This window comes from Lissotriton helveticus, chromosome 5_1 (assembly GCF_964261635.1).
Source record: "Lissotriton helveticus chromosome 5_1, aLisHel1.1, whole genome shotgun sequence".
In the NCBI taxonomy this organism is placed as follows: domain Eukaryota; kingdom Metazoa; phylum Chordata; class Amphibia; order Caudata; family Salamandridae; genus Lissotriton; species Lissotriton helveticus.
In genome coordinates, this window is record NC_136065.1 from 866,471,624 (window position 1) to 866,759,981 (window position 288,358).

The window sequence follows — 288,358 nt, forward strand, 5'->3', positions numbered from 1 at the left end:
GCAAGCCATTTCTTATGCATTGTAAAATAAAAGCTCCTGAATTGCTCTTTAACATTGATTTGCTTACCAAGTGGCAATCACTCTAACATAGAACATGTTGCAGTGCCAAATTCACTAAAGGTGTCGCCCAGCCTACTCTGAAGGAGATGTTTCACATCTACACCAAGTATGCCGAACTCTTGGCAGACAAGAGTGTTTTCAGACTCTCATTTTTTTATTATGTCCACTACAGCAGTTATGTTTTCCTGTAAAATTCTAAGAATGCAGTAGAGCTTTCTTTTCTTTTCACATCACTATCAATATGTGACCAAAGATCCTCACATTTCTTGGCTTTGGCATCATTATTCATCAAAAAGTCTGTAAATGCTTGCCACATGGATAATATACCAGTCACAGTCCCTTTCCTGTGTAAGTGTAAGTGACACAGTTGTGATGACTCTTTCTTTGATGTCAAACAAAGCACAAAATGAGAAACATTTGTGTTTTAGTTCCAGCGCATACCAAAACAGTGCATCAAAATAGACTAAAAAGTCAAAAGCATGCTTTATTAACTCTGAAGATTGTAAGGATGCTTTCAGCATACCATCTAGCAAGTGGCAATGATCTCTTACAGGGAAGTACTTCAGCTCATGTATCAGTTTTGACAGGTCATTAAACAACTTTTTCATATACGTAGCTGAATCACTGCAAATATAAATAATATCACTCCAATCTTTGTTGAGCTTGGAAAGAACCTTTTTGCAACAGAATTTCAAGTGACACTGTGTCCATGTTTTCCAAAAGTCTGGTATCATCTTTTCACCACTATCCCAGATTGTTGGTTATAGCACTCTTTTCACATATATGTCTCACTCTTCCTTGTATTGAATGTTTAAAGCCTGAGGTGTTGGCAATTCGCCTACTATGAATATTGACTCATTAGAAACTGGGGGTTGATGTATCAAGGGTTTTTACCCATTCTCTGTGGGTAAATGTGATGGCACATTTTGGGAAAGATTCTTATGAAACCAGCAATTCTACCTATCAGTGAAAGAATCAAACACAGCTAAATTATCAAATATGATTTAGATATTTCCTGAATCATTACAGTTTATAAAATTATTAAACAAGACCTAAAACAGGCTTCTAAACCCCGCAACTTTAAACCAAAGACCACAAAACTGAGAAACTCCAAAGGAGGAAGAAACAATATTTTAGTGGCATCCCTAAACAACAAAACTCAAGCAGAATAATGTTAGCCCAGTATTTCTTGCTGATACCTTGTATAACAAAGTTACATTGTATTGGACCCTTCAGGAAGGGAAAAAATAACTCTTTAACTCTCTTTTTCCTTTCTTTGAATGACATTTAGTTTGTGGTTGTGCAGGTGTTTTTTCAGTGTTTTTTATATTTACTCTGGTGAGGTCTATTTCCGTCTTGGTGGGTTTTATCAGTTATTATAGGTTTAAACCTATAACCGGACAGCCTATCAACATATTATTATTATACAATATAGAGGTGTCTTGTGAACTTTGATAGATACATCAACATCAATATCCGTGAAGGGGATGTCGGGAGTGGTAAATACAGTGGTAGAATCGGATAACACCTAAACTGCTGAATGATTCCATTAGGCAAGGATGGCATAAAAAGCCTCCAGTAGTCTTAGTTATAGAAGGTATCCTAGAGGAAAAGTAAGGTGTAAGGGTTAAAGACAGAACAATTACAGTAATAACATCAGGATCGATATAGATCAGCCACTCTAAAAAAAAATGGTGGATAATGGCACACAACATAAGAATAAAGATATAGAATTGGGTCCGGGGCTAAATAAACTCATAACCAAACGGGTAATACTTTAGTACCAGACACTAAGAAATCTTTGGAAGAAAATGGCAATAACAAGAGCAAGCAAAAATAAAAACAAAAGTCTAAGAGCATGAACTAGCATTTAGCATTTCCATAATAAATAATTAATAATAACCAGTGAATTAAATAAAGCGCAGTTTACTTTAGATAAAACTGTCATGGTGCCGATTCTGTGACTTTCACTGGAACAAAAAGCAGTCTTTGTCACTGTGTTCTGGTCCTCAAACTGTCATCTTGTGGTTTTCACAGTTTTGAGATAGAGCATCACAAAAGTGTGTGTTGTAGGGGCTGCATTCTATCTGAATATATGGTGCAAACCTGCCCTGGGTGAGTCAAACAGGGATTTGAGTCCACCAGTTTCAGTAGCTGCTTCATCTAATCAGTGTCTGCCAATGGTCTTGTTGACATGTGGAAGCTTAGGGAGATAAATGGTAGTGGATGGCAGCCATGTTGAAGTTCAGTACGGTCCACTAGGTGCCTGCATATAGGGTCACTCACATGTGTCTTAACGGTTCACTGACACCACTTCGATGTAAAAAATATCGGTTAAAAATATGGAGTAAAAAATATAAACAACAAAAATATGGACTCCTATACTTAAACAGGTAAGTACTAAAATATCAACAAAATTTTTTTTATGAAAGAAATATAGATGTATAAAATATAGTAAATTTACTATTCCCACTCCAAGGAGAGCAACAGTAGGAAAAGTGTTGGATAGCGGAGGGCCATAAATTACTATTCCCACTCCAAAGAGTGCAACAGTAGAGAAAGTGTTGGATAGCGGAGGGGTAAAAATTACTATTCCCACTCCACTGAATGCAACAGTAGGATATGTGCTTAATAGTGGAGGGGTAAAAATTACTATTTCCACTCTATTGAGTGCAACAGTAGGGAGAATGTTGGATAGCGGAGGGGTAAAAACTTACTTTTCCCACTACAAAGAGCGCAAAAGTAGGGAAAGTGTTGGATAGCGGAGGGGAAAAAATTACTATTCCCACTCCAGTGAGCGCAAAAGTAGGGTAAGTGTTGGATGGGGGAGGAATTAAATGTACTATTCCAACTCCTGTGAGTACAACAGTAAGGAAAACGTTGGATAGCGGAGGGGTAAAAATGACTATTCCCCCTCTAGTGAGTGCAACGAGTAGGAAACGGTTGGATACTGGAGGGGTAGAAATTACTATTCCCACTCCAATGAGTGCAACAGTAGGGGAAGTGCTGGATAGCGGAGAGGTAAAAATTACTATTTCCACTCCGGTGAGTAGAACATTAGGGAAAGTGTTGGATAGCGGAGATGCAACAATTACTATTTATGCTCAAACAGTTATAAGAAAAATTATGAAACATAAAAAAATCACATAAATGAATAAACAATATTTAAAAAATGAAAAATCAAATATATTAAATATTTAAAAAGAAAATATAATTTAATATTAATTACATATAACAAAAACCTATAAATAATATATAAAATAGAATAATACATGTTTATTAATGTCATTAATTAAATTAACACAAAATAAATAATAAAAATTAATTACACAAATACTATCATTAATGCCCAATTATTTAAAATTAATTGACAACAAAATATTAACTCATTAATTAAAAATAAATTACTTCTCACCCTTTACACCTATAAACACCACACTACCTAAAATGAATTGCACAATTACCATAATTAATTACCAATTAATGAATTAACAACAAATTTTTCATAAATTGAAAATCAATTACTTCCCACCCTTTACACCTCTAAATACCACAACACACATCTAAAATTAATTACACAATTACCATAATTACCAATTAAATAATTTCAATTAATTATTAATTAATTAATAATACATTACGTAACACATTTACAACTATAAAATCTCAATCAAACAAATATTATTAAAGAAAAAATAATCAATTCTTTTAATATAATTAAATTACTTCCCACCCTTTTCCCCTATAAACTCACAACCCGCTACGTATCTAAAAACGCAAAATTCTAATTAAAAAACAATTAATAACTACAAAAATTTCAACACATGTATTAAAAATACAAACACATTTTGGACAAAAAACATATATCACATTCATATAAAATATATACTAAAATACATAACATTAATTAAAAAAACAATATTTTTGACAACTATATTTTTGCAAACGATGTTAAACACTTTGATATTTTTAAAATCGATATTACTTATCTAAAGTCGATATTCTTGCCCAATATATTTTTGCTGTTGATATTTCTGAACCATGATATTTATTACTCAATATTTGTGCAACTCGATATTCTGTAGGTACACCGTCTAAACTTATGACCATTCTGGAAAGAGAAATTCATTTACTTGATTTCAGAGCCATGATTGATTTGGAATGGTTGCTGACACCTGGAGAGGAGGTCATTTTGGAACAACTTTCTGTGTAGGCTCCTCCAAACCTTTTCTCACTGCTTCTCAACTGTATAAATGTTGCAGAACTCACACTGCTTGTATGATATAACTGAGTTTCCCTATCTATTGACACTTTTGGACTTCCTTTTACTTGCTTTTTGCTCCTTTAAAACATGTCCTGTCTTTGTGTTTGGATTCCACCTCTTCTTGAAATGTATTTTAGAAAGCTGTCACTTCAGTTTTGGAATTCTGTCTCCTTTGTCATTTTTCCCATTCTTTAAGTTAGGGAATACTTTTGATCCTGCTGAGAGATGTTTCTGTCCCAATGCCAGTATGTCCTGTCGTACCTTCTCCTTTCCTGTCATGAGACTTTATTTGAATTCTACATTCTGCTCCAATTCTGTTCCTGTCTTGTGCCCTTTACCCACATCTAACAGATTTGGTGCACCCTCTCAGATTTGGACTGACTCAAAGACCTTAAAGTAGTTTTAACAACTGCTTCTCCTTGTGTGACATCTTTGACTGACAATCCCTCAGTGACAACTACTGATACCACCCCCTGGGCAGACTATAGCTAATTAAAATTAGTATCAATGGGCATACTATGACAACTGTTAAGAAACTTTGTTATTTAGGATTACATTTCAGTACAACAGAGTCATGGAATCATCCCCTTGATCAGGCTAGTGTTAAATTAATTAAAACTGCGTGCACAGTCTGCAACCTCATTAGACCACATACTGTGTTTCCCCCACCGAATGTTTACATTTTGTAATGTATCCGTGTAGCCACCTATGGAGCTGGAGCTGGAGTATGGGGTTTCAGTAAATGTTGTACTCTTCAGGCAGAGGAAAACCGCTTTTTGCAATGGTTGCTAAGTACACCACCGTTCACTCCAAATCTCATTACCCACTTTGAGTTAAACCAGGGCTTTATTGACGATAGGATTCAGCTTGACACACTTTTATTATTTGTTAGTATTTGGTTGAACCCCGCTGCTAAACTCTGCACGGACATTATATCAGATTGCCTGATGCTGGATATGGCATGTCCATACCCTGGCTGAGTTATATAAGGGATACTCTTGGTTTCCTCTGTATATACTAGTGGTTTACCGAACCCAGTCGCATCCCCAAAAATGCCAAGATGGAGGTGAAAACATTATTTAAGGACTACTGTGCAAACATTAGGCTAAAACATGAGCTATCCGAACCCTCTGTGTTGTATTTTTATTGTCCTTTGTATACAGATTATCCCCCTTTGTATTTGTCGCTGGACCTGTCAAGATGGGAGCGGTCTCTTCTTTCACGCTTTAGAGCAGGGACAATTGTCTGGTCTCTAGTTTTTAAACACTCTCTAGAACCAGAGGGGAATAAAGTCTCCTCTTGCCCCTTTGATGATCATTCCACTGAATCACTATTACACTTTATGTTTTTCTGCGAATTGCACAGCCTAGTATGAAAGCACTTTCTGAGACCCTTGTTACGGAGGCTGGGCCTCCGTCGCTGTAGGCCAGCTCTCCTTTGCTTACAATCCCTGTTTTCGCCTGAACCCATTTTCATTGTCTGTGCCTTTCTGGAAGCAGCACTTAGGGCAAGACACACCATGTTGGGCTAGTTTGTCAGAATTTTACGTGGACTGTGGCTCAGTATAAAGAGTTGACAGAGATGCTGGGTTTACTTTTGCGGGATAGTAGGAGCTCATGGTGGACCCTATTTGAGGTTTTTGTTCTCTCTCGATCTCATCTTCATGCTCTTTCAAATGTAGTCACTGCCTATAATACTGTACTGGAACACTGGTATCTGCCTTTGACTTGCACTTTTCTGCTCCCTTCAAGTATGGTTATTTGATGCATAATTTGATGTGTTGTTGAACTCTAAAGTCCTTCATGCACTTATTTATTAACTTTTTTTAATTTACGATGATTTCTAAACTTTTACGTCTGATTACAGCTACGTGCAATATTTATATGTACTTTTATGGCCTATGATTTTTAGACTGAATAAAGTTTTATTGAATTGAATTGAGATTGAGAGTCTTTTATCCCAGATTCCGAACTTTCTTAGAATCTGGATTTACCTTTTTTTCTATACTGGTCAAATAATGTCTTCTGCATCACTAGAGGCCTTCTTGTTTCATGAACCAAGTTAGATCCAGACCAAGGGATGGGTTAGGCAGTAACCTGCCCATTGCATACTAGAAAATAGTGGCCTCAGTATATCATTCCAGGTCCCAAATCTGTGTTCTAACCATATACCAGACACTGGTCCTTCGCAAGACAGATTTTCAACCTTTTTCTAGACTTGAAACATGCCAAAAAATTCCATCCAGTGTTCTTATCCTTGCGGCAGTACCTTCTGTTCCTTTTTTCCCCGTTGTGTTATCACACCAAGGGGCATATTGACAAGGGACTATCGCCCCCAGAACGTCACTTTTAGCAACATTCTGGTGGGGAGACCCCATCTCCATTTACAAAGCGACATTAAGCCACTTAACGTGGCTTACCACTGCCCTACTTAACGTGGCTTAACACCGCCTTGTAAATAAGACCCATTTTCATGCTTCACTTAGTGTGAAAGGGACGTGCAATGGGTGTTGCAGTAGACGTACCACTGCCACCGGTTTTCGGCCACTTTTGGTACAGGGACGATTTTGCAGCTATGCTGCAAAAACGACCCTGTAACAAAAACGGCCCTCAGGGGCCCAAAACCGGACCCCCACCCATGCGGCACACCGGGGGATTGCCCGGTGTCTGCTATGGCCAGTCCGGGCCTGGTGCTGCTTGCACTTTGAATTTCTTCAGCATGGCCACACAACAAGCAGTGGGAGAGGGCAAATGTTACAGAGACAGGGGAAATGGCTAAACAGAGACACACATTCTTACTCCAAGGTCACTAGGCCCAATCATTGGAGGGGCTGCAGGTTAAGAGGGAAAGAGATGTACATTTGATGGTGGTGCTCATTCATTCACCCTTTCTGGAAGAGGCTCTCATTCATGCTAAAAGAAATTATGGGATACCCGATTCCCTTTGCTGCGGAGGTCATGCTGCTTGGCCCTACACCCATCAAACTTGGTGACAGTGTTGCATCGTCGTCGGGGATACTAGGGTGGCGGTGTGAAGCAAGATGGTACGGAGTGCGGTGCCCACAGATTATGGTGCAGCAGCTCTGTGGATGTGTTGGACGGCATCGTCGGTGAGACCAGGACTGTGGTGAAAAGTGTGGTGGTGCCCTCTGTGGTGGTTTCAGGTCACGGAGAAAGCAGCAGCGTCATTGACTGAGTCACATTACCTTTCTCCTCTGTGGCAGCTGTAACATTCAGTTTCAGAAACCATGACAGAGAAGAAGTTGAAGTCTTTGATTACCCTGAGACCTCCAACAGGAAGCATGCTCCACATCAATCCCTTGGAGATACTTAGAATGCAGAAAGGACATTCCTTTCCTTGCCGAAAACAGAAGCAGCAACTGCAGGCCTGGCAAAGCACACAGCAAAGTGGCATTCTCTCCTCACAGCTCTTCAGCTCTTCCTTCTCTAGGTCCTTAGTCCAGCAGTATTCTAAAGTTCTGGGGTCAGGGCCCCAATATTTATACCACATTTTCCTTTGACATTGGTACAGACAAAGTTCCTCTGGCACACATAAACCAGTTCAGCCTGGCTCAGGCCAAGTTCACCACAGAAGGTGGAGACAGATTTGTGGAAGGCAGCCACAGTCTATTCTGGTGCAAGTGTCAACTCCTCCCACTACTCTAAATACAGCCTGGTCTAATTCTGTCTAGCTATAACTTACCTGGGAAAGGCAGAACACCCTGAAACCCCCCTTGTGTCTGTCTAGTTTGAATGCACATACCCTGCTACGGTCCCTCTAAACCCAGACAAGGAATACAGAAAAGGCAGAGGCACACAGGATGGTTAGAAAAGAAAATACCCACTTTATAAAAGTGGTATTTTCAAACACACAATATAAAAATCATCTTTACTAAAAGATGTATTTTCAAATCCTGAGTTCAGGCATACTAAACTCATTTTTTCTATCAGCTCCCACCGGCAAGATACCTTGGTTAAGTGTTACCCAGCAGCTCCCATGTTAACATATGGGAGAGATAGCCATTCAACAATGAGAACCAAATACACAGTATTTCACTATTAGCCCCTGGGGCTAGCTGGGCCTACCCTAGGGGTGACTTAGATGTAAGAAAAGGGAAGGGCCTGGCAAGTGGGTGCAATTGCCAGGTCGACATGGCAAATAAAAACTGCATGCAGACACTGCAGGGTCAGGTGTGCGACACCTTATAAAAAGCTATTTGTGTGGGTTGCAGGGCCATTAGTAGCATTTGATGTATACAGGCCCTGGGCACACACAGTGCACTGCACTAGGGACTTAGCCGTAAATCAAATAAGCCAATGATGGAAACATTAATCCATAAACACAATTTACATAGGGAGCATATGCATTTTAGCACTGAAAAGCAGTGGTAAAGTGCCCAGTGTCCTAAAACCAACAAAAACAAGGTCAAAAACAGGAGGCCAAAAGCAAAAAGTCTGCGGGTGAACCCATTGAGAAAGCCAGGTTTAACAATAAAGATACCCCACCACTTTCCCAAAGGTATCAGTTTATGGACTATTTTAGTTCTTGTACAGCTAGGCAACAACATGAAATATACCCCCTTGTTCTTTGAAGCTAAATGGAAGTCAATATACAATGTACTATGTATGAGTTTCCCGAGCACTATGATCCCCTTCAGGTGAAAAACTCTGAATCTCTTTGACTGACGGTTCAAATGGGGTTCCCTCCCTAGGGAGGGGATCATACATATTGGTAAACAAGACGGGTGGGCATGAGGCAGCTAGGTGGCCAAGAAGTTGTCAGTACAACATTGGAAAGGTGGTACAGATATTCTATTCACTGGGGTACAAGGTAGTTGCAATAGTTGGGATAGGAAGCTTTTTCTGAGTCTACATCATCTTGTTTTTTTTCGTTTGGCTGTCACTGTGTGGGCAATGTACTCTACAATGCTGTTGACATTGTGGAGATACTGATGTTGCCCTATAACTCAGAAGACAAGATGTAATGTTTCTCATTTTGACAATTCTCAATATAAAGATTAAAACCAAAAATGAATGCCCAGCTTTTCCTACCATGCTTTAGACAATTTACAGGGAAAATTTACTGAAAATGCTATGTTGTGCTATTATTGATTCCAGTCTTTCCTGAGGGATGAAAAAACCCTGACATACCCTTGAAGCATCAGACTTCCTAAAACCTCTGATAAAGGACAGTCTAAGTAAGAAGTCCTGGTGTTTCGATTAAATCATTAGTCCCCTTAAGAATTTGCCTGGAAATTGTTAGTTTAAAATTATTCAGTAAAATGCATGGATTAGCCCCACTTTTTCAAACTTTACTAGCATTATTTTACTCAATGTAAGAAAGGGTCAGCCTTGATCTTCTTATTGGCATTCACAGTCGGTCCAAAGTCCATTGAGGTAGTTTGGTTGTAATGATTCTACCACATAGCAAGGTGGCAGGTATCTCACCAGTTGTGGAGTAAGTAGTAGATTGATAGGCACGAAGGGCTTGACACATGGCGTGGTTGAGACAGGTTCCCTCAATTGATGCTCGCTGAATTACCTTGTTGAAGGTGTCCATGAATCGTTCAACAACACCACAGGCTTGTCGCCAGAGAGGTGTACTGTTTTGGTACTTGACTTTGACTTGAACACGAAACTCCTTAAATTCTTTGCTATTGAAAGGTAGACCATTGTCTGATTTAAGAATAGAGGGGATGCTCCACGCAGGAAAGAGGTCATCAAGCCGCTTGGTTGACTTTGTCGTGGGTTGTCAATGACAAATCTTCCACCAAAGGAAAATGCGAATATTCTGCAATGACTACTATGAGATACTGTCCATTTCCTAGAGGCCCAAATAGGTTAATTCTAGCTCGCTGGAGCCGATGTGCCTCCTTTGTTTGCATGTCTTACCTGGAGAAGAAACCAGATTATGGACTGTATCAGTGCCTTGAAAAGATGACCAAATGACCTTGGATTTTCCATATCACCCAATATTGTCTGACTTTTCAATTGATTTGAACTACATTTGGATTATGTGACTACGTTTGGCACTATCTAATGCATTGTTACCTGATGGAATGTATGAGTATGTCTGAGTCAGTGTTTGCCTGCTTGTCTGAAAGATTGTGTGTCTGCGACTTAGGATGTTTGTAGAGTTTGTGGACAGTTATTGTCTTTTATGTTTTTTCTACCATGTTGATCAAAGAATATACATAAATATGATATCCCTAACTCACAAATATGTTGTACTATAAATGGGAAGGACTGTTTTTCTTATATCAGTGACGTATAGCACTCTATAAAGAAATTTTTAGGCAGAGTGTTATTTCTGATTGCTCTTTGAATTTTCCTCTGCTTTCTCTGCCTTACATTCGTCTCAGGGGCCCCCTTCCTTGTAAGTGGTAATTCCAACTCTCTGCCAGGCCTGCACAGGAAGGTCAGACAGAGTCAATGGATTCTGGGTCACCTTGAGAGATAAACAGTTACAATGGTGGCAAGCGTTTAGCTCTTTCTCAAATCAGTCATATAGGTAAACTTTGAACAGTTTCGATGTTGGGGCACTCATGAAAAGTAGACTGCAGGGTTTTGATCTTTCCCCAGCTTGTGCACAATTGCATAGTCATACTCTTGCAGTCACAACCCCCACCTTTCGATACGAGGGGGCATTTTAGCTTTTGGATTTCCAACAATAGTGAGAAATGTCTAGTGGTATGTGATGATAGTAAAATGTTTCCCATATAAAAACACATGAAAATATTTGCAGGCCCACATTACAGCCAGACTCTCCTTCTCTGGCTAAGGGTATGCATGTTCTGTTTCAGATAAGCTTCTACTGGCATAGGCCACAATGTGTCTCTGGGCATTCAGATGGCCATTGTGTTGCACAAGGATTGTCCCCAGCCCCACTGGGCTTGCATCTACTGTGACCTTGGTATGTAATTATGCCATTTCAGCTGCATTCTCAAACGCATGGGTTATGTCTTTGAAACTTTTGTTGCATTCTGGAGACCATGGGAATTGGACATTTTGCTTTGTTAAGTCTCTTAACGGGGCACTCACTGTAGCAAAGTTACAATTGTATCTTGAGCAATAACTAGCCATGCTCAAGAAGGATCGCAGCATGGTTACATCTTGCACGGGTCAAGCAGATGACAATGCTTGCACATTATCCAAGTCAGGAGTTCTTCCCCCATTAGAGAATACGTGCCCAAAGAATTTGAGTTCAGTTTTCTGAAACTGACACTTAGCCGCATTCAAAGTGAGACCTGCAGCAGCAAGTAATTGGCACACTTGTGTAAAGGGCTTGTCATGCTCCCTTTGTGTTGTCCGAAACACCAGTATGTCATCACTGTAATTGAAAGCATGTGTGACAACTTGAATTACTCGGCTGATGACATCCTGAAATATCTCTTCAGCCAAAGATACCCCAAAACTCAGTCTTTTGCATCTGAACAAACCAACATGAGTTGAAAAAGTAGTATTGTACCAACAGTTTTCCTCCAGCTCGAGTTGATGGTATCCTTTGTTCAGGTTAAGATGGAAGAAGACTTTGGCTCCGTTCACCTGCAGGATCATGTCCACGATGTTGGTACAAGGATGTTTTTCTCTTGCGATTGCTTTGTTGGCCTGGCGCATATCAGCACAAATACACACTGAACCTGCACTATCTTTTTTTGGCAACAGAACAATGAATGAAAACCACGGCGTAGGACCAGTGAAGCGTTCAATGATGTCATATTTCAACAATGTTTTTTTGTTCTTTCTGAACAGCTTCTTATCAGTGGAAAGTGACTCTGCTGTGTCGTTCGGCAACAGGGCGAATGTCCTCATTAGTATGAAGTTACACTTTCATTGTCTTGATCCTTCCTAGGCCATGAAACAATGATGGGAAATGACTCACATTATATATAGAATATTGTTTACTTTTTACTAAATCAGAAATTCTTTGTATTTTATAATGTTCTCTTTTATGGCTTGGAATATGGCAGAATAAAGATTTCTGAACTGAACTGACTCACAATTTAAGACTGAGCATGGACGTTGTATTTGAGAGATATCAGTTCCATGTCAGAAGCAGTAGCAAAGGTAAGTAGGCATGCACTCAATGAAGTTCCCTAAAGAACATGAATCAGCTCTTGCACTGATGTTTTATGTCTCATGGTTGCTATAAATGACCCTTGACTCTGCAACAGTTTGGACGCGGCCCGCGTGTATACCTTTGTGTTTGACAGGGTAAGGCGTGGCACAGGATACAAGCTGTTAAATTTCTATATCGGCATGATATTTATTCATGCACACTGTCTATAATGAAGGTTATGGGCAAACGGTTCACCTTTAATGTAATTTAAGGCAGCGTCCAAATTCAATTACTTTCTCCGTTTATGCTTCTCTTTTGACTTTTAATTTCTATGCAAGCAGCTAATCCTGTGTGTGCATGTTGTTCTTTGGCAGATATCATCAACACACATCGGTCTTCTTCACTAGTGCTTGCTAGTGAAGTTGAAGAACCTTTGTATGATGAATTTGATGATGATCAACTTGGTTTTGTTGCTACTTGACGTAACTGATGTTGCCTTTTGGCCATATGGGCATGGTGAGAATGTTTGTGGAACCTTATGGTGCCCATTGTCTCTTCTTGCTGAGATGCATTTGGATTCTATGGCAGGACCGGAGGCTTCTGATTATGCTTTCTCATTTCTTTACTGCACAAACAGCAGCCAATGAAAGTAGTACTACAATAAGTAAAAAACAACATTTCCCATGAGGCTTTGAACCACGCCTCCAATAACAGTAACCAATCACAGAGGTAACAATCATATAAAGTATAGAGACACTAATCTGGCCTCCTCTTTCTTTGCTGCTCCGCAGCCCAGATAAGTGCTCCTTACTTTATATGATTGTTTCACTGTACAATACTCGCCCCTGGCGCATGTTTTTCATTGATAATTCATGTTATTTACATGACTGTTAACGTTTACCGTTTTTTATTGTGCTTTGTGGATGCTTCTTGCCCGTTGATCTTGCTGTGCCGCCTTGTTGTGGACGCCGCGGTCGGCGTTTCCCCCCCCCCCTTCCGATACCGGAGCGGTGCTGCCCCTGCCCGCTCTGTTTCCGGCAGGTTTAGTTTCAGCGCGTGTTGCGCTTGTAGTCTCCCCATGCTCCCCCTCGTTCGCTGCTAGCGGCTGTGACCGCAGTTGATCGCGGTCGCGATCAGGAGGGATTTCGCCCCCCCCCTCGGGGAAGGAGGCGCTCGCAGGCGCCCGGCCGGGCCCTGCGTGTGTCTTCAGGGCTCGCGCACGCCTGTTGTGCGCGCGCAGCCCTTGTGCCGACCGGACGCTCTAGCCCCGGCTGAAAGGGGCCATCACGCAGTGGGCCAGGAGCCGTGGGGCCGTTTTTCGACCTTATAAAGCAGCGTTTTTCACCGGATTGGCAATCGGAGCCCTGAGACTTTAACCCCTGCCTTCCCAGTGACTGTGGAAGGGGGGATAATTTTTGGCACCCCTTTTCTTCCTGATTTGGGGTTCTTGTCCCTCCATTAGTCCTAGAACTGGACTCTATACTTTGGTATTCTTAGTATTTCCGGCTCCTGCGCCTGGCACTTCCCCAATTTGACGCCCCTGACTGGGCTGGTGTTTCTGCTTCCCTCTGGGGATTGTATAGTGAGACTGTGTGGTCTCTTGTGAAGATGGCAGATACTGAGTACTGCGATGAGGAGGGTGCTGCGTGTGATTACCAGGGCACTGATGAGTACTACGAGGAGGAGTCTATGGAGGATCTCATTGATAAAAAGCTGGACGCTAAGCTTGATAAAGCCCTCTCCTCGGCCCTGCTTCCACTGGCCAAGAAACTGGATCTACTAGTCCCTGGTAAGCCAATCCCTCTCCCTGCCCCAGACCCCTCTCGTCCCCCTAACCGTAAGAAGGTTGCTCTTGACCCGTCCTGGCCCCACGCCCAGTCCTATGATAAACTCTATAAGTCAAAGGAAGCTTCCACTGGTGATAAGGCCTTACCGTCCCGTCCCGTCCCCTCACCCCCTCTTCAAGTCACCACCACTGACACAGATACGGACACAGATTCCTCTGATGCTGCGCCCCGCAAGCGCTCCAAGAAACGCAAGCATGCCTCACCTGCTGTCACTCCCTCGCCTTTCTCCTTTGACCCAACGGACATCATACATCCTAGGTCCTCTGATTGGGTCCCACCCCCAGCTGTGGCGGAGTATCTGGAGGCTCACCTCCGCAAAGGCTTTGATAAGGAAGTGAGAGCTCGCCTTAAGTCTGAATGCCCCCGGCCCGATCTGGCCCACAAGGTGGCCATTACCCCGGACATTGACCCGTCCATGACTACTTTCCTCAAAAAATACAAGAAAGATCCCAAAAAAGGAATTGATCGCGCCCTCAGGGCGTGCCAGGATAAGGTCTTTGACCTTTCAGGGCCTTTGGCCAAGATGCTGGAGCTGGCCCTCCAGGTTCAGGAAACAGGTGATGCTATCCACCCTGAGGTCCTTGCGGGTTGGGCGCAACGGGCCATTTGCATGTTGGGTAACGCAAATTGCGCCCTGGCTTCTGAGAGGCGGAAGTCGGTCTTGCTCCGGATTGACCCCCAATTGGTTGAACTGGCTTCATCGGAGCCGGGTCCCCTGGCTGAAGGACAGTTGTTTGGGGACAACTTTGTCAAGGACATTGCTAAATTTGTCAATACCTTTGCATCATTGGATAAATCTCAAGCCTCCTTGAAAAGAGTGTTACACCAGGTCTCTAATAGGGCCTGTCGTGGCAGGGGACGCTCGACCGGCCGCTACTCGAACCCAAGTCCTCAAAGAGGTTACGCCCCCAGGCGGGGCAGAGGCTACACACAGGAACCAGATCAGGCTGGCTTCTACCCGTCAAGATCCCGCGGCTTCAGAGGTCGCTACAATCGAGGGGTCAACAGAGGATACAAAAACTTCGATAATCAATCCTACGGTAAGTCATATGTGTCCCCTGGCCCCTTTAGGGGCAGACTGCGTTGTTTTGTAAAGAATTGGATGTGCCTCACTTCAGATGTTTGGCTACTGCAGACCGTTCAGGGCTATCACATAGAGATGTTTGAATGCCCCGTTCAGCCCTCTCCCCCTCGGCCTCTCCTTTTTTCCCATCTAGAGCAGAGTTTTATCGACTCAGAACTGGAAGAGTTGTTGCAAAAGAAGGCTATTGCTGTCGGACCCTTCATCCCCGAAGGGTTCTGCAGCAACGTCTTCCTGGTACAGAAGAAGGGTGGCGGCCAACGCTTAGTTTTGAATCTAAGAGACTTCAATCCCTATGTCGTTTATCGCCACTTCAAGATGGAGGGTATCCACCTTTTACGAGACCTCCTGTTGGAGAACGACTGGATGGTCCGCCTAGACCTAAAGGATGCCCATCTGACGGTCTCCATCTGCCCCTCTCATCAAAAATTCTTGCAGTTTCCTTGGAAAGGGCGATGGTATCGCTACAGGGTGCTTCCCTTCGGCCTGTCCTCAGCCCCTTGGGTATTCACCAAGATTCTCAAACCTGTGATCTCGCGTCTGCGAGAGATGGGGGTGCGTCTCATTGTGTACCTGGACGACATGCTCATCCTAGCCCAAGATCGGTCCCTTCTTCTCACTCATTTGGAGTGGACGACATCCCTGCTTCAGAATCTGGGTTTCGTCATCAACACCAAGAAATCGGTGATGATACCGAATCAGCAGATGGAGTTTCTAGGCTTCCTGATAGACTCTGTTGCGGCTCAATTACTACTTCCCCATCACAAGATCAGGTCCATCAAGAGGGAGATTACATCCACCTTGTCCAAGGAGAGAATTTCCTTGCGGGTGTTGGCGAGGATCGTGGGCCTTCTGGCCTCGTCGATCCAGGCCATATTCCCCGGCCCTTTGCACTACAGGGCCCTTCAGAGATTAAAAATCTTTTATCTTCAGAGGCGGTTTCACTACGATCACCTAATTCCGCTCTCCATGGAGGCCCGGGAGGAGCTCCAGTGGTGGCTGGAACACATGTCGGCCTGGAATGGCCGAGCCATCTTCGGCGCAGCCCCGGATGTGGTAGTCGAATCGGACGCCAGTCAATGGGGCTGGGGCGCTCGCTGTGGAGACTTTATCACAGGAGGACGATGGTCAGCAGACGAACTTACACTACACATAAACTGTCTAGAGCTGTTAGCAGGGTCTTTTGCCATCAGGTCTGTCTCACCACTGAAGAGCAATTGTTGCATTCTCCTTCGAATGGACAATGTCTCAGCGGTGAGATACATCAACCGCTTAGGAGGGACGAAATCCCGGATGCTGGTCCACATTGCGAAGGAATTTTGGCACTTCTGTCTGGATCGCAAGATCTCTGTGGTGGCAGAATACCTTCCGGGGAAGTTCAACCAGGTGGCAGACTGGAACTCCCATTTTCTCCGAGACTTCAGCGATTGGAGACTGCATCCATCGCTGTTCTCGCAGATCATGACTATGCGAGGCCCCTGTCAAGTGGACCTCTTTGCATCCCGCCTCAATGCCCATCTTCCCCTCTTTTACAGTTGGAGGCCGGACCCGATGGCTATGGGGACGGATGCGTTCCTTCACCATTGGGGGCAACAGAGGAATTATGCTTTTCCTCCGTTTGCACTGATCCCGAGAGTAGCGGCGTTGGTACGCCGGCAGGAAGCGACAATAGTGTTGGTGACTCCGTTCTGGCCGACTCAATCGTGGTTTCCCACACTGTTGGAGTTGTCTGTGGATCTTCCATTCCGGCTCCCGGTCTTCCAGACGCTTCTGCAGGACCCAGTGGGAGCGTGTCATCCCTTAATCCTGCAGAATCAGTTGACCTTAATGGTGTGGACGCTCTCAGGCGACATGACCGCCTTGCAGGTCTTTCACAGGAAGCTTCCGGCTTTATACAGCAAGCATGGGCTCCTTCCACTCGAAAACGATACACTGCATCTTGGAAGAAGTGGGTGGGTTGGTGCCTTTCAAGGCAAGTGGATCCCGTGGGATCGAATGTAACTGAAATACTGAATTTTCTATCTGAACGTGCGGCCTCTGGCCTGGCTTACAGGTCGGTTAACAATTTCAGATCTGCACTTTCTGCTGGCCACGACCACATCGAGGGTAAGCCTGTGGGGATGCACCCCTTGGTTTGTAAGTTGCTTAAAGGTGTGCGTGTGGCCAATCCTCCTCGGCCCAGGTATTCCACAATGTGGGATGTTACGAAGGTACTTAATTTGTTGGAAACCTGGCCCTCTAATGGTGATTTGTCGTTGAAACAGCTCTCTGCCAAGCTCACTATGCTTTTGTGTCTTATTTCATGTCGCAGAGTTTCGGATGTTAGGGCTCTAGATTTGGCTGGTAGGATGTTTTCCCCTCAAGGTGTTTCTTTTGTTATTACACGACGTACTAAGACCATGTCACGTTCTGTGGAGTATCCTGCCTTTCCACATAACAGCAAGCTATGTGTGTTGCAATGCCTCAAGTGTTATGAAGAGCGTACTCTTGCACATAGGGTGGATCCTTTGGGCCAATTGCTGATCTCTGTTCAAAAACCCTTCAAGCCGGTGGCTGCGGCTACCTTGGCCAGATGGGTTAGATGGATCATGTCGGAAGCTGGCATTGATACATCTACTTATGGTGCCCATTCAGCTAGAGGTGCGATGGCTTCTAAAGCCTACTTATTGGGTTCCCGTTTGGAAGATATCTTGAAAGCTGCTGACTGGTCTTCAGATTCAATGTTTAAAGTGTTCTACTATAAACCTATTCCTCATGTTTCTGATGCTGTGATTGATGAGCTTTGATTGTTGAGCTTTGAACCAGCATAATCAGAAGCCTCCGGTCCTGCCATAGAATACAAAATTTTCTAGCTATCGCGACAAGAATTTTAGATTCTATTAAGGACACGGAGGCGAGGATTATCCCACCCGTTGGGACAGTTAGATAACTGTAAGTTGTTTGAAATGTGAATGCCTAACAACTTTGTACCCGCCCTTTGAGACATAGGGTTTGTGGAATTCTTTTCTCAAACTTCTTTTTCTGTTTCAGGAAACGACTCCAACAAGAGTTAATTGCCCTCTGTGGATGGTGCTGCTGCTCTTCCCTGGTGGAGGATGATCCTTCGAGTTATGGATGTTTTTTCTCTGTTGAGAAGTACAAAGGAACTGTTCTCTCCGTTGAGAGTTACGGACTTGTTCTCTGTGACTAGACTGTTCGCGCAAAGAAAGAGGAGGCCAGATTAGTGTCTCTATACTTTATATGATTGTTACCTCTGTGATTGGTTACTGTTATTGGAGGCGTGGTTCAAAGCCTCATGGGAAATGTTGTTTTTTACTTATTGTAGTACTACTTTCATTGGCTGCTGTTTGTGCAGTAAAGAAATGAGAAAGCATAATCCTCGCCTCCGTGTCCTTAATAGAATCTAAAATTCTTGTTGCGATAGCTAGAAAATTTTGTATTCTCTTTCGCTTTGCAGACTGTCACAAAGTGGTTTTCTTTCTCACAGCCTTTCCATGTCTGTCCCATGGCTGGATATTTACCTTCATGGGAAAATGAAAACCCACCTTGGAAGCATACCTTTTCTTTCTTTGGAGATATCAACTTGTGCACATCCGTTCTGTGATTATGCTTACTTGATCAACGATGATTCATTGTGTGCCGTTCTTGCTTCCATATCAGCAGCTTGTTGATCTGCTCGTTCTTCTGTCCTTGCAGCCGTTAGAATTTTCTCTAAACTTAGTGTCTCTCTGAACATTTGTCTTCCGAAAGAGTCTGAGAAACAACCATTGATGGCTTTAAGGTGCATGACTTCTTCATCATTAAAATCACAGAATTTATAGTGTTTAATAAGTGCGTGAAGCCGCTCCACATATTCATCCATCATTTTACCAGCCTGTTTTCATGCTTGATGGAAGATGTACCATTCATAGTAAACATTCGGCATCAGATTGCACTTGGCTTCCAATGCTTCTTTTATCTTTTGGTCTTACATTGCATAAGTTTGTGAGACTTTCTTTAGCACTACTTTCACTCCATCACCTGCAAGGTTTTTCATATATTTAATGATTTTCTTATCTTTTTCTTCCAGTACATTTATGAAGTCATCAAACTATTCAATACATGAGGCCCACCTGGCACCGATGTTGTGTTTATTTCCTGTGTCAAAAGAAGGTGGTGGCTTCAGGAATGAAGCCGCAGTGTATCTTGTGCTCCCTTAGTCTCTGTGCTTGTCACGTCTATTGAAGGTTGTATAGCACTCTTTATGTTGTGTTATATATACTTCTATAGCGCACGACTCATCCGGGGGCATCTCGGCGCTTGACTAGAAATATTCCTGAGACTGAAAGAAGACAAGAGAGATTAGAATAGGGAGGCTTTTAGCTGTTTCCTAAATGTGCTCTAAATAGCAATTTTGCAAAGGGGATCTGGTAGCTCATTCCAGTATCTTGGTGCTAGGTACGAGAAGGATTTTCCTCCAGAGCGACTCAGCCTTATACTCGGTACTTGTAAGAGATCCCGTGCCCCGGACCTAAGGTTTCTGTTAGGTATGTGTTTAGTAGGTCTCTTTTGGAGGTATTTAGGACCTCTTCCATTAAGTGCAGTGTATGTGAGACAACATATCTTAAAGAACGATCTCTTTCTCACTGATAGCCAGTGGAGTTCTCACAATAAGGGCACCGATGCGGTGCCCACTGGGCGTTTCAATACCATCCTAGCCGCAGTATTTTGAATCACCTGCAGTTTGCTTAGCAGGGTCTCTCCTACCCCTGACAACAAGGCGTTGCCATAGTCCAGGCGGCTGATGACCATAGCCTGGACCAAGGTTTTGCGATGGGTTGTAGGCATAAAGGGGAGGATTTTGCACAGCAGACGCAGGCTATAGTAGCAGGAGCTGGTTGTAGTGGCAATGTGGTCTTTCATAGATAGAGACTGGTCTAGTTTTAGCCCTACATTTTTGACACATTGAGTAGGAACAGGGGCTACTCCCAATTGGGCGGGCCACCAATCATCAGACCAGCTAGCTGTGACTTTGCCCATAAGCATTATCTCGGTTTTGCCGGGATTCAGCTGGAGACAGTTCTGCGTCATCCAACTGGAGTTCTCAAGCATTCCTCTGGCAAACGTCCTTTCTCTCCTACTATGTCAGTGCCAACCGAGACCATAAGCTGAGTATCATCAGCATAGGAAATGATCTCAAAGCCTAATTGTTCTGCTATCCTTGCTAATGGGGCCATATAAATATTAAATAGGGTCGGGCTTAGGCAGGAGCCCTGAGGTACGCCTCTGTCTAGGCTGATAGAGTCTGACAGGTGTGGTCCAAGCATGATTGTTTGTGTTCTACCGGACATAAAGTTACGCAACCAATTTAAGTCTGTTCCCTGGATACCACAGGAGTCAAGTCTCTCCGCTAGCATTTCATGTGAGATGGTTTCAAATGCTGTGGAGAGATCTAGTAGTATCAGTATTACCTTTCTCTATTTCTACCCTGAGCGAGTCTGTGACTGCTAAAATAGCAGTCTCGGTGCTGAAACCGTGTCAGAAGCCCGATTGTGATGGATCTAGCATTTCTTTTAGCTCTAGATATTTACTTAGTTGTTTATTGATCATGCTTACCAGCACCTTGCCCAGTAGAGGTAAGAGGGAAATCGGACGATAGTCGCTCAGTTCTCCAGAGTCGGCTGTTTGTATCTTCAAGACAGGATGCACGAATGCTTCCTTCCATGTTCTTGGAATATTCCCAGATTGTATAGATGAATTATACAGTTGGAGTATAGCTGGCGCACAGCTGGATGCTAAAAGAGCCATCGCCTTGGGTGTGCAGAGATCAGTAGGTGAGCCCGATTTTGCTGAGGCAAGTGCTTTAGAGACTTCCTCAAGGGTAATTGGTTTGAAACAGTCCAAAGTACTTCCTGCCCTTTTTTCCAGATCCCTGTGTCTGCTGGGGCTATCAGGAACTTGCGCAATTTTAGATGGAAAATTAGCGTATATTTGAATGATCTTTTCTTGAAAGTAACTTGCTAGCTGATTACACAAGTCTTGTGTTTCTATGGGGGATTGCCTGCAAGTGTGGGGAGACACAAATTCTTTTACTATGTTGAAGAGGGCTTTATGCTCTTGACAGTAAGTACATTTTCTGTTTCTCGTACATAGTTGTTGTTGCCTTCGCCTTTTTGTGTCATATGAATAATCACTCTCTGTTTGAACGCAGCACTCTCTGCCAGGAGTCTTACGGATACGTTTCTAGTAGACTTCTTCAGTGAGCTCCTCTGCAGGGCCTTCTACTGCTTCGATGGCCATGTTTGGGCTGGAGCAGGGCTTGGACCCCACAAATGCCAACCACAGACTGCTCTGCATCGATTCTAGGTGCATGTGGCATGCACAAGCAGTTTGATGTACCATTGGAGGGTGAGCAGCCTGTTTCTTTGGGGCACGTATACCACCTTCATCACCAGTTGTCGCCAGTTCTAGCATCCTTCCCAACCCGGGAGCATACAAATGAAATACGCTGTACATGAAGCTCTGCAACAAACATCTTTAATCTTCAACATACAGCCACACACTGCACACTTTGCGCCATAACTGTTATCACCACACCTTAACACCTCCCAGCAGGATACATAGTTCTGTTTAGAGTTTGCCCAGAACCACAAGGGCCCTAGCTCTCATTATTTCAAGACACTACAAACGTCATTGTACAGATGATGCTAGGGTGGTCATCCTGGGGTATTCTATATTGAATTATGTTACTATATTCCAGATACCACTTTTTAAGCCAGCAAAAAGCATAATATATTCCAATTGCAAGATATCAACATAAAAAGTAAAAGGGAAAATGTTTTTAAAAAGTCACAAAACGTTCAGAAGACAAGTTGTATGGTGTTTTCATGCAAATGTAAAAATAGTTCCAACTTTCTAGTAATTGTTAGCTCCTATGTGGATACTTATGAAACACTGCAGGGTATGGATTCGTTTTATTATGGTCACTTCAGGATGTGTTTATTGTTTGATGTGGTCTCTGTGACGTTCTTAATGATTTTTTTAGTGTTTGGAGTGGAATCCCTGCTGTTCATAATGACATGTTTAGAGTTTCCTGTGGTCTCGAGGTTGCTCTTCTTTGTGTATTTAAAGCTTGATATGTCTCTAAGCCCCTAAGCCCCTCTAAGCCCCTCCTAATTGTATATTTAGAATTTCATGTGGTCTCTCTGCTGCTCTTTAGGTTATTTTTAGAAACCTATACAGTCTCTATGACTTCAACTTTGGTGCAGTCTTGATGTGGCATTTAATCTTGTGTATGGTCTCTGTGTTGTTGTAAAGGATGTGTTAATAATTGAATGTCGTCCCTATTCATTTCTTAATGACGGGTTTAGAGGTTTGTGTCATTTTTATGTCTTCCTTATCATGTGTTTAGAATGTTGGTGTTTTTTTTTTGAAGTTCCTAATCATGTACTCCTATTGTAATGTTGTGTCAGTGTCAATTTTAATGATGAATTTAGAGTTTGGTGTGGTCTCATAGCTGCTATTCAGGGTGTTTTTAAAGTTTGGTGCTCCTGTTATATATTTTGAGGTGGAATTTTCTGCGTGTAGTGGGCTTTTCATCTCTTTAAGAAGGGCTTCACTTCAGACGGGATCCCTCTGCCGTTCTTTATCGAGGCACTCTGAGTTTGGTGCAGTCCCTATTGTGTGGTTTAGGGAGGCATGCAAAGTTTGAATTAGGCCATATGCAGTTCTTTTGGGAGCTAGTAATAAGTGACTGAGTTTCTTATAAAACGTTTGATGGAGGTATTTGTGTTGGTTGTATGTCACAATATTGAACTCAAAATTTTGACCCATAAAAATATCACATACACAATATCTGCTACTACTATATTGTAAAGCTAAGGATATACTCTTTTAATCCTAAGCAACTTCCCTGCATCACCTGCGCAACCAGCCAAATCACTGGAATGTATTATGAATCCAATTTTTCTTTTATTGCCCATTTTAATAAGTTATCTAAAACTGCAAATTTCCATTTTTACATGTAAAAGAAAATAAGGAATGGAATCAAGGGCTAGATGCATGAAACATTTTTGTAGTTGAAAACGGCCCAATTCACAGGATCTGGAAATTTGCAGCTGTAAAAGTGTGTTTTGGGATGTTCACAACCCAAATAGCGATTCAGTAACTTGCTACCGATTTGCTATTTGGGTTTCGCAATTCGGTACTTTGAAGGGGCAATGGTCACACAGACCACTGCCTACTCTTAAGAAATGAAAGTTCAAAGTTTCTTTTTTTTTATTTTTAAACACATCTCATTGTCCTTTAAGGAAATGGGCTACTCTTAAAAACAAAAGATTGATTTATTAAAAAGCAATCATAGACATAATGGTGTGCTGACCCCAGCAGGCGACTATCCTTGTGATGGTATCGAGCTGTAGTGGGTCACTAACACTAACACTATGAATCGCTAATAAAACTCAAAGGAGTTTCATGCATTAGGAATAGCAACTTCGTAATTGAGATTCTCCCAATATAGCAATTTGGAAAGCACTATTCCTAACCTTTGCAAATTTAGACCCTAGTGCCCTATGTACACCCTGAATTTGTGGTTGCGTTTATGACTGCAAAATAGATTTTTACTATGTAGAAATCACATTTTAGGAGACTGCAACCTTTTACTGATTCCTAAAATGTGATTGAAAATGGATACTGATGTGTTGCTTAGAGGAGGTGTGTTGTAGGTGTCCCCTTTAAGTTGCAAATTAGTATGAAATTTATCAATGTTTTGTGACTGTAATCAGGTAAAAAAAAAACAAAAAATTGCAGACTCACGAGTTGGGGTAGTAATGCATTTGCAAAAAATGAGGGGTCCATTGCTACCACCTGGGACCCTTTTCCCCTTTGAGAATGATAAGGACAATGGACTCCATTCATAAAAACTGTTTTCTTTTTTGTGATACAATCACAGACACGGATGTCTGCTGATCAAAGCAGGTCATCATTCCTGTGATGGCTAGAATAAGAGTCAGCTTCAATTTGTTACCTCCCTCATAAATATTATTGATGGAGGTCAGATTCTGACCCAGTCCAAATCCTTTTTTTGGGAACCGACCAACTCGTACATAGGCCAGCTTGCAAAACAAATTCTGGTCACAAAAATACAAGTCGCAATTTGAGACCAGTATTTGCGACCAGAAAGTAGGTTCTGTTTCAAATTACAAGGCCTCACTTAGAAGGCCATACATGGCAGCAGTCCACTGTACTTATATGAACTCTCAGAGTCAGGATGATCCAGATACTTATGAGGCTCCCAGAAATTCCAACTTCTCGCTAGCCAAGAAGTAGTCCATCACAGGAGAAGCGACCACAGCATTGACCTCACATCTAGGTAATCTAAGACAGGCCACATCTCTTCATGCCTTTAGATGACAACTCAAAACGCTTGTTTAACCCCTTCGCTGCAGCGGCAATTCCGCCGCAGCGCTACGGGGGAGGGGGAGCCGCGCGGCGCTCCCATGCTTGTGACGGCACCGCTCCGTCACGAGCCTCGGGCTCGCTGTGCTTGTGACGGAGCGGTTCCGTCACGGCCCCGCCCGCTCAATGGAAAGTCCAGCGCAGGCGTGAAATCAGCACCGCGCAGGTGCGCTGAGCGGGCCGTGACGGAACCGCTCCGTCACCAGCACATCGCGACCGAGGCTGGTGACGGAGCGGTTCCGTCACCAGCATGGGAGGGGTTAAACAATTTCTTTCTAACTGCTTACCCTCTTCCTATGATTGTCTCTCCCATAACAGTTTAAGCTACCAAGTTGTGTACATGAATTAGGAATTATTGAGTTGATTTGATCTTCAGATTCCATTCTGTTTTTGTTCTTTCTCTGTTTCTCCACCACAACATATCCCTTGCTCATAGTTTATTTTAGCATACTAACCGAAAGCAAGTCAATAAGCCCATTATTGCCTGGCATGGCAACGAATGCTATGAGGGAAAAAGGTTAGTTTCTCAAGCGCTTACCCATTGTCACTCCGATAGGGAGAGTGAAATGTATTTTCAGACCTGTAGGTAGGCCTACAATCATCTATTAAAAAACGAAAAAAGCTAGTAGCCTATGTTTATTATAGGAGGAACTTAAGGAGGCCATAGACAAGAAGAATACAAAACCCTTTTGGAGGATAATGAGCAATGTTGAAAGGGGAACCATCAACCAGTTAAGTCATCAAATCGGCCCAAAGGAATGGGAAGGCCAATTTAGCAATCTGCATAGAGAGGGTGATTGGAGGGGGAAACTGCACAGCTATCAGACCACGGACACACATGTAGAAATAACAATAGAAGGGAGGCAGAGTGAGCAGATATCCTAATTATATCTAGTCTGTTGTAAATATATGGTTACTCAAAAAACCTCACTGTATCAAATTTTTATCGAACTGAAGTCAGCCTTCCATCTGATTCCTAGTTCAGCTGGGTGGGTTAATGGCCCATTATTGCAAGCAGTAAAAGGCTTACATCGGGAAACGACTGCCCTAGTGCATTATGAGAACATCGGGTAATGCACTGCACTATTTCCAATTGGAAAGGGAGTAAGATAGTGGTGCATATTAGCCTCACTTCTTTTCAGCTTGTTCCTAAATGATGTAATTGAATATCTTATGGCGATCCCCCTCAACGTTCCAAAGATTTCCATTAGCAAGGCCCCTATCCTAATTTTTTTGCTGATGCTGATGGCACTGTTCTAATTACCAGGACAGAATATGCCAAGAATAAATTGCTGGCCAGGTTAGTGGGTTTCTGTAATATCAAAGGCCTGTCCATTAATATTAGTAATACCAAGGGAATGCAACCGTCACCAGCACTTAAAAAAAAGGCCATGGTCAATGATGAGCAGATAGAGGTGGTCAGATATTAAGACTATTGAGGTATCTCATTGAACAACAGATTAAATTTGAGAGATCAGGTAACTAAAGTCACTATCATTCTCCAGCAATCTAACTGGGCAGCCCTCAAGTTTAGGCATAAGGCATGCTCACAGAATCGTAATATTATTCTACACATTTATAAACAGAAGGCGGTAGTGGTGCCCTATATGGTGACGAGATATGGGGATATGAAAAACTAGAGACGCTTCAGATAGCTGAGACCAACTTTATGAGATCGCTGTTGAACCTAGGCAATGATACCCCTCAAGTTTAGGCATAAGACAGGCTCATAGCATCTTAGTACTATTCTGCTACTTTATAAACAAAAGGCGGTAGCGGCCGCCCTGTATGGCGTCGAGATATGGGGATATGAAAAACTAGAGACGCTTCAGATAGCTGAGACCAACTTAATGAGATCGCAGTTGAACCTAGGCAATGATACTCCCATGAACCCCGTCTTTGTGGAATTGGACATAGATACTATTAGATATCAAGCATGAAACAAGCCAGTCCTATACAGGATCAGGCTAATCAGGAAAACAAAGGGCACAGGTTACTTAAAAGCTGTAGAGGAAGTGAGCAAGAACACCAGTAAGAGGGTATGCTCTTGGACTGCACATATAAGGAAATGGCTAGTGACAATGAACGTGAGGACTCTCTGAGAAGATCCTATACAGGTGGGACCAGATACCCTACATTTAGACAAAGAATGCTATTGTGCCTTAGTAGGGGACATTAAAGTTGGGCATGCACAAGCCGGCAGCATAACAGATAGATATCTTAGGTCTTGTGCTGAGACAGGGTGTAAAGATTAGCTGGATAAAATCCAGCCTGAGTAGAGACGTCAGGTATATACTCTGTTTAAACAAAAAGGCTAAGAGAGGAGTAATCATCATGTAGCTGATCTGTTGGGGGGGCACACTGTAACTCACCTGCTTTCGTTTTGCACAAGATATTCCACCATTCGAACTAAGTGGCTCAAGCCTCTCTTTGAGCTATATGGGGCAAATAGTATGACAGATGTAATTGCATTATGCAATAGGGTAGATAGGGAAGCATATTTAATAACGTATCAGCCAATTTGCGTGGGACCTGGTCGGTTGTTAAAACAGCTGATTGAAACATCTAAATTATAGGTGCCAGAGATCGAGTTCTGAGGTAGATATGAAGTTGAAAATAGTATATTTAGTCATGTTCCTATGTGAACAGCACTGTAACAGCACAATTGTTATACAGGGCTAAGTGCCTGTAACAACATGATTTGTTGCACATGGAGCCCCTGATAGCTGTTATTGGAAGTCCCCAACCGTGGTAGTATGAGTGTAAAGTAGTATTTCTACAAAGTATTTAACAGGAGGATAGATGATTATAATAATAGTATGCTCTGTCTTAATGGTATATGTACGCGCTGCACTTTAACTTAGCTTTAGTGTTAACAAAACCTTGACACTTTAAGTCTATAGGCGTTTTGTATATCCACTATGTTACCGTATGAGGGACAGTAATCAGAGTGAATTTATAAAAGTATAACTCCCTAATTCTGCTATCTTGGCACCTTACATAATGCTAAAGGCCATATATGCAATATATGCAGGGCATACTGATGCCTTTCAAGATAACTAGTAAATGAAGCCCTCCTTTATCTCAGAATGAGTCACAAGCTGCATCCTTGTACGGGTTTTATAGCTGACTAGCTGCTAAAAGTTGTTCATCCTGTGTTATCCTTAACTGTATGCACTGCACTTTAAACCAGTCTTATTGTCTACTACCCTCAGGCACTTTATGACTATCAGCACTTTATATTAAGTGGTGCTCTGGATGTCCATTGGTAACCAGAGTAAAGCCAAAAATGCCTAATCTATCGAACTTGGTAATTTGGCATTCCATAATCATAAAGGATATTTATGCCAGTGCACACTAATATAGTTTAATACTGATGTGGTAAAGGTAATCTAATTAAATGATCCTTTACAGTGTTTCAGCTGTAATCAGCAGGATACCTGTTCTCTCCAGTAGTATTTTAATGTATATGTCCTTCCTATGTTTGCAAATGGCAACTAGTGTTGTATCTTAATTGTCTTTATTTACTGGCTTCTGTGTAATAAAGATGAATGAAGAATGCGCGAGGAGCACTCCAAATATATTGATATTTGGACTTTCTTGTCAATTGGTGCAATGACTGTTAAGGGTTGTCACTCCTAGGTTAAGGTGTAGGTAAGACTAGCCGTGAGGTTAGTCCAATCATGCACTATTCACTTGGTGTTGTCCCACACCTATTCTGCTTTTCAATTTAGATTAATTGATAATACCATCACTTTTCATACTTTTTAATCTTTCTTGATTTCAACAAAATTCATGTTGCATTTCACAAATCATAAATTCATCACAATCACTTTTTTGAAAATCATATATACATTTTGGTACTTTTCTCATATCATTTTATATTACAGTCAACATTAACATATAGCACGCCCGATGCAGTTCGGTACCCAAGCGGTACCTTCCTCAGGGGCAATTCTCAATTGGGTTGATAATTGTAGAATCTCGCCCGAGTATACTTGGGGATGGCGTAGATTTGTGCTGTATGTTCAGTCCGTCAGCTTTAAACCTGGAAATATAGCTGTCTTTACGTATCTCGTAACGATTTATCCACGTTTTTCCAAGTACGCCGATCTCTGAGTGTTCGAATGTTCCGAACATTTAAAGCTGGCAGACTGAACATACAGCACAAATCTATGCCATCCCCAAGTATACTCGGGCGAGATTCTACAATTATCAACCCAATTGAGAATTGCCCCAGAGGAAGGTACCGCTGGGGTACCGAAATGCATCGGGCGTGCTATATGTTAATGTTGACTGTAATATAAAATGATATGAGAAAAGTACCAAAATGTATATATGATTTTCAAAAAAGTGATTGTGATGAATTTATGATTTGTGAAATGCGACATGAATTTTGTTGAAATCAAGAAAGATTAAAAAGTATGAAAAGTGATGGTATTATCAATTAATCTAAATTGAAAAGCAGAATAGGTGTGGGACAACACCAAGTGAATAGTGCATGATTGGACTAACCTTCTATGTAATAAAGACATAAATATAGTATGTTATTAGTTAGTAATGGTGCACAATAACATTCTTTTTGTTTTATGTTGTAAACCTATGAGTAGGGAATTAAGGTGACTTTAACAAGATATATTTTATCATGAAATGTTTTACTGATATTTATTTTTTATAATTATGTAGAAACTGCTGTGAGTATTTATTTTAATTGATTGTAACACTTTTTCGGCTGATACAATACATTAGGAATAGCGACTTCCTAATTGCGATTCTCCAAAGATTGCAATTAGGAAATCACTATTCCCAACATTTATACATCTAGGCCTTGTCCATGATGTACACCCCTATTTTGTGGTTGCATTTATGATACAACCTTGGAATACACTCAATATTGTGGATTTAATAGAACATTGGAATGTTGAGAGCTTCATTGATGACAATGGAGTATCTCTGAGCCTATAGTGGCTGTTATACGCCTGGAACTCCAACATTTCAATGTTTGTCTTCATGTTTCTCTTTTTTTAATTTAGAACATTCTACCCTTAGAGGGTCAAATGTTCTAATAGCCTTACTGCCCTTCTGTCTCTGGCTATACCATTTGTTAAAGGCGCTCTCTATTATTATAGGCCTTCACATGCAGCTTGGGCCTATAACTCAGGTTCAGGGACATTAATAACCGGGATATCCCTTGGCAGCGAGCTATAAGAATTATAGCCTGATGTCGAGGGCTATGCCAGTTGTTAAAGGCCCTGACCTCGAGTTGTAGGCCCAAGCTGCAGGCTATAGGGCTATTAGAGCGTTCCACCCACTGAGGGTAGAATGTTCTAAATTAAAAATGGACATACAGAAAGACAAACATTGGAATGTTGGAGCAGAAGGCTTATACCAGCCATTATTAGCACTGAGCCGCTTCATTGTCTTCAATGGAGCTCCCAACATTCTAATGTTCAAAAATGTTTTAATTGCTATTTTGAACACAATATAGTGCCCCTCACACCTTTGTGTCTGAGGTGTTGTGCTTGAAATTCTTTAAGGGGTCCTTAAAGATTTTGAACAAATTCACTTTTACTTGGAGAGTAAGGAACTTAGTATCATAAGTTACCGTTACTAGTGGCTCCTGGTAAAGTCTGTAAGTGACTGGTTCATTCAGTCTGTCTCCGGCTTATAAATATTGCAACAGAATACCTGCCGGCCATTTCTTAGGCAAACGTTCATATTGTTTATAACAATTTATAAATGTTATGCTTTGCGACCCTTGAAAAGTTTTATGACTTTGACAAACTTTGTTGGCAGGTAAAAATTCCTTCAAAATAAATCTTTACAGAAGCATTTTCCGAACAATCATTTGTGAGAAAATTATTTCAGTAAAAGTGAGCTTTGCTCAGATGTCTTCTCTGCAGAACTAAGTTTCAGGGTTTTTGTAACCTTTACAAAGTTGAGTGAGATCATCTCCTGCGGCGTAGTGGGACCACCACAATATAGGGGACCCACTTCAATACAGGACTTTGAGTATCTGTGATAAGCAAGTCTCAAGAGCCGTTCACCACCATCAGCAGGGGGCTCATCATGTTTAATCACACCAATATATGAGATATGATGTGCACAAGTGATAATGCAACTTTAAAATTAATGGATTTGTTTTACTAACATTTGGCGCAACGCAGCAAGACAACTTGCTGCGCTGCTATGCGTCAAATGAAGAGGGCAGGAATGCACCATATTAACTTCCAAATTACACATTGCTGCTCCCTCTCTGCACTGGCAAACTTGTGGCTGGCAAGCACCAAAGCAGGCACCCTTGTTCCATGGTGCAGGTGTGCCTGAGTTACAGACAGGATTGTTTTTTGAGCAGACGGGACACCTTCCTGCACAAAAACAATCATCTGAGGCAATTATCGCTTTCTGTGTGTGCTGCAGAATGCAACACACTAAGAAAGATGAAACACAAGGAGAAACAAACATATTTCTCCTTGTTATGCCTCACTTGGGAAAGCGAGGCATTTTGACACATTCCCAGGTTTACTGGTATTATTAAACCTGGTAATGTGTCAAAATCCATGGGTGAATGCGTTGAAACACCCATGCTCCACCCATTGAACGTCTTTCTGACGCAGAGTAATGAAGGCAGCGACTTGAGTTGCCCTGCGTTACTCCAGATTTACTATGCCATTCAAGGTGGCTCTGTGATGCGTACTAAATCTGACTTGTGTCCCCTTGCATGACGCGGTGGCAATGCAAGCCCTTAGTAAATCTGGGCCTGGGTGCTGAAATGGCAGTTAAGGCGGATTGCGAATGGCTGTGTTAGCCTAAGATGAGACATAAAGCCCTGCAGCAACCTTCATCTCTCTGTCTTACAGCTCATGTGAAACTGGTCACTGTTCCCACTCTGTCCAGAATCTTATCCATTGAGTCCTCAGTTTGATCCTGGATAAACTCAATTCTCCCCCACATTGAGTAGTACTTCTTTACCTAGGGTGGGAGATCAGAATAAATTAACCATCTTCGCTGCCTCTACTTTGGCCCTCGTTCCATTTGCCCTTTTACTCCCCATTTTAATTTTGCACCCAGAAATGAGAATACCCCAGAATTTAGCATATTTCAGATGTGAATTACTCCATCCTTCCAATTAACATAACTTGGGATGGGGGATTCGCATGATGATTTTACATGTCTTGCCTGGCCCGAGCACCATGAGCTCGGAATGGGCGACTTTGGCTCTCACAATTTTTTGCCGGGCGATGCCTGTTGAAAATATTCTGAGCAAAACTACAGTGATTGTGTTATCTATAGCACAACTTTTATTTCTGACTAGGGGCACAATACTGTTAGTGCTAGAACTGAGATTTCCGAAATAGATTTAATTAGAGCATTTGAAAAAATTTCCTTTTCAAATGACTAGGTGGAGTTTGAGGTTGGGTTCAGAATGTGCCTGTTCTTCAGTACTTACAAATCCTGCAGTAAAGGGCAGTGGGTGGTAGTTCATCAGCAGCTCACCGGTCATATGGTAAAAGAGTAGAGTGGGCAACATGTCATGGTGAGCGGCTGACCCATCCTACCAGTGACATTCTTCATGTCACTGCCACCCAGATCCAATATTCATGATTGCTTTTGCTTCCTCATTTCCAGCCAGGAAAGGCAGCACACATAATCCGCTTTTTAGGTGCCTAAATCCTGCGCCTTATAATGCAGGTGGTGATTCAAGGCACGGATAAAGAAACCATTGTTTTAGTTTAATCTGGTTTGTTTTCCAATCCTGCTTAGCTTAAAACTCAGGATTATACTGGAACGCAAGGTTTTCTCTGTTCACTTGGGGATATCCCTAGCACAGTCGCCACAGAGTATTGTTTTCTAAGCTGATCCGCAGTAAGTATTGTCACAAGGCGAGGGGTCAGTGTGAAAAAACTCATAAACCTCAGGGAACAAGGACAGACTTTCAGTGAACACCATGTTATCCGTGTGGGACTGCAGATTAATTATGGTGAATGTTTCCCTACTAAACCCTCCTGTTGCTGTCGGGAGCATTCATCACGGTGTTCTATCAAAGCATCAACTTTTTAGTATTGTCCAGCAAAAAACATCAACTCCCCTATATCGGCTACAACTATATCATTGTGGTAAGTATATATAGGTAAGTGTAGGTTTATCATTCCTAACTTCAAATCTACATTCCTTGATGAAATATTCTTCTAGGCATGTAGATGAGGAGATACAAATAGCAAAAATATGCTTAATATATATTCTTACCTTCATGATATAGCAGCAGTCGAAATAATGGAGTTGATATTTTTGTAGGAAGATACTTTGTGACTCAATATTATGGTATACAACTTTCTGTCACACAGTGCATGTGCTAGATGAGTAGAAGGAGCTGTTGAAAGTACTTACACCATGAGTAAGCCATGCCCCTATTTAGCATAGTTTTTGTGTAGTAAGAGGTATTTAATCATTTTTTAGTGACTAATAATCTTAATTACTTAAAACACTAACATTATAAAATGAAATACATCCCAAAGCTGAGTGGAATCCTTAAGAAAAGAGGTATACCGTTTGACAGAGAGGGAAGGACATTGATGATCCATTGACTTCTCAATGTGAGGTTTGCGGCCCGTCTATGTTTTCATCCTGCAATAAGTATAACCCTCAAAGGCTGGATGGAACGCTCTGTGGTGGTTGACTTCTCAGTGGATCACAGACATTGCTGGCCTGAGACTTTACAGCAGAAGACATGATACATCCGCTTTCCAGGGTTGAAATCAGTGAGTGCGCTGTTGATCATTAGATACATTGTGAAGTGTAGGAACAACAACAAGTGATGGAAAACACAAGGACCAGGGTAATCTAGCCGTACATGTCCCGTCTTGGGCAAAATAAGGTCACGTCATTGGGGATACAGAGCCTTTACCGTTGTAATCGGGTGGTGGTACAACAGTAAAAGTTCCAGAAACTCACAGCGTGAAGCAGTGATGTGTGCTCGGTCCTGACCTATTCAATTTATTTATTGCTGATTTAAAATTTGTTTTAAAATACATGGACAATCATCTGCTTACACTCAGTGGGATTTGATTACCCCCTCCCCCTCTTTTACACTGATGATGAAGTTCTCTGGAGATCCCTCTACAGTGATCTTCAACACTCATTGACATCAAGGGCGAGGTATTGTAAAATAATAAAAGGAAAAACAATCACACAAAGAGAAGGATTATGACCTTTTCAAAGCAGTATCACAGTTGGTCTTTCTAGAAAGAGGAGCAAAACTGGAATGGCTTGGTGATTGCTGTTACCTTTGCTCTTTGAAGTTTTTTGAACTAGGATGGTCTGTTTTTCACAGACCCAGGGTGAGGTTGGTGAGATGGAACATGGTCTGAATCTTTACCCAACAGCAACAGCATTTACATTGATAGTTACCTTAATAATGACATAGGGGACTCCAAAAGGAAATTAAATGAAATGCTATCAAAGGACCACTCCTGCAAGATGTTCTTGACCTCAGAAAAATAATTCCAGTACAGTGCCTGAGGGTGAGCTTGGGTTTGTTTCTGCCTTTCACATTCTTCATGCTGTAATGATGTTTTTGGTCTTGTACTTAATGCTCATGTGATGGGTTGCTGGCCTTGGTCCGTTCTGACCCTTTGCCACGACAAACTGTGATTATTTGGGGGTTAAATCCTCGCATAATAAACAGCTATATCTTCAATAATATGGCTGCTCTGAGTGGTATGGATAAACAGTATAGCTCTCAGTATCTGTTCCCCATATAATAAGATTGCAATCCTTTCCAAATTCTGATTCACATCCCGGCAAAACAAGATGACACCCAACTCTAGGGGCCCCCAAAGCTTATAGTTAATGTTTTCTCTTTCCACCCTGGCACCAAGCCTGGTAGGGTTTCTGCACCGCAGGGTCCGAAAAATATGGGCCTCATTTATTTATAAAATTTTGATACTCTGGTGGCGCAATATGCCGCATCATATTTACTAGGCCATGCAAAGCCACCTTGCGTGGCTTTACATGGCCTTGTAAATGTGTGCCCCTTTCACACAGAACATTGCGTGAAACGGGCGATCTATGGGTTTTGCTGTGTGCATTCTGCAGCACACATAGAAAGAGGAAAACATCTCTCGTGGCAGTAAAAGTCCCTTCTGTATCCCTCGGGTCAGGAATGTTCTCGTAATGACCTGTAGAAGACGTCTCTTTCACAGAGTATCTCGCGCCAGTCCAGGAACTAGAGGTTCTTTCTCCTCTCACAGACAGGGCCCACTTTCTTTCTTCGCACACAAGCAAGGACTGCATCCTTGTTCAACTGTTTCGTGATGCCTCGGACGATGGTCATTAACCGGTGGTCTTAACCCCACTCATGTTTAGCAGATAGCAAATGCAAATCCCAATGTATTCTCCTCTGTATCAATCGATTTCAGTCACAAGTAATATGGCTGTGTAACAGCAAAGGATGCCACCTTTTGTGACCCCGCCCACCTACGACTGACCCAGGACCACCTCACCTTCAGGAAACACTTCAAGACCTGGCTCTTCGAGCAGTAGCAGCACCACCCCTCCCTTCAGTGCCTTGAGACACGGGTGAGTAGCGCACTCTATAAATGTATTGATTGATTGACCAGGCGAAGCCATATTTTTCACACCTGCGTAATTAACTGTGTCCTCCAAGACCATAGGTCTGCAGGCAAGTGAATGTACTCCTACATATTACTTACTGTATGACATGTACTGCTGCAATAGTTGGTTTAGGATATGCCTGTTGCTTCTCCAACTCTTTCACCCCACTTTAAAGAGCCAAAGCCATGCTCTGTCGGGCTGCTCACCCGTTCAATTTGCTAAGTTTGCTTTCCAGCTTTGGGACTTACTGGCTGTTGTGTCTGTTACCTATTTGTCTATTCAAGCCAAAGTCCCAAGCACAGGGAATCATGCCACTGATGTACATCCTGATTGTTCCGGCTTCCTGCTCTGCCTGTTTCCCCCTTAGTTACTAGTCCCAGTTGGTGGATCTCCTGGTCCCTGCCAGCTAGCGGATTATGGGACTGGATGAGCATGTCGGTTCGCACGGCCTCATCATAATATGTCAATTGGGCAACTCAAGAAGCCCTGGATTTGCTACAGGCAGTGCTTTGCGCACTGAAACATACCTAAAAAGGAGCAAAATGATGTGGATGAAACAGCAACATCAAGGATTAGTCTACAAGAGGAGCTAGGCCCTACTTATCCTAGAAAGTGATCCGAACAGTGCCTAAAGGAATGGAAAAGATTGCAAAAGTAAAAAATACTGTTTCTTCCCGCTATAGGATACGAAAAGGGCAAGAAAGAAAAGAGTAGGGATACATTTCTGTTTGTGAACAAGAAAATCTGTGCGCAATGTTCACTTACTAAATTTAATTAATGTCACTTAATGTCAAGTATTAAAGGACTCCAATGTGCCATTTACAGGTTTTTTCCTCCATTCCCAACCATGCTCCTGCATGTACAAACCAAGCCTTCTGCAATATACGTGTTGCATGATTCTTTGCCCACACGAGTGGGCTACACAATTAATGTTTACCATCTCTTCAAACCGAGGTAATACATTCAATTCATCCTCTGACATACCTGCCTGAATTGTCTGCAGATGGTTGATCTTAACTTTCACGAACACCCTTTTCTAATTGATGGACAACCCACCTCATAGTGGACATCGAAGGCTTTTCCATTACCTCCCAAAGTCAAATCAACCTTGAAATCAAGCTCTAAGTTCTTCATAGAAAGGGCTTTCAGTATAACCTTAACAATGTCCTTTACAATGCTGCTCTGGCTAGTACCCTTCGTCGGTCTGTCGAGAGCGAGGCTGCAACAAGTACCTCAATAGATTGAAAGCCTGATGCATAGATCTGTGCATAGCCTTGTTGTTGTGGTTTTAAACCTGGTGGGGCCGACACAGCCTTTCATTTTCTCAAGGTCAATGACACCGATAAGGCTATTTTTGTACCAGTTATCTAATATTATCACCTATTGATTAAGCACAAAAGGCAATTCAGGGTGTGTTATTTGGTGTATACAAGTCCTTTATTTATATTAATAGACGTTGATGTTTGTGGGGGATCAAGAAATGGCATCTGCCTTATTCTATTGTGTTGTCACAGTGTTTGGTCAAAGCAATTGCTTTGTATTCTTTTACTAGTCGGCAATACAGGTCACATGACAGAACGACTCAAATTCATCCCCGCCAACAGGTCGCGCGGATGTGCCAATTATGGATAAATTTTTTGGTATTCCTTTTGTAGAATGTGTTGTTCCTTTTTATGCTGCATCAAATTATGAATCAATATTTCCATGTGAGAATTTCCTTGCTGGCTGGCATAGAGACGATAGTATGAATTCCCGGGCGGCTGTTTTAAACCTTTCAGTGACTTGGTGGTGGCATCTCCCAAGGTCTTATACAATTTTGATGAAAAAGGGGGTTGTAGAGAGGGTTAGCCAACCCCTGTGCTCCATTTATGGTACACATCTGAACATATGTTAATAAAAACAGTTGGATGAACCCTAACTCTTCATGGATCTCATGACATATTCGAAACAAAAAAAAAATAGGACCAAGCCCTTACTGCAGTTAACGTTACAATGAGAAGGAGCGCATTGAAGATACATTGCTAATGATGTGGGACCAGATGTACGACCCTTTTTTGCAGCCGCAAATGGCAGATCGGCCTGTTGAGACCGCAAAAAAGTTGTAATGGCATGCACAAATGCTATTTTGCAAGTCACTGACTCGCAAAATAGCATTTGCAACTTCCGCTATTTGGAAGGGGCGTCCCTTCCTAATCGCAAGTCACCATGCCATGAACAATTGTTTTGCGACCGCATTTGAGGCTGCAAAACACAAGCAGTTTACCACCTACTTCAAGTAGGTAGTAAACCACTCGCAAACAGGAGGGGGCCCTCAGGGGACCCCAACCCCTTTGTGAGTGTGTGGGAATTTTTTTTTAAGAGCAGGCCCCAGGGATCGCTGCCTGCCCTTAAAAAAGGATTTGGAAGAGTTAAATTTTTCTTTCTTAACAAAAAACAGGCTGTATTTAAAGACTACTTTGTTTAAAAAGCAGTCCCAGACATGGTTGTCCACTGACCCCAGCAGGCCACCATCCGTGGGAGTGCTAGCCATTTTCTAATGGGGTCGCAAATTGCGACAGCCTCATTAATATTCATGAGGCATGCAGTTGACGACCCCCTTAGGGATCGCTAAGAGTGTCTGAGACCCAGTTTATACATCCCAATGTGTGAGCAGGTGGGTCGTACATGTTGTCCGTAGTCCTTCTCCGAAACTTTTTTCACAAACCTTACTAACAGAGATAACATCAACCTTAATGTATGCACAGTAAGAAAATCCGGAGCCTATGGACTGTGGTTTTTTCCACATTACCGGGCTCTAAATGCCGCCCTCTGACCTTTCGTATATCTTTGTTTCTCTACCCCCCTTTTTCCCTCTTTTCCTTCCTTTCTTCTGTCTTCCTTCTTTCCAATACCAAACTATTTTTAGTCTGTTACTCACATTTAGCCTAAATAGTAAAGCTAATAGGAAATAGAAACAATACTCATGACGAGCGTTAACCAACTACACTTGAGGATGGATTATGTCACTGTATATATTCACCAGTGTTAAATGTGTCTGACATAGGGACTGTTTTTATATGGTTTACATTTTGCACACAAATCAGCGGCTAGCACTTTAAAGGTAACCACTATGTGTTGTCTACTGTGTGTTCCCATGGTAAAACATCCTCCTTTTGTCCTTGTCCTATTCCTCAATGGAATTTTTGTGATTTGTTAGTTGATTTTTTGTTGGTTTTAATAATGTGTTTCATGGTCACTTTACTTGTTTTTTGTCAAAGAAATAGGGATGCACATGTGTGCTTCTCGCCCATCAATCATGTCACATAGTGCACGTGCCCTATAAGTCAGTTGGTGGTAGTTGAGAAGGGGATTCCCTGTAGCTATCCCACCAATTAATCAGTACTAATCTGGTATAGATAAGTGCAAGGTAGAGAAGATGTTTGACGGGAAGTCTGAAGGAAATAGTCATGTCTTTGTTTGTGTTTTTGTCCTGTGTGGGTTACAACGTGTCTTCTGTGTATATATGTGACTTGATTTATGTATATTTCTTTTTGATTGGGTTTTTATAGTGATTGGTTTTCAGCCCTGATGAAGATCCTACACTTGGGATCGAAACGCGTTGGCAAGCTGTTCTGTTGTAATAAGGAGTTACACATGAAAATAAATAAATAAATAAAGGGTTTTGGAAAAAACTGCTACCCTTACCTTGACTTCACCATCTGATGCACCTCCTATTGCTTTATGGATTGAGGATCTGACTAATAGGGGCATCGTACAATGGCGGGTGCCCTTGTGTGCGCAAATGAAACTAGCATGAGGTGCCGATTGGAAAGACCGTTGGGCTCTGTTCTTTTGTCATTCCAGTTTTGCAATGAGCCCACTGCCCATCTTTGCTGTTAGCCACTCCAGTGGTAGTTTTTTTCAGAAAGAAATAAAGTAACATTGATTTAACAATATCAAACACCTGCCACGAGCGTTGTGTCACCACGTGAAAGTACGTTCAAACGACCCATTTCCAACGTATATTTCAAACACCTTTAATTTAAAACAACAATAGCCTCTGTGTATCTATTAGCAAATGAAAAACATTTGTATAAACAACACACCTTGTTATTGTATCACAAAATATACCGGATGGACACCTGACACTGCACCAGCAGACATCAACAGTCTGGTAGACCAGGTTGTAGTATGAGTAGCAGTAAAAGGATTAGTGTTGGCCAAAAGATAGCTGACAGACACAGTGAGAAGCTGCCACTTGGTAGGTCCTTGGTTGTAGACAGTTTGGATCTAACACTGGCCATTGTGTTGGTCGTCCTTCTTCCACAAAACAGATTATGCGCCTGCTTCAAAATGCCTCCGGTTACTTTGTTTTGTTGTCAACCTCTGCTTTCTCTATTTTCTGCCCAGTGAGGAATTGCCATATTCCGCCTCTGTAGTTTTCATTCCCCATGCCATAAACAAAGGCATTAATGGCCGGTGCAGTCTTGGCCAAAATGGCCGGAAGCTGGAAAAAGGAAACACAGCATTAGGCAGGCAATATGGAGCAAGCATACTTCAACATGGAGGATTATGTTTTCACGAGAGCACAAGTGGATACAATCTGAGTATCTATACTATGTCCATCTTGAGGAGCCGTGTACTGTCACATGCAGTATATTTTTTTACATGTACTAAAGTATCTTGTAATGATACTCCTACTGAAATATGAGGGCAGAAAGCATGGATGTCAATTCACCAAAATGGCAGTAATAGGAGAAATTACATCACACACCTTTTGACATTAATGACATCACTGGAGTTACATAATTTGACCTATGATACTGTATCTTGCGAGAAAGTCATGTCACATGATCTTAACCTTGATGACATCACAATAATTGAATATTGCTGTAGTTCAATAATAACTGCTTCATTAACATAACAACACAACACAGACACATGCTTATTTTAAATACCACCTACATTTGGGGGCGGGCATGGTCTTTGATAGTGATGTTGAATTGTAGCTTAATTGTTGTCAGTAAGAAGATTGATAAAGCTGCACTTTTTTCAGGTCCTCCCACAGGGAATTTTTTAATAGAGTTAGATAGTGCATTTCAAGGCACACACATTTGCTAAATCTCCACATTTTCTGACAGGAGACTCATTAAATATTCCTTTTTTTATGATGTACCCTAGCCAATTAAGCCTATGCTCCGCAGGAATTGACCCCATCTTTTCAAAATGTGCTATGGGTCCCACCATATGTCAATAAATTCCTCCATTGTGCTTGGGCCTGCATTTTGTCACGGGAGCCTCCATGTGCCTTAATACCAAAAATGATATACAAAACCCCAGTGGCAGAATGTTGCAATTAATGCCATCCATACACCATCTTTTGTCATGATTGCCTCCCTCCCATATACTGTGGATGTCCTCCTTAATGCTAAGAATTCCCTCCAATGCGCTAGTGGAACCATTTTTTCCTGGGTGCCCTCATGCCAAGAATTCAAGTATGTAACCATTTTCCACTGGTGCCCCATGTGTCAATGATTCTCTCTTGAATGCCAGTGCCAGTATTTTACCATGGGCGTCTATTATGCCAAGAATTACCTCCAGTATGCTAGTGCCAGTATTTTGCCATAGATGCCTCTATAAGACAAATATTACCTCAGTATGCCAGGGCCAGTAGCTGACTCGCAAGCATTACATCACTTCCTCAGTCACACTCAATTACATTCCCTCACACTAATTTTCACTCATACTGACTTCCACTGATTTCTACTTATTTGCACTCACTTATTCATTCTCACTCACTCTCTTGCATTCACTCTTACTCTTACTCTCAGACTCATTCTCATTTAATCACACTCACTCACTCACTCACTCACATGCACTGTCTGTCAAACAAACTTACTTTCATCCTTAAGCATATCCACACCATATTTTTTTTTTAAACTTAGGTTACTCCCTCTGTTGCTAGTGAAGGTTCAGTTCATCTAACTGTACTCGGTTTTTTATTGCACTAATAGTGAATATTAGAGTATTATTCAATGTTAGTATAATAAAAATGTGGAGAAAACAGGGAGAGCAGAGCCCGACACTTACAAGTGTGAGTTGTCCCTGTAACGTTCTTGCCACTGATGTTGCCACATCTGAGGCCTGAGATCATAACGGCAGTGTAAGGAGTTACCAAGAAAAAGCCTGGGGTCACTGCAGCGATCACTAGCAACCGCTAAATGACATCTATGACAGTAGGTAGGTCGGGCAAAAGTGTGTAATTTTTTATTGATAATTTTTTTAACAGGCACAAATAGTATTATTCCAATTCAGCAGTGGTCCGTGAAGGTAAGCGATGTGGGTCGGGCGAAGCGGGGGAGGGGGGAATGAGCGCGGTGATGTCAACAGACGATGGAATAGGAATGTAAATGTAAATGTAAATGAATTTGTTCTGGTTGACAAATTTTATGAGACAATGCTCCATGGGCGTTGCACCTTTTGTACCTATTTGAAGGACTTTAAAGCTAGAGGTGCATGGAGTGTAGTAAATCTTGTGTTTGCATTTCACTTTTGCAATGGCGTCTGTTGAGGGAACTCCCATTCTCTGCTCATTAGCCCGCTCTTTGACTGCAAAAAATCTGGACAAGTGGAAGACCGAGGACCTCATTCGCAGTCATGTGGAGTGGGGTGCAGCCTACATGAGTGAGTCTTAGAAGTTACAGGAAAAGACCTCGTGAAATCCAAATACTTTTCCATGCACATTTTCCCTACCATGCTTCCCCCAACTGGAGAAAGTCAATAATTTCAGGCCCTGCGTGTTTTTGCCAACTCCGGGCCTGGCAACTCGTAATGGGAAGTAACTAAATTGGGATTACCTACTGGAATTGGGATCTCTGAGTCTGGTATCTCCCCTCCAGTTTTCAGCCATTTTGGGGTGAATGTATAAGTCCTGTACATGGATCAGAACTCTGTGGACCAACATTGAAAGACTGTGATGTCACATATGTGTTCTGTCTTTACTTCTTTTTTAGGGAAAAAAAATAATATACACACACACGCCTTTATATGTATATATATATATATGTGTGTGTCTATATATATATTTATATAAATATATATATATACTTATATATGTACATATATACAAATGTGTGTGATCAAAAAATAATTTGAGAAAAGTGTCTTCATAAGGATTTACTGTTTTTAAATAAGGCGGATGCCTATTTGTGACAAGCTGTTTAATGTGATTACATCATTATGGCTGCGTGTGACAGCTGATTGGCAGCAGAATGTTAACAGCTGTCTCTCTCCATCAATTATCATCTTATCAATGAAGCCATGGTGCAGTATTTGTAATAGTTGCTGGAAATATGCTATGTTTATTCAAAGCAAGTACTGAGAAAGGCACAATGCTGAAACGCGTTCACTTGGAACAAAACTACTGAATGTACCTCGTGAGTGATCCGTCTTTTCTAAGGCAGCTTTAATATGTATATATATATATATATATATATATATATATATATATATATATATATATATATATATATATATATATATATATATATATATATATATATATATATATATATATATAATTAAACTTGATGGTACCCCTAAAATAATAACTCTTTCATCTTTTACAGGTGTGAGAGATTTCAGAACTTCACCATTACGTGTTTACAGCGCTTACTCCTGAGGCTTGAGCCGGGAGATAGCTGACAGGGTCTTCTGCACTTATAACCTTATTGCTGCTGCTATATCGTGATTTACAATCTCGTTTTAAATTGCTCTTCAAACTGTGTTGTTACAATCGTTTTTAATTGATTTATAAACTGTGGTGCAAGCCGCTCTGATGGGCCTCTCCGGGCAGACTTTTTAAACATGTATCACTGTGGTCTTTGAATCGGACTCACCCTCTTTTTAAATTTTGGTTACTTCTTGCTGCTCAGAGTTGATGCATGCCGTGGGATGGGGGGGCACATCCTTTAAAGCAAGCGGCTCCCGCGAGGCACTGCGGGACCACCATTTGACAGGGTCAGCAGGCTAGTCTTTCGCACCAACACACTACAAAAGAGCGCACCGACGCCGATCCGCCACTGGCGCGCCGAAGGTGCGCCTAAGACAAGTTCTTCTGCGCACGTCCGCGCGCCGACTGCGCTCAGCGCCAGCCATGCTGCCCATTTTCTGCAGGAACATGGACCAGCTATAAGATACTCCAGAGGTCAACTGCTGAATCTGAGTATGGGTCGAGGCAGACCAAAATGTAATTGTATCTCTATGCAATCTAAAGCTTCCACCACAATAGACACATGTCCAAACTGCCACTGGTCACTCCAACAGATCCTCTATCAGAGAATTAATCCCAGCAGACCTAATGAGATCTCCTCTGGGATTGGCACCACAAAAGCCAAGGATTGTGTGATAAAATGTCTACTGGTGAATGCCAGATCCTTGGTGAAGCATAGCTTCAAGTGCGATAGACTCCTGGTGGAGCAAGATGTAAAAGTGGCATTTATCACGGAAACCTGAATGGATGAGGCCTCAGGGCCAGACCCAATGATGGCCACTCCACCTGGCTTCTTGTATTCCACCTTAGATAGACCAACAGGGAGAGGGGGGGCAGCAATAAACTGTCATAACACTCTCAAAATAGCATTGCAGACAACAAATAGCACGGCCTGCAAAGCATTTTTTTTAATGTTGGCATATAGCCCCATCACTCCTTTAAGGGTATTTTAATGTACAGACCTCCAGGGTCCAGAACATCCTTTCTAGCTACGCTTGGGAACCTACTTGAAGAAGGGCTCCGATCCAACTCATTTCTCATTCTGGGAGATTTTAACTTCCATTTGGATGCCCCCATGGATCCAGATACCAAAGCGCTCCTAGATCTGATGTGCAGCGCTGACTTGATCCAATTGGTAAAGGAGCCCACCCACAAGGCAGGACACACACTGGATGGGGTCTTCTCCAATCATCCATATTTAACCTACACAGGAACGATACCTTTGGTCTGGACTGACCATGTAGGAATCTTATTTGAAGTAACCACCCCAGTTTACCTCCACAAACTAGGGGGCAGGTTAAATCAGATAAAAACAAGGGCCTGCAACAGAGTGGTGGGATCTGAATTACAAGAACTGCTTAATACCACCTTGCAGCCACAGCTAACAAATGTGGAAGACGCTGGCAGATCATACACTCAATGGGTTGACTCAGCCTGCAAAAAACTAGCCCCAGATAAACTCGTACATCCTAACGAGCTTCACCAACCTCACCATGGTCCTCAGAAGAGCTCAGAAGTCAGAAACTAACTTGTAAACGGCTTTAACACAACTGGCATAAAAAACACCATAGCAGAGAAACAAATCTATAAACAATGTCTCATCGTTTATAAACAAGCCGTTTTCAAAGCAAAAAAGCTCTTCGTTATAAACCAAATTAACATAGCAAAGAATTCCTCCAAAGAACTTTATAAATCCGTATTTAGGCTAGCGCCCCAAGTCCACCTAGGGTTGAAGCAAGTCAAGAAAGGAGTGAGGAAATTGCTATGTTCTTCCAAAATATGGTAGAAATAATTTATTCAGCCTTTAACCAACTCCAGCAAGGAGCTACAGTGCATAGGATGACCGGTTCTAGGCAAGTCTTAGGAGTATGTCCTACACTTGAAAAATTCGCCCCACTCTGTATCAATGACACAAAGATGCTACTGGGTTCTGTTAAGTCCGGATCTCCATATGACCTCTGTCCAGCGACAGTGGCCAAATTAGCCCTGGAACCGATTGCCACCACACTGACATCAGTATTTATTGCCATGTTTGAGTCAGGTGACATTTTTCTAGATTTTGGAAGAGGGCCTCTATACTCCCACTTTTGGAAAAAATTATTTGGACCCAAAGGATCCAAACAGATCCAAACAACTATAGGCCCATCTCCTGCCTCCTACTACCAGCTAAAGTGGTGGAAAAAGAAATAAACTCATTCCTCTACGAAAACAAGTTACTGGATCCCACGCAGTATGGCTTTAGAGTAGGGCACAGTACGAAGACCGCCTTGATAAAGTCCACAGAAGAAATTAGGAAAGCCCTGGACCAAGAAGGTGAGGCCACCCTCATTATGCTGGACTTATCCGCGGCTTTCGACACGGTCCATCATAACCTTCTGATGGACCATCTGAGATTGGAGTCAAAGGAAAGGCGTGGAGGTTGCTAAATGCATTTCTAATGGATAGGAAATAAACAGTGTCCTTACGGAATTTTGACTCCAACCCTTTTTCATTACCATGTGGAGTTCCACAAGGATCATCCCTTAGCCTGACCCTTTTTAATGTGTATGTAGCACCCTTGGCCCATTTGATCAGATCATATGGCTTCAGTCTTACGTCATATGCAGATGACACACAAATTGTAGTGTCACTACTACCAGGGCAAGAAGTAGGCATTAGAAAGAAATTCAATGACTGTATGAGAGCAGTCAAATCTTGGATGTCGCAAAATTGCCCAAAATTAAACTCAGGCAAAACCGAGGTCCTCACATTTGGAAAGAAGGCTAATATCTGGACCAATATCTGGATCTGTCCAGCTGATCTGGGTTTCCTCCCTAAACCCAGGAAGAAGGCAAAAAACCTAGACATAATGGCGGACGACAGACTGAACATTGAGGACCAGATAAACACTACAACCTTGGCCACCTTTCTTTCCCTTAAACTCCTAAAAGAGGTCAAACCTTTTCTCCCAGAAGACCGTTTACGAACAGTTGTCTCATCTATTATCCCATCCCGACTGGACTACTGCAATGAGCTCTATTTAAACATCCTAGAGCGACATCTGAATAGATTGCAGGTCCTGCAAAATGCAGCAGCAAGGCTGGTGACAGGCCCCCCAAATCCATATCGGTAGCCAAAGAAATGAAAAGACTACATTGGCTGCCCATTAGGAAAAGGGTGCATTTTAAGTCACTTTGTATTGTCCTTAAGGCACTACATGATCAGGGTCCTTATTTTTTCATTCACCAGTTTTGATGGTACACTCCCAAAAGAACCCTTCGCTCACTAGGGGACAAATTTGTGAGCGTACCACCCATGAAGAAAGCCTCATGGGGGGAGAAGTTTCATCACGGGTGCTGCCTAAGCATGGAATTCTCTCCCTTGGAGTTTGAGGAACTCTACTATCCTCCTCACTTTCAGAAAACAACTCAAGACCTGGCTTTTAACTTATAAATCCCTCCAGCTACATTTCTCTCCGTGTCCCTCTGTTCTCAGTAGAGTTGAGCTACTAGTGCCAGGATACCTCCGTGTAATCATGCGCTCTACAAATATAATTATCATAACATAACATAACATTACATACCACAACGCACCCTCAAAGTAATCATTTCTGGGGAAGATTAATGTAATCTTGGTGGTCTACTTTTCTACATCTCTCAGTTTTATTTTATACCTTTAATGTTTATGTATAAAGCATTTTTCTTCTTTCCAGTGTTATGTTTTGATTCCTGATTTACCAAAATCTTATTTGTATTCTAGATCAGTGGAGGCCTGCTGAGTCCAGGAGTGTTGAATTCACAGTGGCGGCTCCTCCGCTAAGGCTGAGCAGCGCCTCCTCACTGCTTTTTAGCAATGAAATAAAGAGAAAATAAAATGATAATAACTTGCATTCTTATCATTTTCTTTTCGCCTCCTTTGCAGCTTTGCGTGAGAGGGCAGAAGGGGAGTGGTAACACCCTCCTAAGTGCGCAATGACTGCTTGGCCGGCCCTCTCGGACCGGCAAAACAGTCTTGCGCACTTCACGTGTTCTCCATGCAGGCTGCCTTACAGCCTGCGTGGGGAACATGCTCAGGCTCCCAGTCTTCCTCTGAGTGTCAAAACACTGCACTCAGACCAATCACAATGCTGCTAATGCAGCGTTTTAATTGGCTGACTGGGAGCATTGGTGTTCTTCCTGTTCAGGCCAGCGAGGGAGGACTATGGAGGAGAGACGGGGCAAGGAAGCAGCAAGAAGGTACGCTTTTTATTTTATTTTTTAATACAAGCTTCCCCTGCGTCCGCCCCCCTGCCCTTGTCCCTGCTCCCCTACCTTTGATCTGTGCTGACCGCATTGCAAATCCGTGCCTTATATTAAGGATATCCACATGAGATACAGTCTTATTCACTGAATTAAAATTGATCTCATTTACATAGTTGGTGGCAGTGATTTAAGTGGGTCAGGTTCTGTCAATACTCAGCAAGGGTAATTATTAAAAACTTACATTGAAACCGATCGCTACTGGTCTATATTTTCACAAAAACTCCAATCTGTAGCTTGACAATTTAATTAAGACCCATTAAGGTCACCCATGCTAATAATGCAGTCCCTGCTAGATGCAATAAGAACAAACCACTTGCCAAAACTGATGATCAATTTCAAATCAAAATCAAAACGGCGCAAGAACACTAGATCAATGAACGCTGTCACTATTCAATAGTATTTATTTATAGATCATTTTGTTTACTTTTAAACTTTTTGACAAAACAATACTTCATGTACAAAAATACACAGAAAACACCACAAAGCTATTTACCAAAGAAGACTCGGAAAGAGATTTTAGGATAAAATCACACAATAACCCGCCAACAATTTGGCATGTCTCACAGCTCACGTTGGTACTAGATCATTCATGCACCATTCCCCATTCACCACCAAGTAACATCCTACACACAATCACACGTCCACTCCTTGGTTCTCTGAATCTCTGTACAAATTAGTGGACCAAGGGATTTAGACCAAGAAAAGGAATACTTTACAAGAAAATTAGTTGTGCACATCTAATCTCAATTATTTTTAGTTCAAAGCAAATGTTGTTTGAAGATGCACAACATATACAATGTTTTTTTAAATAGGTAGAATTGTTTGGCACATAAAGAAAGGTCCTTTCTTTATGTGCCAAACGTGTGATTGTAATTTAGTAATAGAATATTTTATTTATTAATAATAATAAAAATAATAATATTAAGTTTATTCAATCCAGAATTAGGATGAAAAGTATTTATGGCACCCTGTATATACCCACACAGCAGGAATCGTGAGTTGTCACTTGAGAAAAGTGACATAAATGCAGGATACAGTGACTAGCACACCTCTTTTCTCATACATGTGGCGGATTACCTAGGGAAAATTGTGGGGTGAGGTAGTGACTGCACATCATGGAATTCCGATCTCTTCGCAAACAGGGGTTTGCACAGGGATTGAAATTGAGCACCCTACTCAGAATCACCTGCCTTTTGCTGGTGTTAAGCAGGTTGACTACCTGCAGCATGGAAGGGAACACTGCCAGGAACCTTTTAAGATACATGTATTCCAGAGGGAAGGTGTCTGCCTAAGTTAGCACCACTAAAATGACAGTATTTTTTATTAAAACAAATGGTCAGACTTCGAGGTAGCTGATTGCCGCGGTCACCATGCTGTCAGTCTCACAGTGACACCTAGCTTCCAAAAGGTGCAGCGTTGGACCGGGAGCTAAAAGTAGTGATGATGGGACTTTGCAGCCGATTATCAGCCATTCACAATGTATCGCTGGCTAACACAGGATTTCAATGCGCCATCGCGATGATATGATTAGTACGTGGGTTATGACACCCATTCCCTGTTACTATTGCCATGTACCGTGGGCTTGAAAATACCCAGCTAACATGACAATATTAATCAAGGTTATGCAGCGTTAACTATTCTGCCGATAAATTACTACGGCGATAGTTATCACACGTTCTTGTGAATATGGCCCCCAATGTATTGGTATTTACTGCCTGTGGTATTATCACAGAAAAATGAGAAATAACGAGTAAATTATACCAAGGCACTAAAACACATTTTTCCGGACTAGCTTGCATCCTCCTCCTGGGGTATCACACTAAAGTAATATTTGCTATTCAATCCTATGTATATACATATATACATACTTGTGGAGACTTTGTGTGGATATTCTCACAGAGGAACTTTCACATTTTACTTTGAGAATTTCAAATAAAAACTCTGCCTAAGCAAGTGCTCTCTCTCTCTCTCTCTCTCTCTCTCTCTCTCTCTCTGTCTCTAGTTAAAGCCAGTTTACAGCTTACTACTGCGTGTCTGCAAATGTCACAATATCTCTGGTGTACCCAGAAGTGTTTTGGGACACCCTTTGGTCTGTAGTTGCAGCATGTAAGTGTGGGGCACTCGGTAAGAAACTGCATATCCATGAACTCTCCGTGTGTGTTGATTTGGATGGGGCGCTGACTGCCGTAGGGTACATTTGAAGAAGAAGGATGAGAAAGAGAAACAGTGAGAAACAGAGACAGCAAAGATGAAAAGGAACCTGCAAGAGTGAACTCAAAAAAGAGGTGCTGTAAATGGTGGTGAAAGAAACAAGCATCAGGTGGAATCAAGATGTGGCAGCCTTGATGTTTGGCATTCCTGGGGCCATATTATACATTCAGCGCAATTTCCTTGATTGCACTGGGCGCACCTTTTAAAAAGTGCTCCCGGTGCAATCAAGGAAACGCACCATTTAGGGTCAATGTGCTTCCCCGGGGCAGCTGCGAACTTGTGCTGCCCTGGGGGCAGCGCATTCATATGAAAATTGGAGCGGCTGCTTTGAAGCCGCTCCGTGTTTTCACAGGGCAGGCGGCACGCACCTGTACTTTTACATGGGATTAGAGATCCCCTTGCAGGAGGGTACAGTGAATGACTGCACCCACTTGCAAGGGGATGTCTGGGGGGGTCCATGGGACCACATTTCCTCCTCCAGAGGGATGCAATCAGGACGTGCACTGACAGTGCGCCACCTTTTAGATGGCCCACTGTCAGTACGCATCCTGAGAGCTTCTTTGCCTTTGTGCCCGTTCCTGTTATACGGCACGGCACGGAGGCAAAAGGATTCCCTCATTTGCATTGGGCTACGCCCCTATGTAGATGAGGGAACGCCCCCTTGAGGAAGCGATGTCACTGTATGTGCGCCAGTGCTTTCAGTATAACAGAAGTGGGCGCATAAGAGTCTGCAGCCCCTTCTGTAATACCAAAGTGCCCCACGGGCGTGCAAGGCGGGCGCAATGCCTAGTGTGCCCCTGGGGCACTTCTATAATAATGTCCCCTGGTATTCAGCAGCTCTAACTTCAGGTTCCTAAGAAAATCTTTGGGCTTTTCCTTTTACACTTTTTTCTGTACAAAATAAGCATTGGGCAACCCAGTGTAATGGTTTGGAAAAGAAAATAACCCAATTCATTGGAAAATCGAAAGGAAGAGCACTATCACTCCTGACCCCTGGAAACATGTTTACAGCGCCATAGGTCTTTTCCATACGTACCATCCTGATTTTTGGTGAAATAGTGGTGGCGTTTTCAATCGTTGCATAAAAGCACAGCAGCGAGTAAGGTCCCCAGCACATGACAAGCGTCTTCACTGGCAGACCGGTGTTGAACTGCAAAGGAAATAACGCAGGTAAGTCTCTTTGTACATTTTGGCAGACAGGCAGCACTCCTGGAAAATTCTGGATTATTCATGTTGACTAAGGCCCTCATTACGAGCTGCCAGGTAATAAATGTGATATTTATCGCACCTGATGAAACCGGATTCCACTGAGTTGTAATTTATTTCCCACCTACCTTTAAATGGCGGCCTTAGTCAAATGATATAATGTCACTAAGGAGAAGGGACACTAATGATTTTTAGGCTTTCAGAAGTTCGATCAGCAGGAATAAAGTTCAGGCCATTTGGAAATAATCCAAGCAGTTGGTTATTTTGCTGACCTACAATGAATGGAGGGCCTCAAAATGTTCGTGAATGATGCCCCCTCTCTACGAACTTACTTCATCAGCATTGGCTCTATCCTTTTTGTTCCACAAGCCCCAGAAGAGGAAAATGGCAACCCGTTTCTAAGTTTGAACATCAATTGTTCATTTCGGATTAGAGTGTAATAATTGCTGTAACCAGGGCTTTACGTGGAGACGTGGAATGAAAAAACTATGAGTTATTTCAAAGGGGTTTGGTAGCTGGTATAATTAAGGTGTGGCTTAAAGAATGTAAGCTACAAAATCTGTCCAGACATATAAGAAGTAACATTACAGCTACAACAAGCCAGGGCTTTTGGCTTTGCTAATGGTTGTTAATTGCATGAAATAACCAAGCAACAACTATGGCTTCGTTGTATAGAATATTGTAAATGCTTCTTTTATGAAATTATGAGACTATGAAAGAACTATAACGAGTCTCTTTTAAATTACATCAAAGGCAGTGAACGGTGTACTGCTGCAGAGTTAAAGTTTTTTTTTTTTCATACTGAGGGTGTGGGCAAAAATAGAGAGCCCGAATTGACCCTTCTCAGCAGGGCCGGTTCTAGGATTTTTGGGGCTCCGGGAGAAGTGGTATGTGTGAGCCCCCTCTAATTTACATAAATGACACCTTCAAGCTGCTTTGTACAGACTCCTCCTGGGCCGCAGCTCCCCTCTCTGCCACCACAAGCACCTCTTTCACAGATCACATCGGGCTGAAGGTGTGAGAATAGCTTGGGGGCTGAGAGTTAAAACAGTGCAGACTGTTAAGTGCTGACAATGGGCGTCCCGCAGTGTCTGAATGGGCAGCCAGGCAGGAGGCCTAATTGCAGGATACACCTGCAATCAGGCCTTCTTGCAACTGGCATAAGATGAAGTGTCTCCCTCCCCTAGACCTCTCCACACCACCTCTGAGAGGCACAGGGAGGGCCCCCCTCCTGTAAGCAAACAGACACCTTTCTTTAGGGGCACAAAAGGTTTGATGGTGTATTGCACTGGTGCGGGTCCCCATGCTAGTGGGATGAGAGCAAGGCCCTGGGCAGCTGTCCACACTGCCCATGCCTAATGGCGGCCATGCTTCCTAGCACCTCCTTCCCAAAACCTCTTTCTAGGACCAAGCCCACTTAAAGCTCTGGCTGTACCTGTCATCAGAACCTGTAAAGGGAACACTACAACTCTGCTGCCTTCGTTCACAGCACCATTCTAAACCGGGCTTGTCACCCGTAGTTTCCACCATGTCTGTCTACAGGAAGAAGGGGCGTGGCCTCGGTTAGGGGGAGGGTCACTGGCGAGTTAAGCTTTGGGCCCCCTGCTCTCCCTGAACAGCCACAGCTAGTCCTCCCTTATGGCAATAAGGAATTCATCTTGTGTTTAGTCCCATGCCCTGGGGAGATTTTAACTGAAGCCACCTGTGTAGAGCCTTCACCTGAGCTGGAAACCCCTTCTCTTGAGGGGGGATAAAGCTCACCATGTGTGTGCCACTTCACCAAGTCGCAGCATCATGAGACACAAAACCTTTTATCACACAGCAGCACCATTATGGGAAACATCATTTACGATGCAACTTTTACCACGCAGTGCCTTTACAACGCAGGTTTTTCAACGCAAGTCATTACAACGAATTGCGCTGGGGGGCGCTCTAGGATAGGTAATAGTTTAATTTACTATCCAACACCTTCCCTACTATCCACGGGGAACGGAGTTGGAATAGTAAATTAAACTATTTACTATCCAGCACCCCCCAACGCAAGTCGTTGTAACGACTTGCGTTGAAAAACCTGCGTTGTAAAGGCATGCGAACTAAAAGCATGCGTTGTAACAACGTACATCCCACCATTATAGTTGGGAGCCAGCTCACATGAGACACATCTGGTCCTTCACTCATGCGGCATATGCATGGAATTTGAGTCTTCAGTCATGTGTGGTATTTAGACAGTGGACCAGTCACATATTAACTGATCAACTAGAAAACCTTTTAGCAATAGAAAATACAAATATTTGTCATAGTTTAAAACATAGGTTAAAACAATTATTTGTAATGCAATAGGTCTCGCATTTACGAGAGATTATGCTATTGGCATTGTAAATGATAATGCATTTTATTTATGTGTTGTTTACAAAACAGATAAATAAAAGGCATTGCCACTTACAATGCAAATAGCTTAAACTCTAAAAAATGTGAAACCTATTGTATTGCAAATGCGTTGGTCGCCCTTGCTATGAAGATTTTTTAAAAAGCATTAGGAGAGAGCGGGTCCTGAAAGCAGGCAGGAAAAAGCTATTTGAGAAAATAGTGCTCTGAGTCTGTACTTAAAGCCTACAACACACTAACAGTGGGTGTCCTCATGGGATGTTACAAAATGAGACAAGGCGGTACTAAGAAAGGACTACTAAACTACTGACCAATGAAAAGTCACAGTTTACAAAGGACAATAACACACGCCCATGAAAAATATGGGCGTGGAGTGGGCGGAGTTTCAAGGCCATACCTGAATACAGCATGCCTCGCAGAGTAGCACATGTGCTGCCCAGGCTCGGTCTAAAAAGAAAGTTGCAGACCACCAGTCATCCAAAAATTCAAAATGATGGTAAAACATAAGCATTTCGAGAAAAAAAATTGAAACTGTTTTAGGGGTAGGTGATTTCATTCTGGATGTGTAAAACCTTTTTGGAAAGGGCTTTTCATCACGGAGGGGATTCAGAAAAGATGTGATATGTGGAAATGTGGAAAGTTGAGTACAACAGTGTCAATTGGGGTTAATAAATAGGCATTGCACTGTAGTGTTGTGATATTATGTGCATTAGGACCTTTCCGGCTCTGGGTGCGCTCTAAACAGGAATTATGTAATCTGCTGGGAGGTATTAAAGTGTGGTTATAAATGTTATGACGCAATGCGTGCAGTGTGTGATCTTATGCGGAGGAATAAAGACTTCTGCTATACAGTTCCGTGTGTGGCGTTGTCATTTGTATGCTCCCTGGTGGGGGAAGACGCTACATGTACCACAGCGGACTGAGAGGTTTTCCCTGATTTACATGCAATGAATGCTTGTATAGTGTCATCTGGAAAATGATGAGCGAGGTAGAAATGGAAGAAACCATATTTATTTCTGTTTCTGTTCATAGTGCAAAATTGTCACCTCGCTGTCTTATTGATCACTTTTATGGAACCATGTTGTGCATATTTATTCTGATAAATTTATGGTGACATACGTAATCGCGCGTAGTTTGTAGGGGCACAAAATATGATAAAAAATGTTTTTCCGCTGTTTGGAACTTTACCTATTTATCTGCCTGGTTCTGTGACTTAAACACTCTGGGGCATATTTATAATGCCCCTGTGGCACGTTTACGCCGCCTGAGCGTCACTTTTGTGACGCTCCAGCGGTGCAGTGTGCCAGCCCATATTTACAAGGTCATGTAAAGCCACACTGCGTGACATTTCATGGCCTTGTAAATATTGCCCCCTTTCACGCATTACTGTGTGTGAAAGGGGTGTTCCATGGGTGTTGCTGTGGGTGTGCCCAAACAGCACCCGTTTAATATAACGCATTCTCAGATTTACAAGGTTTCGTAAACCTGAGAATGCGTTAGATTCTAATGCCTCCCCATGGGAGGCGTTAAAGTTGCGCAACGAGGAGAAATGCCTTTATTGCTCCTCGTCTTTTGCTCTTTCTATGTGTGCTGCACACACATAGAGGAAGTAAAATGCTATCAATTATAGTTTTTGTGCAGAAAGCTTCCCCTTCCTTCACAAAAACAATCATCCTGCAACACAGGAGCCCTGGCGCAAGGGGGCCTGCATTGGTGCCTAACAGACGGTATACACCCATTACAACGCATTTTTTACAACGCACTACCATTACAACGGAACTTTTACAACGCAAATACCATTACAACGCATTTATTTACAACGCATGTTTTTACAACGCAGGTACTTTTACAACGCATACCATTACAACGTAAGTATTGGTAAGTATATAATTATATTTAAAATGTTATATGTTAGGTTTTTTTTAAAGGGGTATTTTTAGGGTTCAGGGTCAGTTTTGGGATTTTGGGTAAAGGGGTATTTTTAGGGTTCAGGGTCAGTTTTGGGTTTTTGGCTAAAGGGGTATTTTTAGGGTTCAGGGTCAGTTTTCAGTTTTTGGGTAAAGGGGTATTTTTAGGGTTCAGGGTCAGTTTTCAGTTTTTGGGTAAAGGGGTATTTTTAGGGTTTAGGGTCAGTTTTCAGTTTTTGGGTAAAGGGGTATTTTTAGGGTTCAGGGTCAGTTTTGGGTTTTTGAGTAAAGGGGTATTTTTAGGGTTCAGGGTCAGTTTTCAGTTTTTGGGTAAAGGGGTATTTTTAGGGTTCAGGGTCCGTTTTCAGTTTTTGGGTAAAGGGGTATTTTTAGGGTTCAGGGTCAGTTTTGGGTTTTTGGGTAAAGGGGTATTTTTAGGGTTCAGGGTCAGTTTTCAGTTTTTGGGTAAAGGGGTATTTTTAGGGTTCAGGGTCAGTTTTCAGTTTTTGGGTAAAGGGGTATTTTTAGGGTTTAGGGTCAGTTTTCAGTTTTTGGGTAAAGGGGTATTTTTAGGGTTCAGGGTCAGTTTTGGGTTTTTGGGTAAAGGGGTATTTTTAGGGTTCAGGGTCAGTTTTCAGTTTTTGGGTAAAGGGGTATTTTTAGGGTTCAGGGTCAGTTTTCAGTTTTTGGGTAAAGGGGTATTTTTAGAGTTTAGGGTCAGTTTTCAGTTTTTGGGTAAAGGGGTATTTTTTGGGTTCAGGGTCAGTTTTGGGTTTTTGGGGTACAGGGGTACAGGGTAAAAATAAAATAAAATTAAATTTAAATTAAATTAATTAAATGAAATTAAATGAAATTAAATTAAATTAAATACAATTACATTAAATTATATTAATTTTAAATAATATACAATTAAAAAATATATATATACTTACCAATACTTACGTTGTAATGGTATGCGTTGTAAAGGTACCTGCGTTGTAAAAAAAAGCGTTGTAAATACATGCGTTGTAATAGTATTTGCGTTGTAAAAGTCCCGTTGTAACGGTATGCGTTGTAAAAGTATGCGTTTTAACGTCATATATCCCTAACAGACAATTGTGCACCAGTGCAGAGAAAAGCACAGGGATGCGTTGTATTGCTGTATATATGATGCATCCCTGCACTTTCCTAATGACGCAGGGCGGAGCAGCAAGGCTTTCAGCTCTGCGTCATTTTCTAGTAAATATGCCCCTTAGTGCTCAGATAGACTGTGATCTAGAGGTCACGAGTTTAACTCCCATCGCTGTCAGCTCGCAATGCATTTGTCTGGGATCTGTAAATCGAGTAGGACCATCTGTTTTTATAGTGCTCAGAAGCAGCAGAAAGGTGGAATGGAGCAGTGTATAAAAACAAGGGGGCTCATTTATGAGCCCTTGCGTCACTTTTACACCGCTGGTGCGTCACTTTTTGTGATGCACCAGTGGAGTAAAGAATGTGCCTTGTTGCACCATATTTACAAAGTGACGCATCTCGGTAGATGCGTCACTTTGTAAACCCCTGCGCCACATTATACCTGCGCCAGGTATAATGTATGCAAGGGGGCGTTTTGTCGCAAGAAAGAGTCATAGAAGTGACGCAATGAAATCTATAAGATTTCACTGCGCCATTTCTTGGACGCTAATGCATCAAAATCTTACGCCTGCCTCAGGGCAGGCGTAAGACTGACGCAGGTACTAGCAACATGGAACTTGCCCATGTGAAAGTACACATTGCTGGAGTTGTGTCACTTTTGTGATACACTCCAGCAATGCGCCACTTTTGAGCCTACAGATACGTCAGAAATACTGACGTATCTGTAACTCCTTGCGACATGATGCGTCATACTGTAAATATGACGCATCATTGGTGTCGCAGGGAGAGCGCAGTGAAAAGTGATGCATCACTGTTTTCACGCAGCGATGCGTCCCTTTTCATAAATGAGGCCCCAGGTATTTAGTAGTAGTGAGCGAAATGTCAGGCCTAACAGAACTTATTATAGGATACTGTAGCTCTGGCTTTTACACAGTGAATTTGCACTGTATTTCCAGCCTGCACAGATGCATTGGGGAAAAAAAGTATACATTTGAGGAAGCTGTGCTTCTCTACCCCCTTTTATGCGTCCTCGAGAGTATAAAAGACGAGAGAGAATTAATGCTGGCGTGATTAAGCAATGTTAGCAATAACTTCATGTTCGGGTGGGTACATTACATCATGGTCACATTGCAGAACTGGCGCGAGCCTTTGTCGAGAACTTGTCTCTTCAGAAATGTTTCCCTTTCTTCTTAGTACATTTGGGCTTAGTCTTAGATTTTGGGGGGCGTTACCCTGCAAGGCAAATGCTTATGAACCGTTAAAAGATCACAGTGCATTTTTGGCTAATTTTCCTACCTTGTGCTGGCCGGTTTTCTTGAACTTCTGCTCCACTGATTGGTAGGCCGTCAGCATGATGAAGAGTGGAATTACAAACTCGAAAAAGGCCAGTGGAAATAGATAAGAGATGAAATTTCTGCCAAGGGAAAAAATCATATTTAATGCTTTGAAGGCAGGTTCTGTTAACGACTCCTGAAAAGTGGAAAGCAGATGCAACAACTGCGCAAGAAAAAGCTTTTTGAGGTCAGTATTAATACAATCACATGTCCCGGTAATACAATTATTTTCTATAAATAATTTAAATCCTGTTTCAGGTGAAACATTGTAATGTGCACAGCTTAGCATCTTTGTTTTGACAATTCTTTGCCAGGTGCGGCTGGCTCCGATCGGAGGTAGGGGATGGACAGGTGAAATAGGTTAGGGGGAAAGACATGGGGCAGATGCAGGGGAAGCGGCTATGTACAAATTAGATAACACATTTAAAACTTACCTTTTCGCAGCTTCCTCGCCTGTCTCTCCTCTCTAGTCCTTACTTGCTAGGCCACAGGAAGCACACCCAAGCTCCCAGTCAGCCAATCACAACGCTGCAGTTTTGATTGGTCTTAGTGCCGTTTTTCGGCCCTCAGGCACTCACTGAAGGCCTGGGCATGTTTTCCACGTAGGCTGTAATGCAGCCTGCATGGAGAACATGAGAAGTACGCAAGACTGTTTTGGGCGGCCCCTTCCAAGCAGTCATTGCGCACTTTAGGAGGGTGCTACCATTCCTCCCCTGCCCCCTCACACAAAGGTGTGGGCGGCAGTAGGAGAAAATAAAATGATAATAACGCAAGTTATTATCATTCTAATTTCTTTGTCTTTCACTGCGAAAAAGCAGTGGGGTGAGCCTCCTCCGCCTTAGTGGAGGTGCCGCCACTGTCCTTTGCTCATCTATATCCTGTGGAACTTTCCCAGCTGCTTCCTAGTTTTGAACATCTGTAGGTCTGCTACATGCCCTTCAATTCACATCTTCCACGAGCACTGACAGTTTATCAGTAGGTTTCACAAAAACACTAAGGTGTCCATTAGGTTAGCGGGTGGATCACCACAGCTCGTATGGCGGTGGCGATCCGCCCGCTAAAAACCACAGTCCGCTCTGCATTTTCCCCCTGTCACATTACCATAGCAGGGGGGACTCTGGCGGATGAAAAGACTGTCCGCCGGTTTTTCGCCCGGTCGACTCTGCGACTAACATGGTGGCGGTGTCTGGGAGACACCACCATCCATATTAGCATAAATGCGGGGGTTGTGCCTTTGCTGCCACGGAAAGGCATGCGTTTTCTGCCATTGGGGTCCCGTAACCGGCCCCCAGGGATTCAGGGGGGTGGGGGTTGCACATGGAGGGTACCTATTGTACCTCCCATGCAGTTCCATGCACAACATGGCAGGCACCCCGCGGTGCCTGCCAAGTTGTGCATGGAAGTGCACAACATGCCTTCCTGGCATTGCGGCGGGCGGTGCTGAGAGCACCGCCCGCCGCTATGACAGGAATGCAGGATGCGTCCGTCAGTGTGGTGGGTGCATCCTAATATCTGCAACGGGACCCCCGCACCAATGTCGGGCGGTCCCAATCCACGAAAGGATGGCGGGCAGTCTTATGACCCCCTAGGCATACAAATTACCTGAGTCAGTAGGTTAATGCATGTTACAGTTAGTTGATAGAATTGTTTGCATTGCACTCATTCGCAAAGAAGAAAACTATGCCAGGTTTAGGAAAAACATCAAAACCTGGCTGTTCGAACAATAACGTGAACGATCCTGTGAACCTCCCACATTTTTTCTTCTGTGCTGTGTCATGGCGCCGGGAAACCCTTTTTGGGTAGCTGTGCGCCTTACAAGTGCAAAAATATAAAAATAAAATAATAATATTGATGTTAATGAGTTCACAAGCACTTGGTTGGGAACAGTTCCAAGAAATCAATTTCAAGGCGAGAGAACGAGGCAGAAACGCGATCTTCGTACATAAGCGAACATATCCAGTTCACCGACGAAACTACGCTGATATATGCCCATTCAAGAAAGGTTTTTGAACTTTTAAGATAAATATTCAGATGGAGTAAGAAAAGTGGAAGTACCCTCATACATCCAAAAGAAGGTGGAGAGGTCCCTCACCTTTTTGCCCTATATTTCTGAAAAGATATCTATATAGCTGGCTAAAGAAAAGTGAAAGTGCCACCATATATCCGTAAGGAAGAGAAGAGGCTTCCCACCACTCATCCCCTCTAGAGTGAAGAGGAAAAACTATAACCTACATCATAAGTCAGGACCTGAATCAATACACTACACCTACAGTGGTGCCCAGTCTTACACCTATATGAAAGGGTGTTAAGCAATAGTCTTTGAAGCCGGTGACCCCAAAGAAACGGCAGTCCTGAGGAAGGTGCTACAGTATCTTGTGTTTTCTGCACCGAAACGCGTCAACGCATTTTATTCTTACATAGAATCCAAGCAGGGTCCAGTGAGCAATTGATACGCATATATAAGTGGTACTATTGACGTCACTTTTACATTAACTAAGGACCTTTGGATCCAGTAATTAGTAGTGGCAAAGGTATCAGTAAGCCACACTGTGTAGGGGGTTGTTGATGTTTTTCTACTATGACTCAATGTTATATTCTTTGCCTGTGATATTTGTTTTATATAACTCTAATGTTTAAGATTTAATTAAAACTTTTGTGTATATGTAATGACCTGTAATGAATTGTTATGATTCATTGTTTTTATTATATCTTTTCAAAGATTGTTCTTTGAAATTTTAATTTGTCATTTTGCGCAAAGTTTCTTATACTTATGTTTTTATTAAAAAGACTGTGAACGTTCTAATTTTAGTGTGGAAATTAAAAATTCTTGTAATTATAACATACTAGTTTAGTTTCCTAAAGTTGATGGTTGAATGCTTAGATAGATAGGTATGGAAATATAGTAAGTCCATACGTGAGTGTGCACCCAGGGATTTCCCTTTGACTGTTTGCCAAGAAATCAAAGGACAGTTATGTATGTTGGCTATACTAACATCGTTAACACAAATATCCTTTCCCTGATTTTGAGCTCTTGATATCTGTTAAGGCCTCACATCTTTTACAAAGTCAAAACGAGTTTAACCTTAGTCAGAATCCATCCATTCAATATCATCTTAATTGCATAAAGGTTTTCAGAACATTAGCATCATCATTTAGTTGAGGACCTCTTCAAGGCACATAAGGCACTAGTCAAAAAAACAGGGGGAGGTAAGAGGTCAACTTGACATAAAGGTCCATCCTCCTACTGATTAATTTATAACAAACAAAAGAAGGCCTGTCCATTCTGGCATAGATTAAGTCTTCACAAAGATTTATATTTTGGAGGAGGGAGGGCACATGCCCCACTCCATAGGCCGATATAGGCCCTAGAGTCCCCATCCTCCGGACTTGGTTCATTGTAAAGGGTGAGGGGTGCATGTGGCCTTCCTCCCAGGCCATTTTGGGCCCAAGGGACCCCAACCCTTTGGGGCAAGGCTGCGTGGTTAAGAATGATGGGAGCACATGGCCCTCCACCCTAGGCCGATTTCAGCCATTCGGACCCCATCCCCCAGGACCGGCTCAGGCTATGTCCCAGGGAGCCTACCTGTGAGACATAGCAGTTTCCCTGTGTGCACTGGCATGGTTAGGAAGACCTGTGTTTGCTCTTGTTTGACTGGAGAAACTTCATATCGCCAGCTAAGTGGGAGCAAACATCAAGTCTGCTCCCAGCATACAGGAGCTTGAAAAATGCTTCCGACCGCTGAGAGCGGACTTTTATCTGCTTACTTGCCCGCAGTAAAGTGTATATAGGCCTTTTTATTGGACCACTATAACTTTCCAGACAGCATCTAAAGTGACCGGCAAACTAGTTTTTAAAATTTTGTGAAGATTCGTCTAACGGTGATAAAGGTATATATTATACATATATGAGTGTGTGCGTTTTGTGTGTGTATAGTGAGATAAAAGTGAGAGAGACTGTGGAAACTGTCTTATAATATATCTACAGGACTGCATAAAGTTGACACAAAAATGTTTTCGACAAATGCTTCTACTTTTCCATGGCTCTGAAAGACAAATGCTCTTGCAACGCAAGGCTTGCTCAAGAACCACGTTCGAACAGCACATGATGCTAGCTTAGCCACAAGAGCTTGAGCCTACCACACTGCTGCGTGCTCATCATTAGACTGGATATTGCAAACACTTCTATGGATAGGTCCAGAGGCTGGTACATTGCATTAGCCTGGACAGTCCCAAAGTGTCACATACACCAGACACTTGGACAGCCACACTACATCTCAGACCATAAAAGGTATCACCCAGTTTAGGCCTCTTTTGATTGGACAAAATGTACTATGCTTAACCTGAATTGCATACATAATGACATTCTTCCTTGTGTGGTTTGTATCAGTAAAAACATTGAAAGACTTCTCCTCTTGGGACAATCGGCAGCTATACTGACTGTCTCCTTGCTGCACGTATTGCCTTGTCTTGCTGACCTGTAATAAATTCTATCCATTTTATGTGCTGACTGAGAGTTGGTATTATTTGTTGTAGGCTTCTACAAAACAAAAGTATATCGATAAATATTGATATAAATATATGAACATATATATTGTGATGGTCTTGAGATGTGGTGCTCAGAATAATACTTCTTTAAATAATAAATCTATACTTGGCTTTGTGTACTTGTCTACACAATATAGTAGCAGTCAATATTCTGGATTCTGTACTTTTGTAGATCAAATTATAAAACTCCATAGTGTGGCAGAAGATTACATCTTGCTCACTGTATTGAGGTTTGAGATAATACCATTTGGCTGGTATTCACTGGGCTTAGTGAAATGAGTTTGGTGGCACATCCTCTGGGCCATTCATACCCATCTCAACAAGTAACAACAACACCATTTGGTGTTAAGTCCTAATCGTCCTTAGAATTCAGGTGAGCAATGACAAGATTACGTAAGTATACTCCCTCTTCTATGATAGTTCTAGATAAGAATTACAGAGGAAAATCTGCAGAACCGTGAGCCGGAGGGTGTGTGGTGCTAACCCTTGAAGTCCAATTCCTGGTGGTTTACATTATATGTACTTGTATGTGCCATTTTGGTAAACACAAACCCTAATAAATTGGAAGACCTGATTATTTTGGCTGTCATTCTCACTTTTCCTACTCACTTGTCTCCTTTGGTGTAGTCGAGAGTGCAGCAGGTCCTCAGGGGCTCATAATCATACTGACCCCAGCCTAGTAGTGGCATCATAGACCAAAAGGCCGAGAACGCCCAGACAAACGACACCAAGGATATAGCTGTGCTCCACTGCAGTTTAGTTCCTGCAAACAAGTCAGATTAGAAAATTGGTTAGTAGATTCACATTACTTGAGATGTATGATCTGTAAGTATGCTAATGTGCCTTTCTGCATACACAGATTTACATTGTCACATTCCTTTCGATCAGATTCCTGACTGGAATTTGGCAAAAAGAATTGTAATCAGAGTTGCATTATCTAAATTAGAATTTAAGTTGATCATTTCTTTGTACTTCACATACCAAGCACATCATATTAAACAAACTCAAAACTATAATTGCTGTTTCACAGTTGGTAGATTTTGCTCATTGAGCCAAAGGTAAGCTGCTATTTTTCACCCACGATTGACCACAACAAAACAAATGGTGTGGTTTGCACATACCAGCCATGGTGCAGGAGGAACTGCAATTCAGGTTTGACGGTGGTCAATGAAGCAATAGTAAGAAACATGGAAGCCAATTCATAAAAGTTTTGCTGTGAAGATGTGTGTCTAAAATTTGGGTCCTAGAAGAAAGCTCGAAGTACTACAAGAGTAAGTCATGATTACATATTTGTGAATCATGCTAATTGCGACTAAAAATCACAAAACTCATATACACGTTTGCATTCCAGTCTCTTTGGGCCCTTTTGTCCCATTACATGCTGTCACAAGTGCTAGTTAGAGTGTTGTTTACTTAGACCTATTTTAGTTCTCTGCAACCTGGTCTCACCTTGTCTTGGATGATTCCACCAAAGGTGTCTTGTAAAGACAAGAAGAAAGTAGGTCCTCTGCTATGAGTTTTAGATACCTTCCTTTTAGTCCTTCCATAAATCATGTGTAGAATGAAGACCCTCATAAGAGGGGTGATTTATGAAGAGAATGTCCCTCTTTATGGGTTCTTAAACAGTGCATCCCACCCATTCTTCTTTAAAAGTAAAATGTTTTGTCAGTAAGAAAAAAAGCAATCAAAGTATACTTTTTTTGTCAAAATAGTTTTGTGTGGTTGGTTCTTCTTAACTTTTCTGTTGTTTACCCGGTTGTCGCATCTCCATTCTCCACCCCAATTTATCGGCTGATTCTTCTACATCTTCCGCTTTGTGTCCTAATCCCCCCGACACTCTATTATTCTCACATTTGTTTACTGAGAGTAAGGCCTCATCCTCTCAGCGTGGTTATTTCTTTTCTCTTTCTTTATTGTCACCATTGATCACTAAAATTCCCTTCCCTTGCAGCTGGTGAGGCAGAAGAAGTTTTTTATTCTTTGTACTACCAGGTTGAGCTTCATGATCAGCATTCACTGAATTGGCAGTAGTACATCCTTCTAGCACTTCTGCCCATTCCTTGTTTTGCTTAGAGGATGGCCTGTGCAGTGGCGGCTCCTCCGCTAAGGCAGCCGAACAGCACCCCACTCTTCAAAAGGAAAAATAAAATGATAATATCGTATTGCTATTATCATTTTAGTTTTCCTATTGAAGTCAGTTGCTCTCAGGATGGGGCGGGGCTGGCCAGAGCAGGGAGAGGAGTGTGTTGTACTCCTTAAGTGTTCCCTGCATTACACAGCCTGGTGAGGAACATGCAAAGGCTCCCTGTTCTGATCTGAGCGCCGAACCATGGTGCTCATACTAATCACAACGCTGCATTGCATTGCTGTGATTGACACCGGGGAGCCTGGGAACTCAGGTGCGTTCTCCTGTTTCTTGCTGCCAGACCGGAGACAGGAAGAAGAGGACAGAGGAGAGACAGCAGCGGCCGTTACTAGTAAGCATAGTAAGCATAGTTCTCTCTAAACTATGCGTCTGAGTGGGCGCGCACACTTGCATTTTTCTCCGCGCAGAGACCTACAAACACCAAGCACTACAAAGGATTCCTCTGCACTTGTAAAGTGCTTAATTCGAGCCTTAGACCCCCGTAATGATTAAGTGGCGTTGCTAACTGCATTTTTAAAGAAGTGTTTTTGTCTTTAAAAATGCTAATCGAGGAAATTTAATCACCATCAGTCAAGGGAAGTCCAGAAGCAGCAGGAGCAATCACTGCAGCACAAGAGTCCAATCTGAAGGATACATTGGGAATTGTGGCAGTTCTCAAAATTAACATACTCTGGAAGTTGGGGGACACATTCACCGTTCAGGTGTCAGCCACCAGTAACATTCCAGAGGCTGAAATTCATAACTAAATAAGAGCCATCAGTTTTGGATGCTGTTAGTATTAAAACTCACTAGCTGACAGGATTGTGTACTTTCATTGCTTAAACCTCTATTGTTTTAGAGGGCAACATTGATAGAAATTGTGCAGCAGGTGAAGTGGTGCCAGGTACCAAGTCTGCAAGGTACCATCTGGTCGCTCCTAAGTTAATGTGTGATTTAAAACTCCACTGATTTTCACTGTTGCAGATTTTCATAGTTACAAAAATAATCAATAAAATTAATCTTCAGAGTCCTACTACTTAGGTAATTCTGTTTACTGGGTCTTCTATCCAAAGTAATGGATAGGTTACAGAGAGGAGTACCACATTACTATTTCCGTATAGTCAGGCCCACTGGAACTGTGGACAGGAAAGACCAAATTATGTGTTAGGGTTGACTAAATTATCCAGCTATAAAAGGCAAATTATACTGTGCAATACAACACATTTTGTGATATCATTTCTTCTTCATTTTTGCATTTTTGCACAGGATAACACTGTCTTGAAAAAGGGATCTCCTTATCAGTACCAGTTCAACTCCCAAATACAGCAATAAACAACCGAAGAGCACCAGTCAACCTATGCAAAGGGCCCTGTGCTGTGTGACAACGTGCGTCGCTGCATTTTTAGTAACTTATCTATTTGGGCTGTAAACAATCTTTTTTTTCTAAACTCTGCAGATTATGTAGCAGATGATGGATTATGGGCAAATGCTGAAAATCTATAAATATGCAGAAAATGCTGCAACCCTAAAATTGCATAATTCCATTGGCCCTGTTTATATTCTGCAAATGCTTAGGAAAACTCCAAATATCTGAATCCTTTGCAGTGGTCTTTCTGATTTCTAATGAAATTGACTACTGTTAGAGAGAATCGAATGTTTTAATCACATTTCAAATTCTAGAACTTGAGGCACACTGGTTATGAGCTTTTGCGCACTGTACGGGTTATGGTGTGAAGCCAAGGAAAATTACTAAATACCTGATTCATTCACTGGGAAAAGTTATGTCTGATGCCATACGTCTGATCTGTTCATTATAAAAAGTTATGACAAAGGCAGTAGGACTAGCTTGGTTATTGCGAACGCATTTGTTAAAGCAAATCGGCCTATCCTGGGTATTGTTATAGTACATACATGGAATTTCACAGAATACTGTTGTAGACCAGTGTTTTGGTATTGGCGATTTACTCAAATAAACTTTAGGCATATAAGATTTGCACTGAAATAATCCTTGTTAGGTCCTATATAGGGGGGATTTTTATTTTCTAGACAACTTTAATTTGTATATATTTGCAATTTTACTAATAGTTGATTTGTAGTATATGTATGCACAGTACAGTTACCCTGCCTCTATTACAGTGATGAGCCAATGAAAAATGCTATGGACCTTGTTAGTTCATTCTGAAAAGTTATTTCATATGCCACATGTCTGATCTATCACTTTTGAAAAGTTCTGACATAGGCTGTAGGCCTGATTTATTTATAAGGAAACACTCCTATTAAAGCCCTTGGGCCTTTATGGGTGGATTGTTATTGCACCCTGTTAAAGCGTGTAGAAGTAATTTGTTACATGAAATCTCACATATTTATTTTTAGCCAAGACTTTCTGCTTATTACCCTTTGGACAAACCTTAGAGGTAGACGAATTGCACTGCAATACTTATTTCTAGAACGTCTTCAGAAAGTTTAACAGGCTTAGTTGTCTGCCAGAATCTTGTAATGAAAAACATATATGCCACCGATATATATACCAGGGGCATATATACCACTTCAATCATTGACTGTCTTACCCTGTGAGTGACATTTGTCTGACCACATGTGCACAGCCACCTGAAAATTAGTGCATTTCATTGCCAAGGCTGGTGGGCCAGTCCTTTAGGTTTACATAATCTAGTTACATGGCTGTTTCATTTCTTTCCCTCTTCTCCTTATTTTCATGATTAACCCCTTGCGTGCTCGTGACGGAACCACTCCGTCATGAGCCACGGACGCGCTGTGCTGGTGATGGAGTGGTTCCGTCATGGCGCGGCCACCCCACGCACTCTGCAGGAATTCCGCGCATGCGCGGGCGTTTTATTGAGCGGGCGAGGCCGTGACGGAACCACTCCGTCACAAGCACAGCGCGCCCGTGGCTAGTGATGGAGTGGTTCCGTCACGAGCATGGCGGTACCGTGCGGACCCCCCCCCCAGCGCCGCGGCAGAATTAACACCGCGGCCAAGAGGTTAAAGATGGTTGCTAGCCACTCACTGTAGTGAACTGCAACATGTACATCCATTGCATCTAAACCACCTGACCACAGTGGAAGAATATTGTCCATAGAGTTTTGTTGCTTTTAACGTTGCAAAATGGTCGACATGTTTGTTCTAAACGTTGTAATGAGATGCAACTATAAAACAATACACTATATACAGTACCATTGCAAGGCAACCACCTGCTGCCTTGTTTAATTTTGTTACCACATGTATACATCTGTCATATTTAGGTGATATATTACATTTCTTTTTTCTGGTTTTATTCTTTTAATTTTATGCTTATGTTGCTGAGTTTGTGCATGCACTTTATCGTGGTTGTGTAAATGAGGGTAAATGAGTTACTCAGTGATGAATAGATGCATGAGTGCATGGATGAGTAGCAAACTGCATGTATGATAACTTATTCTGTACCTAAACTCATCAATGACTAAGAAAGCACTTTATATATAAGCCAGACCTATTGACATTGCCAGGGTTTTTCAACTTTCCAGTGGTAGCTAGTCGATTTTCCTAGTTGCACATCTCATTACTCGGTTGCACACGCACGCTAGAAACGTGTGCACACATACATTCTGTTGCCGCACATGAGGAAGAATATTTAGAGGGAACATTACTAGTGTTATTTTTTTACTTTTTTCGTCCCCCCGCCTCACCACCCGGGTCCAGTAGAAGCTGCTACTGGACATGTATGGGTGATTTTTTTCCCTGCTTCTTTCATGGGTTATTCTCACTCTCTCTCAGCTGTGTGGATGGTTTCCAATCACATCTGTACTGCGTGTTCTACCACCTCATACTGCTGTTCAGCCTTTCTTGTCTCCCTGATGTTTTGTCGATTCTCCATGTCTTCGGTTTTGGTGACTCGTTTTCCCCTTCCCTTCTGTTTGTCTGATGCAAGCATTCTGTATACCTATGTGTTTCTTCTTATATGCCTTGCCTCCAGTGTATCTTGTCCAACATATCTTTCACATGTGTGGCTCACCATTTTCCATCTTTCATCCAGTGGCATGCAATCTACATCCTTTTTACTTCTGTTTGTATCAACCTCATATGACAATTATTCATCCTTCAGTAATTTTTCTACCTCTCCCTGTATTTCCTTTGACTTTCTCACCAGTGGCAGCTGGTGATATTTGAAAGTGTTGGGGCGTAATATTTACCAGTCGTTCGCCCTATGTTTTAATAAAAAAGGCATTGGATGTTTCCCATATGTTACAAATAACTTCCAGTGTGCGAATGTCGGCATTTTTCCATGGGTACCTCCTTAGGCCAAGAATTACATACAGTGTGTCAATACCAGAATTCTGCCATTGATACTGCCCATATACCACATGTGACCTGCTTTGTCAAAGAGTACCTCCTTTATTTCAGAAAAATTATTTTTTCATGGTTTGGTTCCACTGTTGTTTTCCCTCAGCCCGGTTTGTCATGGCTGCCCTCTCCGAGGCCAAGAATTACTTCTAGTCTGCAAGCAGCAGCATTTTGGCATGGTGTCCCCATATACCAAGCATTAGTTACAGCATTTCCAGGTCTGCATTTTGCTGCATGTGCTCTTCCTAATGCTAAGAATGACCTCCAATGCCCCAGCACCATGATTTTGCCACAGGTACCCCATGCTAAGAATTTCCTCTAGCATGCCAATGTCAACATTTTTCCATAAGTTCCCCTATGCCAAACATTACTTCTAATATGTCATAAATTTGCATTTTGCCAAGGCTGCTCTCCCTTATGCCTAGAATTACCTCCAATTTTCCTACAGCAGTATGCCGCATTAGGTGCTCCCATAGACCAAGAATTATATTGAGTATGCCACAGCCAACAGCCACCAAGCATAAAACATGCACCAAACGCACTCTTACTCAAACTCTTTCATTTTCACTCATAAAGAAAGAATCCATCTTTCTTTGACTCTAGCCCCCTCAATTACTCTAACTCACTCACTCATTTTCTCTCATAGTCACTCCCACTCACTGTTATTCAAACACACATATACTCACATGTGTTCTTATTCTCACTTACAAATACACTTACACACACTCTCACTCCTTCACACTTACTGACTTTCACTCACAGCTCCTGATGTACAGGAGCTTTGCTTTATTAAGTATGATTCAGCAGGCCCCTCGGGTATCTGGGTCCTGGGTCCTGGTGAAAATGCACCTTCTGCACCAATGATAGCTATACTCCTGACTCACTTACACTCCCTCTCACAAACTCCCCTCACTCACTCCTAACTCACTCACCCCTTCACTCCCCCTTGCTCTCACATTCAGTTATTCATATTCACATACAGTCTGTCACCCTCATTCTCACTCACTTTCAGTCTCATTGCCATTCTTAATCACCCTCTCACAAAGACATTCACACTCAATCTTGTTCCCTTTCAATCACTCAAAAACACACACTCATACATGCACAGAGAAACAACATTGTATTTCCTTTGATAGCTCCATGGCAAAAGCAGAGCAGGAATCCAGCTCTGGACATTTGGAATTAGCAAACCATGATTCACAGCAAGGGGCCAGGAAGAGCATCAGGGCCAGATTTAAAAAGGGGGAAAGACACCTCAATCCCTTTACCAGCTTCTTGACAGGACTGAAAGTACAGCCCTGTAAACAGTTAAGACAGTCCTAGGGATCCCATTACTGTTGCTCTGTGTGGCTCCTCATTTGCCTCAGGGATGCACTGATGTGTGCCCTAAAAGCCTCATTTTAGCACATATACTGTGCTTCTTGAGGCATGTGCAGTATGTCTGCTACATAAAATGAATTGTGCCTGTGTGAGGGGATCATAGTTGAACTATATCCCTCACATGCGTAATCCAAACATCCACCCACAGACTGCTGTGTTTTTAAACATCACTCTGTAGAATGATCATGCTTCCCTTTTCTCAACCCTTCACCCTCCTTCTGTCTTCGGGAGCCTGGAGACAGGCAAAGAGGGCTTGCCTGTGCACTGTCAGTGTTCATAAAAACACAAAATTGTGTTTTCAAGAACACTACTCAGTTAAATAATTAGCAGTTGTGGGCAGAGGCAGGTTTCAGAAAGTGGCGCCTCACAGGAAGGAGAGCTCTGCCCTGAAGCCCCTTTTAAGAAGTTATCATTGGTTCACGCCGCCATATTCATTCTGCACATCACCAACATTAAATCAAAGAAGGAAGACTGGGGCATATTACCAACAACTAGCGATATTTATCGCTAAATGCGCTTAGCGACTTTTTTTTTATCGCTGCCTATCGCTGGATATTTTAGCAGAGAAAACATGCTATTAGCAAAGTTTTTCTCCATTGCGCTAAAATATCCAGCGATAGCGGCGTAATGCGAGAATATCGCTGAGAATACAGCGATATTCTCGCATTAGCAACGAATTGCTCTTGGCCTAGTTATCCACCTCCCATTGGACAACATGGCTAAGAACTGGTCAGATCAGGCGTTAGTTTTTGGCGATAGCGGGAATATTTCTATCGCTACGCCTGCCTTGTTAATAGGCGATAGCGACGTTATCGACTGCTTTCAGTCGCTAACGGGTTGGGTACGCCCACTTTGCATGTCATTAGTGATAAATATCGCTGACATGCAAAGCGGGCCCAAACCGCTCGCTATCGCCTTCAAACTGTCGCTAACTGCTGTTAGCGACAGCTTGATACCGGAATTGCATATCGCCCCCCTTGATAATATGCCCCACATTCCTTTGCCTTGTCCTGCTATGCTGCGCTCCTACGTCACTTGAGTACAGGGGAGGAAGCATTGCAGGTGCTCCAGTTTTGCCTGCCTTTAGGGTTTATTTAAGGAGGACACTCATGTAGCAAAAAGTGACACAAAGCAATGCAGCAATATACGAAACATCCTAAGAGCCCAGAAAATCATCACAACATTCTGCTGCCCCACATGACTTCCTGTGCAAAACTTTAATGAATAATCCCCTGTATTTCATTGAGACATGCACTTACACTTCACTGGCTTTGCAGGAGCTGTCATTATATGAGGGTCTCATTCACTCTTTGCTATATGGTGCTCATATTAAACATCGGGGGGAAAATTTACAAATCCCTTGCCCTGCCGGCGCATCACTTTCTTTGATGCACTGATGGCGCTGTGTGGTGCTCTGTGTTTACAAGGCCACGTAAAGCCACCCTGCATGGCTTTTTGTGGCCTTGTATATATGGCCCTTTTTCATGCAGCACTTTGCGTGAAAGAGACATGCCATGGGTGTTGCTGGGGGTGTTCCCAAGTAACATCTATGGATTCTGCCATATTCCCAGATTTACAACATTTCGTAAACCTGGGAATGCGTCAGGATCGTACGCCTCACCAAGAGAGGCGTAAGGAGGCGCAAGGAGGAAAATATTTATATTTCTCCTCATTTTTCCTCTTTCTATGCGTGCTGCAAGCTACCGCACATATAGAAAGAGGAAAACACATCATGTAATTGTTTTTGTGCAGGAAGGTGTCCCTTCCTGCACAAAAACAATCTCCCCTCAAACACAAACACCTTGTAAAATGGCGCAAGGGTGCTTGCGTTGGTGCATGGCAGCTAATTGTGACATATTGTTGTAAATATAACGCATACCTGTACTTTGAAAGTGACGCACCCCACCTAAATGGCTTTCTTGTAAATAAAGCCCTTATTCAGACTGCATTTAGCTGCTAGTGATGCAATAGTGGTTCTCTTTCTCACTGTCATTCAACATCCCTCTTTTTATACTGTATAATCTATTTTTCTCACTTCTCTTTCTTGGTCTTAATTTCTGTCCATCATGACTTTAGCAGTTATTCCAACCCAATATGTAATCATATCCTGCAACATGCATTCAGTGTGTGGACACCGTTATGCATATTTCCAATGGCGAGCAGAAAATGCCTCATCAGCCACATGCAGAAAGACAGAAACATAGGAAAACAGACACAGATATACGCCCATAACCATATGGTTTGGATGCCTGCTTTAAAATGAAAAATGTTTAACACTGCAAAGTCATCAGACAATCATTCATGGCTATTTGGCATTTCTCAAATGCCTCAAACACTTCTGGCACAGATAGTTATTTTTCTAATCTTGAATATTTCATTTATGGAATGAGTAATGCTGACACCCCCTCCCCCAGCCCTATTTATACTGCAGCCCTTCCAATACAGAAGATCTCAGTTGCTTTTTCTTCTTAAATTTAAAACGTGATTTTGACACAGTCTCTGCAAGACCCAAAGCGTTCTCTTAAACAAAAACGAAATGAACAGTTCTGGGAGACGTTGTCCATCCCCTCTTGATTGAAAAGGGAAACTCCTTCCAGTATCCACAATGTGACCCTGCACAGAATATTATATATAAAAGTGTCTATGTATCTGTTTGTATATATATATATATATATATATTGTCATCCAAAGTGCCTGTGCTTTCGGGGACGCACACGACATTTCTCCGCCCTGCGGGCTATCCATCAGCATGCTTTCCGCTCTCCATTATTTAAAACCTGCCCGACGCGTTTCTGGGAACCTTTTCCCGTCATCAGGGGCTGCCGTCAAAGAATAATGTTCACACACCGGTATTTGCCAGACATTGATTTATTAGCCACACCCCTGGTAGGCGTATTGTTTAGTACCTCGTCATGCCAAGTGTTTCTGGGATGCGTAGTCTGTTCGGTGCGTGGCTGTTGCATTAAAAATTCTTTGGCAAGTGATGCTCCTCAATTACCTATAGTAGGCTGGGTATTACGGTTCAGCACGCTGTACATGTGGAGTCCTGTGCTCGAACCTCCAACTCGTTTGGAAGTGATGGCCTCGAACTGCTGCAAAGGGTGAACGCTGCAACAGCTGATGGTGCTCTCCCCCCGACCAGGCGGCCGGTAAGAATTTTGTCATCCAAAGTGCCTGTGCTTTCGGGGACGCACACGACATTTCTCCGCCCTGCGGGCTATCCATCAGCATGCTTTCCGCTCTCCATTATTTAAAACCTGCCCGACGCGTTTCTGGGAACCTTTTCCCGTCATCAGGGGCTGCCGTCAAAGAATAATGTTCACACACCGGTATTTGCCAGACATTGATTTATATACCGGCCGCCTGGTCGGGGGGAGAGCACCATCAGCTGTTGCAGCGTTCACCCTTTGCAGCAGTTCGAGGCCATCACTTCCAAACGAGTTGGAGGTTCGAGCACAGGACTCCACATGTACAGCGTGCTGAACCGTAATACCCAGCCTACTATAGGTAATTGAGGAGCATCACTTGCCAAAGAATTTTTAATGCAACAGCCACGCACCGAACAGACTACGCATCCCAGAAACACTTGGTATGACGAGGTACTAAACAATACGCCTACCAGGGGTGTGGCTAATAAATCAATGTCTGGCAAATACCGGTGTGTGAACATTATTCTTTGACGGCAGCCCCTGATGACGGGAAAAGGTTCCCAGAAACGCGTCGGGCAGGTTTTAAATAATGGAGAGCGGAAAGCATGCTGATGGATAGCCCGCAGGGCGGAGAAATGTCGTGTGCGTCCCCGAAAGCACAGGCACTTTGGATGACAATATATATATATATATATATATATATATATATATATATCTCTCGGTTCCTCAGTGTCCATGACTTAGGATGCACTCACCAACATTTATTTTCGTATATATGTGTGTGTGTGTGTGTATATATATATTTATATTCATGCAACAACTCCGTTCTCCGACGTCAATAATGTACCGGGATTCTAGGCGTCTAAGTTTGTTAAGTCATTAAAAGCGTAAAACTAAGAATCCTAGAGAATATGCGTGCTATAGCCAATAAAGACATGACATCTCCAGTGGCTAAGCACTTTGCGATCAAACACCGCAGCAATAGGGATGCGTTGCAGTATTTTGGGATTGACCACGTACCAGAACATGACAGGGGCGGCAATAGACTTACCAAACTTAGACGCCTAGAATCCTGGTACATTATTGACTGCAAACCAAAATTCCTACAGGCCTTAACAGTGGGGAAGAACTGGCCATCCACTTAGGAAAATAAACATAAAAACACAGTACCAGGGCAACCATTATTATCCACAGGAAAATTACACTGCCGATTTCGGCACTTTCAGGGGTTTTTGTTTTGCGGTTTCTATTTGATAGGAACCTCCAGAGCCGATCCACGGCAAGATTATTTAATGGAACTGTGTTTGATATTGGGCAATGTAGTCACATATTATTACTCATTGTTACCATTCTGATGGGAAAATCATATGTCAAATATTCGTGATGATAATCTTAAGGTTGGAAGTTGAATGGTTAATGACTATACAATGTCGAATGCATTGCACATTTGTAATTGCCGATCCACGGCTTGATTAGAAATTCTCATCATGGTTGCAATAATTCTAATTATGAATTGGGTTGGCCGATTTTCGGCTGAATGCTTAATTATGTATGATAATATGACTTGAAAACATTTCAATCATTATGTTATAATTTGTATGTGGTTTTGCTCGATTTGCACATTCCAACATGGCGCTCGTGTAACAACAACGAGTAGTCCTACCTCTGTTTCCTTGTGAGATCGCACGCTGCACTTTAAAACGAGTTCCTGTGCAACACTCGTGTTGACACATTGATAAAGGGCTTGACCCGAAACGCGTCTGTGAGAACTCTAATAAATTTGGAAGAATCTGACTAAAATACCCTGCGAGTGCTGCCTTTTCCTTTCCCGCCTGGGGGAGGAGATCTGGAGCTGCATATATATATATATATGGAAATCAAATCCTGAACTGGAAAAAGCGAACTCCTTCACCAGGAACGGACCACCACAAAGGTTTCAAAATTTCAGTGCAATTTATTAAGCCTTCTCACAACATGACGCGTTTCAGCCGGGTTGCCCCGGCCTTGATCACATGACGTGTCAGGAAAAAACACCATCCTTAAATACTATGAAACAATATAAAACCCTCCCATTTTTCGCATGAAAAGGGTAAAAAGACTAATAGTCACTTATAAAGTGCATAGTACAATCGTGCAAAAGCAAATCCTGTGACAGAGGTTCAACAATTGAATTGTATACATTGTTCAACATGATTTAAATATTACTATAATTAATTAAAAGCAGAATATTTAAAAAAATATATTTTTTGTTATAATCAAAGAAATCCAGGGCAAGTGCCCAAGTCCTAATCCATAAACAGGACTACTAGTATTGCACAATTCTGACAACAATTGATCATAGTAAAACCCATATGTGTAAATATAAAATGTAGTTGGTTACCACCCTACATGAATGATAAATTAAAATAAATGAATGTGCGGATGCAATTTATCAAGCACTCTCACAAAGGACCAGAGAGATGAATACATTATTAAGCATACTTCTATAGTTCTAACTTCAAACTTGAAAAAAGGATCAGTTCTCAACAAATAAATATATACATAAATATAGAATTAAAAATAGAAAATATATATAGCTAGGCAATTTAGTGGGATCATAATAAAATACATATATGTATCAAATATTTATAATAGATTGATAACCCTCTCTCAGAAAATCCCATGGTCAAACTAGAGCAAACTAGAAGACCAATAAGGTAATATACAATATAAGGTTGCATTAAAAATCCATTATATTAAAAATATAAATGTACCCATTAATATAAAATCTAAATTCATATATATACATATATAACATCTGTATCCGAAGAACTTGGATCAACACGAAATAGACATATCATAGGTTATAGATTTAGTGCAAGAGGAGTAACCATATACTGAGCCCAATAACAGGTATACAAATACATATATCTTAATGCAAAACCAACATAGACTTGTATATTCATAGAAAATTGACCATATCTTCCCCTGTATTCAAACCATTAGGTATCTTGGTATTCAGTCTGACTATGTATTTGCTCTCTAACTGGCGGAGTTTCTTCTCCCTATCACCACCACGTATAGATTTTGGAACGGAGTCAATTACATAGTATTTTAGGTCATCCAATTTATTTTGATGTACAAGTATAAAATGGCGGGCAACCGGATAAGATGGATCAGAATTCACGATTGCCCGCAAATGTTGGAGGATCCTATTAAACACAGGGAGTTTGGTACTACCAATATATGATAGATGACATGTACATTCTAAAACATATACCGCACAGTCGGTTTTGCAAGTAAAGTAACCATTGATTTTACTGGGCATACCTGAGAAAGGATCTACAAAGGATTGTTTGTTGATATCGAACTTACAAGCACGGCATGAGAAGCATTTTTACAAAACCTCTCTTGTCAGTCAACCAATTTCTTTTATCTATCACTTCAGGGCTAGTTCTAACTAAAACATCTCGCATGGATGGTGCTCTTCTGAAAGTGACAGTAGGCTGATTAAGAAGTTCCGGCGACAAAATAATGTCAGTGTGAAGAATAAGCCAATGCTTACTCACAATTTTCCTGATGTCGCGTTCTTGACTACTATAGGTAGTAATTAACCTTACTGGTGGTGAAGCGGTTATTTCGAGTCTCATCAGTTACCTCACTGACCTCTGTTACAACAGATGTGTTCAATTTATCAAGTGCCCACTGTAGATCTTTGGCACTATATCCTCTGTTCAAAAATCTTTCGTTGGCTTCATGTAGACAAATGTCTAAATCCTCCTTTCTATTACAGATCCTTTTTATACGTAAAAACTCACCATAAGGAATGCTTTTTATGAGGTGCCTTGGGTGAGCACTGCTGGCATGAAGAATGGAATTTCCAGCTGTTACTTTGCGGTGTGATTTTGTGCAGATTTTCATTTTATCCACAAATACCTCAACATCTAAAAATTCAACCCTAGAGTCACTGACCTGTGCCGAAAATTCTAAATTAAGAGAATTGCTATTATTCTTCCTGACAAATTCCATGGCTGATTCTTTTGTACCATTCCATATGACGAACACGTCATCAATAAAACGCCACCAACTGATGACGTGTTCTGAATATTCATCTCTGTGGGTCTGCATGAGGACGTGCTTCTCCCACCAGCCAACATGCAAGCATGCATAGCTTGGAGAGAAGCACGCCCCCATAGCAACACCCCTGAGCTGATGAAACAATTCCTTATTGAAAATAAAAAAATTGTTAGATAAACACATTTCTGTCATCTGGAGTAACATTTTATTATGCTCATTATAACAGATATTTCTGTTAGACAGGAAACATTTAATAGCATTCAAGCCATCTTGATGGTTGATACTGGTGTATAAGGAACAGATGTCCATCACTAAAAAGTGATATCCATCCTCCCAAATAACATCTTTAAGTTTATCCAAAAAATGTCCTGTATCACGAATAAAAGAAGGCAAATCAGCTACATAGTCGTGAAGAAAAAAATCAACGTACTTAGACATTGATTCAAGTAAGCCACCTTGAGCCGAAATAATGGGACGTCCTGGCACTGGGGTTATCTGTTTATGAATTTTAGGGAGTAGGTACAAGGTTGGAGTAATAGGATGCTCTGTTTTAAAAAAATTGTACTCATCCTTGTCAATTAAACTCTCCCTCTTCCACTTAGATAGTTCTTTAAAAGTCTGATCCTTTACTTTAAAAAGAATTGGAAAGGCTACCTGTTTATAACACTGGACATCACTCAATTGTTTTTTAGCCTCTTCCAAATATGCATCCCTGGGCCATAAAACAATATTTCCGCCTTTATCTGCTTTATTTATTATGATGTTCTCTTCTTTAGTAAGTTTATCCATAAGGCGGAAATATTGTTGTTCTCTATAAAAAGTGATATCCATCCTCCCAAATAACATCTTTAAGTTTATCCCAAAAATGTCCTGTATCACGAATAAAAGAAGGCAAATCAGCTACATAGTCGTGAAGAAAAAAATCAACGCACTTAGACATTGATTCAAGTAAGCCACCTTGAGCCGAAATATATATATATTCACAACCCAGGCGCTCCTCCTGGGAGCTCCGTCCGTGGTTCGGTGGCGCGATGGCAGCCGGTAGAGCAAACTGGCGTTATAATCCTCAATCTACTTCAATAACACGCGCTCTTGGAGTCCCGTTTAAGGATGATTTATTCCAGGTTCAAGGTAAACCATTTCGGAAGCAAACTTCCTTGATCACACCAGGTGTGATCAAGGAAGTTCGATTCCGAAACGCGTTACTGGCATAGAGCCACTCACACATCCACTCACTCATGATGGTGCACAGCTTAACAAGAGGCCTCCTCGCCGATTTTGGTGAGTTCTTCAAGCCGAGTAATATGAGGACATCTCCACCAAAAAAAAGAAGCGCTTACTTTATATAGTTAAGAGGAAGGACCCATTTTTGGTGGAGATTTACGTCTTTGTAGTCTTGTTGTCTTCTCTATAGGAGTATTCATGTTATCACATATTTCTGGAAGAAGACGCACCAAGAACAATCGCACTGCCAAAACACACACAAGGTCACTGGTGACATTACCTTGTGCTCCATTACGCAGCTTCAGGGTAGAATATGTACTGGACATTTACCCTATTAGGTAGCACTTAGTAATTAACCAATAGAAATAACTCCACTTGGGTAGATATTTTGTGCAAAACTGTGGACTCTTAATGGATAAAATAAGGAACTGCACGAAGGGGCAGTTTAATTGTAGCAGCATCACTCACACAGCTACTGACACGCCCACGCACACACTCACATACCCACTCACAGATGCACTCAGGCACTCATGCACCCAATCACACACCCATACAGCCATTCACATAGCCACTCACACACCCATTCAGACACTCACACAGCCACTCACAGCCCCCCCAGGCACTCATGTACTCACTCACTGACTCACAAACTCATGGAGGCACTAATAAACCCACTCAGACACTCTCACACCTACTCACAGACCCACTAAGACACCCAGTCAAACACTCACACACCCACTCACAGACCCACTCAGACACATTTGAGATGTCATCAGCGATGTCATCAGCGATGTCACTGACCATGTCATGAGTGAAGTAATATGTGAGGTCATAAGCAGTGCATTGCAGTGGCGTATGATATAGATGGCTCAGGTAACTATAACTGCTGGATTTATATGGTTTTGAATAAGTCAAATCTGAGCCTAACTATAACAACCCTATAACCTTTGTTTTTTCATTGAATATATATGTGCATGCCTGGATGTGTATGTGATGTGTGTGTGTGTGTGTGTGTGTGTGTTTGTGAAGAGTCACTATAATGGTGGCAGACAATCCAACCTCTGCACAGCATTGCTATCTCCGCTCCATAGATATTTGATGCCCAGTCAGCAGAATGTATTTTAGCATATACATCTTGTTGTTTACTAGTTTCTAGGAGTAAAGCAGCACATCACCCCATAACGGATAATGTACTACTCCCATATTACTACTGTAGCCCGGTAGAACTTTCAATACAAAATGGCATACATATGCATCAGTAAGGACATCACCCTATTCCCAGGTGTAATCATATGGAGAAGAAAGAGGCAATTAGGAAGAAAGGGTATGGAGAGGGCTAAGTCACAACCTACAAACAGTAAAATAAATAAATACTTATCTGATCATATCTCAAATCTCCACACCACAAGCCTTTTTAATAAGAATCTGACAAAGGATAGACAGGAGTGATGTAGTGTATTTGCCAGACATACTTTGAGTTTTAGACATTTATTTTCCTTAAACTCTGTCTCACATCTTCCTCTACAGTCCTTTGTCATTCTAGCGCTTTTCACCTGGGGACAATCACCCATATGTGCTTTGCAGTAGAATTTGTCCTATGCTGAACTTCCTGAGTAACAGCCTCCCTCTGTTGCCCCTTCCTTCCTGTACCTTTTTTTAAAATGTTGATGAGTCACTCTTCCCCTTCTCTCTTTCTAATTGTGGAAGAGAGATCCAAAGAAAGGCATGTCACCATGGTTAGGGACTGGGTAATGAACTAGATGTCCTTGTGGTTCTAGTTGCCTGCTCCTGGTTGTTGTGCATTTTTGGATTATTACTAGCAGCCCTTCCCGACCTTGTCTGGGAGCAATCAGGCTTCAGGGCCCCCGCCCGCCCCGGCCCCTGCCCGCCCCGACATTGTCCGTGGGTCCCCCGGAGTAGCAGCTCGTCCCGACCTTGGCTTCAGGGCCCCCACCCACCCCGACATTGTCCGTGGGTTCCCTGGAGCCTTACCTCATCCGCTGCACCTCCCCGCACTCCTGAGTTCACCGGTCCGCCGCTAGCAATCAGGCTTCAGGGCCCCCACCCGCCCTGGCCCCCGCCCGCCCCGGCCCCCACCCGCCCAGACATTGTCTGTGGGTCCCCCGGAGTAGCAGCCCGTCCCGACCTTGGCTTCAGGGCCCCCGCCCACCCCGACATTGTCCGTGGGTCCCCCGGAGCCTTACCTCATCAGCCGCACCTCCCCGCGCTCCTGAGTTCACCGGTCCGCCGCTCCTCGCCGCTCCTCCCCGCCTGTCCGCCGCTCCTCTCCGCTCCTCCCAGCCTGTCCGCAGCACCTCACCGCTCCTCCCCGCCTGTCCGCCGCTCCTCCCCGCGCTCATGTCCACCGCTCCTCCTCACGCTCCTGGATGCCGCTCCTCCCCGCGCCCCTGATGTCAGCACGCACGTCGCGGGCAGCGCTACTTCCATGCGACTACTTCTTTTTTTCTCGTAAATTTTTTAAATAACTTTTTTTTTTTTCATTTATATAGCCTATGTCCATCTGCACACCCTGACAATTACAACGATGTATCGGGTGTGTGGATTGGCGCTGTGGTTCCCGAGTTTACCCGCCTCAAAGGTTCAAAGTTCTTCCTTTATAATAGTAGTATAGATTACGGAGAACAAGTGTAAAGCTGCTTCCTTTATAAAGTGTTTCTGTTTTTAATTCTTCACACACATCTGCTGTAGTGTCTTATACCTGTGGTGCAAAGGTGGCAGGTAGATGACAGACTAACATAACCTCTTGCGTTGTTGGAGGTGTCTTGACCCCAAACTGCACAATCTCCACCTAGGGAATGAATACACTCTGCTTATCTGGCTCTCAGGACTTTCTGTTTCTGAGTGACAGAAGCTATTTTTAGACATGATGTTCTCAGGATAAGGACCTTTGGTTAATAAATTATGCTTTGGAGGGCTATGATTTAGAATTTTGAGCCTCAACCGCAGAAAGATTTTGGCAAAACCCAGTTTTGCAATAGCCTGGTAAGTAACAGGCACTGTGTGATAGGGTTCAAAGATGTTTGTCAACTACGTTCATTCAAGGTGACCTCTCTTCGCTGTCCACCAGGGCACCATTTTACCTTCAAAAGATGAGTAGGATGTATATTTACATTTGCAAATGTTGACAATCCCATCAGCATGTAATGTCTTTGAAAGAATGAAAGGATCTTATAAAGCTCACAGCTACCCAACAAGAGTGTCCCGGCGCTAGAGGTTCACGCATGACAGGACCCAGAGGCACATCTAGGTTCTAAAGAGTGAGGTTTTGAGGTATTTCTTAAAAGCTGTCAGATCAGGTGTTGCTCTCAGGGTGTCAGGTAGTTGATTCCATGCTTGAGTGCCCAAAAACCTGAAAGATCGTCATCTCATACAGGCCAGGCATACTTTGAGGATGCAGGCGAGGTCAGAGGAGGAAGACCTTAAGGGTCTGGCTGGTATATAGCGGCTAGTAGGCATTTTGAGATAGCTAGCCCCCTTGACATGCAGGGCATTGAAGAACATCACTAGGGCTTTAAACTTGATCCTTTCTTTCACTGGAAGCCAGTGTAGAGCTTTAAGGTGAGAGGCCATGTACGTCCTGGGCTCAGGTCTACGAATCACCCTGGCCACTGAATTTTGAACCCCATATAGGCGCTGGAGGAGGTAACCAGGCAAACCCAGGTACATTACATTAGCATAGTCCAGTCTAGAAGTCACCAGAGTCTTGACTACTGTCTTCCTGGTATCTGGTGGGAGAGGCAGGAGGAACTTTTTTTAACATGCAAACCACGCCAAAGCAAATACCCACCAGTGCCTGGACTTGGGATCTCATAGAGAGGGCACAATCTATGAAGATGCCAGGGCGTTTTACGGTGGTTTGAGCTGGGGGGGGGGGGCAACTCCTCAGGCCACCATTGACTCCAATTGCTCACAGAAGGCAAGCCAAAAAAGAAAATCTCTGATTTCTCAGGGTTGCCTTTCAGCTGGTTAGCCTTGAGCCAGTTAAACAACTTTGTGAGACAGCATCTGGTTTTGTCACAATCAAATTCCAAACCCTTGTCACAGGTAAAGATCAGCTGCGCATCATCAGCATATGATATTATCTTAGCACCATTGGCCTCTGCCAAGGGTGCAAGGGGGCACATGTATAAATTAAAACAATTCGGGCTAAGGATGGAGCCCTGAGGGACTCCTACTTTCATGCTGGGCATGGGGGATGAAAAAGGGGGCATCCATATTTCCTGGTTTCTGTCCTCCAGGAAAAATGTTATCCATGCAAGTTCTGCACCACCATTGCCTATGTTCCTTAATCTATCAAGAAGTCTCTCATATGGGACCATGCTGCAGACAGGTCAAGTAGTATGAGAACAGCTTTGCCCCCCTGGTCAAGCCTTTCCTTTTGAGTGCTCTGTCACTTCCAACATAGAAGTCTCCTTGCTGTAATTGGCCCTAAAGCCAGATTGAGTTATATGCAGCAAATTGTGACTTTCTGCGTGATCCGAGATCACTCTGTTGACATGTTTCCCTAGTACCTTAGAGAGAGCCAGGAGGAGGGAGATATACCTATAGTTTGCGGGATCAGTCGGCACTTGGTTTTTTAAGAAGTGGTAGAATTTTTGCCTGCTTCAAAATGGACGGCACTATGCCGGTGGAGATTCATTCAGCACGTTATTCCCTATGAGGTTTATGGTGGGGGCTAAAGATGCTAATAATTTTGCTGGGCATGCGTCCACTGGAGAGCCAGACTTAAGGCCCTGGATGTATGTAAGCAATTCGTCCAGTTGCATAGCCGTGAGTTTTAATAATGCTGGGGGTTGCAGGGAAACAGACTTTTCGACTCTATCGAGTCTGATGTAGGTCGGACCCAACCCCGTATCCCTAGAGAAAGACTGTTGGATCGTGAAAATCTTGTTATGGAGGGATAAGGCCACCTGACTGGTCCATTCGGCCAACTGCGGGGATTCTTTCGTAGTCGCTTTGGGGAAGTGAACGATTTTACAATGCTAAAGATCTCCTTGCCCTTATTGTTCATGATATCAATCTTAGCCTGCAGGTCTCTCATTTTAGCCTGTTTCACATGCAGATAATGGGATTTTATTGCAGTCTTATAGGTCAGCTTATCTCCTGGTGTTTACCCCACTTCCTTTCTAGACCTTTACATTCGCTTTTGATAGCTCTCAGGGATTTGTTGAACCACGGGGCGGAGAGACTGGTCCTCCTGGAGGTGAGGGAGGTCAGAGGGGCTACTGCATCAATATTCAACCTGAGGTAAACAACCTTTACAACGCAACTTTTACATCGCAAAGCCTTTACAACGCAACCATTACAACGCAAACTATTACAACGCATTGCTCTGGGGGGCGCTCTAGGATAGGGAATAGGTTAATTTACTATCCAATAACCTTCCCTAGTGTGCACGGGGACTGGAGTTGGAATAGTAAATTAAACTATTCACTATCCAGCACCCCAAAGCACTATGCGTTGTAATGGACTGCGTTGTAATACTTGCGTTGTAAAGGCATGCGATGTAAAAGCATTCGTTGTAATGTCATACATCCTCAACCTGAGGCAGGATTCTAGTGTAAGAGCATCAACTGCAGGGTTTCCAAGAAGGGGAGGGGCAGACAATTCTAGGGTCTTCACCAACACAAGGGAGGGTATTTTATGTAGGGCTCTGTAATTAAGTCCCGCCCTTTTCGTCTTGGGCAGCATATCAATCCCTGAGCTGGGTATCCTGAAATTAACGAGGAAGTGATCAGACCAGATGATGGGGTCGGAGGATCTGTCTCCAATTCCATATTACAAAAAACCTGACCAAGAATATGGCCCACATTATGTGTGGAGAGAAGATAGAAGGGTCAAGGCTACATGTTGACATTATTTCGGACAGAAGAATGACATATGGATCCACAGATTTATCCATATGTAAATTGTTATCCCCCAAGAGGAGAAGCTGGTTGTATCTGAGGGCAAGAGGGGTGATGACTTCATTCAGGGATTTAATGAAGTTGCTGGGTGTCCCTGGGGGCCTGTAGATTTGACGGGCTTGCCTTTAGCGCCCCTTTGGCGTGCCATCGGGGCCCGCTGCTTGGCCGTGAAGCGTCTACACTTTTATTCATGTGGGACTAGAGCACGCACCTCCCCAAAATGGTGGTGCTCTATGTCCCAACTGTGAATCAATGCCCGCCCCCAACTTCCTTGATGTGCAAAGTGCTCAGAACTAATTCAAATTCAATTGTACAGTTTTTTAAACAGCAAACGTTAAAAAAAGGCAAACCAGGAGAGTCCAGCTAAGAAACAGCTTGGCACACAGAATTGCAGTCAGCTGTCAGCGTGAGACCAACTGCAGCCGCGCAGCATCTCCGCTTCTATTCATGTGGGACTAGAGCGTGCTCCTCACCAAAATGGTGGCACTTTATGTCCTAAAGTGCTGAGGGTAAGAACAAAATGAATTGTACAGTTTTTTTTAAAAAGAATGTTAAAAAAGGCAAATCAGGAGAGCCCAGCGAAGAAGCAGCTTGACGCACGGAATTGCGTTCAGCTGTCTTTTCAATGATTATATATGTTTCTCTTGTCTACCCTTCAAGTATAAACTAAGGAATTCGAGCCACTGACACATTATTGCTTACTGATAGGAGGTTCCTGTATGCATCTATTGTCTGTTTTTATGTTTTTTCCAGAGCATTTAGATTTAGACTTGGTGTTTAAGGGTCTGCAGGCATTTGAATAGCAGAGCAACTACACTATGCTCCTCTTCATGTCACATGGTTAAGGGCATGGCTGAATCTACCTGTTGGCTGCAATGTGGAACCATAGGCCAGATTACCCTCAAGCACTTGATTAGTTATAGTTTAACTCAGTGGTAGCCGGTGTTGTGTAATCGAAGCAAGGGGATACACGATCCCAAGGGGATACCACATATTACACAACACCGGAATCCATAGAGTATGGCTATCTGATCATAGTTTACTGTGCAGTTAGGAAGGTCTGAAGTCTAAATAGGACTCTTACTACATAAGGGGGATTAGGAGTCCCAGCATTATCTCATTCCACTGAAAACTACCATCTATGCCAGGTATTAGCAATGGGAGCAAATGTAGAGCTGATGGAGATGCAGGGTCTTGGACACACCACTGAGTCAGACTGCTGATTCCCTACGCGGAGGTCAAAGGTGGAATGAGCGGTTTCTCCAATCAACTGTCTCACAGGCAATGTAGTGCATACAGGTAAGAGGTGTCCATGAGCTTTATAAACTGGAGTGGGGCCCATTACGAGGTATTGTCCTTGTCCTCTCTTTGGGGCTTCTTCAGTGACCGGGCAGAGCAAAATCTCCTGTCTCTGAGTGTGACACAATTTTGGGAAAGGAGGAATAGTTGAACATTGCCTTTGTCATGCACAAATGTTGGTAGCTATCCAAAGACATAGCTGTACAGGATGCAAACAATGAGGTTGATGAGTGGGCCATCGAAGCCTTTGTAATCACTAAAAGCTCTGGTGGGGGTCTTAGTGCAGAATCTGTCGGCGTTCAGATTCTAGACTTGAATTGAGGGTGATATATATTGTATTACGAGTTTCATTGAGTTCTTATGGACTCTTAAGCTATGACTATGTTGTAATACGGCTTTGATGTTTCCTCAATAAGCAAGGGCTGATAAAAGGAAGAAGATCGAGATGGTAACGACCTTATTAATAATAAATAATTTTCTTATAGCCAGAATTTCCATCAGATTGGTCCTGCATTCCACCCTTCTGGTCTCCATGCTCAGGTCCTGGTACTGTTTTGAAAACCAGGTAGCTGGGGATGAACAGAATGGGGTAGGAGCTATTTAAAATCATTTTTTACAACAATAACGCATAGGGGACAATTTTTGTTGACTTGTCTGCTAGGTGCCTCACTTTAGTGTTGAAGAGTAAAACAAGCAAGAATTGTAGTCGGAGTAATGACGATTACTAGTCTGTAATCTGAATCTCACAGTGACATGCACTGGAAAGTCTCACAGTTTGCCTTGGAGCCACTGATCTGGTTTTAGAAAACGTTCTATTCTTATCCTATTAAAACCCCACAATTTGTTATTTCTCAAATGTGGCTTTCTTGCAGGCATCTTGGTCATTTAAGAAATTAAAATCGAGAAAATATGAATTTCATGTTTTTAATTAAGATGCCTCTACAACTGAACCATTTGGCAGGAAAAGAGATCGGGGCTCTATTTAAGGATAAAAAATTAGGACAAATGACTGGAAGAACCTTGCAGCGTCACTGTCTTCACACTTTTAATATCGTGCCACACACTGAGGAGGCAACTGCATGCACACATGCACAGCAGGCCTGTGTGGGCAGGAAAACACACACTGTGATCAGGATATGACTAATCCTAACAAGTCAGCAATAGCTAAATGGTCTGCACAAAAAGCTGCTCCGGTTTGTCTGTAGTTCACCCAGAGTGTTTAATTTTGAAAAAGCAATGACGTGCAGTGGTCCAAAGTATTTCTTCTGAGCGCACCACCGGTGGTACAGAAGGGATACATAATATTGCTTCCTATTGACTACTGACCTCAAAACCCCTAAAACGCCCCCTAAGTACAGTATTTTGGGGGCAACCCTGAACCAAGAAGGCAGATTCCAGCAACCTACGAAGAAGAAGGTCACAAGAAGATTTCCAGCAGAGGGGACTACAAAGAAGAGCTGACTTGGCCCCAGCCCTACCAGCCCGTCTGCAGTATCCAGAGATCCTGCACCAAACGTCACCTTGTCCTGCAGCCAGCAACCTCCACAACACCGGGGAGGACAGACTGCCTTCAACAAAGACTGAATATCCTGTGAACAGCAGCTCTGTTTAAAAGAAACTTACAAGACAGACTCTGAGCATGCTGAGGACAAAGAAACCTGATGCCTGGAACTACCACTGCACCCAATGCTTTCAGTCTGAATCCGAGTAGCGTACTAGTTCCACCTCATGACTCTTTCCATCGCCACTCTACATGTCCTGTCTCTTTATCTGTGTGAAGTCCTTTTTTTGTCTCTGACTTTTTACTCTGTCAATGTTTTCCTATTTTCCTCTTCTTCCTCCTTCCTTCTTTCTTCTTTTTCTTGTTACTTTCGCTCCATGTTTGATGATGAAAGCTAAGTCACTGTCCCCAAATGTAAGTACCAGTGTTCACACCTTCCACGACTCACACAACTTAAGCACTCTTCATTCAATTCAGGAGGAACAACCACCTCATACAACGGCTCACTATTGATTTGCCAGTAATGACCATCGAGCCAGCCAATAACCCCAGTCAATGACCCTTAGTTGTTTCTTGTATCTGACCAAAGAGGAAGGCACGTCAGGAGGACAAGGACAATAACTAGAGATACTAATTGGCTCCAAGGACAGTTCGGAATATTGGCAAATAAATGTGACAACTCGATCTACACCACCCTTTTATGTCTCTAAAAATCTTGTCTGAGTGCTTCAGAGGATGGGGAGCAGCAGTAGGTATGACTGCACTGTGAGGCCATGGATTGGCTGCCCTAGTGATAGAAATGGGATTCCTGGTTGGCTGAAGTATGCATCCATGCCAAGGAGTAACCACCACTCGAGTCAGGGCAAGTAAGATACACACTAAGAGTTTACCTGTGCTCATCCTCTGTTAGCTTGGCACAGAGCAGTAAGGTTACACTAACGAGGCAATGTGTCAAGTATTTGTTCAACACACACACACAGTAACACAATGAATAAACCACAAAAAGACTCCACACATGTTGATAAAAATAGATTTATATATTATAAACAAAACAAGACCAAAATGACAAAAATCCAATGTATAGAAGATGAGATATTGAATTTCAAAGGAATAAATGCATTAAAGCGCTTGGAAGCAAGTAACACTAAAAATGTTACTTTAGGTCACGCTGGACTAAAGCAAAGTCAAAGTTCGGGCCGACCTCGGAGAAGAGCAGGTCGGCTACGGAACCCAAGCACCTTTCCTGGTCCCGAACAACGACATGCATCAATGTCAAGTCCCGCAGGTGCAGTATGCATTGATCTTCTCCAAGCAGCGAAGGCGATACGTCAGTTCTGAAGATGGGTGCCGGAGTCAAGAGGTATTGAGGGATGCGCTCGATTCTCCCATGCAGTAAAGGGGATGCGTCTATCTCACCAAGCTGCAGCGGCTGCGATACATTGTCTGAGGCATTGATCTCTGGAGGCAAAGCTCTGTTTCCAATGCAATGCATCGATTTTGCTCCCGCAACCGGGTCTATGTGCCGGTTCTGCTACAAAATCTGTTTTGCAAAACAGTTGCAGATCCCACTTCTGAGGCTCTGAACTTGGAGAGGGCACCTCAGGCAAGGGTAGGAATCACAAAAAGCAGAGTCCAGCAGCACCAGCAGAATCGTAGGAAGTCTTTTGTGTCCCTGAGACTCAGTGGCAGCTCGCATGGCTCACGGATGGCGAGGTGGGTGCGGGACGTCTCAGGGGATCGCCGGGCGAACCACAGGGGGAATACAGAAAATTAAACTATCTTTGCCGCCAGTACCAGTGTCTCTGCTCTCCTGCGTCCGAATCCTGGAACAGGAAGCAAGCAGCCAGGCCAGGCTCCCTCCCCAAAGCCAATCACAATGCTGCTATGCAGTGTTGAGATTGGTCTGTGTGCCATGACACAGTGCTCAGCCAGGAGCTGGAGGGGTGGATATGTTCTCCATGCAGGCTGTAATGCAGCCTGCATGGAGAACAAGGAAAGTGTGCATGACTGGTTTGGGTGGCCCAAGAGTCTCACCAAACATTCATTGCACACTTAGAAGTGGTAAACCACTCTTAAACTGATCTGAGAGCAGAGCAGCCCCACCCCACCCACCTGCCCGGAAAGTAGCAGGACACGAAGCATAATATGTTAATAACTATAAATTATCATAATTTTATGTTTCTACTTCGTGCTGCTTAAAAGCAGTGGGCGATATTCCTTCATCATAGCGGAGGTGCCGCCACTGCTGAGACTTCAGAAAACAGGATACAAGCCAGCAAGATCTTGTAGATCACTTGGAGGGAAGGCAGAGTCCATCTCTCCTTCAGCAGAGTCAGGCAGCAGGGCAACAAACAGAAAAGCAGTCCTTCCAGAAAATCAGTCCAGTTGAGTACTTTAAGCAGCTTGCTGCTTGAGTAGGGTTTCACCCCCCATCAACCAATAACCCAATTTTCACACCACCGAACACACACAGATGTATGGCTGCAAGCAGACAGTACTGTGTAAAATGTTGCTGGCGTGAAGGTGGGCAAAAGTGGCCACAGTGGTCCTTCACTAATTAACTTCTGTTTTTCAGCAGCCATGCCATCCTCATCGTATATTGTAGATGCCATAGGTTGCATGTTTAGGTTTTGAAAGTTAGGTGTGATGAAGATGTTTTCAGTTTCTTTCTCAGGCTAGGGTGGTCTTGCCGCTACTCCAGTGCAGGGCATCATTTGTTCCATGCCTCTGACACCAGAACACTGATTGGCCTACTTCCAAGATGGAACTTCTCAACAATATTTATCTGTGGGCTGGAGACTTCAGTTAGTTCTCTATTGCTGTACAAGATTGATGAAATAAGTTGTTTGTTGGGTACAGCAGACCTTTGTCAAATGCAACCTTTCATGTCTCATTCTCTGTCCCAGATGTAGCTGTCATGCTGGCATCAGGGAAAATGTAATACTTTTAAAGTGCAGCTTTAATTTACTGATCAATTTGGAATCAGTTGCACCTGTTTCAAAACCTTCTTTGAGAGGCCAATGTACACCCTTTTATAGTAATTTATTAGTTATATCAGCATTATTTGTATGGCTCCCATTGAGAACCATTATTTTGAATACCAGATCAGAATCTGCAGTGTTGATCAGAATAACAAAAAATAAACATTGTGTGACCAAAATTGTGATGCAAGAATACCATGGATAAAATATTGTGAAGATAAGTTTCTATGCGTAATCAAAGTTCTATTATACTTAACTCAATTTATATGCACCTTGCAGATATATAAACATATCTTCATGGTAGGTAACTTAGATTAGTAAATCTAATGGCAACCTATTTGCACTTACCTTCTCGATAAAACTTCTTCATATTTTTTTCTCAATGTTTTTTAACGCTATTTTTGTCACACAAACCTTTTGGCCTCGTTATTTTGCCATGAAACCAAATCTGCTAATTCACTGCTATAACAGAGAGAGAGAGAGAGAGAGAGAGAGAGAGAGAGAGAGAGAGAGAGAGAGAGAGAGAGATTAACAAACATTTCCCACTGTTGCTATTTCATAACGTGATTTGTTCACTTCCCCTGCATTCCCTCACTTCACCTGGATCTCCATAAACCCAAGGGAAGTGGTGGAATAGCAGCCGCCAGTGTCACCTACTTATCCCCCCCTCTACGGCCTCTCTAGACACAAGAAGTTTACTTACTTATGCCCACTTCTCCTCCTGGTGTATAGGCTATCAACCAGGACTCTCCAGACATCTCTACCCTTGGCTTTTCTTTCAATCTGACTTCAAGTGTAACCCAATCTTCTTGAAGTCGGCCTCAAGTTTTTGATGACAGTAATTTCTTGGCCTTCCTCTTTTTCCTTTTCCCTTGAGTGTTCATGGTGAGGGCTTGCCTGGTGGTGTTTGATGCAGTTTGTGGAAGGTGTGACCTATCCAGCCCCAACATATTTTCATGATTTTTCATGAGCAGGGAGCTGGAAAGTCTCCTGCCATTGCTCGTTGTCGCTGATGGAGTTTGCCCAGTGGCTTTTGAAAGTTTTCCTCAGACAGGTGTTCATGAACTGCTGGACTTTATTGGTGGTGGTCACTGTTGTCCTCTACGTTTCTGCTCCATACGGAGGGACCAATTTTACATTGGGGTTAAAAAGCCTGATCTTGGTTTACAGCATTAAGTCCCTAGAGTGCCAGATCTTCTTTAGCTGAATGAAGGCAGCCCTTGCTTTACCAATTTTTGCCTTGAGGTCGGTGTCTGTGCCGCCCTGCTTGTCTATGATGCTACCCAGACAGGTGAAGGCCTCAACTTCTTCCAGTACATTGCCTGCTAGAATGACTGCCTTTGTGATGGCTGTGTTAACCTTCAGGTTCTTCGGTTTTCCCCTGTGGATGTTGAGGTCATGTGGCTGTCACTTTGTTAGTCTTCTCTTGCAACTGAAAATGGGCATGGGAGAGTAGGGCCAGGTCGTCTGCAAAGTCCAGTTCATGAAGCTGTGTCCAAGGTGTCCACTGCATCCCATTTCTTCTCCTTGCTGTAGACGTCTTCATGATCCAGTCTATGACCAGCAGGAAAAGAAAAGGCGAGAGCAAACAACGCTTGCTGACTCCGGTCCGCACTTTGAAGGCTTCTGTGAGTTGTCATCAATGGACTATCTTGCAGGTCATTCCCTAGTAATAGTTCCTGATGAGTCTTTCAAGTTTATCTGGCACACAATAGTGGCGGAGGAGTTTCCAAAGGATCTCTCTGTCCAATGTCTGCTCATAGTCAATGGAGTTGACACGGAGTTCCATTCGATCAACCGCTCAATGATGATGTAAAGTGTTGCAATCTTGCCTGTGTGGAATCTATGTTTGCGGAAGTCAGCTTGCTGGTCTCGCAATTGAGCCCCAACTTGTATCTTAATTCTGTTCAGGATGACTGTTGAACTCTTTGTCTGGGGTTGATAAAAGTAGTTTGTGCAGTTGCTCAAGTCACCTTTCTTGGGAATGTGGATCAAACATCCCTCCTTGCAGTACGATGGCACCTTATCCTTTGCCCAGATACTTACAAATATGGGGTAGATCATGTCTTCTGATGTGTCAATGTCTGTCTTCAGTTCCTCTGTAGGAATGTTGTCAGGTCCTGCTGCATTCCCATTTCTCAAATGTTTGATGGACAGCCATATCTCTTCCTTGGTTGGTCAGCTGCAGTCGATTGAAAAATCCTTGTCAGCTAGCTATATTTCTGGTGGAGTCTGTGGCACAGCCTGGTTCAGCTGTTCTTCAAAGTGCTCCACCCATCTTCGCTGTTTGCCTTCATTACCCATGATATCTTCTTTCAAGTTTCGATGGTTTGCTGCTTCCTGGGCTTTCATGGTAAGACCATTGATTAATCTTTGCTTATCTGCTCTTAAGCTCTATTTGCTTCCTTTTTAATTTATTTTTTATTTTTATGTGGGTGGGGCAATATTCAAACAGATCTCTTACAAGAATAAATTACAAAATAGAGACTGGACAAGGTAATTATTGTAAAAAACAGTACATAGATGTGTAGAAAACGAGAACGCACCCCCAATAATATAATGATGTCCTGTCAAAGATAATGCATTGTCGAACAGTCAGAGCAATAACCAAACCTAAAAGCCACATAAAAATTCAAATACAATGGAACTCCACCCGACCCTTCCCGAATTACATAATGTAGAAGAATTTCATACCCCCTTCACAAAAGCAATCAAACAATTTTTTTTTTACAGAGTTTTATATAGTGTGAACTTGACCCGAATCGGGTATCAGAGCGCATGAGACCACATTCATTTTTGTTAGCCACTGGGAGATTAAGTGATTTGCTCAGAATCATAGGATGTTCAGTATCATTGCCGAGACTCAAACCCAGATCCCCAGATTCGAGGTCTTCCGCCCTAGCATTTAGGCCAACTAGATAGTGCAATATTACAGTAGTTAAAGTGCAAGAATTCAAAAATGCAGATACGTAAACCCTAATCGTCCTGATGGACCTTAATCAGTGGTAAAGCAACACCATAGTCTTTCAAGCTATCTGAGTTGGGTGTTTCTTTCTGCATAAGCATAGTCATGCTGTCTTACCAGAGACATTTTCACTTACCATTGAGCAGCAGATGGACACCTAGAAGTCTTCCAAAATTGTAAAACAAGTGATCTTGCTATTGGGACAGCTAAGAAAATTAACGTCTGTTCACACTTTAAAAATGTCTCATTATCACCAAGCAGCCCAAAAGGGACTACTTGTGGACCAGTTTGCACCCTTCTTATAGTTGTTGTGTCATAAAATAAATGTCTGATCCCAAAATGCCTGGACTGCTGGACAACTATAAAAATATGGGCCCAATCGCTTTGCGCCATCGTAGAATGCCTAAAACATTTATTAGGAACATTAGGAAAGCCTTTATTAAAAAATTGGGGTGTATAATAAAGTGTCCATCTAGCAAAAAAAACAATTTCAAAAACATTTGCTGCTATAAGCAGTTTATCCCAAGAATCGAAATATCTAACCACTATTATGAATTAATAGCACATCCTGAAAATGATGCTACCATATGAACCTATCGGGAATAATGTCTTCCTAAATTTTCTGATGGAACACCTTATACCAACTACCAAGTCCTATTGTGTTGTTTTAAAAATATATATATTTTGAGAAGGGCAGGGCAAAATGCCCTATATCAGGGGTAAAATCCTGCAAAAAAAATAGAAAGTTGAATAAAACTGAACACTAAAACAGAAGCGTTCTTATAAACTTGGGGAGCTACTTGGTGCCAATTCTTCAACGTATTATTTAACATAAAATCTGATAGAGTACCAAAACCATGTCCCACCCAAAATTGTATTAGATTCTTGAAAGCTTTAGCCCCATATGACTGAAAACCCGCAAAGTAAAGAACGCACTGCAATCAAGTAGATACAAATTTAACCCGATTTCATTCTTTCATAAACTCATTTCCTTTAAGACTTTATATCTATTTTCTTTCTTTCTGTGCTTCCCTTTTGGTTTGGTGTATTTGCCTTGCATTTTGTCTGCTCTTGTTCTACTGGTGTTGACTGCAGCTTTCATTTCCTTTCTCACTTGGATTTTGCAGAGTATTGGTGGAGATCCATTCTTTATGCTGATATTTCTATGGACCCAGTACCTCTTGGCAGGTTGATGTCACTGTTTTGATCTTCTCCCACTGACTTTCCACTCGCTGTCATCCTCTAGTTCTTACATGACTTGAAACGTGTTGCTGAGGGTGACTGAGTATTTACTCAGTTTCTGTGCATTTTTGAGGAGAGTGGAGTCACATCACTGGTGTTGTTTTGTATGTTCCATCCATGCTTTCATCAGATTTAGATTTAACCTGGCCATATAAAGGTCATAGTCTGATGCCATGTTTGCTCCTCATGTTACTCTTACATCATGCAGAGTCCTCAGGAAATTATTGGCGATGCAGACATGGTCAATATGGTTCTCCTTTGAATGGTCTGGTGACACCCATGCTGCCTTGTGTATCTTTTGAGTGGAAATACACTACTGCCCATCACCAGACTGTTCAAGGAACAGAGATCTACAAGCCTTTCACCATTCTAGTTCATGACGCCGAGGCCATGGTTGCCAATGACTTCTTTGTACCCAGTGTTGTCTCTTCCAATCTTAACATTGAGGTCTACCATTAGTATGTTGATGTCTCTCTCAAAGCATTTCTCCATGATGGGCTGGAGTCTATAATAAAACTGTTCTTTTTCCTCTTCTTTGCTGTCAGTTGTAGGTGCATAGAACTGGATAACATTCATGTTGATCCTCCTTTTCTTTGTGTGGAAGGTTGCTGTGATGATTCATGTCCTGTGAGCTTCCTATTCAATCACAGCTCTGTTGGCTGCTAGCGTTAACAGCAGCGCTACTCCCTGCCTATGTGGGGCATTCTCTTCCTCGTGTCCAGCATTCCTCCTGGAAACAGTCTTTTCTGTCGGGTCTGTGTACATTTGATCTTGCTGATGCCGAGCAGGGGAAGGTTGTACTTTTTCATTTCCAATGCCACTAAGGCTGTCTTGCATGTCTCGTACATAGTCTTCATGTTCCATGTCCCGAAGGTGATTATCTTGGTTGAAAGTCGGTGGATCAGCTTTCTGACTTCCAGGGATCTCTGGATTTCACCACAAGGTGCCAGAGTTCCTTGTAAAGAAGATTGCTCTCTCTCCAAGGCCAGAATGTCATTTAGTCTTTTGGTTGAAGTGTTTGTAATTAGGAGTTTTTTCTTTTACATGGAGGGAAGCTAGCCTCAAGCATAACCTTCCTCCTTTCACAGCTGGGTTTGGGACCGGCCATGGTGGAGCTCCAAGGAAAGCAGGAAAAACTGGACAGCACTCTTCCTCCACCAACCACCTTATTCCTCGACAGCCATAGGTCTCTACAAATGTTCATTGACAGGCACCTCTAACAGATCTCTATCATTGCAGCAAATGCACGCTGTTCCACTGAAACCTAGGAGTGTGGCCTTGGTGGGACTGGTGACTAAATTTGTAGACTGTAGTTTTGGAGGGTGGCAGGACACCAGTTAGGGATCATTTTGTATTATGATGAGTGAAGGTAGTTCAGAGGGTGGCAGGACACCAGGTATGGAGAAAGGCGATGGGAGGGAAAGTGCAGAGGGTGTAACAAGTGGGTGGCAAGGTGCCACATGGGATTTTTGTTTGGAATAGAGTGGCATGGCACAAGGTACTTATTCAAATACTTGAGTGGGGGTGAGGAGCCACATGCCATGAGTGGATGGGTGGCAGGAAACATGATTATGTATTGCTCCCCCATGACATTTCTACCGCTGCACCACTCGTGTGAGCATGGGAAAAATATGCGGGGTGCCGTGACAACATAAAATTGGAAATGGGTTACTGAATAAAGCAAATGCGTTTTACCTCACAGCTTCTGAGGAACAATCACAGACAACTTGGGCTTCACTCTTGTTGTCATTTTAATGTCACACTTAACCCCTCAGTGAAAAACATCTTGTCCTTCACATATTGACATAATTCTCTATGTGTGCTTCAGGTCTAGCCTATTTTGAGAATTAGTTGTAGCACAAACTAGCTCCTAATAACAACAGAACACTTTACAGAGAACATTCTTCTTCTTCAGAAGGAATATGCTGCACCAAGGGATGAAAGAGATTTTTTTTCCTCTCTCTCTCTCTCTCTCTCGCTTAATTAAAAAAAGACTGAAATCATCTTGGGCCTCATGTAGGTAAATAGTATTTACCGATTTGTAAATACCGAATTTTACTGATTCGGTATTTACGAATAGGTAAATGCTATGTAGCTAAAAAATCTGTAAAAATTAGCGAATCGTAAAGATTCGGTATTTACCAAATCGGTATTTACAGATTCGGTAATTGCCATTCATTCCTATGGGCCTGGAGGCCCATAGGAATGAATGGCAATTACCGAATCGGTAAATACCGATTCGGTAAAAGGGGGAAAACATTGAAGCGTGGCAGGGTGTCACTTTGACACCCTGTTGCACCTCTCAATTGTTTATGGGTGCACATGTTGCAGACATACATGCCCTAAGGGCATGTATGTCTGCAACATGGCACTGAAGCAATTTGCATTAAATTGCTCTTTTTTTTGTGCGTTATTTACCACCAACTTGTAGTTGGTGGTAAATAACGAATCCTAACATGGGATAAGCACTAATTTAAGTGCTCCCTACATTAGGAATTCGGTAATTTACCGAATCGGTATTTAAGAAATCGGTAATTTACTGATTCCTTAAAATACTGATTCGGTAAATTACCGAATCCTTAATTTCGGCCCCCTACATAAGAAAAGCCCATTACCGGTCGGTAACCGCCGAAATTCGTTCATTTCGGCCGTTATCGATCGGTAATGAGCCACCTACATCTGGCCCCTAGTTGTCTCAAAGTTCAAAAAACCTTTCGACCCTACCTGCCGAAGGCATTTAAAAATTACCAAATCCTCTCCCTCTCAGCGACAGTCTCATCCCTTGGAATCATGCTAGACACATATCTTTCTGAGATGCTTCACTTGCACAAAATCTCTAAATTGGCTAACTATCACTGCCAGGTTCTGAAAAAAAGTGTTCTTGCAAACTGAGCTCCTAAAAACTATAGCCCATTATTTCATTATTTCTGAACTTTGAAAGACGTGTTCTGCAGGTACCTCCCGAATCTGCCCGTTTGCCTCTCGAAAACCTCTTGCATTTTCACTGCCAAACCTATATCATTGTCTAAGAGATTTGACCATATCTCTATCTCTCCAATCCTAAATGAGGTACACTGGCTCCCTATCTAGGTCGGACTCAAATTCAGCTGTGATGCCTATCCTACAAAGCACCCCACAGGAGAAACCACCTTACCTGGCCAATCTACTCAAGATATCTGTTGGTGCAAGAAAGTTTGTGGAGCAAAAATAAACTTTTTCTGGAAATCCCCTTATTCAGAGCCTAGGAAATTAGGACCAAACCAATCCATCAATGCTGCCATTGTCTCTTAAAGCCAAATCTCTTTAGACTACATATGATCCATTGTCTCTGTTGTAACATTAAAGTGGGTTCTCTTAACACCCCGAGTCTTTTAAGCTTTACACTGATAACTTGGAAGTGTGTGTTATCTCTATTCCTTCCACTAAACTACATTTACCTTACCTCATCTGTCTTCTGCTTATCTTTTCACTTCTTCCCTTTACCCATCAATTTCTCTTTCTCTGTCTCCCCATGTACCCTACCGTCCACTTTCCATCCCTTCCTCACGCCCCTGTTCTTCCCTCTATTTTGAGTTTAACATAAGGCCCTTTATCATAGTTAATGTGCTTTATAAAGCACCTCTATACCTTTTTGATGCCTATGCACTACATAAAACTGTTAAATAAATAATAGGAAGTGCACAGAGGTTTTCTGGCCCCATGTCTCACTGCTGCAGTATGCACAGTCGCCCTTAGGAATCTCTATTGAATGATCATACCGTGCACATTTAACCTCTGATGACCTTAAAAGGCTGATCTGTCATCTCACTTTTTTTGATCCTCAATAGCCTACTATTTGTTATGGTGGGTAAAGGGGAGGGACAGGGGGTAGAAACCCCATTGATTACTTTCTGTTCCTGTTATTGCCTTCACAGCCCCCAAGACCAGAGATGGCAAAGGCAGTATAGTGTTACTAAAGGTCAAGACGGGTTGCACTCTAGGCCTGTGTGAATTTTGATTACACTCACAAAATATACTAGTTTTGTTGACATAGTGTTTTGTATACTTTTTTACTGTTGGAGTCTCGTTCAAGGAAACAATGTGTCTCATATGAAAGATTTTTTCATCAAATCAAACCATTTTACGGTGTCTTTCAAGACTTACTTTTCATGCAAATTGCCAAAATATTTGGTATCACGAAAGTTTCAGAGCATTTTGAGTAATTGCATTTTGCACCAGCTTGAATAGCAGATCTGGTGATCCTTAACTCACCATGTCGCTCCTGAGTGACCTTCATGCCTGCAGGGTACCTGGTAGCGGAATGTTGAAGAGAGAGGTACTCATGTCTGAGCCTAAGCAGCAGTTGAGAGTGAGGTGTGGTTTTCAGAAGTTTTCAGAGATATTCAGGTCTTGTCCTGTCCAATAGGTCACACCAAGCACACTATCGATGAACTAAACTGGATATTCCTGGAAACACTAACAATGAAAAGTCACCAAGCCAAACAGATTTTATACGAAAAAGAACAACGATGTGCGCACCGCCTCGAGACGTATGAAACAGGATTGAATGACAATATCCCTTGGCACACCATCTTAGAGCAATCTGTTTATGAACATAATTCAATGCATTAAAGTTAACTGTGGCAGTGATGGGTATCAGTTTACCAATGGAAGACTGACCCTAAGAAGAGGCTCCTTACCTACAAGCCCAGAACTGAAGGAGATACCAGGGCAGGTTTCTTCCCCCCCTTCCTTTCCGCTACTTTTCTGACGAGGCTTGCCGGCTTCCTCAAATACAGCCCCACAAGGATACAACGCTATTACCGATTGGGAACTACCCACGATCTCACCCAATGGCGTACAAATACAGCCCTGTACATTTATGTTTGTTGATTCATCACCCATTCCCAAATAGAATGCATTGCACAACTTTCAAAGAATACATCTCATAATACCGTCTGTTTATCTAATTATACTTTGTCAATGAATTACAATCGGACAAGCTAAAACCATGGGGTCCGCTGTATTTTTATTAGGCCTTGCTGCTAATGAAATCTTACATATATGTATTAATTACCCCTTGGTTGAGCCTTGAATGATACAAAGTAATAATACTAACACCTCTTCACGATAGTTTGAAAAAACAAGGGATGAGTCTCTCTACCATGCCCATCACATAACAGAACTATATAAAAATGTTTGTGATGCTTTCTAAGCATAAACGCAGGGCCGCTGGCGCTGCGCGTTAATAAGGGACTACGGACATGCTGTGATGTGCCGCCTGGTCCGAACTAACTCCGGCCACGCCTTCCCTTTATTTTAATACAGTACGCGGGGTGACGTCACACCCCCGCGTGTGCGCACGCCTACGTGCGCGAACATCTAGACCGCATTACCGCAGTCTACGAACATTACATTCCTTTTAACCTTTGATTAAACAAAACTGACTGTGTATATTCTAGTTCACACTACTGGAGTCCAGTTGACAAAACGAAAACAAAGTGGCCGTGAGGCCTGTTACCAGTCTGGCGGCCGATCACTCGGGCTTCAGTCCACTGCAAAGTCAGCCAGCTGTGAAGAGGGGGCTGGGTTCCTTCTCAGACCATAGCCCGCCGCCTCCCCGCGGAACAATGCTCTCCGTGGGGTTTCTTGCTGGGGTGTTCCGGCCGGCTGGGGTTCTGTCAAAAGCGGGAGGCTGGCAGTTGGAGGTGTTGTACAGGCCCGGGGACCCGCTGGGGAGTTGTTCGCCGAGGTCCCATGTTCTCTTTCAGGCCAAACGGGGTGTTCCTCTGGTGAGCAGGGCGGCCCTTGATCTGGTTCTTGGTACAGGTTGTCTCCTAGCTGAGGAGTGGCTTTCTTGAAGAACGATACATTACGTGTAACTGTCTCTCCATTCCTTTGTGCGGTCACCATAGTCCCAGTTCTGCGCGTGACAGTCCACGGTCTTGGTTCGAATGGGAGTCTGAACTTGCTTCCTGGGTACCGGTCTTTCACATAGACTTGATCACTTTCTTTGATGGACGGGTCTTTTGCTCGACGTCGGAAGCTGGCATAATCATTGGCTCGCCTCCGATTGATTAGAGTCTTGTGTGTGTTCACCATGTTCGGAGCCCAGGTGTGATGGCTGAGGAGAGTGTCGCGAACTACTCTTCCCATCGCTGATGGGCCTGGGGCTGCTTCCGTGGTGCAGTGGGGCGTGAGCCGGTACTCTCTCAGGAAGGTGTAGATCGATCTTTCCAACGGGGCTTCTTCCGTGTGGGCGATTCTGAGGACCTTATTGAGGGTGCGCATGAATCGCTCCACTTCCCCATTGGCTTGGGGCCACCTCGGGGTCACTTTCCGGTGCTGGATTCCCCATTCCTTGAGGTATTCTGCAAATTCTTGTCCCTGGAAGGGGGGCCCGTTGTCTGTCTTGACTTTCTCGAAGATGCCATGGGTGGCGATGACTTTTTCGAATTTTGCTATGACCTCTTTAGCGGTGAGTGTTGTTCTTATTTCCACTTCCGGATATTTAGTGAAATCATCGATTATGACGAGCATGTATCTGCCATCTGGAAGATGGCCAAAATCTGCACTGACTTGTTCCCATGGCCTCCGCGGGTTATCCTCTGTGATCACCGGGGGCGGGCGGTCGGGTTGCCCAGCTGCTTGGCACCATTGACACTCTTTGACGGCCTGTTCCACTAGGGCATCCATGTTTGGAAACCACACTTTTGCTCGGAGTCTGCTTTTTGTCTTTACCACACCTTGGTGCCCTCGGTGAGCTAACTCGACCGCTTGGTGAATCAGGCTCGCTGGCATCACTATCCTTGGACCTCTTAGTAGACATCCTTGGCTATCCACTGACAGTTCGTCCCGTACTTTTAGGAGAGTCTCAAGGGCACTCCTTGCTTGGGGTGTCCTTCTATTTAGTGATGATTGGAGGGTCTTCCATTCATTCGCCTGCACGGCTGGGATCACCAGTTGGAGGATTTCATCGTCTCGAGTGGCTTCTATGATCATGTCCATGCTCATGGGTAGTGGTCTTGACCTTTCCAGTATCACCTGTACGTATTCTTCTGTCTCATCGGCGTCCTCTTTCTCCTTGGTGGTTGCGGCCCTGGGATGTCCCGAGAGATAGTCCGCTGGGTTTGTTGCTCCCGGTTTGAACTCTAGCTGGTAGTCATATTCCTGTAGCTGGAGGATCCACTTTTCTATCCGGGGTGGTGGTTTAGAAACTGACCCTCTGAATAGGGGTAGAAGAGGTTTGTGGTCTGTCGAGACGGTGAAGGGATGCCCGTAGACATACACGTGGAAGTGTCTGCACGCCCAGTGTATGGCGATCGCCTCTCTCTCAATTTGGGAGTATCTCTGTTCGGTCTCTGTTAACGATCGGCTGGCGTAAGCGATTGGTACCCACTCGTCGGACCCTCGGCGCTGTGTCAGCACCGCTCCTAGACCGTAAGGGCTGGCATCCACGGCGATGTTTGTGGGTTTGGCTGGGTCGAAGTATGACAAGGTCTGTTCGGCTGACAGGGCTGCTTTGGTGTTCTGGAATGCTAGTTCTTGCTCCTCTCCCCACTGCCAGGGGGTTGTGGATTTGGTGAGTTCTCGAAGGGGCCTGGTGAGATTAGACAGATCCGGGATGAACCGCCCACAGAAATTCACCATGCCGAGGAAGCTCCGCACTTCTGATATGTTCGTCGGCGCCGGTGTTTCTTGCACATCCTTTACCTTGTCGGGGTCCAGAGCGATCCCTTGGTCCGAGAATGTGTAACCAAAGAAGCTGATTCTGTTCTGGAGGAATTGGCACTTTTCACGGTGCAATGTGAGACCTGAGTCTTTGATTCTCTGCAGTACGCCCCTTAGCCTTTTATGATGTTCCTCCACTGTTGTCGCGTAGATGAGCAGATCATCGCTGACATTCAGGACTCCGGGGAGCCCGCTCAAGACTTCTCTGATCGTGTTTTGGAAGACTTCCGCGGCGCTCGAGATCCCAAAGTTGAGGCGTCGGTATCGCCGGAGCCCCACATGGGTAGAGAAAGTGGTGATGTACCGAGAGTCAGGATGCAAGGGCAGCTGATGATAGCCTGACCGGAGGTCCATCTTGGAGAACCACCTCGCTCCGTTCAACTCACCCAAGATGTCGTCGATGGTGGGCGTCAAGTGCCTTTCCCTTTTCACTGCCGCGTTGGGTAGTCGCATGTCGACGCAGATGCGGACTTGTCCGGGCTGCTTGGGTTTCCTCGCTACCACAATCGGCGATACCCACGGTGTGGGCCCATCGACTTTCTCGATTATTCCTTGGTGTTCGAGAGCTTCCAGTTCTTGTTCCACTTTCTTCCTCAGGTGGAACGCTATTCTCCGGTGCCTGAGGGCTACTGGCTGTATGGACGGGTCAATGTGAAGGGCTACCTCTTTGCCTGTTAGGCAGCCTAAAGTGTCTTCGAATTCTTCGAGGATGGTGTCCAGTTCCTCTTCCAGCACTGCCATCGCAAACGAGATTAGTTGGAGGTCTTCGGCCACCTGTCCACTGAGGAGCATGCCACTGCCTTCCTTGGTGACGTAGATAGTTGTGAGAACACTCTGGTCTTGGTGTTGCACTTCCGTTTGGAAGCATCCAATCAGAGGGATCGGGGTCTTCTGTCCGTAGGCGAAAACCCGGATCTTGGCTGTCTTCAGGGTCGGTTTGTCTCGCAGTTGGTTGTAGACGTTTGCGGCCATCAGTTCTATCGAGGCTCCCGTGTCTATCGTAGCTCTCACCTCTTGGTTGAGGATTCTTATTCGGCACTTTGGGAGGCGCCTCTTCTTCCGCAGGGGTTGGTCGATGGCGAAGACGTAGTGGACCGGGTAGTTGTTAGAGTCGTCGTCCATGTCTTCACTGTCCGGGCTGTCTCTGATGGCATGTGCCGCTTCAGGCTTCTGCTTGGAAGTCCGGCAGACTGACGCGAAATGGTTCATTCGCCCACATGAGCCGCATTTCTTTCCTTGTGCAGGACAATCTTGGGCGCGATGAGGTACGCCGCCGCAGTATCCACATTCTTTTCTGCGTTCTGGCGGTCTCCTTCGTCCAAATTGGCGTTGTTTTGGTCGGACAACGTTGACCTGCTCGGCTGTGTTCACCTGTTCTACCTTGACTGGCCGATGGAGCGCCGCTTCCATGTGTGACGCTCTCGCCTGAGATAGCTCTTTGGACCGCCCAAGTTTTCAAAATGTCCGCCAACGGCTTTCCATCTTCTTCGAGGATCTTCACCCTCAGATTGGAGGAGTAGCAGCCTTGTATGATTTGGCCTCGTATCTCCTCTTGCTCGTCGCGGAAACCACAGGTGCTGGCGAGTTCCTTGAGTCTGCCGTGGAATGCATCGAGTGATTCTTCTGCCTCTTGTCGCGCTTGTCTGAAGATGAAACGTTCGTAATCCTTACTGGCCATTGGTTCGAAGTGGGCGTTGAGCGCATTGAGGAGTGTGACATAGGTGTGCGGAGTGGCCTCCACCAGGGTCTTGTAGATTCTGTGAATATCCTTCCCTCCTAGATGAAGGAGAAGCGCCCTGCGCCTTTCCCTCACCGTACCGGCACCCTCGAAATAGAATTGGAGCCTTTCCGTCCAGTCCTTCCATCGTGGAGCCAGGGACGCCGGCGCGCCGTCAACCAGGAACGGCTCAATAGGGGGAATCGCCGCCATTTTCAGCCCATGGACGTAGCCAGTAATGCGAGACGCGCAGTAAATTGCGCCTGTTCGGGATCACCCTCACTTCCCCCACGGACGGGGCGCTGCGTGTGTTCAGGCCTGGGCGGAGGAGGTCGGAAATGCCGGCCTGGCGAGGCTCACAGGGGCTTGGGTATTGTGAGAAGGGGTTGCATGGGCTATCTGGGTCCCGCTAGGCTGAAAAAAACACTCAACTGCATGCATCACCAGGGCCTTCCTTGATGTCAGTGCACTCTGCTCTTCATGGTCCGTGGAGCCTGGGCGTCGCCGTGAGGTTCATGTAGGGAGGTCAGGCACATGGAGAGCTCCGTGGCGATGCTGGCGCCGTTGGGTAGGCCCAAAGCATGACAGGGCACCGGAAATAGCGTGCGCGGCACTCCGCCGCCTCAGAGCAGGCAGAAACGGCAGGCGGGTGCGAGCGCGGGTCGTTTCAGACCCTTGTCGCCATAGTGATGCTTTCTAAGCATGAACGCAGGGCCGCTGGTGCTGCGCGTTAATAAGGGACTACGGACACGCTGTGATGTGCCGCCTGGTCCGAACTAACTCCGGCCACGCCTTCCCTTTATTTTAATACAGTACGCGGGGTGACGTCACACCCCCGCGTGTGCGCACGCCTACGTGCGCGAACATCTAGACCGCATTACCGCAGTCTACGAACATTACAATGTTCACAACGGGCCCGCGTCACCGGGGCAGAGAAAAGGGAGCGAGAGCAAGTCGTGCAACCTGACTCATTTAGGTATTTAACGAAAACAAGCGGCAGAGCGGTCGCATAATGCGCGCATCAGCGTATCACTTGTTAACTCTCCCTTCTATCCTAAACAGCAGGTAATTCAGCCCGCCGTTCCCCCGAGGAAGCCTAATGTGGAATGTACAAGGTATTTATTGAGCTGCGCTATGCCTTTCACAAACGCGCCTTCACTTTATTGAAGCCGTTTTTTGAAGTGTGGTAGGGCCGTTATTCTTAAGACCTTACGCCTGGGAACAGCGAGCCCTCTCCTCACCAACATGAATGTTATTTTCCTTAGCTCCTTCCTAACACGCGCTGAAATTTATCCTTGCGTTTCCTAATGTGCGTTAGCGCCCCTTCTGTCGTGACTCTTCGCCTAGGAACATCGCTCCATGCATTCGCCCAAAATAATACTATTTTTTGTAACTTTCCCATGCGGGTCTGAGCGTACCTACACATACACACTCTGAACTTCGCTACCATCATGGGTTTAATACGAAAATTCCACACATAACCTTAAGAGCAAGATCAGCACATAGGCACAGACACATTTACCTCCTACTACCTATTTTGATTCAGCACTTTGCACTTTAAATAAATATGATCTTCCTTTTGATTATAGGAACTGTAATTGCACTGTCGAATACTTTTAAATGTGTATTTCAATTGTGTTCTGATAACTTTGCACTTTATAGTTATGCCAATCGTCTTGTCCTCAATTGTTCGGGAATTTTACATGCGTTTCTTATGTGTGTAATATTCATGTCTATGAACTCTCAATAAAAATGAAATTAAAATAAAAAAACATTTACCTCCTACTCATCCTTGCCTCATTGATGATAATGTAGAAGCCATATCATGAACGGCACTCCGTTATAATATCTCCCTTCTTTTTTAACCAGTGGGAGCACAGTGGTATTCAAATGAGTATGGAACCTGGCTTTGTTAAAACTTTGAAATCAAGTTATTCATACTAAGAGCAGAGTACATGGATTTAAAAGATACACGAGTGCACCTAACTGAATTCCTACAGACAACAATTAATTCTGGTCCTTCTTTGTCCATTTTTCGAGTTAATTTTTATCATTACTGAACACTTAGTTTTGTTGAGCTCATGGCACTACATGCAATCTGTTTAGTTACAATTGATTGTGTTCCCCCCTTTACACTGATCTCTAGGCAGTGAATAACTGTCCTGAACGGCATCCTCATTAGATAAGTGAAGATCAAGGTTGTATTAGTTATGTTTGAATATTACACCTTGTTACCATGATAATTTTCTTTCCAGTTACAGGTACTACTGACCGGTAACAAATGAGAAGAAGGGTGAGTTACTTACATGCCCTTGGTGAGCAACTAGCTTTGCACTGGGCCTGAAGAAAGCCCCCCAACTCAGCTGGGCGATAGAAGGGCTGAAACATGACGACTATTCACATGGACTCACAGGTGTTATAGAACAGTAACATTTCTATAAATGCAGAGCTCTGATTTTAACCTTGACCCATCTCCAACCGAATACATCCTCTTTGTTGGGGGTGTAGGTAAGTTTAAATTCACTATACTCGCATTCACTTGATTACTGGTCACTACTGTAAACACCAGTTGGTCTACCTCCGGGTGGAGGAAAGCATATTTTAATAAATGACCCAATGATGATGCTATTTCGTGATCTGCGAAGCGGATAATCAAGATATACCGCTCCACCACTCCTGTACATGATTGAGGGTTTTTAAGACAGCCAATATACCAGACCATGGTTGTAATACAGAACAAGTGATCCATTCTCCTCTGATTATCTGTCCAATAGGTCAGCATAGGAGTGTAAAAGTAGTGGTGAGAAGGGATATCCAATTTTCAATATATATATATTATACATAGTTAAGGCTTGAGTCCCAGGTGTGATGTTGCAGTGACAATATACGTTCTACTTGGCTAGGTGGAGTGTGAAGAAGCCATGTTTCAACATGTGTTGTTCTGAGGGCTGAAGTAGACACAAATGAAATATATTCCCAAAGCTAATTTTTTTGGGTGTGGAGGGGTGTGGAGTACCCAACATGTCGGCCTAGTATTAAAATAAAATTTCTGGGAACCTTGTCACTAGGAGCACGTTTCTTCAATATTACTGATTAGTAATTCTCCTTTAACCATTGAAGAGTGAAGATGACATATTTGGTAATTCAACTCTGGAAAAGCAGGTCATAATACCTAAGCAAGTTGGCCAAATGGCACATTTAAATATTGAATGGGTATGGGGAGTGTGCTGAGCCTTGGGGGACTAGGAAAGTTACATCATGTTTGCTGATGTAAAGGGCCTAGTTTAACTTGCTGGGATCCATTTTGTGGGAAGGATGGAATCTAATCCATTTCACTTTCTATGATCCCTGGGTATATGTGAAGACACTGGATTCCAATAATATGATCCCTGGTACCAGCGGCCACCTACATGCCTTGGAGTATCAAGGCCGATGGACTATTGCTCTTTGAGAAGATGAGAAATTATTTATGAATGAGAGTAGGAGGGATTTTGGTCCAACTATGGGTCTGAACCAAACTTGTTAGACTTGGAGCAGGGACATTTCCTTGCCAAAGAGATTTAACTGATGTGTTAGCACATCTTTGAGGAGTAGCACAATAGTTAGGGGCATATTTCACTTAAACTGTCCTTAAGTGGCAAGGGATGATGCTGTGGGTAAAGATTAATTGATGAGTTGAGATGTAAGGCTGGGTGGAGTGAGAGTGGTTGTAAATCTTGACACACCACTTTGAGCATGGTTGTCTTGGTGTTTATAAACATAGGGGCTTTTCACCAATTTTCTGACTGTGCCTTCCTTCATTGGGTGGAATGACATGAAGGAACCAGGCAGGTGGCATATAAACTGAGATTTGCTCATAGTGGCTAGTTGAAAATGCCATGTTTTGTCTTTGAAATTTATGTGACAAAGAGTGACAAAACTGACTTTCTGCTGGTCCCTGGAACAGCTTGATATCGTTCATCAATATATTATTTTCAGCAATTTTCCTGAAAATGTAGACAAGACGTAAGCTTTGCTTTCAGGCTCTTTAATTCAGAAAAAGTAGTTGCATCCTCTTAGTGTGGATTCTTGTAGAGCACTTGTATTTTTCAAGTCAGTTTACCACCAGCATGTTCACGGGACATGACATTTGTGGTCCTGTTTTTGGTCTGATAGTTCTTTGGTGAAGTCGACTTCATGCATGTGTGATGTTATCGCCTGAACTGATTTGTTTGTGGAAGGTGCCAGCTTGTTCTTGATGGAAAATGTCCACCCTGCATGGATCAGATAAACGGACAGAGGAGGGCACTAGCAGGACACGATTCCCTCCACTCAGCTCTTCTGTTCACCTACATTATCCTGACCACTACGGACTACCTTCAGATGATGTGAGAAGGAACTATTTTCTTTTCCTCTTTGACTTGTGGTTTCTCTGCTGAGACTGCCAATGAGTGACAGTGACTGAGACTGTCGGTTGTGATTTGAGTTGCCTTCATTAATATGAATAATTTGGGACAGGACGGTAATCGTCAAATCAGCTCTAGGGATTTAGTCAGTTGCCCCATCTCCCAAACTGTAGGAGAAAATGGATACAGATGGGATGGCTTATATTCGTGTCAAATAGTGACACAACCCTTCCAACCTGAACTGGAATAGAATCTCTCAGTGGCTTTTTAATCCTGCGCCAAAACCAGTGGGTTAGGCTGTCACCTAATTAGGGATTCCGGGGTGGAAACTTGACACATACCTGACAAACCACACAGTGCCACCATGTTTCACACGATATTGGCTTCCTTCATACCATCACTTGGTGAAGAGCTGATATCACATAGTGAATGAAAGGTGAGCGGATACCCTAGCACTGAGTTGGGTCCAGCTCGTATTTGGGGCCCCTGCACCTTTGATGCCCATTACGGGATGTTAAAACACCCTAACACATCCGCTAAAGCCTCACCAACCTTTTGGTTTTTTTTAGGGTGGGATGAAGTTGGTAGGAGAGGAGAAGTACCTCTTAGACGGTTCTCGTACAAAGATCTGCATAAGCCAAGACACCCCCCTTCCCCACTCAGACAGTGAATTTTTTGGGGAAGTTGACCGCTCTGTTTATACTGAAGGCCTATTTATTTATTTATGTAGCACCTGAATCAACCCCCGAAGGGGTATCTCTGCGCTGCGGACAGACTATTGGAGAGCTGAGGGACTGGATCAGGATTAGAGGCAGAAAAGGAGGGTCTTAAGGTGTTTCTTGAATTGGAGGTGGTAAGAGCATTGCCTCAAGTGCAGGGGGGCTGGTTCCAGTAAAGGGGACCAAGGTGGGAGGGTGCCTTTCCACCTAGTCTGGCCTTCCTCACTCGAGGGACCACGAGTAGTGACTTAGTTGCAGAGCGGAGGGACCTCGAGGTAGTGTGCGGAGTACATTTCTCAGCTAGATAGGCGGGGCTGAGACGGTTTAAAGCTTTGTGGACCGTGTAGCCGACCTTAAACTTGACCCGCTCTCGTATTGGGAGCTAGTGTAGTTGACAGAAGAGAGGGCGAGAGGCAGTCCTGGGGGGGGGGGCATTTAGGACCAGTCGCGCTGCTGTGTTCTGGACTACCTGCAGTCTACACAGTGAGGATTCATTGGCCGAAGCTAAAAGGCCATTGCAATAGTCCTGGTGGCTCAGTATCAGGATCTTCCGAGCAGAGTCTGGAAGTAGAGGAAATACTCGGCGTAATAGGCCCAGCATCTGAAAGCAGGAGGCAGCTGTCTGGGCGGCGGGCTCTTTCAGGGTGAGAGCCTGGTCCAGGTGAATGCCAAGGTTCTTGACAGTGGATTTGGGTACGAGGGGAGTGCCCAGGTCCACAGGCCACCACTCAGGTGTCCAGAGTAAGGGTGCGTCTCCGAAGAGCATGATTTCTGTCTTGCCCACATTGAATTGGAGGAAATTAACTCTCATCCAATTGGAGATAGCCTTTATTCCAGAAGAGAAGGCCGACTGTACAATGAAGTATGTTTATTTAATGGGAAAGCAGCTATGTATTGTCAGCGTAGGAGATGTGAATAAAACCACAGGTTCTAAGAAGGTTGCCCAAGGGAGCCACATAGATATTAAACATGGTAGGGCTCAGACACAAGAGACTCCCTTGGTCAGCTTCTCAGAACCGAGCGATAAGGACCCAGGTTAACTGTCTCGGTCCTGGAGGAGAGAAAGCATGTCATCCACTGGATTCTCTTATTCCAATCTCTTCCAATCTCCTGAGCAATAACTCTTGTGAAACCGTGTCAAAAGCCACAGAGAGGTCCAGCAGGACCAGAATCATTGATTGGCCCCTGTCTAGGTTCATCCTGATGTTATCTGTGACTGCTAGCAGGGCCGATTTGGTGCTGTATTTGGGCCTGAAGATGGACTGGGCAGGGTCGAGACTTCCTGTGCGTTCAGCATGGTTGGACAGATGAGTGTTGATGTGTTTCTCTAGTAATTTGCTCAGGAGAGGGAGAAGCGAGATGGGGCAGGGATTAGAGAGATCAGTCATAGGGGCCTTGGAGTTTTTGCAGATTGGCATAACCTGAGCTGCTTTCCATTCTAGAGGGACATGACCCTCTTTCAGAGAGAGCTTGAGGAGGAATTCTATGGAAATAGATAGTTTATAGTGCAAGAAGGCTGCTACCTTGGCCGGAATGATATCTAAGGGAGCGCCATATTTTACAATACGTAGCAGTGCTTCAACATCTTCCAGGGTCACCGGGGGAAAACTCTCAACAAACTGGAAATTTGCCTGTTCTGGTGAATCCTGGGTCATGGTGGCCGAAGGTTGATTCCCAGATAAAATAATTTTGTTGTATATAAGCTCTACTTTTTGAGAGAAGTATTGTGCGATGTCATTGCAGAGTGATTGTGAAGGGGCCTCTAAATTATCACATGCATAGGGGTTGATAAAAGACTGGAGAATTCGGTAAAGGGTTTTGGGGGTGTTGCCAGCCAGGGCTAGTTGGGACGCAATATGGGCTTTCCTGATGGTCTTGCTGTTTTTGTGGTAGTCAGAGAGGGTGACTTTATATCTGTCTTTGTCCTCCTCATCAAGGGAGCAACGCTAGCGTCTTTCAAGTTTTCTGCATAGTTGTTTTTAAGTGCACAGTTGAGGGGAAACCCAGACAGTCTGAGGGCGCTTAGGGGCGTTTGGGAGAGATTTCCATGGTGTGTGTTGGTCTAAGGCGCAGGTGATGGCCAGAATTGTATTTAGCAAGAGCAGCCTCTATGTTGACAGGCGCAGCGCTCCAAGGCATCAGGAAGGAGGCATGGAAGCGCTCTGGGGTGATTTTCTTCCATTGCCTGTATGCAGACTGAGTGACTGGGATGGGGTCCTTCATCTCTCTAGGGCCCTGGATTGAGAATTCAATTAATGCAAGGTCCGACCACGTCGCACAAAATGCAGTTGGAGTTGGAAAAAATAATATCCAATGTGTGACCTGCAGTGTGGGTGGAGCCTTCATTGAGCTTAAGTAAGCCCAGAAGGGCGAGGTCTGCTAAAAGTGTCAGTGCATCGGTATTAGAGCTACATTCCCTGTGGACGTTGAAATCTCCCAGCAATATCAATTTGTTGGTTGAGATCACATGGGGAGATATAAGTTCGGTGAGTTGGAGTGAGAAATCAGCTAAGGGGCCGGCTGATAGACTAAGGCCCCCTTCCAGCTGAATTGTGATGCAATCGAAATATCATAAATTCGATGTTAGCATTATTGGCTAAATTGTGAGCTTTTGAACCTGGAACTTGAGTTCTAATGTTAGCATCCGCTTAACCCAATTGTGTGATCCTGGGCAAATCACAATATATTCCTGTTTTTGCTTTATATTACATACATAGGGTCAATTTAAAACAGTCTGAGTCTAACTAAGTTATGCAGTAGAATGTGTGAACATACTTTTCTCAGTACAGATGACTCTGTTGTTCTTATGTTTAAATTCTCGTTGCTTCTCTCACGTCTGCTGGTTTGTGACGTACGTGCCATATCTCAGTGAGTCCATTCAATGGAAACATTTGTTTCACCGCCTCGAACTCTGAGATCCTGCGTGCATGAGGGGCGCATGAAAAGGATGCCATGGGAATGGCACGATTCTCAAAACTCTTGTTTCGTTAAATGAGTTCTGAGATCAGACAGCAGCCCCGCGAGAAGTGCATGCTTCGTCTAAAATGACTCTGTCTGCTTCCCACAGCCAGCTTCACAGGCCTCGAGGACGAGAACAAAAAGAAGTCCGCGCAATTAATTGCCAATTAACATGGACATAAATAAGAACTGTATCTGATATTTAGGGGCCATGGGACAGCAACTAAGTAGAATTGTTCTTAGATAAAGAGATATTCCTTGAAATGAAATGAAACATTAATTGTGGATTTTGGCAAAACACAAGGACTTCCACCACGGGCTACGAATTAAATTTACGGTAGTAGTAGTCTGGAGCCTGTATTTTTTAACCAAATGAGAAGGATGGAATGTTGAGTTGAATACATTAACAGATGTCACCTTGGTGCGCTTGTGATCCTTAATGCCAAGGGGCATTGTTAAGAAAAAATCACGCAGCGCAGCACCTCAGCAAGCTGCACTGAGTGGCAGGGAAAGGGCAGGAATGTGCCATATTTGTTACTGTCTTTTCCCTGTGCTGGAGCAGAATCTGCTGCCTAGCGGGAATAAGCCATTACAAAAAAACTTTTTAAGGCATACTGTTACAACGCATGCCATTACAACGCAAGTGCCATCACATTGCAATACCATTACAGCACACGTCATTACACTTATGCCTTTACCATGAATGCCTTTACAAAAGTGTGGCAGGGTATGCTCAGACGTGAGTCCCTTGCTCACTTTGCCACTGGATTCAAGCAAGCCGGGCTGAAGACGGCTGTAATGCCAGAAACCGGTCCTCGGAACCTTGTTTCTGGTCCAGGGAAGGCATGGCTTGGCAGTTCGGGCTGGACTGTTCCCATGAGGCATAGGGTCAGACTGATTTGCATATAGCCATGTCTGAACTGGGGTGGCAGAGTGGGCTAAAGAACGGTGATGGATCAAACCCAGATCTTTTGACTGGGTGTGAGTGTTTGATTGGTTCAGATGCTCCGTCCATCACCACCCCCTTTTGTACCATTTACAAAACATTCGGCATGAATGGTAAAGGCATGTGTGTTTTACACAGTAAGTATAAGGTAAGTACTTATGGTTTAAGGTGGGTTTGGGTTTTTGGGTGGGAAGGGTGATTTTAGGGGTTTAGGGTGCATTTGGGATTTTGGGTGTGTAGGGCAATTCTAGGATTTAGAGTGGGTTTGAGTTTTTGGGTGGGAAGGGTAATTTTAGGGTTTAGGGTGGGTTTGGGTTTTCGGGTAAGAAGGGTAATTTTATGGTCTAGGGTGGGTTTGTCAGTGGAAAAGGTCATTTTAGGGTGGGTTTGGGTTTTGGGGTGGGACGGGCAATTTGAGGGTTTAAGGGGGAATGGGGGGTAAAAGATATATTTTAAAAAATGAATATATATATATATATATATCCAAGCTCAAAACTTCGTTATGTTTCAAAAAACAAAGCAGAAGCACTCCGTGGTGGGCGGAAAGTTATTTTAATCCAGCAAAAAGCAAAGTGTGTTAACTCGCGGTACCGGCGTGTTGGAGCACCCGCCCACGAGTGCCTTGGGATTCTCGGTACAACTGGAGCTTGAGAATATATATATATATATATATACAAATGTGTGTGTATATAAAAACATATATGTACCCTCTCACACACACATATATATATATATATATATATATGTATCAACATCAAAGTTGCCTGATGTAGAAAAGGCCCAACACTCGGTCAATATCTGCCACAAATCTTTAATGCAGGAAGTGATGCGATAGAACAGCAAAGTCCAACACAATTAATCTGCCCTCTGCCCGACGCGTTTCGTGATCTTCCTCACTTCATCTGGGGCTTCTGGCTGGATGCTGGTAACAGCGGCAATTAGCACGGCACTGCCTTTGTATAACAGTTCCCGCCCACATGGGCGTGGCCACCGCTGTGGCTTATGGTAGTTGAAGTGCCGTTGTTCTCTCAAGTGAGTTGCCGCTCTGTCCAGTCCTTCATACACACACATTAAAACCAAGTGGGTTGCGGTACTGAGCTGAAATTAGCGCACCACTTGCTTTCTCCTCCATTAAATGGCACCAAATGCCCCGAGCGGTTGCGCCGCTTGACGCCACCACAGGGCTGCCGGAAAGACAGCCGGGCGCTTCTCCGCGGCTCAGGCAGGCCGCTCAAGTATCAACATCAAAGTTGCCTGATGTAGAAAAGGCCCAACACTCGGTCAATATCTGCCACAAATCTTTAATGCAGGAAGTGATGCGATAGAACAGCAAAGTCCAACACAATTAATCTGCCCTCTGCCCGACGCGTTTCGTGATCTTCCTCACTTCATCTGGGGCTTCTGGCTGGATGCTGGATCACTTCCTGCATTAAAGATTTGTGGCAGATATTGACCGAGTGTTGGGCCTTTTCTACATCAGGCAACTTTGATGTTGATATATATATGTATATGTACGTGTATATGTATATATATATATATATATATATATATATATATATATATATATATATTAATGTTAGAAATTAGGGTCTCTAGTGGGCAATGGCTTGCACCCTGTCCAAGCAGTGGAGTTCAGGGATGCTGTAGATTAGGTTGCTGATGGCCCTGAGACTCCCAACAGGAGGCAATCACACACAAGGCCTTGGAGAAAATTCACAAGCAGGCTACAAAGCAAAGTCCAGTCCTTTTCCTCTCCAAAGCAGAAGCAGCAACTGCAGGCCAATCCAGCAAAGCAACACACAGTAAAGGGGCAGGACACCTCTTCACAGCTCTTCAGCTCTTCTTCTTGGCAGAGGTTCCTCTTGATCCAGAAGTGTTGTTCAAGTCTGGGTATTTAGGTCCAATACTAATTCTCCTTTTGGCTCTTGAAGTATGCATTCTTCAAAGGATTGTCTTTGTTGTGCACAAGCTCTTGTTCTGCCTGGTCTTCGCTCCAGACACACTCCAGGGTGGTGGAGACAGCATTGTGATAGGCCAGACACAGCCCTATTCAGGTGTATGTGACAACTACTCCGACCACACTAGCTCAGGAAGGCCCATCGGCCTGGTGATGGGCAATCAGGATATGCAGGGCACACCTCAACTCCATTTATTTATTTATACATTTGTATATAGCGTGAACAAAATCCCATCAGGATATCAGAACACTTTACATTAGGAAGGAAAGGAAAGACAATACTGCAAAATCAACATCAGGTAGGAATAAAAACAAGAATGATCGCAGATTACAAGACAAATGCAACATGGAGGGTTATAATAATCAATTGTACACTGGTAACGAAGGGGGGCATAGTATGTCATAAAGAAGAGTAGTAGTAAATGATGGTACCATGGTAATAGGAACAATGTCATCGGGCAGGAGAGCCTAGCCCACTTATGGTAGGAATTTATTCATAAGGAATCTTTTGACTTCCAGTTTGAACACTGTTGTTAAGGAGATTCTGCATACTTCCGGTGGTAGAGAGTTCCATATCTTTGGGTCAGCGCCAGAGTAGGCAATGTGACAAGTTCCTTTTTTGCTAAGGATAAGTGGTTTCAAGATGAAAGTAGTGGTGCTTCTTGAGGCTCTTACAGCGCAAGATAGTTCAAGCTTTTGCGCCAGGTACCTGGAAGTACTGAAGTGGATGGCTTTGTGCGTCATAACGGCAATCTTTAACTGAGTTCATGCTTCACAGGGGAGCCAATTAAGAGATTTTAGGACTGGGATATCTGCTCATTGTGTTTGGTCTAGCCAATTGGTTAACTAGTCTAGCAGCAGCATTCAGTGATGCCCTTAGTGGAGCCAGGTTGTATTTGGGAAGGCCACAGAGGGTAGCGCTGCCATAATCTAGCCTCTGCAGGACAGGCGCTCGGATCACCTGCTTGAAATCATTGAGTGGAAGGAAAGGTTTGATATTTCTAAGTGTCCTCATTAAGTGGTTTGCTCCCTTATATATATTGCTGATATGATTTTTCATATTTAGGTGATTGTCCATGATTACTCCTAGAGATTTGGCTGAGTCTATGATGAGAGGAGTGCAGTTGAAAGCAGTGAGGTGACTCAGCCAAACATCTAGCTCGGGGATGTGGTTCGGAGGAGAGATGAGCAGGAATTCCGTTTTTTGAGGTGTTGAGCAGGAGATGGTTCTCAGTTAACCAGTTTTGAGTAGACGTTAAGGTAGTGTTGAGTGAGAAGATGTTTTCCGGGGATGCGATTTTCAAATAGAGTTACGTGTCGTCGGCATACATATGGAAAAGAATACCTGTGGAGTTTAGTGAGTTACCTAATGGTTCAAAGAAAAGGTTGAAGAGGATAGGAGATGAGGCAGATCCTTGGGGATCCCCATGAGTACTGGAGAGGGCTAGTAGAGAGAGTGATTTGACCTGACTTTTTGAGATCCTTGGTGGAGCAGGGACCAGAACCTAGACCAGCATTAATCCGGCTTCCAAAAGCCGGATTGATGCTGGTCTAGGAGTTGGTAGTTCTCTATGTGAGGACAGATTTGGGATTGAACACATTTTCAAGGAGTTTCGCTAGGGTGGGGATGTTGGAGATAGGTCGGAAATTATTAAGATCAACTTTGTCGTTGTTAGTTTTTAGTATAGGTGATACCTGAGCTGCTTTAAGGCAGTCGGGGATTGTGCCTTGTGATAGAGAAGCATTTACAATCCTTGTCCAGGTGGAGATGAGTGCATTCTTGAATTCCTTGAAGATGGCCAGAGGTAACGGGTCACTGAAGTGGTTGGATGGGTTAATATTCAGCAGGATCTTTTTGATGTCTTGTTCTCTAAATGGGGTAAAGGTTCCCCAAGACACATTTGTCTTGCTGTTCTGGGTGGTAGAGTTGGGCTTTTCTAAGAGGTCAAGGGGTGATGCGGCCCTGGGGGAGGGCAGTAAAACCTTCTTAGAGGCGTGGTCAGTGGAGATGAGCCTTGATTTCTCAATGAAGAAAGCAGCAAGTTCATCACAAGAGGGTGGGCTGCCTCCAGGTTCAGAGAAGTTTGGACCTACAAGTGATTACTATTTGACCAATTCGAAAAGTTTCTTGGGATGCTTTTCCGCTTGATCCAATTAGTGTCTGAAGTAGTTAGCCTTAGCGCTCTTGATTTGTTTGTAGTAGAGGCTCCTAACATCTCTCAGGAGTTTAAGGAGGGATTTGATCTCCAGGAACGTTTAACTGCTCTAAGGTTGCAACATTCCGTGTTTAAGTTTTCATTATACCACGGTTTGTATATTTTTGTTGAGGCATTTTTATGTTGGTGTGGAGCAATATCATCCATGATGTTGGAGATGGTTTAATTGTAGGAGTCAGTGAGTAACTGCACCTCAATCAAATCAGCTTGGGAGAAGATGGCAGATTTACAATGGGCTGAGTTTATTGGTCCCTTTTCCATTTCTTTGATTTCATTGGTTGAGCCTTCCGCATCAGTACCTCCCTGCTAATATAAAAGAGGATGCAGTGGTGGTTTGACGAGTCACATGGGGTAATGGAATCCAGGGTGACGGTCTGCCCTTTCGAGATAATGAGGTCTAGAGTTTCTCCTTTATTATGGGTTGGTTGGTCACAGTGCTGAGTCAGATCTTGATCATTTAAAAAAGCTTTAAGGCATGATGCCGCAAGGTCCTTGGGATATGTCCAGTGAAGGTTAAAATCACCAAGGAAGATTTGGGACACAGCTGAGCCAAAATTGCCATAAATGATTTCCATTAATTGCTCAATGAAGGGGATATTGTCTCCCTGGGGGGTGGTAGAAGGTGTGAAGTTTGCAAACCGGCAGGTTCTTACTTGAGATGCTGAGACAAAAGTACTCACAAAAGGAGGGCGCAGAGGACTCCATGTGAGAAATCGAAAGTGTGTTCCTATGAATACAGGCTAGGCCCCCACCCAATTTCCGAGCTCTGTCTAACCTAATTATATCATGTGTGGGAGGTACTAGGAGGTCTAAAATAGGAGTGGAAGCGGGATTTAGCCAAGTTTCAGTAAGGATGATAATGTCTAAGTCCTTGTGTTGGGTGAGGTCGAAGATATCAGAGGCATGTTTTCTGGCAGACCTGCAATTTAGAATTACACATTTAAGTGGTAGGGGATAGGGGGGGGAAGGATTCTGGGTGACGTTCACATGAGTGAGGTTGACCTTATTGCTGCCACTATGATTGCGAGGAGGTTTTCTGTTCGGATTAGAAAGGATGGATTGTATTTGTCTCAGCGGGCTCATGTTGGGGTTGGACGAAGTAGGGCAAAAGTTGTGCAGGTCCTGGAGATCTGTGGAAGCAAGGTAGGTCTCATATCTTCTAGGGCGAGAGGGGTCGTTGGACAGGGGAATGGATTTCAAGATGGAGGCGGCTTTATGTAACTGTCTACAGTGAATGCACAAAGCACACTCTTGTCAGTCTAAACAAGATATTGATTCCACAGGAAGGCATAGGCAAAGGATGGTTTAGCAAGAAAATGCCCACTTTCAAAAACTTTTGACATCACATTAACCCGTTTTATTGCAATTGAGCATTATTATATCAAAATTATGTTGCCATTAGTCCACAGGAGCCACCTACACTAAACGATGTGTTTTTAAATTATGAGCTCATAGAGCCCAAAATCCAAATCTCTAGCTTTTCCTAATTGAAAGTTACACTTGTAAAGTGCTACGAGTCATCTCCAATGATAGCCTATGGGAGAGATGGTCCTTGCAATGGTGAAAAACTAAATTGGTAGTAGTTCGCTATCAGGACATCTAAACACACTAACACATGTCCTTCCTTTCACATACACTGTACCCTGCCTATGGGGGTACCTTGGGCCTACCTTAGGGGTGCCTTACATGTAGAAAAATGTACAGTTAGGGCCTGGCAAGTGAGTGCACTTGCCAGGTCGACATGGCAGTTTAAAACTGCGCTCAAAGACACTGATATGGCAGGCCTGAGACAAGTTTACAGGGTTACTCCTGTTGTTGGCACAACTAGTGCTGCAGGCCCACTAGTAGCATTTGATTTACAGGCCCTGGGGACACACAGTGCACTTTACTAGGGACTTACCATTAAATCATATATGCCAATCACGGATAACCAATCAGAATCACAATTTACACAGGGAGCACTTGCACTTTAGCACGGATCAGCAGTGGTAATGTGCCCAGAGTACCTAAAGCAGCAAAAAAGAAGTCCAGCATACAATCAAAATGCATGAGGTAGAGGCAAAAAGACAGGGATAAGCATGCTAAGATGCCTGGTCTAACAATGTAAATATAGTGTTAACAATGCAAAATGGTGCTACTTCCCTTTTCTTTCTTTCTTTCTTTCTTTCTTTCTTTCTTTCTTTCTTTCTTTCTTTCTTTCTTTCTTTCTTTCTTTCTTCTCCTCCCTCCCTTACTCCCACCCTCCCTCTTTCTTTTCTTCTCCTCCCTCACTCACTCCCTTTATATTCCTCCCTCTCCTTTCCTTACATGCCTCTTCCTTCTATCGATTCTCCCCTTCCTCTTTCAGTCTTCCCTTCCTTTCTTACCTCTTCACTTTCCTCATTCCATCCTCCCCTCTACCTTAATTTCTCTATTCAAACTCCTTACCTCTGTCTACATTGCGTTCTTTCACATCTTTCCTCCTTCCTCTCTCACTCCAGCTCATTCACCCGGTCCATTCTCACTTCCCTCCATTATTTCCACCTTTCCTTCACCCTTTCCTACCTTCTGTTCTTTTATTGTAGTTATACTATATGTATAATAATAACTCATGTAAAAGTGTATCATCATTTGGAGTGGGCGGTTGCCCATTTCAAGGACTAATAACTTGTCAGGTCAGGGTAAACACCAAAACTTAACCTGAGCTCAGCTACTTGGCAGTTATGGCACAGAGATGGCAGGCATAACTTAGGGCAATGTGTACGGTATGTGTGCAGTATCATAACAGTATTAAAGTAAAAATATCATACAATAGGAATTCCAAACTGAATAACAAAAATAGAGACAATTTAAAAAAGTTTTAAAAGAGACCAGAACGACAAATTCAATAAGGGAAACCATAGATGTGCAATTTAAAAGTCTTGGGTAACAAAAAACGCCAAAAAGTACTATGCTCCAATAATAGTATATGGAAACAGTAAGCTTGGATTTAAGGCCGACTATGCTAGAGCACGGTCAGATACACCCAGAGGGTTCATCTGGGTCAAAACATACACCTTCTGACTTAGTCTTATTTATGGATTAGAAATATTCCAGCAAGACAAACCTCAACATGTATCTGATCTAGTTGCATCAAAACACAGACACAGTCCTGCTAACGCTCTCTAGATCTAACAAGTCGAAATATTTTCATGGATTCAACTTTCCAGAATTTCTGTAATAGCTCCTCTGGTTCACATTCAAGGCTCCTAGCTCCTTAGAGACTGCACATAGAGGCCAGGTCTTACTCCAGCAGAGGTCACCAAAAAGGTCCAGCTATGGTCAGTTGGTACTGACACTTGGTCACTTAAGGAAAAATCTTCCATAGGTCCAGTAAGTGTTCTGAGTAGAGTTTCTTCCAATGTCACATATATGGTTTGCACTAGCCCCTGGGTGAGATGACTCCTGGTCCCTTCTTAGCCAATGAGTCAAGTGTTCCCAGGTATAACTCTACCCACTTCTTAAGCAGATCCTGTCTGGCCTACCACTAACAATCCCACAGCGCACAATAATCCTAAAAGCACAAATTGGCAACCATTCCTCCCTTATGCAGAGCCCTTGTGTTTATTCAGACATGTGGCTAAGAATTGAGCAATCCACTTCCCTGTGACTATTCCAAGCTGGTTCTGGTGGTAGCCTCCCTCCTTCTGGGGTTGGAGACAGCTTGTCTATTGTGGGCCTGGGTAACAAAGACTTTTCCTTCCTCTGGTCTCCCCTAAATGAAACTAAGACTGGGCAAGGTTCACCTCTGATGCTTTCAAGTTAATGATGTCCCTGGGATACACTACACGTCCACTACAAGTCTATATTATCACCAGACCCAAACCTTTGTGCTGTTCTGGGAGCACTTTTCACACCGAATTATAGTCAAGCACTGACTGGGCAGCTACTTGCAGGCCAATGCAAATAAGCCTCCAGGAGCTTCCGGCAGGGAAAATGTAACTTTCTATAAGTTACTTTTCATGAATATTTATTAAAGATTTTACTTTGCCAATTAATTGGATTTTTAATAATTATGAAAATGGTCTTTGAATGACTATTTTAGCCATTTTCTGTCAAACGTTACAGGTTAAAGTTTATAATCTGTAGTTTGACATTCTATAGGATCCATAAACAGCCCTGTCAGTTAAAATAATTTTGGGGGGCTGCTGACTGGAGGAACATGTCAACTTTAATTTCACACCTGTTCCACTTTTAAATATCAGCCACCTTATATGCCACAAGGTGTATTTATAAATATTTAAAAGCAGGGTTCCCACCAGTGAAAAGAGTTATGTTGACAGGTTTGACATCACGTTTTGAGGCTGATGCATTAAGGCTACAGAAGGTAGGCCCGAAGCCGTTGTACATTCCAACCCTGTGCTTGCCACAATAGATGCTGCAGTCCACAGGTGGCAGTTAACTTCAGGCCATAGGCACATTTGCTACACCACTGCTAGGGACCTATAAGCGAGATAAATTTGTCAATCAGGGATAAGCTAATCTAATCATTTTTAAAGGAGAAGCACAGGGATTTTACTCCTGTTTAGCAAAGGTAAAGTGCACAGAGTCCACCAAAAAATAGGGTCCAGAAAATCAGAAAAAATCAGCAGTGACTCTGCACAAAAGGCAGTGTTGCTGCAACTTAACACTGTGGAAATTGCTGTCATTACAATAAAGAGACATGTACAATGAGATGTACAATGAAATGACCTATCTCCGGGTGCATTCTTTATTTATAGAGGGTAGCCTTGTCTTTGAAAGCAAAGGCCACACTTGGCTCTCTTCTGATGTCTGTGCCACTTGTCCCTTGCCACTGCATAATGTAAAATGCAGTATATGGGAGTACAGCATGCTGAGTTTTAACGATTTTTAGGGATAGAAATTAATGTATTGGCAAGAATAAAGCTTTTATCTCCTGCTCTCTTCTACAGGGTCACCAAGATGGAGCCCAGCTAACCCATATGTTGCACAGGTAACATATATACAGGAAGCAGCTAAGCACCCAGCTCCTACAAGCCAATAAGGAGACAAATGCACAGCACATGGTTGCAAATATGGCTCGCTCAAAGTGCACAAGACCACTTTCTAAATTGTGGAGGAATCCATTCAGAACTTACCTTTAGGGATGGGGCGAGTGGCAGAACACCACTCAGATGTGCAAATTTTGTTAAGTGGGTGTGTCACCTGCCATCAGTGGTATTCCAGGTATAAGGTCATGTATCATATATTTTAAGTGATCAACATGTATTAAGGGCTTATTGATGGTTTGGTAAGAAGGTAATGGAAATATATTTCACATGTTTATTTTGTATTCAGTTAGCTGGAGGATTACAGACTCATAAGGATAAGGTACCTTTGCTATGAGGGAAGAGTAGGAGAAATAGCAATGATTCTCTAATAAAAACTGCTGTTCTTCTACTTTTTAAGTCTTGTGAAGCCAAAATACCTTTCATGTGCAAAAAGGAGAGAGTAGGCATTGAGTTAACCCCCTCCAGCAATGGCTGGCTTAGGTCAGCCCCTTTTAGCATGTGCCTTGAAAATTTTTCAATCAACTTGGGTGAGTCCAGGTAAATATTTGGCTTTCGTGTCATGCTATTTTCTGTCACATGTATCAGTCTGCTTCCTAGGTGTTGGTTCCATTACAATGAATGTTGTGCATTACATTCATTATCTGGCAAAAAGTTTTGGGTGAAAGCAGAATCCATCTTGAAAAAAATGCTTCCTTCACTAAAAGCGACAGATTCTGCATGATATCAAAATGCTTACTTGAACTATGATTTAAATGTGTATGTGCATTCACTAAAATATTTTTAAATGTTTTTTTTTCAACATAAGCATTTGCTTTTCTTTGAACAATGCTATGTAAAACACACAGAACAAACAATGGTATTATTTTATTGTATGTAAAAGAAAAGGACAGAATTTAAAATGGTTGATTCATGATAAGGGGTTTATATGATGGAATTACGTCGACATTTACCCTGCACGCCTTTACAATGCAGTCAGTATGCTGCATGCAACATTACCACATGTTACTTTAGCATGAAAGTCGTTACAATGACTTGCTTTAGGGAGCGTTGGACTTCGGAATAATATAAATTACTATTCCAACTCCAGTTTATGCAGCAGTAGAGAAGGTGTTGGACTTAAAAATCCAACAGCAGTCCAACAACTCTCCCCCTATAGCATTTCGTTGTAATGAAATGCGAGCTAAAGTGACGCATGGTAATGAAGCATGCAGAATACCCACCTCGTTGTAAAGGCTGGTCGTTGTAAAGACTACAGGGTAAATTATGTTTCCCTGATAATGGTGCAGAGCTTAGCAGCATGGCTCAGCAAATGAGGTATCTCTAAGAAAACTCTAAAAAGCAAAGCAGTGTAATGTTATATGGCAAAAGCGTTGGTTAGCAGTGCATCTCGCAGCCCCTCTGGGCAGACCACCACTGCGTACACTTCTCTTTCAACAACGCCACCGCTCACAAACCCTCTTCCCGCCCACCAAGAAGGAACTGGAGATAGGTCACATGGGAGCACCTCAACTCCACCCTCATCAATGACCCCCGCATCGACCAACGGCAACTGTACTGCCAAGGAACTACACTGCTGGATCACCAACTGCGCACACAAGCTCGCTCCCATCCACAACCCCAACAGACAATGCCCCTTGAAGGCCACCTGGTTCACCACCGACCGCCAAGAAGCCAGACACCCCTGCAGACGTCTCAAAAAAACAATGGAGAAACAGCAAAACCACTGAAGACCAGACCACCTACAAGAATGCCATGACACAATACCACCAACTCATAAGATCCACCAAGAGGACCTTCATCCGGAACAAACTCTTCACCAACTCAAGCAACTCAAAGGAACTCTTTAACATCATCCAGTAATGCACCAAACCCCCCAGCGAAGCCAAAGATGTCACACACTCCCAGGACCTCTGCAATAAAGTTGGCGCCTTCTTCCACCTGAATATCAAGGCCCTCTACAACTTCAGTGAACAGACTACAGAAACCACCCTTCCCTCTAGTGACGGCAGCCAGCCCACCATCAATGCCTGGACCCCAGTCACCACCGAAGATACAACCACAACCACGAAGAGGACTCACTCAGGAGCCCCCACAGACCCCTGCCCGCCACACATCTTCCACAGAGCTGCCGCCACCATAGCGCCCGAGCTATGATGCACCATCAAAGCCATGTTCGAATCCCGCACTTTCCCCGATGGCTGGAAACGCACAGAGGTCAAGCCCATCTTCAATAAACCCTCTGCAGACCTGATGGGCCTGAAGAACTCCCAACCCATTTCTTTCCTCCCCTTCACAGCCAAGGTCACCAAGAAGATTGTAAACTCTCAGCTGACTAACTTCATCGAAGAGAACGCCATCCTCAACTCTTCCCAGTCCGGATTCCGCAGTAACCATAGCACCGAGACCGCCCTCCTTGCCGCCATAGACGACATCCGCACGGTCCTCGACCAAGGCCACAGAGTGGCCCTCATCCAGCTAGACCTCTCGTCAGCCTTCAACACCATCTCCCACGGCACTCTCACAGCCAGGCTCCACGGTGTTGGCATACAGGGACCCACCCTAGACTGGCTCTGTTCTTTTCCCGTTGGCAGAACCCAAAAGGTCAGACTCCCACCTTTCCTCTCCGAACCTCTGAGATCAACTGCAGAGTACCCCAAGGATCATCGCTCAGCCCCACACTCTTCAACATCTAAATGGCCCCCCTCGCCGTCATTGTCAGACAGCATGGACACAGTATAGTATCCTACATCGACGACACTCATTTGCTCATCCTCTCCCTACCCACCAGACTCAGCTTCAAGGAAGGAATGAAAAACATTGCAGCTTGGATGAGCAGCAGCTGTCTGAAGCTCAACTTGGAGAAGAACCAAGTCCTCTTCCTTGGACCCACCCCCTCAGCTTGGGACAACACCTGGTGGCCCACCGCCCTCTGCAACTCCCCCACCCCTATGGACCACACCCAGAACCTCAGCATCATTCTCGATCCCTCCCTCAACATGACTCGCCAGATCATCGCCGTCGCGTCCACCTGCTTCAACTCACTCCGCATACTCTGTAAGACTTTAAGTGGATCCCCCTGAAGCCAGAAAGACTATCACCCATACACTCATAAATAGCAGGCTGGACTACGGAAACGCCCTCTGTGCTGAAATCAACACATCCCAGCTACGCAGACTCCAGACAATCCAGAACACCGTGGCCAGGCTCATCATCGGCATCCCACAACATGAGCCCATGACCCAACACCTGTGAGACCTCCACTGGCTCCCCATCGAGAAGAAATTAACCTTCAAGCTACTCACCAACATCTACAAATCCCTACACAACACCGGACCCAAATACCTCAACGAAAGAATCACCTTCCACGTACCCAAAAGAAACCTCCGCTCCGCCGACCTTGCCCTAGCAGAAACCCTGCGCATCCGCCGAACCAGAGCGAGTAGAAGAGCCTTCTCCTACATCGCAGGCAAGGTTGGAACAAGCTCCCAGTCAACATCAGATTCTCTCCTACTGGACACACCTTCAGGAAGTGCCTCAAGACCTGGCTTTTCGGCCGATCGGAGCTGCACCCTCCCCCCCCCCCCCGGCCCTCCCAGGGGCCTTGAGACCCTCATAGGTGAGTAGCACGGTTTAAAAATCCCCTGATTGATTGATTATTCAGGTGCAGTTAATGTGTGCCTTTTATCATGCTATCCATTTAAAAAACATTGATTCACTCGAAACACATTTCCATAGTAGAAGAAAGCTTCTGCTTCCTAGGAACACATTGTAATATATGTTGTTTAATTGCAAGATATAGATCAACAAGTTATCTGTATTATCCAGTGGGCTTACACATGTTCTGATACAGGTCTCATGCTGACTGTGCCGTAGGACTCAAGTTACACCCTATTGAAGAGGCCCAGATATGCTGAACCTGGTCTGGGGCTGCTTATGTTTCTATTTAGAAGGGACCACTAGTGCCAGTTTTGAATGGACAGCTCCTATTGGACCAGGACCAAGACTGATTTGGATATTGCTGGTTCCTGTTTGAGGTGGTATGGTGGGAAAAAATGATGATGGACTGGTATGCGACCTTGAGTAATTACTAGTCGTTGAGATTAACTCAAGCATTGCACCAGTCAATTTGTATCTTTTCTTCGTAGGAGCTGTTTGAACTTCATGACGTGAAGCAGTCCAATGTACAGAGAACTGCATGGTAGAAGGCTAGTCCAATATTGGGGTTTAGGCTGGTGAGGTTCTTTGCTTTTCAGCAGTGGGCTGTGTTTTACCTGGAGCTGCAACGGTTGTGTCCAGGTGAATAAAATGAAGAAGGGTCCCTTTGCCCCTCTGGTGCTCTTGCCGTTACCTGTTGCTTGCTTACAATCATCTCCGATACATTCTGAGTAGTGAGGGGTGGAACGAAGAGTGACAAATGTGACATCAGCAACATTGGATGTGTTCTCTCAGTCTTCAATATAATCTCAGCCTTGGTATGCTCCCTGCCCGCAGCTGACTGTCCTGTTCCTGACACACACACCCCTCAACCAATATATGGACCCAACCAATGTCAGATATGATTGCCATATTTTTGGCCATATTTTTCAGTTTTTTGTTTGTTGTACTCTCGCTCCTAATACCGCCTCTCTTCCACTTTTATAAGATCCTGCAATAGTGTGTCTGCTGTCATAGGGGAGGTTTTTGATCAGAAGGGTCAAGTTGTGTTGGTGTGAATTCGTATATACAACTTTTTAATTACCATTTTGTGAGGCGAGAGATGCAATAATCCTTGTTCAGTCACGGATGATAAAATTTCAGGTACCTAGACACACCCCTGATGGCTCTGCTGCGCTATGTAAAGGATACTCCAGCTGGGATGCACAAGCTTAGTACCCTCCAGCTGACTAAGCAAGAGTGGCAATGCCATGGGGCTGTGGTCGGGTACCCACCGCTAAAGACTAGCAGCAGAACAACACCTACTGCCAGCAGCAACTAGACGCTTTCTAGATGCTGACTACACCTCAGCCGCGACCCAAGGATATCTGGGGACCTTTAAAGACTTCATTGGTCCTCCTTGGAAGGAATGAGCGCTTGGAACTGGAGACCCGGTCACCTGATGAAGCTGCTCCACAGATGTTAGACTAAAGTGGCTCTTCCTGGTAGTGACTCTGGCGACCAACGTGTTGAACTGAATACTGCCAATGCACTGACATGCCATGCCTTGTAATAATGCGCTTGCATGTAATGCCGAATTGCGAGTTGGGTGAATTCGGTGTTGGGGGGGGGCACATGGTTAAGTTTCCGCATATCTTAGGACATGACATGAGCTTGTATTCAGCAGTGAGAATTTTCACTTTTTCACCATATGGCATTTACATGTTGATTTATTGACTTAGGTGATATATGTTGGTTCCACATTAACAAAGAATAAATTAAAAAAATCTTTGCTCCGTGATCTAATTAATGTTTTGCATATTTTCCTGTTTCTAGACCTCTATAGAACATGATATTTCAAGGGCAGCATTGCCCCAAATAAACATAATCTGAATGCAGAACTTGGGTAACCTCACACTACCTTTATTATTTGGCTGGTGGAGGTTTCGGGATGCAGAGTCTAGATAACAGTGACCCCATTCCCAAGGAGTGTTTGGGGCTAGCTGCGAAGCACTGCAGCTATCTCTGGAGACAATGTGGTACAATTGTCACCGGCTGGTAGGTGATATGGGTGCATAAAGCAGCTTTATAAGGAGAGCAGGTACTTAAATGAATGCACAATATTCTACAGTGCTCTACTTACAGTTTGAAATTTGGGGCGAGGAGATCAGTTGCCATTCTTGCACAGAATATGCATGCGAAAATGCCTCCAGCAGGAGAGATAAAGTAACTGTTGTTCTGGGAACTCAGATGTTCACTGACATACATTTACCTCGGGCTTTCACAATACAAAGAAATAAAAACTCAACGCAGCAAGAGGCCCTAACTTTCCATATCAAGAGCATTTGAATCATTCTTCTAAACCTGTTGTAACCGTTTTTAAGTATTTGCACATTTTCTGCGGTGCCCTGAAAAGTGCAGTCACACCTTGTCGACAACAAATCAGCATTTATTTTCGCAACCCTTCTGAGCAATGCATTTCTCGATGAAGAGAGTGAGGTGACGCTACAAGACACATGAATAATGTGAAGGGGTCTGTGTGTGTGTGTAGGTGTGGGTGCGTGCGTGTGTGTTTGTGTAGAAGACTTCACCAACCAGAAACGTTTTGACTATACAAAAGACTTCTTGAGCTATTGATTTTCCAAATGCACATGGGCAACAGATCAGTAGTGTAATGTGAAATTAATTTGATATGATACGTGGGGGCATATTATCAAGGGATTTATCTCCGCTTTTTTGGCTTTAAAAGCCAAGAAAGCGGAGATAAAATGATCTCCCTATCAGCAACAGGGTGCTAACACGCAAATTCGCATGTTAGCACCCTTTTTCTCTACGCTTCCCCTTGCATCTCTAATGAGATGCAAAGGGGGCGTTCCAGAGAAAAATAATAGGAGAAATGTTGTTAAGCGACATTTCTCCTATTATCAAGGATTTCGCTAATCCTGTTAGTGAGAAAAAAAGCAGCGCTAATCGCGGTTAGCACTGCTTTTTTTACACCTGGTATTTTCCTGACTTAGCCATGATATCCTATGGAAGGTGGATATCATGGCTAAGTATGTGAGCCCCTATTATCAAGCTAACGCCAAACTTCGAGAGATTATCGTTGGTTTTCCAGCGATAATCTCTAACTTGGCAGTTAGCATGAGGATTTTTATCACTTCTGAGATAAACCTTGCTAATAGCAAGTTATCTCTGCGATAATTTCTGGCGATGCTTAGCGTTAAAAAATTCGTTGCTAAGCATCGTTAGCGATAAATATCGCTAATCGTTGGTAATATGCCCCAAAATGCCTTGGGATCTTGGAAAATCTGCCGCCTAAGCATTACTGTCCAACCATGAATATACAGTCCAAGAATTACTAAGAACTTGCAGTGTCCTTGCATGAAGCAAGCAGTCGCAAGGCTATGCAGATGCTTAGCTGGGATTTACTAGGCCATGCAAAGCCACTTGGCGTGGCTTTCTGTGGTTAGTTAAAACAAATTAAGGCAAGGCAGCACACTGCCAGGTGTTACTTTGCGTCAGTGAGGCAGTCCATGGGTGGAGCATGTACGTTCCTATGCATCCGCCCATGGATTTTGACGCAATCCCTGATCGATTAAGGTCAGTAAACCTGGTAGTCTTAAAAATGGTGCTCCTCGCAGACCCAGGCATAACAAGGTCAAATATCTTCATTTATCTGTGTCATTTTCTCTTCTTCTAAGTGTTATGCATTCTGCAACACATACAGAAAAAGAAAAATGCCTTTAAAGACTGTTTTGCGTTGAAAGGTACCCCTACTTGCACATCAAGGCACTAGGTTTCCCTTCCTGCACAAAAACAATCCTTAGAGGCATATTCCTTTTTCTATGTGTGATGCAGAATGCAGCACAGCTAAAAAGAGGAAGTAACACAGAGAAATAAATATATTCCTCCTTGTACGCCTTACTGGGGAAGACGTAACATTGTGACACAATCCCTGGTTTACTAGTGTTAGTAAATCTGGGAATGTACCTAACTCCATGGTCCCAGATTCAATGCAGACACCATTAACCATGAATTCCACCTATGATTGTCTATGTAAAGGTTTTTGTCCAAATGTAGAACCAAAAGCCCTGGGCAGCTCTATGGCTATGATGTTCGCCCTGTAGAAAACTCATGAATTAATAAATAAATAATAAATAAATAAGTAGCCATGGAAACTTACTGGTACAGTACTGGTTGTATCTGTCCCAGGCGATTGCACCACAGGAGCTGATGCTGGATAAAGCTGTTACGAATCCCTGGAATCCATGAATTTGGCAACCTTCAGAGCCATATGGCCAGTACCTGCAAGGCAAAGCGACAGTTTCAATGCGTATCTTGGGCATTCAGAGATATAACATCAGGAAATCTGAAAGAAAAACAGTGAGACTATTTGACTCTAGAACATCCATAGCAATAATAGCAGTATCAGCAAAGCAGAGGAAACAGAACAATCCAAACAGAGCATGAAGCAATACCTCAAAGACCCTGGCAATAGCAATAAAGCAAATCTAGCAGGTCTAGGCCATTGGGACAACACATAGATCCAAAAAGCATTGACACAATGAGATTCTGGCAAGTTTAGAGACAGAATGGAAATACCGCCAAGTTACACACTACTATAGAAGTCTAACAAAGAGGTGATCATGTTCTGTATGGACATATTTCACAATGTTTTCCAACATTTTGGTATTCATTGACTGCCCTGTGTGAATAATCGTTTAGCTATTGTAGCGTACTGCACCATAAGAAAGAGAGATTACCTTAGAAGACAAGGCAACCATTTACAGATTACCAGCGTTAAGAAGGAACACGAGGAAAGAAATCTGTTTACCTAATCAAAAAGCGAGAGATCCTCATCCATAAAGAATCCGAGATTACGAACCGAAGATGAGGTTGATGGAAGAGGAATGCCTGGTAATGGCTAGAAGTCTAAGGGGGACAAGCAAGTTTGACGGAAGACCAACACAAGATTTAAGTCTGGTCTCTGTTATATTTTAATGGAGTTTAGACCCAGTCATGCCAAAATCTAATGCAAGCAGCTATGAAAGTCTTCCAATGCAGATGGAATAAAGTGGTTGAGTGATATGATTCACTGAGTGTCATCAGCATAACTCATGAGCTTTACTCCATGTGCTCTGATCAGTTGACCCAGAGACCTTAAGTAAATATTGAACAAGGTCAGACTTAAAGAACATTTCTGAGGTACCTTTGTCCAGCAGCTTTGAACTTGGAATGAAAAGAGGGTTGGCTGAAACGCTATCTTCCAGGTAGGATTTACACCAGTTCAAAGCTGTGTCTTTGAGCCTGACCTCAGTCAGCCTGGAAATCAAGGTGTTGGGTCTGACTGTATCCAAAGCAGCAGGCAGATCAAGTAAGACAAGGGTCGCAAATTAACCATTGTCTGCTGACATTCTGAGGTTGTCCGGAATGGAAGCAAGAGCTGATTCAGTGCCATGTGCAGGGCAGATCCCCAACTGAGCGTGATCCAGCGGAGAGTGATGTTCCAGGAAGTCTGGTGTAAGTTTAATAATATATTTCTCCATAATTTTCACAGGGAAAGGGATATTTTTTACTGGGAAAAGCAGGCGAGGTTTAGGCTACAAATTACTGAAGACTGATGGATCAGATGCTGCTTTTTTCAGTAGCTGAACCACCGTGGTCTTTTTCTACTCTGTAGGTACAGATCCCATGGAGAGAGAATGATTACAAATAGACAGTAGTGGTGTAGCCAGGCAGGCTGAAATTTCTTTCCAGCTCCTGAGGGGATAGGAGAGAGCCAGAGGAAATGAAGTTGTCAATTTTCCAATAGATCTAGGTGTAAGATCACCCATAGTTGGTGTAATGCTAGTAACTTTCGGGGTAATGCTCTCTTGTCAACTAAATTGGTTTCTTGATGAGATACAATTGCAGGTTTTCCCAGGCTGGCAACAACAATAAGATAACTCCGTGTATATCTGAGAAAATTCACTTCAGTTAGGTGTAAGGATCACCAAGCGTTGATCAATAATTTGCTTACAATGCATAGCTCTGTAAGTTGCCAGTCATTACTAAAATATTCTAAAGCACATTACAATATTTCCATACTGAATGCTGTGTCTTCTTTGATAAGCAAACCCAGGTTTTGTATGGACTACACGGTAACCCTGTCTTTCTATAACTACACGTATTTGGCATATTTAGTACCATATTGGCAGAACTTGAAAGTAAAAATCACAGCCACTAAAAATATAATAGCCATAGATCTAGTGCCTGTAAATTAAATTCATACCATCTACATTGTCCTGCATACAATGTTAATCTGGCATTATCAGAATTTTAGGGGCACAACCTGGTAGACTAAGGTTTATTGATGCTGTGAATATGGTCCTTTCAGAGCCATCGGCCAATATCTCCAATGGAAAGCTCAGTGAAAATATAAATCAGGTGATGTCGTGAAGCTTGACTCTGCAGCCACGTGAACCAGGAGGTGTGGACGACAACCAGGAGCTGGATACGGACTGTCCCACAAAGGATGTCACTATTGGTGGCGTCGGCTTCCGGATTGGAGTCAACAGGCCTTGGCAAATGCAACCCACGCAGGAATCGAATATTCGTTTTGAGTTAGACCAGCAAGGTTTATAGGGCTGCTCCTTTGCAGGGAAGCAGGGGCCCACCTGGAGCACCCAGGCAGGTGGTGTAGATTCAAAGGTTCATCGTCACAGAGGCCACTAGTCAACGGGCAATTAACCGGACAGACGCATCGAGCAGGAAAATGCAGAAGGGCCCCACAAAGGACTCTTGGAGTGTGGAGGGCTGATCTTAGGTGCAGATGATGCTCGGGGTTGGGGCTTCTCAATCCCCAATGCACAACTTCGAGGGTACCTCAGAAGCTGCACAAGAAGCAAAGAGCAGGCTTTTCAAGATGGCCGGTTCCACGTCTCTCGTCGCCTCCACGGGTCTCAGCTTTGCAGGACTGTGGATCGGGGTCACAGAAGTCTGAAAGTCTGTCTCTCGTTGGACTCTGTGCTCGGGCTCCTGCAGGACCGTCAACAAAGTAAACTGCAGATCGCTGGATGGTGCCTGTTTGCACAGGGTGGTCACTCCTTGAAGTAGATCGTCAAAGGTCCAGAGTTTTGTTTTTAAGTTTCAGTCCAGAATAAATCTAAAGTCTCTTGACTCCTACCTATATACTAATCTGAGGGGCTGGATTACCTACTAGGTCCCTCCTATGGGTGGGACCAGGGAAGGGGGTGGTTACACCCCTTTCCCTTTGTCCAGTTTCGCGCCAGAGCTGGGGCTGGAGTGCCCCAGCAACTAATTTGAACCGGGCTATGCATGGGACACCTTGTGTGCCACAGGCAGTGTCTCATTTCATTCTGCCCTCCCTGCCCCAATACACTATGGCCTGTCTGGGGTAGTGCTAGCACCTCCCAAGACAGGAAACCTATTGTCCAGGCCTCCCTCACTGGAAGGACTCCCAGCAGCAGGAGGTCATACTTGTGTCTGTGGCAGCAGCATTCATTTTGTGATGCTGAGGCTCTGGTTAACTTTAACTGGGATTAACAGGAACAACATGTCTTCTCCCTCTAGAAGGGTGGAATGCTACCCCCGTCACCAGAACTGGCGAGGGGGTAGTATTCCAAAGCGTATGACACCTTACACTACATGTTTTGATAAAGCCAAACCAGAGTTAGCATTTAACCGCGAGGATTATAATGCACTTAAGAGTATATGGTATGGCTATATCATAGAACAGCTATAAGGACATGGTTCCGAAAGCTGAAGACAGGCTCAGCTCATGCTAGAGCCTCATCTCACATAAAACCAAGCACTCTGCCTTCAGGATTGTTAAGGCCTGCCATAGGAGTGACTTATAGGTATACATGTGTCTATATATAATGGCAGGTATAGGAATACTATACCTCAGCAAGGGGTGATTACACGACCTTGCCCCAGCTGAGTGATCAGCCAGTTGTGTCAGTTTGGATGGCCAGCCAGGGGTGGCAAAAGATATGCTGCAGCCCCTGGTAGGCCTTGGATGCACCTATGCCCTGGGTACCTAAGGTACACTATACAGGGGCTCGTAAGGTGACCCAATTTCCAATTGGAGATGTATCTAAAGTACATGGAGTTCATTTTACAGTGAGTGCAGATAGCCTGGGACCCTGATTAGCAGGATCCCAGGCCAACAAAGTCGAAAACCAGCTAAACACTAGGCAAAAAATCTGGGGTAACCATAGTCAGGTATCCACCTTCCTACACCATTATTCCCACATGAGATGGGAAACTGCCAATACAAAGCAGCCGTTTCCACAAAAGGCTTTACCATGCATGCATTAGAACACATGCGTGGTTACCACGAAAGCCTTTACCATGCATACCTTTACTACGAGATGCATAATAAAGGCATGTGTGGTAAAGGGAAAAAAAGGGGGGCATCGTGGGCCTCCTCCATAAAAAAAAAGTGAGAATAAAAAGGGGAGTTGGGGGGGTCTCCCCCCCATAAAAAAGAAAATGAAATAACGAGGCAAAGTGGAGACAATCGGCTTCGTTAGAGAGGAAACAGAAAGAAACTTCCGCCTTCTCTTTACGATGAAGGACGTCATCAATGAAGATGAAGGAGACGAGACGACAACGTGAAGAGGTAGGGGGAATTAAAAAATTTTAAAAAAAGATTGAGGGTTAAGGGCAGGGGTAAATAGACGAATGTTTGCGGGCGGGGGACACGTAAGGCTACAGGGGAGGGGTATAACCTTTCCCAAGAGTATGCCCTTATCATGCATAAATTAACAACGAAAATCGTTAATCTATGTGTGGTAAAGGAATATTCGTGGGAAAGGTTATGTGTAAAAAAAGCATTCAGTTGTAACGCATGCCTGGTAAAGGCATGCGTTGCAACGGAATGCGTTGAAACGACATACAACCCATGAGATTAGGTATGAACATTAACAACACAAGGTGTATCCTGAAGGAGATATTTACAACTCGGTTGACTTATTTTAGGGATATGGCAACCATGTATCCGTTCCCTTACACATAATGCTAATAACGTAGCAAAAAAAAGATTTATATAGTAAAGATTGTGGCGAGTCCTACTTCTTTATACAATAGCCTGAATTGTATTAATAATTATTATCTTGTCTGGCCAGATAACGATATTATGAGGTTTTCACCCATATTCATTGCATCTATATTAGACTACATTTGTGAATTTGAGATCTTGTGACTCGGAGGAGTGATTCTGAGATTCTGCTTAATTGTTGGATTTGGTTTATCTCTATATTGAATGCCAGATAGGGTCAACAGTATTGCACAACTTAACACTTGGTCCTGAGGATGGTCTTGTGTACTTGTCGGATGTACAGAGACCGAAACATTGATGAAGTAGCCCTGACAAAGTGGTTTGGGGTCTAATATTATAATGATGAAATCTGTATTTCACAGGCAACCATGAGATATTTGTTTTTTAATTTCATTGTGCCTTGTGATACATGTTTTTGACACCACTCTATCTATCTACCTGTCTGTCTATCTATCTATATGTACCTTTTTGGCCTATATTCCAATATCCACTTCTGACACGGAGTGACATTCAACAGCTGTGGTGGTGGGGCCCAAGTGGGATAACTGGACAAATGTAGCTTGGTTAGGGGCAGTAAAAAAACTGTGATGAGGCAAAAGACAGCCAGCTGCCTGACGTGCATGCTTTGTTTGAATGCTTAAAGATCATATGTCCAATAATTAAATTTGTATTTTATTTACACAGGGCATGTGGTGAACTACATCAACTCTAGCTGACCGCAGCCGAACACTGAACTCACAGAGCTTCATTCAAAGGCGGTCCAGTGCGACAGAACAAGGAAACAGATAGGAACAAATTACTGCGTAGGCTAAAGGCACTTTGGGGAAAAGGAGTTATATTTTCTCTCCAAATTTGAGTCCGAATAGACCTATCACAAAATGTAAATCGGGAGGCCGTGATTAATTTGGAAAAAAGGATAAGTACATGGGCACAAAGTCTTTCTTTGAGATTCTGCACCTGACAGAGTTGAGGAATACCAAGGATGGCTAGTCTTGATTCCATCTCATGCTGCTTTCTTCTATCACGCTAACTTCCTCTCTTATCTAAGAATATATGACGTTACAACGCAAACAATTACAATGCATTCTTTTAGATCGCAGTTTTACAGTCCCCGGTGTCCAACACCTCCAACCACACGCCTAAATCAAGCACTGCTGGGAGGTAGTTTAATTTCCAAAGCCTGAGGGTTTACGCAAAACATGCATGTGTCATGCGCCCTTCAAATGGATTTGGGATTATGGAGGAGATTCAGAACATTGGCATCTAGAAACATGTACAGGGTCTTCTACTGTAGAGATGCTGGGGCTTTGCATGAACACGATTAAATGTAGGCCTGGGCGGTGTACTCCGCTCCATTTGTGGAGCTTGCAGAGTTTTCTGCACTCCGTGCGCCACGGAGTTTTGAAAAACTCATGGAACAGTATTTTCCTCGCTCGCCAGCGTTAAGTTTCTTAGCACAAGGGAGGAAAACTAAATCCTAGACCACTTCCCAGTGAGATTTTTCAATATAGGCGGTCGCGGATGGTCAAAACTGCTTACATTGAGAAACCATCCGTTAGCGTTGAGGAAGCGGCTGCTCGAATAGAAAATCTATTTGAGCGGTAGAAAGAAGCAGGGCCCTCTTGCGCTGTGCATGGTGCCATTCACGCTCATTTTCCAGCGCAGAACACACACCCAGTGCTAAAAATCAGAGTGAATGGCATGACCTAACACACTCTGCCGATTGCGGAACTCTATGTAGCATGGCAGAGTTTTTTGGTAACTTCGCAGATTTCCGCATAGCGGAACCCACCCAGGGCTACTAAAATGCACAGCATCTTGAATACCACCGTTTTTTATCCACAGGCAGTCAGTGCAGCTTCTCTTCAAAGCAGACGATGGAGAGTTTAATGTTTGGAGCCTGAGTACCAGAAATGCTGCAGCATTTTGCAATGCAGGGTAAAGTTTGCTCGTATAGGCCAGTTTTGAGTTAGTCATCCTTGTGGGGTTCACCAGAGATCAACGTTGAAGTGAAATTGAACTGACAATGCTGCTTGCATCAACTATGGTAATTGGTGATTTATATTCAAAATAAAGTCCCATTGGATGGTCATGACATATTTTTTTATTATCAAAGACTAACTCGGGATCAAAAACATGCCTGGGTATAAACATGTTTATTTCAAAAGTCTGTGACCAGGACCTCCATGTCGGCCTCACTTAGTTTGAAACTGCTGGCATTCATATTCCATGGGTTTATTCTCCTGAGGCACTGTGGGAAAACTCTACTGCTACTGCTTACACACAATAGATTTCCATGTCCTCTGCATAACAAAGGAAGTGCAGGTCCCAGGATTTTGAAAGTGGGCTGTAGAGGCAAACGTACCTGGTGATGTGTTCAAGTGACAACCTGCTCTTCAGTGTGTCATTCTGGCAGACCCAAAGAGGGATGATGGTCGGAGTGTTGAACATTGCATGCACTCACCCCCAGTCAACTGATCTGGGTATAATCCATCAACATTCTTTTGCTCACTCCGCCACCCCAGTTTCATCCTGATATGCATATGGCCATGTCTGAACTGGGGTGGCGGAGTGACCTAAAGAATGATGATGGATTAAGCACAGATCAGTTGACTGGAGGTGAGTGCTTGCAATGTTCAACACTCCATCCATCATCCCCTTTGGTTTTGCTTTGTTTACCCTAAGTTGGCAGGGTATGCCCGACGTGGGTCCTTGCTCACTTTGCCACTGGATTGAAGCTAGCCTGGCTATTGATGGCTGATTAGCCAGAAACTGGTCCCAGGATGCTTGTTTCCAGTCCAGGGAAGATATGACTTGGCAGTTCGGGTTGGACTGGTCCCATGAGGCACAGGGTAGACTGATTTGCATATGACCATGTCTGAACTGGGGTGGCGGAGTGAGCCAAAGAATGATGATGGATTAACAAAAAACCCAGGTCAGTTGACTGGAGGCGAGTGCTTGAAATGTTCAACATTCTGCTCATCATTCCCTTTGGTTTTGCTTTGTTTGCCCTAAATTGGCAGGGTATGCCCGGACGTGGGTCCCTTGGTTACTTTGCCACTGAATTCAAGCTAGCCTGGCTGATGACGGCTGATTAGCCAGAAACCGGTCCCAGGATGCTTGTTTCTGGTCCAGGGAATACATGGCTTGGCAGTTCAGGCTGGACTGTTCCCATGAGGCACAGGGTCAGACTGATTTGCATATGGCCGTATCTGAACTGGGGTGGTGGAGTGAGCTAAAGAATGATGATGGATTAAACCCAGATCAGTTTACTGGGGGTGAGTGCTTGCAATGTTCAACACTCCGTCCATCATCATCATCAAATTCTGTAGCCCGTTTGCTCTGTGGACTTCCCAGAATGTCCAACACGGGTAACGCTATGAGAGAACTACATTGGCTGAAAGTAGAACATCATATAAAATTAAGGCCCTGTGTTACATGTTCAGAATTAAGATTGGTTCTACGCCTAAATACTTACAAGATCTGGTGCGCCCTTACCATCCCTCTCGACTTCTTCGCTCTTCTGCGGATGAGCTTTTTGTGATTCCTAGGATTAAGCTGTCGAGAATGGGTGGTCGTTCCTTCTCCCCACTGGGACCCACCATGTGGTATTCCTTGCCTGCTGTAATGAGGAGGGCGAAGCTGCTTCCCAACGTTCATAACCAATTAAAAACTTGGCTTTTTAATCAATATTGCTAATGCTAGCTCACTGTTATGCTTCTGTTGGCTTGCACTGGGAAACCCTTGTTGGGTAGCTGTGCGCATTATAAAAATAAATTCACATAACATAACATAACATCCCCTTTGGTTTTGCTTTGTCCGCCCTAACTTGGCAGGGTATGCCCAGACGTGGGTCCCTTGCTCATTTTGCTACTGGATTAAAGCTAGCCTGGCTGATGACGGCTGATTAGCCAGAAACCGGTCCCAGATGCTTGTTTCCGGTCCAGGGAAGACATGGCTTGGCAGTTCGGGCTGGACTGTTACCATGAGGCACAGGGTCAGACCGATTTGCATATGGCCATGTCTGAACTCGGGTGTTGGAGTGAGCTAAAGAATGATGATGGATTAAACCCAGATCAGTTGACTGGGTGAGTGCTTGCAATGTTCAATACTCCGTCCATCATCCCCTTTGGTTTTTATTCTGGCAGACCCAGCATGCTTTCTAGTGCAGTAGAACTGACTGGAGCTCTACCTTATGTTGATATGTTGCTGTTACCAACAGAGTGCTTAGCTGTGCTGGGTGAGGGAACTCCATTTAACCCCTTGAACGCTCATGACGAGCTCAGCTCGTCCTGAGCCACGGTGCTCGTGTGACTAGGCCAGTCCAACCCTGCTGGGCAAGGGTACGTAAAATGTCTAACTGGATTATGATTATAACATCAGTACAAGTTAAGCTTAACTCAATAATAAACTCATGGGTGAAAATAATTGGCACTCCCCTTAGAGGAGAAAGGATCTGATAAATGTTCTTCTATTACCCAGGCAAGCATGTGAACTGATCCACATCTTGTGGCCAATACCTTTGGTCTTCAACTAGCTATTGAGTTCCCCTACATCATTTTAAAATTTTAGTGGAGCATGGTAAAATTCATACCCTACGAGGGATGTAGGTGTGAGTCAGCAAATATTAATAAAAACTTATCAGGAACTTAAAGATCACCCTTAATTCTACCTAATAAAAACCGAATGTGGCCCTTTCAAACTAGAGGGACCATCCTGGTCTCTTCTAACACCATTTAAATATAGATATATGAATTTAATATAAAAAAATGATGGAGGGAAAAACGGAAAGACTTGGACTAAATGAAGAAAAATAGGAAACGTTACCATTTCCTTTAAATTTAAATAGCTCAGCAGGCAGCATTAAAAAGTGATGTCAATGTGTTATAATCCTAAGACCTTCTGCAGAGGATCATAATTAACTACACAAATCTTTACATTCTTGGTGGGATAATTAGTGAATCTTGGTCATCCTTGGCAAATTTCATGAGAAACGGCAGTGATGTTAGAAAGTTGTTCATTGACAGCAGACATGCAAGGGGGAACAATAAAGTTGCTTGGCTCAATCAATACATTGGATGAATGTACTGGATCTGACCAGAGTTTCCCAGAGGAATGCCCACTGAAACCTGAGACGGTTGAAGGCATGTGCAAAGTGAGCTCTGGCCCAGGGGTCCTGATACAGCCAGATGTGTTCTGTGGCCAGTATTGCACTGATTACCTTGAATGATTCTTAAACAGATTGTTTTAAATACCATTTGCATTTACTTAATTTTCAATGTGTGTAATAAGTAAGAGTCAATTACAGACATTTTGCAGTGAAATGTTATGTTTATGTTTCATGCAACATCCATAAATAGTCTTTTTAGATCAAAACAGGACCTCACATACGAGAAATGGAAGGGTGTCCCTGATTATTCGCACTAATATTAGTGAACTGCTGCTGTGTTACAATATTGAAAACACACGTCACTATCCCTGAATGTTAGACGCAAACACATTTTGAATTAGACCAGTATGCCTGTGCTCTGTCAGTGACCTGGCCATAGAGGGCATGAAAGAGCTGAAATTGGCTCATAAATTTGAAGCAATTTCGAACAGGGGCCCACAGAATCCTTAAGATGTCCCTGGCTGAAACACCAACATGTGCGTTCCCATGGGAATTCCCACTGAAAAACCGAAATGTGCGTGGGCAGTCACATCTCTGCCTGGCACAATACTGAACCGATAGGGTGACATCAGAGCTTCTGCCAATGTTAACAGCCGATTGCCATGACAAGAATCCATCAAACACCTGTCCTACTTTCGAGGCAAGATTCTCTTTGTTGCATCTACACAGGAAAGAGACAAGTGCCAACTTTCAAGCACTCACAATGTTTGACACCAGATGAAGATCTAGTTGGCATGAGTGAATTTAATGGAATGTGATCCAGGCTACCGCAGCTATTGGTGAAGTAGGTCTTAAAATGAAAGATTCAGAAGTTCACCGGTTGGGAAGGGATTTGTGCTTATTAGCGGTGAAAGAGAGAGCAGAGGTGATGACATTAGGAAATTTGTTATTTGACATTAATCAGTTGGTAAGACAAACGTCCTAGCAAGATGCTCAGGGGGCTCTCAGAGTCCCATTTAGGCCCGCAGAAGAAGCAAGTTTCACAGTATGTGAATTATAGTTTCTTTTTTTTAGGTCAAACTTTTCCCAAGCCGCTAAACCTACAGCGAAACTGCATTAGTAACTTCACTAGCTCCTAGATCGGGTTGAACAAGCATGTGCACAATAATTACTCGTTGTAGTCATGCATGGTTTTGTCCTATGGAATTGCAGTTCCAGAAAGACTCACTTTACTGCAGCACTCATCTTCTAAAATTACCAGTGCTTCCTCAGATATACAACCAGAGGCTAGTAGAAGGACCATGATAAGGAGTATTTGCATTAATAGTGATCTATGAAATTATCATTTTATTTTCTTCCCTATTTATTACTCTTTTGATTCGTTATGCCAACTTCTTTTGCCTGTTTACTCTTCTTTTTTGGTTCTGAATTGTTTCTTAATTGTTGTTTCTGTTTCTGGCTCCACTGTGTACTAATTAACATAAAGATTTGTGTATAAAATTGTGTCTTGCAGTTAGGTATCTTTCACCACAGTACTGTTACTGTATGATACCACCATGTTGGTGGTCACAGGGAGTCGGTGGTGGTGAGGGTGGGGAATTTGAGTATAAGAGCCTCAGGGGGTATTCACGATACTCAAATGAGGATCCACCAGTGATGTTCCATAAGTTCAATTATAATACTGACTATTACATATTGGTGGCGGAAAGGAACCATTTTCTCCAGCTTTTGGCGGATACAAATAATAGCCAGCATCGATGCAGGATGGTTCAAGTATGAAGACCTTTTAGTGTTCTAGTGGAAGGTCTCCACTTAATTGTTCTTTGGTGAACAAAGCAGCCCATTCCTAACCAAGTGTAGAGCCTGCCTATAAGTTTTTTGTGTGCACAGTTCGATAACTAGTGAATGTTTTGAGATGGTGGTGGAAACCAAGTGGCATATTAGCAACAAATAGCGATAATCATCGCTAAATGTGCTTAGCGCATTTTTTTTATCGACGCCTATCAACGGATATTGTCGCAGAGATAAAGGGCTATTAGCAACGTTTATCTCTAAAGCGATAAAATATCCGGGGATACCGGCTCAATGCGTGAATATCGCTGGAAATCCAGCGATATTCAGGCATTATCGCTAAAGGGGCCTTAACCTGAATATCCACCTCCCATTTGATATACAGATTAAGTCATGGTCTCAGCAGGTGTTAGGTTTTGGCGATATTCGCACTTAGCGTGATTTTTTAAATCGATTTGCCTGCCTTGCTAATAGGCGATAGCTGGGTGAGCAACTGCTTTCAGTCGCTAACAGGTTGGGTACGCCCACTTTGCATGTCATTGCGATAAATATTGCTGACATGCAAAGTGGGCCCCAAACCGGTCGCTATCGCCTATAAGCTGTCGCTAACTGGTGTTAGCGACAGCTTGCTAATGGGGCGATAAAAATATCGCCGCTTTAGCAGGAAAAAGTCCCGCTAAAGCGGCGATATCGCCCTTGCTAATATGCCCCCCAAGTTTGAGAGGTGGCATGGCAGTTACACAATTTCCAAGTCTGGTCTTGGTAGGAGGCTGTATCGCTACTCTGCTCAGTGGAAAGGATGAGAAGAGGCAAAGCGGTCACACGTGTCTGCCTGTCAGATGTGACTGCTTTACTGAACAAGAGAAAAGTTGGGTCTTCAGTGGCAGGCCTGAGGGCTATCATTTCTGCACTTCCAGATCTTCAGTCATGGACTTCTCAGCAACAAATGCAGGGTGCTGCACACAGGTCTACATGATCATCATGCACTTAAAGAATGGCAATAGATTGTGGGTGCAAGCACCAGGGTGTCACGCATTCATTGATAACTTAAAGAACGTCGGAAATTGCTAGGTACAGGCACACTGACCTTTTGCAATGCTGGATCACATGAACAGCACACCAAAGAGTGTATCGCAGAGGCCTCGCAGGCTCATCAGGTGCAGATGGGACAGCAGCAATGCAGTGTGTAGTGCATTGGCTCACACAGACATTGTTTGAAGGGAGGTTCTGCCACTCCGGCAGTAGAATGAAGCACACACGATGTGAGGACTACACGTGTGGAGGAAGACAAGTCAAGCTGGGCAACAGGCTGCAGACTCCTAGTCTTGGCAGGTTCCCTATCTTTGATCTGGTCAGGGCAAAGTGCTACATGCTAAACTTTGCCAAAAAAGGATATGTTCTCTCCTCTCATAGCAATTTACCACCTGGTTCCTTCAGCAGCTTTAGCACAGTTTCTTCCTTAGGCCACTTCATAAGTCCCTGTGTCCCTTAGGAGGGAGACGGGCAAGATGTCTGGCTCTGGCCAACCGTTCTTTCTAAAAGAGAGTGACAAGTTCCTAGAAGTAAGTCATCAATGGATATGACAGATGTGCTAGTGTATATACAGCCTTTGGAGCAGATTGCCCAAACCTTCTGTCTAATCAAAGTAAAATATAGATACACATACGTGTTGAGGAACACATCCTAACAGAGTCCATTTTCTTTTCAATGGGCCTAGGCTCCGTGGCAACCAGCTTCAGGTGAAACTGTCACTCTCGAGTTGTTGACTCCCCTGCAGCAGTTTCTGTTTCTCAGCATAAACTAGAGCCTGAGGATGATGGGCAAAAGCCCACGTTATTCTGTAGGAGGTGTCCACCTTGTCCTTGTTCTAGCCTCAGTCATTGTTTTGTTGCTGCTCTGGCAAGGTCACTCTCTGAACAGCTAGAGCTGTCTTGGTTTCAATCCAGCGCAACAACTTATGGTTCCTTCTTCTTTCTATAATTCATGCCCCAACAGTACAAGTGGTTTTCCATAGGAGGAAAGGAGGAAACGAATACACAGCAAGGGGGAGATACAGAGAGGGAAGACAAGCCAGTCCTTGACTCTCTTTAACCTCAGGGGCTACCTACATATATCGGGAGCCAACATAGGTGCCCAACCTCACGTGCACTTTAGCTCACTTATGTGCACTTCATATACAATCAGGAAGAATGAGAGGGACTATATAACAGATTTTGCAGTGAAGTACATAAGTCAGTCATCAACTTCAAACTGATCAAGCTTGCTGCTGGCAGTGGTCAGGAAGATATACCCTTGAATCCTTGACATTTTCGAGTTCTGCCAAGAAAATCTAGGGTGATTTACAAAAACTATGTGTATGTATTGTATATTGATTGTTCATCAAGCCCTTTGACGGCTTAACACAACATCACAACTTTGTGCACAGGGGTCCGGTTGTGGTGCGTCACAGAGATTTGGCTCCACCAAAAATTCATGTATTGGGGATCAGAACATTTTATAAGACCTACTAAAGGTGAGAGGGATGGCAATGCTGTCACTTTGCTTTAGTGGCTGCAGATGATCAAACTGGGGCGGACAGATCAGGAAACCGAAAGGAAACCCTTTTGCCTACCCGGCTTCACCCACTACTATCAGGCATCTTTCTGCACTGTAAACCAACAAGGGTGAAACTGGCATTAGAGGAGTTCAGGAAGGCGAAGGGACATGTTCTCACCTCTGGGCTCTACTCAGTATTACCAGCTGCTACATGATTCCTTGATTGAATTTGGAAAGGTCTTAGGTAACATTAGCAAGACGTTAAGCTGCAGAGGAGATGCATATCTGACTGTAATTGGATGCAATGCCATGCAGCCGCGGCCTGTGCAGGTAAGAGTGGTGGTGGGGTGGTGGGGGGGGGATTTCAACTGCGGGAAAATGAAATAAATAATTAATTTTCCCTTGTCATGGTCCATCAAAATCCTCTACCCCCCAACCCGGCGCCACCGCCCCACCGATCTTACCAGCACCAGCCGCGACTGATGCCATGTACTTGTCAGACATTACCTATATGGTTAAAGGAAATACCTTCAAAACTTGTTTTGCTCATTGAAAACAGCCCTTTTCGAAAATAAGGACCAAACATATTTCCTCTTTGTTTGAAAATGTCTGTTATGGGCACTTAAATACTGGTGGGTAAGTGGTAAACGTGCAAGGGTTTCCCATTTCATTATTCTAATAATGTAGTTTGTGTTTTTTGTATAGTATTTACACAACCAAACAAAAAGGCCAATTTAGGGCACTAAGAAAACTATCACACATCTCCGAGATCCCTGGATTGAAAGCTGTGTTCATACTCAATGCTTCACACTCAATGTTTCACTGTGTTTGTCATAGCACAGAAATAAACATTTGACACGATAAATCATCAATTGTATTCAGTTGAAGAAATCCATACACAAAAGAATGTGCGAATAAGAGTGTACAGCTTGTTAAAGAAACATTTGTATTCCTTAATGTTTGCTTTTTTGCATGACACTTATGACTGAATATTTATAAATGAATGTCTTATTAGGTCTCGCCTACAGATGATTTTTAGTTGTCTGTTGGCAATAGACCCATTGTATCCAATATAGAATCAGGACGTGATTTAGAGTTTAGGGAGCGGGTACTCCCTCGTAGTGGCGATGGAGTACCATCTCGGCAAAACTGTTGATCCAGCTAACTGATTTAAAGTCACACAGACCATAAGTATGTCCTCGACGGAGACTACTCTGGCTGTGTCGCTGACATACTCCTCCAACAGCTCGATGGATTGTGAACTTGGCAGAGTTTTGGCCATTCGACCGCCCGCCCAATTCAGAGTGGCAGGTCAAATGGGCAGTTTTCACTCTACCATACCATAAGGAAAAACCTGTTGATAAGAAAAAGTAAAAACTTTTACATGATCCCAACTCCATGGTAAACAACTCCTGTAGGGTGAGGGCCATTAATTTTGATTTTTCAAAAAACAAAAACCCGGTTTGGGATTTTTTTGGGGAAAAAACAAAAATAGGCAGACGTCAGTCAGTCAGTCAGTCAAAGTAGGCTTTATTTCGATATGAATATATCTTTAAAAGCATCACAATACAGTTTTAAAATACATAAAAAGCCTATTCAAAATTCATATGAAGCATTATTTCATGAAAGTAACAGTTATACAAAAATCGAAATACAAAATACAAATGGCGGCAATAAATTACATAAAATAGTCATAAAATCTCAATTAAACAATGTAAGAAAGCCTTTTGGACCTGATCAGCCAAGCCCAATTTAAAAACTTCGCCAAGCCACAGACAAGTAGGGGCCGTGTATCCGATTTCAGAATGCGTAGGGCCTCACCACAATGTCTTTTACCTAATTCTTTGCAGAGGGGTTTCAACCACCTAATACGAGGGGCATTATATGCGGGGCATACAAAAAGAAGATGAGGTACTGTCTCGTTCATAGTCTCACAGAATGGGCAGAATGGAATGGTCTGTGCTGGGGGCTTCCATCTGGCAGTTAACTCGTGGACAGGCAGCACTCCGACTCTAAATTTAAAATATAGAGTCCTATCTCTAGGTTTAGTGATGATATCGAGATAGGGCACTCGGAATGCCACCTCCTTATGCAATAGGAATTCGACAGTACAACTACCTACATTAGGATTTAAGTTTCTCGAGTCCCTTACCCATTTCCAATAAGAGTTTTTCAGGACAGACTTGGGGAGTGTGGTCCTAGACTGCCAAATATTTCCAAGACCCACTTCTCCAAGCAACCATTTCACATCCCTTAACCATCTTATTCTGTGCCATCCAGGCAATGATAAAACCTCTTTTAATCCCTCTGCATAACTCGCAAGTTCCGGGACTCTCCATAAGCGCGCCCAGAGGAGAAGAGGGCGTAGCCTTGCCTGATTCTTGATAGAGCGACAGCCCATATCAAGGAGTAGAGGAACAGAGGGGGTACTATAAGGGAGACTGTAGTATTCTGAGTTTAGTGTTTATGTTACTGAACTTCTCTGCATCTAGCTACTCAGCCAGTGTGAGTGTTCCAGGTTAGAATGTGAGTGTGATTGACATGGATGGAATGCTTGTATGACTGGTATGAGGGTTGGCAGTTGGAGTATGGGCTGAGTAGCTAAGAGGCTGCTCCTGGTGGGGCTGCTTGTTCCAGAGTTATACTTCCTAATATCCTGAATATGGCTGAATAAACCTACTTCCCAACTTTACCTCATCTGCCTCGACTACATCAATGTATGTATGTATGGACTCAAATACTACAATATTCTTGGCGACGATCTGGAGACTTTCCTGCGCAAAATATGCCTATTTACAAGAGTTGGGAGTATCCTGCAACTGAAGTGGAACAAGCATCTATCTTCGCAAAGTAACGAACCTCTACAAGCACGTAAAGTAGCCCCACCAGTGCCGAACACACCAGGCAGCCCCAGCAAAAGCATGCTGTTGTGTCATCTCAGTGTCATCAACTTCAAGAAATTCGACATCAAAGCTGTCTACGTTTCTAAGATGAACCAATTCATTCATAAATGATACAAGATGAAAAACCAACATCAAGGCTCCCACTACTAATGGAGAATGTACCTAAGTAATCAAGGTAATTGGTGACTGCCTGTGTTTTTGATCTAGTGCTATGTAATAGACTCAACTCGTCTCTACATAGGATGTTGGATTTATAAATTATTTTGTGTTCTCCTCGTGCTAGCGCTGTACCTGTGTGGGAATCATTGGTGACTTTTTCTGCTAAATTACCCACTCGCACTTTGACATTTTTATGGTTGTTAACAATACTGTTCACTGAGTTTCTGCAACATTAAAAGGAAATCGACAATGTTACTATAATGAGATTTTTAAAAAAAGTTTGATGACTTCGTGGTTGGCAGCAAGTTCTGGTTGCAATGACAGTTGTACTTCGTTTGAAAATTCAAATCTAGCCATGTGAAACTGACCTTGTCTAAAATGCCGCGCGGAGCTCTTCACAAGGCTACCACGACGTCTTGGGTGTTCTGGAGTTTGATGCTGCATGTGTACGTTTTGCAGCAGGTGCGCGCCGTGAGCCACCCGGCTTGCGTCACCTGAGCGTGCCTCCATCTTGGGTTTTCCAATAGCAAGCATCCGTCGGAGTCCAAGTCACCGCATTTTCTTTTCAGGAAACGGGACATTTTTACACCGGATTTTGCGCAATTATGCCTCGGATGTGTTTCTCCGTGGTGTTGACCTTTCAGGGATCCTGCCTTCTTAGTACTGTTTTGCCAGCTTCGCAAGCAAAGTTCTTTTCCGCCAGCAAGGTACTGTTTTTAAATTTTATGGTTTTGGCCTGGTGTGCTTGAAGCTCTGCTCCGTTCAACGTGGAACTCTTTATTTATGTTTTACCTTCAAGACATCGTGTGTGGTACAGTTTATCATTGTATCGCGTATGGTTTTTTTTGTTGCCAGTTCGTTGGTGAATTCAAAGCCTTTCTTCATGCTGCAAAGTTCTTGGGAATGTACCTTGGAGAAGATTCTTCTAATTGTCATGTAAACATTTTCAAGGGCCTGCTTTTCATCCCGGTGACAGGCAAACCTATTACTGTTGTTATTCTACTAGCATGTTTTCTTAACTTATTACTGTGGTTAATCTACAAGCATGTTCTTTTTAACTTTCACATTAACCTACGAGCATGTTTATTCTTGAAGAAATGTTTAAGTAATGTGTGTGCAATTTATCTGACATGACATTTCTTGTGTGTGGTAAGGGTTCTCTCACCCTCATTTTTGTGTTTAGTTTGGTTCATGAGTTCTCTTACTCATGCTTGCGCAAAAGTTTTGGCTAAGGGTTCTCTCACCCTCATTTGCAGTTTTGGTTAAGGGTTCTCTCACCCTCATTTGCATCACTGTATCCCTGTTTTTGGGATGGGTTTAGGTTGTAATCTTATTTCCCCTCATGGTTTACCATTAGTTAACCCTCAAGTCTGGGTTATTGGGTTAAGTCTTTGTTTAGGACTTTATACCTTCACTACCTGTGTTGGACACCTTGTTGTACGTTTTTGCGTGCATGTCGCACTGTGCGAATTTCTCTTTTGCGTCCAGTGTGTAAGACGCCCTGTGCATCACATTTTTCTCTATGTTTAGTGTAAGCTGGCTGTGCTTCACTTCTTACCTATGTGTTGGTTTGACACATCGTGCTGCACCTGTTTGTGCCGTGTGTGTGCGGTCCCTTGTTACACCTCCTTCTTTTTGGTTATGGGTAACCCCATATTTTCTCAGTTCCTCTCATGAGGAGTGGAAACTTTGCCACATTGTGCTGCACCTTCTTGTGCCGCGAGAGTTCTCAGGTATTTCCTTTGTAACATCTTCGTCTATGGGTAGCCCCATATTTTCAGTGTTCCTCACTTGAGGAGTGGAATTTTGCCACATATTTTCTGTGTTCCTCACATGAGGAGTGGAATTTCGCCACATATTTTCAGTGTTCCTCACATGAGGAGTGGAATTTCGCCACATTGTGCTGCACCTTTCCGTGCTGCGTGTGTTTTCTTGGGTTTGTCCCTTGTTACACCTTCGCTTAAGGGTTAGTCCCATTGTCTTCTTAATTCCTCTCTTGAGGAGTGGCTTTAAGTTGCCACAGTCTACCTTCGTGATAACGTTTTCTTCACATTAGGTCTAACTCACTTGTTGTTTGTGAGTTCGTCTCTCATATTTCAATTTTCTTTTTCTTCAATATTGAAGGAGGAGGATGGTGTCAGTGTTAGTATTTACTGTCTCCCTCTTCCTTCTTTCCTAGCTTTTGTCCGTTTTCCCTCTCGTGGTGTGAAGTCCTTCTCATCCCTGGGTTCACGGATAAATATTACTACTGTATACTTTGATTGTGAATAGTTTTCTTCTTCGCTCTCTGGTTCTCTTTTGTTTTTCATTTCGAGAGGGAGAGGATTTGTAGTATTCTGAGTTTAGTGTTTATGTTACTGAACTTCTCTGCATCTAGCTACTCAGCCAGTGTGAGTGTTCCAGGTTAGAATGTGAGTGTGATTGACATGGATGGAATGCTTGTATGACTGGTATGAGGGTTGGCAGTTGGAGTATGGGCTGAGTAGCTAAGAGGCTGCTCCTGGTGGGGCTGCTTGTTCCAGAGTTATACTTCCTAATATCCTGAATATGGCTGAATAAACCTACTTCACAACTTTACCTCATCTGCCTCGACTACATCAATGTATGTATGTATGGACTCAAATACTACAGAGACCCATCAAGTCCTTCAAGAATTTGTGTTCTGAACGGGTTAACTCATCCACATTCTGCGCCCCCCAGAGCTCCGCCCCGTATAACGCCGCGCTCACACCTCTTGCTTTATAGATATCCAGTACCGGGCAATTGGTTTAAAGGTAGAGGAACGCTGTTCTTTAAGCAGGGCACCCACCACCCTTTTGTGATTTAACAGCATTTTTTGAAGATGACAGTTCCACCTCATGGTGTCGGTGAGGCGGATTCCTAAATAGTCAAACTCCTTGACCCTTTCGAGGCATACTGAGCCATCTGCTAAACTTTGAACGTATTTCTTATGTTTTCAGAAAAAAACAAGATGGTTGCTTTGTGTGCGCATGCACAGGGACCACTAAACTAAACAAATATTGACAAAGCCAAAACGTCTGAGCCACGGTGTCATGGGAGAGCCCAATCAACTTTGCCAATGGTTGCTCTTGAAAATTAGACTCAGGCTTCAACTGAAACATACCCTGATACCTTACTGTTACTTTACAGTGACTGGCAAAGGCGTTTTAATAGTTTTCATTGCTGAATCAAGTCAGATACTGAAGGAACAGGAACTTGACTTGAAACCAATGTTTGTTCATCTTTGACAATTCTAAATAAGGGTTCTAAAATGGCCCAGTCGGAATGTAGTGCTGCTTGGTCAGACATGGACAGACATCTCATAAATATATTAAGCTATGCTTGTGTTGTGCGTTTATTTCCCGCATGTTACTGCTTACCTAATGTTTATATGAAGAAACACAGTTCATTCTTTATGTTACACACAGTTGGCTATTAAAAATGTGCAGTGCAAATGTGACTGTTTTTAATATATTATGAAAAAATATATATAAAGTGAGTTAAATAAACTTCTCACATGCTTTTCGAATAATTATCAAGAGCTTTTCCTTGGAAACACTGTTGCTAAATTTGACTCAGATTACTAATAATTAAGAGTTTGTGTTTATTTCTAAGGTTGGTCTTTTATTGTCTGCTGTTTGCTTCTATTCTTATCAGACATCAGAACCTATCCAAGTAGCACCAGTGATGTAAAAGCGGATGCACTGTACCTCAGGAAGCTGGAGAAAGCTGCAATGAAAGCATTGATGCAGACGCCAGTGTCTGCAAGAGCCAGGCTGACGATCAGGAAATTGTGAGGTGTCCTGAGAGATCTGATTTTGTAGAAGGAGAGTAGAGTCAGGCCATTTAAAATGAAGCCCAGCAGAGCTGCAAAAGAACAACCGCAGATATGTTATGATCAACAAATGCGCCAGGGCACTAATTCAAGACGAAAGCCTACTTCATGACAATTACAGCTTTAATTCAACTATCAGTGCAGGTGTCAGTAAGGTAGGTTTGTTATGGTGCGACCACACAATTACATTAAACACCGTGTACATTTATGTATGTGGTATACCTAAGACTTACTGCCCGCTGCTCAGCGTATTAACAGTTAAAAAAACCCTCACAAGGAAGTTAACCTCTGTTAATCGCAAAAAACTGCCATTATGGGCTGGAACCAAGCAGAAGGGAACACAGTGAGGGCAAAGGGACTCAACAGTTGCCTAACCTAATATTTAGCTTTCAACACCTCTAAGGTCTTCCAAAACAGATTGATAACACACCCATTGCCCATATCTGCTTCACATTGCTGCTTCACACTAACTTGACTTAACTTCACACTAACTTAACATACAGGACAGCATACATAGTAAATGCCCTCATTATAAGCATTCTGATTGGTTGAGAAACCTTTGCCTTCACGCAAAGTGCTAATTTTCGCAAAATGTAATATGCCTGAAAGGATAAGGACAGACTATAAGCCATCTAAAGGACAGTGTTTGAAATAGTGCATGGTTGGCATAAAAAATAAGAACATGAAAGAGATGCAATTCACACTGAAACACACTGGCACTCATTACAAGCTGGTCGTTAATTGATATGTTATATAGAGCACCCAATAAAATCTGATTCTGCTGGTATGATGGAAGGTGGATTGAGGATCGGCTACGTAAACTCATCCTGCTCCTAAGGATGCTTCACTCTCCCATAAGCTTCAGTAGTGCTTCTTTTCCCTCAACAGAAGCACCTCGTGCCAATCTTACCCAGAAAGACATAGTCACTTTGTGGCCATTCCCAAGGATTATAGCATGTGCCACTCCACCTAACAATTCACTCCCACTGCCCAAGTATACTCATGATTTGTGTTGGGATCATTTCCTACATGAACAGAAGGGAGTTTGCACCTCTCTATGCTGTTCTTTTACAACCCACGAAAGCTAGAGAAGAAGATCCCATTTCATTACCCCCTGGATGAATACTTAAGTTGCGATCTGACGGAGACCATATTTGGAATGGAGTGCTTGTCCAATGATCATTAGTTCTAAATCACATTCACAAATCTGCATACAATGTATTTTGATTCTGTCCCCCGCAGTTTACTTTGGGCCGAGCTATCTGCATGGGGCATTCTGAACCAGCTGTTAGATATGATTATATTGCTATATTCCAACATGTGGGTCCAGATTAAGTTGGGGGATGGTAGCTGTACAACTCAAAGATTTAAAACGTTTAGTAGTCTTAAACAGAGTTGTGTCTTAGCACCTTGTCTTTTAAATCTTTTTATGGCCGGTCTACATTCACATGTTAAAAATGTTAATGCTCATTCACCTAACCTAGCTGGACATAATAGAAAACATCTACAGTATGTAGATGATGCCATATTGTTAAGCCATACTCCCATAGGTTTATGAAGATTAATGGATTCCTTTAATAACTATATATTAGCCAATGGCTTACAGATGAACAACAAAAAAAACAAAAATAATGACGATTGGTTCGACTAAGTCAGATATGAGTTTGGAACATCAATGGTTTGAAGATTAAAACTGTAAAATTTTTATAAATATTTAGGTATCGCATTTGACGACAAATTGTCTTTTAAACAGCATTTTCTTACTTTATAGACGAAAGCTACGGTGCTGTCTTTTGCTTTTAGAAAGCTGAGAGACATGTTGGAATGTCAGAGTCATGAGCACTTACTTAAAGTAATGATGCTAAGTTAATTCCCTTTCTGGACTATGGGTCAGTAATCTTTCAAGGGAAAGACTCAAAAATTCTTAATAATCTACAGATAAAAGTTTTTAAGTCATTATTTAGAGTTCCAAAGAATATCGGGCACACCAACGTTAGATTGGATTTTGGCTTAAAAAGACAGTCTTTAATAAGACAATCTGCATTTTTTAAATTTTTATACTCCTTTCTTTGTTCAGACCCAGGTACACCGGCAAATTCTTGCTGGCAGGAAATAATGGGGTACGAGCATGCTGGGGGTTTGAGATCCTACCTAACGGAGAGCCTAAACAGTTTTAAAACTCGGCCCTTTGAAAATGTAGCTAGAAATAAAGCCAAGTTCAGACAGACACTAAACCAATTGGTTAATTTCCTAACGATTTTGTTGGAGAAGGACGAGTTTGTGAAAAAAAGTCATGTATGGTCGGTTATCAATTCATTTACTAAATTGGATCCACAATCTTATCTTATTCCCCACTTAAATCCATCTATAAGAGACACCTTTTTGCTGTTATGAACTGGGAGATATCTCACAAAGGAAGGAACCCCCCCCCCCATGGGTACAAAAGTGGTCCTCAAACAGCTGTAGGATATGCATTTTTCATAATGAAACGTTATTGCATATTTTATCTATTTGTCCTCAACTGCTAAAAGAGAGGAATGCCCTATTAAAACACATACTTAAAAAAAATGGGGAGAGGACATGCCATCAAGCAATTATAATTTGCCTCTCAGGGAAATCAGCTCATCTTACCACACAGTTTGCAAGGTTTATTCTCATTGCAGAAAAAAAGTTCATTGCTGAGTGTCCCACCAGAGGTTAGTGGCTTGTGACCAATAATTGTCTCGCTCAACGATGCTGCCCCAAAGATGCTGTTGTCAACTATACCCAAATCTGACAACCGTTTAGATTGTTACAGACGTGAGAAAGGATTCTTTGAAAAGATTTGCACAGTGGCACTTTAACTAGGGTATTTATTTATGGCGCTTTAATTTCTGATATCAAATGGGGGCAGTGTATGCAATTTCTGGAAGACTTTGTGAAAGGCTCCTTTAAAGAGGAATTGTACAATGATGCTTAATTATGGCATTTTAATTATGACTTTTATATCTGTTTATTTTACAAAATGGTGTAGTAGAGGCATTTTTGACAAAACTTTAAGATGTTTTAATTATTAGTTTTATATATAATGCAGCATAATTATTTGTCATTTATGTGAAACATCTCATTTTTGATATTAGAAATAGAATATCAACCCGAGAAGGTTGACATTTTCGTAATGGTTACATATATGGACACTTTAGCACTGGCACTTTGAACTAGGAATTGGACGAAAATATTCAAAATGCTGCTAAAATATAGTGTGATCACTGTACTGAAACGTGGTGTACCTTCAATATTATTTTTCAAGTTACAATGCGTTGTTGTGTCTATGTGCACAATCTAATGTTTTTTTATATACCTCCTGTTAGTAATGAATTTAATTAATCAAAAGGCTTTCTTTCTGTTGTATTGTGAATTTCTGTGCTGGAATGATTGCTATCCCTATCCCCAAGGTTATATAAAGACACACAAACATGTACACACATACAGGTTATGGAACCCCTTAGTGGCTTGCACTATCCTTATCATGAATACAAGGGAGTACTTTATCCCATATAATATATGGTCCCACCATCACCTTTCCCACAAACCAGTTAAAACCTTGGTGAGTAGATCTTTAATATTAAAAAGTGAGCATGTTTGCCATCATGATGAATAAAGTAAAACCTTTAGTGCAAACTTAAGCATATCAAAAGCATGTTAGATATTTGTTGCAAACAGATATTGGAAACAGTTAAATATAAGTCCGTTTAAAAAAAGAAAGGTTCAGCAGCTTGAAATGTGTAGAAACATGCAGAAATAGTATAGCTTTTCTCTATGTATGCATAAAGAACACCATAAATAAATCTCATAAAAATGATCAAATGTTATGTAGACAAATTGTAGACCATTGTGGCTTACGAGTTAAGTTCTTGAGTGTGCCCCAGTCTAAAATTGTGTGTCACTGAGGGCATAGCCCTTGATAGAGAGTCCTCTGACAGCTGGGAGTGATTTGATATTAAAATACTTTAGAGCCGTGAAGATAAACAATGTTAATGCATTATTTATTTTAGGCTGTGTCTGCAGAAGTGTTTTGAGTCAGCTGTGAGCTGTGTTAGGCTGAGAGCCCCAGCCTCAGCCCTCTGGCATCTTTTTAGCCACCAGTGTCTGAATCCCTCTATGGTTAAAATGAGCTTTAAGAAGCTGCCTCCTCTCCTTCCAGAGTTTGTTGCAGGTGCCCAGGAGGTGCAGCAGATCTTCTGTGGATGTTCAACATAGGAGGCACGTGGAACCTGCACAATCCCTAAGCCAGTGCGGAAGGTGCTGAGTGAAGCGTAGTAGCCACAAGCAATATTTCAAGGATTAGATTTGAATGGTTTTTGAATATCCTAAATTGAAGTATTTTTGAGGGGCCAGTGCTGTGTAACTGCTCAAAGTCATCCAGCCATGGGCCTTCTTCGCAAGTGCGTCTTTATCTGCGATCAGTGATAGGAGTTTTATTGATTTCCATACAAAGTTTTCTCAATACTATATTGCTGATGGGTGATTCCCAGGACTGCAGGAGCCCAGGGTTGTGAAGGCTTTCTTTTAAGCTAAGTTGGGGCAGATGATAAGTTTGTGTGTTGCAGTGCAAGCCACAGATAGTGATTAAGGTTTTCTGGTTGTGCCTTCCAAATTTTGTTCCAGGTGATGATGCAAGTTCCTTGCCTTGGCAGGGACTGTTTTTTGTGGTCCAAACTCCAGCCTGATTTGTGCCGGCGAGGTGTAATTTGGCAAGCGGAAGCGGAAGATAATTCTGTAAGCTCTTGTTACTGTGCTAGCCAGGGTTTTAGCATCCCTGCCCCTCTGTAGTTCGCTGCCGTTGGCTATCATTGATATAAGCTTGCCTTGTGTGACTCGTACCAGGGGAAGCAGTGATGGGCCGTTCAATTTTGAGCTGAGTTTCCTTAATGTGACTGCCAGCTCAAGGCCCTTCCTTCTGATCGAGTCCCTCTGGGTGACAAAGTGACCTCACTTGTCTATTATCACGCCTAAGTAGTTGTATTCCGTAGCAGGCTCACTGCGTGTTTTGCCCCAGAGCCAGGCTAGTGGTCTTTTGAAGTTTTTGCCGATCGTCATTGACCTTGTTTTCTCCAGACTGATGTTTGGGCCATTGTTATCGAAGAATTTCTGGATGGAGGTGAGAAGGAATGCAGCCCCACCTGCATGTGGCTGACCAGGAATATGTCATTTGTGTAGAGAAAGCTTGACAGTGCTAGGCCTCCAAATCCGGGGAAGTGTGAGTTGCAGGTCTTCTAAGAAGAGATTGAATAACATTGGAGCTAGGACACATCCCTGCTTGAGTCCTTTGTTAGTTGATATGCGTCTTGAAAGAAATGAGCTGTCACCAAGTTCTACCTGGACCCATTTGTCAGTATGGAGAGCAGTTATCAGGTTTCGCAGAGTCTGTGGGATTCCACAATGGGCCACTTTGCTTCAGAAGTTGTTGCTGTTCACGTGATCGAAAGCTACTTGATAGTTGATGAAGCATAGGTGTAACAGCATTTTCAATGATTTCGGCTTATCAATCAGCAGTGACATGGCCAGATGTTTTTTTGTGAGATGGCCAGATGTTTGTTGTTGTTTTGAAGGACTTTGCAAAATCAGTATGATTGCGCGGTATAATTGATCGCTCATTGGCTCATGACAGGAGTTCCTCTAGTAGTGTTCCTGCAAAATATTTTACCTCATTATCTATGATGGCGACTAGGCGATAGCTCTTTGGCTTTGACTTGTCACCGGATTTGCTAATCGGGGAGATTTTTGAGCACCTCCAAGAAGGTGGAAATGTGCTGAGCTGCCTTATTTCAGTGAAGAGAGGCTCAAGAGCTTTGGCCCAGAGATTAAGATCCTGTTTAAAAAGTTGCAGGGGATTCTGTTGGGGCTATTGCCCCCCTCCCTCTTGCCTTTACCAATTTGCCTTCTGATTGCCGTAATGTTGTGGCCTGGAGAAGATGTGAGTGTTGTTCTTCCTTCAGTTGGTGGAGGCGCTACAGAGATCTTTTCCTCAACATATGTGGTTGGCTGGGTCTCTCTTGTATGTCTTGTAGAGTCAGGGCCAGTGGTCTGTGGGGTGAAGTGACTTCCAAATAACTTGCCCAGTCTTCTTCCAAGATGTAGGGTGACACACTCTCATTTGTGGCCCAGGTGAGGCTGTGGCTTGTTCACCAGATTATTGTGCTGTCTTTCTGCTTGATATCGACGTAGAGTTTTGCCCGGACCTCCTCTTCTCTTTGCCTGCTGACAGCTCATTTCAGTCTCTTAAGTTGTTGTTTTTGCTGTCGTAATAGTGTCAAAGAGGTTTTGATGGTTGGATTATGGAGGAGGGATCTTAGGTGGAGGTAGATCATGCTTTTTGTATTCTTGATTTGAACCCATTGTGCTTTTGGAATGTGCCACATCCTGTTGTTATCTTGTTTTGCCTTTAGGTTAGTTGGCACGCTAAAGGACTCTGCCATTTTGGTGGTAAAGTGCTTGCATCTCTCTATTTCACTTGTTCAGTACCGTGACTTAAAAAGAGATGTGGCGGATTGAGAGAGACCCCTAATTGATGCTTGTATGAATTTGATCCTTTTGTAGTCATTTATAAAGATTGATTCCGGAGCAGCCCGTGATTGTTCAAACATGGGCATAGTTGTTCAAATAGAAGCTCTTGGAAGTCGAAAGTCGCTGGCACCTTTTTTGCCCAAATGGAATGTGATACATTGTTTGAGCAGTAATAGAGAAGAAAAAGGTTTAATCTATTGTCGAGCTTGTAGTTGTAGAGTAGTAAGTGACTGCCTGAGGATTGTCGTCAGCATATCTGCCATTAGTGGCTGAGGTTTTCAAGGTCCTCCAGTAAGCACCGGCCTGTGCTGGTCATTTGATCCGGCTTACTATTTCCCTGTATTTGTATGTCCCAGAGTGAGGTTTGGACAGAGACATCGTCTGAGGAGCCTATTAGGTGTAGATATGGATCGCCAGTTAGGATGATGTCTGCTGTTTCCCCTTCACTGATGCATGCCTCGAGGTAATCGACCAGCTGCCGGGCCTCTTTGTTTTTCCTTTTTGGATGGAATTAGGCATTGATAAGTTTTATGTTTGTGGGGGTATTATGTGATTTCGCAGAGTGTGCTCGTATTTTTATTGCATTGGTTGCTGTTGAGGGAGGGCCCAGTGTATGTGCTGAGGCTGTGCATGTAGTTGAGATTTAAGTTGCCAATCCAGCTTGTAGGTGGCCGTGTTTTCCACCCCCTGATGGCTGGCATAAAGAAGTGTGAGAGAGCGCAAACTGATTTAAATATATGAGTACATCACTCTTACCTGTAGTAAGCACAAATCATGAAGAGAAATGCCATGAGTGCTAATAGTATCTGCAAGTATATTCAAAAATATACAGCTAATATAGAGATTTAAGTAGAAGTGGAACTAATACAGAAATATGTGACATTATATGACTTTATTAGATGTGATTATTTTTTTGAATCCATGTCGTGAAGCTGCTAAAACATAAGGTGGTATGTGGTTAAGAGCAGAACGTGGTAGGCCTCAGGGCCAGAGCTGGAGCTAAAAGGGAAGGTGTTTCTTTTCACGACACAGATTGTTTTAACGTTTTTGGTCACTGCATTAATGGGCCATGATTTATAGTAATGTTTACTGAATAATAGAATAAGAGTTTTAACATGCTTTAATTAAATGAAGAAATTGAATGCTATAATCATAATGAGAAATATTGTAGGCCTGAAATGTTTTAGCATTGATTTACACGTACATGTCTGGGCTGAGAAATGTTGCAAGCCTTTTTAGAAGTCTATGAGAGTTGGGTTCTTGGCGGCAGATATCTGTCTGCAACAGGAAAGGGGGGATCCAATTATAAATGAATGAATAGAGGTCTGTTCAGTGGACGGCCCAGACATGGAGGAGGGTTCTGGAATGTTTAAGGGGTATCAGCGGGCCGGAGAAGAGTCTGAGAAGCAAGGTCAACTCTAACGTCTGAGGCCCAATACAAAGCATCATGGAAAAAGCCTGAAGTTGCACCACGTGAGAGGCGTTTCGCAAGGGGCGTCTCAAATGTTGTTGACTGTTTTGTATTAGGGACAGCACCCCTGGGTGGAGTTAGAGCAGAGACCTGAGGACCCTTTAGAGAGCGGATGGGTAGGCAGAGAGGGGTCATGACTGGAGAACTTTAGGTTTTCACCAAGAGACTTAGAGTGGGTGACTTCCCTTGGGGTCATTCATTGCTGACACCTTTGTTAGGTTGGGATTTGGTTAAGTAGGGATACCATCTAGAACAGGGTAGGGACGCCTAACCTGTGTTTGTTTTCCTCCAATCTAAATGAAGGAGCGATATGCGTCTATGCTTATAGCTTTATTATTCTTAGAACTTGTGTTAGTGATTTCTGTTGCTCGTCTGAGGGCTTTTCGAGAGCACATGTATGTAATTGGACCTGTGTATCTCGTGAATCTCATTCTGAGATGCCTGTATTTGCAGCTTATCATTTCTTTACAATAAACTTTGGAAAACTAGAAGTTGTCCGTGATCTTTGGGAGTAGAGTCCTTTCTTGGGTGAACTAACTTGGAAATAGGTGCACTTTCTTTCCTTACAGACAGGCAACAAAGGTTCAGTCGACCAGATCGAGGTTTGGATCAATAGATATAAGGTATCGATCAAAATCTCGCCCTTTCAGTTGGTAGCTATAGAGGATGGTTGCCTTCTTGAGGACGGTGACCTAGGCCAGGTTAGCTTACCCCAAGGCCCCTAGAAATCGATGATCGGAAGAACAGCCCGCAGAAGAAGATCCGGATGACGTGAGACAGAAAAAGCAGCAGTATCGGTCGAGAGTGAGTATAAAGGGTTATGCGTGTTAGATTGCGGTGTTTTTGTATTGTATCTATGTTGTAATGTCTGGCGGAGTTGAATGTCTGTAGAGTGACTGTGGAACAGGTTGTGAGCGCGCGCAACCGGTGGAAATCTTAAGTTCAAGGAGAGCTTAAGTGGTTCGGGTGTATCGGACACCCAGAGTAATTGTCAACTAGTGTGAAGGGGGTCATGAGGTACCATTGATCACCCAAAAGACCGAGATAGGGGGAACGTAAGAGTGAGTGCGTGAGTAACGGACGCTGGTCGGAAGTTACTGTGTGTGTAAGCAACCTATCAGAGAGACGATAGACATCTCGTCAGTTGTGTTGACAATTACAGATAGACTGTGGACGTACAGTCGAGAGAAGTGACCGCTTGGTCGGAAGTAGTCATTTTTCAGAGTATGAATGGGACGCATGCATAACCGGGAGACGAGTTGAGAAAGGAGGGGTGCTGCTGCGAAGCGGAGAAAAGTGACGTCAGGTGGTGTCGCGCAGTGATTGGCTGACCGGCGAAAGACCGCGCTGTGATAGGCCAGCTAGCGAACACGTCAGACAGGGTCGCGACGTGATTGGCCGACAGGAGAAAGACCGCGCTGTGATAGGCCAAGCTAGCAAAGCCGCGACAGGATTGGTGGATTGTCATCAGGAAGTAAACAGAGTAGCGAGGCTGGATTTTGTGCGCATAATTATGAAGTGTTTTAAATGGTTGAAAGCGCTGTTTAAGAAAGAGAAGCGAGGATCGTATGAAGGGGAAGAAGCCCCGCCGGAGGGTACGCCAGCTCGTTATATGGCAGTAAATGTTGGGTTGCATACGATCCTTTGGATATCAGAGTGGAGTAAGATTACTGAAGGAAATGAGGAACTGACGTTCCCGAAGTACGGGACGTTCAGATTAGAGGTGTTACATCGATTGAAATCAGTCATGACCTCAAAGAGACCCTTGCCTAGACCAACCCAGTTTGAAGCTCTTGAAGCATGGATTAGGGCAGCGCATGAAAAGAATATGAACAGACGACAAGAAAGGGTGAAACGATCGGTAAGGGCAGTGCAGGATGCCAGGTGGGATGCGGATGCTAAAAGATGGAGAGTGCATAATTTGGAAATAAATAAACTGTACCCAGTGTTAGAGGCGCCAGTAAATAAAAGTCCCCTAGAAGAAGATGATGAGAGCGAAACAGAGGATAGCTTGATAAACAGATTACTGACAGACAGGCCACCCCCGTATAATAGAGCAGGGGGAGAGGTCGAGAATACTGAAGGAGCAAAGGGGGGCAATGCAGGAGAGCATAGACCGCTTCCCAGTTCAGAGTGGGATCCTGAGCCAAAGAAAGAGTTGCTCCAGCCTAGTCAGGTGCAACAGGTAGTCGGTAGGTTTGTGGTACAAAGAGCGCCGGAAACGGAAAGCGCCACATCCTACCCATTACCAGATGCACTACAGGTACCTGTTACCATAGGTCCTATAATATCGATATATGACCAAGAGAGAGCAAAAGGGGAAGAACGGAAACGGAAAGACAGAGAAAGAGCAGAGCAGGCAAGGAGGAACGATACCACTAATTCCCCAAGTCAGATGCCGATACCCAGAGAGTGGAGCACCCCGATGCACACAGCAGGGGACCCAGGGGGAGATCCTGGGGGCCCCAGATGGCCAATGGATCTGAGGGGATCTGGACGAAAATCCTTTCAAGAGCTAAATGAGTACATGAAGCAGTGGGATGAGGCAGTGAAGGCTCAAAAGTGCATCAATGCTGCGGAAGCTGAAAGAGAAAGTCAGGACAGCAGAGCACGGACTCACTGCGGGGCTGGGGAGAGTAGCCCGGAGTGGGACTGTAGAGGGAGTAGGGGAGTCACCCATTGGGCCCGGAGTGGAGGTAGAACAGACCTAGAAAACGGGGGCCCCGGGAGTGGAGGGGTGGCGTGCCCAATACTCAGTGCAGGGGAGAGGAGAGCGCAAGAGTACAGGAACAGCTTTAAGTGTCCACACTGTGTGCCTGGCACCAGAGAACAGAATGGGAGTTGTGAGAGGTCGCATCATAGTCCCTGTGATGACAGAAATGAGCGCAGCCCAGGGAATATGGGGAACCAGGAAGGATCGTATCGGATACTGAGCGATACGAGGCAAAGGGAGTGTAGCGACCAGAGGGAAAATAACAGAGAGATGTGCGGTGAGAGGAGAGAAGAAGACGAGAGTGGGCAGAGAGAGAGTAGGGATAACAGGCCCGTGTTCCATCACCTTCCAAGATCGGATGGCCGAGCATGGGACCTGGAGAGATGGGAGCAAGGGAGGCCACCCATTAACTCTCCTGAGCCCAAACGCAGAGCTCGAAGTTGGGATGGTAGGGAGACCAGTGAGCCCCCTTCAAAAGACATATTGCGAGCTGAGATAAAAGCCAAGAGACTTGATGTCTCCAGCTTAAGGTCAGATCTGGATGACATGGTAGATGGTACCCTGCCTTTAGAAAGAATGGAAATGTATGAACAGGATGAAATACTGTATATGGCAAAGGACATCACACGAAAGGCGAGAGCAGTCCATGAGAAGTTAGTCGAACTAGCAGGCAAATATATGGTGGACTTGTCAAGAACCAAAGCATTACAGGGTAACCACAGGCTACATTACTCAGATCGGGACCTAGATGAGAGGAGAACGATTGGGCTGAAAACACACATAAGGGAACTGATTACTGGAATAAGGACATGGAGGGCACTAGATAAGTGGGAAGAGAGGTGGTCCAAGAAAGGGACCGGCAGGAGAAGCATGATTGGTATGACACCAGGACAGCAGGGAATAGAAGCTTACCCTTTGCGGGAAGTTGCAAATGGGAACTATGTACATGTCCCTTGGAGTAGGGGAGATTTAGCTGCTTTTACCACCTCTTTTCCCAAATTACGAGAGAACCCTGTGGAGTGGTACAAGCAAGTCGAGAGGTTTGTAAAAATCTCCAAGGTCTTATGGATAGATCTGAACACGCTGTTTGACATCGTAGTACCAGGAGATCTGTGGACAGCATGCAAGGTTAGCGCTGAGTGGCCCACAACGGAGCCAGAGAGAGATGCCAAGACTAATGGGCCGTCCGAGATTGTGATGGCAAAATTCGAGAGAGTGATGACTTGGCTGAAAGAGAAGGTGCCAATGCAAGACATAGATTGGGTCAGAATAGACCGAACGAGACAGGAACCCAAAGAGACAGTTCACGAATATTACGAGAGATTGCTGAAGGCGTTTAAACAGTATAGCGGCTTGGATGTAATGGATCCAAAAGACATAGGGCAATTTGTGTCCAAGTTCGTCCTGGGACTGAGACCGGATATTAGTTTAATGATTCAGCAACACTCGATTTGTTGGCAAACTAAACCCCTAGATGAAATACTGAGATATGCCAGGTACTGCTGTGATGAGATAGATTCCAAGGCTAAGAAACTAAAAGAAAAGTTGATGGTGGTACAGATGCAAGCAGCAGGCAAAGGGGGACCGCAGCAACAGCAGCAAGGGACAGGTACAGGAGGTAAGAAGCAGTACAGTCAGAACAAGGGTAATGAGGAGAGTTCCACCTTTAGACCCAGAATAGACATAGCTACCTTGAAGAAAACGACTAGGTGCCACCAGTGCAACGAGCTGGGGCATTGGAAACGCGAGTGCCCCTACAATGTAGAGATAGGAGAGCAAGAGATAGAGGAGGAAGAGGTTCAGAGCGCGCCTACAAGAGGGGTAACGCCATACCAAGGAAAGGTGCTCAAAGGGGGGGGGACTCCTCCCCGAGCCCAGTTCCCGCAACCTCCTCGAGTAGGGAGTATGGGTAAGACCTATAGACAAATGCCCCTGTTTGTGGAAGGTGAAGAGTGCTATTATGTGGACCCATTAACCGGACAGAGAGTGGAAAGAGAAGACTGCACCCTTGGGGCAGCCTTGGAGGTAGATCAGAGGGGACCCTATGTCGAAGCAGAAGTAGCAGGGTGCCCTACGACATTTCTGGTGGACACAGGAGCCACTAGATCCACGATCAGATCCGCTGCAGTTCCAGACCTGCCCATGTCTGGAGAGACCATACAGGTGGTAGGGGTCGCAAACAGGAGAATAACCAGCCAATTGACAGAACCGGTGCAGGTGAAAATAGGGAAGTACAGTGATGAGCACCAGTTTGTGGTTTGCGATTCAAGCCCTGTGTGTTTGCTAGGAAGAGACCTGTTGTGTAAATTGAATTGTACTATATATTGTACACCTCAGGGAGTGGAGGTATTGACTAATGATGATGATGCAGATTTCAAAGTTGCGAATTCAAGGATATGTGTGGAGCTGTACCCTACTTTGACAGTAGACGAGCTTCCCTGGGACTTGAGAGAGACAGTGGCATCAGAAGTATGGGATTTCACTGGGGAAGAAATTGGATTGGTCAAAGGGGTAGACCCAGTGAAAATTGTAGTGAAGCCGCATGCTGAGTTCCCAAGAACACCCCAATATAAATTGACTCCAGAAACGATTGCAGGCATAAAACCCGTGATCGAGTCTATGATTAAACAGGGAATACTGAAAGAAATCGTGGGTAGTCCATGCAACTCCCCGATTATGGGTCTGCAGAAACCAAATGGGAAATTTCGGATAGTGCAGGACCTTCGAAAGATTAATAACATAGTCGTCTCATGTTGTCCAGTGGTACCGAATCCATCAGTGATATTGTTTCAGATTCCATTCCAAGCTGAGTGGTTCACTGTGATCGATCTTTGTCAGGCTTTCTTTTCGATCCCTTTGGACGAAGATAGCCATTTTCTTTTCGCATTTAAGCTGGAAAATCGCGTCCTAACATGGTGTCGTATCCCTCAAGGGTATACAGAGAGTCCATCGATCTTTAACCAGCTTCTGAAGAAAAATCTTGAAAGTCTAGTGCTGCCCCAGAAGTCAGTTCTGGTCCAGTACATAGACGACCTCCTTGTGGCGTCAGAAACAGAAGAAGCTTGCAGGGAAGACTCCATTGCTTTGTTAAATCACCTAGCTGCCAATGGGCACAAGGTGTCCCCGGGAAAATTGCAGTACTGCCTGACAGAAGTGCAGTACTTGGGACACAGAATTGAGAAAGGCAAACGAAAGGTGTCACCAGACAGGATAGAGGCGATCATGAAAATGAACGCGCCTAAGACACAGAGAGAGGTCAGGATGTTCCTAGGGATGGTGGGTTATTGCCGACAGTGGATCGTGAACTTTTCACTGAAAGCAAAGCCCTTGCAAAAACTGACGCACAAAGAGGTGAGTGATCCGGTACCATGGGACAAAGACTGTTTGATGGCATTCTTACAGCTGCGAGAGGACCTGTGTCGTGCTCCGGCATTGGGAATGCCTGATTACAATAAACAATTTTTTCTTTACTGTTGTGAGAGAGAAGGTTGTGCGTTGTCTGTGTTGGTCCAAATCCATGGGAATGCCCGTAGACCAGTTGCTTATTTCTCGGCTACATTAGACCCAGTAGCCGCAGCGTTGCCCGGATGTCTCAAATCCGTTGCTGCAACGGGTGTCAGCATTGAGAGATGTGAAAATATCGTTATGGGGCACCCGTTAGAGGTGTGCGTGCCACATTCTGTTGAATTGTTAATGACCAGGACCAAAACACAGCATCTGACCAATAGCAGGCTCACGCGCTATGAGCAAGTTATTCTTGCTGCAGAGAATGTGACCCTCAAGAGATGCTCTGTTTTGAACCCTGCTACCTTAATGCCACTTCCAAATGATATTGATGATGATGATGAATATACAGACCATGACTGTCTCGATGTGACTGAACTATGCACCAAACCCAGACCCGACATCGTAGATGAGCCACTGACCGACCCAGACGAAGTTTTCTTTGTCGATGGCTCATGTGTAAGAGACGAAGTTGGGCAGTTGAGAGCAGCTTATGCTGTTTGTACAATAGAAGGAGTTGTGGAAGCTGGGTGCCTGGAAGGAGTACACTCCGCTCAGGTAGCCGAGATTATTGCCCTGACACGTGCTTGCTTAGCAGGCAATCAAATTCGAGTCACCATATACACCGACAGCCAGTATGGGTATGGGGTAGTTCATGATTACGGGCAGTTATGGTCTCAAAGAGGGTTCATGACTTCTTCAGGCTCTCCCATTCGCAATGGAGAGTTTGTGCGCCTGTTGTTGGAAGCATTGCAATGCCCAGCAAGTATCGCAGTTGTAAAGTGCATCGCACATACCAGAAATGAGGACTTTGTTTCGAAAGGCAATAGATATGCAGATGAAGTTGCGCGGTATTGCGCGGAACAAGGTTACTCGTTCACAGAGGTGGATGTGGGTGGAATAAATGTAAGAACTGAATTAGCCATGATATTGGAAACTGTTGATACTTGGGATGAACTGTCAATCATGCAAGAAAATGCTCCTGATTCTGAAAAAGAAACATGGGAAAGGGCAGGATGTGTAATGGGTGAGACTCATTTTTGGGTCTCAGCAGACGGCAGAGCAGTGTTGCCCAATGAGATGGTGAGTCCAATGGCTAGACTCATACATGGTCCCGTACACTTAGGGAGAGATGCTATGCTGAGAGTGTTTAGACAGACTTGGTACAATCCTAAGTTTAGAATAGCAGCAGAAGCAGTGTGCCAGCGTTGTGTGACCTGCCAGCAGCTGAACGTAGGAAAAAGAACACCAGTTGCACTAAGTCACATAGGAAGGTCTGGAGGTCCATTCAACAGAATGCAGATAGATTTCATTGAAATGCCAAGATGCAACCGCCTCCGCTATGTCCTGGTGGTTGTTTGTGTGTTCTCCAGATGGGTTGAGGCATACCCTACACGTAGGTGCGACACCCTCACAGTGGCTAAGTTACTGCTTAGAGAACTTATCCCTCGTTTCGGGGTGCCGGCCTTTTTGGAATCAGATAGGGGAACACATTTTAACAGCGAGCTTGTGAAGATGATTTGTGTTGCACTGAATATTGACCAAAAGCTACATTGCAGCTACCGACCAGAAGCTTCAGGAATTGTGGAACAAATCAATGGCACGATCAAGTCCAGAATAGCTAAAGTTTGCTCTTCAACGACTCTGAGTTGGCCTGATGCCCTGCCATTAGTTCTCATGAGCCTTCGTAGTACCCCAGACAGAAGAACAGGGTTGTCACCACATGAGGTGTTAATGGGGAGAGCAATGAGGCTGCCATCTATTCCAGCTACTGCACTGTTAAATATCACAGATGATATGATCCTGGACTATTGTAAGGGGCTGTCTGACGCCATGCGTTCTGTGTCCCTTCAGGTGCAGGCTGCAGAGGTTCCAGCGTGCCAGGGCCCTTGCCATGACCTGTATCCTGGGGACTGGGTCCTGGTGAAGAAACATGTGAGAAGAAGCTGCTTGGATATTCGTTGGCGTGGGCCCTACCAGGTCATCCTGATCACAAGCACAGCTGTAAAGGTGGGAGGCCTGCCCAATTGGATCCACGCGTCACATACGAAAAGGGTTCCAGCACCTCTGGAAACAGCTCCTCTCTCGGATGGACGTCCAGCTGAGGACCAAGAAGCCATAGAGGGGGCTAGTCAAGCTGTAGAGGTGCCCGCGGAAGCAGGGAACGAGTCTGACCAAGCTGAGGACGGTCAGTACAACAGCGAAACTGAAGACGCTACAGAAGGAGAAAGTAGCTGGGAGTACGAGTCTGACCCTGACAGGTCTGAAAGAGAGCGAGAACAGACCAGAAGGAGAAGGAGTAGAAGGGCACGTGGAGAAGCTAATTGGCCGCAAAGAAGGAGCTCTAGCCTGAGGTCAACTCCAGAAGCAACCCTTGCTCCGATATCAGAAGACTCAGACCCAGAAGAAGGTGCTCAGGGCGCTGAGGCACCGGACCGAAGAAGGTCAAGAAGAGTGCGTGTGCCTAACAGAAGATACTCCACACCTGAGTGGACATATCTGGCGACAAATGTCTGTGAAACCGGAGACAGGGAGGATCCGAGCGGTGGTGGTGTCCAGTTCTGAGCCCATTATCACCGTGGAAATACGACTGTTGGTACCCGGTGTCGAACAAGAAGGGTCACTAACATTCGTGCTCCCCAGACCTCCCCGCCTCAGCAAGTTAAAACATATGTTTCTTACAGAATTGCAATTCCCCGACTTTGGTACAACGATAACAGCACATGAAGAGCACACTCTTCGCTTGGAAATATTGAACTATGCTATTGAAGCTGCAACCACAAATCTGATAGTTGACTGTTAAAGGATTTTGTAAATAAAGCAAGCAGAAAAAGAAGATTACCTAGCGCCCAGGAAGCAGAGAATTTTAGGGAATCCCTTGAGTTGATGGAGAAGGGCTAGGGTTGTCTTTTTGAACTGTTAAAGGACTTTTGCGAAAAAGGCTGTCAGCCTCCAGCTGTGTGGATTCTAAAGACAAAAAGGATTTAAAAAAGACTGTAAAGGAACGAGAGGAAAGGAACTTTTTGCAAAGATAAAGAGAGAGCTATAATATCTGACGAAATGGAGGCCGGCACCCCGAACCGCAGAGCTAAATGTATAATAGGTACACTAATAGTAGGAGTGCTAATATTAATAGCTTTAGTGGTAACAATTTCTTATGTAAAGGGACATGAAGAAGAGGTAAAGGTAACTGATGTGAGTTCTGTAATAACGCTTACACCTATTGTTGCTGGTGAGAAAAGGGAAAACACTCAAGAGAAAGCGTTATTGGCTGCAGAAGCCCGCAGGTTACATGTAGACGAGTCCCAAGGAGACTTTAGGTCAAATGCTTATGCTAAACTTTTATATGAATACGTGGATGCCATGGAGGTTAAGGATTGCTACGTCTGCATGCAGTTGCCTGCGTCTGTAGATGAAGGAATTCGCTATCATCACCTCCCTCTGACATATGGCATTACATGTAGCTTATTGCTTAGTATATTTTATGAGAGAGATAGTTTTGAATACTATTTCTCAAATTATGATTCAGTGTTGCCAGAAGTCCCAAATTATAAGCAGATGAACAAATGGGATTACTGGAAGAGTGAAGACAGATTGGCCAAGTTCTTCATTCCTTGGATTACCTTAGATACTTCACATGCCCGTAGAAATAATCTGACATGCAAGGTGTCAGAAGTCGAGAAAAAGTTCATAGGGCAGGTGGATGATCGTTACAGGAGACAAAAGATTTTGAAAAAATCAGGACAAGGGAAATTAGATTGGACCGAGGAAGAGAAGTCACATAAGAGAAAGGGTAGTAGTGGTCCAATAGCTTTAGATAAAGCGCAGAGAGGAAAGCTATGTCTTCACCGAGCCAAAACGTATTATGAAAATGTATACGTGGGTGAAGTTGACTGTGAACATGCTTTTAATTTAGAGTACTACACTAAGGATTTCCTGAAGGGAATGCAAGTGATTCCAAATGTGTATTTTGTATGTGGAAGAAATGCTTACGTGAGACTACCTGACAACTGGTATGGATCATGTTACTTGGCAATTGTCTTCCCCAAAATATATCATGCACAAGACTTAGTGATCATTGAGGGTCAGACATCATCGAGGGGAAGGAGAGATGTAGGTGATGCCGAAATGGTTGGAGATGTCTTTGGAGCTATGTTCCCTCTTTTGGGAATAATCCTTAATGATGTTAAAATTAGACGACTGGCAACAGTTGTCGACAGGTTGTCTGCCAGCACTGCTCAGTCCTTAATGCTGGTAGAAGGAGAGATGCAATCGATAAGGGCTATGGTTCTTCAAAATCGGCTTGCATTAGATGTCTTATTAGCAAAAGAGGGCGGAGTCTGTAAGGCTTTGAAGGTCCAGGAATGTTGCACTTACATTCCAGACCTTTCAAAGCCCCTTGAGAAGGTTATTAAGAACATAACTAATATACACAAGGAAATTGAAGACTTGAGTAGAGAAAATGTCTGGGAAAAGGTGGGCCACGGAATGAGTACAGTTGGAGGGTGGTTTTCCACCTTAGGCAAAAGCTTTATTTGGTATATCCTAAAGCCTATCATCATAATATTGATCTGTGGGATAATATTGTGGGGATTGGTGAGGGTATTCAAATGGTACAGAGCAAGAAGGTCAGAAAGGGCCCAAAGAGAGCAGCTGCAGAGATTGGCTGCCATACAAGATAATCAGTACAGGAGCCTGAGAGCTCTGGAAGCGCAGAGAATGCCAGCAATAACGGCAGTTTAAATGTTAGTGATGACCCCGAGAGGTCATCAAAGGGGGGAACTGAGAGAGCGCAAACTGATTTAAATATATGAGTACATCACTCTTACCTGTAGTAAGCACAAATCATGAAGAGAAATGCCATGAGTGCTAATAGTATCTGCAAGTATATTCAAAAATATACAGCTAATATAGAGATTTAAGTAGAAGTGGAACTAATACAGAAATATGTGACATTATATGACTTTATTAGATGTGATTATTTTTTTGAATCCATGTCGTGAAGCTGCTAAAACATAAGGTGGTATGTGGTTAAGAGCAGAACGTGGTAGGCCTCAGGGCCAGAGCTGGAGCTAAAAGGGAAGGTGTTTCTTTTCACGACACAGATTGTTTTAACGTTTTTGGTCACTGCATTAATGGGCCATGATTTATAGTAATGTTTACTGAATAATAGAATAAGAGTTTTAACATGCTTTAATTAAATGAAGAAATTGAATGCTATAATCATAATGAGAAATATTGTAGGCCTGAAATGTTTTAGCATTGATTTACACGTACATGTCTGGGCTGAGAAATGTTGCAAGCCTTTTTAGAAGTCTATGAGAGTTGGGTTCTTGGCGGCAGATATCTGTCTGCAACAGGAAAGGGGGGATCCAATTATAAATGAATGAATAGAGGTCTGTTCAGTGGACGGCCCAGACATGGAGGAGGGTTCTGGAATGTTTAAGGGGTATCAGCGGGCCGGAGAAGAGTCTGAGAAGCAAGGTCAACTCTAACGTCTGAGGCCCAATACAAAGCATCATGGAAAAAGCCTGAAGTTGCACCACGTGAGAGGCGTTTCGCAAGGGGCGTCTCAAATGTTGTTGACTGTTTTGTATTAGGGACAGCACCCCTGGGTGGAGTTAGAGCAGAGACCTGAGGACCCTTTAGAGAGCGGATGGGTAGGCAGAGAGGGGTCATGACTGGAGAACTTTAGGTTTTCACCAAGAGACTTAGAGTGGGTGACTTCCCTTGGGGTCATTCATTGCTGACACCTTTGTTAGGTTGGGATTTGGTTAAGTAGGGATACCATCTAGAACAGGGTAGGGACGCCTAACCTGTGTTTGTTTTCCTCCAATCTAAATGAAGGAGCGATATGCGTCTATGCTTATAGCTTTATTATTCTTAGAACTTGTGTTAGTGATTTCTGTTGCTCGTCTGAGGGCTTTTCGAGAGCACATGTATGTAATTGGACCTGTGTATCTCGTGAATCTCATTCTGAGATGCCTGTATTTGCAGCTTATCATTTCTTTACAATAAACTTTGGAAAACTAGAAGTTGTCCGTGATCTTTGGGAGTAGAGTCCTTTCTTGGGTGAACTAACTTGGAAATAGGTGCACTTTCTTTCCTTACAGACAGGCAACAAAGGTTCAGTCGACCAGATCGAGGTTTGGATCAATAGATATAAGGTATCGATCAAAATCTCGCCCTTTCAAGTGCAAGATGCCTCGAAGGTGCGGTGGGTCTGTCAGCCAGGTGTTATGCAGTTCAATAATGCCAAGGGATTGTTGGTAGGTGATGACGTCATGGTCTGACATCTTGCCGAAAAGTCCGTTAATGTTCCAAGAGCCTAGACGGAGTAGGTTGTTGCTTTGGGTGACTGGTGGCTTATTCCTCTCTTGTCATTTGTTGCCTGATTGGTTGTTGATTGCCCTGAGATCCACCTGAGATTGTTATGAGGGTAGGTTGGATTAGCAGAGTTCATGCGGTGTCTATTGGTATCTTGAAAGGTCTCTTCTTTAGCCGTTGAATTCCCCTTTGCACCTCTGAGCAAAGAGCTTGTAGTGTTTTGTGACAACGTTGGGTCGTCACCTTTGCCCTCTGGTAACAAGGGTGCAGGATAGCCAGGTTCAGAAAAGGGGATGATGTTTATTCCCCAGTTCCCGAAGATGGGGCTTTCCGCCAGTACTTTCTGCGCAATATTTGGTGTTCTCCATCTAGTCTTTGTGACTTCTCCCTTCTGTGGGACTTTGTGGAGAAAAAATTCCACCGACTCCATGTCTATTGAGGATAGATCTGTCAAGGATGAAATGCTGGTGAGCAGCTGCAGTAGGATACCTTGATTCAAGGGGTGTTAACATCACAATGTGAGTTTGCTGCCATGAGGGCCTGGTGCTTTATTGCTTTAGAAAGCCAGCTGACTGGGCAAGGATCTTTGGGCAATACCAGTGTCTCTGCCAGCACTCCTTCCTATTCCAATCTGATTGTTGGCATTATTTTCAGCTTGAATTAACTGGGCCATGCCGGTCGGAGGCAGGATGTCATGTCCTTGCCAAGCAGGTGTTGTTTAGCTGATTTGTTCAACCTTCACTGGCTTCTTAGTGATGTGGTTGATTTGGTAGGGGCTGTAAGATTCTTCTGACTGACTGTCCTTCTTGATGGTGGGATGGAAAGCAGCCTGCCTATCAATATTAACTGGAACAGCCTGGGGACCAACGTCAGTTTGATGTGATGGTAAATTCAATGTTTGTAGATGTTTGTTAGTTCTGGGATCTGACCTGGTAATACTTGTTTCTGCAACTGCTACGACTTTTTGAAGTTCATTGCTGTCTATTTTGAGAGGGGCATTGTTTTTCATGCCCTTTTCAAGTACCGATGATTGTTCAGTCTTGTCTGTTGATGTGGCTGCAATTTGACCTTGCGTCCGACCTGGTGTTGGTTTGAAAAGGGGGCAGGCGTCTTTCACATTAACAGCAAGGCTTCTAGTTCTAGCCGTTCCTCTTTTGGGTCCTTCTTTGCTTCACGTTTGTTTTTGTAACGGTCAAGCTTGGTTTTATCCTGGGATTGGCGACAGGCCCGGCTTCTAGTTTGGTCGTCACCATTCCATGGCACCCTTCACTGATGGGAGTGACCTCCACTGTGGAGCCAGTAAGGTTGGGATTTTGGTCCAGTTCGTTTGGGGGATGGACAGACATGCTTTTTTGTGCTGCATGGTGGGGCTGCTCCTCTGAAAATGGAATATTGGTGCATTGAGTTCCTGTTTTGAGATGTGTGCAAGTTGTCCAGCTTTGGAGGGAGGGAGGACAGCTTCATCACTATTGGGCCACACTGCAGCAGGGCTTTTCGTTTTGTTCTGTATGCTTTGGAGGAATAAGCTTAGCTCTCCAAGTTTCCCGTTGATGGCTACTACAAACACTCCCAGGGTGTTGAGAAGTGATAGTTGCATGTCCATTTTGTCTGATAGATAATGGAGGGCCTCCAGCAGAAGTTGTACTGTTTTAGCAAGCTAGCCCAGGCACTTTCAGTGTTGGATTTTATTTCTTCCCCTGCTGATACTGAGGCCCTTGACTCCTGCTTCTCGGCCACTGCAGAATTGCTGCAAAGTGACTTATCCTGAGTGTCTTGCGTGTAGACTGCAAGCATATCCTCCCATTTATGTGTGCCAATTTATATGAGTTTTCCAGGGGTTCTGGCTGGTGCCCTCTTATGGGGGTGGGAGCATGGAAGATGAGTGGCCTGGTTCGTAACTGTGTAGTGGGATGAGGAAGGTTCACATTTAGGGGCTTGGGTTCTTTGAGAGGGGTCTGGCCCTAATTTGAGATCAACTGGCTTTCTAGCAGGGTTAATGTTAGAGGCTCAGTTGAGATGCAGCTCAACCTTCTGTTCACAGTGTCACCTCCTATCCCCAGTGTGGCTAGAGCTGTACTCCTAGTATGGGTCCACTGAGGGAGCACCCCCTGACTAGCTCTGGGCCAAGTTTGTAAGTTGTGATGACCTCGGCTGTGAGCAATTGCACCATGTGAAATGTTTGCAGCTGCATGGATGCAGTTAGACTCTGTGGTCCTAGGGCCATGATGGTGTTCTGATGAGGCTCAGGCTATGGGCCTGACTTTAGTTCAGATTTGACGCTGCCTGACAGGGGACTGACTTCTTCACTGCTGCTGCTGCTTTCAAGTGGTTGGAGGGGTGACTGCAAGCCCTGGACCCCAGTGATGCTTGAGAATAAGACGGATCCAGTGTCCATCAGGTAACAGAATTTGGTGTATGTTTTTGGCTGGGAGGGAGTGGGTGGTGCTTTTTGGCATTGCCTTTCTTCCCTTAAGCAGCAGTGCATTGTGTCAGTGTCAATTTTGATACGCGAGCAGTTTGGTTTGAGATCTGACTGGGTGTGCAGCTGAGTTTCCGTGATGAGCTGGGCTGATTGAGGCTTCCTTTTGTGCTTTTTTCTGTCTTTCTTATGTAGGGGGCCTCCCTTCACACGCCCAGACCTCTTCATTTAGCCCATAGTTAAAAATTAGCTTCCTTGGCAGGCTCTTGTGCCTCATCTTAGCTTTTTGGCTTTTAGACGATTTGCTTGAGTTTTGAGCTTGTGTGCCTATGGATGGTTGCGGGTGACCAAGGGTGTGGATTTGATGATTGCGACCTACTAGAAGGGTTCCTATTTGCTGGGTGGCACCAACACTCCTCCTGAAAGTTTTACCTGGTTCCGGTGGGGGGGGAGAACACCTGTGTCTTCTTGGTTTTGTGGGCTGAGTGGTACACGCCCTGTTAGACTTTCTGGTTGTTTTTTTGGTGTTTCAGCTTATTGTCCAAATCTGTGGCTAGCCGTTTGCAGGGCATTGCAAGATAGTGCTGACCACTGATCTCTGCCCTTGGCACCGCCATTCCCTTTTGCTAAAAGGGGGCAAGAGCATGTGATGGTTGTTCCAACTGGAAGTATCCTTGGAAGCACCTGAAAGCTGGCTGCTGATGGCGGGCGAGGTGGCCTGACAAGTACTGGTGAGTGGAGATCGGTGGGTGCGCTTCCTTTTGTTAGTTCCTGGAGGCAGTGGGGGAAGGGGATAGTCCGAGTTTGCCGTCCTTGATTCCTCAGTTCGCATCCAAGGCCCAATCTCTTGATTCGCTTAGCCCCCTCAATGCTTAGATATTGGATGCAACGTTTTTGTTGCTCACCATGCCATTCCAGTTTGGACAGAGCCACATGCAAATCAGTCTTGACCCTGTGCCCTATGGGAACAGTACAGCCTGAACTGCCAGGCCAGGTACTCTCTGGACTGGAAACAAACCACCTAGGACAGGTTTCGGGCTTTCAGCCCTCATCAGCCAGGATAGCTTGACTCCAGTGGCATGGAGAGCACATAAGCCACGACTGCGCATACCCGTCTCACTCAGGGTGACAAATGCAAAAAGAACAATTGATCGATAGAATGCAGAACAATGTCATACATTCACCCCAGTACAGGGATCTGGGCCTAAATCCATCTTTTGTTGCTCACCATGCCATTCCAGTTTGGACCCAGCCACATGCAAATCAGTCTTGACCCTGTGCCCATGGGAACAGTCCAGCCTGAATTGCCAGGCCAGGTCCTCTCTGGACTGGAAACAAGCATCCTAGGACCGGTTTTGGGCTTTCAGCCCTCATCAGCCAGAATGGCTTGACACCAGTGTCATGGAGAGCACGGAGGCCACGTCTGGGCATACACGTCTCACTCAGGGTGACAAATGCAAAAAGAACAATTGATGGACAGAATGCAGAACAATGTCATACATTGACCCCAGTTCAGAGAGGACCTGGCCCGAAATCATTCTTTTTTTGCTCACCATGCCATTCCAGTTTGGACCCAGCCACCTGCAAATCAGTCTTGACCCGGTGCCCTATGGGAACAGTCTAGCCCAAACTGCCAGGCCAGGTCCTCCCTGGACTGGAAAGAAGCATTATAGGACTCGTTTCGGCCTTTCAGCCCTCATCAGCCAGGATAACTTGACTCCAGTGGCATGGAGTACAAAGGACCCACGTCTGGGCATACCAGTCTCACTCTGGGTGACAAATGCAAACAGAACAATTGATGGACAAAATGCAGAACAATTCATACATTCACCCCAGTACAGAGATCTGGGTCTAAATCCATATTGTTTTGCTCACCATGCCATTCCAGTTTGGACCCAGTCACATGCAAATCAGTCTTGACCCTGTGCCCTGTGGGAACAGTCCCGGCCTAACTTCCAGGCCAGGTCCTCCCTGGACTGGAAACAAGCATCCTAGGACCGGTGTCGGGCTTTCAGCCCTCATCAGCCAGGATAGCTTGAAGCCAGTGGCATGGAGAGCATGGGACCCACGTCTAGGCATACCCGTCTCACTCGGTGTGACAAATGCGAAAAGAACAATTGATGGACAGAATGCAGAACAATGCCATACATTCACCCCAGTACAGAGATCTGGGCCTAAATCAACATTTTTTGCTCACCATGCCATTCCAGTTTGGACCCAGCCACATGCAAATTATTCTTGACCCTGTACCCTATGGTAACAGTCCATCCCGAACTGCCTGGCCAGGTCCTCCCTGGACTGGAAATAAGCATCCTAGGACCAGTTTCGGGCTTTCAGCCCTCATCAGCCAGGATAGCTTGACTTCAGTGGCATGGAGAGCACAGGAGCCACGTCTGGGCATACCCGTCTCACTCAGGTTGACAAATGCAAAAAGAACAATTGATGGACAGAATGCAGAATAATGTCATACACTCACGCCAGTACAGAGATCTGGGCATAAAACCACAGTTATTTTGCTCACCGTGCCATTCCAGTTTGGACACATGCATATCAGTCTTGACCCTGTGCCCTATGGGAACAGTCCAGCCTGAACAGCAAGGCCAGGTCCTCCCTGGACTGAAAACAAGCATCCTAGGATTGGTTTTGGGCATTCAGCCCTCATCAGCCAGGAAAGCTTGACTCCAGTGGCATGGAGAGCACTGGACCCACACCTGGGCATAGCCATCTCACTCAGGGTGACAACTGCAAAAAGAACAATTGATGGACAGAATGCAAAACAATGTCATACATTCACCGCAGTACAGAGATCAGGGCCTAAATCCATCGTGTTTTTGTTGACCATGGCATTCCACTTTTGGACCCAACCACATGCATATCAGTCTTGACCCTGTGCCCTATGGGAACAGTCCAGCCTGAACAGCAATGGCCAGGTCCTCCCTGGACTGGAAACAAGCATCCTAGGACCAGTTTTGGGCTTTCAGCCCGCATCATCCAGATTTCTTTGACTCCAGTGGCATGGAGAGCACGGGACCCCCGTCTGAGCATACCCGTCTCACTCGGGGTGTTAAATGCAAAAAGAACAATTGATGGACAAAATGCAGAACAATGTCATACATTCACCCCAGTACAGAGATCAGGGCCTAAATCCATTGTTATTTTGCTCACCATACCATTCCAGTTTGGACCCAGCCACATGCAAATTATTCTTGACCCTGTATCCTATGGTAACAGTCCATCCCGAACTGCCTGGCCAGGTCCTCCCTGGACTGGAAATAAGCATCCTAGGACCAGTTTTGGGCTTTCAGCCCTAATCAGCCAGGATAGCTTGACTTCAGTGACATGGAGAGCATAGGAGCCACGTCTGGGCATACCCGTCTCACTCAGGGTGACAAATGCAAAAAGAACAACTGATGGACAGAATGCTGAACAATGTCATACATTCACCCCAGTACAGAGATCAGGGCCTAAATCCAATGTTATTTTGCTCACCATGCCATTCCAGTTTGGACCCAGCCACATGCAAAGTATTCTTGCCCCTGTACCCTATAGTAACAGTCCATCCCGAACTGCCAGGCCAGGTCCTCCCTGGACTGAAAACAAGCATGCTAGGATTGGTTTTGGGCATTCAGCCCTCATCAGCCAGGATAGCTTGACTCCAGTGGCATGGAGAGCACGGGACCCACACCTGGGCATACCCATGCCACTCGGGGTGACAACTGCAAAAAGAACAATTGATGGACAGAATGCAGAACAATGTCATACATTCACCCCAGTACAGAGATCTGGGCCTAAATCCATCGTTTTTTTGCTCACCATGGCATTCCACTTTGGACCCAACCACATGCATATCAGTCTTGAGCCTGTGCCCTATGGGAACAGTCTAGCCTGAACAGCAAGGCCAGGTTCTCCCTGGACTGGAAACAAGCATCCTAGGACCAGTTTTGGGCTTTCAGCCCTCATCATCCAGATTTCTTTGACTCCAGTGGCATGGAGAGCACGGGACCCCCGTCTGAGCACACCCGTCTCACTCGGGGTGATAAATGCAAAAAGAACAATTGATGGACAGAAAGCAGAACAATGTCATACATTCACCCCAGTACAGAGATCAGGGCCTAAATCCATTGTTATTTTGCTCACCATGCCATTACAGTTTGGACCAGCCACATGCAAATCAGTCTTGACCCTGTGCCCTATGGGAACAGTCCAGCCCAAACTGCCAGGCCAGGTCCTCCCTGGACTGGAAACAAGCATCCTAGGACCAGTTTCGGGCTTTCAGCCTGCTGATGGAGTGCGAGGTGGGGCTGACTACTACTGGTGAGTGGAGATCGGTGGATGCGCTTCCATTTGTCAGTTCCTGGAGGCAGTGGGAGAAGGGGATAGTCCAAGTTTGCCTTCCTTTATTTCTCAGTTTCCATCCAAGGCCCAATCTCTTGATTCGCTTAGCCCCCTCAATACTTGAATATTGGAAGTAACGCAGAAATTAGGAGACAGTGGGAGGAGGGGCTCCCAGCAAGGCAAGCCACACCAGTCTAACGCCAGCCGCCTCTGCCCCCGTGAGGGGGGGGGCTCGGTTTTAGTCTCTCTTAACCCCTGTCTGCCGCCAATTTGACCATGGCCAGCTGTCCGGTGTCTGCCTCCCACTGGAAGTGACAATTGCAAAAAACACAGTTGATGGACAGAATGTAGAACAATGTCATACATTCACCCCAGTACAAGGATCTGGGCCTAAATCCATCATTTTTTTGCACTCCACACCACCCTGGGTTAGACACTGGCTATATGCAAATCAGCTCTGACCCTGTGCCTCATGGGAACAGTCCAGTCCGAACTACCAAGCCATGTCTTTCCCAGACCGGAATCAAGCATCCAAGGACCGGTTTCTGGCTATCAGCCTTCATCAGCCTGGATAGCTTGACTCCAGTGGTGTGGAGAGCCTGGGACTCACGTCTGAGCATCCCCAGCCCACTCGGGGTGACAATTGCAAAAAACACAGTTGATGGACAGAATGTAGAACAATGTCATACATTCACCCCAGTACAAGGATCAACTGTGTTTTTTGCAATTTCACACCGAGTGGGCTGGGGATGCTGAGACGTGAGTCCCAGGCTCTCCACACCACTGGAGTCATGCTATCCAGGCTGATGAAGGCTGATAGCCAGAAACCGGTCCTTGGATGCTTGATTCCGGTCTGGGAAAGACATGGCTTGGTAGTTCGGACTGGACTGTTCCCATGAGGCACAGGGTCAGAGCTGATTTGCATATAGCCAGTGTCTAACCCAGGGTGGTGTGGAGTGCAAAAAAACGATGGATTTAGGCCCAGATCCTTGTACTGGGGTGAATGTATGACATTGTTCTACATTCTGTCCATCAACTGTGTTTTTTGCAATTTCACCCCGAGTTGCCTGGGGATGCTCAGACGTGAGTCCCAGGCTCTCCACACCACTGGAGTCATGCTATCCAGGCTGATGAAGGCTGATAGCCAGAAACCGGTCCTTGGATGCTTGATTCCGGTCTGGGAAAGACATGGCTTGGTAGTTCGGACTGGACTGTTCCCATGAGGCACAGGGTCAGAGCTGATTTGCATATAGCCAGTGTCTAACCCAGGGTGGTGTGGAGTGCAAAAAACCGATGGATTTAGGCCCAGATCCTTGTACTGGGGTGAATGTATGACATTGTTCTACATTCTGTCCATCAACTGTGTTTTTTGCAATTTCACCCCGAGTGGGCTGGGGATGCTAAGACGTGAGTCCCAGGCTCTCCACACCACTGGAGTCATGCTATCCAGGCTGATGAAGGCTGATAGCCAGAAACCGGTCCTTGGATGCTTGATTCCGGTCTGGGAAAGACATGGCTTGGTAGTTCGGACTGGACTGTTCCCATGAGGCACAGGGTCAGAGCTGATTTGCATATAGCCAGTGTCTAACCCAGGGTGGTGTGGAGTGCAAAAAAACGATGGATTTAGGCCCAGATTCTTGTACTGGGGTGAATGTATGACATTGTTCTACATTCTGTCCATCAACTGTGTTTTTTGCAATTTCACCCCGAGTGGGCTGGGGATGCTCAGATGTGAGTCCCAGGCTCTCCACACCACTGGAGTCATGCTATCCAGGCTGATGAAGGCTGATAGCCAGAAACCGGTCCTTGGATGCTTGGTTCAGGTCTGGGAAAGACATGGCTTGGTAGTTCGGACTGGACTGTTCCCATGAGGCACAGGGTCAGAGCTGATTTGCATATAGCCAGTGTCTAACCCAGGGTGGTGTGGAGTGCAAACAAACGATGGATTTAGGTCCAGATCCTTGTACTGGGGTGAATGTATGACATTGTTCTACATTCTGTCCATCAACTGTGTTTTTTGCAATTTCACCCCGAGTGGGCTGGGGATGCTCAGACGTGAGTCCCAGGCTCTCCACACCACTGGAGTCATGCTATCCAGGCTGATGAAGGCTGATAGTCAGAAACCGGTCCTTGGATGCTTGATTCCGGTCTGGGAAAGACATGGCTTGGTAGTTCGGACTGGACTGTTCCCATGAGGCACAGGGTCAGAGCTGATTTGCATATAGCCAGTGTCTAACCCAGGGTGGTGTGGAGTGCAAACAAACGATGGATTTAGGCCCGGATCCTTGTACTGGGGTGAATGTATGACATTGTTCTACATTCTGTCAATCAACTGAGTTTTTTGCAATTTCACCCCGAGTGGGCTGGGGATGCTCAGACGTGAATCCCAGGCTCTCCACACCACTGGAGTCATTCTATCCAGGCTGATGAAGGCTGACAGCCAGAAACCGGTCCTTGGATGCTTGATTCCGGTCTGGGAAAGACATGGCTTGGTAGTTCGGACTGGACTGTTCCCATGAGGCACAGGGTCAGAGCTGATTTGCATATAGCCAGTGTCTAACCCAGGGTGGTGTGGAGTGGAAAAAAACGATGGATTTAGGCCCAGATCCTTGTACTGGGGTGAATGTATGACATTGTTCTACATTCTGTCCATCAACTGTGTTTTTTGCAATTTCACCCCGAGTGGGCTGGGGATGCTCAGACGTGAGTCCCAGGCTCTCCACACCACTGGAGTCATGCTATCCAGGCTGATGAAGGCTGATAGCCAGAAACCGGTCCTTGGATGCTTGATTCCGGTCTGGGAAAGACATGGCTTGGTAGTTCGGACTGGACTGTTCCCATGAGGCACAGGGTCAGAGCTGATTTGCATATAGCCAGTGTCTAACCCAGGGTGGTGTGGAGTGCAAAAAACCGATGGATTTAGGCCCAGATCCTTGTACTGGGGTGAATGTATGACATTGTTCTACATTCTGTCCATCAACTGTGTTTTTTGCAATTTCACCCCGAGTGGGCTGGGGACGCTCAGACGTGAGTCCCAGGCTCTCCACACCACTGGAGTCATGCTATCCAGGCTGATGAAGGCTGATAGCCAGAAACCGGTCCTTGGATGCTTGATTCCGGTCTGGGAAAGACATGGCTTTGTAGTTCGGACTGGACTGTTCCCATGAGGCACAGGGTCAGAGCTGATTTGCATATAGCCAGTGTCTAACCCAGGGTGGTGTGGAGTGCAAACAAACGATGGATTTAGGCCCAGATCCTTGTACTGGGGTGAATGTATGACATTGTTCTACATTCTGTCCATCAACTGTGTTTTTTGCAATTTCACCCCGAGTGGGCTGGGGATGCTCAGACGTGAGTCCCAGGCTCTCCACACCACTGGAGTCATGCTATCCAGGCTGATGAAGGCTGATAGCCAGAAACCGGTCCTTGGATGCTTGATTCCGGTCTGGGAAAGACATGGCTTGGTAGTTCGGACTGGACTGTTCCCATGAGGCACAGGGTCAGAGCTGATTTGCATATAGCCAGTGTCTAACCCAAGGTGGTGTGGAGTGCAAAAAAACGATGGATTTAGGCCCAGATCCATCAGGTAACAGAATTTGGTGTATGTTTTTGGCTGGGAGGGAGTGGGTGGTGCTTTTTGGCATTGCCTTTCTTCCCTTAAGCAGCAGTGCATTGTGTCAGTGTCAATTTTGATACGCGAGCAGTTTGGTTTGAGATCTGACTGGGTGTGCAGCTGAGTTTCCGTGATGAGCTGGGCTGACTGAGGCTTCCTTTTGCGCTTTTTTCTGTCTTTCTTATGTAGGGGGCCTCCCTTCACACGCCCAGACCTCTTCATTTAGCCCATAGTTAAAAATTGGCTTCCTTGGCAGGCTCTTGTGCCTCATCTTAGCTTTTTGGCTTTTAGACGATTTGCTTGAGTTTTGAGCTTGTGTGCCTATGGATGGTTGCGGGTGACTAAGGGTGTGGATTTGATGATTGCGACCTACTAGAAGGGTTCCTATTTGCTGGGTGGCACCAACACTCCTCCTGAAAGTTTTACCTGGTTCCGGTGGGGGGGGAGAACACCTGTGTCTTCTTGGTTTTGTGGGCTGAGTGGTACACGCCCTGTTAGACTTTCTGGTTGTTTTTTTGGTGTTTCAGCTTATTGTCCAAATCTGTGGCTAGCCGTTTGCAGGGCATTGCAAGATAGTGCTGACCACTGATCTCTGCCCTTGGCACCGCCATTCCCTTTTGCTAAAAGGGGGCAAGAGCATGTGATGGTTGTTCCAACTGGAAGTATCCTTGGAAGCACCTGAAAGCTGGCTGCTGATGGCGGGCGAGGTGGCCTGACAAGTACTGGTGAGTGGAGATCGGTGGGTGCGCTTCCTTTTGTTAGTTCCTGGAGGCAGTGGGGGAAGGGGATAGTCCGAGTTTGCCGTCCTTGATTCCTCAGTTCGCATCCAAGGCCCAATCTCTTGATTCGCTTAGCCCCCTCAATGCTTAGATATTGGATGCAACGCAGAACTCAGGAGACTGTGGGAGGAGGTGCTCCCAGCAAGTCAAGCCACACCAGTCTAACGCCAGCCACCTCTGTCCCCATGAGGGGGGCCTCAGCTTTAGTTTCTCTTATGCCCTGTCTGCTGCCAATGTGACCATGGTCGGCTGTCCGGTGTCTGCCTCCCACTGGAAGTGCAAAAAGAACAATTGATGGACAGAATGCAGAACAATGTCATACAATCACCTCAGTACAGGGATCTGGGCCTAAATCCATTGTTTTTGTTGCTCACCATGCCATTCCAGTTTGGACAGAGCCACATGCAAATCAGTCTTGACCCTGTGCCCTATGGGAACAGTACAGCCTGAACTGCCAGGCCAGGTACTCTCTGGACTGGAAACAAACCACCTAGGACAGGTTTCGGGCTTTCAGCCCTCATCAGCCAAGATAGCTTGACTCCAGTGGCATGGAGAGCACGGAAGCCACGACTGCGCATACCCGTCTCACTCAGGGTGACAAATGCAAAAAGAACAATTGATCGATAGAACGCAGAACAATGTCATACATTCACCCCAGTACAGGGATCTGGGCCTAAATCCATCTTTTGTTGCTCACCATGCCATTCCAGTTTGGACCCAGCCACATGCAAATCAGTCTTGACCCTGTGCCCATGGGAACAGTCCAGCCTGAATTGCCAGGCCAGGTCCTCTCTGGACTGGAAACAAGCATCCTAGGACCGGTTTTGGGCTTTCAGCCCTCATCAGCCAGAATGGCTTGACACCAGTGTCATGGAGAGCACGGAGGCCACGTCTGGGCATACACGTCTCACTCAGGGTGACAAATGCAAAAAGAACAATTGATGGACAGAATGCAGAACAATGTCATACATTGACCCCAGTTCAGAGATCTGGGCCGAAATCATTCTTTTTTTGCTCACCATGCCATTCCAGTTTGGACCCAGACACATGCAAATCAGTCTTGACCCGGTGCCCTATGGGAACAGTCTAGCCCAAACTGCCAGGCCAGGTCCTCCCTGGACTGGAAAGAAGCATTATAGGACTCGTTTCGGCCTTTCAGCCCTCATCAGCCAGGATAACTTGACTCCAGTGGCATGGAGTACAAAGGACCCACGTCTGGGCATACCAGTCTCACTCTGGGTGACAAATGCAAACAGAACAATTGATGGACAAAATGCAGAACAATTCATACATTCACCCCAGTACAGAGATCTGGGTCTAAATCCATATTGTTTTGCTCACCATGCCATTCCAGTTTGGACCCAGTCACATGCAAATCAGTCTTGACCCTGTGCCCTGTGGGAACAGTCCCGGCCTAACTTCCAGGCCAGGTCCTCCCTGGACTGGAAACAAGCATCCTAGGACCGGTGTCGGGCTTTCAGCCCTCATCAGCCAGGATAGCTTGAAGCCAGTGGCATGGAGAGCATGGGACCCACGTCTAGGCATACCCGTCTCACTCGGTGTGACAAATGCGAAAAGAACAATTGATGGACAGAATGCAGAACAATGCCATACATTCACCCCATACAGAGATCTGGGCCTAAATCAACATTTTTTGCTCACCATGCCATTCCAGTTTGGACCCAGCCACATGCAAATTATTCTTGACCCTGTACCCTATGGTAACAGTCCATCCCGAACTGCCTGGCCAGGTCCTCCCTGGACTGGAAATAAGCATCCTAGGACCAGTTTCGGGCTTTCAGCCCTCATCAGCCAGGATAGCTTGACTTCAGTGGCATGGAGAGCACAGGAGCCACGTCTGGGCATACCCGTCTCACTCAGGTTGACAAATGCAAAAAGAACAATTGATGGACAGAATGCAGAATAATGTCATACACTCACGCCAGTACAGAGATCTGGGCATAAAACCACAGTTATTTTGCTCACCGTGCCATTCCAGTTTGGACACATGCATATCAGTCTTGACCCTGTGCCCTATGGGAACAGTCCAGCCTGAACAGCAAGGCCAGGTCCTCCCTGGACTGAAAACAAGCATCCTAGGATTGGTTTTGGGCATTCAGCCCTCATCAGCCAGGAAAGCTTGACTCCAGTGGCATGGAGAGCACTGGACCCACACCTGGGCATAGCCATCTCACTCAGGGTGACAACTGCAAAAAGAACAATTGATGGACAGAATGCAAAACAATGTCATACATTCACCGCAGTACAGAGATCAGGGCCTAAATCCATCGTGTTTTTGTTGACCATGGCATTCCACTTTTGGACCCAACCACATGCATATCAGTCTTGACCCTGTGCCCTATGGGAACAGTCCAGCCTGAACAGCAATGGCCAGGTCCTCCCTGGACTGGAAACAAGCATCCTAGGACCAGTTTTGGGCTTTCAGCCCGCATCATCCAGATTTCTTTGACTCCAGTGGCATGGAGAGCACGGGACCCCCGTCTGAGCATACCCGTCTCACTCGGGGTGTTAAATGCAAAAAGAACAATTGATGGACAAAATGCAGAACAATGTCATACATTCACCCCAGTACAGAGATCAGGGCCTAAATCCATTGTTATTTTGCTCACCATACCATTCCAGTTTGGACCCAGCCACATGCAAATTATTCTTGACCCTGTATCCTATGGTAACAGTCCATCCCGAACTGCCTGGCCAGGTCCTCCCTGGACTGGAAATAAGCATCCTAGGACCAGTTTTGGGCTTTCAGCCCTAATCAGCCAGGATAGCTTGACTTCAGTGGCATGGAGAGCATAGGAGCCACGTCTGGGCATACCCGTCTCACTCAGGGTGACAAATGCAAAAAGAACAACTGATGGACAGAATGCTGAACAATGTCATACATTCACCCCAGTACAGAGATCAGGGCCTAAATCAAATGTTATTTTGCTCACCATGCCATTCCAGTTTGGACCCAGCCACATGCAAAGTATTCTTGCCCCTGTACCCTATAGTAACAGTCCATCCCGAACTGCCAGGCCAGGTCCTCCCTGGACTGAAAACAAGCATGCTAGGATTGGTTTTGGGCATTCAGCCCTCATCAGCCAGGATAGCTTGACTCCAGTGGCATGGAGAGCACGGGACCCACACCTGGGCATACCCATGCCACTCGGGGTGACAACTGCAAAAAGAACAATTGATGGACAGAATGCAGAACAATGTCATACATTCACCCAAGTACAGAGATCTGGGCCTAAATCCATCGTTTTTTTGCTCACCATGGCATTCCACTTTGGACCCAACCACATGCATATCAGTCTTGAGCCTGTGCCCTATGGGAACAGTCTAGCCTGAACAGCAAGGCCAGGTTCTCCCTGGACTGGAAACAAGCATCCTAGGACCAGTTTTGGGCTTTCAGCCCTCATCATCCAGATTTCTTTGACTCCAGTGGCATGGAGAGCACGGGACCCCCGTCTGAGCACACCCGTCTCACTCGGGGTGATAAATGCAAAAAGAACAATTGATGGACAGAAAGCAGAACAATGTCATACATTCACCCCAGTACAGAGATCAGGGCCTAAATCCATTGTTATTTTGCTCACCATGCCATTACAGTTTGGACCAGCCACATGCAAATCAGTCTTGACCCTGTGCCCTATGGGAACAGTCCAGCCCAAACTGCCAGGCCAGGTCCTCCCTGGACTGGAAACAAGCATCCTAGGACCAGTTTCGGGCTTTCAGCCTGCTGATGGAGTGCGAGGTGGGGCTGACTACTACTGGTGAGTGGAGATCGGTGGATGCGCTTCCATTTGTCAGTTCCTGGAGGCAGTGGGAGAAGGGGATAGTCCAAGTTTGCCTTCCTTTATTTCTCAGTTTCCATCCAAGGCCCAATCTCTTGATTCGCTTAGCCCCCTCAATACTTGAATATTGGAAGTAACGCAGAAATTAGGAGACAGTGGGAGGAGGGGCTCCCAGCAAGGCAAGCCACACCAGTCTAACGCCAGCTGCCTCTGCCCCCGTGAGGGGGGGGCTCGTCGGTTTTAGTCTCTCTTAACCCCTGTCTGCCGCCAATTTGACCATGGCCAGCTGTCCGGTGTCTGCCTCCCACTGGAAGTGACAATTGCAAAAAACACAGTTGATGGACAGAATGTAGAACAATGTCATACATTCACCCCAGTACAAGGATCTGGGCCTAAATCCATCATTTTTTTGCACTCCACACCACCCTGGGTTAGACACTGGCTATATGCAAATCAGCTCTGACCCTGTGCCTCATGGGAACAGTCCAGTCCGAACTACCAAGCCATGTCTTTCCCAGACCGGAATCAAGCATCCAAGGACCGGTTTCTGGCTATCAGCCTTCATCAGCCTGGATAGCTTGACTCCAGTGGTGTGGAGAGCCTGGGACTCACGTCTGAGCATCCCCAGCCCACTCGGGGTGACAATTGCAAAAAACACAGTTGATGGACAGAATGTAGAACAATGTCATACATTCACCCCAGTACAAGGATCAACTGTGTTTTTTGCAATTTCACACCGAGTGTGCTGGGGATGCTGAGACGTGAGTCCCAGGCTCTCCACACCACTGGAGTCATGCTATCCAGGCTGATGAAGGCTGATAGCCAGAAACCGGTCCTTGGATGCTTGATTCCGGTCTGGGAAAGACATGGCTTGGTAGTTCGGACTGGACTGTTCCCATGAGGCACAGGGTCAGAGCTGATTTGCATATAGCCAGTGTCTAACCCAGGGTGGTGTGGAGTGCAAAAAAACGATGGATTTAGGCCCAGATCCTTGTACTGGGGTGAATGTATGACATTGTTCTACATTCTGTCCATCAACTGTGTTTTTTGCAATTTCACCCCGAGTGGGCTGGGGACGCTCAGACGTGAGTCCCAGGCTCTCCACACCACTGGAGTCATGCTATCCAGGCTGATGAAGGCTGATAGCCAGAAACCGGTCCTTGGATGCTTGATTCCGGTCTGGGAAAGACATGGCTTGGTAGTTCGGACTGGACTGTTCCCATGAGGCACAGGGTCAGAGCTGATTTGCATATAGCCAGTGTCTAACCCAGGGTGGTGTGGAGTGCAAACAAACGATGGATTTAGGCCCAGATCTTTGTACTGGGGTGAATGTATCACATTGTTCTACATTCTGTCCATCAACTGTGTTTTTTGCAATTTCACCCCGAGTGGGCTGGGGATGCTCAGACGTGAGTCCCAGGCTCTCCACACCACTGGAGTCATGCTATCCAGGCTGATGAAGGCTGATAGCCAGAAACCGGTCCTTGGATGCTTGATTCCGGTCTGGGAAAGACATGGCTTGGTAGTTCGGACTGGACTGTTCCCATGAGGCACAGGGTCAGAGCTGATTTGCATATAGCCAGTGTCTAACCCAGGGTGGTGTGGAGTGCAAAAAAACGATGGATTTAGGCCCAGATCCTTGTACTGGGGTGAATGTATGACATTGTTCTACATTCTGTCCATCAACTGTGTTTTTTGCAATTTCACCCCGAGTGGGCTGGGGATGCTCAGACGTGAGTCCCAGGCTCTCCACACCACTGGAGTCATGCTATCCAGGCTGATGAAGGCTGATAGCCAGAAACCGGTCCTTGGATGCTTGATTCCGGTCTGGGAAAGACATGGCTTGGTAGTTCGGACTGGACTGTTCCCATGAGGCACAGGGTCAGAGCTGATTTGCATATAGCCAGTGTCTAACCCAGGGTGGTGTGGAGTGCAAAAAACGATGGATTTAGGCCCAGATCCTTGTACTGGGGTGAATGTATGACATTGTTCTACATTCTGTCCATCAACTGTGTTTTTTTCAATTTCACCCCGAGTGGGCTGGGGATGCTCAGACGTGAGTCCCAGGCTCTCCACACCACTGGAGTCATGCTATCCAGGCTGATGAAGGCTGATAGCCAGAAACCGGTCCTTGGATGCTTGATTCCGGTCTGGGAAAGACATGGCTTGGTAGTTCGGACTGGACTGTTCCCATGAGGCACAGGGTCAGAGCTGATTTGCATATAGCCAGTGTCTAACCCAGGGTGGTGTGGAGTGCAAAAAAACGATGGATTTAGGCCCAGATCCTTGTACTGGGGTGAATGTATGACATTGTTCTACATTCTGTCTATCAACTGTGTTTTTTGCAATTTCACCCCGAGTGGGCTGGGGATGCTCAGACGTGAGTCCCAGGCTCTCCACACCACTGGAGTCATGCTATCCAGGCTGATGAAGGCTGATAGCCAGAAACCGGTCCTTGGATGCTTGATTCCGGTCTGGGAAAGACATGGCTTGGTAGTTCGGACTGGACTGTTCCCATGAGGCACAGGGTCAGAGCTGATTTGCATATAGCCAGTGTCTAACCCAGGGTGGTGTGGAGTGCAAAAAAACGATGGATTTAGGCCCAGATCCTTGTACTGGGGTGAATGTATGACATTGTTCTACATTCTGTTCATCAACTGTGTTTTTTGCAATTTCACCCCGAGTGGGCTGGGGATGCTCAGACGTGAGTCCCAGGCTCTCCACACCACTGGAGTCATGCTATCCAGGCTGATAGCCAGAAACCGGTCCTTGGATGCTTGATTCCGGTCTGGGAAAGACATGGCTTGGTAGTTCGGACTGGACTGTTCCCATGAGGCACAGGGTCAGAGCTGATTTGCATATAGCCAGTGTCTAACCCAGGGTGGTGTGGAGTGCAAAAAAACGATGGATTTAGGCCCAGATCCTTGTACTGGGGTGAATGTATGACATTGTTCTACATTCTGTCCATCAACTGTGTTTTTTGCAATTTCACCCCGAGTGGGCTGGGGATGCTCAGACGTGAGTCCCAGGCTCTCCACACCACTGGAGTCATGCTATCCAGGCTGATGAAGGCTGATAGCCAGAAACCGGTCCTTGGATGCTTGATTCCGGTCTGGGAAAGACATGGCTTGGTAGTTCGGACTGGACTGTTCCCATGAGGCACAGGGTCAGAGCTGATTTGCATATAGCCAGTGTCTAACCCAGGGTGGTGTGGAGTGCAAACAAACGATGGATTTAGGCCCAGATCCTTGTACTGGGGTGAATGTATGACATTGTTCTACATTCTGTCCATCAATTGTGTTTTTTGCAATTTCACCCCGAGTGGGCTGGGGATGCTCAGACGTGAGTCCCAGGCTCTCCACACCACTGGAGTCATGCTATCCAGGCTGATGAAGGCTGATAGCCAGAAACCGGTCCTTGGATGCTTGATTCCAGTCTGGGAAAGACATGGCTTGGTAGTTCGGACTGGACTGTTCCCATGAGGCACAGGGTCAGAGCTGATTTGCATATAGCCAGTGTCTAACCCAGGGTGGTGTGGAGTGCAAAAAACCGATGGATTTAGGCCCAGATCCTTGTACTGGGGTGAATGTATGACATTGTTCTACATTCTGTCCATCAACTGTGTTTTTTGCAATTTCACCCCGAGTGGGCTGGGGATGCTCAGACGGGAGTCCCAGGCTCTCCACACCACTGGAGTCATGCTATCCAGGCTGATGAAGGCTGATAGCCAGAAACCGGTCCTTGGATGCTTGATTCCGGTCTGGGAAAGACATGGCTTGGTAGTTCGGACTGGACTGTTCCCATGAGGCACAGGGTCAGAGCTGATTTGCATATAGCCAGTGTCTAACCCAGGGTGGTGTGGAGTGCAAAAAAACGATGGATTTAGGCCCAGATCCTTGTACTGGGGTGAATGTATGACATGGTTCTACATTCTGTCCATCAACTGTGTTTTTTGCAATTTCACCCCGAGTGGGCTGGGGATGCTCAGACGTGAGTCCCAGGCTCTCCACGCCACTGGAGTCATGCTAGCCAGGCTGATGAAGGCTGATAGCCAGAAACCGGTCCTTGGATGCTTGATTCCGGTCTGGGAAAGACATGGCTCGGTAGTTCGGACTGGACTGTTCCCATGAGGCACAGGTTCAGAGCTGATTTGCATATAGCCAGTGTCTAACCCAGGGTGGTGTGGAGTGCAAAAAAACGATGGATTTAGGCCCAGATACTTGTACTGGGTTGAATGTATGACATTGTTCTACATTCTGTCCATCAACTGTGTTTTTTGCAATCCCACTGGAAGTGGGCAGTGTTGAGGGGGCGAAAGGCTCAGGCATCTACAGGAGTATGTCAGGGGATACAGAGGAGGCTGGAAAAGGCAGGATAGGGCAAGTCAAAGGTGAGTCAAGGTTGCACCAAGCCATTACGGGCAGAAGGCAGGGCAGATTCCTTCATGCTGTGCAGCCTGTGGTGCTAGCCCAAGATGGAGGACTCAGTCAGGTACATGTCACTGACCGTGTCATGAGCAATGTAATATATGAGGTCATAAGCAGTACATTGCAGGGGCATATGTTATAGTTAGCTCAGGTAACTATAACTGCTACATTTCTCTGGTATTATATGAGCACAATGTCAGCCTAACTATAACATCCCTGTAACCTTTGATTTTTTCTATGAATTTCTAAGGAATTTTATAATTTTATTTGCTAACTGTAATGTCAATGTATCCTTTTGTTTTTTTAGTGAATTTCTGTTTATAAATTCTATTTCCTAACTATAACATCCCTCAAAACGTTGTTTTTTTCAGTGAATTTCAATGTTTTTTAAATGTATTTCCTAACTCTAATCTGTTGAGGTTTAATTTCTGTGAAATGAGCATTGTGTCAAAATGAATCCTGGCCTGTGTGTTTATCCAAGAAGAAGCCACCATTTTGTGTAACACCTCTACCCAAGTGGAGTACTTTCTACTGGCTAATTAGTTAATTGAAATTAATTAGTAAGTACTACCAGTCTGGTAAATGTATACTGCATCTTCTACACTACAGCTGCGTAAACAATGCAGAAGATATGTCTCCAGTGGCCTTGTGTGTCTGCAACTTTGCCAATGTGATTGTTGTTCAAGCATCTTCAACAGATAACTTTACAAGGTGGAACTTCAGAGAAAACACACTTGAATGATTTGTACTTTACAGAAGTGATTTTTTGTTTGGTGGAGATGTGATTGTTTTTCGAGGCATAAAGGCCATATCCCAAAATCATTAGGAAATACGCTTGGGAAGCCTTTTAGTAAGCTCTCCATCATCCTGGGAAAAGGTGGGAACACGTTACATACCTCTAATGTATATGGGCTGGGCCAAAGGCTGGGACTTCTAGGCAAGTTTACATACTTCTAGGTTTTAAAAGTTTAGAACACTATTTCTGGTCTGAGAAGCAGATGATAAAAAAGAACCCCTTAGTCACAGACACTATGTGAGAAATTGTGCTCAAGAAAAGCAAGCATGCAAACACCTTCATCGTGGATTACAGATAACTTTTCAGTGGAAATGTTGAGAAAACACATTTGCTTTGCTTTGACCATATGTACGAAGTTTGGATGATTAATACTTTACAGAAGTGGAGCTTCAACTCGGATACTTGCTTTGTTTATATCTATAAGTGCTTCCCTTTGGGGTTCCATTTCTCTGGATGTGCTTCGTGGCAGAATGAATCCTGCCCTGCATATTTATTCAAGATAACGCCACTGTTTGTGCAGCACCTCTATTCAACTTGAATACTTTCTACTGGCTAATTAGTAAGTGCTACCTCGTTGGGTAAAAGTATAGTGCATCTCCTGCACTACGGCTCCATAAACGACACAGAGTAAATGTCTCCAGTGATCTTTTGTGTCTGTATGTGATAGTTACTCAAACGTCTTCAACAGATAACTTTACAATCAATCAAGAATCAATCAATCAAGAAATTTGTATAGCGCGCTACTCACCCGGAGGGTCTCAAGGCGCTTGGGGGAGCAGCCAGGTCTTGAGTTGCTTCCTGAAGGAGAGGTGGTCTTGGGTAAGACGGAGGTGGATGGGGAGGGAGTTCCAAGTCTTGGCTGCCAGGTAGGAGAAGGATCTTCCTCCCATGGTGGCTCTTCGAATGCGTGGAACGGCGGCGAGGGCGTGGCTGGTCGATCGTAGCTGGGGGTGGGAGTGTAGAAGGTCAGGCGGTTGTTGAGGTACCTGGGGCCCAGGTCGTGGAGGGCCTTGTGTGCGTGGATGAGGAGTTGGAACGTGATTCTCTTGCTGACGGGGAGCCAGTGCAGGTCTCTCAGGTGTCCGGAGATGTGGCTGTGTCGGGGGGATGTCCAGAATGAGTCGTGCGGAGGCGTTCTGGATGCGTTGGAGTCTTTTCTGCAGTTTGGCTGTGGTTCCGGTGTAGAGGGTGTTTCCGTAGTCCAGCCGGCTGGTGACGAGTGCCTGGGTCACCGTCTTCCTGGTTTCGGTGGGGATCCATCGGAAGATCTTTCGGAGCATGCGTAAGATGTTGAAACACGATGATGAGACGGCGTTGACTTGTCTGGTCATCGAGAGGCAGGAGTCCAGGATGAAGCCCAGGTTGCGTGCGTGGTCCGTTGGTTTGGGTGCGCTGCCCAGGGCAGGGGGCCACCAGGAGTCGTCCCAGGCAGAGGGTGATGATCCAAGGATGAGGACTTCCGTCTTGTCTGAGTTCAGTTTCAGGCGGCTGTTCATCATCCACTCGGCTACGTCTTTCATCCCTTCGTGTAGGTTGGTTCTGGCGGTGGCTGGGTCGTTGGTGAGGGAGAAGATCAGCTGGGTGTCGTCGGCGTAGGAGATGATGTTGAGGTTGTGTTGGCGTGCGATGGCTGCGAGGGGGCTCATGTAGACGTTGAAGAGGGTGGGGCTGAGTGATGATCCTTGTGGTAAGCCACAGATGACTTCTGTGGCCTAGGATCTGAACGGGGGAGGCGGACTCTCTGGGTTCTTCCGGCGAGGAACGAGATGATCCACTCCAGTGCCTTCTCTTGGATTCCGATGTTGTTGAGGCGTTGTACTAGGGTGCGGTGGCAGACAGTAACGAACGCTGCGGAGAGGTCCAGAAGGATGAGGGCCGCTGTTTCCCCGTTGTGGAGCAGGGCTCGGATGTCGTCAGTGGCTGCGATGAGGGCGGTCTCGGTGCTGTGGTTGGCTCGGAAGCCAAACTGCGAGTGGGCGAGGGATCCGTTCATCTCGAGGAAGGCGGCAAGCTGTCTGTTGACGGTCTTCTCAATGACTTTGGCAGGAAACGGGAGGAGCGAGATGGGGCAGTAGTTCTTGAGGTCGGTGGGGTCTGCTGATGGTTTCTTCAGGAGGGCGCTGAGTTTGGCATGCTTCCAGCTCTCCGGGAAGGTGGCGGTGTTGAAGGAGCAGTTGATGATGTCCCGGAGTTGGGGTGCGATGACGGAGTCGGCCTTGTTGAAGACGTGGTGGGGGCATGGGTCGGTTGGCGATCCGGAGTGGATGGTGTTCATCGTGTGGATGGTGTCTTCGGTGCTGACCGGGGTCCAGGCGCGGAGGTTGGTGGTGGGGGGCGTTGGTTCTGCGGTTGGGTGCGTGGTCTGTGCGCCGAAGCTGTTGTGTATGTCTGCGATCTTGCTGTGGAAGAACGAGGCGAGTGAGTCGCAGAGGTCTTGTGAGGGAGTGATGTTGTTGTTTCCGGCGCTGGGGTTGGAGAGCTCTTTGACGATGCTGAAGAGTTCCTTGCTGTTGTGTGCGTGTTGTCTAGTCGATCCTTGAATGCTGTCTTCTTGGTGGTGTGGATCAGCTGGTGGTGTTTGCGGGTGGCGTGCTTGAGGGCGCTCATGTTGTCTGTAGTCGGGTTTTTTCGCCAGGCTTTCTCGAGGGTATGGCAGTTCTTCTTGGAGTTCTTGAGGTTATCGTTGAACCAGGAGGTTTTCTTGCTGCCGGGCCTGCTGGGGTGGTTTTTCAGGGGTGCAAGGTCGTCAGCGCAGTTGGTGATCCACTGTGTGAGGTTGTTGGCTGCTTGGTTGGGGTCCGTTGATCTGGCGAGAGGGTTCTGGTTCAGTGATGTGGTGAGCTGGTCGGTGGTGATCTTGTTCCAGCTCCTGCGGGGAACCTGTTGCGGGTGGTGGTGAGTCGTGGTCCTTCTGAAGCTGAAGTGGACGCAGCTGTGGTCTGTCCAGTGGAGTCCGGTGGAGTGGCTGAAGGAGATGTACTTGCTGGAGGAGAAGACTGGGTCAAGCGTGTGTCCGGCATAGTGGGTGGGGGTGTTCACCAGTTGCTTGAGTCCGAGGTTGGCGAGGTTGTCTAGCAGGGTGGTGGTGTTGTTGTTATCGTTGTTGTTCTCCAGGTGGAAGTTGAGGTCCCCTAGGAGGATGTAGTCAGCGGAGGGGAGGGCGTGTGGGCTGATGAAGTCTGCGATGTCTTCGCTGAATTGTGTGCGGGGTCCTGGGGGTCTGTAGATGAGGGTGCCTCGGAGTGTGGTCTTGGGGTCGGTGTGTATCTGGAAGTGGAGATGTTCGGCGGCTGTGAGGGTGTCGTCAGAGTTGGTCGTGATGCGGATGGTGTTCTTGTGGACGATGGCGATGCCTCCTCCTGTCTGATTGACGCGGTCCCTCCGGGTGATCTTGTATCCGTCCGGGATGGCGATGGCGATGTCGAGCGCTGAGGAGGCGTTCATCCAAGTTTCCGTGAGGAAGGCGACGTCTGGAGATGTGGTGTCGAGCAGGTTCCATAGTTCCACGGCGTGTCTGTGGACGGAGCGGGTGTTGAGCAGGATGCACTTCAGGTGGTTGCTGCTGATGCTTGGCTTGGCGGGTGCCGTGCAGGTCCGGATGCAGGAGAACTTGCAGGATTGGCAGGTGAAGGGTCCGTGGGTGCGTCCTGGCGTGGCTCGGTGGCAGCCGGGGATCCGGCCGGTGTTGAGTGCGTTGAGGGTTGCGGCGTCGTACGTCCGGCGGGTAGGATGGCATCTGCGGGGGTCAGGGGGTCTGGCGCTGGGCGCGGTCCAGGAGCGGACGGGCGCAGATGGGCTTGCCTTCGGCTCGCCTTCGGCGCACAATCGGCGCACCCGCTGCGCGTGAACGTTGCGCATACGCGCGGACTCTGCCATAAATGGAGAGTGGGGGGGCGGAGCGAGGGAGGAGCAGCTGGGAGGCGGGAGAGGGGTGGCGAGTGGGGAGGGAAGCAGTGCGGTGATGCTGGAGGGAACGGAGATGGGGCCGCGGGGGAGCAGCGGCAGGGAGCGGGGAGCGGGGTGGAGCAGCGGGAGAGAAATGGTGGTGGAGGCACACAAAAGCAATCAGGGGCACAACAGAGGACGAGAGAAATACAATTACTGGCACAATACAATTACTGGAAAAGTACAATTACTGGCACAATACAATTACTGGAAAAATACAATTACTGGCACAACGAGATCAGGGGCACAACAGTGAGGCAGATACGAACGGGCAGCGGCGGAGGAAACGGAGACCGGGCACACTAAGGATGGGCCATACGGCGGGTGGAGCGACTGGCTCTGACCAGGTCAGGTCAGGTCACAGCCCCCCACCTCGCAGACACCACCTTATGTATCCAGTGGGAGGGAGGAGCAGCTGGGAGGCGGGAGCGGGGTGGCGAGTGGGGAGGGGAGCGGTGCGGTGATGCTGGAGGGAACGGGGGTGGGGCCGCGGGGGAGCAGCGGCAGGGAGCGGGGAGCGGGGTGGAGCAGCGGGAGAGAAACGGTGGTGGAGGCACACAAAAGCAATCAGGGGCACAACAGAGGACGAGAGAAGTACAATTACTGGCACAATACAATTACTGGAAAAGTACAATTACTGGCACAATACAATTACTGGAAAAATACAATTACTGGCACAACGAGATCAGGGGCACAACAGTGAGGCAGATATGAACGGGCAGCGGCGGCAGCAAACGGAGACCGGGCACACTAAGGATGGGCCACGCGGCGGGTGGTGCGACCGGCTCCACAAGGTGGAACTGCAGAGAAAACACACTTTGTGTTTGTGGAGATGCGATCGTGTTCCAAGGCAACAAGAACCCATTTCAAAAATCGTCCAGAAATTTACTGGGGGGCCTTTTAGTAAGCTGGCTACCATCCTGAGAAAAGTGTGGGAGATGCTGCATACCGCTAATGTATATGGGGCAGGTCCGAATGGCTGGGGTTTCTAGGCAAGTTTACACACTTCTAGTTTTTAAAAATTTAGAACACAATCTCTGGTCTAAGCAGCAGATGACAAGAAAGATTCCCCTCATCACATACACTACGTTAGATATTGCACTTGATAATTGCAATGATGCAAACACCTCCATCACTGATTACAGATAACTTTTTATGGTGGAAAAGCAGAGAAAACACACTTGGATGATTTGTACTTTACAGAAGTAAATTCTTCTTTTTGTTACAGTAGGGAGGGGGACTTCATGCCCCCCCCCGGGCCGTATTCCCAGGTCCCGACCATGTCACCTGGGGGCCCCCAGGGCACCAGTCAACACTTGGACTGTGGGGGGAGCCTCAAGGCCCCCGCGACCAGCCTGCTCCCCGACTCTGGTGGGAGCCAGCATTGCTCTGACAGACAGCTGCCTACTGAAAGTCAGCTCCCTGTCTGTCACAGAAAATGTTTTCATCGGTTTCCCTGCGTGCATTTTTGCGTGCAGGGAAACAGATGAAAACTTACCTTTCTGCAAGCCAGAGCAGTTTGACAGCTCGAGCTTGCAGAAAGCAGAGTTATGTTTGATTTGCTTGGTGGAGGCTGTCAGCTTCCACCAGTCAAAAGCTAACAGCTACCTCTTGAGGGTGGGCACCGCGGGAGGTAGCAGAAGCCAGCCCTGCAGGGTGGCAGTTCCCAGGGCCATAAATAGCTACAAAGGGGGGCAGCACACTCAAACCTACATAGTAGAAGTTTGCCCAGTGGAGGTGGTGGTCCCTGGGGTTGGGGTTCTGCGACGGACCCCCTATATAAATTTATTTCAGTCCCAAGTAGGTGGCAGTCCTGGGGCTATGGTGGGGAAATGTGGCCCACTCCTATTTTTAATAAATTGACCATGGAAAGATGCGATCCCCTGGAATGTGGGGGAGGCCATATGTGCCTCTCACATGAATTTTATATTTAGCCCCAGGGAGGTGGCTGTTGCCCGGATGCAGGTGGGCCCTACATTATTTAACATTCCCTATGGAGGTGGTGGTCCCCGGGGTATCAGAGGTACCACAGGGGCCCCCCACATTTATTTAAAATTTGCCCTGAGGATGTGGTTGCCCCCAGGGTGCTGGGGATGCCACGCAGGCACCTCTGCATAAATTAAAAGCACTGCCCCAGGGAGGTGGTGGTCCCTGGGCTTGTATAAGCCAAAGGAGGGGAGCCCTGTGTGCCCCCCTCCTATTTTTATGTTATGTCCCCGGGACCAGGGCCACCAGGGGGTCATTTAAAAGTAAACACAGGGCCACACTTTTTTTTTTAATTTGTTCCCTCAATTTCATGAATATTGTGATTTCTTGTCCATTCATTTAAAAAAAAAAAAATGCTTTTAAACCATGGCAGGGTCCCAGGGGGCCCAAAGACTAAGGTTTGGAGGTCAAGGTATTCCTACCCTGCTCTCATTTCTTTTTTTTGAAATTTTTGTTTTGGGACTCTGCTGGAGCTGAGTCCCAAGATGGCTGCCAACACTTCCTGATTGAAGTGTTGGCAGCCAATCAGAGCACTGCATTTCCCTGCATGAGTTTGTTCTTTTTTGCGAAGTCGTTGTGGCCACAGATATCACTAAATTTATTTTCTTAAATTTCTTAACAAATACTGAATGTATTTACAAAATGCACAGTCTGCATAACCAAATCTACCTCTCATTCCATCTAGCAATTCGGGCTGTAGGCACGTTCAAAGGTCCAATGGGAATTAACATGGGAAAACACACTCTTTTTACACCTTTTTTCTCAGTCCCGCTTGACGGATCACCCCAAAACTTTCCATTTACAGCAAGATTCACCAGGGCACTTTTTTGGAAAATGTTGTGAAGTTTGGTCAAACTACGCCAAAGATATAGGCATGTCAGTAATCACTTTTCCTATGGAAGCATGGTCCTAATTATAACTACCTAATGGTGACTACCGATAGTTAATAGTAATATACACACAGTGGTGAAACTCTTGGTGGATGTATCCTGCCAGTTCAACCTGTAAAACATATCAATGGAGAGATATGACAGGGGCCTTACAAGTAGCTGTTATCCTGGCCCTTCAAAAGCTTATGAAGAGCCTGCTCTCAAGTTTTGGATAGAGGTCTTCGGATGCTTACATTGGCTGCATCATGGACAATGTGTGACAATTTAGGAAGATGTAGAAGGACCTTATGATGCGAAAAAATACCCTTATCCCAGTGCATAATGAATAAGTGTGCATACATATATTGCACATGTCTAATTATTAATACAAAATGTGTTCCCTAGAAAAAAACATCATACACTCCATGTGTGTCTGATAATTCTAAGATTCATAATACTGTTCCCTTAACAAAATGCCAGTAGTCACTAGTCAGCAGTGGCGGCTCCTCTCCACTAAGGCAAAGGAGCTTCGCCCTACTGCTCTGTGGGCAGTAGTTAAAAACAAACTAAAAAGATAATATCCAATGTTATTGTCATTTTAGTTTTCAGTCTCCTGGTGCGGACTGGGCAGACAGAGCAGGGGCTAGGGGGAGGAGTAGTTTGCCCACTCCAAGTGTGCCTGAATGTTTGTCCGGCCGTCTCGGGCCGGCCAAACCGTCATACGCACTTTGCATGTTCTCCACCCGGGGTGCATTACAGCCTGGGTGGAGAACATGCTGAGGCTCCCATTCCATGTGAGTACTGAACCACAGAGATAACGCCAATCGCAACGCTGCATTGCAGCGTCGTGATTGGCTGGGGAAGTAAGGAGCCTAGGTGCTTCCTGGTTTTGAGGAACAGAAGAGGAGCGAGAGATGGCAGCCGGCTGGCTGGCCTACAGGTAAGTGCGCTTTATTTCCATTTACCACCCCCACCCTCCCCACTTGCCCCCCCAGCCCCGTTTAAATAGTGGCCACCTCTGCTGGTCAGCACATAACTACAATCAACTCTTCCAGTAAGAACAGTGTAGGCATGTGAACACTTGAGTGTCTGAGCCAGTAAGAACACTAAGGGCCAGATGTAGATAATCAGCATTTACCGATTCTAAAATACCGAATTATACCGATTCAGTATTTTAGAATTGATAAATGCAATGTAGGTATCCAATCGGTAAATTTTACAGAATCTGTAAAATTCGGTAAATACCGAATCGGTATTTACCGATTCGGTAAAGGGGGAGAAACATTGAAAGGTGGCAGGGTGTCACTTTGACACCCTGTTGCACCCCTGAATTGTGTATGGGTGCACATGTGGCACACATACATGCCCTATGGGCATGTATGTCTGCCACATGGCTCTGTTATTATTTGCATACATTTGCATTTTTTAGGGTTTTCAAAATTTACCACCAACTTGTAGTTGGTGGTAAATAACGAATCCTAAAATGGGAAAATCACTCATTTGAGTGCTCCCTACATATCAGGATTCGGTAATTTACCGAATCGGTATTTAAGAATTGGGTAATTTACCGATTCCTTAAATTACCGATTCGGTAAATTACCGAATCCTTAATTTAAGCCCCTACATATGAAAAGCCTAATTCCGGTTGGTAATGAACGAAATTCGGTAATTTATCTGGCACAAAGTATGAACACTTGAGTGTCCGTGAGGACGGTGTTTGTGATGAATGCTTAATAATTATCCAATACTCCTTTAAGAACTGATATTGAAGCTCTGTGAGCATATGATATTTCAAAATGTCTAATAGTTGCAGTTAAACACACAGGCTAACCAAGGGCACCAAATTAAAATGTCTCTTATGGCCTGTTCCCAAAGATTAACTTATGATAGGAGCATCAGGGTAGGTCTGAGTGAAATTTCTGATGCACCACTGTAATCTCAAGTGATTTCGCAAATTATCTTATGCTGACACATTTTTTAAATGACTCCATTACACCGCATGGCATAATTACTTAATTTTTGCTGTAACACAGTGCAGGCGCATAGGAACGATTTGGATGACAAAGATGTGTGTGCCTGTTAAACAAAGCGCTTGTGTTTTTTGCTTTATTTTTGTAGCGCAAAATGCATCCTCACATCCATTTTCGACATATTTCACACTAAAACATAAAGCTAAATTACAGTTTTGCATTGTACATACTTTTTTCTGAATTTTCTGTAATTACGCAAATGCACATGATGCACATTTTACACATCCCTATCCAGCGACAGGTCCTTTCACATTGTTAACCAGTAAGGCCAGCCAAGAATGAGGGAGGAAACAGAGATGCTCTGTACTTTGAACAGAGGAGGGGGGCATTGCAAACCACCGGCTTTCTCAAAGACGGTGTTAAATAAAGTGATTACTACATCTAAAGGCTCCTGTGGGGAATCAAAGCCACAGATAACTCCAACTGCAAGCCACCTACCGTTTTTATCAGAGAATTAATATCAAAGCATTATCACATTTAATGGAGAATATGCCCTTTTTTAAAATAGGGCTGGCTCGTTCATAACGCTAGAATAATCTTCCATTTTACGTTATACTTTTAATGAGAAATGCATAAACTTATGCCACTACGCCATTTTTTGTAATTTTCCATCCATTTGAGGGAAATGTATCATGGGAGAAGAGGAACAACGCAGACGGACAGAACAAAAATGCCTGCTCTTTGTGTCATGTGAGATTTAGGGCCAAATGTACTACTATTTCATTTTGAGACTCACTGTTAGATCTGGCACTTTTGACAGGTTTATCCACAAACTTTTTGCCTTTTGCCTCCTATTTTTCTGACCCTGTTTTTGTTGGCCATAGGATTCTGGGCACTTTACCACTGCTGATCACTGCTAAAGTGCATATGCTTTAGGGCAATATGTTTGCTGCTAGTACGCATACCCTCAAAAGCAGCCACCGCTCTTACCCCCTTCCGTGACAATCTTCCTCAATTCTTGCCTACAGAAACAAGCGATAAGAAGAAACAGAGGGTTGTCACGGAAGGGGGTAAGAGCGGCGGCTGCTTTTGAAAGTAGGCGCACAAGACGCAAACATATTGCCATAAAGCACTTTTTGAATTGAAGTCAGAACCGAGCCGGAACAATAACGGCTGTTCTGTTTTATTTTGCAGAAATCTCGAAGGGCACTGAAGTGAAGCTGTGTTGTATCCAGGCAGGGGACACATAGCATCATTGCAGGTCTCCCAAAAAAGATTCTTAACCAGGAGATGATAAGATAACTCCACACCAGGTACCCTTGTAGAATTTAGGTAGTGAAGCCTTATGCTCAAGTTGAATTGAGATATTGTAGAGCATGAATAACAGTAGTATTCTGTTTAATATTGTCCTAGATAAATCATCATTGCACACAGGAATGAAGTCCAGTGCGAATCTAGACATTCAGGAGCCCTGATGAGAGTCCTTGCACCGTGAGGACTAGGACTCGAAACGCGTTGGCATTCTTGTCACAGAGGAACTCAAATGAAATATTTGCAGATCTTGAGGGAGTCTAACTGTTTCCCCTATCTGTCAAATATTGTTCCCTTTGATTGTAAAAGATGATTATGAAATTTTTATGAATTACGCATTATGAATATTAATTGTGAAATTGTGTAAAAAGATAAAATAGGTGTTTAATGTGTCTTTGTTGTCATTAGTCATTGTGTGGTCCTATTCCGTGTAATGTTCAATATGTATTGTTGACTATGTGAATTTAGTTGTTGATTGTTCTTTTAGGAATATTGTATGTAATTCTTTATTGATATGACAACATGTCTCTCTCTTTATGAATTTTCAGAAAGCAAATTAATTTTTGAGAAAATAATACGGTTTAATAAAAACCTGATTGAACAAAAGTAAAGGTTGTTGATCATTTCAGCTTTTAAAAAATATGCTGGAAGTAATTTGTAGGCTCGGGTAATCACTTTTTTCTTGTCAAATTTATGGCCCTACCTGATCCTTGTCCCATTGGGCCTAACTTCCCTGTTGTTTCATAAATTTTAGAAGAAAGTGGGCATTTTCTTACTTCATCATTCTATGTGCCTCTGGCTGTTTGTGGATTCAGCGTCTGGTGTGTGGGTGACAGGAGCTGAGATGTGCATTTACTCTAGACACCCCCTAAGGGAGGTTGAGGTGTGCCCTGCCTTTCCTGGGTTACTGACCTGGTCTGCATTTAGAGTGGTGGGAGTAGAGTTACTTACACCTGAATAGGATAGGCCTCCTTTTGCACAATGCTGCCTCCGCCCCCTGTGGTCATGCTGCACCAGTGAATGTAGAACTGGTTTGGACTGAGTTAGGAGACCCTTGCAACAAAGACATCAAATATATTTTGGGGTATAAGTATGTGACCTAAACCCCAGTAGATTAGATTACTTCAAGGAACAAGAGGAACCTTTGCCAAGGAGAAGAGTTGGAGAAACTGGGGGAGGAGTACTGCCCCTTTGCTCTGTGCTCTCTGGGGTTGGCCTGCAGTAGCTGTTTCAGCCAAGGAAAGGACAAGGACTTTGCTGTGTGCTGTACCCTCCCTGCTTGTGAAGAATCTCCAAAGGCTTGTGCGTGCTGGCCTCCTGTTATAAGTCTCAGGGATACAAAAGTCTTGCAGGACTGGACTGTCCTGCACCACCTTCTCTTCCTTCCAATTAAGACCTGTAGAAGTGCTGGATTTTTGCTCCCCAGCTAAGGAAGAGTTGAAAGGATTTTCTTTGTTTGTTTTCCTAGCTCGTGGTGAGTGCTTTATTTCTTCCTTTTTCTTAGCGCGTGGTGAGCGCTTCCATTTTCTTTCTTGTTGTCCCATCCTCACAGCAGGACCAAGAAGCTCCAGAGGAATGGAGTGCTCCTCTGGTGGGCAGGGTTCGGTGAGTGGAGCCTGACCACAGCCCCAGAACGTTATCCTCGCGACCACCAAGGGAACTGTGCCGGAAGACCTCTGCGTCTGAAAGTTCATTTCTTCCTTAAGGGGGCGGGCCGATGTGGAAGGCTATGCCTGCCCCTATTCTCAACCACCAAAGTAACTCAGAGCTCGCGAGCTCCCATCAGCCGCCCGCCTCAGAAGACCAAGAGGGAGGCGCCTGGAAGCCCGCTGTGCAGCCTATCAGGATCCGCAAGGTGAGGGAAGCGTGGGGAGACTCTGCTGTAGTCCTGTGGTGCTGTGCAGGCACCCCTGCCTCAGTGCAGAAGGCTGATGCCGTTCCAGGGGCACTGGGTCCCCTCTGCAACTAGCGCATCTGTGGAGCCTGCAGTAGCTGCACCGGTCATTCGCGGGCAGCACTATCCAACGTCCGTACTCACCGGGGGGCCCAGTGAGGTCTCCCTCTTCTTTTTGTGCCCTGTGGAATGTTTCCCCATGGGGCTCGCATTGGGAGATTGAGCTACTGCCCTCACGTGTAGCTGCACCACACTATCGCGGGCAGCTGCAATATTAAATACCTAGGGGGCACTTGACAGAAACATGGGATGTGATGTGCTCTGGGTTCCGTGGGAACTGTAGAAAAGGACATCTGGTGATGAGGGTCACTTTATCGCCCTAGGTGTGATGCCAGATACAATGTGTTTCTACTGCAGGAGCCACTCATTCTGTATCAGAATAATGTCTTCCGGAATGGTTCATTCATAACATATGCACTCCATGGGTACGTTACTTAGTGACATTCACAGCGATGTTGGGCATATTGTTTTCCAATGATGTTTGCTAATCTGTGCCTGTTGCTAGGAGAGGCTTTAGTGCACTGCATGTGATATGGCAATTGCCTGGCTGGCCTGAAAATGATTGACTTATGTCAGTGTGGGATAATGTGTTTGTTTCATAGGTGGCGCAATTGATTTATGTAATTAGGGTCTAAATGTGTTATGATCTTCTACCAAATTATTTATGACCTGATGTGCACCTCTATGACAATCGCCCGGTGGCGTAATTGTTTATGTAATGGTGGCCCAATGTGTTTTGTACAATACAGAGGATATTTTTGATATACCTTTGTGTGCAGTCTCTGTTGTAGTGCCTAGTGTTCACTGGTGTGTGTGTGTGTTGCGCAAACGCTTTACACATTGCCTCTGGGATAAACCTGACTGCTCTGCCAAGCTACCAAGGGGGTGAGCAGGGGTTATCTTCAGAGTGTAACTCCCTTGCCCTTACTAGAATGGTGGGTTCTGCCTGGCTTAGGTGCATACTCTAGCCAACCAGAAACCCCATTTCTAACACTCACAAAATGCAATTTTTAGCAACTCGCAATTTGCGAGTCACAAAAGGAAATGTATTAATGTGTCTCAGACATATTTAGCAATTCCTATTGGGGTCCTAAATGACCTTCCTCATTAACAAAGTAAACAAATGGAATCCACCCTACGTAGGATGAAGATAAAGGTATCTTTCCTGACCCTATGTTGTGTGTCTCTCCTATTATTCTGGGAAGCACACAGTTTTGTTAAAATAACCCTCACCCAGCAAAAGGACCCTTGGTGGTATGCTCCATCATCGGGTTCTTCCCGCCCCTCTGCGGGACGGGGCGTGCTACGACCTACGAAGACCTTCTTCACTCCCTCTTGTGATTTTGTAGCTACCTCATTAATAGTCATGAGGTAGGTCGCAATTTGTGACCTATTGGGAATGGCCTGTAATCACAGGGATGGAGGCCTGCTGAGGTCAGCACACCACCGTGTTTGTGATTGTTTTCCCAATAAAGCATTTTTTTTAAATGCCGCCCGTTTTCCTTAAAGTAAAACGGGATGCATTTTTTTTTTTAAATGGATAGTTACCTTTTAATTTTTTAAGAGTAGGCAGTGGTCACTTGAATAATGTTTTCACTACCATTCACAAAGGAGAAGGGGCCCCCTGGCGTTCCCTCCCGCGTTCGCAACTGGCTTACCACTTACTTGAAATAAGTGGTAAACTGTGATTATTTTCTGACCGCATTAATGTCGCACGACAATCGTACATCACGCTGTGACTCGCTATTAGGAAGAGAAGCCCTTCTCACACCCCTTCCTAATACTGACTCACAAATCCTATTTAGTGAGTCGGTAATAGGTCTGAATCTCCATTTGTGACTGCTAAAAATGGTTGTGCATGTGCCCCATTGTGTTTTTAGCACAAAATGGGTCCACATTGGACACAAGAAAGCAGTTCACTCTAAGAAATAGCACTAAATACCAGGTTTGTTTAATTTTGCATGAGTTTGCCTACTTTTCAGAACCTTTGTGTAATTATAAAAATGGAAAGTATGCAATTTAATAAACCCCTTGTTTAAATGTACCGTACAAGTTTTTTAATGTAATTTTGAGTCATCTACAAGGTCAATGACCCCTTCATATGCGGAAACAATATATGTGATTTTCTATAGGTCTCAATAACTTGATGACATTCACCGTGGCCCATGCTTCCCTAATCAAACCTCCCCTGCCGGAAAACCACCTGGCCATAAATTGGAACCGAGCCAGCATTGGCAATTTCTGCACACTATTAGAGGCCACTGCGCCAATAGAACAAGAGCTCCTCTGTAATCAGGAATCTAACATCAAGCTCTGGCTTGAATCAGCCAGCGACACAATTGCCCCTTTTAAAAAAAACTAAATTCAAGCATCCCCATGAGGCACAACGCTGATTTTCCGACAACCTGAAATTAAAAAAACTTGCCCTAAGGCAAGCTGAGCGTAGCTGAAGACAGTTCTATGCCTCAGAGAAAAAAATCCACCTATGTAACCCTGCTTAAAGAATACAAAAACTCCATCCTTCAGACTAAGGCAGCTTACTTCTCCTCTAAGATAATAAACTCTGCTAATAAGACCAAGGATATCTTCTCCATAGTGGACAAACTTACCCAACCAGAGTGATGGCGAAACCTGTCCCCTCGCAATCCCTGGGTGATTCCCTTAACTCCTATTTCATTGAAAAGATCACCACCATTAAAGCCAGTTTTCCAATTCTCACTCCCCCATCTAAGCACCCTATTATATGCAAAATCCCTCTCTCCTTGACCAGATGTCTAGGGAAGAATTCTGTATATTACTTTAAAAAGTTGGATCAGGGTCCCCTACTGACTGCTGCCCCCCACCATATCTTGCATGAGTCCTTTCTCACATGCCCTGGCCCGCCCCTCACACTTCTGAATAACTCTCTCAAAGAAGGCATTGTCCCAGACACCTTCAAAAATGCAGTAATTGTACCGATCCTGAAGAAACCCAACTCCGATCCCCTGGTCCTTAGTAACTTCCGCCCCAGCTCCCTGCTCCCCTATCCAAGCAAAATCCTTGAAGCCCACGTAGATAATTGTCTCAGTTCTTTCATTGAGCAAACCCAGTTCCTCGACCCTCACCAGGCAGGTTTCAGACCAGCACACTCCATGGAGTCAGTCATTTTAGCAGTCAAGGATGAGTTAAGGAGAGGGGCTGACAAAGATCTCACTCAGGCTCTGGTACTCCTGGATCTATCTGCTGCGTTTGACACAGTTGATCATGGGCTCCTGATCGACCGTGTCAGTAATGCTAGCATACAGGGTTTGGCTTTAAAGTGGATTTCCTCCTTCCTCTGTAACCGTTCCCAGGCAATTCGCCTTATCAATTTCTCGGCCAAGAAAATGAATTTGACAGGCAGGATTCCTCAGGGCTCCTCCCTTTCGCCCCTTCTTTTTAACTTATACTTGCTTCCTTTGATTTGGTCCTTGCGCCAAAGAAGGGTTGAAGCATTTAATTACGCCAATGATCTCCAGCTGGTGTTTCACATTGACTCCTCTAACAACTCAGTCTCCAACTTTCAATCCACCATGAGTTTTGTCAGCGATTGGATGTATGCCAATCAATTAAAACTTAACCCTGATAAAACTGAGTTGATCCTAACTGGAGGAATGGCCAATCCCTGGAACTCTATCTTCTGGCCCCTGCTCCTAGGTAGTCCCCCTTGCCCAGTAGGATCTGTAAAAAGCCTTGGGGTTATAATTAGCAACAACCTATCTATAAAACCCCGGATCAGCGCGGTGGTCTCTGCCAGCATTTTCAGAATCCGTACGATCTGCAGATTCTTGACCACGAAGGCCCTGACCCTAGTCACCCTGGCCCTGGTCACTTTCCAAATTGATTATGCCAACTCACTCTATGTCGGGATTCCTGCATATCAACTCCTTCGCTTACAGCTGGTACAAAACCATGCAGCTAGGCTGATCCATCATCAACCTAGATATCAACATGTCAGCCCCCTACTGAAGAGCCCCCATTGGCTCCCGGTGGCTAAACGATGTGCATTTAAGCTGGGCTGCACCATCTTTAAAGCACTTCCTGGGAGTGGCCCTGCATTCATTTCCTCTAGGATTAAGCGTTATACCCCTCTTGTGAACCGCACTCCTTTCATCTGAACCTGCTCACTATTCCTGCTTTCAAAAGGAAAAAACACGGTGGTCTCAGATTTTCAGTCCTTGCCCCGCAATTCTGGAACACTCTCCCTCCTGGTCTGAGATCAGTCACTTCCTACCCTCAGTTCAGAACACTTCTCAAGACCCAGTTATTCTCCCAGGCATTTAAGTAAAGTGTCTGTCTTGTGTAACTGTTGCCCTCCCGCTCTCAGCGCCATGAAACTGATTGGTGTACGCGCGCTCTACAAGTGCTTTTAGCATAACATAACAGTTCCATATCTAAAGGCAAACAGAATGATATATTTTATAAAGGCAACAGTTACATTCTTTATTTTGTCTGCAATATGTTTACAAGGAGGTTGCTAAGTTGATTCAAATGCTGATGTTTGTGCAGTGACAGTAAAATAGGCATAGGTGGCTTATAAATGAAAATACATATTGTTAATAATATATTTACTAACACAATATGCATTGCAATGATTGTACCTAAGAAGTGATTGCAAAGGAGGGCATGATAAGGTTGCGGCAGCCCTTCTCATGTTGAAGTGACATTATTCCCTCTGTTAATTAGGCTTTTAACTACATTTTTAGTGTGCGTTACCTGCTTTCTTTGTTTAAAGTAAGGCACTTGGGTCCAGCACTGGATGGTTGACACTAAACGAAGTTAATAAACAAAAGGTTTATCTATGGTTCTGGAGTGTTGGATACAATGTCATTCTCAGGTATTTTCAGTGAAACATATGAGGAACAGGAGGAGTGGGCGTGTTGAATGGTTCAATGGACCTTAGCATACGACCCAGTGTTGGGTCCTACTTAAGGATATTTAAGTGGGATGAAACAACTGGGGGGTCTCTCAAAGGGGCGTGGCCGGTCTAATTAAGGGCGTGGCATGAAAAGCTGTGCTTAGCACAGTGTGCTGCCCGACTGGCATTTAGCTGTTTCTGTCATTGTATCCAGATATATAATGCTACAAGTAACATTATACCTACAGCAAGCCATAACTATTGGCTTTGTCAATGGTTGTTAGTTGCACAAGGAAAAAAAGCAACAACTATGGCTTCTTTGTATAGAATATTGAAAATGCTTCAGTGCTGAAATGATGAGACTGTGAAAGAACTAAACCCAGTATCTTTGAAGTTACATCAAAGGCAGTGAAGGGTGGTACTGCTACTGAGTAAAGATTTTTTTTCATCCTGAAGACGAGGGCAAAAATGGAGAGCCCTATAGGGACTCGTCTCAGCAGCTGCTTTTAAGAACTGCTGGTGCTTAGCACCGGCTCGACCCGGTCCACTTAAAGTCCTGGTCCTACTAATAAAATGGTGAAGTTGGCTCCCATTAATACTAGCCCATTCTCTTCCTCATAAGAAGGTGTTTCATAAAGCATGGAAACACTGCTGTGGAACCTACGTGCTCTTCTAAAAGATATTACCAATGACCATCCCAGGAGTATTCATTGCATTAGCCTTAGAAGGGCAAAAGGCTAAAGTTATCCCAGCAACAATTCAAACCTGCAAATGCCTGCAGACCACTGCAGCAGGTGCAACAGCCAGCTGAGCTACCTTGTCTTTATTGAGGTAACTCCGGACAGTAAGACAGCATTGTTGAATTTTACTTTAAGGCAAAGAGTTAACTGTGTGATTAAGCCGATCCGTTCCAATCAACTTCTATCGATCATTGAACATACCTTGTCTCACGTCCTCTTGAGAAGCATCTTGTTTTTAGGTCAGGCGTTAGTCAAGACCTATTGATGTTACTAAAATTATATATCAGATACTTTATGGGGTTTCAGTCAGTTTTCTGCTTTTATTAGCCTACTGTTGCGCCATTCGCATGTTCTTTAACCCAGTACAGCAGCAGCATTGGGCAGTAGGTCAGCCCACTTCAGTCTTGGGCTAACTTCACTGTCGGTGACGGCCTTCTGCTCTTTCTTAAGGGACATGTCTGCACTCAAAGTAGCTCCCTTCAGTGCCAGTAACTATTGTGATAATGTGTGCTTTTTGAAAGCAAATCATGCTGTGCTTTTAGTCAATATGTTTTATATTGTTGTAGAATAAGTAATTTTCGTATCAAAAGAGCTTTACAGAAACCATGACAAAACAAAGTAACTACTGACAAAGCCAAAAGGTTGGAGTCAACGCAATGCCATTTGGCTTTGCCAATACCTGTGATGAGGCAGGCAAATTACAGAGGAGGGCCCCTTACCCGTAAGGATCTGTGCAACCTGAGAATGGTGTAGATCTTGACTCCCATCACTGAGACTCTGACGAACACCCAAGTTATCACCACCAGGACCATTTGCTCGTATCTCTGAACACGCACCAGAACTATTCAACTACTGCTGATCATACACCCATATATAACCTGAACAAGCATCTCTTCCACCAATGGGCCTGGGTGGTTTGTCTCATGAGCATAGTTGGCCACCCTGTGTAGAATCCGCTTCTCCCCATTGGCCAACACAACATGCCACTTGTGAACCTCCTTAACTTGGAAAGGACCACGGAACTTACTTAGGGTCAGATTTACAAGCCCCTGCGCCACTTTTGCGTCACTTTTCCCATGTTAAAAGTGACGCAAAAGTGGCGCAAGGGGCTTGTAAATCTGCCCCTTAGACCTTTAAGCCAACGACCAATAGTCGGGATTCGTATTTATAAATGGTTGTGGGGAGCTCCTGCTCCCGCTCGTGGCCAAATGTAAAATGTGAAATCCGCAGACTTGGTAAGTAGTTGTGAGTAGTTTATTTCAATAAATGCAGGGGCCCCTCCGGCCCTGATCCGACTCCATGAAATCCACAACCGAATCTAACGGGCGGCCGTGGAAACCATTGAGAAGGAACCAGTCGTGAGACTCACGAGCAGCACATGCTTAAAAGGAAGCACCGCGCGTGATCATGCCTGCAAGGAAGAATCATCACGAGCAGGATCACGCGCATGTGATACACTACAGTCAGATAAAGGGGCCGGGTGCCCATCAAGCTAGCACCTTGTCAAAAGAGGGACACAGCAGTGGAGACATTTCACAGGAATTGTACATCACTTGACCTATCACCCACCGGGCACATTCACCACCTTTGAAGCGGGACGTGCGGGGAACACGTTACACAGCAAGGCACATTCGGTGCGTCATGTTTTCCGCCGTCGCTATAGAAACCGCATCACGGCGGAAGGGTCGATTCAGCATCAAACAATGACTGACGTGCACTGAAAGTAGCTCAGCGGGTTAACAACCGCTCCAAAAACCTTAGGGCATCCTGCAATTCTCAGGTTGGGACACAGCAAGCGAAATCCTGCTTCAGATGCGGACATTTGTATTGAAATGTTACAATAACGGATGTAAGTCGTGTTTAACGCACTCTATAACCGCGGGGCAAGCAGAATAACAAACGCGTGCAGCAGTTGCTTGTTAAGATGACACTGTCGTGCCCCAGTGGTGTTTAGCAGTATACAGGTGAACTGGCAGGGACGGGTTTATCTTGTATCGCTGTGATTTTTGTGTGTCATATTTGTACAGTGCCCAAGACCACTGGCATGCTTCTGCTTTGTCTGTGAACCGCCCAAGGGGAGGGAGTTGCCGCGCAGCACACACACTAACACACACACACACGTTCTGTGAACATGGCAGTGTCCAAGACCCCTGGCACCACCCTCACGTCTGAACTGCCCCAGGGGAGCCACGTGTCGTGTAACATGTACTCGCAACACACATACATCCGCCGTCTGTGCCAAGACCCCTGGCACGCACTTGCCTCAGGAAGGAGCTGTCCAGGAAGGCGTGTCGCGACCACATATGGAGTCACCTTCAATGAGCAGCACGCACCTGCCCAATGAGTAAACTGGCTAGGGAGGCATGAGCCGAGCGCGAGGCATCACAACAAACATGTGGCCACCTGCTAGGAGCAGGGCACACTACCCAAGACCCCTGACGCGCACCTGCCTTATTCGGAACTGCCCTGGGGACGCACGAGCCGCGTTGCACGTGCTCACAATATACACAGCCACGTCTAAGAGCAGGACGCTCGACACTGCCCAAAACTCGTGACAGGCATCTGCCTCATCTCTGAACTGTCCATTAGCAGGCATGTGGCGTACAGCACGTACTCACAACAATCACAGTGCCCATGTAGCCACGTTTTGTGAGCATTGCAGTACCCAAGACTCTTGGCACGCATCTGCTTTACTTCTGAAGTGCCCAAGTTTAGGCATGTGTTGCGTACCACTTACCCACAACACACCACATACCCACCTTTCAAGAGAAGGTAAGTTCCAAGCCGTCTGCCAAGCACCCGCTAGTGGTGTCTAAAACGCGCCCACCGCACACACCAAGTCCCGAGACACGCGTACTTTCCAACAAAATGCCCCACGTGAGCAGAGCAGAGGTGGCATGCGTGCTGCTTATAGATGGTTGCTTTATTTGTATTGTACGTGCACGTACAACACAAACGCAGCATGAATCTTCTATGAGCAGGGAGAGCAGCGTCCAGGCTCCTGACACGCACCTGTCATACCACTTGAACTGCCCAAAAGGAGGCACGCACTCATAATAGACACACACCCACCCACCTTCTATGAGCAGGGCAGTGCCCAGTCCGAACACCTCGATCTCGGTGAAGCCCTCGGGGAGCGGGTACGAGGTCACCATCCTTGCCGTCTGGTCCCGGGTGCGCGCCTCCTCCTAACCTCCGTCCAGTGGGCTCTCCGCCTTCCCCTCCATCCTCCCGGGAGTCCGGCAGGCGGCCTCTTAAAGGGCCAGCTCACGTGCCGGCGCATGCAGGCTATTATGCAAAAGAAAAGGGGTGGACACAAATATTTTCCCCTTATTTGTTAAGGTTTATTGAAAAAAAATGCAATCCCTCCAGGAATGCCCTAATGATGGGAACTGGAAGCCGACCTCTGGTTCCCAGTCCGCGCGCTCGCCGTCTCCAAATCGCATTTGCATGCTGCGGCCAAATGGCACATTCATTACTTTACAAGAAGGCCTTTGTACGGACAAGATTATGAAACGGTCTCCCCTTTAATTCTGCTTCGTTGCAAAAGAAATAATTGGAGCCGTTCATCGAGAGGGGGACCAAAGGCGGGTGTTGGCGAATTTTTAATTGTGAACCAGTGGGTATTGTAATAATGACCACACTCACCACTAGAGCCACCACGCCGAGGAAGAGCTGCTGTGGTATTGAATAATGGAAAGTTATGCTAATGTACTAGACAAGTGGCTCTTAACCTGTGGTCTGGGGACCCCTGGGGGTCCGCAATGCCCTTCTCTCAGAGGGTCCACAACTGTTTAAATTCACAGTCGAATAATTTTAGAACATTAATAAAGCATATTCACATAAAAAAGCAAAATATAAAATTGCAAAGTTTAAAATGCTTTGTAAATGTGAACACATTTAAAATTGAAGGCTACAATGTAAGGGCCTGATTTAATTGTTAGCGGATTGAGTAATCTCCATTGGCCTGGAAGAGCACTTAACATCTGCCAAGATGAGACATCTCCACCTGTGAAATTTAGAAATGACGGCAAAACTGGCTGTAATATTTAAAGCAGTGGCAGGAGCCACCAATGAAGTGGTTCGGATCAATGCTGTTTACAGTTTGGTGTGGGCTCCATCATCATGACGGAACCCGACCAAACTGTTTTCTTTTCGAAAAGAAAATGCTCCTCTCGCCATGAGAGTCCTCTCCCAAGATGAGAGTGACTGTTAGACCTGGTATCATTGGTGTGAGTCTCCCTTCCATTTTTACTGATTGCCTCCTCTGTTTTTGATATGTTTTGCTGGTTATATGCGTTGGGCACTGTGCAACTGCTATTCAGTGACACAGTTCAAGTGCTCCCTATGTTAAATTGATGTATTGATTAGTGACTCCATGATTGGGTTATTTAATTTACTTGTCAGACCCTAGTCCTGTGCACCATGTGTGCCCAGGGCTTGTAAATCAAATGTTGCTGGTGGGCTTGTAGCACTGGTTGTGCCAACCACAGAAGCAGCTTGTAAAGTGTATCTCAGGCCTGCCATTGCAGAGCCTATGTGCAGTCTAGTACTGCCATGTCGACTTGGCCAGTGCACCCACTTGCCAGTCCCTAAACCTTCCCTTTTCTTCATATCAGACACTCCTATGGTAGGCCCAAGGGCAGGGTGCATTGTAAGGATAAGGTAGGACATGCCCTGGTGTGTGTAGCATGTCCCAATAGTGAATTACAGCCATTTTCGTTTTTCACTATTGCAAGGCTCACTGTTCCCCATAGGCCAGAATGGACAGTTTGATTCTTACATCTTATAATCCTAACTGACTCAGGGAACATGATAGAAATTCGAGTTTAGTATGCCTGAACTCAGAATGATAAAATGCATCTTTTAGTGAAGTTGGTTTTAACATTCTGAGTTTGAAAATACCAATTTTAGAAAGTAGATATTTTCTTGCCTAACTATCCAAGCCTGCCTCTGCTAGGTTGTTTATTTCTTGTCTGGAGTTTAAATGACAGGGGCTTGGGGATTCCAGGAAACAGGGTGAGTCAGCACAGTGCTGAATAGAGAGATCTGCATCTAGATGGGTGGGAGGAGTTGCTCCTGGGACCTGAATAGGGCTGTGCCTTCCCTCCACAATGCCGGCTCCAACTCCTGTGCTGTGTCTGAAGTCCCTGGCCTACACTCTGAAAGGAAAAAAGGAGTCTTGTCAACAAAGTGCTCCAGGACTGACCAGAACTGGTTTGGACTAGGCAGAGGCCTCTCTGCCTCCAGAGAACAAAGAGAATTTGAGTAGAAATATGGGGACCCAGACCCCAAGACTTTAGATCACTTCTTGGAACAAGACAAACCTTTTGCCAAGGAGAAGAGCCAAGGAAGCTGCAGGAGTTTGTACTGCCCCTTCTGCCAGTGTGCTGTTTGCTGGGTTGGCCTGCAGTGGTCTCTTCATTGCCAAGGAAAGGAGAAGGAACTTTTACAGAACTTTCATCACCTTGCAGAATATTACTCCAAGGGCTTGATTTGAGCTTGCCTCCTGACCGAAGTCTCAGGGATACCAGACTTCACCCCCTTCTGTTTGCCTGCATCTGGAACTTGCTGTTCTAGTGCTACAGAAGGAATCCACAATACGACGCCGGCGAGCGACGTCGTAATCTGCACCGAAGTCGTGAGCACTGCTCCGACTTGCAACGCAGACCGGCCGCGGGCCGGCGGGCCACATCGACACCAGTGAACGACATCGTAAGATTGCCATTGCCGTGAGCGCTGCTCTGACTTGCGATGCCAGCCCGGCCCCTGCTGCTGTGCCGCATCGATTCCGAAGCCGACATCATCGCAGAGCCGATCGTCGATGTGGGTGGTCAAGAATCCATCGACATCATGACATCGTACGGAACCATAGTTTCGGCGCCATCGTGATGTCACCTCCTCTGCAGTCTGGAGCCAACGCCTCCCTACCAGCGCAAGCATCTAGGTCCCGATGCCTCATCTCCCCTGAAGCAAGGAACGACGCCGCAACACGCCAACAACGCCGCATCTCCCCGACGCCGTGAGCTGTCTTAGTTTTTGCTTTCCCAAGGTACTGTTCTTTGTGGGTCTGTCTTGACTCCGGGCCTGACGCCGCGCACCTCGCGGTCGGCGCCGTACTTTGGGATTTCTTTGACCTTGACGTCAGGATAACTCCAGTTGGGGTTATCTATTGCTAAAGGCTGTTTTGAGCAAACAACCTATTTTTGGCCTATTTCTACCATCTTGAAGAATTCTTATTGAGTACAGTATTGTGGATTTTTGTTGTTTATGGTCTTGTGATAAGTCTATAAAAAGAATACTTATTTTTATAAAACCTGTGTTGTGTCCATCTGTAGTGTTTTCACTGTATTGCTGTATGTGTTCACAAATGCTTAACACACTGCCTCTGAAATAAGCCTGTCTGCTCATGCCAAGCTACCAAGGGGGTGAGCAGGGGTTATCCATTAGTGTAATCCCCTTTCCCTGACTTAGAAGCAAGTTTCCCTATTTGGTTAAATGTGTATACCATTGCCAACTAGAGACCCCCAGTTCTAACAGGGACATTTTGCAGTTTTCACTGCCGCTTATGGCCAAGGTTTTCCTGGCAGTGATGGGCAATGAAAACTGAACTCTAATTCCACCCATCTAAATTAGGTAGGAGAATTAGAGGTCTGCCTCTGACCCCCTCTCACTCTGTAGGGCCATTGGAAGGGTTTAATCAGGGCAGGGACAGAGTAGTCTCTGCAGTGATTAGATCTAAGGTCCATCAACATATAAATTTGGAGGGCAGACTATAATCTTTGCTCAATAGACTGTACCACCAAGATATAAATCAGCCCCTAAGTTGGCATCCTTAACTCGATTTGCTGGGAGCATCGCAAGCACAGTAAACAGAATCTAGTATAGGCAAATATTGTCTTCAATTGAAACGCTGGTATGCACAGACAAAAAAAGAGTATGAATTAGGAGCAAATAAAGACAGACTAAAATGCTAAAGTATAGCATAATCGCTTCATCATTTAGAAATAAAACCACATTTTGAAATGCTTGAACTTTCCAATTAAAGTTTAGATTTTTCTTTAATTTTGTGTTTGTGAATTCAAATATTTCATAATTTGAGTATTTGTTTCATCTATAATTGTACCTGTATGCCAGTTAATTGTTTTGAGGTTCAAACCATAGCAACTACTTGGGCTAGGGTTCCCGGTTTCCTGTATTGATAAAGTGGGGGTCCAGAAGTAAAAAGATTACAAACTACTCCAGTCCACTCATCCACCAACTACAATATGAAGCAGCTATGCAGAATTAGCGACATGGTTACCATGGGGACAGCTAAAGCATTTATGAACTCCAGATTTGGCAAGGTGCTGCTGCCAGAGCACTCCCGAACCCTGCAAAAAGACAGAACATCTCCTACACTACAGGATGAATTTCAAAGTTCTCACACTAACTCAGGAAGACATTCATGGCAAGCTTCCTAATTATCTGAGATGTAGGTTCAAGCTCTGCAAACCACTCAGAACCTTGCGATTTAGTGGGAGGAATTTGTTGCAATTTTAAAAGTACACAGAGTTCGGTCAGGAGTAAGGTCTGTGCTTTCACCCATGTCAACCACAGAAATAATTCCCAAATTCAGTTCAGATCTTGTAGACATGTCTCTATTATTCATAAGTTATAGGAAAACCCATCTATTTCGATTTGCCATTATCTTCTCATCTTTTCATCTGCCTCTCCCTTTCATCCTTACAGTGTTTGTAGCCTATGATTCAGCAGTGCTACAGAAATGTCTGATGATGACGATGATGGTCTGGGCTACTCATGAGTTAGGGCCTTCAACAGGCCAGCGATTTCAACCAATAGTATGGTTTCCAACTATGATGAAAGGCTGCCTTAACCCAGGAAAAACGTTGCAGAGAGTTACGTATGCAAACTGACATGTTTGGCACCAGGCAGTTAAAATTCTTAGAGTTAAAGAATTTTGACCCAGGCCCCCCTTAACATTATTTGGATTGTTGTCATGTCCAGAAAAAAATAAGCTATTACAAAACATCATAAAAACATGCCACGGCCTATTACAAGGGGTCCAGTAAAAAAAAAAGGTACTAACACATTCAATCTTACTGGGCTTTGTTGTCATTCCTTTACAGGGCCGTTATGAGTTTTCATATCTAATAGGAAATAACATGCAGAAATCAGTTTTACTACGCTGCTTTTTACAGGTGGACATGTGCCCCAGGTACCTGGATCTTTGTAATCACATTTCTGTCAAAAACAGGAGTTTTCGTTCTCCATTACCCTGCTTCGCCTGCAGTTAGTTTTGTGGCACTGAGGGGGTCAACTAATCTAATGTTACATTTTTTTTAATATAAATGTAAATTTAAGACTGCACACTAAAACTGCTTACCACATAAGTATGTTTTCTCTAACAGATATTTTAGGTATAGGATTAGGTCAGTGCCATGTACACTGCGGTTGAAAAGTGGCAACGCCTTTTGCCATTTTACAGCAAAGTCTTTAGGCATAAGATGAGCAAATGCCATCCACACCAGGCTGAAAAATGACGCCTTTTACAAAAGGTCAAAATGGCAACAAAAAGATTTGTCACACTTCTAGCAGAGTTCTCTGCAAATGGGTGAAATTAAGCACGTTGCAATGCTCGCACTGATTTTTAGATCCAAGAACTCGTCCCATGCTTAAAAATCAGCGCAAACATTTGACATGACTAATGCAGAGTCGCCAAACTCCCCCAACTCCGCCGGTGGAGCGGAATTGATCACCCACCCCTAATTTGAATCTGGAGGTGCAAGGCATATGCGGAGACTGCTTAGGCGGAGGCCCGAAGCGGAGGAAGGAAGATGCTTGTTGAGTGTTCGTGGTGCGGCCAATGGGCTAGTCGGGCGTGTGTCTGAAACTAGATAGATCACTTGAATATAGAGCCTTTCAGAAGGATTCCTCTCCCTACGCTAGCTGACAGGTATGGTTCATCGGAGGTGGAGTCATTGCTGGTTCATACACTGGCAATAGAAAGAGAACTATCGACACCACAGTGTGACACGATCCACGTCTGATGATATGTAAGGCCTTCATAGGTCCACCACTAACTCCGTGGTTGGGACGGGTCGTGTAAATTGCTGTGCAAATTGCCTCTCGACATTATATGCGTCTTATAGTACGCACACAATGAAACACTCTCTCCCCTTCACTTCTGACACCCATCAGCTACCACTGGGCCCCAGAATATCCAAAATCGGTTATATTGTCCAAGGCGTAGACTTTTATTCACAGTAACTCATATAAATCTACACAACCTAACGGTAGTAAAGTACTACTTGGATATATATATCATTATTCACACAAACTGACGTTTATCGACATCCACATGACAAAAGGCAGTAAATAAATTAGGCATAACATTATAATTTATTTCAGCTTCGCCATCCACATGCATTTACATTTGCTGGCCGACTCGGCTACATCCACATGACAAAAAGCAGTAAGGAAATTAGGCATAACATTATAATTGATTTCAGCTTCGCCATACACATGTATTTAAAATTATTGGCCGACTTGGCCGATCCAGCTGCGCATATTGTGCCGGCAGGCCCCAAGGCGCTACAGCAAAAATTGCATTGCTTGAAATACAGGCTACCGCATAGCGCACCGGGCCACTGAGGTACCTGAACACAGGCAGCCTCCCAAAGAGTCCACACAGTCTATACGTTGCGGGATAGGGCAGTTGAGACAAGACCACCGGCAGGTCAGTCCCCTCCCCACGCCTACCCTCGGCAGTAGAGTCCAGGACCACCAGCAGGTCTGTCCCCTTCCCGCCTGTCCACTGCACAGTGCCATCGTACCCCCTCTTGGGGTCCATCCAGTCGCAGAACCTCCATTGCTGCGCATGTCCCCTTTTGTGTTAACTGGCAGTGCTTCGCCCTTTGCCTTGCTCTTCTGAGGTCAGATCATATTGGGTTCTGCCATTTCTGACCTATTACAGCTTCAACTCACAGCAGCATTTTATTATTGCTGCTTGCCTTGAAAAAGTCCGTAGGATGAAACACTTGTCGGCTGCTGTTGTGCTTGCTCTGTGTGAAAAGACTGGAAATAAACCCATAGTCATAAAGAAGAAAAGTTACTCCTGGAGTGTATTTGCATAACTTCCATTACTACGAACCAGCAGAACAGTATGGACTACTCACGTGTGCCTCGGTACTCTTGTATGCCAATAGAAAGAGGACTAAGGAACTTTAAGGGCCGGAAACAAAAAAGGGCTGCGAAAACAAGGAAATTCTGTGACTATGGTGATTAATTTATTTTTGGGATTGTAGAAAATATTATTGGCATAATGTCTTTGCATTCAATAGCAGCTCCACCCATGTTTCTTTAGGAACCTGGAAATTCCATAATGGCATGGGAGGATTTGGGGGAGGCTTTTGAAACTTATTTGGAGGCAGTAGGGAGAGTTGTGTTTGTTGCCAAGAGAAAACTGGTGATGTTGAAACATAACCTGGATGTGGAAGGCAGAAAGGTTCAAAGACATTGTCCATTCCTATGGGAACGGGGTAGACAGGGTGAAGGTAGGATGATCTGATGATAATGATGGGCATGAGGATTAACATTTGTATGCAATGAGGGCTTTAGTAGCCAATTTTGGTCGGAAACCTAGTATGTCATTTAGAGACATACATTTTTCTCTGGAGCTCAACTACCAGAAGAAACGATAGAACAGTATGTTACTGTTCTAAGAAGCTTAGTAGTTTCTTGTAAGTTTAAGGATCTTCAGAAGAAAATCACTAGAAATCAAATAGTAATAGAATTAATAACATGAAGATCCAAGAGAAACTATGGCATTGAAGGATCCTTCCTTAGAGAAAACAATCAGTGTAGCCCAATGAAGGGAAACCACGTCTTGTTATGTCAAGGAGTTAAATGTTGATCACTCTAGAGATGTGTCAGAACAAGGAGATTGTAAAGATGTGAACGTTGTGTAGAATCCGATGTATAGGAAGGATAAAAATATAATGAACAAGAACTTAACTGAAATTCCCAGTGGAATTAAAAACAAACACTGTTATAGAAGATGATGTGGAAAACATTTTGCTGAATCCAATACCTGACCATCCATTAGGGCTAGATGTTTTAAGTGTAATAAAATAGGAGTTTTCTCTCAGATCTGTAAAATGGTGCAAGGTGATTAAAAGAAATGTGGTGTGAATTAGATTAGGCAAAGGGATGAGGAAGCGGATGATAGTAAAGAGTCAGAAGAGAGTTGCGTTGTCGTTTTGGTAGTATCAGGGATGACTGAACAACTAACCAGTCTTTGCGATGTGTGCCGACCACTTAAGTGTTTTCTTAAGGTGAATGTTGAAGTACATATGTGAACGGATGCTTGTTCTACTTATTCATTAATAGATAAGGCAATTTGATAGAGATTGGGCCAATGTGACCTAATTTCCATGGATGTGCACTCTGAGGGTTATTGTGGTAATGAATTAACAACATTAGGATATTGTGTAGCCAAATTGGAATTTAAGAACATACAAGATGTTTGCAAAGTGTATGTTGTACACTAATTTGACCCTATGATCCAAAGGCGGTCTTTCTAGGATATATTTCTGATATAGCAAGCACCCGAGGGGTGAGTTGGAGGAACTTTATGGTTTATGTTAACGTTGCACAAGCACTCAGTGAGGTCGAATGTTGACAACAACTCAGCAGTGAATCACCTATATTATTCTTTGGCAGCACCACAATAAACACATTTAAACATAAAGTGTATGTTGTAGAAAGGCCAAGGAGGTTGGGTTGAAAGGAACAACAAGCATTAGACAGTGTGTTAAATCCGAATCATCCCAGTCAAGTGTTACCAATTCTGATAAAGTAAGAAAGGGGAGTGCTACATTTCCAGCGTTGTTAGCCCAATAGTTAGGATGCTTGAAAAAATGTGAGCATCACATTACTTTAAAAAAGGGAGCCATTCCCGAGGTTCCTAAGGTACACAATGTTCCGTTAGTGGTAAGGAGTCATTTGAAGGACAAATTAGACCGGTTAAATGAGAAGGGTTTACAGAGCCCATTGAGTTCTCAGAATGGCTTAGTCCTGTGGTCCTGGCTAGGAGAGTGAATGGAAAATTATGTAATTAATCTATCAATCAGTGTTTATTGAGCATCACTACTCACCTGTGAGGGTGTCAAGGTGCTGGGTGGAAGGGGAGGGAACGCAGGTCCGGATGGGCGCTGAGGTTTAGTCGAAGAGCCAGGTATTGAGATCCTTCCTGAATTGAGCCAGTGACAGGGAATAGCCTGAGGTGGAGTGGCAGGGTGTACCAGGCTTTGGCAGCGAGGTAGGAGAAGGATCTTCCTCTGGTCCTGATCTTGAGGATCCTAGGGATGGTGGCAAGGGCCACTTTGGTGGAGCGGGGTTGTCTGGTGGATATGTGGAATGAGAGGCGGTGGTTGAGGTACTCTGGTACGGCATTGTGGAGGGCCTTGTAGGCATGTGTGAGGAGCTTGTACATGACTCTTTTCTTTACAGGAAGCTAGTGGAGTTCTCGCAGGTGTTCAGAGATGTGTCTGCAGCAGGGATGTTGAGGACCAGTCTGGCTGTGGCGTTCTGAACGTCTGCTGCTTATGAGTGCATGGGTAACCATCTTTCTGGCCTCAGTGGGGATCTACCTAGAGGTCTTTCAAAGCAGGTGAAGAGTGTGGAAGCATTATGAGGAGACAGCATTGATCTGGCAGTTCATCGTGAGCGAGGAGTCTAGTATGATGCTGAGGTTTTGTGCTTGGTCCGGGAGTGTGGGGGGTTCCTAATGCAGGGGGCCACCAGGAGTCTACCTAAGTGGAGGTGTTGGGCCCCAGGATGAGGACGTCGGTCTTGTCTGAGTTGAGCTTGAGGCAGCTATCTCTCATCTTTAGCAGCGATGGCCTTCATCACATAGTATAAATTGTTTCTGGTGATTGTGGTCTTGTAGGTGATGGAGAGGATCAGCTGGGTGTCGTCGGCATGGGAGACAATGTTGATTCCATGGTTCATGACTATGGCTGTGAGCGGGACCATGCAGATGTTGGCGAGGGTGTGGCTCAGGAAGGAGCCCTAGGGGACTCTGCAGCCAATCTCCCTGGGTTCTGAGAGGAACGGTGGGAGTCTGACTCGCTGTGTTCTACCAGTCAGGAAGGAGCGAATCCTGTCCAGTGCTTAGTTGTGAATACCAGCATTGTGCTTAGGGTGCAGTGGGAGACAGCGTTGAAGAGGGTCAAGAGGTTCAGGAGGATGAGGGCCGCTGTTTCTCCCTGTTCGAGGAGAGAGTGGATGTTATCAGTGGCGGCGAGGTGGGTGTTCTCAGGGCAGTTGTTGCTTTTGAAGCTGGAATGAGAGGAGTCCAACACATGGTTGGCTTTGATGAACTGAGAGAGCTGGGCGTTGATAGCTTCTGAATGACCTTGGCTGGGAAGGGGAGCAGGGAGATGGGTCTGAAGTTCTTGAGGTCTGCTGGGTCAGCGAACAGTTTCTTCAGGAGGGGGTTGATCTCAGCCTGATTCCAGTCCTTGGGGAAGGTGGCTGACTCAATGGAGCAGTTGATCATGTGGCAGAGCTCGGGTGCGATGGAGGTCGTGGCTCTGTGGAAGATGTGGTGTGGGCAGGGGTCCGAGGGTGCTCCAGAGTGGATGCTCTTCAAGGTCTTGAGAGTGTCATCCGTGGAGAGTGGGGTCCAGTTGAGCAGGATCTGTAAGGGGCGTTATTGTCATGTGTGGTTGTGGCGGGATTGGCGGGTGGGTCTTGGGTGTCAAAACTGTCCTAGATATGCTTTAACTTGTGGTGGAAGAAGGTGCTGAGTTTGTTTCAGTGGTCTTGGGAGGCTTGAACTAATGTGGTCTTGCTGTTGGGTTTGGCAAATTCATTGACGGTGACGAAGAGTTCTTTGCTGTTGTGTGCGTTGGCATTGATTTTATAATGGAGGCTCATTTTCTTTGTGATTTTGAGGAGGAGGTGGTGAGCTTTGATGGTGGCTTTGAAGCCTACGTCGACTTCTGAGGGTTTGCTGTTCCTCCATCTTATCTTGAGCCGTCTACAGGTGCATCTGGACTTGTGGAGGGAGGAAGTGAACCAACTGGCTTTCTTGGAGTTATGCTTGCTGGGTGCTTTCTTGAGGGGCATCAGCACATCAGAGCAGTTGGAGATCCATTGGTGGAGGTTGCGTGCTGTGGTATGGGCGTCTGTGGATGTGGACCGTGTGGTTGTACTGAGGGTGGCACTGAGTGCATCTTTGGTGACATTGTTCCAGTTACGGTGGGTGTGGTGCTGTACGGTGGGTTTGGTAAAGGCGAATTGAATGCAGTAGTGGTCTGTCCAGAGGAGTTCGGTGGTGTGGCTATAGGTGATATTCTTGCTGGTGTAGAAGACAGGGTCGAGCATGTGTCCCATTACGTGGATCAGAGAGGTGACTAGCTGCTTGAGTCTGATGTTGGCGAAGCTCTCCAGAAGGGATGTGGGGTTCTGGTCATTGGGGTTGTCCCGGTGGAAGTTGAATTCACCGAGTAGGATGTAATCGGTTAATGCGAGAACCTGGGGTGTGATGAGGTCGATGATGGTGTCAGTGAAGGGTGGGCAGGGGCCAGGCTGTCTGTAGATGAGGGTGTCACACAGGGTGGTGTTGGGGTTGGTCTAGACCTGGAAGTGAAGATATTCCATGGTTGTTGTTGGGTTGACCGAATGGGTGGCCCGGCGGAGGGAGTTCTTGTGGATGATGGTGATGCCTCCTCCTGGTTGGTTGGTGCAGTCCTTGCTGGTGGTCTTGTAACCATCGGGGACAGTGGTGAAGATGTCCGGGCCAGAGCTGGGATTCATCCAGGTTTCCATGAGGAAGGCGATGTTGGAGGAGACGGAGCCGAGGAGGACCCAGATTTCTGTGATGTGTTTGTGGAGGGAGCACATGTTTTGAAGGATGCAGCTGAGCCGGTCAGGTGTGCTGTGGATCAGCCAGGATTTGGGAGGAGCTGGAGTGCAGAGGTCGGAGAGTGTGCAGCTGCTATTTTAGCAATAGAAAGGCCCTTGGGTGTCCTTCGGTGACGCGATGTAGCAGACAGTGTTGTGTCCGGTGCTGAGGTTGAGGAGGGTGCTGGGGTTATATCAGTGGAGGGTCCGAGAATCAGGGTCCATGGTGCTGGGCGCAGTCTGTGGCCATCATTAAGTAGTGGTTGGGAGGGGGAAGTGGGAATCGCGGAGCTGGAAGAGGTGGGGCCAAGGGGGTCGAGCAAGGGCACTTCACAAAGGAACATAGTTAGGGAATGGAGAGAACGTAGTCAAAAAAAGGGGAAAAAATTAGACAAGTAAAAAAGAGTGCTGCGGTAGAGGGGAAAAATAGGCAGAGGTAGAAAGCAAAGGAGAGAAGGCAGATTAGCAGCAGAGCAAATATGCTCTCCACTAGCCAACCAGTGATGAGACACAGACAGCCTGTGCCTGGAGCAGGGCCTCGAACACCAAACAGCAAGGGATGGTGGACCTGCACAGGCAGCAGCTACTAGGCGGAGCTGCGCAGGGAGGGAAGCAGATCACTGACTAAATCACCAAAATATGTGTAGACCATAGCGATTTAAATGAGAACATTTGCATTGATTGGAATCCTTTACCACATATTAATAAAATGTTGATGTCAGTGAGAGCTGCTAAGTGTTTTTCAAAACTAGATTTGCTAGTGCTTACCATCAGGTGCACTTATATACAGATTTAAAGCACTTAACCTCATTCATTATAGAATATCATCACGTGAGAATCCGAGTCATATTAATGACTCTGCAAACCAAGCAACAAGCTTAAGGTTAACAATCATTGGACTTTGAGTACCAGAATGCCTTTGGAAAATATAAGGACAGTGAGCACAGGACGTAAGTGCACGTTAGACACAGTCAACATGATTAGGACCGCAATTGTTGAAACGCGTAGATCACATGCAGGTGAATTTTGGTGATGCCAAATAAAATCTGGTATTCTCAAGTCCCCTGGGAGGGCAGCATTCCGGCGGCCGAAACGCGTCATTTGGACATGATGTTGCAATAAAGAATCTTCACTGGAGTCTGTGCCTGTGTGTTGTCGGCGTGGTTGAACCATGGGAAGTTATTTGGATATATATATATATATATATATATATATATATATATATATTACCTACTGGCGGTCGCCAGTAGGTAGTTATAGTTAGGACCTATTTTCCATAGGAAATCCACAACATTCTATTTGGAATAACTTTGGCGTCGGTCGACGAATCTTCATGAAATTTTCAAAACTTACGGCCAGCTCAAGTCAGCTCCTATCCTGAAAGGTTCGGGGTGATTCATCAAGTGGGGGGCTGAGAAAAAAGGGGTTCCCAAAACATGTTTTCCCCGATCAATTTTCCAATGGGACCGTTAATCGCAGCTACAGCCCGAGCTGCTGAACGGAATTACACCAAATTTGGCAGAAAGGTAGACCTTGGTTCAGAGTCGTGTCTGTTGCTTAAATGGTGTAAATCCATTCAGTAGTTCCTGAGAAAATCAAGTTCAAAATCACATATATATCTATGGTCGCGGTGGATCCGCGCTTCCTGAGCACACCCTGAGCGCACCCTTACGATCATGAGTTGCATGGTAATTGGCTGTCAACTGTCTGTCAACACTCCAAACCAGGAAGTGTTGGCAGCCATTTTGTGCCTCGGTAGAAGCGAGGCTGTAGAAATCAGTGAAACAAGTGTACAAAACGTATAAAGGGGGCAGGGTAGAAATACCCTGACCCTCTGGACCTGCTTAGGGGGTCCCACAAGGACTCCTAGGGCCCAATTTAATTTTAAATTTTTTTTTTTAAAATGGCAAAATACGTAGGGTGTGCGGATCCTGCAGCGCTTTTTTAATAATTAGCCCCCGGGGGGCCAAATCCTGGGGGCAAAAATATTAAATGTTATGGGTGCTCAGAGGGGCCCCCAGCCCCGGGGACTGCCACCCCCGGGGCTACAAAATAAATGTTGGGAGGCTCAATTGCCACCCCCCCAGCAACATACTTGGGTGAGGGTCAAAAGCCCCCCCAGCCCCAGGGCCTGCTACCCCCGGGGCTTTGTAAAAAATGGTTGGGGAGCTCAAAGGCCCCCCCAAGTCCCGGGGACCACCACCCCCGGGGCTTTGTATATAGTGGGAAGGGGGCCACAAGGCCCCCCTCCTGGAGCACTCTAGGGCCCTGGGGTCCACCAACCCCCAGGGCTGGCTCCTGCGGTGTCCCGGGATGCCCACCCCTGGGACACTGCTATTTGCTATGGCAGGGTGGGAGCCGAGGCTCCCGCCTTGTCACAGCAAACTTGGGGGTCGTTTAGGATGGCGGACAGATTGGACCCGCCGGGCTGGCGGTAGCCATCGCCGGCCCGGCGGGGGCAATCCGTCCTCCATCCTCACAGAAATGACCCCCCCCCCTGCCACATTAAGAGGGCTGGGCGGTCCGCGGCAGACGGGAAGACCGTCCGCCGCTTTTCCGCCGCGGTCGCCTTGCGACCGTGGCGGAAGAGGGCTAATATGGTGGCGGTGTCTATCAGACTGCCAGCCATATTAGGATGTGCTTTGGGGAATGCCTTTCCGTAGCGGCAATGCCGCCACGAAAAGGAATAAGGTATTTGCTTTGGGGGCCCGTTGTAGGCCCCCATGGTGAAGGGGGGGTTGGGGGGTACACAAACCCCCCTGCGTTTCAAAGTACAACATGGCAGGCACCACGCGGTGCCTGTCATGTTGTGCTTTGAAACACACAACATGCATTTTTGGCATTGCGGCGGACGGTGCTTTCAGCACCGCCCACCGCAATGTTAAAAATGTGGGATGCCCCCTCCACTGTGGCGGGTGCATCCTAATTCAAGGCAAGGGACCTCCACCCTTATGGCGGACAGTCCCTGCCCACGACAGGATGGCAGACGGACAAAGTCCGTCCGCCATCCTAATGACCCCCTTGCTTTGGATTTTGAAAGAGAGAGCAGGGAAACCTGATCTCTCTTTCAAAATACAAACCATATTGCTTTTCCACACGGGGAGCTGCATGTTAGCAGCTCCCCGTGTTGAAAAGCATTGCTGGCTCCCGAAGGACGCGGGGAGCTGGCTGGGACCGTGGGAGCATTGGGGCTACCCCCACGGTCCCCAACATTTTATATAAGCCCCGGGGGATGGGGTCCCCGGGGAGAATTGAAATTAGTGATAGGTGCTATTTTTTTTTACAGTAAAATTAGGAGGCGCACACCCAGCATGGCGCTCAGCACAGCCCCCTAGTGTGCATGCGTTGGGTGCACGATTCATAACGTATAGGGTGCGCGACTCCAGATCGTTCGGAACACGATCTTGTCGCGTCGGGTGCGTGACTCCAAGCAAAAAGAAAGTAATATTTTTTAGATATATATGAAGCTTATGTGTATAGATTTTGGGTGGCTCTAAAAAAAGCAATTGTGTTTATTGAGAGATTTTGGTAAGTACCTATGCAGAGTCTAAAGTTCGTGAAGAAGACTCTGTTACCCTCATCTGTAAAATGTACACCATCTGTCCTATAGATGCCATCCATATTGAAACGCAGATTGTTGTGGTAAATGGACCCCATCCTATAATCTCGGAGAAAAGCAGAAACAGTTTTATTGACATGTTTCCTAGCTTTCTCAATCTGTGGACAAAATTGATTGGACCAGTTCCATTTCTGCCTTTGGCATATGTTGGAGTAGACAAAGGCAGTTTCGGGAAAAAGTGACATCAATTCTCCAAAGGTGTCCTTCATAAGCATTTCCAGAACTACCCAAGTCAAAGTGCCTAAGTCATTGCCACCACAGTGCACAATTATGAGGTAAGGGTGTTGGAGATGCAAAAAGGATTTAACCAATGGCATCACTTGGTGCCACTTTAACCCTCTCTATCCAATCCATTTAATGTCTACATTTGGCAAAGCTGGGTCTTTTTCAGTGTCTCTATTTTCTGCATACCTTTGGCTCCATAAAATATGGCTGTGTCCCACAATCCACACTCTAAGCATCTTGAAAGGATGTCTGGATGCACTCAGATCGTCTCTGGAAATGAAATGGCAGTTTGAAAAGTAAAATTCTTCTAAAATGGTGGATAAGATGCAGTTTTGAAAAAAGAAAAGAAATGATTGGCTGTTTAAAAACATTCTGGACTGAAAAGTAGGATGTATGTTTTTGTTTTGTAAAAAATATTTTTCTTATTGTTAACGAGTGTTTGAAAGGAACATAACATAGGATAAGCTGATATTTTGAAAAGTCAAGCACACTTGCTGTTTGGATTAGAAATATTGTGTGTTGAACTTGTGACCTGCGTGCTCAGTTGAGTGTTCAATGAACTGTTACTATGGTAACAGGCAGTAAGCAGATTGGGGGTAGGGTTCAAATTTATGTCAATTGGAAAGGGTTGAAATGTGTAACCAATAGAAATGTGTGTTGGCTTTTGAATTAATGTGGGAAGCAATGTGATTTGATATTTATATGTATATGTGTGCAGAAGGAGAGGGAAACTGTGCCATATTTTGGTTTTCATAAGAGCAGTGCAGTACTGAGATTCTGAATAAGAAAATCTGGTGTGTGACTGACATACTTCTTAATAACAAGTCAATTTGAGAGGTGAGTTATTAATTTGGGAGGGGTTGTATGTGGTGTCTTTGTTTTTAATAAGATTAATGTGTTTTTCCTGGTAAAGTGCAGGGAGTCCTCTTGCTTGTCTAGAATCACACTGTGAGTTTTGTGCATTTGGAAACTATTGTGACAGAAGCATTTGGATACTTCATGTGCTTGCAGATGCATAACTGCTTAAAAACCTATGCTCTTCTCAAGTTTTGGTAGATTAGAAACCAGTCATGCTTAGATATATATTTGTAAAATGAGTCAGGCTTACCTCTTCAAGATTAGTCAATTATTTTTGGTAATAGTCTAAAGGATACTTTGGATACTGTTGGTTGTCTAGAATCACACTGTGAGTCTGTGCGCATTTGGGAACCATTGTGACAGAAGCATTTGGGTACTTCATGTGCTTGCAGATACATAACTGCTTAAAAACCTATGTTGTTCTCAAATTTTGGTAGAATTAGAAACCAGTCATTGCTTATGTATTTGCAAAATGAGTCAGGCTTCCACACTAAACTGCAGTTCTAAAATATGTGGAATGTGTGCAGTCATCTTACGTATTCAAGACTAGAGAATAGTGTTTCTGGTCTAGAATCACACCGTGAGTCTGTAAGCATTTGGAAACCATTGTGAGAGAAGCATTTGGTAACTTCATGTGTCTTTGTACTACTCTAATCATTCATTCAGTGTTCAAGTACTCAAGCAGTGATTCAGGGGCTTAGCACATGAACTTTTTCAAACTCTTATGAAATATGCATGTAGTTCTCCAACCACCTACACACTTGTGTTTCAGGCCTACAATTCCCTAGTCAAAATCCATACACTCCGGCAAACACCCTATCACTGCTCTTGCTGTTCTTTAGGGACTCTTTTAGCTCTTTGTACTAATCTATTCACTAAAGTAAAACTCAATCAATTATGAATTCACCCAATGTCTCTCCTTACAGTACTGTAATCATTCAGGTAGTATCCATGTACTCATGCAGCAAGGCAGGCTTTAGGACATGATCTGCTTCAAACTCATATGCACTATGCATGTAGTGTTCTAACCACTGTCCCACTTGTGTTTCAGGCCTGCAGTTCCCCAGTTAGTATCCATACACTCCAACAAACACCCTATCACTGCTCTTGCAATCCCATAGTGACCGTTGCAGCACCATGAACTAACCCATTCACTGGAATAAAACTAAACCAATTATACATTCACCCAGTGTCTCTCCTTGTACTACTTTAATCATTCAGTCAGTATCCATGAACTCATGCAGCAAGCCAGGCCTTAGGACATGAACTGCTTTAAACTCCTAAGCACCATGCATGTAGCATTAAAACCACCCTTTCACTTCTCAGTATCCATACACTCTAGCAAACACCCTGTCACTGCTCACGCAATGCTAGAGTGACCATTTCAGCACCATGTACTAATCCATTCACTGAAATAAAACTGAACCAATTATACATTCACCCAGTGTCTCTCCTTGTACTACTGTAATCATTCAGTCAGTATCCATGAACTCATGCAAGAAGCCAGGCTTTAGGATATGGGCTGCTTCAAATTCCTATTCACTATGCATGTAGAGCTGTAACCACTTTCATACTTGTGTTTCAGGCCTACAATTCTCCAGTCAGTATCCATATACTACTGCTAACACCCTGTTATTCTCCTTGTATCCTATACAGTTATGTATAAAGCCTTGAATTACAATTTCAATTAGTGATGAGAAAAGAAAGTGGTTACATTATTTTTATGTAGAATGTGTTTGTATAGTACTAGAAAAGTATAATTTATATAATAATTAAAATACATTTATTCATGTTTATTTTTTACAGATATTGTTTATCATCATTAAAATAAAGTTATTATGCCTGAAAAATCAAGAAAGAGAAAAAGACAGCTAAAGGACAATTATTTGAAAAACACTCAACAACAAGAATTGGATTACCAACATCATGTGGGTAAAAATAAAACATCTTCTGGTAAGACAACTAAGGAATTCATTAAAAAACTTTCAAAGCCTAAAAACACTTTGCAGAATGTAGAAACTTCTGAAAAAAATACAACCAGAAAAAATAAAAAGAGTAGCAGGAAAGGCAAAAAAGTAAATTTACAGTCAGAAGATTTGATGTATGGTAAAAGAAGGCAAAATCAGTATAAAGAAATCCGTAAAAAAATGTTTTATAATAGGGTGGTACTTAACTTGCTGAAAGAGGTGAAAAATATAGACAAAGAACACTATTGTATAAAAAGAAGAAGCATATTGAATCCATTGTTCAAAAGGCTTTTGAAGTAAAAAGGAAACTATTCATTTTAGTTTTAAACAGAATTTGATCACTAGATAAACTAATCCATTTTATGAAGGCCAAAAGTAAGTGGAAAAGAGTAATTAACAGAACTAATTTTTGTGATTTTTTTTGGGTGAATGGAAACACAGTTCAAGTTCAGAACCTTTCTTTCATGAAGAGAGTTATTTTCAGATCAACGATTTATTGCATGCAGTTGATACCAGTGGTCGCGCTTATGAATTTAGAAATGGTTGTCCAGTTGAGAAAGAGAAAATGGTTACCAAAAATGTAGAAGAAGCTTTAGCTGATGAAGTTCTAGGCAGACGTCCTAAAGCCCCAGTGTACACTTGGGATTGCAGTAGTATTTGTAGTGTACAACAAGAATCTATTGATATTTTACGTAATTTCTTACGACAATACAGTAAAAAAAAGTGTTAAACAAAAGATTAAGATGTTGCAAGGACTAGACCCTTGCAGAGTGAGAAAAAATACTGGTCTGAAATGTCATTATCTGCTTCTCTTTCTAGAAAAGTATGCCAAAGTGTTTTTCATCATTTCAGGATGTTAGCAGTACATCATTCTCAAATGCAGAAGTAAGTCAGAAGATTGTATTATGCAAAAAGTCCAGCACTACAATTAAATGAGTTGAACAGTGCTCTTTTCCGTGGGTCAGTATCAGATGTGAACTTGGTTTGTAATGAAATTGAGTTTTGTTACTTTGGTCCTGAACAGTGCAGAAACTGAGACTTTAATAGAAGAAAATGTTGAAGAGAATGTGCAACATACTACTACAAAAAACTTTGAGGAACAAATTACATAGTTTAAGGTGATTTCAGCTGAAAGGCCAAATTATTATTGTATTTGTTGTCGACGAACTCACTATAAAAATCAGACTAGGACTGTTGATCTGTATTTAAAAAGTGAAAGAGAAAATAATGATAAGTGGAAAGAATTTGCAACGTATTTGTTGGAAGAGAATTGCTCCGAATTGCCGTTACTTTCCGCATTGGGTGCCCGAATATAGGTGTCGTACCTTTGGCGCATACATGGAACTGGTTGCATTTGGACCTTCGACGCGTCTTACATAATTCTTAACATACCCCGATGTTATTTATGACATATTATTTATTTTCGATACGAATTCACAATATTTTGGGGTAAGCATTTTCTCTTCACTAATTCGGCCTTCTGATCATTTCTGCCCAAAATTCCTACAACGTCGCCATTTGCTATTCCAGCCACTTTCTTTGTCACAACTTCCATTGATGCCCTGATGAAGTTCCCACGGCACGTAGGGAACGAAACGCGTTGGCTGTGCCTGTGCTTTGTGAAAATATCCATTTAAACTGAATAAAGAAGAAATAACCATCCATATTTTTTTTCTGCCTTACTGACTTTGATTCGAGTGCACCTTCCGCCTCTGGTTTTGTTTATAATTTGAATTTGCACCTTTAAACAGCGGGTGCTTGGAAGCTGTTGCACCACTAAATATTGAGAACTTTTGGAACCGCTGTGCTTGACCTTGGTCTGCTGTTTTAAGAGAATTGTTTTGACCTGATCAGCGTATTTGTAAATATTGTTATAATAAATTAGATGAGAATAAAATGCCTGCTAGAGCTGTCCATAATAATCTAGAGTTGGTAACTATTCCTTCAGAAGTGATAGATTTAAATACTTATGAGTCTATTCTCATTCAATGTGTGCACCTATTTCAGGCTATTGTTCGTATGGAGCCTAAAACAGGTATATTGCCGCCTACAGATTTACAGAGAGGATTAAAAGGAAGAGTTGTATATTTACCTCTAAATTGAAAGTACATTTTTAAAACTATTGGTGTAGAGTGTGTAGAAAATGAACCACTAGTTAATCTAGTTAATGGCGTGCCTACTAAGAGTAAGAAAATCTGGCAGGAATTAGTGGATGTTAGGAAAGTGCAAAGGCAACTTTGTATCTGATAAAAAAACAATGAGTACTATAAAAATGTGTATATGGGAGAAGAAGAAATACTTTTAGGAGATGATACTGAAACGTCAAGTGGACAAATTGAAAACGTGGACATGTCCAGAAGAGAAGAAATCTATGAACATTACAGTGTACATCCACTTCATTCAAAAGAAGTGATGGGGAATACTATTGAGTTATTCTAAATTAAAAAAGCGAAGGGAAGTCCCATGAGTGTATGGGAAGAAAGCTTAGAAGCTTGTTGTTTTCCTTAGTTGTTTCCAAAAGGAAAAGGAGGATGATATGATGAACGACGTGCGCAGATTCCTGCATCTGAATATCGGACAACAAGATTGTATGCAGAAGATCCAAGATTTTGACAATGTATCCCATATATATTTCATCTTTTGTTTGAGAGTGACCTGTCTGGACTTTCATATGCAGTCAATCATATATTGAAAACAGGAGTACATCTGCAAAATGTTTCTGCAAAGGAATCTATGGATAAAAAGCACCAGAGAGATGATCCTTTAGAATCTCAGCTGATTAATCTGATGGCATGTCAGCGTGGCACGAAGGAGTATTGGTACCGTAGCCATGGAGAACTTAAATGCATGCTAAGGAACCCTTTCTTACCCTAAGCTGTGCTGAATACGCTTGGGATGAGTTACTTGAATTTCTCCGAAAATTGTGCTCTTTTGATCCTGTTAATATATGCAGGTATTTCAGTCATAGATTTGAAGCTATGATGTCTTTCATCTGCAATAAAAAAATCCTCCTCTTGGAGAAGTTGTGGAATTTTTTGGGAGAAAGGAGTATCAAGCAAGAGGTGCTCCTCATATACATATGCTGTTATGGATCAAGGATGCCCCCAAATTCGGAACAGATTCGGATGATACTGTTTTGTCTTTTATCGAAGAGTATGCTACATGTGCTATACCCAAAAGCACAGAAGAAAACAATTTAAGACAATGAGTCCTACGATTCCAAAGTCATCGATGTGGAAAATACTGTTGACAAAAGTACAAGACTAAGGATAAGTTCTATACCAAATGTCGTTTTGCATTTCCACGTCCTGTAATATCCAAAAGAATAGTGTACAGTTTTATGTCAGCTATGCGACATACCATTACAAGATAGCCACCAAAAATACCTACAATTTGAGAAGAAGTGAAAAATCAAAATATGTAAATGATTACAATCTGGTTATTCTGTCAATGTGGAATGCTAACATGGATATTCAGTACGGACAATTCCATTGCTGTTGCTCGATACGTAACATCCTACATGACAAAATCAGAAAAGACGGAATTGAAAGAAATGTGGCAAGAGATTTCGAACGAGAAGAGTCTAAGTAAGAAATTATACAGTTTCAGTTTGAGGATGTTATCCCATCGAGAAATCGGAGCGTATGAATGCTTAGATCGGTTATCATCTGCAAGTCTATACTCCAAATCTAGAAGAATTATTTGAGTGAGTCTAGGTCTTGCTGCAATGCGAAATCGAGTACTTAAAACTGTACACGAAATCGAATATTTAGCAGAAAAAGATCCAGAAAGTACACATATTTTGAAAACGAATATGTTGGACACATATTAGCCAAACAGAAATCATCATCTTGAGAACATGTGTCTCTATGAAGTGCTGCAAAACTACACTTTTAAACGGAATACTACAGAGAACATCAATGATGAAAATATGGAATGATTGGTTCCGAAGGATGTTTGGTGAAACAAACAAAAGGAAATTTGATTAATCACAGGAAACTGAGTTGTGACACTGCTGATAAAAAGGAATTTTTCTACTTAGCCCTTTTGCAACTGTTCAAACCGTGACGTTCAGAATTGGAATTACTTGGAGATTTTCAGAGCTATGAAGATTCCTTCAATGCTTGTAAAGATACCATAGAATGCTCTGTTTTTTGCAAATTATGTGAAAATGTTGAACAATACTATTGATCAAGAAGCTACTTTTGCAGCTGAGATTGCTAGAGACAGTTCTCAAGACAGTCAAAGTTCTGCTCCACTGAGTCAAGATCCACTAGGACAACCAATTGTTGAAAATGAAGCAGCAAATGCCATGAATGAGGTGGAAACAGCAATGCATCAAGCTCAAGAAGATATTATGGACTTTAGCAAACTTGGAACAACAACTAAATGTTGAACAGAAAGAAATATATCAGGAAGTGAGACAACCGATTGACCATGGATTTCTTCATGAAAAGAAAGAATGCGCATGCACATCATTTCAACCTATCAAATGTATGTGAGTGGACAAGCTGGAACAGGAAAAATGTCTTAATTAAAGTAATCACCAGTTATCTACAGAAAACAACTAAGTCACATTTGTCTTGTGTTGTAACTGCTCCAACTGGGTTGGCAGCACACAACATTAAAGGAATTACATTACATTGTTTACTTATGCTACCTGTGGAGAATGAAAACAAATTGGAATATTATAAGCTTTCTGGAGAAGCTTGTTGTGAAGTTTTAAGAGTGCTAAAGAAAATGAAACTTCTGATTATTGATGAGGTAAGCATGGTCTCAAACTTAATGCTTGCTTTTGTGCTTTTAAGAATGCAGCAAATTCTTAAAACAGAGTACAATGTGTTATTTGGAGGAAAACATGTCATAGTTTTTGGAGATCTACTGCAACTTACTCCCGTAAAAGGACAACCAGTATTTAAAACGCTTGCGCATGAAGACACCAGAAAGTGTTTGGGTAGCGATGGAAACGTTACCATTTGGTCATATTTTGAATACAAGGAACTCATTACAAGTATGCAACAGGCAAATGATGTTGATTGTGGAACTATTCTTCAAGATATAAGAATTGGAGTACTAACAGAACATGGCAAACAAGCTTTGCAGAGTCGATTAACTTTCCAATTTGTTTCCAAATGAAAATATAGTTCCTGAAAAAATATATATGAAAATTGCAGAAAACAAATCTAAACTCTGCTTAATGCCAACACTGCACGAGTGTTCTATATTCAATGAACAACATTTGAAGCTGGGAAATGAAGAAGTAATAAAAATGGAAGCCATTGATAAAATACAGCTTGAAGGAATCACTAGTATTTTGACAGAAAAATTTAAAACAAAGTTGGATTCTTTAGAAAAATCAATATCTAAAACTGCTGGTTTAGAAAAGAATCTACATGCATGTATAAACTGTCGGGTAATTTTAAGGTGAAATTTGGATGTAGAAAAAGGTTTATGTAATGAGCAATGGGCAAAGTTGTGGAAGTTGTGGAAGTTGAGAATAAAGGTGGAATTGAATTTTTTAAAATTAAATTTGATCAGATTGAAGAAGTAAAACAAATTGGTCATTGTTCAGTTTGATGTTTGCTTGTTAAAGATTTATATGTCCGTAGAAAACAGTTTCCACTTTCTCTGGCATATGCAGTGACTATTCATAAATCTCAGGGTTTAAGTGTAGATAGTGCTTTGGTGAACATTGGAAGTACCGTGTTTAAAGAAGGTATGGCATATGTGGATTTGTCCCGACTCAGAACTTTATCTGGTTTGTTTTTTAATGATTTTGATGACACAAAGGTTACTGCAGATGCAAACTGTGTACAAGAGTATAATAGGTTAGGAAGAGCGTATGCTCCCAATTTAGGTCAATATCCTGTATTTGAAAAGTGTGTGGTAGGTCGAAAAAGAAGGTATGAGAATATCTGTAGTGAAGGAATAGAGAAGGAATAAAATCAAGATAATGTTGTGATTGCAAGCAAAAAGAAAAGGGACACTGTTGAAGAGAATGTTGGTTATCAGTTTGAAAATAGTTCAGGTGTCAACTGCTATGCTAATGTAGTGGTCAATGTTTTTTTCTTGAAAGTTTGCAAATGTAAATTATGGAGAATCGGGAACAAAGATTTTGTTCCTTGTTGCATTGTATTTATGAAAAATTGAGAACTAATAAAAGTAAAATAGAGAGTGTTTGTGATATTTGTAATCTTTTGAATGTATGTTCTGGTTCTACACAACGAAGAATATCCAACAAGATGCTTAGGAATTTCTAATGTAAATGCGTACCGTATTGAAAAATGAAGGAATAGAAATTTAAAATCTTTTTGGCCTTTGTTATAAATGGGAACATCATTGTGAAAATTGTATTTATACATGTAGCACTAACATAGACACTGAAAGATTTATATATTTGACATTACCAGACTGTAAATCAGTGTCTTTCAGCAAACTAGTTAAAGCAGCAAACCAAAACATGGAGTGTAACCAATGCAAATCAAAAATGTTATAAAATGTAAAGTGCACGTGAAAACCAAGTTAAAATACCCTCAGAATCGATCAGGGCGGAGCAGTAACCTGTATACCCAACTTCTGGCTACAGCTGCATGATGTATCCGCTCCTGATCAGTACCTAGGAAAGAAAAGCAAAACAAGATAGGACACAGATTTCAACATCAGGAACACCTTGATGCTACATAGTGTGCCACCACTGTGTGCACATTCTATACATAAAAACATAAAGAATAACAGATGCATGGGACATAAATTCACAGCAGTGTATCAGAAATGCCCTTGCCCAATAGAGCATGAATACGTGCAAAAAGGAAAGGGCCCCATGTGAGCATAAACGAAGAGAGCCGCTCCTCTCATGTCAAAATACAGGGGAGAACAGGAACCTACTAGCGTCCATGTATACTTAGTAATCAGAGGTCTCAACCACTAAGAAATATAATACACGAGCAGCACCCTAATTGGTGGGCGCCCTTAAGGTATAGTCTCTTAATGCGTGCTTACCTCGCAATAATGAGGAAAGGCCACAACTGGCAAAGGCAATGGACGCCGCAAAAATGCCGGGCTGTGAATATAACAAATAGTCAGCGGGAGTTAGCAAACGGGCACGGAAAGTGCTATGTAAAGCATAAAATTGGTCGCGATGCCCGTTGCAATGAAAACAAGCTACTCACATATTCACCCGAGTGCTGATTCCTCTGAACCTGCCCCATCAATTCGTCTGCCAGGGAAATGATTTAGACATCCACGGCAACTTGTTTTAAAAAAGGATCACAGGGGTCAGGTGTGCTAGGCGTAGACCCTTTCCGGGATATCCCGTTTGAACAGGAAACTCAACGCGCATGCTCAGGGGCTTAAACATACTGCTCATGTGTAGTAATAGAGTAGACTACTCCCCAACGCATGCGCTGTAGAAACACTATTAGTCCTAATGTACTCATACCGTGAATCATAAGTTATGTGCAGGTTCAACACGATATTAATTGACTTTAGAAAAACAGACTCTGCTCGACTTAACTCGGGCTGATAAACCATAAAGACGGTTGTCAGAACTACTCGTATGAGTACAATTTCTCTAGTCTGTTGATAAATCCAGTAGATCCAAAGGGGTCACACTTGTCAATGCCTGCACACGAGGATTTTGCCAATACATGAACTTCATACTGACAAAGTGGTAGGGTACAGAGGGCTGGGGTAAAGTGTCATTCACGATATAAATGCCAACATAATTCCTGTCTCATCCAAATAAGTGGAAGTACATAATGTTTAGTGGATGCCGTGTCAGCAATTATGCGGATGCAGGGTCAAGGCAATCGTCACTGTCAGAAAGGATGTTGTCTCATGGATCTGTAATGAAAAGAAAGGAAAAGAAAAGGGGATAGTACGGTCCCACGGCTGATCCGCCGTGCATAAATTACTTCAACAAAAAAGAGGGGGGACCAAGGAGCTTTTACAAGGTCCAGTGTCCATGCTCCATAATTGAATATGTATACCAAAAAGGGGACACTGTTCCTAATGCAAGGTGCAAAAAGTCACCCATGCATAGGGGTGCAAAAAGTCACCCATGTGAGGAAAAGGAAAGAGGAATAAGAAACAGAAATCCTAGGTGAAGGGCCCCACCAATGATAGGGAAACCATTGTGTTGTCCTCTGTTGCCCTCACACACCTCGGAAGGTGTCATGCTTCATCATTGGGCAGTTGCTCCTCGTAGGGCCAGCGCTGCAATTCCCTACGGGTCCCCCGAAGGGTCTCTTTATCGGAGATCTTTTATAGGACTGCCGGATGGTGCATGCGGGTGTGTGGGGTGGAGGGGTTGTTTGTGTTCAATGAGGGTGGTAATAAGTGCGTGCAAGTGTAATGTGAAATTCAAAGAAACGGGTCACCATGCAGCCAATGTTAAAATGATGTACCCAGAGCAGACTCAACTGCTAAATAAAATCTAGCCCCAATGGCATACTATGCCCGGGTGTAGAAGGACATAGGTCAACATGTTTCGCGCCTATATCGCCATAAGGGTCGTTTTGGCATGAAATAAAGAGATACGCCAAATATTAACCGTGTCTCGCATCGTCTTAAACCGTACTCGTTTGAAGTAATTAGGGTCATTGAGTCTATACAAAAACATCATAGCCTCCCCACCTAGTATGAATCTATGAAAATAAAGACTTTTTTCAGGGACAAGCAAGCTGCGAAAACGAGTTAGAAAAGCAGACCAATAGTACAATTTAAAGTCGTGCTTTCTTATACCCCCATATGAAGCTGCTGATGATACCCTCCAGTCTACAAAAATATGTATTACACACTCTTAAAGGTATAGACCGAAAAAGGTATAAGAATCTAGGCAAGATCTTCATTTTTATTAAGTTGATTCGACCCAGAATCCCCAACGGAAGTTTATGCCATTTCTTAAGGAGAATAGAGGTTTCTTTTAATAGGGGTTCGTAGTTAAGTGCTATTATTGATTCAGGGTTAGAAGAGATTTTTACCCCAAGATATGTTGCCACATTACATACCCCTACTAATGGTGTGAGTTGGGGAAAGTTTATGATTACTTGCGTTTTGCTAATATTTAGTCGATACCCTGATACTAAACCATATTTCTCTGCTTCGGTACCAATACCTAGTATCGCATCAGGGACATTTGTAGAGAAAACCGCCACATCATCTGCATAGGCAGTTATTTTTAGTACATTAAGACCATTTTTAAACGGGATAATCATCTCTTGCTTGTGCAATGCAATCAAAAAAGGTTCTATTACTAAAGCAAATAACAAAGGAGATTGGGGACACCCCTGTCGTGTACCACGTTCGATTGGAAAAGTAGGTGAGCATAGTCCTGACTAACATACCTTACCCCTTGGTTGATCGTACAGGGATTTAACCCATTTCAAGTATTGTCCTTTTATGCCGAATGCAGCCAGAACTGCCCAGAGGAAGTCCCACCCCACGCGATCAAATGCCTTTTCTGCATCTAAAAGGATCATACCGAGCGGGGTGGGACACGTCCTAGCAACATCGAATGCTACTATAGCAGTATTAATATGGGCAGTAGTGTCCCGTTTAGGGATGAACCCATGTTGAAATGGTGAAACCATTTGTGACAATAATGGTTCAAGCCTAGTTGCTAGAGTTTTCGCAAATATCTTTGCGTCGGCATTAATTAGTGATATTGGTCTATAAGACCCTCTCTCTTGTGGGGGTTTACCCTTTTTAAGAAAAAATATGATTTGAGTGTGATTCCAAGATTTTGGAGCTTGTTCTCCTCTGCCAATAGCCTTAATGACCATTAATAGGAGCGGAATTAATTCTTCCATGCATTTTTTGTAAAGCTCTAGGGGAATTGCGTCTTCGCCTACAGCCTTTCCCAATGCTAGAGAATTAATAGCTGCCTGAATTTCTCCTTCTGTTATATCTGCCTCTAAGCGATCAGCTTGCTCATCCCCGATGCTCTGTACCACATTTTCTATCAGATAGGCTTTTATGTTATCTCCTATTGGGATCGTTTCAGGTGTGTATAGCTTTTGGTAGTAGGGAGCAAACTGAAGTAAGATTGATTTGGGGTCTTGATGTAATTGTCCGTCGTCGCCTTTTATTTCCTTAATCAGCATTTGGGCTCGGTCTTCTGCCACTTTGTATGCCAAAATTTTTCCTATCCTCTCCCCACTTTCATATTGATCCAGCCTGTATTTAGCTAGTTTGGAAATGCATTTCTCCCTAAAGAGATTTTTGCAATGCTAATCTTGATTCCATTAATTTTAAATTTAAAGCCTCAACCTCTTTTGCCCCTGTAGAAGTAGCTAACATCTTAGATAGCCTATCTTCAATATTAGATATATCATCTAGTAGCTTTTTGTTTTGAATTCTACCAGCTTTAATTTGTTGCCAGACAAACTGTTGGGTAAGCCCGCGGATGCTAGCCTTACATGCATCCCATACCATCAAAGGAGATGTAGAGAACCTATTGATATCAATAAAATCCTTTATGTGTTCTTTTAGCATGCTCACAAACTTAGGATCGGAGAATAAATACCTAGGAAACGAGAAGGGCCTAGGTGGACGCATATCTGTAACAACTTCTACTGAAAATAAAAGCTCGTTGTGATCTGATGTTACCCTAGGGCATATTGACATTGTACTGGCTGATAGAATAGAGTCAGAAGCAAAAACCATATCGATGTGTGAGCAGAGTTTGTGAGCAGCTGAGTAATAAGTATAACCTGCTATGTAAGGGTATAAATACCTCCAAGCATCTTTAATTGCATGTATAGTGGCCAAGTCTAGAATTGCTGCCCTCGTCTTACGCATCCTCTGGAACGAGCCCTTTCTAGTAGTATCCAAATTATAATTCATAATACAGTTGAAATCACCTAACACTATCCGCTCCCCCTCCCATGTAAGTAGCTCCATATTAACCTGATCAATTATTCTTGGTTCATCCTGGTTAGAGGCATAAATCCCACATATTGTATATTTAAGGCCTTCCAATGTCACTTGTACCATGGCCCACCTACCCGTTTTATCAGTCATTTTTCTGTTAACTTCCACTTTGAACTGTTTGTGCTTCAGGATAGCCACACCTCGAATTGAAGCATTAAACTCCGTGCTTACCAAAAGATCATAGCCTAATTGATTCAATAAACGTCTATCCTTATACGCAATATGAGTCTCAGTGATAACCACTATTTGAGGGTTATGCATCCTAAGCTCTTCGTATACCAGACTCCTCTTAGTCCGACTGTTTAATCCAGCCACATTCCATGCTAGAAACTTTAGCTGATACATTTAATGAATTTTAATATATATTCTAGTATGCCTTCTACTCAAAAAAACATTGTACCAAACATATAAGCTTTCCTTAGCCAACGAAACAGATATATTTATACTCATGATGCATTTTTTTATTTCTCCCCCCCATTTCCCTTGCTTGTTCCCACCCTACCCACCCTTAGATTGCCCCCCACCCCCCCTCCCTTATGCCTACCAAGGAGCCCCCCCTCTACCAGGCTGCCGCTGTAGTGGCAGCCAAGCAAAGACGCTACCCCGAGGGCCCGACAAGTCAGTATTCTAAAGCAACCATGAATCATATATCACCTTCTATGCTTTATACATCAAAATCAATTCAAAATCAGGATCAACCCAAAAAAAAGAAGCTTCCAATTATAGCAAAAACAAAGACCATATAATAGCAAGCTTATTGTCGGCCTTCCCCAGATTCCCCAGATTTCCATTTAGACATTGTCTGTTCGATCTCCTTTACATCCAAGAAGTAATGTGTACGGCCGTTTTTGAGAACATTCAGCTTAGCTGGTTCTTGTAAGAAGGCTTGACCTCCTAGCTCTTTTATAGGGTCAATAAATTGTTTCAGTTGCCAGCGCCGCTCCATCGTAAGTTTACTCAGTTCAGACCTTACAAAGAATGTGGTAGAATCAATGGTAACCGGGGTATTTGGCCTTGCTTTAATCGATATTGCTTGACGTAATAAAAAGTTTCCGATGCAGAGCAACATTGGACGTGGAAATTTACCGCCCTCTGAATCTGAGAGTCCCAATCCCAGTCTGATAGATCGGGGAAAGCTTTCTGGAAAAGATGAACCATATATGTTCTCACATCAGCCCCTTCTGCCCCTTCTGATATTCCAGAAACACGTAGGTTCTGTCTACGTTGCCTGTTTTCCAGGTCCTCCAACTTTGCTTGCATTTGACAAATCTGAGCATCATGCTTATTTACAACAACTTCCGACCAGGTCGATCTTTCCTCAGTTACAACCACTCTGTGCTGAAGTTCCTCCATATCCTGTGAGACAGTATTTAATTTACAAAACATCTCCTGCAGGGATGATTGAGTTCTTCTACTATCTTCCCGCATCTGCTCGTAATGTACTTGAGCTTCAAGTTTCTGCTCATTCAGTAGTTGGAGGATCATTTGAAAAGAAGAAGAAACCTCTCCCTGAAGGTTCCAGTTCGTATTTGTATTCATATTCATATTACTCCAGCAAGCACCATTGATAGGGAGACTGCTAGTATTATCATTGGCTAGTAAGTCATGTCCAGAAGGTAGATGAGATAGAGAGGGAGAACCGGGAGTAACTCCAGAAGTAGTTGATATCGTTGGAGGAATCGTTACAATGTGTACGGATCCCGGGGTTGGAATTGCCGGTGCAGATGTCAGGATCGTTGACCTAGGTGGTAGAAGGGTGTCTCCCCCTGTTGTCGCTGTTGGATCAACCTTAGCCGTTTCTAATCCTATATTTGTTGTATCAGCATTGAGGATAGAAGCATTAAGATGATTGCTGGCTGATATAGGAGGGTCCATTGACGTAATATTATCCATAACTTCAGTGTTCACGGTTTCCGTAGGAGATATAATTACCCCCTCTATCTCTTCTGGCCCCATGTTTGTCTCAGTAGGGCTATTGCCCGATAGCCTTAGTACGATGGATTTCACCCCACCTTAGCTTGTACCCACTTTCTGATAGGACTGTTCTCTACCATCGCTTTCATTGTAGCAGACTTAGGCTTGATTATATTCCTCCTAACCTTATTCTTTATCTTTGCTCTGTCTTTTTTAATACTATTAGCCTTATCTTTGGCATGGGTTATAGATGTATTGCTGCCAGAATCTAATAAATCACAGTATTCTTCATCTGTTTCAGCATTACTGACTTGTTCTGCATCATCTATATTTTCCAATTCTTGTATCACCTGTAACAAATCTTTAGCGATTATTACTGGGATTGCCTCCTCCTCAGTCGTCCCCGCTGGGGCCGTAGAGCTGATAATAGTGTCTGCACCTTCCTTCGTTTGATTAACCTCAGTTACTGCCTGCGTGATTGGTGATCCGATATTCTCCTCACCAAGTATAGCATCTGTAAAAGCGGGTGTGTGGGTAACACCAACAACACTGGGTGGTCCTGTTGCTAGTTGCTTACCCACTATTCTCTTCCCGGCATCTGGGACTGTTCTTTGTTCTGCCCCCACTACCACCGTAGGAGTAATTATAGAAGCGAATGCGTTAGTCTCTCCCCCGATGCCTACTGACATCTGCTTTGCTGTTGTGGTCCGGGTATTTCTCCCCTGAGGTTTGGGAGCCATGACCCCGATCCTTGCATTTCTCCCCGCCGCACGTGCTAGACTTATCTTACAGGTCAGTGAGCCCAACTGCCCGTAAGAAGTCCAGTTTTTCCGCAATACCAAAAAGGAGTGTGGAAGACATGCCAGACCCAGCAGCTCCCTCACCCGTCTTTCAATTAGCTGTAACCACTGCATTAGCCGCCAGCCCCCCTCAGCTGGATAGTATAAATGTTTCTCCTGGGTACAGATTACTTATTTCAGGCTCTGTATCTCCCCAAAAAGAAAAACACGAATGTTTGTGCCAAGCTAAGAGGAATAATTAGTTGATTTTTTACACTGATCTCACCCTATTACAGCCACTCGCCGATATGCAGTGTGACTCCTTCTTCTTGGAAACGGTAGTTGCTGATACCAGTTAATTCGTTCTTTAAAGTAGTCACTCACTTCTTTTTTTACACAGTCTTATCACAGTCCTCCAAGCAGCCCTCCAATTGCCTCGAACACCATGCACCGTTCCGTTACAGCAACCCGCCGCAGTCCTGTGAGCTGCAGTTTTCCCTTGTCATCAGCGGCAGACCCGGCTCAGCTGCTCAGCTGCTCAGCTGCTCCCTGCCGTTTCCGTTACCCTCGCTGCCTCGCTGAAAATCCTGCAATCCATAAACCTCGGATTCACAGACCCAGCACACCCCTGAGAAGAGCGTGATTCTGCTGCAGCCGAGAGCCCACCGTGACTCCACCTACGCAGCACGAACACCGTTTGATGACTAACAGCCGGGGAGGTAGGTCGGGATGCAGGCAGGCAGGTGAGTCAGCGGTCGGAAGGGCGGGCGGACAGGCAGGCTGGCGTGCTTTTTTCACTCTCTCGGTGTCCAAGTTTCTTTGTTTATTTGGGCACCCCCAGAACCGCCGCTGATGTACCGCGGCTCAGGTTGCTAGTAACGAACACCAAGCCGTTTAAAGAAGGTGATAACTGCTGCCGACGGCCGGACCCTCGGAGAGCGTTCTTCACAGTGGCGGTGTCAATCCGCCATCTTGCTCCACAGGTACATAACAATTGTCCCTACCTAATATTTTTAAAGCCAAAGTTTTAGGAACCTAATTCGGCCTCTGAGGAATTCATTAATATGCATTAATACGATTACTATTAGACAATTTCAATATAAAGGATTTCAAGAATACCATTTGGCCAAGAGGAAAGGTGTATCTTTCAATTACGGACTTTTTCTTGCACATTCTCTCAGCTTATATTTTTAAACAACAACATTTACAGTATATATAAATTTAAGTTAGAAAATTTCTTAGGAGTAAGCATTTTATATATGTGTGATTTGCATTATATGGTATGTTATTGAGGATATAGTCTTGTGTTTTTTAAAAACAATATTATTGATTGGGTTTTTTTTGCCAGCTGTTATGTGATGATTGCGATTGAAATCATCGTTTCTAGTGAAATTCAATATATTCTGAGAACAGCAAAAAAGGCAAAGAAAATAATTTGTAAAATGTTTAAATTATGCTGTATTGTAAAAAAAAAATTATATATTATAACTGTATTTTTTCTTTCCTTTCACAGATCCTAATTCTAAAATATAAAATTTTCAGAAACTTAGATCATAAAAAACAGCTGAAAAATATGTGTAGCGTTTTTTTATTTCTTTTACTGTGAAGGTAAGCTTAACTAAGTATTAAAATGCACAATGGCCTGTGTTTCCATACAGGTGAAGAAAGGGGAGATGGATGGAGTAGATAATTGTGGAAAGATGCTCTGGGCGTTTTAAGTTACAGGATAAAGTTAACATGAATACTGAGTATCACTGGGGGGCAACCAACCAACCAGATATGTGCAGAAAGTTTCCAGAGAGTTGCATTGCAGAGAGTTATAAAATGGGACATGGCTTCAGAGCACCTCTCTTCAACACAACTATATGGGGTTCAATAGAGAGACATAGTAGACTACTAGGGTCCAGGGAGTTTGAGGATTAAAAGAGAGTAAATGCTTTAAGTTAAAACATGTCACAGAATGTGTTTGCACATGTTACATGAGCCCGCATCTTTTCCCTACAGAACTCTATAAACATATCCTATTACTTTCCCGAAACCTAAGTACTTATAAATTTACCTTGTTCTCTCTTTGCAGTACTGAAATTACTCTACTTATTACTCATATGGGGACTCTTTCTTCTTGGTGCTGGTTTGCCGTCCTGGGGCTGCTGTGTGCGTTTCCTTGCACCAAACTTCGGAATCAGCTCGGGGCCGGATTTGCACCCACGCCTCGTGGCTCCCGCTCCGCGGGACCCGCTTCGCCACAAGACCCCGAGGTCTGCAAAGGACCCACCAGGGTGCAGCAAGGGCCGAGCAGGGCTGCGAGCGCGCAGGGACTCGGTGTTCCAGGAGTCCCTGCTGGCCGATAGAAGACACCTGGCCCGCTCTCCCTGCTAGCCCCGCCCCCCTGAGCACCGGGGGATTTAAAGCCTCATTCCTATTGGTCTAAATCACCGTTTAAGTGGATCAACACTCCGCTGCGCGGGAGCGCACGGGAGCGTCCCGGGACAAGCCCGGGACAAGGGCGGGACCGTCTGTGGCCGTCAGGGGCCGAAGGAGGCTGGGCTGGGCCCACTTATTTTCGCCTGCACCCTCTTGATACTAACTGAACCAGGCCACGGCCATGCCCTCACCGGCTCCATGTGAGACCCCATCAAGGGTGGGCGGATGTAACACTGGGACCTTGGATAATTATTTTAAACCTGCAAAGGGCGAAGGGGGAAAAGAAAGCTCCTTAGAGAAGCGAAGGGCAGAGCGTCGCCGCTCTATTGAAACCATGAAATGTAGACCCCTGAGCGAGATAATCCCTTACCCCATCTCTCAAGAGGAAGGCACCCTTAATGATAGTCAGGATCCCTCAACCCAAGATGGTGTCCCCCTACTATTAAGAGATAGCATCACCACCCCTGGTACACTGTCCGAACAGATCACGGAGCCCATTCCACCCCCAATCTCTACCTATATGATGGTTGATTTGGTCACGCAAACCCTTCCTCCAGACAAAATCAACAAAACTAAGCCCAAGGAAATTGTAGTGGCGGAGCTCCATGGCCCCCCACCAAGTAAGCGTAGAAGGAGGACGAGGGGGGGACAAGGGAAAACGAAAATACCTCACTCAGACTTCGGCAAAAAACACAAGCCTGCACCTACCCTAGTCAGGGTTAGAGAGAATGTGCACATTGAAACCCTTCCCAATGATACAAGCACTATCTCTGTTGTTACCAACAGTGATTTAGGGGGTAATCCGTCCATTACAGCTCCCCCCATTACATCACTGGGGAGTATAGAATTCCTACTTCGTTCACTTTTGCTGCCCATTAGCGAAAGTTTGAAAAAAGTCGAAATTAGGCTTACTATCCTAGAGGCAACTCTAACCACTCTGAACACCTCGGTTAGTAAGCAGACCAGAAATATGGGGCCTAATCCACCCTTGGGAAACCCCCCAACATACAAAACCCTCCCTCTAATATAGGAGATTTACGGGGTTCCAATGTAGGAGCTCTGAATGGCACTGTCACTGCCCCCCCTTTGCAGCCACTTATGGCTATCCCTGTTCGGACCCCACGTAGTACCTTAAATATTATGCCTCCTCAGATAATAGACCCTGCCCCCCATAGTCTAGAGCCAGACACAAATCCTGGGCCACCTCCCACTGTTAATAATTCCTCTTCCCCTCTTGACCGGCCTGTTCAAAGATTACGGAGACCTGACCTGCCACCGGAGTCTAATAGCCTTATGGTGGTTTTAGCGGGAGCCCCCCCTTTACAAAGGGGTGAAAACGAAGATTTCCAATCTCTTAAGAAGAAAGTCATTAAATGGCTAAATTGGAATAGACCCCTACCACCACACTTTAATAATGAGATTATTATGGTCAGAAGGGTGCCATGGTTGGGGAATACGAGGAAAACAATAATAGGGGACTGCATAATGGTGTCCTTCAGGGACCCTGGTACTGTTTTACACATCTGCGCAGGGTCAAACAGATCATTGGACTCTACTATACAGACCCTCCCAGTCTCTTTCTTTTTTCCACCCATTCGCATGCATTATGACCCGCCGCGAGGCAATTGGACAAGGGTGGAACAGAGACCTAGGCATAAAGAATATGTTCAGCGTTCTAACTACCAGCTACCTGAAACACCCTTTTTCCACTTCAATCGCTTTAACTGCCTGAGCGGGCTTGATATGGTTGATTGACTGTCCTTCAATAACCCTGCGACCCTGGACAATGGTCCCTGTGATCCCCCTAAGCCATCCGGATTCACTGTTGATAACGTCCCCGATGTAACAACTGGTGCAACATCTGGAATTGCCCCCTCTTATCCTTCCATCACGGCAACTCCTGTCATTGATCACTTAAGACTAATCTGGTGGAACGTGGCCGGATTGGCCAACAAACTGGCTGACCAAGATTGGGGATCTTATATTGAGACTGACGATGTTTGTATGTTCCAGGAAACCTGGGCAAGGGAAGACTATGGGCACCAAGGCTATCAGTCATTTTACATCCCGGCCAGGTGGGAGGGTAAAGGTCGCCCTTCTGGTGGGCTCACGACCTGGGTGGCATCCCACCTAGGCTGTGAGGCCACACGGTTATTGACCCCCTCTGACGATATCCTTGTGGTTCTACTGTCCTGGCCAAACCAAGCGAAACTTGCCCTAATAAACATTTACTCTAGGCCGGTTGGAATTGCTAGGGAATCGCCCACCTTAGACGAACTCTCGGATTATCTGTCCGAAATACCAGGTGATCTACCCTATATAGTGGGAGGGGATTTAAATTCCCATTTTGAGCCACTGCCAGGCCTTTTAGAGGGCTTTCCAATAGAAGAAGAACTCAGGTGGTCAGTGCCCTCGGTAGAAGCTCCCCCTCCGAAGGCATGGACTCCTGTAGCATTGCAGATTACAGCTCTTACTCTAAGGTTTGGAATTAGAGCCTGTAATGGGCGTAGTAGATCTGACATACCAAGCAGAACCACCTATAACAGAGTGGGAAGAGAATCCCGCTTGGACTATGTCCTGGTACAGATAGCGAACTGGCCAGCTATTCGGGACTTTAGGGTTATGGAAAGGCTAGACAGCGACCACAACGCCCTCGAACTTGACCTCATTCACCCCGGCTTTCAAACCAGCATAATGTCTGGGGAGGGGAGCAAACCTGAACTCCTACTGGAAAACAATAGGAGAAGAGTCAGGTGGGAACAACTGGCCGCGAGCGAGGAGAAACTCCCGAGGCTCTACGCAGGGTTGATTTCCACTTTCGAAACTGTGGGAGATTTAGCCACCGGGGTGGGTAACAAAGATTCACAGGCCAAATTATATCAGGCACACGAGGACCTTGTAAAGGCTGTGGCCCCCACCCTCTTTAGCAATGCACAGAATCCGAGGAGGGGGCAGCCACACAAATCTTCATGGTATAATGCAGCCTGTAGAAAGGCAAAGGGGGAACTCCTTAGATCCATCAAGGAGGGTTTGGGTGGAGAGCAGTTAAGAGAAAGGAGATGGGCATATAAAAAACTAATTGCCCACGCTAAAACCGAATGGGAGGAGAATCAATGGGAAGAGCTCACTAGGTCCTTAGCAACCAAGGATCATCGAATGTTCTGGAGATTAGTAAACGGGGGGTCGGGGAAACTCCTTTCGGCAATTGAGCCAAATATTACACCAGAGGTGTGGCAAGCACACTTTCAATCCCTATATAGCTCCGAGCCGGGAGAACCTACCAACGACACCGGAGTTGGTTGGCCCGATTATGAGGGGGATCCAATAAGATTGGATGAGGTCAAGGTTGTAATAGCTGGACTAACCTCGGGAAAGGAGCCAGGTTTGGATGGCCTACCCGGGGATTTGTTCAAGCAGGAGCCCACCATCTGGGCCCCCTACCTTGTTACCCTGTTCAATGGAGTTCTTAGCGGCATGGAAATCCCCAGTACTTGGCTGGGGGCGGAGGTGGTCCCCATATTTAAAAAGGGCTCGCCTCTACTCCCAGCCAACTACAGACCAATCAGTCTAATCGATGTGTCGCAGAAGCTGTTTGGTAGGGTATTGCTGAACCGGCTTCAGGACTGGGCAGAAGAGCTGGGTGTTCTTAGCCCGTACCAGGCGGGATTTAGAAAGGGAGTCTCCACAGTGGACCAGGTTTTTTGATTGAATATGATCTACTGGAGGGCTGCGATATTCGAGGGCGGCAGCCTATACACAATTTTTGTGGATCTCCGGGCCGCCTTCGACCTGGTGCCCAGAGGAAAACTTTGGAGCGTTTTGGCCGAGATGGGCGTACCACCGGACATCCTGATAATCTTGCAGAGATTACACCACAACAATTCTGCCCGTGTGAGGTGCGGGAGGTCCGGGGCGCTGACGGATAGATTCCCCGTTGACCGAGGGGTTAGGCAGGGTTGTGTGCTGGCACCGACCCTGTTTTGCCTCTTTGTCAACGGGGTAATCGCCCATCTAAATGCCACCGAATATACTGACGCCCCTAAATTGAACGGCAGCAGGGTGCCTGCAATCATGTTTGCAGACGACACCCTGCTGCTGTCCAAAACCCCAATGGGGATACAGAGGATCCTTGATTCGTTCGTGTACTTTTGCACTGACAGGGGCTTAGAAATTAATGTGGGTAAAACCAAGTTTATGGTCCTGAACCCAAGACAAAAACTGCGGCCGAATCCACTTTTGGGAGCCTCACGGCTCGAGAGAGTCTCCACCTTTGAATATCTTGGTGTAACTCTCAATGAAACCATGTCTTGGGGATCACATCAGAGCAGGGCCAACCTCAAATTGGTTCAGACCACAGGGGGTATCACGCGGATGATGAACCGCTCCACATACCGCCCGTTGGGGCCGCTCATCCAGATCTACAAAGCTCAGGCCAGGGGCGCTACTATGTATGGTGCGGAACTGTGGGGACATATACCTTGCCGCAGTTTGTCCTCAACTGAGAATAACTTCATCAGGCAGATGGTTGCGCTTCCGGCCAGCACCCCACTCCTCCCCTTGAGACTAGATCTGGGTCTGCGACCAATAGCTGACGAACTAGGGCTGAGACCCATAGCCTTCTGGCGAAGGTTGTGGAGTAGTGAAGACCTTCTTGCCTACAGGTCAGAACTGATGGAGCTGTTAACTCACCCGAAAGCCCTATTGATCCCCTGGATAAAATATATCCAGAAATCCTGTATGATCCTGGGGTTTCCTGACCTTTGGTCCAACCCGGCTAACGCCTCATTAAACATCTCAAAGAGAGCTTTGGCCATCGCCTATCATGAACAAAAATTAGCCATGGCCTTAGTTAGCCGGGGTGAAGGGTCACTTACCTCTGTTTTTGTGCAAAGCAAGGACTCGTACAGGTTGGAGAGAGTTCTAGACGCTATTTCCCCCGTGCTGGCCAGGAAGTTGTTTCTCCAATGGAGATATGGCACACTGCCTTTACGATCTTTTATCAGCTCTTGGTCAACACCCCTTCCACAAAGCAGTGCCCGGCCTGCGCAGGTGCGGAGGAAAGCGATCTACACGTGGTCCTGTTTTGTCCAGTGTATAAGGCAGCGAGGAAATATTGGCTCCTACCATTGATTAGAAACCTGGGTTGTAGGGAGTACCTTCCAATGTATAGAATTTTAAAAACTGATGCTTCTACCCTAACTGTGTTTGCAATAGCGAAATTTCTCACGAATGTGTGGTACACTCGCACTCGTATTTTGAAGATGCAGGCCCTCTCTTAATGTTAAGGTTTACACTTTTAAATGTAATTCTTTTAGTATGCAATTCTAAGGTTTTTTACTGTATAAGTATGCATCGATTGATTATGCATGTCGATTTTATGCTGATTTATATATGTTTTATTGTATATCTTTGGTGGCCAACGGCCGAAATAAAGATTGAATGATGATGATATAGTTAAGGATCGGCCTAGCCATTAACCCTAGTACAAGTTAATTTCTTTATATACTATGTCAGCAGATCTGCAAGAAGCTAAAAAGTATTAATACAGTCTTCAAAACCCCCAGTGTATACCTATGTAGTTTTGGAATCTCCCTGTCATAGGATATCGTGTGACCTGAAAAAAAAAAAGATTTGATTGGTTCATAATATTTCCCATTGTACCTATTGAAGGACCGCAATTTTCAATCATTCTTCTTTGAGCATCTTTGGAGACAACTCGGCGCTTACCTCCTGTCACTCTCATGAAATTTTTCAAACAATGAACTAGCAATATGTTGTTATTGTAACAGTCTGCCATTACCTAAGCACTAATGTGGCAAATGATGAAGCATTCGGTGCTAACATTATGTCACTTTTTGTAACATGGTTATAACGCAAGACACTCTTTTATATTTACAAAGACAGGAAAAGGTACTCTGTGTACCTATTCTTCTCCATGTAAATACAATCTCATCATACAGACCACTTTGCGTTGAAAGGGCGTTCTATAAGTGTTGCTGTGTGTGTTTGCACAGAACACTCATAGAACAAGACACATCTCCAGATTTATAAGAAATCATAAATCTGGACATGTGTGTGAATGCTGCACCATCCTCCAATTAGTGGAGCAAGGCACAACAAGGAGACTTGTTTTCATTTCTCCTTATTTTTTCTCTTTCAATATATGCTACAATGTACAGCATACATTGAAGGACAAAAATGCATTCACTGATTGTTTTTGTGCAGGACGTTGTGTCTTCCTGTACAAAAACAAATTCCACATGACACAGATATCCGTGCACCATGGTGCAAGGGTGCCTGTGTCACCACATGGCTGCAGTGTTTAAGCAGCAGTGCAGAGGGAAGCATAGACCTGCAACATATTTATGTACATATGTTGCATCCCTATGCTTCGGAAGTACCACAGCACGCTGTAGCTAAAGAGCTTACAGTGTCATGCTGAAGCACTCTCTTATAGTTCTGCACTTATACATTCACCATACACCACAAATGCATTCTTTCAGTCAATTATGCACTACACATACATTCATCTAAACTTTCATACACTAGCATACAAATTTAGCTCTTTTTTTAACCAGAGTAGTTAGTTCTGTAAATAACTTTTTTTTGTTTTATGTAGTTTTATTTATTTATTTTTTATTTTTTTTTTGGATGATTTTTTGAATTTTTGTTTTTTTTTAAAAGGAAAAAAAGTCAACAAGACGAACAAAACAATGAACTTTAGGGGAAAAAAAGAAACTATAACAGCAATGGATATCAAGTGCCCTGCAAACTAAATCGACAGACTGCTCCCCGTAGCACAGCAATCTATGCATTTCACGCAGTGTATTTTTGCGTTAGCCAATTGGGTACGTATGTCTAGATTTGAGCTGGAAGGGGACGCCCCAGAAGTGCTTGAAACTTGCGGTGGTGGTGGTAGACTCTCCTGCAGTCTTCTGCACTCTTCTTTGGCTAGGTTCACTGGATGCAAACATTGCAAGTGTCTCAGCATGCTTGCTGTGCCACACAAATATTTTTGTTGGGGTCTCCACGTGATAATACTGCTTTACAAATTTTGCAAGTTACTTTGGTTGCGTTGACTTTCTTAAGTCCCTCTGGAAAAGTAAAACATTTCCAGATGATGGAGACATACTTTTGGGGACGCAGTGGTTCAGGTACAATTCCTTCTTCATTGGACTGTTCAGATTCTGAAGATTCATGCTGTTGTGAAGCCATTTTTTTAAGTGAAAGCAAAACCAGGTCTGCAATCCCAAAAAAATGTGGTTCTTCTTAGCACAGGTCTTCTCCCAAGGAAGGTCTAAGAAGAGTGATTGAAATGGGTGGGGTCCTTCAATAGTTAGAATAGGAAGTGTTATGAAACAATCAAATCTCTTTTTTTCTGGTCACCTGGGTTTCCGCGTAGGGTGCGTACATGCAGCATGCACCCAACGCGACTTTGCGAAATTGTATTTAAACGTAATATAGGTTTAGTAAAAGTAAAAGTATATAATTTTTATGATCACATCATAATGTCTTGCCCTAATATTTATATTAAAAATATGTATATATATATGTTTTTTGACATTAAAAAATTTCACGGGAGTCGCGCACCCACGGCGTCCAACCCGTATATGACGTCACGCAGAACCGCACGAGCGTCTCGTAACATAATACGTACATATCGCGTATGCACCAGGAGTTGCGTACAGGTCGCATAGCGATCGCGCAGGAAAATGCGTACCTGTCGCACACCCTACGCAGATCCTATCCAACAATCCTAACATGGCAGCTAGGTTCCGCTCAATGATCGAGAAAGGTAAGCTTTGGGTACCTGACACCCCCAAATTTTTTTTTAAACCAATAAAGAGAATAATATAAATGTATTAAAAGAAATATAAAATTAAGATTTATTTTTAGAAATTACATATTTAAAAAAAATTCTTTTGTCATTTTTATTAAAAATATGTAAGGTAATTTAAAAAATAAGATATTTAAAAATAAATAGATAAAATAAATGTAGTAAAACAATATAATAAAATAAATATAACAATTAATACAATTAAAAATTATCATTGAAAAAACCTTAGAAATTCACTGTAAAAACCATAGGCTTCAGGCCCACTATAGTTAGGAATTAACATTTAAAAAACCTTTGAAGTTCACTGAAAAAAAACATAGGTTTCAGACATGTTATAGTTAGGAATTAGCATTTGAAAAACCATAGAAATTCACTGAAAAAACCATAGGTTTTAGGGGTGTTATAGTTAGCTGGACATTTCACTCGTACAAAACTATTGAAATTCCTACGTTATAGTTAGTTGTACTAACTATAACTCGTGCGCCCGTAATCCACTGCTGATGTTGTCACATATTACATCATTAATGACATGGTCACTGACATCACTGATGACATCACTGAAGACATCTCAAATGACATCATTGATGACACAATCCACACGACAATCTGTTACACCTCATCATACACTAGTATAACCTTTCATCACTCACTATAAAATATAGAGTACCATCTTTAAAAGAACGACACACCAAAACAACTTCCTAAAAACCCGCTCAATGATTTGTAGATCTACACACACATTTAAACACTTACCTATTGATTCACTCATACATGCTGACAAACATCAATACAACACTATTAAATACACTTATACACCTCTATTTACATTACACAGCAGCACACATCCTATTCGGTTATGCAGCCATCCTTCTCACTTATGCAAACAATTGATCATACTTACATTTACTCACATACACACTTATACAACACTACTTTATTTATTCATATACATAGAAAGTCATACTTATTGTGTTATAAAATCACTATTACAAGTATGCAGTTTTCCATACAGTCACTTATACAATCACTGAGTCTTGTATATACTTATTTAAATACAAGAACTGTCACATACACCGCCTTTTATATTTCTATTTTGTTGGACATGTATCATTGAGAAATATATTTACTCATTATCGCACCCATACATAAAGATATTCACTCACTCAAACAACTATTTCCACATGCAGTCATAACCTCACATACCTACTAAATCAACTATTTACAAATCTTTTGACAATTACACACCTTCCACCCAACCACACTTACATTCACTCTCCCATACAAATACTCACTTAACTAATAAAAACTAATATAGAGTTTCACATAGGTAGTAACCAACTTATGCAGTAGTTTACACAAGACACAGATTGATACAGATATTCACACACTTTAATCACATCCCATATATTTAGTGAGACACTTTAAATTAGTCATTTAGACAGTCAATCACACTACTAGTAAATTCTTCATACAGACACTAATACTTCCACTCATTCTTCAATGCAGATTCCTATATATATAATACTTATTTAAATATTGAACTAAACCACATTCACTGGATGATGTCATCAGTGATGTCATCAGTGATGTCACTGACCATGTCATGAATGATGTAATATGTGACATCATCAGCAGTGGATTGCGGGCGCGCAAGTTACAGTTAGAATCACTAACTACAACAGAGGAATTTCAATGGTTTTGTACGAGTGAAATATCCAGCTAACTATAACACCCCTAAAACCTATGGTTTTTTCAGTGAATTTCTAAGGTTTTTTAAATGCTAATTCCTATCTATAACATGTCTGAAACCTATGTTTTTTCAGTGAATATATATATATATATATATATATATATTCACTGAAAAAACCATAGGTTATAGACCATATATAGTTAGAAATTTGCATTTACAAAACCTTGAAAATTCACTGAAAAAACCATAGGTTAGAGACCATATATAGTTAGCTGGACATTTTATTGACATAAAACCAATGAAATTCCATATATAGTTAGTTGCACTAACTATATATCGCGCACCCGCAATCCACTGCTGATGATGTCACATATTACATCATTCATGACATGGTCAGTGACATCACTGATGACATCACTGATGACATCTCAAATGACATCACTGATGACATCACTGATGACATCTCAAATGACATCACTGATGACATCATCTAATGTCTGTGTGTTTTTGTAAAGTTTAAATATGTTTTACATATTGAAGAATGAGTGGATGTATGGAAGACTGAGTGTGTGTGTGGCTGGCTGGGAGGTGTGTGACTCTGTGCATATCAATGTGTACTTGTATCAGTGATTGTATAAGAGAGTAAGTATGTGTTAGTATATGTGTGAAAAGTATGGTGTTCTGTGTTTAACTGTATAGATGAGGAAATCGAAGTGTGATTGATTCTTCACAGGACTGACTAGGTGTATGAGTGCATATGATAGTGTTGTAATAATGAGTGACTGTATGTATGAGTGATTGTATGGGTGAATGAGTGAATGTGTGTGTAGACGTAGGAATCAGTGAGTGCGTATGTAGTAACTGGTATTGGTGTGTCATGATGTCATCAGTGATGTCATTTGAGATGTCATCAGTGATGTCATTTGAGATGTCATCAGTGATGTCATCGGTGATGTCACTGAAGTATGGTGTTCTGTGTTTAACTGTATAGATGAGGAAATGGAAGTGTGATTGATTCTTTACAGGACTGACTAGGTGTGTGAGTAACTCCATGGATGAGTGGCAGTGTGTGAGTGTCTGCATAGGTGTATGAGTGCATATGATAGTGTTGTAATAATGAGTGACTGTATGTATGAGTGATTGTATGGGTGAATGAGTGAATGTGTGTGTAGACGTAGGAATCAGTGAGTGCGTATGTAGTAACTGGTATTGGTGTGTCATGATGTCATCAGTGATGTCATTTGAGATGTCATCAGTGATGTCATCAGTGATGTCATTTGAGATGTCATCAGTGATGTCACTGACCATATCATGAATGATGTAATATGTGACATCATCAGCAGTGGATTGCGGGTGCGCGATATATAGTTAGTGCAACTAACTATATATGGAATTTCATTGGTTTTATGTCAATAAAATGTCCAGCTAACTATATATGGTCTCTAACCTATGGTTTTTTCAGTGAATTTTCAAGGTTTTGTAAATGCAAATTCCTAACTATATATGGTCTATAACCTATGGTTTTTTCAGTGAATTTCATTGGTTTTTTAAAAGCTAATATCTATAGCTGTAAAATATATTCTTTATTACGTGACGTATCACGTAGCCACGTGAGACGCCTCATGACGCGTCGCATAACCGTGACGTATCGGCTCTGCAGCGCAAACAAAACCCGTAACGTAAGCGTGCCGGAGCACGCTTACAGATATATATATTTTTTTAACCTTAATTAGACAAAATCCACACGTGCACGTATCTTGAGGCCTTGCAAAGGCACATCAAACAAACAGTCCCTACAATTTTGCCAAGTTTGCTGGAAATCTATTCCCTTATTTTTTTTTTTACTGTTTCTCTTGGTTTTCCCCTTGTTACGCTTACCGGGACGCTACCCGGTACGCGAACCGGACGCTCCAAAAACACAAGATGGCGGACTCCCGTTACGCTGCCGGTTAGCTGCCCGGTTCGCGTACCGGGAAGCGCCTCTACCGCGAAAAATCGCGGGGCACTTTAATATCCCCCTCATCAATCCTAGGGGGTCAGGAGTGGTCTACCTTGCCCCCTTTCCTTCATTTCCCCCTTCGTTTTTCACCACATCTTGTCTCTCGATCGTACCGAGAGACAAGATGGCGGCCGCTCCGGACTGTTTAGAATGTTGACAGACACCGGAGAGCCAATCAGCTTCGCTTTGCGAAGTTCCGTTACGCGTCAGGTACGCGAACCGGGGCGCTAACCGGAGCGCTGTCACAGATATATATTTTTTTTTAAACGTTAATTTCTCAAAATCCACTGGAGCACATATATTGAGACATAGCAAAGGCACGTCGGGCAAACCATATCTACAATTTTGCCAAGTTTCATGTAAATCTATTCAGCCGTTCGAGCTAAAAGTGAGTCCAACCGCCCTATGGAAAAATGAATGGGAAAAACGCGTTTTTGGACCCCCCTTTTTTCTCGGCCCCCCCTTGACGAAACCCCCCCAAATTTTCAGGGGCTGCTCAGAAACAAAATGTGCCATTTTCCTACAAATTTCAGCCAATTCCGTCCACAAACGCCAAAGTTATTAGACATAGAATTTTCAGAAATCCCATAGAGAAAAAATCCTAACTATATATACCCACTGGCTATCGCCAGTAGGTAATATACATATATAAACATATATAATCTGCATATCTATATAAATATAAATGCATGCATACATATACATATATGCATACATATGCATGTTATTTACATGAAAGTTTTAAAAACACTAATAAAAGCAAAGCTAAAAAGCCACCTCATTACAAACAGAATGGCTTTAACTTAAACGAGGGCGAGATCTATTGCATTTTCAATGCTTGTTTACTTTGGTTCTATCAAGAAGGCATTCAGATGTGTCACACATTTGCCATAAATTCTGAATGTTAGCACTCTAGTTGCTCATTAGATCACTGTAGTAAAGCTAGTGCTCACCAGGGAAGTCTGCTGCTAATCATGGTTTGCAGCCATTTTCCCGCATTTTTTATCCCGCAGACTTTCAGTCCGCATACCATTATCCCGCAAGGTCATTGACCTTGCATACCATTATCCCGCATTTTTTCAAAACGCATGTGCATTTATCGCGCATGCCTTTACAAAGAATTACGTTTTAAAGGCATGTATGGTAAATGCATTTGCGTTGTGAAAACCACGATGACGAGAGAGGTAAGTGGGTTTGTGTTAATTTTTTCGTGGGTTAGTGATTGTGTAGTGTAGTGTAGTGTTGTGTAGTGTAGTGTTGTGTTAGTGTAGTGTAGAGTTGTGGTGGTTGTTTAGTGTAGGGTCATGCTGGGGGTAGTGTTTTAGGGTTTAGGGTTGTGTTGTAGTGTTTGCGTAGTGTAGGGTCATGCTGGGGGTAGTGTTTTAGGGTTTAGGGTAGTGTTGTAGTGTTTGCGTAGTGTAGGGTCATGCTGGGGGTAGTGTTTTAGGGTTTAGGGTTGTGTTGTAGTGTTTGCGTAGTGTAGGGTCTTGCTGAGGCTAGTGTTTTAGGGTTTAGGGTAGTGTTGTAGTGTTTGCGTAGTGTAGGGTCATGCTGGGCGTAGTGTTTTAGGGTTTAGGATAGTGTTGTAGTGTTTGCGTAGTGTAGGGTCATGCTGGGGGTAGTGTTTTAGGGTTTTGGGTAGTGTTGTAGTGTTTGCGTAGTGTAGGGTCATGCTGGGGTGTAGTATTTTAGGGTTTAGGGTAGTGTTGTAGTGTAGGGTCATGCTGGGGGTAGTGTTTTAGGGTTTTGGGTAGTGTTATAGTGTTTGCGTAGTGTAGGGTCATGCTGGGGGTAGTGTTTTAGGGTTTTGGGTAGTGTTGTAGTGTTTGCGTAGTGTAGGGTCATGCTGGGGTGTAGTGTTTTAGGGTTTTGGGTAGTGTTGTAGAGTTTGCGTAGTGTAGGGTCATGCTGGGGTGTAGTGTTTTAGGGTTTTGGGTAGTGTTGTAGTGTTTGCGTAGTGTAGGGTCATGCTGGGGGTAGTGTTTTAGGGTTTTGGGTAGTGTTGTAGTTTTTGCGTAGTGTAGGGTCATGCTGGGGGTAGTGTTTTAGGGTTTTGGGTAGTGTTGTAGTGTTTGCGTAGTGTAGGGTCATGCTGGGGGGTAGTGTTTTAGGGTTTTGGGTAGTGTTGTAGTGTTTGCGTAGTGTAGGGTCATCCTGGGGGTAGTGTTTTAGGGTTTAGGGTAGTGTTGTAGTGTTTGCGTAGTGTAGGGTCATGCTGGGGGTAGTGTTTTAGGGTTTAGGGTAGTGTTGTAGTGTTTGCGTAGTGTAGGGTCATGCTGGGGGTAGTGTTTTAGGGTTTAGGGTAGTGTTGTAGTGTTTGCGTAGTGTAGGGTCATGCTGGGGGTAGTGTTTTAGGGTTTAGGGTAGTGTTGTAGTGTTTGCGTAGTGTAGGGTCATGCTGGGGGTAGTGTTTTAGGGTTTAGGGTAGTGTTGTAGTGTTTGCGTAGTGTAGGGTCATGCTGGGGTGTAGTGTTTTAGGGTTTTGGGTAGTGTTGTAGTGTTTGCGTAGTGTAGGGTCATGCTGGGGGTAGTGTTTTAGGGTTTAGGGTAGTGTTGTAGTGTTTGCGTAGTGTAGGGTCATGCTGGGGTGTAGTGTTATAGGGTTTTGGGTAGTGTTGTAGTGTTTGCGTAGTGTAGGGTCATGCTGGGGGTAGTGTTTTAGGGTTTAGGGTAGTGTTGTAGTGTTTGCGTAGTGTAGGGTCATGCTGGGGGTAGTGTTTTAGGGTTTAGGGTTGTGTTGTAGTGTTTGCGTAGTGTAGGGTCATGCTGGGGGTAGTGTTTTAGGGTTTAGGGTTGTGTTGTAGTGTTTGTGTAGTGTAGGGTCATGCTGGGGGTAGTGTTTTAGGGTTTAGGGTAGTGTTGTAGTGTTTGCGTAGTGTAGGGTCATGCTGGGGTGTAGTGTTTTAGGGTTTTGGGTAGTGTTGTAGTGTTTGCGTAGTGTAGGGTCATGCTGGGGGTAGTGTTTTAGGGTTTAGGGTAGTGTTGTAGTGTTTGTGTAGTGTAGGGTCATGCTGGGGGTAGTGTTTTAGGGTTTAGGGTAGTGTTGTACTGTTTGTGTAGTGTAGGGTCATGCTGGGGGTAGTGTTTTAGGGTTTAGGGTAGTTTAGTTGTTTAGTGTATGCTAAAGGCATATTCGTTCTAAAAGTTTTCGTTATTTTAATTTGCGGCCTAATAGTACATGCGGGATTTTTTTTGCGGACTGATGGTATGCGGGATTTCGTCATATATTCGCTAATCATACTTTCTATGGCAAAATGAACCCCCTCATTTTGTTCCTTTTTAAATTATATGTTTTAAGAGTTACCACTTTATTCCAATCAAGATGGCTTCAGGTGTGCCATACCTTTGTAATAAGTAGGACTGTTAGCACTCTAGTTGTTCTTTAGAACACTCTGGGACATTCTGTCATTGGGCTATAGTTGGGCTACATCTGGCTGATATTTGGGCTACATTTGTTTTTTTTTGTCTCTGGTGGCCATCTTTGGGCTACATTGGGCTACATTGGGCTACATTGGGCTACATTTGGGCTCCAACATATATATAGCCCAATGTAGCCCAATATATATTTTTCAAAGTTAATTTTCGTAAAAACCACTGGAGCCTATATCTCGAGACATAGCAAAGGCACATCGGGCTACCAGTCCCTACAATTTTGCCAAGTTTGGTGTAAATCCATTCAGCCGTTCAGGCTAAAAGTGAGGCCAACCGCCCTATGGAAAATTGCATGGGAAAAACACGTTTTGGGACCACCCTTTTTTCTCGGCCCCCCCTTGACGAAACCCCCCCAAATTTTCAGGGGCTGCTCAGAAACAAAATGTTCCATTTTCCTGAAAATTTCAGCTAATTCTGTCCTCAAACGCCAAAGTTATTCGACATAGAATTTTAAAAAATCCCATAGGAAAAAAATCCTAACTATATATACCTACTGGCTATCGCCAGTAGGTAATATATATATACACACACACATATATATCCACACACATATATATCCACACACACATATATATATCCACACACATATATATATCCACATGAGAGTCTCTGTATTTTAAGTAGACTCCAACCCTCCAGGGTGGCTTCAAGATACGTGAACGGAGCGTCATTCCAATATTAAAGCACACTGTCAGTAAGTTTGACCCAATATAAATCATCATCCGATATCCTTATTTTCCAAATGCATGCAATGTGCTGATGTCTTTGATGTAAATAGTGCTGGCACACTCAATACAAACTCAACACTGCCAGGTGTCCCAAAAAGGTGAGAGGAGGTAGACAACACCTCCTGTATCCCTTGGTTACCTCCGTGCTTTTAAACTTTCAGGAAAGTACTCTTCAACAAGTGGCTAAGCAGGTCAGGCTCCTGAAATAAATGCACAAGACAGTTTCTGAATTCTAAGGAGCCTTCAACCCTCCAGGGTGGCTTCAGTATATGGGGATGTAGCACCCTGCGAATCAACGCCACAACACAGCCCAAAAGCACACTTAAACCCAGTTTCATGTGCCACCAAGCCTTTATTCCAAGATCCCGGTATCAGCTCACAAGATTACTTCATTATGCATTTCAGCTCAGATTAACCCTGCACGCAGTTTGCGTAGTAGCGCTATGTGTAGCTACGCGAAGTTCGCTTCGCACTAAGCACGCTATGCATAGCTACGCGAACTGTGTAGTGCTGTAGGAAAAAAGCTGTTCGCACTGATTGCACAGTGCCGGATGCTTGTCCGCACTGTGCAATCATTGCAAACGGCATCTTGCACAGTGCAAGCGGTCGTTTTCTGCCACTCGAGTAGATATGCACTCGAGCGGCAGCTTTCTCAACGTGGACTGGTAGTTTCTCATTGTGAGCATACGTGACCGCTCGCAGTGAGAAATCTGATCTTCCCACGTTGAGAATCTCGCCGGGAGGTTTATTTTCCATGCTTGCGATCTGTAACTTGATGTTGCTGATCGCGAACGAGGAAAAAGTCTTGCCGGGATGTTGATTTTGCTCGCTCGTGATCGCCAACTTGACATTGAGGACCGCGAGCAAGCAACAAATGCCCGCTATGCGTTTTTGCACTGTGCTACGTGCAATTCGCGTAGTAGCGCAAACTACGCATGCTCCTCGAGCGTAGTCTAGTCCTACGCCCAGGGTTAGCTCAGATAAGAGCCTTGCTCACAGGTGAAATGAATTTGCCTCAGAAAAAGCCAGCATATATATGCAGCTATGATGCCACATGGTTCAGTGCTTTCAGGTCATCCAGTTCCCAGCATGCACTGTAAACGTTAACAAACACATCAGCCTGCAGTGAGGAGTTTTCAGTCAAGTACAATAGCGTCTTGAAACACTGCTGATTCATGCTGCATCATCCTCTTACAGTATGCATGTTCTCAATTGATAGTGAACCAACATTTGTTCTTTTTTAAGCAAAGTTTAACATGCAGCTTCATTCCAATATTCAAGCACTAGGGGCCAAATTCACAAAGATGAAGTGAGACGAAACACTAACTTTACGACTTTCAGTATTCACAAAGGGAATTTACAAATAAGAAATACCCGTTGTGACTAAAAAAAGTCATAAAGTTAGACTTTCGTCTCACTTTACCTTTGTGAATCAGGCTCGTTGTCTGTAAGTTTGACACAATATAAATCATCTATCAATATCCTTATTTCTCAAATACCTCCAATGCACTGAGGTTTTTGATGTAAGTAGCTTATTCCAAGATCCCAGTGTCAGCACACAAGATTCCTTTTACACATTTCGGCTTAGATAAGAGCCTTGCTCACAGGTGAAATTAATTTGTCTCAAAGAACCCCAAAATATTGTAGTAATGAGGTCCAGTAGCACAAGATGTACTTTAGGTAGATTTATTAAGTTGTAGATACAAGTTGTAAAGATCATGTAAAGCAGCACCACCAGGAGCAGTCTGCCTGCTGCTCAGCCCATACTCCTACTGTAACACTTCAGTTTCCAGGCATCCAAACTTCCATTTGTGTCCATCACACCAACATTCCACGCAGCACATTCATACTGGCTGAGCAGCTAGGGAGAAAGAAACAAGATAATTACAATAGAGGTTACTCCTTAGCCTCCCTCCTTCCACAACACAAAAATGAAACTGCAAACTCGAATGAGGTTCTATACAGTAGAACCCAAGAAAGAGAAATGTATAACAGTACAGAAAATGACGGAAGAAAAACAACCCAAACTGAAAGAACCATACCATAGATACAATGAACTGACTGAGCAGATAGGGAGAAATCAACAAGAAAAATGCAATACAGGTTACTACACATATATATGCAGCTGTGCTTCCATTTGGTTTATTGCTTTTAAATCCTACAGTATGCACTGTAAATGTTAACAAACACTTCAACCTGCAGTCCAGAGTTTTCAATCAAGCATAATAGTATTTAAACACTGTAGATTCATGCAGATTCAGTCTGCATCGGATCCAGTGGACATATATATTACCTACTGCTGGTCGCCAGTATGTAGTTATAGTTAGAACCAAAGTTTACAAGGATGTTATAGTTAGGAAATAGAATGGTTTTGAACGAGTGAAATCTGAGCCTAACTATAACGTCCCTTTAACCTTTGTGTCTTTTTCTGTGAATTTCTAATGTTTTTTTTAAATATCCTTACTATAATGTGCCTATAACTGGATTTTTAGGTGAATTTCTAAGGTTTTTCAAATTTTATTTTCTAGCCATAACAGCCCTATAACTAGTGTTTTTTTAAATTGAATTTCTATGTTTTTTAACAAGTAGTTTGTGGAGAGGTGGAGAAAGGGGATGTGGTCTCTGGGCAGATCCAAGCAAAGGCGCTGTGTCTTATGTTATGTTATTTTAACTTAATATCATGCTCGAATCAGCCCCCAAGGGTTATCTTGGTGCAGGACAATGGACAAGGGCAGAGGGGAGGCTGAGGTGGCTAAAATAGGTGGGCTTTTAGCATCTTCCTAAAAAGAAAATTGTTTTTGCAGAGACGAAGCTGCATGGGCAGACTATTCCAAAGATGAGGAGTAAGAAACGTGAAAGATCTGTAGCCGGCCCTGGCCTTCTTAAACCTGGGGACTTTAAGCAAAGCTTTGTCACTAGATCGAAGGAGTCTCACTGGGGTGTAAGGCTGAATCTTGGCTGCTACAAAAGAGGGCCCTTGGCATGGTGGGTTAAGCAGCATAATTTGAAAATGATTTTCTTTTTCACTAGAAGCCAGTGTAAAGACCGCAGAAGAGGGGCTAAGGATGAACACGGAGGGGAGTTGCAGACAAGGTGTGTGGCAGTATTTTGGACCAGCTGGAGTTTGGACAATAGATTCTCGTGAATGGATGCCAAAAGGGAGTTGCCATAATCGAGGCAGCTAATTGCCAAATCTTGGACCAAGGTTTGTCTTGAGGAGAGAGGTAATAGGGGGAAAACACTTCACAACAGGCCTAGCATGTCAAAAAAGATGCTGTGGTAGCAGCGATATGTTCCTTCATAGAAAGAGATTGATCTATGCCAACACTAAGATTTTTTTACTACCATTTTAGGTGAAGGGCTGGGGCCAAGTTCAGATAAAACCATTCTGGGGCCCAGACAAGTTGTGCATGTCCAAATAGCATGATTTCAGATTTTGTAGGATTGCGTTGCTGCCGGTTATCCAACATCCCAGTGTCTATGGCCTTCACCCCGGAGGAGAATAGGGCTTTAGATTTGGACAAATCAGAGCCAAAAGAGAAAAGTAGCTGTGTGTCATAAGCGTATGAGATAATCTCAAATCCAAAGCCTCCGGCTATCTTAGCAAGGGAGGCCAAGTAAATATTAAGAGCATGGGACTCAAACAGGAGCCCTGATGGACCCCATAGGGAAATGGTGTCGTTCTAGACCTATGGGGCCAAGGGTGATTGTTTGGGATCTTTGTGATAGAAAATCTGCTAACCATTTGAGGGCCATTCCCTGAATCCCTAGATCATGGATTCTTTCGAGAAGTCAGGGGTGATACACTGTATCAAATGCCGCTGGCAGATCTAATAAAACCAATATTGTCGGAACTTTAGCATCAAGTAAACATTTAATATAGTCAGTGACTGCAAGCAAGGCTGTCTTGGTACTGTGGAGAGGTCTGAAACCAGACTGAGAGTCATCAAATAGACCGTTAGTCTCCAGGTAGGTGGTTAATTGAGAGTTAATATGTTTTTCCAGTTGCTTGGCCAAGGAAGGAAGGAGGGAAATAGGGCAGTAGTTAGCCAAATCAGTGGGAACACTTACTTTTTTTGGAATGGGTCTTATCAAGGCTACCTTCCAGGTCGAGGGCACTTTCCCAGATGTAATTGATAGATTAATTAAGGAAGAAGTTTGCAGTGCTTGTTCGGAGGCGAGAGCCGCCAGGACTGTGGGTGGACAGATGTCTGAAAGAGAACCAGACAGAGAGTTTAAAAGGTTAAAAGTAATTTCCATGGAGAATGCCATAACATTACAAAGGCTAAGGGTATAATCAGTGCAAGGAGAACGGACTAAGGGTTTCATTGAGACGATAGGAAGGAGGTTTAAGTAAATCTCCTTAATTGTGCCCTCAAAATGGTAAGCCAAAGCCCCAGAGACCATTTGAGTCGGACATGGATCTGAGATGCAGGCTGCAGGGTTAATGTAGGAGTTTAAAATATTAAAGAGAGGCTTAGATGAGTTCCTAGCTGCATGAATAGTTTTAGCAATATAAGTTTTACGTGTGGGACTTACTAGAGGTAACCGAGGGGTTCTTGGCCACCAATGACCCTCAGCATCCAAGGGGACTTCATCCTCCAACCAGTAGAGCACAAGGAGGTGTGTTTGCAAAGTGGTGAAGAAAAGAGGTGCGGCCTCCGACCAGCTCACAGCAATCCTGCTGTGTGGGACTTACTGGAGGTAACAGGAGGGCTTCTTCACCCCTAAGGATCCTCAACATCCAAGAGTACTTCATCCACCAACCAGTAGTGTTTCAGGAGGTACATTTGCAGAGTGGTGGAGGGTGGGGTCTCTGGCCAGCGCTAAGCATTTGTGCTGTTTGGGACTTACTGGAGGTAACAGGAGGGGTTCTTGGACACCAATTAACCTAAACATCCAAGAAGACTTTTTCCTCCAACCAGTAGTGTGCCAGGAGGTGCGTTTGGAGAGAGGTGAAGAAAGGCCACCTCACAGCAATCTCGCTGTATGAGACTTACTGGAGCAACAGGAGAGGTTATTGGCTACCAAGGGCACTCAGCATACAAGACTTCATTCCCCAACCAGTAGTGTGCCAGGAGGTGCATTTGCAGAGTGCTGGAGAAAGGGGACAGGCCTCAGATGACCTCTTAGCAATCCCGCTGTGTGGGACTTACAGGAGGTAACAGGCCCCAAGGACCTGCAAGAGCCAAGGGACTTCATCCCCCAACTATTCATTCACCAGAAGGCAAATTTGCAAAATGATGGGGATGGGCCTCCGGCAACTTGCGGGGCTGATTTTTTGTGTTGCTCCCTCCCCTTGGCCCTGCCCTTTTTGAAATGGGGGAGAGGAGCCACGTGGCCTCCCTCACAGGTTGATTCAAGACCCGGGACCCCATCCCTTGGGGTTTAATTTTGTTTTTATACTTTATTGGGAGGGGGCCACATGGCCCTGTTCCTTTTCCAGTTTCCGCCCTGGAGACCTCATCCATGGGGCGTGGCCTTTCTCAAACGGTGGAAGGGGGCTGTGTGGTCCCCCTCCATGGGCTGATTTCAGCCCATGGGACCTCATCCCCCGGGGCCTGGCCATGTCTACTCGGTGCCCTGGGTGCACCCAGTCTCCACTTGAACCGTGGGGGAGCCTGAAGTCCCCCCAGTCACCTCATGCAGGAGCCGGCATTGCTTTTAGACATAGGGAGCTGCTGGAAGGGCAGCTCCCTTTCTCTGAAAGCAATTCTGCTCTGCTTCCAGCAAGCCAGACCAATTTTAATGCTCTTGCTTGCTGGAAGTAGAGTGTTTGCTGTGGCTTGACGGTAGCTGTAAAGCTTCCCCAAGCCACAACAAACAATTATGTACCAGGGGTAGGCACCCCGGGATAAAGCAGATGTTGGCCCTGGGGGTTGGGGTACCCAGGGCCATCTATGGCTCTAGGATGGGGGGACTTGCGGCCCCCTCCTTTCTCATGTGGATGGCGTGCCCCAGGAAGGTGGTGGTCCCTGGGGCCGAGAATGTCCTGGGAGGGGGGCCATGAAGCCCCCCTCCCAACTATTTAAAAAGAAGATGGCCCTAGGGAGGTGGTGGTCCCCAGGTCGGAGGGATCCCTGAAACTCCCCAATAAAAATTAATTATGGCCCGGGGAGATGATGGTCCCCAGGGCCCGGGGGGGTCTGAGCGGACCCCCAATAATAGTACATGGGCCCTGGGGAGGTAGTGGTCCCTGGGGGCTCCAACAGACCCCTCCAATTTCTTGTTGGCCTGTGGCCCCTGGGAGGTGTTGGTCCCCGGGTCCTGGGGGTCCAACAGGCCCGCCATTTCAAAACTAATAAGCACCGGGAGGTGGTGTTGCACTGGGCATTAATAAGCCCAAAGAGGGGTGCCCGTGCATCTCCTTCCTTTATTAGCAACATGCCCACAGGATCTGGCCCACCCGGGGGCCATTTACTAACAAAGTGCGGGAGCCTGCTTTTTATTTTGTAAAAATATTTGTCAGGAGCAGCAGATCCAGCAAAACTCCAACCAAAAATTAAAACAATGTTTGGGGCCCTCTGACCCCACCCTCCTCCAAGAGGCATGGGGTCAGGGTATTTCTTCCCATCCCCTGTACTTTTTTAAACATTGGGCCCCATTGACACTGGTATAGGAAGGAGGCCCACAGATCTGAATCCCTGGCTGATATTGCAACAGAAGGAAAAGATACACCAAGTAGGCAAATAAAAATATGTAGAAGAGAAGTACCACGATTACAGTGTACAAAGTAAAAAAGTTAAAAAGAAGATCTTATATTCTTTCACAGTCATCATTTCAGAGCTGAAGCATTGGTAATATTATATACAACAAAGCCATAGTTGCTGCATTTTTATTTATTATATGCAACTAACATCCATTGACAAAGCCAATAGTCATGGCTTGTTGCAGGTCTAATGTTACTGGATGCAATGAAAGAACCAGCAAAATGCCAGTCGGGTGGCTCATTATGCTCAGCCATATTTTTAGCCTAGGTGTTTTAGGCCAAGCCCTTAATTACATCAGACACACGCCTGGGAGAGACCCCCAGTGTTTTTCATCCCTCGTAAAGCCCTGGAAACAACACCATGTCACAGGCACCACGCGCCCTGGCACTGTGCACCTTGCATGTCTCATGACTTACACGTTTTTAGATTGCCTATGTGCCGGTGCATAGTGAACCCTCCCCCACCCCACCCCACCAATTGCTTTAGGAACTACAGCAAGGGTGAAGTTCTTGAGGGGCGTCTTCTATCTGCGACTGGATGGGTGGGTGTGTGGGTAAAGAGTGGCTGGAAGGATGGGTGGCTAAGTGAAAGGGGAATGGAGAGAGTAAGGGAGGATGGATGGATGGATGAGTGAAAACATGGATGAATGATTGGCAGAATGGATGTGATAATGGGTGCATGGATGAGTGAAATGAAGAATGTAAAGATGAATGAGTGAAATAATGCATAATGAGTGAAAGGGAGGGTGGAGAGCTGGAAGAAAGGATGGATGAATGAGTGTAAGGGTGGACGGATGAGCGTCTGGGTCGATGGATGAGTAAGTGAAAGGATGGCTGGATAGGTGAAAGGATAAATGGTTGGATGGATGAGTGAATGGATGGATGGGCGGAAGACTGGAGAGATTAGTGAAAGGATGGTTTGGGTTAAAGGGTAAATGGTTGGATGGATGAGTGAATGGATGGATGGGTGGAAGGGTGGATGGATGACGGAAAGGATGGATTGGGTGAACGGGTGGATGGATGGATGAGTGAAAGGGTGGATGAAGGGATGGATGAGTGAAATGATGGATGGAAGGATAGATGATGGATAGGTTTGCAAATGATTGAAAAGGTTTGGATATGGATGGGCACACAGATGGAAGGACAGCATGAATGCTGAAAGACTGAATGACGGATAAAAGAATTAATGGATGACAGAATGTAAATTATATGAAATACCACAAAGAGACCTGCACAGTTGCTCAAAGCTGCACTCATACCAAATAAACGTGAAGTTCACGATTGTCTAAATCTAATATAAACTTTTTGATTTGTATTTAAGTGGTTGCCTATTTACTTACTTTTATACTATCGTGCAACTTCCTCTGATATGGTGTTTGTAAAACGTACCTGTTTTCACAAAGTTTTGTCCTGAATTTTGACCTTCTGTCCTGAATTTTTGTCCTGAATTTTGACCCTCGGTCCTGAATTTTTAAACTTACCGTCCTGAATATGCACCGATGGCATTTGCCCACCCTAAATACAGGAAGAATTGATACCGATGGAGAGGGAGATGCACCCCTGGGAGAGGAATGTGGCTGCTCGTGTGACAGGTGTTGAGCATCTCCGGCAACTCCATAAACAGTATAGGGAGGTGGAACCCTGATTAGGGCGGCATGGCTATAAGCGTTGCCTGGCCATGTTTCATGCAGAGGGAGATCGATCAATCGGGCAGGTTGCTAGCATAGCTGGTTAAGGAAGGCCAGGAGTGCGCTTCAATTCGAGTTATTATATGCAGAGATGGCTCGTTGGTAATTATACCGGCTGGTATAAATGATACATTTCGGGACTATTATCACACTCTGTATGGAGTCAGGGGTGCTCCTGATCTGAAGTGCAGGTTCCTGGGATGTCTGCCACTGCCTCGTCTGTATCTGCTCCAGAGGGCCGACTTAGATGAGCCAATCCAGTTGGAAGAGATAAGAACGGCCATAGCTCAAATTGCACAGAACAAGACGCTGGGCACAGATGAACTGCCATATAAATATTATGCCACGTTTTCTGCCCTGGTTACGAAGCACCTCCAGGACGTGTTTACTTGAGGCATTAGTCATGGTCTTCCCCAAACCGGGATCTGACCCCTTAGATGTGTGTTTGTACCACCCCTTATCCCTCCTAAATCTTGATTGAAAAGTCTTGGGAAAGGTGCTTGGAAACAGATTTCTTCCTATAGTTGACAATTTGGTGCGTGCACTGTTCTCAATATCCGGTGGCTCTTGCGGCACATCCACAGCACCCAGTCAGAGGCACATCATAGAGTGGTGGTGGCTCTCAACATTGAAAAAGCTTTTGATACCCTAAACTGGGAATATTTGATAGCGACCCGGAGAGCATGTTATTTGGGGCAGAGTTGCTGGGCTGGATTTCCATGCTGTACTCTAGAGTTCAAAAAACCACCACTGGGTCTGGACCTCCCAACAGCAAGGCTGAGCCACAATGAACTATTGAACAACAAAGATGCCAATACTGTATCACTATTTCCTTTAAATAAAAAAAAAACATAAGAATTGTGCACTATGGTCATTTGACACAAACGTGTCTGAATCAATCTTTTGTTTTATTTTTAAACTTGCTTCTCAAAACAGACATTTGGTTATTATTTACCAATTCATTGCACGACCTCCTATACACAATATATACATTTACACAATATTTACAAATACAGTTTTTCAACAATACATCGAAATTTCCTACATTCACAAACAATCATACCCTCATACATACACAGCCATTCATATCTTTATACATATACAAAACACACCGGAATAGAATTATTCACAGTAAGTCAAAAAAATAAATTTCCATCAATAAAGTTTTGTTGAAAGAAAGTTTTAAGATCACTCCTGGACACGTATCAGTCAGCCTTGTCAGTTAGTGGCTGAGGTCCGTAATGGAATACACGAGATGCGGGTGGTTTCTATTTGGACGGCAATCTTGACAACCCGCTTGGGTCGGAGGGCATCAATTCTCCGGGCGCTGTGCTGAGTAGCAGCGCCGATCCAGCGTCTCGGTACCAAGAACACTTCCGGGACCGCAAAGGCTCCTGATACGTGTCCACATTTCACCTCCGTGATTCAACTCACAAATTTATGTTATTGGGATTGTCTGTTGCCCCGCCGGGTTGATTTTCAAAACCCCAGTCAGCTCAAATACTTTTGAGCCCCTTGTCCTGATGAGAACTCCCCCATTCTCGTGAGTTCGAAACACGTAGACAATTTATGCCATACTAATTAAAAGGAGTGATCTTAAAACTTTCTTTCAACAAAACTTTATTGATGGAAATTTATTATGTTGACTTACTGTGAATAATTCTATTCCGGTGTGTTTTGTATATGTATAAAGATATGAATGGCTGTGTATGCATGAGGGTATGATTGGTTGTGAATGTAGGAAATTTCGATGTATTGTTGAAAAATTGTATTTGTAAATATTGTGTAAATGTATATATTGTGTATAGGAGGTCGTGCAATGAATTGGTAAATAATAACCAAATGTCTGTTTTGAGAAGCAAGTTTAAAAATAAAACAAAAGATTGATTCAGACACGTTTGTGTCAAATGACCATAGTGCACAATTCTTATGTTTTTTTTTTATTTAAAGGAAATAGTGATACAGTATTGGCATCTTTGTTGTTCAATAGTACTCTAGAGTTCGGCCGGACCAGTTGGTCTCAGACAGCTTCCCCATCCACAGGGGCACAAAACAGGAGTGCCCATTTTCTCCATTGCTTTTTGCGATAACCATGTAGTTACTAGCTTGCACATACGAGCATTAAAATGATGCTTTCGGGAGCTGGACATTTACCACATCATATCACTTTATGCAGTCGATGCCCTGGTCTTCTTAGGTGAGGTTGGGGACTTCCTTCCGAGCTTTACGTGCTTATTAGATGACTTTGGAGTTGTCTCTGGATTTCAGGTAAATTGGCCCAAATCCTGCCTGTTCCCTCTTACTCCAACACTTCAATAGAGCTGTGTCGCCGGAACACCGGCTCAAAAGGTGTCATGATATATTTAAATACCTGGCCGTTCAAATACACCACCCCAATAGGGCCCTTAGGGACGAGAATGTGGGTAGGCACTATAATCGATTTTAGGATCCACTCTTATTTTGGCATTTATTGCAATTAATAAGATTCTTGTGCTGCCCAGATTAATGTATTTTTTGCGGCACTTCTGATTGCGCTCCCCAATCGTTTTTGGGGGAAGTTGTATGGTCACCTACTGGAACTGATATGGGAGTGGGATGCCATTGGGTGTCTCGAGTCATTGCACAGAGACCCCTGCTTGAGGAAGAGCTTGGAGTGCCAAACTTTGTTATGTATTATCAGGATGCACAACTATAGTGGTCGCTGCACTTGTTAGACGTGACTACTTGTCCTGAACGGGCAGCCATCTGTAAGTTACTGGTTGAGACTAGTGTTAATATGTAGTTGACAGATCAAGATTGCCCGCCGCAACAGGGATTGAGCCAGATGGGGACAGCACGGGTGTGCTGGCATCAGTTTGTGCATTCCTTACTCGGCGTCAATAGTACTGGTGCAATTGCCAGGCATTCAGGAATTTTCTGGGAGACATGATTTCATGCCATGGTGGGCGGTGGGTATTGACGGATTAGCAGATCTCTTTCATGAGGGAGTCCTTATGAGTTTCCAGGACATGATGGACACATTTCACGTGGGTGCAGGCCACTTTCTGGTGCACTCTACCATCTAGCGTATAATGTGGACTATTTGGGAGGCCGGGGAGAAGGAACCATCCCCATCTCCCATACCACATGCACTCCTCACACAAGGTGGCACACAACGAGCTATCTCCACGTTATACTTAGCATTAACATATGGCGCACTAGAGGACACGGTGCGGGTGCTGGCTAGGTGAAATAGTGTCCTCCCGCAACCATTCATGGACAAGGGTTGAGCACAAGTGCTTCAGCATGTGAAGGAGGTGTCGAGGAATCCCAGATTCCATCTTACACAATTTAATTGCACACGCCTTGCATAGCTCCCCCCCCCAATGCACTAAGTGCATATTCCCTGTGTCTACACATCTGAATATCTGCGGTGCAAGTTGGTGGAGGCCAGTTTTTACCAGAAGGAATGGGAGAACCCACTGCTACAATTGACAGCGACTGGCGGGACACCAGTGGCAGCTCCTCCACTATGGCAGAGGAGCATGCCCCCCTTGCCAGCAGCTTCAAAGTTTGAAAATAAAATGATAATAAAGCATGTTTATTATTGTTTTATTATTTTCCTTCCGTGGAGTATTGGGGCGGGCCAGGGGATGACAGGCATTGAGCAGGAGTGGTGGGCACTGTTATCAGTGGGCATGACGGTTTGGCCGGCCATCTCAGGCTGGCCAAACCGTCATGCGCACTGAAGCTGTCTCCAACCAGAGCTGTGGGGACAGCAGCACAGGCTCCCAGCCTCCCAGGGAGTGCAAATTAAGGACACTCCGGCCAAAGCTGACGCTGCTCTCATGCTGTGAGAGCAGCATCAGGATTTGCCATTGGTAGTCTGGGGGCCTGTGCCTGCAGTGGAGCCAGAAGAGCAGCAATGCTGCGGGACTCAGGTAGGTATTATTTTTTTTCTCTTCTACCCCTCCCTCCGCCCCACTACTTTGCCCCAATTCCAGCCGCGACTGCGGTACGCACCTAGACACCTGATGCTCACTCCTGAGTTCTGCCTCCTGGGTCTGTGCCCCAAAGCCATGGGGGGCAGCCACTTGCATAGGTTTATAGGCCTTGCGTTTGTATTCTTCAAACAACAAACTTCAATGACATAGAGGGCGACCTCTGTATTGGACACCCAGAGGTGGCTACTCACACTGCTGCAGTGGGCATGTGCAGAGACTAATGCACTACACTGGCTGCATGCTAGAGGAGTTGACAGGGCATGGGGGAACTGGGAAACCTACATTGCAAATATTGAGGCCAAGACTGCCTCCCTCCCACCTTGCGGGTAACACCCCAGAGTTGCCATGGGTCTAGTTCTGTATTGGTAACATGGTTACAAGCTTACTAGATTTCTCTACCAAAGGGTGGTACCTATAGTCACCAGTGGTGGCAAGTGGTTGTGTGGCATTCATATCAGCATACACTACCGATAGACAACATGCTAGGGCCGATGCGCTCATTGGTATTTAGGTCTGGATCACTGCCTACTCATTGCTCTTCGGTGATGCATTGTGAACCCCACAAACTGCTTTTTATGTGGTTCTCAATACCCTCACCAATCTGTGCCTGTTCCTTTGTTGTCTAGCTTTTGTTCCTGACTGGACTTTATTGCTTATGATATAATAACATGATGTAATATGTATATGTACAGTAGGCTCTTGACAATGATTTCTATGCCTTCATAATGTCTCCATTTTTGTTGATGATCAACAATAAAAATTAATTTGGGGTAAGAAAATAGAGTCTGGAGACTGCTTTGGTGACAAGGAAACTGTCCTACAAATCCTTAAAGTGGGCCGGAGTACCCGAACACAACTCTTTAAAAGTGTTACAAAGTTTCCACTAACTGTGGTAGTTGCATTGCTTGGTTGCGTTTTGAATGAAAAGCTGTGATTTATGTCTTACCTAAAAACCTACATCCCCAGAACACTCTGGTTAATTTGATTTATTTTGGTGCCTAACAATTCATAAAAATAAGATCTATTTTTATAAACCGGTGTTGGATTTCTTTCATGCTGTTTGACTTTCTTTTATTGTTATTTTGGTACTTATAAATGCTTTACGCTTCGTTTGTTTAAGACTAACTGCTCATGTGCACAGCCCCAGGATTGAGCTAAAGGTTTTACAAATGAGCCTCACTGGACCCACAATGGTATCGTGGATGTATTACATGTGGAGGTCTCAAAACCACACACAAAATACATCATATTCCTCACAGTGGAGAAGTGGATTAATCTCTCTCTCTCGCATCACACACAGAGTCAGTCTCCAAAGGAAACATTGTTCCTGCTACATCAGCAACCCACAGCAGACACCAGTCGAATAATTATTCATTTATTCTTACTATTGATTCAGACTGCCTACCAACCACAAACCCCAAGAACAAAAAACAATGTTATCCCGAGGCTCTAAATCATAGCCTAGGCCTGCAAATATTTAAAATATAGCAACACTGCTCCTCGGGTCTTTGATTCCTTGGCCCAGAAGGCTTACGGTGACTAACTTTGAAGAATAAATGGTCTCTTTTGGGTGTCACCATGCCTACTGGTGGCCCCTAAAATGAACAACTCACTCATTTTTTATGTGGTGCATCTGTCCTTCTGGTGCACCACAACACAAAATATGCCAATTAGTAATCCATCTCATGGCCTTTAACCCATTGATATCTGTGAGAGGGTTGTGGGCTGAATAATATTTCTTTCCATTTAAAAAAAAAAAAATCTTTTATGCACCTACCAGGCAGAAAGGTTCTCCTATGGGGGTTCTTGGCTTCCTAGATACCCATACCTTTGGCATTGTTAGATTACAAAGCAGGCTCCTGAGCCATGCAGTATTTAGATTTCCACCAGCCCTGCACTTCAATGCAGGTGCTAGGTGGACAAAAATAAGAAATACAGACACCTGCGCTGAGCCTCACTCTCACATGCACACATTCCTGGCATTCACAAAAGTAAACCAGGAGGGTGCTTTTTTCTCTTACATGGCGCTAAAAACGTGGAACAAGCTCAGAGCCTCCTCCTCACTTCCTTTCCTTCAAAAAGACGATAACCCCCATTTTCGAGTAACCATGCAGGGACTACACGGGGAACATCCATTACGACGCGGTATTTACACCGCACTACCATTACAACAATGGTTTTACAATGCAAGTGGTTACCACGACTTGCGCTGGAGGGCACTCTAGGCTAAGGAATAGTAGATTTACTATTCCAGCACCTTCCCTACTGTACGTAGGCTGGAGTTGGAATAGTAAATCTTACTATTCCTAAGTCCAGCACCCTACAGCGCAAGTCGTGGTAACAACTTGCGTTGTAAAACCAGCATTGTAATGGTAGTGCGGTGTAAACACCGCGTTGTATTGACATACAACCGGACTACACACCTACTCAAGCTCCTGGATACCCTAACTGGTGATTATCGCGTTCTACAAAATGACATAACATAGCATTCTGCTCTCTGACAGAGCTGACTAGAGTGTGAGGAGTTGAGCAATTTTGTGTTTCTGCTGCCTTGTGGGCAGGCGGGTGGGAGGTGGAGGGGTCCTCCCTGCGGAGCCTCTCAACACGCCAGAGAATCACCTGGGAGATTCTTATAGACAGCTCCCCACCTCCTGATACGGGGAAAAACATGTGGAAAAAACTGCACATTATAGAAATGGAATATTGCAGCCAATGGTACAGCAATTCAAGCTAATGCGTCATTATATTTCATCATGGAAGGCATGTTAGGTGAGGGATGACCCCACACGAGCCAATAGGAAGCACTAATTTTCAGTGCAAGAATACAAATTCAGACCAATCAAATATTGTATTGAAGGTAACCAACATGTGAGTGGAGTCAAAGGCACACTCTCAGAGGAGCTTCAGAAAGCTCCTGTAATAACATGGTCTGCAACAGCTACACTCTCGAGCCAGACCTAGAAATACAAATTTGGAACAACATGCCAAACATGTTGAAAAGTTAATGTGCCGTTTTTAGGCTAACTCCTTTGGCTGGCTGCTTTCTTGATCGCACTGCACTCCTCTTTCGACAGCTGCACTACAATTGAAATAGATTCTCCCTTTATCGGGAATAACAGGAAAATTACTTGCTGTACAATGTGTCATAGATAAATGCAAGATTGCTAAACGCAGGACAGAAAGAAAAATACAAGATGGTCTCATGGACAAATGCATAGAGACCGAAACTCCGACACACACTCTCTTCTGAAAAATAATGTACAATGAGAAGAAGTGTTTACAATGGTGACATTGAAGGATTATACAATTGTATTTATTTTCCTCTTGTTACATTGTTTGTATAACTGTGTAGTACCCTTGATGAATTTCAAAAGATAAAACATTTTTCTATATATACCCGTGTTCTGAATATTTATTGTTTTATGATTGGTTCATTGGTTATTATGTCCTCACAAGGAACAAAAATATTTCTTAGATAAAAGTCATTTGAATAATATATCTCTGGCATGTTTATCAATAATTCTTGCAGTTAAAAATATATATCAAAAGCAATAGAACAGAGTAATCCAAATAAATCCCTTGAAGGCGCCTTTTACCCATTCAGCAGGCATGATAGTAGCATTTTATTTACCACCCCTGGTTATATGGTATAGAGAGCACAAGCACTTTAGCAGTGGTAAAGTGCACAAAGTCCTAAAAGCCAACACAACTGATTCAGAAATCAGGAGGGGAGAGAGCAAAAAGGTTTGGGCCTGACCTTGCAGAGAGGGCCAGGTACAACAGCAATGTTACAGCTTTGCTCCATTTGATCGACTGCAGAAAATTGTAATTGAGGTGTCCCAGGGCACGACATGAATTTGATGTGCTAACTCCTTTTACATCTGCAAGTGGGAGTGAGAAACTGACACAATTCCCTGATTTCCAATTTGGGATGGAATGTATAAATGATTTTTGAGCACGGTTGTGAATGCAAACCACTGATGAGTAACTGATCCCAAGTTGAGCTGGTAACTGATTTCAAAAGGGGAGGGGATCCTCTCAGGAAGCACTTTCCTTTGCCATCGTGTTAGCAGCTTTGGGGGAGTAGGCAGAGGTCCTTTGACCAATTCCTTCTCTTCCTGTAGATGTCCTAATTAGTTTTTTTTTTAAGCATTTGATCCTTTAGGGAATACAGGCTCCTTTTTTAAAAACAAAATGTGTCACTGTGGAATGGAGTCATACAGATGGTGGTCTCCTGTCCACTGATTGCCATCATCTCTGTGATTGCAGCCAATCAGAGTGGTCACAAAGTGGTACCTGCCTAATGAATGTTAATAAGGCAAATCATTCTGTTACCTCCCTACGATTTGGTATTTGTGAACCAACCCATTAGTTGACCTATTAGTATAAAAGTATGGTACCAACATATTAATCCATTTGCAAAAAGTCACTGCACAAATTCGAAACACTTTCTGTGAATGAAATAATAATATATCAGTCACATGTATCGGAAATTAATCAAATGAAATGGAATGTAAGCTTAAAATCACAGAAACATGACAGCCCAGGTCAAATGTGGGCTGTTTTGCAACAAAAAAACATTTGAACAACTACATCAACTGATCCAGGTGAACACTAGAGTAGACCACATAGAAAGCTTTTCCATCTTTTTGTAAAAACGTAGAGCTATAAGTGGTCCTGGTCCTGCTGGTGCTCAGCAAGGGCATTTCTAAAAACCAGGTGCTGAGATGGGTCCCTATCGAGCTCTTCATTTTACCCTCAGGGTGAAAAAAAAATCTTAACTCTACAGCAGTCCCTCCCTTCACAGCTTTTGATGTACCTTCAAAGAGACTCCTTACAGTTTCATTTCAGAACTGAAGCATTTGTAATATTGTATATAACGAAGCCATAGTTGTTGCTTATTTATCTTATGCAACTAACAACCATTGACAAAGCCAATAGTCCTGAATTGTTGTAGGTGTAATGTTACTTCTATAATATATCTGGATGCAATGATAAAAGCAGTAACATACCAGTTGGTCAGCACACTATGCTAAGCACAGATTTTTAGCTGAAGTATTTTTAAGCAACGCCACTAATTTCATTGGCCATGCCCCTTTGAGAGCCCCAATCCCCCCCGAGTTTTTTCATCCCACTTAAAGCCCTGTAATAACTGAATTGCACTCTCACATCTACAGACAGCACAAATGAAAATCTAAATTGAGCCAAATGAGAGCTTAGGAAGAACTCTTCCGACTCTATTCAGTTCCTTGCCTAGCGGTAGTACCAGGGTCGGATTGGGAAGGCGGGCATTGAGCCGGTGCCCAAGTCCAGATGGTGGACAGTTTTGCCTCTGTCTTTTAACTTGAGGCTGCAGCAGCCCCTCTACAATTTAGGACGGACTATCAGTCGGCACTCAGTTGTTCTGTGAACTGGCTCATGGACAGGTTATTTCTTCCCTGAAAGATAATGGACCAGCCCAAGCAGGCACAGCATGTGGTGTGCCTCCTCTGGTCCTGGCCCTAGGGCACGATGACATATAGGTCGCGCCATGAGAGATGCTCCTGAGCAGCAGAGTTCACACTCCATTTTCAATGGGAAGGGGTGGAGGTTATCAGGGGAGCTCTACTTTTGTTCCCACAGTGGATGACCACTCTCCTTTTCGGCCCTTCACATTCATGGTGACATCGTTTTTGTCCTACTAATTTTTGATCTGAAATCCAAAACTAAACGGAAAGCAAATCTTACCTGCGTCTCGCAGTGTTTCCACTTGATAAAGTAGCGTTGTCAGCAGATGGACTCAGCAAACTGTGAGCTGGGTCTGAGGGTTTACCACAGTCCAGCCTTTCAATACCTCAGTGAAACGAAGGTCCCACAAACAGAATATCAAAAAGATCTTTTAGGTAGTCAAGTGATTGATCCTGTACTCGTTTGCAATAAACTTATTTCAAACAAAACCAGTGAAACTGAAAGTGTTCACGACCAGCACTTTAATAATTAAGACAGCACAGTGGTTTATGTACGCGCGGCAGGGTTGTGTTGTTATAACATGCAGGCTTCATTCCTGACAAGATCTGCTCAACTATTCTTCCTTCTGAGGTATAAACATAGAGCATGGAATTAAAAACTCCTATTAAGTACAGTGGTACAAAATGGCAGACATGGTTATAGAATGCACTGTGTAACAAGTCAAATTGCATTCACCTTTCCTTTCTGCCTCTTTCAACTGTGCTCTGACGTTTGATTCTGTTGTACCAATGTTTGCTGCTTACTCCATTCTTTCTCACTGAAAACATCACCGTTCTTTTCTTATAACACCAACACACAGTACTTAATTTCAGCAGTTGGTTGCCAGTGGTTGGCAACTGCACTCATTTTTTGGGACCATGCCTTATTAACCATGAGAGCAAAAGGCAGAAAATGAGGAGGAACAGAGGGATAGGAAAGCACTTAGAATGGGAGCAAGGGGCAAAGATAATGAACCTGCAAGAGTGAAATAAAGAGACAGGTAGTGTGAGATGGTTAAAGAATGAGGAGTGAGGTTGAAACCAAGACTAGGCTGCCTTGGTATTGGTGGTCTGCTGTTTTTTTGTTTCTTCCACTGCACCGCCAGTGGTGAGCGCCTATCTGTACCAGCCTTTTATTCATGCTGAGGGTTTAGCTCTTCCACTCAGCGCACACAATGAGCGTTTTTGTCTTCCATGCTTTTATCCATGGCAAAAGTATGTGCCTTTTTAATTAAAAGGGGGTAGGCCCTTCAGTCTAGGAAATATATAGATATAGCGACTCTGCTTCAGATCTAATTTCAATATTGATACCTCTCTCATTAGTACTTCTGAATTGATTATTCAATCCTGCCAATTTCAATTATGTAAATATATCATCCCCATAGTTATTAGAAGGAAGATACTCACTGATATAATGTCATCTTTATTGCTCCATGTACAAATATAATTCATACAGTTTTTAGACAGTCACCTTTTAATTACATTCACATTATCATTTTCTGCTAAGTAACATTTAGTATATGGCATAAAATATTACATAAACTAAAATATTATCGCAGGCATCACTTCACATTCACGCAAATCTACTGGTAAGGAAAGACATGAAACGCAAAGCAATATGAATGTTATGCAGTAGTATACTCTCCTCTTAAGCCAGTTTTCTAACAATTTTCGACTTTGTACACAAAGGGGCATATTTACTAGGAAATGGCAGAGCGTGGCATTAGCCACCATGGGTTAACGCTGCGCGCCGCCACTTTCAAAAGTTAGGGCTGCACCGTGCTCTCAAGGCTATGGTGCAGCCCTGCATTTCCTCCTGTGTTGGTTCTAATTTTAGCAGGCTAACGCCAATGCAGACACCCTTGTACCATAGCGTTGGGGTGCCTGTGTTGAAGGAGAAGATTGTTTATGTGCAGGATGGTGTCCCTTTCTACACATAAACAATCTGAAATGGCATTTTGAAACTTCTATGTGTGCTGCTTAATTTAGCACACGTAGAAGTTGCAAAACGTAATTTTTGTTAATTGATTGTTTATGTGCAGGAAGGGGCACCTTTCTGCACATAAACAATCAATGACCTTTTGCTGTTTCTATGTGTGCTGCACAACGCAGCACACATGGAAACAGCAAAAACGAGGAGAAATTTAACATTTTTTCCTCGTTGCGCCTGTTTAAGATCAGGCTTTCCCTGGTCTTAATTTTGGCGCTGCCACATATTTACACCACCCTTGTAAATATGGGGCAGCGTCAAAATCAATGGGGGTTTGCGGTGGAACGCCCACCACAAATCCCATTGCTTGCCCCTTTCACGCTAAGTATAGCATGAAAGGGGGCCTTATCTATAAGGCAGCCTTAAGCCACGTTAAGTGTCTTAACGCTGCCTTGTGAATAAGGCAAAGCGGATATCGCCACAGGGACGTCACTTAAAGTGACGTTCCTGTGGCAATAGGGGCTTGAAAGTCTGCCCCAAAGTTTTGCCTCCTCATTTGTTGCCTTCTAAAGGATATGCATAGATTCCAGCAGTTACTAATATTCGCAGATCATATATTTTCCAATAGTAAAATTTGTGTATGAAATGTATACTGTCAGTGAATTAATCTTATCATCTGTGGTTGATTCTTCATCTGATGATATAAAATGATTCTTATAGTGGAGTATTTCATAATTAGTTGTGGGACTGGTGTGCCGACGTATTGTTTCTTCACAGCACCAATCAGCATCTTAGTTATTCTTGTTTTGCAAGGGGAGATATGATGTCCCATTTAAGATGTTATTTTTATTAAATTGCTCTGATTTCTTCTTTATTGCGCTGGAGATAAATTTATTTTCTAGCCATGGTCTTTATTAAGTTTTGTAGTCTCGTTTGAAATTGGTATGGGTCCCACTTCTGTCTCATTGTTCCAATCCCTTATACAGAGGATTCCCCATATGTGAAGGTCTCTAAATATTATGGATAGAGAAATGTGTAAGCATTGTAAAAAATGTGTCTAAAATGTGCATTTATATGTTTGTGCATGAAGCAATGAAAATGAAATGATGTTAGTAATTGTCATTTAACCCTTGAATGAGCAGGAGTTGTACAGCCTAATAGACAGCAGAGGACTCAGCTATGTGGGGAGCATGGACTGATGGAGATTCATGGACTTGAAGATAAGTGTCAGAAGACCAGTGAGTGAGATTCAGTGGATTAATGTAGTTTTAAGCCCTGACCAATGCTACTGGCAATACAAGCTATAAAATCTTTTCTTACAATAAAGTTATCCTAAACTGAGTGCCCTCATACTAACCAATCAATGCTACATGAAATGTCGTGATCGACAAATGAAGGCCACTATTTTTGTGTAGCTGGGCCTATTTTTGTCCAAATTCCGACCCGGGGAAGACCCCTGCTGGCACATCCGCTCCCAGTTCTTTGAACTGGAAAGAACAGACAACAGCCTCTGTGGGGAAAACGTGAAATGATGTGCATAAGAGAAGGTCACTGAACAATGTGCTTTCGTTCTATTTGCGGCTGTCGTTGCTTATTGTACCGAAGGTTTGCAGCCTCCTCTTTTAGCAGACCTCCTCGGATTCCTAGTTAGTTCCCGACTTGTTAGGGATCGGGTATCTGAACAAAAGACTTCTGTCCATTAAAAGAATTAATATTGCTAGTGCCTGACCTGTTGATAAATGATGCTCATTGGTGGACTATGTCCCAGCAGCAGCCGTTTTTAAATTAAATTATATTTGTTTGCTTATTGGTTTTAGAATCACATTCCTGTCTCTTGTTATTTCTCTTCCGTTAGTGTTTTTCTTAATATCCACAGGATATATCTCTGTTTTGATTTTGCTCAGATCCCTCAGTTTCCCCCACACAATCAGTTTAATCAAATCTATGGAATGTTTATTAACAAAGATGCATCAGCAGATGTAGACTTCTGGGTTCTGACAACCAATGGAATATATCTTGGCATGGTAATGACAGTGAATGGCATATTGTTGGACATGGCAACCCTACAATGATTAGAAGAGACAGCTTGACAAAGCCTAAATTCACACCTAGGGACTATGGAAGCATAGCCACATGCTTGTTGCTGCAAAGGAGGGGAGGGACCTTTTCTCTTGAAAATCAAAACATTATCCTGCGTGATGGAGGAGAGCAGCAAGCAATATTTAGACGTTAACTGGTTCATTATGAAGTGAAATAAAGGATTTGAATTTGCACCATAGATATATCCGATAAGATAATATTTTAGTCAAAAGCAGCAAAAATAATAAAAAGTTGTTTTTGAAGCTGCAATATATGTCATTATATGTCAACTGATATTGAAAATGAAGTTGGCTGCCATAGTTTGTTCCTGATTATTGGATCTGGCACTTTTTGCAGGGTTACCCTCAAGCAGTTGACTTTCTCCAGTATTTTGTCTGACCTGTTTTTGTTGGCTTTAGGATTCTGGGCACTTTACCTCAGCTATTCAGAGCTCAAATGTATGTGTTCTCTCCTTTAAACTTGGTATGATCGGTTTACATCTGTTTGCCATATTTAATTTACCTGTATGTCCCTTGTACAGTGGTATCCCATATACCCAGGGCCTCTGAATTAGATGCTACTAGTGGGCCCGCAGCACTGCTTACACCACCCACAGAATTAGCCTTTCAACCCTGTCTCAGGCCTGCCATTGCAGGGTCTGCATGCGCAGTTGACTGCCACTTTGACTTGGCATGTAAAGGTACTTGTCAAGTCTGGAACTCTCCTTTAACAACATATAAGTTACCCCTAAGGTAGGCCCTAGGTAGCCCTATGGGAAAGGTGCTGTGTAGGTAAAAGGTAGGACATGTGTCTTTATTTTGGGGCATGTCTTGGTAGTGACAAAAAACCTATTTGGTTTCTCACTGCTGTGAGGCCTGCTCCTCTCATAGGTTTGCGTTTGGAATTCCCTGATACGTTTTCAGTGGTAATTGCTGATCCGAAAGGAGTGGCGGTGCCATGTTTGGTATGTTTGGAATATTGGTGATAAATCCTGCTTATTGGTGGAGGTGGATTTTTCATTACTATTTTAGACATGCCACTTTTAGAAAGTGGATATTTCTATGTGCTTATGACTCTTTGTGCTATTCAGCCTGACTCCAATCCACGTCTAGGGTAGAGTGACAGCTGGGCTTGTATATATTTCCCAAACATCCATCACACAAGAAGGGTTGGGTTTAACAGGGCTGCATTTGCATTTATCTTCAAATTGAATGGTCTTCCGGGGCTGGAAGAGTATGGGGTGTTGACACTTTACATTTGAATAGGTTGTGTCCTGCCCTCACACAAAGGGCTCTTTTACTCCCTACTGATGTCTGGAGCCAGAGCTGGGATTGAATGGGGGTGTTTTGCACTTCTAAAAGTTCTTTCGAAGTTACCTCCACATCAAAGACATTTTGATTATAAGTACAGGGGCTCTGACCCTATGTTTTTAGACACTGCGTGGGACTTGTAACCAGATGCTGCTGGCTCTACATACTGTACCAGAGGACTATTGTGCTGTTAGGAGAAGTCACCACTTGGACTTTGCTTTGTTGTGCTGATCTTCAAAGAAAGACTGCCCCTTCACCTTCAAAGAACCCTGTGTGCTGGCCTGCTGCCTACAGTCCCTGTGTGCCCAAAGTGTTCTCCTGGAACTGGCCTGTCCCAGAATTGACCATGGGACTCTGCGTACAGCCCTCACAGTCCTTCCACCTAGTGCATTTTTGGCACTGAGTTTGCATTCTTGATTGACTGCTGAGGCCTGGGCACAGTTTTTACATGCTCTTCTTGCACCCACCACGGAAGTAGGCCTACATCATTGTTGTCCTCCGGCAAATGCAGTGGTTAGTCTTTCAGCCCCTGCACCACTCTTTGAGAAGCTGGCCACCTCTTTGATCCCTCCTGACGAGTGTGACACTTTGCTGAGTTCCTGTGTCGCATGACCAAGGGGGGAACCCTGAATTACCTACGTTGGACCTGAACGGTTTTAACTTCAGTACTCCATCATTTGGGAGACATTTAGCAGCCTTCTGTTTTCAGCAGTCAACTAGGAGAGATCATGGGAAATCTCCCATGTCCGCAGTCCGACTGTCATCCCAGCAACTCCAGCTGCTGTTCTGTGCACTCGTGGACAGCTACACGTGGCAAAATTGCACCCAAGAATTTCCAGTATGTGTGCTCCCCACTGAGCTTAGACAATACATTGGGGCACTGGAACTGCTGTAGTTCTCCAAGGGCAATTCTCCATGGAGACCCCGTTCATCACCAGGAACTGGCTTTGCTGTGTATAGGAGCTTGCCCTAATAACAGTATTCCCTGTAGTGGCAGAGCAAGTGTCCCTGCGACCCACTAGTTCTAACTCCCACCTTTTCCATGATTACACAAGATTAATGTAACCGCCCTAAGAAGGGTGCAGAGGTTCCTGTACCTAGGTGGATTTCTTGTTTCTGATGGGGTCATGGTGATATTTGGTGATATATGCACTACAGTGATGTTGGGTGGTTTATGTGTCCTACTTCTAACCTAACTGCCGTTTTTCATAACCTGAAGATTTCTAATATTTGCTGTTTTATCTTGCACTGACAGGGTGACAAGTATTATTTCAAGATTGACCTTGCATGCGCCGTGATGGTGTTTTATGACATGTGCAACATATACATTTTTATCTTATTGTGCTAACTGTAATGTTATGACAATTGCCTAGTGGGCAAAGTAACTATTGGTTCATGGTGTTTTGATCTATGTTTATATACAGTATAGATACGCATTTTTATATACTATTGTGTGGTGTCTCTTTTGTGGTGTATTTATTGTGTTACTGATGTGCTTGTGTTTTGCACAAACGCCTTACACATTGCCTCTGGGGATAAGCCTGACTGCTCTGTGCCAAGCTAGCAGAGGTGAGCACAGGTTATCTTTAGTGTGTATCTCACTTGCTCTGACTAGTGAGGTGGGTTCTGCCTGGCCTAGGTGCATACCCTAGCCAACCGGAAACCCAATTTCTACCACTGATGTCATGCCAAAGGCAGGACAGTAAAATTACCAACATTTTCACAAAAAGTGTGTCATCTTGAGTGTACTGAAAATCTAGTTTTAAAAATTGGATTAAGGCTTCCATTACAAATTGACTGGAGCAGTATACTAAAGAGATACCACTTCCTAGAGGGTTTCTGCTAAGGGTAACTACAGGTGGTCTGATGTTTCAGAATAATAATAATAATATAATAATAAGGGTCAATAGGTTTATGGATAAGTGATGTTTAGGGGTAGTGAGGTCTTTTATGGTTCAGAGATGTTTGGTGTTTAGGGGCATTAAGGGAATGTTGGGTTCCATGAAGGGTGGTGATAAGGGGCAGTATGGAGTTTTTAGGGTTGAAGGGTAGGTATTCGTTAAGGGGTAGTAATGGGTTTTTAGGTTTAATGGCAAGGTAGTGTTGGGAGGTAGCAGGGGGTTTCTGGTTGGTGCATGCGGCGAGACCAGGACAGTGTCTCGCTTACAAATTCTCCTGCACAGAATAAGCAGCACTCCTTTTGGCTTGACAAAGATGATATTTATTTCAAATGCAAACTCCTACGCGTTTTGAACTCTGTTCTTGTTCACGGAAGTATAGATTGTAAGTCCTATCACAGTTTCTAATATATACATTTTCATGCTGATTGCCACAGTGGTGCATGATGGGTGATGTCGTTTTTAGCACTACGTTTTTATACAAACAAAGGAAACTTTATTGTTCATTTTAATTAGTTTTGTGATTAACTGTGTTTGTCGATGTATTTCCATCTGGCTGGTCCTGTTTACAACACTCTAAGGACATATTTACATGGATGAGCGTGTTTGTATAAAACTGAATGTTTTGTGTAATA

General features: G+C 44.1%; 1 protein-coding gene across 1 annotated transcript; it reads right to left on the bottom strand.

Moving 5' to 3' along the window:
- Positions 1–39,359: 39,359 nt before the first annotated feature.
- Positions 39,360–212,565, bottom strand: RGR (retinal G protein coupled receptor). Its single transcript, XM_078641122.1, has 7 exons — positions 212,400–212,565; positions 150,818–150,974; positions 129,729–129,850; positions 62,697–62,850; positions 57,505–57,622; positions 50,637–50,750; positions 39,360–39,845 (listed from the first exon to the last, which is right to left on the bottom strand). Exons 1-7 carry the CDS (start codon positions 212,476–212,478, stop codon positions 39,702–39,704), a joined length of 888 nt encoding a protein of 295 aa, XP_078497248.1. The 5' UTR covers positions 212,479–212,565; the 3' UTR covers positions 39,360–39,701.
- Between the last annotated feature and the right edge of the window lie 75,793 nt (positions 212,566–288,358).

Excerpts from the sequence above, each read along its gene's own strand:
- RGR (XM_078641122.1), bottom strand. The coding sequence starts at position 212,478 with ATGGTGACCTCGTACCCGCTCCCCGAGGGCTTCACCGAGATCGAGGTG. Across the intron at positions 129,851-150,817 it reads GCTTTCTCCAGCTTCCTGAG|GTACTGGCCATATGGCTCTG; the intron begins GTACAGTGCATC and ends TTTGCCTTGCAG. Across the intron at positions 57,623-62,696 it reads GACTACACCAAAGGAGACAA|AAATTTCATCTCTTATCTAT; the intron begins GTGAGTAGGAAA and ends TTCCCTTGGCAG.